Consider the following 278,757-nt stretch of genomic DNA (forward strand, 5'->3'; position numbering starts at 1 on the left):
CTTTACCATTTTTCACCCATCTTAAACTGAACGGAGGTTTCCACCCGGCCGTGCAGTATAATAATAATGAACTTCCTTCTACAGCTACTATAGAGGAGTTGACGGTTGGGATTTCCAGTCCATCTGAAACACACATTAATATAAAACGGGATTGCTGAATAAGCATTATTTAGCGCCTAAGTAATACATTATATTGTGTAAGCCGTCGGATATGAATTGCAATCTTTTAATTTTTCCTGTCCCGGAGTTTAAAGTCACAACTAAAACATATTTACTTCGAACAATAACCCCCTCCTCCCGTTTTCTCTGCTTGGTGGCAGGCGTACGTTGACACTGGTGCCTCATTCAGGCCAGTTAGAAAAGCAAATGGCATATCGGCCTTTATTGCATGGGGTTTGGAATACAAGAGTAAGAAAGTCTTACTACAAATGTACAATGCTTTGGTGACACCACTCCTGGTGTAATGGGCACACCTTTGGTCATCTGATCTGAGAAAGGACATATCTGCCTTAGAGGCGGTGCAACAAAAGTTCACTAGATTGATAGCAATACTGCAGATGTTGGACATCCGAAATAACAACACAAAATGCTGGAAAAACTCAGCAGGTCAGGCAACATCCGTGGAGAGAAATTTGAGTTGACGTTTCGGGTTGGACCCTTCTTCAAAACTGGAAAGAAAAGAAACTAGATCGAAGGCAGGGCACCTAATCCCAGCCTATTACCATCTCGTCTAGCTTCTAATCTCTTTTACTTCTTTTGTTTCTTTTATTCTTTTGACCGATCGCAGCCCTGCCTTCGATCTAGTTTCTTTTGTTTCCAGTTTTGAAGAAGGGTCCAACCCGAAACGTCAACTCAAATTTCTCTCCACGGATGTTGCCTGGCCTGCTGAGTTTTTCCAGCATTTTCTGTTGTTATTTCACTAGATTGATCACTGGGTTGCGAGAGTTGTCCTATGATGAGAGATGGAGTAGAGTGTACCTATACTCTGGAGTTCCGAAGAATGAGAGGTGAAACAGGCATTAATGCCACAGCAACATATACGATTCTGAGGGGGATTGATAGGTTAGATGCTGGGGGGTTCTTTACCCTGGCTGGAGAGTCTAAAACTAGGCGGCATAGTTTCTGATAAGGGTCAGCTACTTAAGGCTGAGATGAGGAGGCATTTCTTCACTCAGAGGGTAGTGCATCTTTGGTTCTCTCTGCCCCAACGGGCTGTGGATGCTGAGTCTTAGAATATATTCAAGGCTGAGATCGATAGATGTTAAATTCCAGGGGAATCAAGGGATATCGGGATCGGGCGGGAAAGCGGAGTTGAGATCGAAAATCAGCCATGATCTTATTGAATGGCAGAGCAGGTTCTAAGGATCGTATAGCCTACTCTTGCTCCTAATTATTAAGTTATTATGTTCTTATTAAGCCCAACCAGAGCTGAGATCTGGTGTCATAGCTTCAGATCCTAACACGGTATGGCCTTTGCTGCTTCCATTTATGATGGACTAAACTCAGGACCTGACTGGAAGTCCTTAGAATAAAGATTAACAATCACGTAAAAAAATCTCTTGGAGGCACCATCATTGATGCATGGATATGAATGTTCCTCATGCGATCTGACTGACGAGAATTAGATGAGAGCCATTCCGATCCACTGATTATCGAAGTGAACTCGCTTGGTACAATAATAACAACAACATTTTGTATTTATACCGCTCCTTCAACGTAGTAAAACGTCCCAAAGTGCTTCACAGGAGGTTTATAAGATAAAATACATTGACACCGAGCCACATAAGGAGTAATTAGGGAAGGTGACCAGAAGCTTGGTCAAAGAGGTAGGTTTTAAGGAGCGTCTTCAAGGAGGAAAGAGAGGTAGAGAGGTGGAGAGGTCCAGGCAGGGTATCCCAGAGCTTAAGGCCTAGGCAACTGATGGCACGGCCCCAATGGTTGAGCGATTATAATCAGGGATGCGCAAGAGGGCAGAATTAGAGGAGCGCAGATATCTGTGGGGGGTTGTGGGGCTGGAGGAGATTACAGAGGTGATCGAGGCCATGGAGCGATTTGAAAACAAGGATAAGAATTTTCAAACGGAGGCGCTGCTTAACCGGGATCCAATGTAGTTCAGTGAGCACAGGGGTGATGGGTGAACGGGAGATGGGCAGCCGAGTTTTGGATGACATCATGGTTACATAGGGTAGAATGTGGGCGGCCAGCCAGGAATGCGTTGGAATAGTGAAATCTAGAGGTAACAAAGGCATGGATAAAGGTTTCAGCAGCGGATGAGCTAAGTCAAGGGCAGAGACGGGCGATGTTACAGGGGCTGAGCATTTCCTGATATATTCTTTGATGCGGTTTTAACCCCCAATAAATTAATTGTGGAAAAATACAAATCTTGAGCCAGTTGGACGACAGGTCAGTTTACTTTAGACCAGACACTTACATTTAATCTCCAAGGTAAGAGTTTGTTCAGAAGGAGTTGGGAGGCCATCAATTATAATTGTGCAGCCCAGCATTTTTCCGTGATGAGCATATGATGGAGTGAAGGTCAGCACGGATGAAACTGTCCGAGAACCAAAACGTTCATTGATCATTCCTGCTCCTTTTTGAATATCCCATGGAAGAGGAAGGGACACATTGTAATTAATCCACTTGAGTTGCATGTTGCCATTCGGGCAGTTGTGGGTGATGGAGCAGGTCAGTCGTGCAGTTTGTCCAGCGATCAATTCTCCATAACCTGAAATACGTGGCGTTTCTATTTAAACGGGAGAAAGCCAGCCTGTTAGGGACTAAATCTGAGAAGGACGCAACATGAAAATCACATTTTATTACTTTTTGTCTGGTGCGTGTTGCAAGGGTGTTCAGCATTTTGAATTCCTCTTTGCAGTTGTAATGTAGCTTTATGCCTCATCGGGTAACATATGGTCTCGCTTATTTAAGCATTAGTCGTTTTTTCTCCTAAATTATTTATATCATGGATATGATAGCTGTAGACCATTGAGACTTATAACATTCTAACAGGACTGGACATACTGGATGCAGCAAGGATATTCCCGATGGTCGGGGAGTCCAGAATCAGGGGTCACAGTCTAAGGATAAGAGGTAAGCCATTTAGGACAGAGATGAGGAGGAATTTCTTCACCCAGAGAGTGGTGAACCTGTGGAATTCCCTACCACAGAAGGCAGTGGAGGCCAATTCATTAAATATATTCAAGAAGGAGTTAGATATACTTCTTACGGCTAAAGGGATCAAGGGATATGGGGAGAAGGCAGGGACGGGTACTGAATTTGGATGATCAGCCATGATCTCATTGAATGGCGGAGCAGGCTCGAGGGGCCGAATGGCCTACTCCTGCTCCTATCTTCTATGTTTCTGTGTTCCTATGAATCAATTTTGCCCGCTGGACTTAGAGTCGACGTTAACTCTTCAAATGTCACGAATATTTCATTCTCTCCTATGCCTTGTTCTGCACCAGTACTTACCTAATTGATGGTGATTAATGCAGACCCAGAGAGATCTCGATTCTGTTGTCAAGAAACGTCAATATAGAACGACAATGCTCAAGACATGGACAGACCAGACAAACGACGGATAACACCACCTTGTGTGAGAGAACCGGGGCAGCCTCTTCGTGTGCAAATCTGAAGAAGGCTTCAGCAGAAATAGCACTTGTTGACGTGGGATTAGAATGAACAAATAAATCATAACTTGAACTGATTTTCACCTTACTCAAAAATTTACTTTTTAATTAAGATCTAATTAAAAGCGGGGTAAATGAGCGCTGGTAGGGAAAGGCACGATGAAAGACTGCATTAATTCAACGCCTTTTAACTTCTGGCGACGTCAAAAGACGCTTCACCAAAAAGTAACTTGAAACGTAATCAGGTAGCCATTGCCGAAGGTAAACACAGAAGACGATTGGAGCAGATTTTAAGAGGTTTGGAATTAAGGATGAGGTAGACATTGCAATACAAACTTTTTAGAATGGACGATGCAGTGAGTCGCCGTTGAGCGCAGTTGCTCAGAATAGTTGGATCTGAGTACGATGTCCCACAGGGTTGTGCTGTGGGATTGCTTCTACTCACTGTGTGAATCAATAATTTGGAGAAGGCGCTAAAGAGGCTGATGTCAACATTTCCCTGCAGGAATTAATTGGATTGCATCAGAATGAATATTGGGCGGGGTGTATAATGAGAGGCGCATCCAACATCACCAGATTTGAAACCCATGCCAAAGTTGGAAGTAGAACCCAGAGGAAATAACTAGAGAAGAAAAAGTAGTTACAAATGGATACTGGAGATATAGTAGAATGGGAACGTAAGAGGCAGATTTAATTAATGTTCAGAAATTTTGAGGTGGTAGATGTTAATTTGAATCATAGGAAGCTGGGAGATGTGGAAGAGCAGAAGAACTTGGGATCAGTTTCATAAGAAAGAAAAAGCAGCACCTCCAGTGGAATAGTGCATGGAAATGTTTCTGGAGATCAGGGTTTAATGGCAAGAGACCTATAATATAATTTCGAGTTGTGTTGGAGATTCTACAGATAACAGTTCACAGTTGGAGTAAAAATGCGGGCAGTGGGCTCCAGTCTATAGGAAGGCTACAGGGCTGATTCGCGTAGTTTCTGGCTGGTATGAGAAAGTACAAATGCGAAGAAAGCGTTTAAAAATTGGACCAGATCATCTTAGGCTTAATCAGAATTTCGGATGATTTGACAGAAGTGCTTAAACTTATGAAGCCGCGGAGCAGCAAAGGTAGCATCAGGCTGAGGCAGAAGTTGAACTTACTGCCCGGGTCTGGAAGTAATGAGCAGCTGATTTCATTTTCAGGTTTAGAGCAACATCGTCAGTCTTACGTCCCACAAAAGCATTACATAATCTGTCCTCGTGTGAACATTTCAGAATAGGATAGAAAGGTGTATGAAGGGAATTACAATAAAGGGATATTAGAACGGAGCAGGCACATGCGATTCGAAGAGTTGCCCATATGAAGGACAAACAGCAACACGGACTGCCTGGGCCGAACGGCCTGTTTTACTGCTGTAATTTCTATATACTTCTGTGTTTAGTGTATGAACCACTGCGTCCCTTATCAGTATCCCTACACCCTGTGTTTCAACTACACTTTGAGATCGACCAGTGAAATTATAACACTTTTCCACTTTGCACATAGGTTGATTCATACGGAAGCACTGGAGTGAAAATGTACAAAAGGAACAAATGGAATACTCACCTAAAACTGAAACAGAGACTTGAGAACGTTGAGTGCGACCTCTATTCGTATACCAGGCCGAAGGGAAATCGATTCTGATTTGGTATGTACCCTCATCACTCTTCCTGATATCCTTTATCAGGAGGGAACATTGTTTCTTTGCAGTATTGCCCTTGAACTCAGCTCTTCCACGATAGTTATAATGTTGCCTGGAAGGATCTTTAGAATCATAGATAATGGAGAAACCGCGGTTACCAGGACCAGGCTCCCTCTTTAACCACGTCACACCAGCGATGCCTCTATAGGATGGATTATCAAACGTACACCCGATCTCTGCACATGAACCGTCCACCGCCGACACAACTTTTGGCATCACCACAGAGCATTGAACACTGCAAACAACTGAGAACAATATATTAGACATGCTTTAATTCCAAATATCTTTCAACATCTTAAACATCCATTAATGTATTTTTTAATTGACAAATAATCGCCCATCGCAATAGCAATTAAAGTATAAGTGAACGTCTTTTCAAATTCAAGAAAAAGTACTGAATAAAATCCATTCACAATACCTGTTGAAATGGTCATAGGAATGCCTATTTGATGGGAGGTTTATGAACCGGTAATATACATATTCAATACTCATCTAAAAACCGAGTATATATCCACTAACAGGTAAGCGAACGCCCAGTAAAAATGCGCTTAAAATATATATTAAAATATTGATCAAAAGAAATATTAAACATCTATTGATTAAACTTTGAATCACTCAACAAAGATGAAGTAAAATGTTCTTAAATCTGCATTACAATACTCGTTAAATATAATTTGAAAAGCCTGATATGTAAAGGTTATTTCAATAGCCTTTAAAAGCTATAAAACAGCAACAACGCACGCGTTAAACAATCCTGACATTCCTATTTCACAAGTTTTATATTCAATAACAAAAAATCATTCATATTCGGTATTTTCCTGTTCTTTTCCCACAAGATATAAATCACTTGCTGTAGAAATTGTAAAAAAAAATCAGAAATGTACCTTCTGTTAACATCATGAGCGACAGCAACACGCAACTCCCCATGGCTGGAAACTGCTGCCGATTTCACTGTCAAAATGAAGAACCCAGTTCACAATTAACGCTCTTCAGATTTCTGCATTCTTCTTTCCAGTCACATCTTGGATTTCTAGGCGAATCAGCATCAGACTATCGGAGAAGTTTGATTTGAGTCCTTCCGATCTATAGGAACGGTGCTCACTCACTTAGCTCCCTTGGTGAGGTAGGCAACTAGCACATCGTGTGCATGGGCTGCGTGTGACCGACTGTTAATGACTATGATGTTATAGAATGTCAAACATTTGCTAAATAATACTTAATACAGAAACAGCATCTCACTCTCTCTGCCTTACAAACACACACAAACACACAATGTACTGTTATTTGCGATTGTGATATATTGGCTTCTGCGTCAGAATGGCACCGCCCACGCTTGCAGACGCCTCTGACTCACATTTCACACATATTCCGCTTTCTGGCAGCTAATACGAGCTGAATGTTGGAGAGGTGTAACTACAGTAAGTTAGCTTGCTGCAGTCTGTAGACGTGTGGTTTCGTCACCTTCGTTAATAAGCGCTCCAATATGCATCTGTGACGTCATAGATAGGAGCTGTTTGTTAGTAAACCGTTTGACGCTGTGGTAAAACAGCCTTTCCTCTAATTGATTTAACTCTTTACATTCACTCTCAAGCTCGCTAATTTTGCAGAACTTGACAGAAAATGCATCCTATTTGTTGCAGTGCTTTTATTGAAAATTACGTATGAGGTCTGGGACATAGAAACATAGAAACATAGAAGATTGGAGCAGGTGTAGGCTATTCGGCCCCTCGAGCCTGCTCCGTCATTTAATGAGATCATGGCTGATCATCCAAATTCAGTACCCTGTCCTTGCTTTCTCCCCATATCCCTTGATCCCTTTAGCCTTAAGAAGTATATCTAACTCCTTCTTGAATATATTTAATGAATTGGCCTCAACTGCCTTCTGTGATAGAGAATTCCACAGGTTCACCACTCTCTGGGTGAAGAAAATCCTCCTCATCTCTGTCCTAAATGGCTTACCTCTTATCCTTAGACTGTGACCCCTGGGTCTGGACTCCCCCGGCCATCGGAAACATCCTTCCTGCATGTAGTCTGTCTCGTCCTGTTAGAATTTTATACGTTTCTTCTAAACTCCAGCGAGTATAAACCCAATCGACCCAATCTCTCCTCATACGTCATTCCTGCCATCCCAGGTATCAGTCTGGTGAAGCTTTGTTGCACTCCCTCCATGGTAAGAACATCCTTCCTCAGATAAGGCGACCAAAACTGCACACAATATTCAAGATGTGGTCTCACCAAGGCTCTGTACAACTGCAGCAAGGCACCCTTGTTTCTGTACTCGAACACTGACGTGTAAAATGGAGTTGAAGTTCTTTGTCGAAAATGCAAACACCACTGGAAAAACATAGCTGAAAGTGATTGAAAGCACAGGACCTGCAACCTGATCAGTGTGGGTACAATTCTGGATACATAGCAATTCTCAACCATTTTTGCTCCAATTTTCACTGTGAGCAAGTGGAATGAAGTTCACGTGGGTTCAGAATGGAACTAATTCCAATTGGGGAGAAAAGGCCCGGAACTTAAAATCAACTTAGTCAGAGTCAGTGGTCATTTCATTTATTAATTGAATTCAACATAATTGAACATTGTGCGGGGTGTTTTATGCTGGGCTGTGTCCTCCCGCACGTTTTCCACCCGGCCAGGGATATTACAATATTTGCCCACTTTGCGCACAGGTAAATTCATACTGAAGCACTGGAGTGAAAATATACAAAAGGAACAAAGGGAAAACTCACCTGAAACAGGAAGAAATACGTGAGTACGCTGAGTGTGACATCTATGAGTATACCAGCCCGAAGAGAACTCCATGATGAAGTCGTATGCACTCTCATCACTCTTCCTGATATCCGTTAGCAGGAGGGAACAATGGCCCAGAAATTCGGGTCGGGGGCTTCCCGCGGGTGCACGCCTCCGACCTGCACTTACCTAGCCCACCGGCCGTTGAGCTGTGGGCCTGCGTGGGATTCCAATCCTAAGGCTCCTCCAAGCGCAGTGCTTGTGTATCCCGCAGTTAGTTCAATGCGTTCCCTGGGATCACGTGGGCCATGGAGAGCCAATGGTAGCAGGGAATGCTTCACTCATATTTTGACAGGAAGAGCTGTCAAACCAATAAATAATATAAGCCCCAAAACATGAAACAACTATTTTAATCAATAATTTAAATTTTTCAAAAATTTAATTCCATTTTCTAACGGGGCTAAAAATAAATTTACCTTTCTTTAATGTATTTAAAAATAATAAATCTGTGAAAAAAATGTTATAATTTTAATTAATTCACCACTTACCTTGTTAAATGCAGGCCTTGCGCCTGCTTTTTAAAAGTGTAACTGCTGGAGACTTACCCTCCCGGAGAAACATGCAAAAAAAAAGTAAGTTCAATAAACACGTGCTGCGGTTCCGGCGCATGCGTTCCACCTGTCAACCCCTTCTTTCAGGGGAACGGAAATTCCGGTTTCCCGCGCATGCGCAGTGCATGCACGAAACCGGCACTTTCATTGGGCCTACGAGTGAGTACCCCGTGCGTACTCACCCGTGGAGACCCGAATTTCTGGGCCATTGTTTCTTTGAAATGTTACACTTGAACTCAGCTATTCCAGGATAGTTATAATGCTGTCCTTATGGACCTTTAGAATCATAGATAATGGAGAAACCGCAATTAACAGAACCAGGTCCCCTCTTTAAACACGTCACCCTAGCAATGCTCTTATAGTCTAGATTATCAAATGTACACCTGATCTCTGCACATGAATCGGCCACCGCCGACACAACTTTTGGCATCACGACAGTGTAATGTGGTTGACTCTTAACTGCACTCTGAAATATCCTAGCAAGTGTAATTAGGGATGGGCAATAAATGCTGGTCTTGCGAGCGATGCCCACATCCCATGGCCGAAAAAAATATTAAAATAATGATCAAAATAAATATTGATTCTCCCATGAATTACTCAATAGCTATGAATTAATATTGTTATTTGAGCATTTGAATACTCATTAACGCAAATTGAAATTCCCTATATTTAAATATTATTTGAATAGGCAACAAAACGTAATAAAGAACACGTTAAACATTCATGAAATTCCTATTTCACGATTTTAAATTCAATAAGCAAAATTGTAAGTCTATTAGGGATTGCCCCATTCTTTTCCACCAACTTGTAGAGATAAATAAAATATAAGAAATTTACCTCCTGTCAATGTTATGAAAGAAACAAACACGCAACTTCTCATTGCTGAAGCTGTCTGCCGAATTCACGGATCAAATGACCGATTTCACAATGAAGACCGAACCGGTTTCTGCATTCTTCTTGCCAGTCACAATATGGATTTCTTTACTAATCACATTAGATTACCGAGGAGCTGAGGTATTGACGACCGAACGATGCTTTCGAGCATTGCTTACACAGACAGCCACGTCGCTGAGGTACGCCAGCGGTGTGTGATCGATCGACTGCGACTGAATATAATGTTAATGGTATGTCAAACCGTTGCTAAAGAATATTTAAAACAGAAACAGCATCTCTCTCTCTCTCAAACACACACACGCACACCAAACGTTACTTATGTGCACAATGCCTTCTAATCTGCGGCAAGAGGGCTCTGCCCACGCCTCTGACTCACATTTCACACATATTTAGCTTTTTGGCAGCTCATACGAGATGTATGTTGGAGATGTGTGACTGCATGTATTTTGCTCGCTGCAGCCTGTAGGCGTGCGGTTTCATCGCCTACGCTAATTCGTAGTGCAATAAGAACTGTTGTCAATAAGCCGTTTGACACTCCGGTAAACAACCTTTCTGCCTAATGACTTAACTATTTACATTCAATGTCCAGCTCAGTAAAATTTGCTGAAATTGATCAATATTATGCTCCATTTTTCAGATTTCGGTCTTAGATCTGGGATGTCTAAAATGGACTTGAGGTTTTTGCCTTAAATATAAACACTATTGGAACATACATGGATAAAAGTGTTCTGACGGAAGTCATAGAGTCATAGGGTCATAACGGCACAGAAGGAGGCCATTCGGCCCTTCGTGTCCGTGCTCTCTGTAGAGCAATCGAGTCAGTCCCATTCACTCGCTCTATCCCCGTGGCCCTGCCAGTTTATTTTCATCAAGTCTCCCCTTGAAAATATTGAGGCCCAGAAATTCGGGCCGGGGGCTTCCCGCGGGTGTAAGACCCCGACTTGCACTTACCTAGCACGCCGGCCGTTGAACTGTTGGTCCGCGTGGGATTCCGATCCTGGGCCTCCTCCAACTGCCGGCGCGCAGTGCTCACATATCCCAGGGGCTCAGTTAGTTCCAAGCGTCCCCTGGGATCATGTGGGCCATGGAGAGACAATGGTAGCAGGGAATGCTTCATTCATAAGTTTGACAGGAAGAGCTGTCAAACCTATAAATACTATAAGCCCCAAAACATCACTAAAACCTCAAATAAATTTATTTAAAAATCACATTTTTAAAATAACTATAAATTACATGAAATAACTATTTTAAACAATAATTTAAATTTTTGAAAAAATTAATTATATTTTCTAACGGGGCTTGAAATAAACTTACCTTTCTTTAAAGTATTTAAAAATAATAAACCTGTGGAAAAAATGTTTTAATTTTAATTAATCCGCCACTTACCTTGTTAAAAGCAGGCCTTGCGCCTGGTATTTAGAAGTATAACTGTTGGAGACTTACTCTCCCGGAGAAACCTGCAAAAAACCACGCAAGTTTGATGCGCATGCGCTGTCTCTCGGGCACACGCGTTCCACCTGTCAACCCCTTCTTTCAAGGGAAAGCAAGTTCCGGTTTCACACGCATGCGCAGTGCATGCAAGAAACCGCCACTTCCATTACCATCTGCTTTCACCTCACACCATCAACCCTCTTGTCATTTAACATCTCCTGCCTTTCACTCTGTCACAGATCTTCTCTTTTGTTCTTTCCTCCCTTCCACACTTTCCCTGCCTCTGCACTTGATAAAACCAGTTACAACTCTAAAGGGGAACCAGTGGACGTAGTGTATTTAGACTTCCAAAAGGCATTTGACAAGGTGCCACACAAAAGATTATTGCTCAAGATAAAAAATCACGGGATTGGGGGTAATATTCTGGCGTGGGTGGAGGATTGGCTCTCTAACAGAAAGCAGAGAGTTGGGATAAATGGTTCGTTCTCAGATTGGCAACCAGTAACTAGTGGTGTTCCGCAGGGGTCAGTGCTGGGTCCCCAACTCTTTACAATCTATATTAACGATTTGGAGGAGGGGACCGAGTGTAACATATCAAAGTTTGCAGATGATACAAAGATGGGACGGAAAGTAGTGAGTGAGGAGGACATAAAAAACCTGCAAAGGGACATAGACAGGCTAAGTAAGTGGGCAGAGATTTGGCAGATGGAATACAATACTGGAAAGTGTGAGGTTATGCACTTTGGCAGGAAAAATCATAGAGCAAGTTATTATCTTAATGGCAAGAAACTGGAAAGTACTGTAGTACAAAGGGATCTGGGGGTCCTGGTGCACGAAACTCAAAAAGTTAGTATGCAGGTGCAGCAAGTGATTAGGAAGGTCAATGGAATGTTGGCTTTTATTGCTAGGGGGTTGGAATATAAAAACAGGGAGGTATTGCTGCAGTTGTACAAGGTATTGGTGAGGCCGCACCTGGAATACTGCATACAGTTTTGGTGTCCATACTTAAGAAAAGACATACTTGCTCTCGAGTCAGTACAAAGAAGGTTCACTCGGTTAATCCCGGGGATGAGGGGGTGGTCATATGAGGAGAGGTTGAGTAGATTGGGACTCTACTCATTGGAGTTCAGAAGAATGAGAGGCGATCTTATTGAAACATATAAGATTGTGAAGGGGCTTGATCGGGTGGATGCGGTGAGGATGTTCCCAATGATGGGTGAAACTAGAACTAGGGGGCATAATCTTAAAATAAGGGGCTGCTCATTCAAAACTGAGATGAGGAGAAACTTCTTCACTCAGAGGGTGGTAGGTTTGTGGAATTTGCTGCCCCAGAAAGCTGTGGAAGCTACATCATTAAATAAATTTAAAACAGAAATAGATGGTTTCCTAGAAGTAAAGGGAATAAAGGGTTACGGGGAGCGGGCAGGAAATTGGACATGAGTCTGGGTTCGGAATGGTCATGGCCCTGTGGGTAGTGGAGCGGGCCCAGGGGCCGTGTAGCCTTGTTCTGCTCCTACTGTGTTCTAATTCTGTTAGATTTCAGGAGATGGTTTTATTCCTGTTCCTGGCTGGGGTGGAGATCGCCTTTACAGAAGGTAAGTACTGTAGAAAATATAGGGACAGAGTGATCTCCTGGAAGAATTTCGATCGCCTAGATGGGTCGGAGAGGAATTTCCCAGATTTTTTTCTCCCAAATTGGCCATTGGGTCTTTATCTGGTTTTTCACCTCTCCCGGGAGATCACATGGGTTCGGGTGGATGCAGAGTGATAGAAGATTTGAGGTTAGGATCAGATCAGCCATGATCTTATTGAATGGTGGAGCAGGCTCGAGGGGCCGATTGGCCTACTCCTGCTCCTATTTCTTATGTTCTTATGTTCTTATGTTCTGACGAAAGGTCATCGTCCTGAAATGCAAGCTGTTTCTCTCTCCACAGATGTTGCCTGGCCTGCTAAGATTTTTCAGAATTTATTTTTTTTGTTACACCGTTCTAGGAATATAAACACTTGCCTGATATGGTGGCCATTAAACATTTGAACTAAAAGTGACCCATACTGCAGCAGGAACCAACCTTTTTAATTATGTCCTATTAATGTAAGCTGAATCACCCAATTCAAGATATGCCTTAATTGTGTAGGCATCGTGATTCTTAATAGGATTGTGTCATGACAACTAATTGCTAATGCTGTAGAAGTAAGATGTGAAACAGATGTTTTGTATGGGGAAATTGTAGCTTACTCGAGATGGCATGGAAATGCTTGTTCACATATGTTCTTTGTTGACTGAAATGAAACTTAAATTGTAACGGACTTGAGATAGCACAGGGATGCAGGAATGGTTGAAGGGTATCCTTGAGCAGAGGCAACCATTCATGAACAAAAGTTAGTTATATTAATGGCTGCGTCTGTCACTGTAGTTAGAACATGTTTAGGATAAGAGTAGTTTCTTCACAGCACATATATTTTCTAAGTCAGACAATGCACACTTGATCTGCAAAGTACTGCAAATGAATTCTGTTGAATTAATCTTCTGTATGCGTGTTTATTTCTACTGTCTGAAGTCACTTATTACAAAAAAGAACAAGAGCTAGTGTAGTCAATATCCCACTCATGCAAACATAGCATTCCTTGCAAATAGAGGTATCTAAGGGATGCAGTCCTTCGAGACCGTGTTTATAAATAAAATAAATTGTTCAAAGTGCTCATGCCAAATCGATGTCTGTGGCCAAATTAAAATACCATTTTGTCACACAAGCGAGCAGAGTTCATGCTCCATTAAATAAACCATCGCAGATATCCAGCAGAGGAAATCCATCTCACTCTACTGTCAGAAGGATATTGTTGCTTTGCATTTCAACTTTCGTGTTGCAACGATCTGGGGTTGCATGCACTGACAGATGTACAGTCCCCACCAGTTTGTAGGTATTTCTGGCAAGTGGGATGTATTCGATTCATTTTCTGGTGGAAAGCAGTGTCATATAAACTACACTAATAGCCTAGAGTGAGCAGTAGGGTGCAGATTTAATAGAATTCCTACTTTGGCACTGGAACAATAAAAGCAGAGGTAATGTCAGAATGTGTACTGACTGACTACATTTGGCTTACATAATAAAACAGGTTAATTTTCTTATCAGAGAAGCTTATGTCAGAAATTCTCTGTCATTTGGCCCATTGAATCTGTGCTATTAAAAGGGTAGCTAGCCAAAGAACAGGCAGTGTTCCACCCTGGGTTCTGCGAGTTGTACAACAGCAACACCCTGTCACATCTTGGAGGGAACCATAGCCTTGAATCTTACCAGGTCTCACTTATGGTAAGTAACTCGGGTGAGCTGGTGCGAGGGATAGTGTGAACGCCATGAGAGGCAACTGCAATCACTATGAGTGCAGATTTGTCAGTCATTCATGTCATGTAGGCATCCGACGACCCAAATCATGTTACGTTAAACAGAGCGGTTGTTGTGTTACTATTATTGTGAAAGTACTTTTTTACTTCTTTTTGCTCTTGATTATTCCCTAACAATGGAATTATTATTAAGATCATGGTCGTATTGTGATACAGATTGCATGGAACTGTGTCATATTAATCAGTGAAACCTCTGAAAAAGCCAATCGTTAAGACTGTTTGGTTATTTTCTGAAATCGACATTTCCCTGGGCCTTCATACATGTGCATTCTTTAGGTGTCAGCCAGTGGCTCAGTGGGCAGCACTCCCATTTCTGAATCAGAAAGTTGCTGGTTCAAGTCTAAACTCCAGAGACATGAGCATAGAAATCTAGGCTGGCACTTGCAGTGCTGCACTGTTGGAGGTGCCGTCTTTCGGTATAAGACATTCAACCGAGGCCCTGTCTGCTTTCTCAGCTGAATGTAAAAGTCCCCACGCCAATATTCCGCAGAAGAACGGGGGAGTTATCGCCGTTGCCCTGACCAATATATAAAGGTACTTAATTGGCTGTAAAAAGCTTTGGAACGTCCGCTGGTCGGGAAAGGCGCTATAGAAATGCAAGTCTCTCTTTATTCTTTGATTTACATGGAACTGTAAAGAGCCACATGAAGAAATACACATAGCACCCCTGGAAATAGACAAACATATTGGCTCGGAATTTGCAGAGATTAATGACGGCGAACTAACAGTGTGTGCCATCACTACCATTGTGAAAGTGATCGCAACTTCAGGATGTAGCGCATGCACATTGAACTGCAGAAATCTTGAAGTTGCGGTCAGTCATTCACTGCTCCGACACTGGCTGTGTTCTGCCCTCACAGCTCCACCACACCCCATAGACGGCAACAGCGTAATCAGGGAAATGAGTAAAGCTGACGAATACCTGGGCTTTTCCGCACTAATATCGCTTTGAATACGCCATGAAATGTTAGACCGTGTTGCAATAGATGTAACTAGGGTTTTAACAGCGTATTGATTAAGTTTTATATTTATGGAGTGTCAAATTTCTCCATAGTGATAACAACAATGTTTTTTAAACATTAATTTTTTAAACGATTGTTCATGATATTTCAGCTTTTACCTTAACCCCATGTGAGCGTCCCAATCTTTATTTCGCTCTACGATCATTTATTATTAAAGCGAGAAAAAGCAGCTTCTCATTCCCTGCTTTCCTGTCTTTGAGAACTCTGCAATGTGATTGGCTGCTTGGACCTCTTTGTGACGTCACGGCAGCGTGGCACATGAATCCCCACGACAGAGTGCTGATTTCATTGGAACCTCGAAAAAGGCAAACTTCTCGCTACACGGATCGCAAGACCTTTGTGGGCAACTCTCTTCAGGGCCAGCGGCGAGCGCCTTTGCTTTGCCTTGCCACTGACTGTAAATTAAAGGCAAATCTACAAGATGATGTCTGGTATATGACAATTTGATTTATAATACCAACAATTATATAGCTGTTCTAATTATTTCAAAAACGTAACAATTCGGTTCACTGGATATTTCACCATTTTCATAAACTCCTCTCTGAATTTACTCTGGGTTACTGCATAAATAAAGGTGTTTGTGCAGCAGCTCAAAAGCAGGAGCATATATCCGGTTTCTTGAAGGATATAAACCGGGTCATTGTAACCTGTGTAAGAATAGGTATTAGTAATCCGATAATATAAGTAATGGACCGTGTATGTCAGCCATAAGAGTAAAAAGTTGCCGGATATACTGAAGAGTAAAATGATGGATTTTCTCCGGTTTTCCATCTCAGGATCAGGATTATTTTCAAAGTTGGGGTTGCTCCGCAATCCCTTGCGGACTCTGCTGGCCACTAATATATACCTCACGGTCAGAGCATTGAGTAGCAGAATAATGAAAAATGGCAGGAAAGGAGTCGCTATGCAGTCGAAAAAAGAAAATGCTAGCCAAAGGGGTGAAGTATAAAAGATTGGCCGTATCCGGCAATACCACGGCAAATTGTTAATTATGTACAGAGGATCATACACGAAGTACCAGGGGATGTTTTTGAAACAGCTCAGAGCGAGCACCGTGCTGACAACCGCAGTTGCCGTTTGCTTGGTGCAATATTTGGTTTTCAGCTCCTGGCAACAAATGGCTATAAAGCGATCGAAGGTAAAAGCGACGGTTAACCAGACAGAAATGTCTCTGGTTGCATAAACTAGGGCGATTTTGGCCCGACATACCGGAGTAAGCAACAGATAACTTCCGGGAATGTAAATGTCGATGATCCGATTGAGTATGACGCCAGTGATGACAACCACTAGATCCGCCGCTGCCATGGCCACCAGGTAGCATGTGATACATTTGGAGAGGCCGCACTTTCCCCGGGACAGGATCGCAATTGCCACCATGTTAACTGCAGGGGAGGGGAAAACAAGCAAGACAATTAATTATGGCCAGACTTTAAGGGAAAGTACCAGTTTGCTACCAGTATGGGCTCCCTGCAGAACTTGTTATTGCATTCTGCATGTAACCTAATAGCCATTAAAGTAGGTTGCAAATTAAAACAGTGTCAGCCGAGGCTCATTGGGTAGCACACTCGCCTCTGAGTCAGAAGTTTGCGGTTTCATGTCCCACTCCAAAGATTTGAGCACATGATCTCGGCTGAATCATGAATGCAGTGCTAAGGGAATGCTGCACCGCCGGTGCCCTGGCCAATATTTCTCCCTAAATCAACATCACTAAACCCAATTATCTGGTCGCTGTCTCATTGCTGTTTGTGGGACTTTGCTGCGCGCTGATTGGCTGCAAATCTTCCGTACATTACAACAGTTACTGCAGAATACTTTAGGACACCCTAAGGTCGCTAATGGCACTATATTGTTTCTGCTCCGTTTTAAAATATAGATGAGGTACGTTAATGTAACATGATATGGTCATAGGAAGAAGCAGGACTGATTAGCAAATGAAATCTGGCGCTACTATTGGACGAGCAATGAGCTTTAAAATGAGTTTAAAAGTTAGTTATGATATGCCAACTTGAGTGACATAAAATTTATTTCAATAAAAACTTTCATAAAAATAATAAAATCTACAAAAATGCACCTGCAATAAGTTGATTGAATGAAATACAATTCAATAGAGAGCGAGTTTGAGATTAACAATACAATTAATGAACGATAAATTTGGAAAACCCCGATATAAACACAAAACTTAATGAAGGACAGACACCGAGGTCCACCGGTAATGCATATGAACAAGACATTGAAAAGTGGCGGATGGACTGAAGTGAGTGAAATCGGACCGTGGCTGTAAATCAGGCAGAATTGTTTATGGATGAGGAGAGGGCCGCTGAATGACCACCCATGCTCTCCAGATATAAGGGCATTGGGCACATCACTGATTATACCAACCGGCAAACCCCTTGCTCGTTCTTGTTTTCCAATCATTTATTTGATGGAGTGATGTAAATCTGATCCAAAAGAATACATGTGTTGAGCTGCCCTTTAAAATGAAGCGATAATATATATATGTTGCAATATGAAAAAGCAAAAATGAAAGACTTACATTTATAGAGCGCCTTTCATGACCACCAGACGTCCCAAATCGCTTTGCAGCCAATGATATACTGTTCGACGTGCGGTCACTGTTTTATTTTAGGACACATAGAAACATAGAAGATAGGAGCAGGAGTAGGCCATTCAGCCCCTCGAGCCTGCTCCTCCATTTAATGAGATCTTGGCTGGTCATCCAAATTCAGTATCCTGTCCCTGCTTTCTCCCCATATCCCTTGATCCCTTTAGCCTTAAAAAATATATCTAACTCCTTCTTGAATATATTTTATAAGTTGGCCTCAACTGCCTTCTGTGGTAGAGAATCCCACAGGTTCACCACTGTCTGGGTGAAGAAATTCCTCCTCAGCTCAGTCCTAAATGGCTTACCCCTTATCCTTAGACTGTGACCCCTGGTTCTGGACTCCCCCGCCATCAGGAAAATCCTTCCTGCATCTAGTCTGTCTAGCCCTGTTACAATTTTATATGTTTCAATGAGATCCCCTCTCCTTCTTCTAAACTGTAGCGAATATAAAGTTAATCGACCCAATCTCTCTTCATACGTCATTCCTGCCACCCCAGGTATCAGTCTGGTGAATCTTCGCTGCACTCCCTCCATGGCAAGAACATTCTTCCTCAGATAAGTCGACCAAAAATGCACACAATACTCAAGCTGTGGTCTCACCACGGCCCTGTACAACTGCAGCAAGACATCCTTGTTCCTTTACTCAAACCCTCTCGCTACGAAGGCCAACATACCATTTACTTTCTTAACAGTCTGCTGCACCTGCATGCCTACCTTCAGCCACTGGTGCACAAGGACACCCAGGTCTCGTTGCACTTTCCCTTATCCCAAGCTATTGCCGTTCAGATAATAATCTGCCTTTCTGTTTTTGCCTCCAAAGTGGATACCTTCGCATTTCTCCACATTATACTGCATCTGCCATGCATCTGCCCAATCACCCGTGGCAGCCAATATGTGTACAGCAAGCTCCAACAAACAGCAATGTTTTAATGACCAAGTAATCTGTTTTCTTATGTTGATTGAGGGATAACTATTGGCCAGGACACCGGGGATAACTCCACTGCTCTTCAAAATAGTGTCGGGGCATCCACCTGGGAGAGCGGGTCCTCGGTTTACCGTCTCGGCCAAAAGGCCCCACCTCTGACAGTGCTGGGCTCCCTCAGTATTACAAAGGAGTGGCAGCCTAGAATTGTTGGACTAAAGTTTCTGTAGTGGGACTTTAATCCACTACCTTCTGACTGAGAGGCGAGAGTGCTGCCAACTGAGCAACGACTGACACACAGGCATGCCGGCTATATTGTAAGTAAGCTTAATTTTCCTGAGCATTATTGATGGGTTAGTGAGCAAGTATCATGACTTAAGTTATAATGAGTTACGCAGTTAGGGAATATTTAGGAGTCTTGCTCGTCCTAACCATCCATGGATCTCAAACGATGTGATGCAAGTTCAACAGCCAGACTCAAATATTCCAGCGGAGGTAGTAACATTAATCATGGGCTTACTATGGCAAACACGAGTGGAAAATGGCTGAATTTGAGAGTCTGTTGAATACATGACTTGACTGATCAATTAAATGACCTCTATGATCTGTAGACTGTTTAATCTGCCTATCATGGGGGCGCATGAATAACAGGACATGTATCTGAAGGCTGATAACCCCTATGGCACCTGACAACAGAGCAGAAGGGGAAAATAGAAAGGAATTGCTTATTATCGTTGACCAAGTCTTTTAATAACTTTTTGGCACCATCGGCAATACCTTGCAGGTTACGATATAATAACTAGCGTTTGCAATTACACATGACCCCCGAATGCAAATCAAAGACTTCAGCCTGTATAGTGCTGTTTGGACTGTAATAATTGTTACTTGTACGGCAGCCAATAACGATCAAATTAAAGAGGAACTCCCCTGCTTTGTCCATGGCGTTGGTTGAACAACGTTACTGCAGGACTGACTTAGAGCTTATGCGCCATAACTAAATAGTTAACTCGCGATTGGGGTGAAATATTATCCTATTACAAACAGGTTCTAAGCGTTTCACTTGCAATCCGATTAAAACACGATGGCATCCTTCACAAGAACGTATAGTAGAGAGAGGGAAAGATAGAAAGAAATAAGGAGGGACAGAAAAAGAACGGGAGATGAGAAATCGAAAGCGAAAGAGGAAAAGAGAGCAGGAGAAAGGTAAATATGGTCGCTGTAGTCAGATGAATGTATTTCTCTTTATTATTTCAAAATACGCTCGAATACATTTTTCTTCAGATGTTCAGTAAATACGATGGAAATTTTGTTCTTTTCTATTCTAATTATTTTAATAGTTTACACCAATAACAGAAAATAAATAAAAGAAAGCCTACCATTTATATAGCGCCTTTCACGACCTCAGGATGTCCCAAAGCTTATTACAGCCAGTGAAGTACCCTTTGAAATGTAGTCACTGTTGTCATGAATGAAACGCGGCTGCCAATTTTCGCACAGCAAGACCCCACAAACAACAATATGATAATGACCAGATCATCTGCATTAGTGATGTTGACTGAGGGATAAATATTGGCTAGGCCAGTGAGGAGACCTCCCCTACTCCTGTTCGAAATAATGGCATGGGATCATTTACACACACACCTGCGAGGGCAGACCAGGCCTCGGTTTAACTTCACGTCCTAAAGATGGCACCTCCGACAGTGAGGCACTCCCTCAGTGCCACACAGAATGGTCAGCCCAGATTGTTGTGCTCGAGTCCCTGGAGTGGGACTTAATCTCAGAACCGTTTCACTCAGGGGCCAGAGTACTACCAACTGAGCCACTGCTGACAGTGGGGTAGGATGGCGAGCTCTGCACCGGTGTACTTGGGCGGGGATCAATCCTTTGCCAATATGGTGAAACAGTTTAAAGATCAATATTCCTCACCCCTATATTTGGAACCTGTATATCGATTTGCAGCCATTGGCAAAACGCAGCAACATACCAACACACACTTAAATGTGTGGACACGGCTGATTCTAGATGTGAGATAGCAAGTCGTCTGAAGAAGACTTTGAATAATACTGTCTCTGTTGGAGCAGAAATAAATATAATTTGAATAAAATATTATATTGAATAAATAAATTCGGATAACTTAGCCATTGAGCAGATACCACAGAATAGGTGACTATTTAGCAAACAGATCCGCTCAGACAGATTAAGTTACCAGACACGTTGCAAAAACAATGATGCTGTATAAAATAGGTTTGCACAACTGGTATGGTTACCACTTACCTGGGACACCAAGAGCGGCAAGAATTGGATAGTAAACTGCATACACCGGACCAGTTACTGGCTCATGCATTTTCTGTCAGAAGCAACTGCGTCTCAACAGCCTCAACATCCGGTTTGCAGCAGACTGAATATATAGATCACGGAAGCCTCCAGTGAGACAATTAGGTCACATCATTACAGATGTTAGTTCCACTCCTTTGCACAAATAAACTAAGTGAGTTGTTTTTATTCTATAATTGAAACTTGTTTCATCAAACAAACAACAAGCAAAAATGCGCCCCATTTGCAGGGATACAACTAATTGAATCCAAATCATAAAACATGAAACGTTACTTAGCAAATGAAATAATAATATTATTTCTCATCTCTGCGACGTACTCCGGACACTGCAGTGCCCACTGGTTGTGGAAGGCCTCAAGCGTGCTGGCAAACATCTCGTGCTCCCACTCCAGGTCTACCAGTGCGTGGACAAACCCGCAGAAGGAGCGGCTGTCTTTCTATTTAAATTAGTTGCACCTTCTGGACACACTGGGTTGCCGCACTGTCACCAACCCGATGAAAATAAATCTAAAACTCCTTTTGTAGAGGTGCACAAACAATAAACATCCAAATCATAAAAATGATAAAGAAAAGTTAATAATTTAATTAATAATATTGTTTCCTGTTTCGACCACACACTGTAGTTGCTGTGTGTCCACCAGGCATGGAAGGCCTCAAGCTGACAGGCGGGCAAAACGTGCTAATTCTCCAGGTTCATTCATTCAGTTAGATCATGACTCATCTGCACCTCAAATTCGTTTAGCTGCCATTGATCCACATCCGTTGATAAACTTAACGAAATAAAAATCTTTCACACTTCCAGGTTTATCTGGTGCGATTTGGTGGAGAAGATTACAGCTGATGATGACATGAACGCAACGGAAAGTGAAATCTAAAATTACATGATTCCAAGTTACCATTTTCAACCCATGTACTTAGGTGGAGTTTTCTGACTATGCATCATGGCGGGGAGGTTTGTCCGCAGGTACCGCCCGTTGTGTATGTTCGACCCTACTGTTTTTGTCAGCACAACATTAATATTGCTGTCATTCTATCCAAGTATTTTGAAATATTCCAAATGACATCCTACTGGGAGCGGTGTAATTGTTTAAAGAGTGGTGCATGGCTAGGAAATGCATTAATTTCAGGATAGTTACTTCTCCTCGATATCATGCTGCTGCCCTTCCGTGGAATTTATCTACCCTGGGTCAAGTGGCTCACATTTGTATCTGAGCCTGAACAAGGTCTGACTTGAGCTAGAAATTGACGGCGGGAAGTAACACATAACGGGCGGCATCGCATCGGCCGGTCTGTTTTACCCACAGACAGTTATCCAGCTCACTTGAAGTCAAACAAATTGACTATGGGACGAAGCGTATAAGAGGTGGACGATGTGATAGCGCCAAGTATTGCATAAACAGCAAAGAGAATTTCAACCCCGGGGTGTTTAAGTGCAACTGCCAAGATGAACTTCTGCCCCTGCGTGTAATTGTGATAACGGCCATAACCCACTGCACCCATTGACCCTGTATCCTTCTTTGCTTTCATTGTTCATTACCAAATCAGTGCAATAAGCCCTTAGAATCGCCAAAACAAATCCATAACTATTTATTTACAATGGCATTGAGACAATATTAGTCTCATCACAATAGGCATTTCCTGCCATTCCATTACAAAGGAAATAATGCAAATGAACAGATGCAATTTTCGGTAATTTTAAACACCATCCCAATGCATTTCAAAACAGTGAAGCCTGATAATACAGTAACGTTGTAAACAATATGACTGGGCTATTAGGATAGTAAAAATCGCTTTCTTGGAATCTGAGATTTTAAATGGCATGAGTAAAAATATGTCTTCTTTATATTCGTAATTTCAGCGATTGGGCACACAGGTAAGTTACTGATTCCGTCTTGGAGTAAAGACCTGCAATGCTGGCTGAAATTAATAATCTGAATGACGAGTTCCCCCTGTCTCTGTCTGGGTTGCTTAAACTTAGCACGGAATGTTTCCACTGAGTGTATATGTTTTCAGCAAAATGATAAACGCATCGCTTCACAAAGGTTCTACTATTTTATTTGGAATAATCACTGTCGGAAAGCTCGCTTTTTCAGCAACCTTCCTGATTCATGGTGTTCAGAAGAAATGTTCCCAAGATCAACTTAGTTACTCAACTTTAGTTACTAGTTAACTAATGTGCAAAATATTACAGTCTACATTTACTCAATGCTTAATCTGTTAATCAACTTTACTTCGTTATTGCAGAAAAGAATGACACCAGCCATATTGACTTGATCCAACAGTGCATAACGCGCAGGAAGATTTCCCTCTGAAATTAAGCATTGTGTTTTCTGATACTGCATGCATTTGCTGATAATACTTAACTAGTAATTGAATAGTTACTTTTCTGAATGGAACTATGTTTTACTAATGCATTGGTTCTTGTAAGTTCTTGCTATTTCCACTAGTTGACAGTTTATGTCAGTGTTGCCTTGCTTCGCATGCAGCATTCTACATAACACTCCATCGGTTCCTCTGTCCCTGCACTGCCTGTGATTGAAAGCGACTAATTTCAAAATTAATCTGCCGAATTATTACTTCAGTGATTGAGTGGTCAAGCTATGGAACAGGCTCCCCGCGAGAAAGCAGATAGTATTGAGTCACTTAAATGCAAATTAGGTAGATTTATTTCGGAAAATAACGTGTTTGGATGCAGTTTATGAATGATTTGTGACATGATGACATTTGGGAAATGTACTATGCTGTAGATGAACTGGTAAATTTTGACCTATGTTTCCCAAAGCTCTCCTCCAATGGCGTTTCCCTCCCGTCATATCTGGGTCTGTTGTAGGGTAACTTGTAAGGATTGATTGCTATGATAATTCAACAGCTCCATTATCATTGCAGCATGGCACTACCAGAACGACAGGTGGTGAACGAGATGAACCTTGGTCATTTTCCGTTTAGCAATTCATGGAATAGCTAGTTTTACTTCACGCCAAAGGGCCATGTCCAAATTTTTCAATGCTCCCTGTTCCTCATTATTTTCAGTTGTTAATTTTGCAACTTGAAATTTCTTTATCCAAAACCCGTCTCAAACTATACCACTCGGATGTATACATCAGGTAGGCGACCCGTTCCCGTATTGAGAACGATTCTGACCCCTTCCTCATTACAGTATCTTTCTGGCTCCTTCCAATGCGGAGCATCATTTCTGCTTCAGTACCCGAATCCACACAGTTTGACTCACCAAACACTCTCTACCCGGCGGAACATCACTCCTCTCCTTGCAGCTCAGTGTCTGTTATACACTCTTTTTTACTTCGACATTGTGTGCAATGCTTTATTTAATTCAAAATGCAAGTGCTGGCTCAGTTGGTCGCACCCTCGCCGCTGAGTTTGAAGCTTGTTGCATCAAGACATTTAGAGATGTGAGCACAAAAATCTAGGCTGATCCTGCTTCTCAACTGGATGTTGCCCCTTGAGGACATCTTCCCAAAACCCAGCGTCAGTTTCCACATGTACGCTGACGACACCCAGCTCTATCTCGCCACCACTTCTCTCAACCCCTCCACAGTCTCTAAGGTGTCAGACTGACACCCAGTTCTGGATCAGCATAAATTTTCTCCAGTTAAATATTGGGAAGAACAAAGCCGTTGATTTAGGTCCCCAGCACAAACCCCGTTCCCTAGCCACTGACTTCATCCCTCACCCTACCATCTGTTTGAGGCTGAACCACACTGTTTGCAACCTTGTTGTCATATTTGACTCTGAAATGAGCTTCCGACCACATAGCCGCAGCATAACAAAGACCATCTACTTCCACTCTGTAACTTCGGCCGTCTCCGAACTTGCCTCAGCTCATCTGATGCTTTAAACTTCACCAATGCCGTTGTTACCTCTAGACTTGACCATTCTAAAGCACTCCTGGCCGTCCTCCCACATTCCACCCTACATATACTTGAGGTCAACCAAAACTCGTCTGCCCATCTCCTAACTCGCACGAAGTCCCGCTCTCCCATTACCCCTCTGCTCGCTGATCAACATTGGCTCCCGGTTAAGGAGCGCCTCGATTTCAAAACTCTCATTCTTGTTGTCAAATCCCTCCATGGCCTCGCCCCTTCGTATCTATGTAATTTCCTTCAACCCCACAAACCCCCGAGGTATCTGCTCTCCTCTAATTTGGCCCTCTTGAGCATCCCCGATAATCGCTCAACATTTGGCAGCCGTGCCTTCTGTTGCCTGGACAGTAAACTTTGGAATTCCCTCCCTATACCTGTTCACCTCGCTACCTCTCTTTGATACTTTAAGCAGCTCCTTAAAAACCACCTCTTTGACCAAGCTTTTGGTCATCTTCCCTAATTTATCCTTATGTGGATCGGTGTCAATTTTTTTGTCTTTATATACTCCTGTGCAGCGTCTTGGGACGTTTTTCTATGCTAAAGGCGCTATACAAATAAAGTTGTTGTTGTTGATACTCCAGTGCAGTACTGAAGTGGTGCAGCACTGTTGGAGCTGCCGCCTTTGGAATAAGAAGTAAAACCGATATCTTCTCTCTCAGGTGGATGTAAATGATCACATGACACTATTTCGAGGAAGAGCAGGGGAGTTATCCCCGGTGTGTGTGTCCAATATTTATTCCACAATAAACATCACTAAAACAGATTATCTGTTCATTTTCATATTACTGTGTCTGGGAGCTTGCTGTGCGCAATTGGCTGTCGCATTTCCTACATTGCAACAGTGACTGCACTTCAAAAGTAATTAATTTGTTGTAAAGCGCTTTGTGACGCCCTGAGGTTGTGAAAGGCGCTAAGGAAATTCAAGTCATTTTTGTTTCTTTCTTTGATTCCATTTATTGATCTCACATCGTCACTCCTTACTTTTTATACATTTTTCTGATATTTGTTTGATTTGTTTTGGTTGTATTAGAGCGACTGCATTCAATGTAGTCCTTTATTAAGATAGCTTGAAATCTCTTACATTTTTTTTCTACTTTTAACGTGGTTTAAAATTGATTTATGTACATTCCTAGACCGCAGTTTGATTCTTTTTGAATGTTGCTTCATATTTGTTATTCCCCTCTTGTGTGTCTTTATTATTACTTTTTGACATTTTATTTTGAACTGGATGTCACTCGGAAACACAGGTGAGCGCTAATAGGTTATTGGGCCAGAAATTAGGATCGGGTGCACTCACCCGGCGCGCCGACATCTGAAGCCTGGGCCTGCTTGGAATTCCTGTCACTGGCCCGGTTCAGATGTCGGCGCGATGTGCTTGACTGATCCAGCGGCATAGTTAGTGCGATTTGCCGGCTGGGATCAGGTGAGCACTGTGCAGCCAATCAGGGGAGGGGAAACTTCATTCATGAGTTTGACAGTAAGAACTGTCAAACTCATGAAAAGTACGGGCGCCCAAAAGACTAGTATAACTTTAAATAAAATTTTAAAAAACATCCCAATAATTAAATAAACTATAAATAACTTAAAAAAAAACTATTTTAAACAATTAATAAACATTTTGTAAAAAATAATTTTTTAATAAATCGGGTCTAAAAATAAACTTACCTTACTATAAAGTCCTTAAAAACAATGACGCTGTGGAAGAAATGCAATAATTTTAAATAATAGACCACTTACCTTCAAGAATCCAGTCCTTACGCCTCCTTTTTATATGTGTAAAAAGTTCAGGCCCTTGCAAATGGGCAAACCTGTCAAAAAGAAGGAAGTTCAAGGCGTGCGCGCAGAGTCCTGCGCACACGCATTGGACCTCTGAAACCCTTGGAGGATATGCCGGTTTCCCGCGCATGCGCTGTGCATGCTGAAATCCGGCACTTCCAACGGGCACACGCTTGAGTACACCGTCCGTACTCACGCGTTGGGACCGGAGTTACTGGCCCAATTCTCTGAATGAAGACCAAGATCTTGGGGTAGACTTTCATTGCTGCAGATATTCCATGGAGCAGCCCCACCCCGTCCTCTGCCTGATATGGTTCAGGAGTCAACGGGCCATGTGGTTCTGCCCGTTTTGCGTGATCGCCGAGGATTATTCTCAACCCGCTGAAATTCGCACTAATTCCCACCAAACTGATGCATTTCCTGGGACTCTGTGCAGTTGTTCAGTTGAAATTGTCCTTTTTTTGACAGGTAACATAATGGCGATTGCGATTCTATCCCGAGGGAAGTGTGGCCTCTCCAAATGGATAACCTGCTACCTGGTGGCTATGGCTTTTGCGGATCTACTAGTGATCCTCACTAGCGTGTTGCTGAATCCAATAATGGCGGTTTATCTCCCAGCCATCGTTCTGTCCATTACCACAGTATGCTCACTGAGAACTGTAATGGCTTATGCCGCCAAAGACATTTCTGTCTGGTTAACGGTTGCTTTCACCTGTGATGTATATCTGGCGATTTGCTGCCAGCAGCTGATAAACAAATATTGCACCGCAAATGGCCAGTGGCGTTGTGGGAACGCGATTTACACTGAGCTGTTTGCGAAATATCCCCTGCAACTTTGGATTAGAACCTGTGTATTTCATTAACAACGTACCCTGGTATTGCAACGTCAAATCTAGCTTTTACACAACGCTTCCGTGGATAGCATTTTCATACCTGACCCATATTTCAACCACGTTTGTGCCTTTGATTTAGATTTTGCTGCTGAATGCTCTCACCGTGAATTTCTATTTTACTGGCCAATAGAGTCCGTTGGGCTCTCCATGGCAAGAAATATGTTGACCATGAAAATGATCCCGAGATGGAAATCGTAGGAAATCCATAATTTTAGTTCTTACTCTGTCCGTAAATTTCGTACCCTTGTGGATGACGTTTACATTACATTAGCTATATCTCTGAATCACAAATTCTTCCGGTTACACAGGATACAATGATCCTCTCTATATGCTTCAAGAAGCCGGGTATATGCTTCTCCTTTTGAGTTGCTGTACAAAGCCGTGCATTTGTGCAGTGATCCAGACCAAGTTCAGGGAGGAGTTCAGACAGTCAGTGAAATGTCTATTTGCAAGCTTGTTTAAATTAGTTAAATGCTAACATTCCTTTTTGGAATTCAGTGTGTCACCTATTGGGAAACAATGGTTCTGGGCGGTAGCGAATTGGCAGCCCCCTTTAAAATTGGCGGTACTCTCCCTATTGGTTGTACAGTTGATATTGTACATCCTGAGATTCCTCTGTGTTCTTTCGTTGCTGAATTTGATTGTCCCTTGTTCAACACAAATTTGTTTGGTATAATACCAAATAATCTTGTTTTCTTCAACAAGACCATGCAGAAATGTTTCGGATTGGCTGATGCGCCACGTCTTATATTCAATGCAATTGACGTGAATTGAATTGAATATCGGAACGGGCGAATAGTACGAGGCCGATGCGTTTTGCGCTACTGCCCTGGAGAATTTATACCCCCTAAATATGCAGTTTGAGTATTTTCACAACACAGTCACAGGTGCGCTGATGGATTCATTGGGAGTTGTAAAATAAATTCACTGGCCTCGATTTAAACTGACCCGTGGAGTCGGGATTGGAGGTGTGTGGGGGGTTAATGTCCCGAATTTGGGGGTCCCGACACCATCCCGCCCCAAACCCGCCTCCATGTAACTTTCAAAGGAGGCAGGTACCCTCCCTGCACTGGGACGCGCCTACCCAAGGCGGGAAAGGATTAGTGACAAATAACGGCCTGTTAACAGGTAGTTCACAGGCAGTTTTTAGCCTAATCCCTATTTTAAAGCTTGAAGTGTGGGATTCCCGACCCACGTCAAGTTACAGGAGTCAGGCTGTCCGGTTGAAGGACTTGGTGGGGTCGAGATGTCGCTGTTCAGGTGAGTGATGGGTGCATAAGTGCAAAGGTAAGTGTGTTTGGTGTGTCTACAGTGTGTAAAGAAGTTTAAATTACCTGTACTTACCTTTCCAGCCTTCCTTCCTCTAGGTTTCGGGAGTCCATCATCTAACCGGCACAGAAAGCAGAACGGCTGCGAACTATCAAAAGTGACAGCCTGCAGCTTTCGGTGTCGGTGAGATTTTTAACTGAGTCTGTGGAGAAGGACTCAGGTTTGAAGTAAGATTATCAGCGTTTGATAGCTTCAAACAACTGTGAAACACCGATGTCTCACCTGTCAAATCGTCTTGACAGATGAAATTTCAGTCTGTGACGTCACCCGTTGCCGGGTGGCCCTTAATTGGCTTGCTGAGCCCGCTGGGCGGGCTCAACAAGGTCAATCAAGTTAAAATCGCGTTGATTGGCCGCATCTCGATGGAGGAGGGACTACGTCCCCGAAAGTTGTAGTCCCGCCTCCTTCCCGACTTCTGAGTGAAAATCACCCCCACTATGTCTCCTCTCACCCTCCCCGCCCCTCATGGCACTCTCGTACTCAAGGTGACCCGCTTTGAACCGCTCAGACTGAAAGGGGAGGGTGTAAAGAGGGATAGATTAAGAACAGATCAGGCAGCTTAAAACTGGGCATCCAAAAGGCGCTGTGGGATATTAGCAGCAGCAGATTCTGATACTCTGTATAAACCTGCTGTACATATATTCATATAAAAATTTCCACCAGCAGCGATTATCTGTATATCCATAGATATATATCATCTAAATTATCTATGCGGTATAATCAGTCCATATTGGTCCAACAGGAAGGACACAGCTCCTTAAGAAGTGACACAATTTTTTGCAGAATTAAAGTTTATAATGCTGATTTGTCTATTATAAATTTGAGACACAAAACAGCGTTGTAACTGAAAAATATTCACTTCAAAGCAGTTTATTCTTTTTTGGCCATGACGAATAAATATGCTCAAGTTTAACCCTCCACTGCAGCAGGGATCCTTAATAACCCGCAAATATTTCCACTTGTTAAGAGGATGAGTCCCAGGTCCTAGGCCATAATTGTGCTGTCTTTTCCCTTTTTAAATTGCTGCACTCGCAAGCCAGTAGTTGCAGTGAATTGAAACATGGATTGAAGCTTGATTAATGTATCCTGTTTAGGCACTAGCACTACCAACATTTGAAAGTTTTGGGCAGGAAAAGACCTAATGCCTTATGCATCACCATATAGACACTGCCCACCCACCCGGGGCCATGCAATCTACTGAGAGAACCGAAATAAACAGGTAAAAAGCCAGGTCAATTAGGGGTAAACATTTGGAACAATTCATCTGCCACCCCTTTAGACGATCGAAACTAGTCCAGACGACAGCATTGGCCATGATTTATACCTGCGTCTTGTACCAAAAATTGAGTGTGTAGCACAGAATGAGGATTCGAGGCTTCGTCAGTTGAAGAAAGTAACATATCTTTCCTTGATGGTTGTGGGCTTTGTTTTGCTCAAAACATTCTCCCTGGACGCTGCCTCTCTCACTCTCTTTCAGTCTTTCGTTTGATGACGGGAGGGTGGCTGGGAGGGGGGCGTTGTGTCAGGGTTGTTTCCCACTTGATGTGCCATGCGCTGGATTGCATGAATACACTGTCCTTGATCCCAATCATAGGTTAGTTCAAGTTTTAGCAGGTTGAAGCTCAGGGTGTTTATTTTCAATTTATATCTGCATTGCTGCTGTGATGAATGGAACATAAGCATAACCAAGGTTTCACAAAACTTTGAAACGCTGCTAGCTTCCATTTACACTATTATATGGAACTGTAAACTATTATGTTCATGCATTTTATTTCATTCCTTACGTCTTTCACAAACCATAAATCATTTAGTCAACTAATTTTGAATAAGTATCTTGATTTTTCAATCGGTATAATATTCACAATCATTCGTTCATAAAAGCGAGATAAATGGGTAATTTTCCGGTTGGCAAATGGTAATTAATGGGGTGCCACAGGGATCGATGCTGGGGCCTCAAATATTTACAATGTACATTAATGCCTTGGATGAAGGTTCCGAGTGTAATGATGCCAAGTTTGTGGATGATACAAAGATGATGGGAAAGCAAGTTGTGCAGAGGACTCAGCGAATCTGCAAAGGGATATAGACAGGCTAAGTGAGCGGGCAAACATTTGGCAGATGGGAACGTGCGAGGTTATCCAATTTGGCAGGAAAATAAAAAAGCCATTTTTATTTAAATGGAGAGAGATTACAAAATGCTACAGTTCAGAGGGACCTGGGGGTCCTTGTGCATTAAACACACAAAGTTAGCATGCAGTTACAGCAAGTAATCAAAAAGGCAAATGGAATGTTGACCTTTATTGCAAGGGGGTTGGAGTATAAAAGCAGAGAAGTCATGCTACAACTGCACAGGGTACTGGTGAGACCACACCTTGAGCTCTGCAGAAACTTTTGGTCCCCTTATTGAAGGAAGGATACTTGCATTGGAGTCAATTCAGAGACGATTCACACGGTAGATTCCTGAGACGAGGGGTTGACTTATGAAGAATAGCTGAGCAGATTGGGCCGATACACATTGGAATTTAGAAGAACGAGAGGTGATCTTTTTGAAATATATAAGATACTGAGGGGGCTCGAGAAGTTAGATGCAGAGAGGATGTTGCACCTCGTGGGGAAATCTAAAACTCGGGTGCATAGATTCAGAATTAAGGGCCGCCCTTTTGGAACTGAGATGAGGAGGAATTTCTTCTCTCAGAGGGTCGTAAATCTGTGGAATTCCCTGCCCCAGAGAGCCGTGGAGGCTGGGTCATTAAGTACCTTTAAGGTGGAGATAGACAGATTTTTGCAAGATAATGGAGTGAAGGGTTATGGGGAGCGGCCAGGAAAGTGGATTTGAGCTCAAGATCAGCCATGATCTTATTGAATGGCGGAGCAGGCTCGAGGGGCCAAGTAGCCGATTCCTGGTCCTGTTTCTTATGTTCATATGTTCTTGTTCCTCATTGACTATACATGTCACCATAATATGTGCAATATATAGGAAATTAATTTAGCAGAATATTGCGTTCTCTTGAACTGAAACAGTGTGTGAACTGATATGCTGTCACACATAGATGTAGTTCATGCAATTTGAAAGAAATATTGCAAGCTACAACCTTTCAATAGACTATACCAACACTTTATGGGCAACATGCACCAAATATGAAATTCTGCATATTATCTATTTTTATTCTTTAGATATCATGTGTAGAAGCTACTCACGGCGATTCTGTTTGGTTCGTTGAGGATTTCCCCTTCTGTTAGAAAATACCAAAAACACATAATGAATCTCAATGGTTTAGGGTAACGATAAAATGTCATTGGTGCCGCCATCTGAGTGAAACTCATGGGTCGAATCGAAAAAATCTGTGCTTTGAAAAAAGTCATCAGAAATCTTCAGAATTCTCTGCAGATTCAAAATGAGAGTGTGAAATAACCACGTCCAGATGTCGGGAGTAAGTGATACAATTAGGAGAGAGAGAGTGAGACAATGAGCGAGAGAGCGAGAGTGAGAGAAAGAGAGAGAGCGACAAAGAGAGAGAGAGAACATTATATCATCCCCAGCTACATACTGTATCATTGTTTTAAACTAAAATAACAACAGAAAATGCTGGAAAAACTCAGCAGGCCAGGCAACATCCGTGGACAGAAAATAGAGTCAACGTTTCGGGTCAAACACTTTGTCAAGACTGGAAAAGCACTGGAAATGAAATAGATTAAGAGGCCAGCCCGGGGGAGAACAGAAGAGAAGTGAAGAGACATTAAGATGTATTCAAAACGAGACGAGATGGTGATAGGACTAGTGGAGACAAAAGACGTTTCTAGATTAGGTGTGAAATGTGCTGGCAGAATGGGAAACAGCTGCCATGTGGGAGAGAAAAGAAAGTGGGGAAAGGGCCAAAACAAAAGTTTGGATAAAAATAAGTAAAAATGTAATGGGGGCTGGGGTTATGATCTGAAATTGTTGAACTCGATATTGAGTCCGGAAGGCTGTAAAGTGCCTAATCGGAAGATGAGGTGCTGTTCCTAGAGCATATGCTGAGCTTTCATGGAACAATGCAAGAGCCCGAGTACAGTGAGGTCTGAGTGGGAATGGGGTGGTGAATTAAAATGCCAGGTGACCGGAAGCTCGGGGTCATCCTTACAGACTGAACGGAGGTGTTCTGCAAAGTGGTCACCCAATCTGCATTTGGTCTCCCCAATGTAGAGGAGGCCACATCGTGAGCAGCGTATTTTGCTATCGTACTATTGTTTTAAACTAGCTGTCTCCTACATATGTGTCCCTGACAACTACGTGTGCAGGAAGTGTATCCAGCTGCAGCTACTGACAGACCGCATTGCGGCACTGGAGTTGCGATTGGATGCATACTGGAGCGTTCACGATGCTGAGGACGTCGTGAATAGCACGTTTAGGGAGTTGGACACACCGCAGGTAGAGGTTGGACAGGCAGAAAGGGAAGGGGTGACCAACAGGCAGAGTACTAGGCACAGGCAGGTAGTGCAGGGGTCCCCTGTGGACATCCCCCACTCAAACAAATACACCACTTTGAGTATTGTTGGGGGGGATGGCTTATCAGAGGAAGGCAGCAGCAGCCAACTTCCTGGCACCAGGGTTGGCTCTGCTGCACAGAGCGGGAGGAAAAAGAGGGGCAGAGGTATAGTAATAGGGGATTCTATTGTAAGGGGAATAGATAGGCGTTTCTGCGGCCGCAAACGAGGCTCCAGGATGGTGTGATGCCTCCCTGGTGCAAGGATCAAGGATGTCTCAGAGCGGCTGCAGAACATTTTGAAAGGGAAGGGTGAACAGTCAGTTGTCGTGGTGCATATAGGTACCAACGATATAGGTAAAAAATGGGATGAGGTCCTAAAAGCTGAATATAGGGACATAGGAGGTAAATTAAAAAATAGGACCTCAAAGGTGGTAATCTCAGGATTGCTACCAGTGCCACGTGCTAGTCAGAGTAGAAATAGAAGGATATTTCAGATGAATACATGGCTAGAGGAATGGTGCAACAGGGAGGGATTCAAGTTCCTGGGACATTGGAAACGCTTCTCGGGGAGTGGGACCAGTTCAAACCGGACGGTTTGCACCTGGGCAGGGCTGGGACCGATGTCCTAGGGGGAGTGTTTGCTAGTGCTGTGGGGGAGGGTTTAAACTAAGATGGCAGGGGGTTGGGAACCTGAGCAGGGGGACAGAGGAAAGGGAAACAAGGATAAAAGCAAAAGAAAGGAAGGAGAAAAACAAAAGTGGCAGTCAGAGAAATCAACGGTTTAAATCAACCATGGCCACAGTAAATAATAATTCTAATAGGTCTAAGAGCGTTAAAAATATAAGCCTGAAGGCTTTGTGTCTTAATGCGAGGAGCATTCGTAATAAGGTGGATGAATTGGCTGCGCAAATAGAGGTAAACAAATATGATTTGGTTGGGATTAGGGAAACGTGGCTCAAGGATGGCCAAGGCTGGGAACTCAACATCCAGGGGTATTCGATATTCAGGAAAGATAGGCAAAAAGGAAAGGGAGGTAGGGTACCATTACTGGTTAAAGAAGCGATTAACGCAATTGTAAGGAAGGATATTAGCTCTGATGATATGGAATCTGTATGATTTGAATTGAGAAATACCAAGGGACAGAAAACGTTAGTGGGAGTGGTATATAGATCTCCAAACAGTAAGGCGGAGGTTGGGGATGTCATTAAAAGGGAAATTAAAGAAGCATGCAATAAGGGCACAGCAGTCATCATGGGTGACTTTAATCTACATATAGATTGGGATAACCAAATTAGCAACAGTACTGTGGAGCAGGAATTCCTGTAGTGTTTACGGGATGTTTTCCTGGACTAATATGTTGAGGAACCAACCAGAGATCAGGTCAACTTAGACTGGGTATTATGTAACGAGAAATGTTTAATTAGCAATCTTGTTGTACGAAGCCCCTTGGGTCGGAGCCATTATATAATGATCGAATTCTTCATTAAGATGGAGAATGAATTAGTTGACTCAGAGACTAGGGTCCTAAATTTAAATAAAGGAAACTACGATGGTCTGAGGCGTGAGTTGGGTTGGATTGATTGGGGAATGTCACTCAAAGGGTTGACGGCGGATAGGCAATGGCAAACATTCAAAGACCGCATGGATGAACTACAGAATCTGTTCCTCCCAGTTTGGCATAAAAATAAAACAAAAAAGGTGACTCAACCATGGCTAACAATGGAAATTAGGAATAGCATAAGATCCAAGGAGAGGACATATAAATTGGCCAGAAAAAGCAATAATCCTGAGGATTGGGAGCAATATAGTATTCCACAAAGGAGGACAAAGGGATTATTTAAGAAGGGGAAAATAGAATATGAGAGTAAGCTTGCAGGGAACATAAAAATTGACTGTAGAAGCTTTTATAGATAAGGGAAGAGAAAAAGATTGAAAAGTCAAGCGTAGGTCCGTTGGACTCAGAATCAGGGGAATTCTTAATGGGGAACAAAGAAATGGCAGACCAACTAAATGCATATTTTGGTTCTCTCTTCAAAAAGGAGGACACAAATAACCTCCCAGAGATGCCGGGGAACATAGGGTCTGATGAAAGGGAGGAACTGAAAGAAATCAGGGAAATGGTGTTAGGGAAATTGATGGGATTGAAGGCCGATAAATCCCCAGCGCCTGATAACCTACATCCTAGGGTACTTAAGGAAGTGGCCCTAGCAATAGTATTGCTGATCATCTTCCAACATTCGATGGAATCTGGAACAGTCCCCATGGATTGGAGGGTAGCTAATGTTACCCACCATTCAAAAAAGTTGGTAGAGAGTAAACGGGGAATTACAGACCGGTAAGCCTGACATCGATAGTGGGGAAAATGCCAGAGTCCATTATCAAAGAAATAATAGCAGAGCACTTGGAAAACAGTGACAGGATCAGGCAAAGTCAACATGGATTCACAAAAGGTAAATCGTGCTTGACTAATCTACTGGAATTTATTGAGGATGTAACTGGTAAAATAGATAAGGGAGTACCAGTGGATGTGGTGTACCTGGACTTTCAGAAGGCCATCGCTAAGGTCCCGCATAAGAGATTAGCATGTAAAGTTAAGGCACATGGGATTGGAGGCAAGGTATTGACTTGGATAGAGAACTGGTTGGCAGACAGAAAGCAAAGAGTTGGAATAAATGGGTCTTTTTCCGAATGGCAGGCAGTGACTAGTGGGGTACCACAGGGATCGGTCCTTGGACCCCAGTTATTCGCAATATATATTAATGATCTAGACAAGGGAACTAGATGTAATATCTCCAAATTTATAGACGACACAAAGCTGGGTGGGCGTGTCTGCTGTGAGGAGGACGTCGAAAAAATCTAGGATGATTTGGACATTTTGGGTGATTGGGCAGAAACATGGCAGATGCAATATAACGTGGATAAATGTGAGGTTGTCCACTTTGGTGGCAAAAACAGGAAGGCAGATTATTACCTAAATGGCAATAGATTGGGAGAAGGGGAAGTGCAACGAGACCTGGGTGTCCTTGTGCACCAGTCGCTGAAGGTAAGCATGCAGGTGAAGCAGGCGGTTAAGAAGGCAAATGGCATGTTGGCCTTCCTAGCGAGAGGGTTTGAGTACAGGAACAAGGATGTCTTGCTGCAGCTGTACAGGGCCTTGGTGAAACCACATCTTGAGTATTGTGTGCAGTTTTGGTTGCTTTATCTGAGGAAGGATGTTCTTGCCATGGAAGGAGTTCAGCGAAGGTTCACCAGGCTGATACCTGGGATGGCAGGAATGACGTATGAGGAGAGATTTGGTCGACTGGGATTGTACTCGCTGGAGTTTCAAAGAATGAGATGTGATCTCATTGAAACTTATAAAATTCTGACAGGACTGGACAGACTAGATGCAAGAAGGATGTCCCCGATGTTCGGGGATTCCTGAACCAGAGGACACCATCTAAGGATAAAGGGTAGGCAATTTAGGACAGAAATGAGGAGGAATTTCTTCACCCAGAGAGTGTTGAACCTGTGGAACTCTCTACCACAGGAGGCGGTGGGGGCCAGTTCATTAAATATATTCAAGAAGGAGTTGGATATATTTCTTAAGGCTAAAGTGTCAAGAGGTATGGGGAGAAAGCAGGGACCGGGTACTGAATTTGGATGATCAGCCATGATCGCATTGAATGGTGGAGCAGGCTCGAGGGGCCGAGTGGCCTACTTCTGCTCCTATCTTCTATGTTTCTATGTTTCTATGTTAAACGCAGCAGCCAGGATATGCTCAATGATTTGGAAAGTGAATATACATCACCAAACTAGCAATTTTACAGCTATGGTCGCTATTACAGAAGAAACATTTACAGGACGCCAACTTTAGCAGTTATCTTTTTACTCTTGGAATGTTGCAGTTTTTCAGACATGGAGCAAATAAAAACTTAATCTATCTATCTAATGAATTAGAGGCTGAGATGCTGAGCAGTTTCAAGGTTGAAAAGAATAGGAGAGAGGCTGAGATAAAGCAAGGTGCAGATGTAACCGAATTCAAAGTCCGATTTCAAAACTATTTAAGAGTTGTATTATTAGGAGAGGTGTAAATAACCTATAGATGGAGGAAGGATTTTGCATAGTTTTGCAATCTTGTTAAAAAACATATTTACAGTATGACATGCCTGCTGAATCATACATATAACACGATAGGGTGCGAGCAGATGGAGAATATTACTTCGTTATCTACAAAGATATTTAATTATCATCTGCAATGTTTGAAATGTATACAGTGGTATAGAGTAGAGAAATAAATTACAAAGTAGTTCAGGCGCAATGACATGCTCTATGAATAGGGTAAACTTATGTAAGTAAATATTGAGACATCTTATTGAACCTATCCATTCTTTTTATTTGATATATCTTCTGCTAAATTCTTTGGGAAGACGTAACAGGAAAAATAGAGGCAAGTTTGGAATGTTGCATTTTTATGTTGCAGAATATGCACTATATCATATATGGGCAGTTTAATCGAAAATCAGAGGTAGAAGCAGATTGCAGAATATTTTGGAATAATTGATTTTTGTGTTCCATACTGTCCCTTTCTCCCTCGCTCTGCTTGTAGCTCTCGAAATCTTTTTCGGTTGTCTAGCTTTTTCGGGTTAATTTTGCTTTTCATAATTGTACCTCATTGTTTTTTCTGTCGTTGCTCATGGCCGTTCTGTCCATTTCAAGTGAAACAATGATACAGACATAAAAGATGATAGATAGATAGATAGACAGAGAGCGAGAGAGAGAGATAGAGATAGACAGATAGATAGATAGATAGATAGACAGACAGACAGGGAGACAGACAGATAGACAGACAGGCAGATAGATAAGATAAGTAGATAGACAGACAGACAAGATAGATCGATAGATAGATAGATAGAGAGATAAGAATAGAGAGATAGATAGATAGATAGATAGACAGACAGATAGATAGACAGACAGACAGATAGATAGATAGATAGAAAGATAGATAGATAATTAGATAGTTAGATAGACAGTTAGATAGATAGATAGATAGACAGACTTAGTTTTATTTTATCTCTTCATGCAAACATTACTGATGAATTGGATTATAATTTACATACGCAGTCTGTGGTTTGGTGCATCCTGAATTGGTCGCACGATGTCTTCTAAGAATAAAAGTTGGACGCAATTTGACTCAATTTAAGATTGAAATCCAAGGCAATACCAGTAACATTTTCAGTCTCAGTTTCAAGGATTTGTCATTCAATGACTGATTCTCACCTCTGCTGTTTCTGTCCACGCACCGCTGGATTTGATCTAAGGGCAATGAAAGGCACTGTTAAGCAGGCGAACACATCTTGACAGAAAAATTCAATTACTAAAATAAAAATTAAATCTCCAATTACGTTCAGATAATAGGGCAGAAATTGAGCAGCGAATATGTGTAATTCAATAAAAGTTAATCTATTGCTTGCCTTTCTGTTATTTCTCAAGGATTTACAGAACATTAAATTACTATCAACAATTTCAATTGTACCATTATGTTTTTGAGTATAGGGTATGTCTATCTATCTGTCCGAGCAATATATGTCACAGAATCAAATTATATTTGCAACTGTAACAGATCTCCGAATTTAAAAGAACACAATACACATTCCACTGCTCATATCTCTAAATTCAGTTTCTCGCAAGCACGTGTCCCACTGCTTTGTAAAATTGCTGATGCTATCAGCTGGACAGCCCACTGAAAACATTCGCCATCCTGTATGAGAGGCAGTTATATCGGATCTCTAATAATCGTCCCTCTTCTGACATTCACCCCATGCCCTGTGGTTGTCCTTCTTGGAGTCATGTTAAGAAGTTTCTCATAAATTGATTTTATCGACGTGTTTTAAGATCTTGAACACATAAGGAATATCACAGCTTAGCCTTCACTTATCTATCGTTTCATCTACTTATATATCTATAGTAAGCCAGTTTCCAGTGGGATAACTCTACAACAGAAACATTTCCTTCTCTGCACAATTTCTTGTAACATTTACATGAGCACTCAGAGATGCTGTACGGATGGCTGGTGTTGGGAACAGATCTGTTGCATTGGTGCACCGAATATTTTGTTCTGACGATGTGGATAAGTCAAATAAGTCTAAAAATTACAACTACTGATATAACTCTATGAACATATTACATGTTACATAGAATTTACAGCACAGAAATAGGCCAGTCGGCTCAACTGGTCTGTGCCGGTGTTTCTTAGTGAGTATTTTATATTAAGGAGGCCTAGTTTAGGATTCCCCCACAAACAGAACCATTTTATCAATGTCCGCCCTATCAAGGCTTCAACAATCATGGCACTGGAATTCCTCCGGTTTATATTTAATAGGTGAAATATGTAATTGGTTTTAAATAGTTTAACGCCTCGTTTAAAGCAGGACTTGAATGACTGTGACATGATTACCTCAATAATTCATTGCTAAAGGTGATTTCTAAGTTAATGGCCCAGAAATTCGGGTCTCCACGGGTGAGTACGCACGGGGTACTCACCCGTAAGCCCAATGGAAGTGCCAGTTTCGTGCGTGCACTGCGCATGCGCGGGAAACCGGCACTTCCGTTCCCCTGAAAGAAGGGGTTCAGAAGTCGAACGCGTGCGCAGGAGAGGCAGCGCGTGCGCATCGAACTTATGATTTTTTTTGCAGGTTATCCTGGGATGGTAATTCTCCAGAAGTTACACATATAAAAAGCAGTCGCACGGCTTGCTTTTTACAAGGTAAGCGGTGAATTAATTAAAATTAATACATTATTTACACAGGTTTATTATTTTTAAATACTTTAAAGAAAGGTAACTTTTAGCCGCGTTAGAAAATAAAATTATTTTTTTCAAAAATTTAAATTATTGTTTAAAGTAGCTATTTCATGTAATTTATAGTTTATTTTAAAAATGTGATGTTTGTTTCTAAATTTATTTGAATATTTAGAGATGTTTTGGGGCTAATAATATTTATAGGTTTGACAGGTCTTCCTGTCAAACTTATGAATGAAGCATTCCCTGCTACCATTGGCTCTCCATGGCCCACGTGATCCCAGGGGACGCTTCGAACTAACTGCGCCCCTGGGATATGCAAGCACTGCTTGCCGGCCGCTGGAAGAGACCCAGGATCGCAATACCACGGGGGCCCACAGCTCAACGGCCAGCGCGCGAGGTAAGTGCAGGTCAGGGGCTTGCGCCCGCGGGAAGCCCCCGACCCGAATTTCTGGGCCATTGTAAACGTCTCGATTTTGGTGGGATTGGAGTTGAAACGGTTTCCTATTGCATTTTCTTTTCTAAAACAATTATATACGATGGGAAGGCTCGCCAACAAACTTCAAATTATTTGCGATGTCAGTTTCCTTGAATGAAATAACTGAAATGAAGGGCGCAGTATTTTGCACATCATCTCCTGTGAGTTAAAGCGAGCAATTTTAACCGAACTCGTCCACCGGGGAACTGACGGAATCGGGTGCAACGCTGAAGTCAATGGTGAGTAATATTGGGCGGGATGTGAAGCCATTGTTCCGCCCAATCCCGTCAGTTCCCTGACGGATTCTCAATTATTCAACATACCTGTGATCCAAGTGAACCCGTTCCGTATTTCTATCTTGCGGGAAAAGAAATAAAAACAATTAAAGTGAAGCAATCACTTTCCCACCGACGGTAATGTTATAATCCATGACGTATTGACTCTGATAAATTTAGTATCATGATTTTATTTACCTGTACTGGAGCTCACACATTTTGTGATGCAGATAACGACTAAAGCCAACCCTACCACACAAATAGCCACAGCGATTACTGTAATCAGGTGATTTGAAGTCTCGCATTCTGAGCTGTCCTCACCTGTAAGTTAAAGAGAGAAATGTGATATTTACGTTATTACATTAAATAACATTTCTCACCCTGAAAGGCTGTTCAATATTAATACACAGACACACACGCCCTTTTTTCAGGCAAATTATTAACTCTACTAAAATAGCAGAAAATTGAAGATGAATTTATTGAGACCCATTTTTGGCCGATGAACGGGCGGCACACTGGGATCCAGCAACTCCTCGGCCATCTAAAGCGTGAATGAAAGCCTGAATAGGGATTGCAGAGTGTCTCATCACTGCTGAACTCTGTTCTCACTCAGAGCACTGGGAGTGCTGAGGCATAGCTGGATGAGAGTGGTATTGTCTCCATGGCAGAGGCAAGTGCCATCCTCTCTCAGGACGACATCATGCCCGTTCCTCCATCAGCCTCTCAAACAGTGGCGTTCAAGTCATTGGAAAACACATTCGGGCCAAACGGTAAACGGGTTACGGATTTGTTATCACCCATTATGCCCTGTCGCCCAAGAGGAACTGACATCTCAATAAATCAGTTTCTAAGATACCTCTGTTGGTTCTGCAGCAAGCGTAGATGCATTCAAAAATAAACAATTCTGTGGTGTATGTAACCTGTTCCACCTTAAAGAGAACTACCTTAAGAGATGTACTATTTTCTCTTGGCTGCTGTATACTGTAACACTGTAATACCGGTGGTAACCACACCGGTATATAAGTGTTGTGCAAGGATTTGCTGGGCAGTTCAGCCCTGACCTTCGAATAGTAAAGACCTGTTAAAAGTTTTTCTTGTTGTCTGTGTCCAGTGATTGATCCTAAACATAACTGGAACATACAGACTCAACAGTGGCGACGAGTCCGATCTTACCCTGCGGCAAATTTACATCCAAGGCAGCTTCGTCCTCAAAACGGGCGTCGAGAAGAGGCATCCGCCCTCATCATCCTGCTGAGCACCATCGCACGGGAGGCATCGAGAACCCGGGTTAAAAAGAAAAAGAATTCTGACCACGAAGCCCTCCATCAGCGACAGGCAGTGATCATCCCTTCTACCATGGTGGTGGGTAAGCCGATCAGCAACACGAGCAGAAAGTCGGCCGCGTTGACTGTGGAGTAGGGGAGGGAAAACGGAGGAATAAGGGCGGAGAGCTAGACCACGGCCGGTAGAAAGGGCCGGGCTGCAATCGAGGCCAAGAGGCGCAGCGACTGGGGCAGCTTAAGGCTCGAGAGCCACGGAGAACTCAAACGCAGCTGGTGTACAGGACCGGGCTGCGAGCGGGGCTGCAAGGCAAAGCAGCGTCGGGGAGTTGAGAAGCTTAAGGCACGAGAGCCGCGGAGAATTCAAACGCAGCCAGTGTAAAGGACCGGTCTGCAAGCGGGGCTGCAAGGCAAAGCAGCGTCGGGGAGTGAGAACCGCTGGGGAGGCGAGAACGGCAGCAGCAAGGCAATTGCCATTGCAGCCAGCGGGGAAAGAAGGCAAACGCGGGAATCCGCCATTGTAGTCGGCGGGGAAGAAGACGAGCGCGGGAAAGACCGCCAAGTGCGGGAAGCTGCCATTTTAGTAGGCGGGGGAAGAAGACAAGCCGCCATTTAAAAAAACTTTTAAAAAAATTTTAAAAACTTGCAAGGATGCCTAAACATGGGAGCATTAATACCTTTGATAGTGATGTCGAAGATTAGACCACGTATGTAGAACGCCTGGAAGTTTATTGTAAAGCAAATAAGGTACCAGATGATGAGAAAGCATTAACCTTATTAAGCTCAATGGGGGCGAAGACATACGGGCTATTGAAGCACCTTCTATCACCAAATAAACTGGCGGATCAGACCTTCATGAATATTGTTACTGTCCTGAAAAATCATTTAAACCCCACGCCGCTGATGATAACGGAATGATTTAAATTTTACAGAAGAACGCAGTTGAAAGACGAAAGCAACGCTGAATTTTTAATTGAACTACGTAAGCTATCGAAGTACTGTCAGTTTGGGACAGGGCTAGCAGATGCGCTGAGAGATAAATTTGTGTGTGGATTGTTAAAAGAAGGAACACAAAAGCGACTGCTTGAAGAGAATGATCTTACGCTTGATAAAGCTGTCACTATTGCAGCATCGCAAGAAGCCGCAGCAAGAGGCACTGTGGAAGTGCAGCTACGGTCACCGGAACTCTGTACCAATCAAATGGTCTTGAGTACAGTAAAATGTTATCGTTGTGGAAAGACAACACACGATCAGAACCAGTGCTGGTTCAAAAATCATGAATGCAGAAAATGTGGCAGGCTTGGTCACATAGCTAAAGTATGCCGGTCAGGAAAGAAGACCAGCAACAAAAAGTCACCGCAGGAAAAGTACAAAAAGGTACACAAGGTGACAGAGAACAGTTCGAACTAACAGAAGTCAGATTCAGACGCCAGCAGTAATGAACTGGGTAGTCTAAGAGTACACAATGTTGGGAAGGAAGCAGACCTCCAAACAATTTGGGTCACACTTCAGATAGCAGGAGTACAAGTGAAGATGGAATTGGACACTGGATCGGCATTGACGGTCATGAATAAGAAAGATTACAAAAGGTTATTCCCACATATTCCCCATCGGGAAGATAGAGGTAAAGGTGGTCCACAAGGGCAAGGAAAGCCGAGGAATGGACTTATATGTGCTACCTGAGGGAGGTCCACCACTACTGGGACGGGAGTGGATTAGGAAAATAAATATGGACTGGCATTCCTTAAAAGCACTAACGGTAGATTCCGGTACAAAAGATGTCAAACCTAAACGATTGTCCAGAATATTGGACGATGCTAAAGAGGTGTTCCAACAAGGACTGGGAACACTGAGAGGAATTACGGCAAACATCAAGGTTGAAGAACATGCAAACCCGAAATTTTTCAAAGCCAGACCGGTACCTTATGCAATACGACCTGCTGTGGAAGCTGAGCTGGAAGGGCTAGAACGTTCAGGAGTACTGTCTAAGGTAGACTGGAGTGAGTGGGCCACGCCCATTGTCCCAGTCATGAAGTGTTCATCGAGCAACAAGCCGGGGGAACCAGGGAAGGTTCACATCTGTGGTGATTTCAAGATCACTGTTAATCCGGTGCTACACACGGTGCAGTATCCGCTTCCACGGATTGAGGATATCTTCGCTTCGTTGTCTGGTGGGAAACACTTCACCAAGATAGACCTGGCGCAGGCGTACTTACAGATGGAAGTTGAGGAAGAGTCACGCCAGTATCTCACGATCAACACGCATAGAGGCTTGTACCGGTATAATAGACTGTTTTTTGGAGTGGCATCGGCTCCAGCAATTTGGCAGAGGGCCATGGAGCAGGTATTACAGGGAATTCCAGGTACACAATGTTACCTGGACGATATTCTGATTACAGGAGATGATGACGAGGACCACCTTGCAAACTTGGAACTGGTGCTCACCAGATTGAAAGAATATGGTCTTCGAGTTAATCGCCAGAAATGTGAATTCTTTCAGAAGCGGATCTCGTACTGTGGTCATGTCATTGACCAGGAGGGGCTTCATAAGCCTCCTGACAAGATCGAAGCTGTTGTGAAGGCTCCCGCTCCGGATAATGTATCCCAATTGAGGTCGTTTCTAGGGTTGATTAACTATTACCATAAGTTTCTGCCAAATTTATCCATGGTGCTGCACCCGCTGAATGCTCTTTTGCAGAAGGAAGTACCATGGAAGTGGAGCGAGGACTGTAAGAGGGCCTTTCGCGAAAGCAAGGCATTGATCACCTCAGAGGAAGTGTTGGCTCACTTCAACCCAACGCTGCCTATTCGTTTGGCTTGTGATGCTTCTCCATATGGTATTGGGGCAGTACTCTCACACAAGTTGCCAAATGGCCAGGAGAGGCCAGTTGCATTCGCATCCAGATCATTGACCTCCGCTGAGCGCAACTATGCTCAGATAGATAGGGAGGCTCTCAGCCTTGTGTGGGGAGTAAAGAAGTTTAATCATTACCTGCAGGGCCAAAAGTTTACGCTTCTGACAGACCACCAGCCGTTGGTATCCATTTTTAACCCTAAGAAGGGTGTTTCGGTGATGACAGCACAGAGACTCCAGAGATGGTCCATTTTCCTAGGGGCACATCAATATCAGATAGAATTCAAAGGTACAAAGCAGCATGGTAATGCTGATGGGCTGTCGCACCTGCCACTACCTACAGAGGAGGAGGCACCGACGGTTGACCCTGTTGAGTTATTTCACTCGACCATCATCGAATGTTTACCAGTCACCAATGCAAGTATTGAAAGAGAAACCAGGAATGACCCGACACTGTCCAGGGTCTACGAAGTGACAGTGAAGGGATGGCCAGCACAAGGTGATCCACTGTTACCGGCATTCTCAGCAAGACGAGAACAGCTGTCCGTCTGTCAAGGAACATTGATGTATGGAACAAGGGTGATTATTCCTCCTAAGTTAAGAGAGAGAGTTCTAAAGGAACTGCATGAAGGTCATCTGGGGGGAGTCAAGATGAAAAGCCTTGCTAGGGCTTATGTGTGGTGGCCGGGTATCGACCAACAGATAGAGGAGCTGACGAAAAGCTGCTCAGGGTGCCAAAAAGTGCAAAATGCACCTCCGATTGCACCGCTGCATCCATGGGAATGGCCTTCAACCCCATGGCAACGTGTACATATTGACTTTGCTGGTCCTTTCATGGACTCCATGTTTTTAATTGCGGTGGATGCACATTCTAAATGGCCAGAAGTGATTAAAATGACTGCCACGACCTCGGAGAAGACGATCGCGGTGCTAAGAACGATATTTGCGAGAAATGGATTGCCAGAACAAATATGTTCAGACAACGGACCGCAGTTCGTGTCAGAAGAATTCCAGAGATTCATGAAGAAGAATGGGGTGAAACATTATACCTCTGCCCCATATCATCCGGCTACAAACGGGTTGGCCGAGAGATTTGTACAAACGTTTAAAAAAGCAATAAAGGCCATGAGCGAAGATCAGATTCCACTACAACACAAGGTGGACAAATTCCTACTGGCATATCGAAACGCCACTCATGCAGTGACAAACCAAAGTCCTGCCATGATGTTCTACAACAGGAGGTTGCGGTCCAGGTTGGACTTGTTAAAACCAAATGTGCGGAGGGAAGTTGAAAACAAACAGTTCCAGCATATAAATAACAAGACCACTCGGAGTTTCGAAATAGGACAACCAGTGTTAGCCCGGGACTATAAAAACGAGAAATGGCAATCTGGAACAATTCGGGCCAGACAAGGACCCCTGATGTACACGGTAGATATTGGTGAAAATGTAATACGGCGTCATGCTGACCAACTGGTAGAATCGAGAACAAGGGTCGAACCCATGGTTACAGCAGAGACAACCGTGAAAGAAGTTAGTGAACCTGAAGCATCTACCTCAGAAGTGAATGTACCTGATGATGATGTCCAATCCATAAGAGACCAACTAGATGAGTCACCCCAGCAACGAGAATCAGAGACCCCTGAAAGGCGTTATCCAACTCGAATCAGGAGGCCTCCTCAGAGACTGAATCTTTGAACTGTTTTGCATGAAGTTGTATATATATATGTTATTATGTTATGTTAAATGGGGATATAACTGTTAAGCTAAAAAGGGAGGATTGTGGTGTATGTAACCTGTTCCACCTTAAAGAGAACTACCTTAAGAGATGTACTATTTTCTCTTGGCTGCTGTATACTGTAATACTGTAATACCGGTGGTGACCACACCGGTATATAAGTGTTGTGCAAGGATTTGCTGGGCATTTCAGCCCTGACCTTCGAATAGTAAAGACCTGTTAAAAGTTATTCTTGTTGTCTGTGTCCAGTGATTGATGCTAAACATAACTGGAACATACAGACTCAACAAATTCAGATTTCTCTAAATACAAACAAGAGAGTAGACCTTAAAAGAATATTTGAGCTATCGCTCTGAATAGTGACCAAGCTGCTTCCATACTCCCTGCATCCAGTCTGCCTAGCCCTGTCAGAAATTTATACGTTTCAATCAGATCCCCACTCATTCTTCTAAACTCCAGTGAATACAAGCCTAGTCGACCCAATCTCTCCTCATAAGACAGTCCTGCCATCCCAGGAGTCAGTCTGGTGAACCTTCGTTGCACTCAATCTATGGCAGTATATACTTTCTTAGGTAAGGAGTCCAAAACTGCACACAGTACTCCAGGTGTGGTCTCACCAAGGCCCTGTGCAATTGTAGAATGGCATCCTTGCTCCTGTAAACAAACCCTCTTGCAATTAAGGCCAACTTACCGTTTTACTTCCTAACTGCTTGCTGCACTTGCATGTTTGCTTTCAGTGACTGGTGTACAAGGAAACCCAGGTCCCTTTGTACATCAACATTTCCCCATCTATCACCATTTAAATAATACTCTACCTTTCTGTTTTTCCTACCGAAGTGGATATCTTCACATTTTTCCACGTTATACTGCATCTGCCATGTATTTGCCCACTCACTCAACTTGTCTAAATTGCCTTGAAGCCTCTTTGCACCCTCCTCACAACTCACAATCCCACCTAATTTCGTGTCGTCAGCAAATTTGGAGATATTACATTTGGTTCCCTCATGCAACTCATTGATATATATTGTGAATAGCTGGGGCCCAAGCACTGATCCCTGTGGTACACCATTAGTCACCGCCTGCCACCCGGAAAAAGACTCATTTATTCCTGGTCTCTGTTTCCTGCCTGTTGACCAATTTTCCATCCATGCCAGTTTATTACCTCCAATCCCATGTGCTTTAATTTTGCATACTAACCTCTTACATGGGACTTTATCAAAGGACTCCTGAAAATCCAAAAACACCACATCCACTGGTTCTCCCTTATCTATTCTACCAGTTACATCCTCAGAAAACTCCAGTAGGTTTGTCAAACGCCATTTCCCTTTCATAAATTCATGTTGACTTTTTCTAATCCCGTTGATATTTTCCAAATGTCCTGTTATCACATCCTTTCTAAGAGACTCTAGCATTTTTCCTACCACTGATGTTAGTCTAACTGGTCTGTAGATCCCTGTTTCCTGGCTTCCTCCTTTTTTAAATAGCGTGGTTGCATTTGTCACCCTCCAATCTGCAGGAACTGTTTCATAATCTAAAGCATTTTGGAAGATGACAACGAATGCAATATCTATTTCCATGGCTACCTCTTTTAGTACTTTCGGATGCTGATTAACAGGCCCTGGGGATTTATCAGCTTTCAGTCCCCTTAATTCCAGGCAAGTTTAGTCTCGTACTCTATTTTGCCCCTCTTAATCAATCACTTGGTCATTTTTGTTGAACTCTAAACTACTCCCAATCCTCAGGCTTGCTACGTTTTCTGGCAACTTTATATGATTCCTATTTGGATCTAATACTATCCTTAATTTATTTTGATAGCCATGGTTGGGCCGCTTTTCCTTTCGTGTTTTTGCACCAGAAAGGAATGTATAACTGTTGCAATTCATGCATTCGTTCCTTAAATGATAGCAATTGCCTATCAATTGTCATGCCTTTCAATGAAGCTTCCCAATCTATCATAGCCAATTCACTCCTCATACCTTCGTAGTTTCCTTAGGTTAGATTTAGGACCCTAGTTTCGGATTAGACGACTTAATGAAGAACTCTGTCATGTTATGTTTACTCTTCCCTAAAGCACCCCGCAGAAAAAGTAATTAATGAACCGCTTCTCAATGCATAATAGCCAGTTTAGGTTCGCCTGTTCCCTAGTTGGCTGCTCAACGTACTGGTCTCAAAAAAAAATCTCGTACACACTCCAGGAATTTATCCTCCACAGCATTATTGCTAATTTGGTTTGGCCGGTCTAAATATCGATTAAAGTCACCCATGATTACTGTAGTATCCTTGTTACATGCATCTCTCATTTCCTGTTCAATGCAATCCACTGCATTACAACTACTGTTTGGAGGCCTATAGACAAATCACACCAATGTTTTCTGCCATTTGGTGCTTCTCAGCTCCACCCAGACCGATTCTACATTTTGCTCTTCTGAGCCAATATCCTTTCTCAATATTGCTCCGTTTTCTTCCTTCACTAACTACGCCTCCCCACCTATGAGGAGAGAGGGGGACTATAGTATTGAGATAGAGGATCAACCATGATCATATTGAATGGCAGAGCAAACTCGAAGGTCCGACTGGCCTGCTCCTGCTCAAATTTTTCTATATTTCAATGTTGCTATAACCACAATGCTACCTCATCCCTCGGAGTCCTGCACGTTAAATAATGAACATGTGTTCTTGATGTCAGAGACAATACTCACCCAACAGTGTCCGTGTAGTTTCTTTCTTGCTGATGCCGTTTTGAACTGTGCAGGTGTACGCCCCACAGTCCGAATTGGTAAAATTGCGAATCGATAGGGTGCTGTTGCCGTTCGTTAAGATATACCTGAGGCTGCCTGTCAGCTGTTGCTTGTCCTTCTGCCAGAAAAACTGAGGCAAGCTCCCTTCACTGATGCCGCAAGTCAAAATCAATTGGTGGTGGGTGCTGGAATTATCCTGGTAGACTGCGATGTTGGGAAGGGAAACTGGAACTGTAAAACAAAGAGTTATTTTGCTTTCCAATGACACAGCTTTCTCTGCACTCCTGCTGAAAGTTTATCTGCGATGGTCTTGCACCAGCAGGAGGCAGCCTTTCCAGTCCTCTCCTTCGCTCTTGTATGACGCACAAAACTGTGCCACAATTGTTAGATGAATTTGCTTCATACGACAAAATAGATGCTCATCTACTGTCTACATTTAACAAAAGAAATCCAGGAGAATAAGAGCTACAGTCACCATCATGATTAACGGTATCATAAATATGATGGTGACTTTCTCTGATTACTACTACTAGCTGAATCACATAGATGTTCCTGTTCAACGCACATACATGTTTAATGAAACCTGTAAGCATAAAGGCATCGAAATTCTTCACCTTGAAAAGAGGAGAAGGGTTAAGAGCAGATTGAAGGGGGCGAGTGAGGTAAATTTGGGGCGGGTGTGTGTTCAGTCACATCCCGCACCTTTTATAAGATATTGGGGAAAAATTCAGTTGTGCCCCATTTGCTGTGCCGTTATCAGCCATGCGCAAATTTCAGCACCTGGCGCTAATTATCGCCTCCAAAAGCAAACATGGCTTTACCGCCCCTGGAGGTGATTGGAGCACTAAATCAAGCGCTTCACACCTGTCTTAAGGCGCAAAGGCCGAGGAGTGAGGCGCTACCTCAGTGTGCTGGCGAAGCAAGGAAGGGCAAATCAAAATAAATATGCAAAGTGCTGCTCAGTACCCAAAACTCCTTCACACAGCATTGAATCTCTCCAGAAATCTCTCTCTCACTCTCTCAGACTGCGTGGTGCAAAAATGTCACCGACAAAAAAAGGCAGGAAGTGGTCGCCTTTAAATAGCACTCCCCTAGTCCCTTCCTGACAGCATAATGCTCCCCTCAACCTGTTGTTGCTAGCGGCAGGCATTAAGGCAGGGGGCACCACTCAATATCCGGTCCGGAGTGCTAACGGGGCATTGCACACTCGACTGACGTCACAATCTGCCAGTGCAGGAGATCGTCGCGGAAGTGTTTAGCGCCGCCACAAAATGTCTAGTTAATTTCGTGAGCGGCACAAACATCACTGCGCCCGGCCTCTAGTTGCTTTGCACCCCAATTGGCGCCCTCTAAAGGAACTAACGGGAGACGCAAGCAACTGAATTTTTCTCCCATTACATTTCCACTGAGCCTGCCCCTTTTGTTGTGACGTAAAACAAAGGTACCCATTAGAAAGTGTCATTAATTGTCACGTTACCTGCAGACTATCAGGAGAATCTCTCTGCCTGCTCTTTCGAAACACTAGGGTGGGCGGGTCTGGTGGGGGACAGAATCTGCATCAGAGATCCACGGCCTGAATGGTTCAGTGCAAGTGGAGGAACTGGACTCTGTATGGTGGCAGTTTCGGCTGTGGCTCAGTGATAGCCTTTGAGTCAGAAGATTGTAGTTTCAAGTTTCATTCCACAGACATGAGCAGAAAATCTAGGCTGACCCTGTCATTCAGTACTGAGGGAATGTTGCATAAGAACATAAGAACATAAGAAATAGAAGCAGGAGTAGGGCAATCGGCTCCTCGAGTCTGCTCCACCATTCAATAAGATCATGGCTGATCTGATCCTAACTGCCAATCTACTATCACAGAACCATCTCCTGAATCTAACAGAATTAGACACACGAAATAGGAGCAGGATCAGGCTATGCGGCCCCTGGGCCCGCTCCGCTACCCACAGGGCCATGTCCGATCCGAACCTAGACTCATGTCCAAATTCCTGCCCGCTCCCCGTAACCCTTAATTCCCTTCACTTCTAGGAAACTGTCTATTTCTGTTTTAAATTTATGTAATCATGTAGCTTCTACAGCTTTTTGGGGCAGCATATTCCATGGACCTACCACCCTCTGACTAAAGTAGTTCCTCCTCATCTCAGTTTTGAAAGAGCAGCCCCTTATTCTAAGACTATGCCCCCTAGTTCTAGTTTCCCCACATCCACCCGAGCCAACCCCTTCACAATCTTATATGTTTCAATAAGATCGCCTCTCATTCTTCTGAACTCCAATGAGTAGAGTCCCAATCTACTCAACCTCTCCTCATATGTCCATCCCCTCATCCCCGGGATTAACCGAGTGAACCTTCTTTGTACTGACTCGAGAGCAAGTATGTCTTTGCTTAAGTATGGACACCAAAAATGTATGCAGTACTCCAGGTGCGGTCTCACCAATACCTTGTACAACTGAAGCAATACCTCCCTATTTTTATACTCTATCCCCCTAGCAATGAAAGCCAACATTCCATTGGCCTTCTTAATCACTTGCTGCACCTGCATACTAACCTTGTGAGTTTCGTGCACCAGGACCCCCAGATCCCTTTGTACTTCAGTACTTTCCAGTTTCTTGCCATTAAGATAATAACTTGCTCTACGATGTTTCCTGCCAAAGTGCATAACCTCACACTTTCCAGTATTGTATTCCATCTGCCAAATCTCTGCCCACTTACTTAGCCTGTCTATGTCCCCTTGCAGGTTCTTTATGTCTTCCTCACTCACTACTTTCCCTCCCATCTTAGTATCATCTGCAAACATTGATATGTTACACTCGGTCCCCTCCTCCAAATCGTTAATATAGATTGTAAAGAGTTGGGGACCCAGCACTGGCCCCTGTGGAACACCACTAGTTACTGATTGCCAGTCTGAGAATGAACCATTTATCCCAACTCTCTGCCTTCTGTTAGATAGCCAATCCTCTATCCATGCCAGAATATTACCCCCAATCCCGTGATTTTTTATCTTAAGCAATAATCTTTTGTGTGGCACCTTGTCAAATGCCTTTTCGAAGTCTAAATACACTACGTTCACTGGTTCCCCTTTATCCACCTTATATGTTACTTCCTCAAAGAACTCCAGCAAATTTGTCAAACAGGACTTCCCCTTCATAAAACCATGCTGACTTTGTCCTATTAAATTAAGATTATCCAAATGTCCTGTTACTGTCTCCTTAATAATCGACTCCAAAATTTTACCTACCTCAGATGTTAGGCTAACCAGTCTATAGTTTCCAGCCTTCTGTCTACTGCCCCTTTTAAATAAGGGTGTTACATTAGCAGTTTTCCAGTCTGCCGGGACCTTTGCTGAGTCCAGGGAGTTTGGAAAATTATTACTAATGCATCCACATTCCCTACTGCCACTTCCCTCAAGACCCTAGGATGTAAGCCATCAGGTCCAGGTGATTTATCCGCCTTGAGTCCCATTATTTTACCGAGCACCACTTCCTTAGTGATTTTGATCGTGTTTAGCTCCTCCCCCCTATAGCCCCCTGTTTGTCCAGTGTTGGGATATTCTTAGTGTCCTCTACAGTAAAGACTGATACAAAATATTCATTCAGTGTTTTTGCCATCTCCATATTTCCCACCATTAATTTCCCGGTCTCATCCTCTAAGGGACCAACATTTACTTTAGCCACCCTTTTTCTTTTTATCTAACTATAAAAACTCTTACTATCTTTTTTGCTAATTTACATTCATAATCTATCTTCCCTTTCTTAATCAATCTTTTTGTTATTTTTTGCTGTCTTTTAAAGTTTTCCTAATCCTCTATCCTCCCACTAGATTTGGCTACCTTATATGCCCTTGTTTTTAGTCGAATACTATCCTTAATTTCTTTACTTAGCCACGGATGGCTCTCTTTTCTTTTACACCCATTTTCTTCTCAGTGAAATATATATTTTTTGGATTATGTAAACTAACTCCTTAAATGTACACCACTGATCATGTATCGTCTTACCCGTTAATCTATTTTCCCAATCAACTCTACTCAATTCCGCTCTCATACCTTCATAGGCTCCTTTATTCAAGCTTAGCACGCTTGTTTGAGATCCAACCTTCTCACCCTCTAATTGAATATGGAATTCAACCATGTTATGGTCACTCATTCCAAGGGGATCCTTTCCTAGGACATTTTTAATTATTCCTATCTCGTTACACAGGACCAGATCTAAGGTTGCTTGCCCCCTGGTCGGTTCAGTTATATACTGCTCAAGAAACCCATCCCTAATACACTTAATGAACTCATCCTCAAGGCAGCCCTGCCCAATTTGATTTGTTCAATTAATATAATAGTTAAAATCCCCCATAATTATAGATGTTCCCTTATTACAAGCCTCAACTATTTCCTGATTGATACTCCGTCCAACAGAGTTGCAACTGTTTGGAGGCCTATACACTGCATCCACTAATGTTTTTTTCCCCTTATTATTCCTTACCTCCACCCAAACTGTTTCATTATCGTGATCTTTTGACCCAATATCATTTCTCTGTATTACAGTGATTCCTTCCTTTATTAACATAGCCACCACACCTCCCCTTCCTTCCTGCCTGTCCTTCCTGATCGTTAAATAACCTGGTATGTTTAATTCCCAGGCATTATCACCCTGCAGCCATGTTTCTGTAATGGCCACAAGATCATTCCCATATGTAGTTATTTGTGCCATTAACTCGTCTATTTTGTTACGAATGCCGCGTGCATTCAGATAGAGAACTTTCAAATATGTCTTGTGACACTTAGTTCCTGCTTTTGCCCTTTTTATTACTTTACCTTTTACTCCATACCTTCTGCCCCTTCCTGACACGCTCTGGTTTTTAATTTCCCCACTGCTACCTAAGTCTAGGACCTTCTCTGTTGTCATTTTTATTATTTGCTCTCTAGGAACCTCCCCCACACTAGTTAGTATAAGGCCCTCTCTACAGCCCAATTATATGATCCACCAGGACTCTAGTCCCAGCACTGGCCAAGTGAAGCCCGTCGCAACAGAACAGCTCCCTCCTGCCCCAGTACTGGTGACAGTGCCCCAGGATGCAAAACCCATTTCTCCCACACCAGACTTTGAGCCACGCATTTAACGCTATAATTTTATTTGTCCGAGCCAAATTCGCTCGTGGCTCAGGTAATAATCCAGAGATTATTACCCTTGAGGTTCTGTTTTTTAATTTGACCCCTAGCCACTCATACTCCTTTAACAGAACCGGCTTCCTAGTCCTATCAACGTCGTTTGTACCAACATGGACCACGACAACTGGATCCACCCCCTCCCACTGCAAGTTTCTTTCCAGCCCAGAGGAGATGCCCTTAACCCAGGCATCGGGTAGGCAACACAGCCTTCGGGACTCTCGCTCTTGGCTGCAGAGAACTCTATCTATCCCCCTAATAATACTATCCCCTACCACTACAAAATTTCTATTTACTCCCCCCTTTTGAATGGCCCCCCTTTCCACGGTGCTGTGGCCAGGTTGCTCATCCTCCCTGCAGTCCCTGCTCCTTTCCCCACAGGGAGTAAGAACCTCGAACCTGTTGTACAAGAGCAAGGGCTGCTGCTCCTCCAGCTCTACCTCCTGGATCCCCGTACCTGCCTCACTCGTAGTCATACCGTCCTGTCCCGGACCATGGGCTGCATCTGAATTCATTAACTTCATAGGTGTGACCACCTCCTGATACACAGAGTCCAGGTACTTCTCCCCCTCCCTGATGTGTCGCAGTGTCTGAAGCTCAGGCTCCAGCTCATCAACACGGAGCTGCAGTTCCTGTAGCAGCAGACACTTATCACAGACATAATCACCGTGAGCCTCAATGGGGTTCACCAGCTCCCACATCTCGGAACAGTAACACATCACCTGCTCCATTCTATGTAATTAATTAAATTTTTTATTGTTAGTTATGGACACCCTCTGCCCGATTTTAGATGCTAGTATCCCCTTTAATTAATTGGATTTAAATTAAATCAATCCCTCTAGGTACACCAGCTAAATGGTTTACCAACAGTCACTCTGCACCAGAAAGGCCTTATTAACTACAACCCACAGAGTTAAAGTTTGAAAAGAGCACCTAACGCCCCACTTACCCTAACTCACACTTGCACAAACTCACAGCACTCTTTGATGACTCGCACTCAGTGCTTGCTCGCACTAGGACTGGTCTTTTATATTGTTTGTTTGTTTACAGCCAAATGAGTCACCCCTGCTGATTGGTTAGAAAACTGGTTTCCACTGCCTGCTGTGCCAATTTACTCCTACTGCAGTGTAACCTTGTTTTACTCTTCTTAAACCAACAGAATCCCAAATATTTAACTTTTCCCCTTTACTTAAACTGCTTAAGTAATCTTAGCAAGAATGTTTTAAAGAAAAATAACAATTAAAGAACTCTCACACTTACCCAAACTCACAGCACTCTTTGATGACTCGCACTGAGGGACGTGCTGTCTTTCGGATGAGACGTTTAACTGAGGCCTCGTCTTCCCTCTTAGATGACTATAAAATATCCCAGTGTACTATTTCGACGAAGACTGAGGAGTTCTTGCCATTGCCATGGCCAATATTTATCCCACCAACAGCAAAAATAAAATACATTTCTCGTCATTTATCGAATTGCTGTTTGTGGGATCTTGCTGTGTGCCTATTGGCTGCCGCCTTTGCTACAGTACAGCAGTTCAAAGGTATTTATTTGTCTGTAAACGTTTTGCCATGTTCTGACATTGTGTAAAGTGCTATATAAATCTAGTGTTCCTAATGTTGGTGCCCCATTCCAAAATTGATCGAGCACAGACAGTGAAAACCAATCGTCTTGAGGAACTGTGCTAGGAACTGAAGGCTCATCTTTCAACAGTCCAGCTAGCAACAACATCCTTGCATATTGCGTCCTTAACATAGAAAAATCGGTTTCCGAATTGTCATCAAAATGAATAATGGACAATGATCCAAGGAACAAAATATTAAGAGGTGTCAGGGATGGAGCTGGTGGAGGTCAGCGGCTTCATGCACTCCCGTACACTTTGAGGCCATCTAACCTTGCGCCTTGTGAGGAATCACAGTGCGAGATTTTGATGCATCTTGACCGGCGGCAATGGTAAGTTAGCGCCCCCAAAATAGTGGAGAATGGCTTACCGCCCGGTTCCCAACCTAACTGTGATCGATTATATATTCGCCAAGGCCTACCCGCTGAACGGCCGGTGCGCTCGCCTGAGTCACACTCCAGGCCCTTTTACCATACAATTCGGTCTTCTCAGACCTCAAAGAGGTGGGGTTTGAGGAGGGTTGTTAAGAATAATATCGAGGTGAAGAAGAGGAGTGGTTTAGAGATAGAAACCCAGAGCATAGTGATTAGGTGGCTGACGCCAATATTGAATGGAGTGTCTGGGGAGTGGGTGAGGTGGGGCACACGAAAAGACAGTGTGGGGTGTGGGTGGGTGTTGTATGGCTGGAGGAGGTTACAATGATAGATAGGCGAGGTCACGAAGACATTCAAACATAAGGATATGAATTTAAAATTTGAGGCGGAGAGCCAGTTTAAGTCAGTAATACAATGGTGCTGGGTGAGCAAGTCTCATTGTGGAATAGGATACGGGGCGCAGGATCTGGGATGAGCTGAAGTTTTAAGAGTGTGCAAGATGGGAGGCCAACAGGAGAGCGTTGTGATAGTGGAGATGAAGTAGAATAGCAGGAACCCTACAAGTGGATTCATATAAACCTGTAACTTGACTTCGATAAAGTTCAAAATGTTACCGCGCATGTTGCCGCCCAACCGGCAGAAGAAAATTTCACTTACCAGAAACAGCTAAGTAGACAGATTGTCTTTTGGTCCGACCATCAGTGTCTGCGGCGGTTGCGAGATACACCCCGCTGTCCTGGGTCTGTAGGTCTAAAAGTTTTAAGGAGCAATCGGGGAAACATTGTGCTCTGTTTTTAAATTGTCCAAATATTTTGCAAGGACCATTGGTCAGGCAGCTTATAAATCTATGCTTCTCCTTATCCCACGTGATTTCATGTATTGGTGCTCCTGAGGTCTGTCTAACGGACAACAAAACCGATTGGCCGAGGACTCCAGTCACGTGATCTTCCCTTGCGCTGATGTCAAATTGATCTGTTACAGAGAGAGAGAAGATCGTGAATTGAATGCAAATTTTTAGTGTTTCCAATGCAAAATGCCATTGGCCTGGATTTAGCGGTAGAAATAACGGCGAGTCTTTCAGCGCTCATCGCAATGCAAGAGGGGATGGGAGAGCATCTTTCGGCGACCAGACATGCGCAGTTAAACGTGGAAATCAGGACGTTGCTGCCCAGATGCTTCGCTATATGAATATCTCGCCGAGAGACACGCCATTGAAACACGTGGAAGGGCGGAAAGTTGATGTCCTTACCTGATGCACAATAAACACGCCTGACAAAGTTAGGGCCTGGCCATTCCAGTGCGAGTACCCCTTTAATGGCCTGCTAACTCTTCATTACTGCAAAATAGACGCTCTGGCACTGCAAATACCTTTTACATGTTTGGAGTCTCATTCCTTTATTTTTGGAGATTTAAAAAAACGCTTTAAAACGTTTTACTTTTTCTGTTTCTTTTGTATCTTATTCGTAATCCCATTTATTTCCCTGTGTTTATTTCGCTTTCTTACATGATTAGTCATTTAATTAATTATTCTAACTTACTCTTCCTGGTTCAGACTTTCCATTGAACTTAATGGATGGAAATTTGGGCGGATTCTAAAGGAGCACGCGATCTTCCTTCCCTGATTTTCCTTTCTGCGCTCTGCACATGCGATGCTTAATTCTGTAGGCACACTGTCATAAATATGGCCTTAAATATATCCTCAAAATGATGGTTCGGTTCAAAATTGAGACTGAATGCCGGAAAATTAAAAAGAGCGAATGATAGTTCAATGAAGGCTTATATCCACAAAACAAGTCGGTCAACACCTGCTGAGGGTAAAAGAAAGCACGTGATCGAGAAAGAGACAGACATAAAATGAAAGGAACGATTGAAACTGTGAATATGTGGGTAGATTTTCAATTTGCGACCGAGCTGCTTTACCAGAATGGAAATAAAATTCAGACGATATTTGTAACAGGTGGCCGATCGACAACATCAATTTTACACTCGACATGCAAATTTAAAATCTACACCAGAATGTCGGTAAGAGCAAATAAGAGAATGCTTTGTGCAGAAGATGAATAAAGGCGCACGGGAGGAGAAAGATAAATAAAGAAAGGATGCAAAGACTAAACATTAGAACTGAAAAGAATGGTCGGAGAAACAGTGAGCCAGGAATTAAATGTAGTAAGAGGAATATTACAAGGCAAAACTCTATTCCTCCCCTCCCCTTTGTGCCTCAGTGTCAAATTGTGTTTGCTAACGCTCCAGTGAAGTGCATTGGGACTTATTACAACAACAGCAAAACAAGTTGCATTTATATCAAAAACACTGCTCCTCCCCTTCCGCTTGCCCCCCAAAAAAAACATCTGCAGGCTCCCCCACCCTAGTCCTGATGTGGGGGCTTTCTTCAGTTACTCTCCTATCTCCCATCATGTTCTATCCAAGCTCATCCTGCCCATGAGAAGCAGCACCTGCTCACTCGAACCAAATATTATTAAACTGCTGCCCACCCAAGTTCGGTTTCTGACCTCATGCTAGATGACATTACAAATGGCCCCCTATCGGTGTTATATCGCTTCCCATTGCATAACATAATCATTACCCCATCTTCAAAATCCCACCCGACCCCGATGAACTGGTAAAGTAACATCCTATCCGCAGCCACCCTTTCATCTCAAAGGCCTGGGACAGTGTATCGCCTCCACAAATCTGTACCCATGTTTAACACAACGAAATATATGAATCTCGCCAATCAGGCTTGTGCCTCTGCCATAGCCCTTAAACTGCTCTAAATCAAAGTCACAAATGATATTTTCTGTGACTGACAATGTCGTACATTATCCCGCCTTGTTGTCTTCGACACCTGTGCAACCTTTGTCATGGTTAATCATACCATCCTCCTGCAATACCTTTCCTTCGTTGGCCAGCTCAGTGCAACTGACCTAGCTTAGCTTCACTGTTACCTTTCCAATCAGAACCACAGCATTTCAAGCAATAGCTTCTCTTCCGGTCCTTAAAGATCTAGGGCTAGATTTTCAGTTGCTTGCACCAGCAGTTAGCGCCTTAAGAGAAGTGATTTTTGGGCGCTATGCGTGTAGTGCCCGGGCGCAGCGCAGTTTGCGCCCCGCCCCAAATTAAGTTGGCCGTTAGCGCCGGCGCAAAGTTTAGCTGCCGCCCGGATGCGCGCGCCGAAAATCACGTCACATCCTCGTGCAACGCCCTTTGGCCGCCCCGAATCCAAACTTCAGTCGGACCGCCCCATTGTGTGGCTGGCGGCCAGAGCGTTTGTAAAATGGAACGCAACACACCCTGGGGAGCGCAAATTAAAGGGCACTCCTCCTGCACTATAAAAGGCAGTCTGCATGTGTTGTGTGGAAGGATCCAGTGTGTTGTTGTGAACGGTGTATTTATGTTTCCAGCCACCTCCTCCCCCTCCTCCTCCTCCTCCTCCTCCTCCTCCTCCTCCTCCTCCTCCTCCTGTTTCCCCCCCCCAGACTCTGCCGTTGACAAAAACACATGCACCCTTCCCCTTTAAGAGCTCACTGGCACCAGAGTGTCTGCCGTGCGCTGCGCCCGAGCTCGGGTGTTGCGCTCTGCACCGCCGGCTTAGCGCCTAAAGATAGTAGTGGAACACCTCTTTTAGCGCTCCACCAACCTCTTAGGGCGAAGCCACTGAATTTCCGGCAACGGGGCACTACTTTGAACGGGCGCTAACTTCGGGCGGGCGCTAAGGTTAGCGCCCCAAAACTGTCTATACTGAAAATCTAGCCCCTAGTCTTAGTCCTATCATTCTCCTCATCTACATGGTACTGCCTGGCGACATCAGCTGTAGATATGGGATTTGTTTCTTCATATATTCTAATAGCAGCCAGCTCTATCTCTCCACCACCTCTATTGAACCATCGACTGCCTTACTATTGTCTGATCGATTGCATGACATCTAGTCTTAGATTCATAGATTCTAAGAGCCATAGAGTCATGCGGCAAAGAAGGAGGCCATTCGGCCCATTGAGTCCGTACCGGCTCTCTGTAGAGCAATCCAGTCAGTCCCATTCCCCCGCTCTATCCCGTAGCCCTGCAAGTTTAATTCCCTCAAGTGCCTATCCAGTCTTCCCTTGAAAACTTTGCGTGTCTCCGCTTCCACCACTTCCATCGGCAGCGAGTTCCAGGTCCTCATCACTCGCTGTGTTAAAATGTTTTTCCTCAGATCCCCCATGTATCTCTTGCCCAAAACCTTAAATCGGTGTCCCCTCGTTCTTTTACGATCAACTAGTGTGAACAACCTTTCCTCGTCTAGCCTAGCCAAACCCGTCATAATCCTGTACACCTCTATCAAATCACACCTCAAACTCCTTGTGGTGATTATTCCTTGATTAGTAAAAGTATTGTGATTCGTTGTTTGTTACCTGCCTTGGGATATGTGTTGTAATCTCATTGGTAGTTGATGATCACATGATGTGTTGTGGCTACCTTAAATTCAGTCCTTTTCTAGCTTTAGTTGGGACTGGATGTAGAAAGATATGTTGCCGATTTTAAAGTTAATAAAGCCTAACTTTGGAAGGCAAATCTATTCTTTATTTCACTCCTTTGCTCTAATGAAAACAAATCCAGCTTCTCCAACCTGTCCTTGCAGCTAAGATCCCGCCATCGCCAGAACCATTCTGCTAAATCTCCTCTGCACTCCCTCGAGGGCCTTCACATCCTTCCTAAATTGTGGTGACCAGAACTGGATGCAATACTCCAGTTGTGACCTAACCAGTGATTTATAAAGGCTCACCATAACTTCTCTAATTTTGTACTCAATATCCCTATTTACGGAGCCCATATCCCATAATCTTTGCTAACAACTCTCAATATAATATGCCACCTTCACCTATGCACATTAACTACTAGGTCGCTCTCTCCCTGCACACTCATTAAAATGCCTTGGGTGAGTCGCAATGGTTGACAAGATTGATTGGGGAGGCAGTGGGGTAGTGGTTAGGTCACTAGAATAGTAAGCCAGGGGCTCAGTCAAATGCTCTGAGGATATGCGTTGAAATCCCACCACGGCAGCTGTTGGAATTTAAATTCAATTCAATTTAATTCTGGAATTAAATGTTAGTCTTATAATGGCGACCATGATACCATTGCTGATTGCTGCAAAAACCCATCTGGTTCACTAATGTCCTTTAGAGAAGGAAATCTGCCATCCTTACCTGGTCTGGCCTACATGTGACTCCAGACCCACAGCAATGTGGTTGACTCTTAATGCCCTCTGAAATGGCCTAACAAGCCACAAAGTTGTAAACAACCGCTATGAAAAACAATAAGAATAAAAGCAGACGGACCACCCGGCATCGACCTCGGCACCGGAAACGACAACGACAATGGCAAACCCAGCCCTGTCGACCTTGCAAAGTACTCCTTACCAACAACTGGGGGCTTGTGCCAAAATTGGGAGAGCTGTCCCACAGACTAGTCAAGCAACAGCCTGACATAGTCATAATTACCGAATCATACATTACAACCAATGTCCCAGCCACCACCATCACCACCCCTGGGTATGTCCTGTCCCACCGGCAGGACAGACCCACCAGAGGTGGTGGCACCGTCGTATACAGTCGAGAGGGAGTAGCCCTGGGATTCCTCAACATTGACGCAGGACCCCATGAGGTCTCATGGCATCAAGTCAAATATGGGTAAGGAAACCTCCTGCTAATTACAACCTGCCACCCTCCCTCAGCTGATGAATCAGTACTCCTTCATGTTGAACACCAATTGGAAGAAGCACTGAGAGTAGCAAGGGCACAAAATGTCCTCTGCGTGGGGGACTTCAATGTCCATCACCAAGAGTGCCTCAGTAGCACCACAACTGACCGAGCTGGCCGAGTCCTAAAGGACATAGCTGCCAGACTGGGTCTGCGACAGGTGGTGAGGGAACCAACAAGAGGGAAAAACCTACTTGATCTCGTCCTCACCAATCTACCTGTTGCAGATGCATCTGTCCATGACAGCATTGGTGGAAGTGACCACCGCACAGTCCTTGTGGAGACGAAGTCCCGTCTTCATGTTGAGGATACCCTCCACCGTGTTGTCTGGCACTACCACCGTGCTAAATGGGACAGATTTTGAACAGATCTGGCAACTCAAAACTGGGGATCCATGAGGCGCTGTGAGCCATCAGCAGCAGCAGAATTGTATTCAACCACAATCTGTAAACTCATGCCCCGGCATATCCCTCACTCTACCATTACCATCAAGCCGGGAGATCAACCCTGGCTTAACGAAGAGTGCAGGAGAGCATGCCAGGAACAGCACCAGGCATACCGAAAAATGAGGTGTCAACCTGGTGAGGCTACAACACAGGACTACTTGCATGCCAAACAACGGAAGCAACATGCGATAGACAGAGCTAAGCGATCTCACAACCATCGGATCAAAACAAAGCTCTGCAGTCCTGCCACATCCAGTCGTGAGTGGTGGTGGACAGTTAAACAGTTAACAGGAGGAGGAGGCTCCAAAAATATCCCCATCCTCAATGATGGTGGAGCCCAGCACATGAGTGCAAAAGACAAGTCTGAAGCATTTGCAACTATCTTCAGCCAGAAGTGCCGAGTGGATGATCCATCTTGGCCTCCTCCTGAGGTCCCCAGCATCACAGATGGCAGTCTTCAGCCCATTCAATTCACTCCACGTGATGTCAAGAAACGGCTGAAGACACTGGATACTGCAAAGGCTATGGGCCCTGACAACATTCCGGCAATAGTGCTGAAGACGTGTGCTCCAGAACTAGCTGTGCCCCTATCCAAGCTGTTCCAATACAGCTACAAAACTGGCATCTACCCGGCAATGTGGAAAATTACCCAAGTATGTCCTGTCTACAAAAAGCAGGAGAAATCAGACCCGGCTATTACCGTCCCATCAGTCTACTCTCAATCATCAGCAAAGTGATGGAATGTGTCATCAACAGTGCTATCAAGCGGCACTTACTCAGCAATAACCTGCTAACTGACGCCCAGTTTGGGTTCCGCCAGGGCCACTCAGCTACTGACCTCATTACATGGACAAAAGAGCTGAACTCAAGAGGTGAGGTGAGAGTGACTGCTCTTGACATCAAGGCAGCATTTGATCGAGTGTGGCATCAAGGAGCCCTAGCAAAACTGAAGTCAAAGGGAATCAAGGGGGAAACTCTCCATTGGTTGGAATCATACCTAGCACAAAGGAAGTTGGCTGTGGCTGTTGGAAGTCATTCATCTCAATCACATGACATCACTGCAGGAGTTCCTCAGGGCAGTGTCCTAGGCCCAACCATCTTCAGCTGTTTCATCAATGACCTTCCCTCCATCATAAGGTCAGAAGTGGGGATGTTCGCTGATGATTGCACACTGTTCAGCACCATTCGAGACTCGTCAGATACTGACGCAGTCCGTGTCCATATGCAGCAAGACCTGGACAACATTCAGACTCGGGCTGACAAGTGGCAAGTAACATTCGCACCACACAAGTGCCAGCCAATGACCATCTCCAACAAGCGAGACTCTAACCATCTCCCCTTGACATTCAATGGCATTTCCATCGCTGAATCCCCCACTATCAACATCCTGGGGGTTACTTTTGATCAGAAACTGAACTGGACCAGCCATATAAATACTGTGGCTACAAGAGCAGGCCAGAGGCTGGGAATTCTGCTGCGGTGGGTTTCCTCCGGGTGCTCCGGTTTCCTCCCACAGTCCAAAGATGTGCGGGTTAGGTTGATTGGCCATGATAAAAAAATTGGCCCTTAGTGTTAGGGGGGATAAAATACGTGGGGTTATGGGGTTACGGGGATAGGGCTTGGGTGGGATGGCTGTCGGTGTAGTGACCGGGTGCTAGGGTTTGGATGATCAGCCATGATCTCGTTGAATGGCGGAGCAGGCTCGAAGGGCCGAATGGCCTACTCCTGCTCCTAGTTTCTATGTTTCTATGTTTAACTCCTGACTCCCCAAAGCCTTTCCACCATCTACAAGGCACAGGTCAGGAGTGTGATGGAATACTCTCCACTTGCCTGGATGAGTGCAGCTCCAACAACACTCAAGAAGCTCGACACCATTCAGGATAAAGCAGCCTGCTTTATTGGCACTCCATCCACCACCTTCAACATTCACTCCCTCCACCACCGGCGCACTGTGGCTGCAGTGTGTACCATTTACAAGCTGCACTGCAGCAACTCGCCAAAGCTCCTTCAACAGCACCATCCAAACCCGCGAACTCTACCACTTAGAAGGACAAGGGCAGCAGACGCATGGGAACATCACCATCTACAAGTTACCCTCCAAGCAACACACCATCCTGACTTGGACCTGTATCGCCGTTCCTTCACTATCGCTGGGCCAAAATCCTGGAACTCCCTTCCTAACAGCATTGTGGTGTACCTACACCATATGGACTGCAGCAGTTCAAGAAGGCGGCTCACCACCATCTTCTCAAGGGCAATTAGGGATGGGCACTAAATGCAGGCCTAGCCAGCGACGCCCACATCCCATCAAGGAATAAAAAAAAATGTTACTCAAAGGGTTGACGGTGGATAGGCAATGGCAAACATTCAAAGACCGCATGGATGAACTACAGAATTTATTCATCGCAGTTTGGCATAAAAATAAAACAAAAAGGTGACTCAACCGTGGCTAACAAGGGAAATTATGGATAGCATAAGATCCAAGGAGAGGACATATAAATTGACCAGAAATTGCAGTAAACCTGAGGGTTGGGAGCAGTTTAGGATTCAACAATGGAGGACAAAGAGATTAATTAAGAGGGGGATAATGGTGTATGAGTGTAAGCTTGCAGGGAACATAAAAACTGACTGTAAAAGCTTTTATAGATATCTGTCTAGTTCTGTTAGAATTTTATAAGTTTCAATGAGATCCCCGCTCATTCTTCTAAACTCTAGCGAATATAAGCCTAATGACCCAATCTCTCTTCATACGCCATTCCTGCCATCTCAGGTAATACTCTGTAAACAGCCTTATTAATGCGTCCTCTGACCTTCACAGATGCACAATTGTTATTTACACATTTTTGTTATTGAACTTTGTAAAATATAGGTTATCATGAACTTAGGTTAATATAACATATAATATAACATCTTGCAAATTAAACATGAAGATTGATCTTCCCTATTATTTTTACGTAGTTTTGAAATATACTCCACCTTACTTTACCTTTATTAAAGTTAAAGATCTTCAGCTGCAGAATTACTATTTGTGTTCTATTTACATGCGATGAAGTATGTGTCTGCATACATAAATTGGCCTGCAGCCGGTCACTCTGTGACCTGGATAAGAATTTCCTCTGGCAATCGCTGTGGTGAGAGCAGAGTTTCCTGGGGTTAGTTCAACACGCTTTGCATGGTCACATGACTCTGTCCCCTTACATTGATGACGTCCTTTGCGGCGGGATGTGCTACAATTGTTACCCAGTTAGGATCAGGTCAAAGCACGATTGCTGGCGGTCATCAGCCCCCTAATATAAAACATTCACCCATTACTTGCTGTTATCGTTCTCACTCATACTCCTTCTCTCTGCTGTTAAAGTTCTGGATTAACCTTCGCATTATTCTTACTTAATTTGTACCACGGTATCGTCTCTTTAAATTTCTCGGAACTACCTTTCTTTCTGTTTGTTTTTCACAATTTTTCGCCCTCCTTCTGCCTGGCTTCGCAGACCCTAGTATGTCTGTGCTGCCTTAACTGTGTCCTTTGGTGTACCGATTGAAAAGTTATTAGGTCGTGACTGTTAATTGCATTATATATATAGATTCAATCGTAACTTTCAAAAGTAAATTCGGTAATTACTTGAAAGCGAGAACATTTACAGGGCTATGTGGAAAGAGCAGGCGGGCGGCATTTAATTGCATAGTGCTTTCAAAGAGCCGGCATAGGCACGATGGGCCGAATGGTTGCCTTCTGTGCTGTAAGCTTCTATCACTCTGTGATAGATATAAACACAGCGGAAATGAAACTGACTAGAAATACCCTCCACGCATCTCCCAGCTGCATAATTTTCCTTTACAATATGGCGAAATTTAACATAAGAATTTATCGGATAGGTAAATAACTATCAGGTTATCCCGGAGTTTATAAAGCGCAGTGATGATACATTGCTTCCGTCTCCCCGATGCTACGGTGCCCGTTTCATGTCACAGTTCAAATTATTTGTCATTCTTTGCACATTGGGAACACGAAGTTCTCCCCTTAGCCCTTATGAAAGGCAGCTTATATTACGCGTCTTACCATTGAGAATTACTTGGCACAGCAACATCTTGTAAAGCAGGAGCGTTTGGCCTGAATCCAACATCCTCACGCTCTTTATCCAGCGACATGCATTCAGCGTGGACCCCGCGCAGCCTCTGAAGCCGGCCCAGCAGAGCAGCGGCAGCTCTTATGAAATTTTCCAACCCCCCAAATTGCTTGCGTCAAGCGCGTTGCTATAGCAACTTGAAACCACAGGCTGGCAAGCACCGGGTGAACAGTCTGCACCGCGGTCAGTCACTTGCCTCGCATCTCGGGCAGTTTATCTGAACATCGATGGCAGCAATAGGCAGATAATTGTGAAGACTTAATAGATTTTATACATGTAATCAGCACGGAATCATTGCATCCTCCACCGTTAAAACAAAGACAATTTTTAAGTATAATTTGTTAAGAGGCAAAAGACAAACGACACTGTAAAGGTTGTGACTGTTCGGAAGTCGGCCAGTTTCTGAAAAGAAAACACATTTATTATCAAACGCGGTCATTTCAGACAAACTTTTGAGCTGAAGAAACCTGCGAGACAAAGGAAACGGCCGCAGAGAGCTGTGAGCTGGACATGCTACATACCGGAAGGAATGAAATACCGTGTTTCAGCTTTGTAAAAGGCAAGCTTGCGGCCGATTGGATGATCCGTTTAGTTACAGACAACACTGGTCACCGGCTCAAAGGGTGTTTGAGATCTGGAAGTTAATTATTCATTGAGCGCCTTTCACGTTCGCAGGAGATCCAAAAACGCTTCACAGCTAGTCTTTTGAAATACTTTCACAGCTATTTAATGGAATAACCTGACAGTCAAGTTCCGCACAGCAAGATCCCACAAATAACAATTAGATGAGTTAATCAAGTGACACATAAATGAGTGTATCATCTCAGCCTTATATTGCACAAGACTAGATCTCATGGGATTGAAGGCAATATAATAGCATGGATGGAGGATTGTTTAACGGAAAGAAAACAGAGAAGAGAAATAAACGGGTCAAATTCGATTGGCAGGTTGTAACTAGTGGAGTGTCAGAAGGATCAGTACTTGGGTCTCAGCTATTTACAATCTCTTTCAATAACGTAGATGCGGGGAACGTGTGTAATATATCCAAGTTTGCTTACTATGCAAAGCTAGGTGGGAAAGTAAACTGCGAGCAGGACGCAAAGGGGCTGCAAATGGATCTAGATAGGTTAAACGAGTGGGCAAGTACGTGGCTGACGGAATATAACGTGGGAAATGTGAAATTGTCCACTTTGGTAGGAAGAATAGAACAGCAGAATCATTTTCAAATTTGAGAGGCTGGTAAACCTTGGTATTCAGTGAGATTAGGGTGTCCTTGTACACGAATGACTGAAAGTTAACATGCTTGTACAGCAAGCAATTAGAAAGTCAAATGGCATGTAAGCTTTTATTGCAAAGAGGTTGGAGTATAAGAGTAAGGTAGACTTGCTGCAATTGTGTAGGGCTTTGTTTAGGCCACACTTGGAGTACTGCATAGACTTTTGGTCCCTTTTGCTAAGGAAGAATATACTTGCCTTGGAGGCGGTGCAAGACAGGTTTCTGGATTGGTTCCTGGTATGAGTGGATAGTCATGTGAGGAGAGATTGCGTAGAATGGCTCTATATTCCCTGGAGTTTAGAAGAATGAGATGTGATCTCATTGAAACATATGATATTCTTAGGGTGCTGGAAGGTGTAAATGCTGAGAGGTAGTTTCTCCTCGCTGAACAGTTTATGATTAGGTGTCATAATCTCAATATAAGGGGCGGACATTTAGGACTGAGATGAGCAGAATTTGTTTCACTGAGAGTTTTGTGACTCTTTGAAATTCTCTACCCCAGAGGGCTGTAGATGCTCAGTCGTGGAGTATATTAAAGAATGAGATCGATAGGGGAATCAATGAATCTGGTGACGGGCGGCAAAGTGGAGTTCAGGTCGAAGAACAGCCATGATTTTATTGAATGGCGGAGCAGGCTCGAAAGGCCTTATGGCCTACTCCTGCTCCTAATTCTTATGTTGTTATTTTCAAGTTGATGCACTATCAACAACACCAAAGGCTACGAGTTGAACTTATACGATGTAGGCTTTTATTGACTAAGAACTGGAGCATGCCTCTGCTAGTGGATCCATCCTAAGAGCTCCCGGGGGAAGGGTGGTGAGTCACCTTTATACCCGGGCTTAGGGGTGGAGCCAGGGGCGGAGACATGTCCGGACTTGTACAGAGTTAACAGTGGTTTACCACATTCACCCCTCGTATAAAAAAGAGTCCGGCGGGGTGAAGTGTTTCAAAAGTTCGTATACGAAAGTCTCTCCGGGGGACTTGTCTGCCGTAATGATCTTCGTGGTGCCGGTTGCGGCGGTTCTTTGCCCGCGGCCGCTTCTCGCGTGGGACGGCGCACTGGCATGTCATCCTCTCGGGGTAGCGATGGCACCGGCATGTCGTCAGTTCGTGGTAGACACCCCGGTGGTGCGTCGTGGGTAGTGGTGGTGGGTGGGGGTAGTGGATGGTGATCGATGGTGTTTTGGGTGGTACCTGAGGGTGCGAGGTCTCGAATTGAGACTGTGTCCTCCCGCCCATCAGGATACGCCACGTAGGCATACTGTGGTTTGGCGTGGAGGAGGTGAACCTTTTCGACCAGGGGGTCCGTCTTATGGCTCCTCACGTGTTTCCTGAGCAGGACGGGTCCCAGAGACGTCAGCCATGGCGGTCGTGATGTCCCCGAGGTGGATTTCCTGGGGAAGACGAACATCTTCTCGTGAGGGGTGGCGTTTGTGGCAGTACAGAGCAGTGATCGTATGGAGTGGAGTGCATCGGGGAGGACATCTTGCCAGCGGGAGATTGGGAGGCCCTTGGATTTTAGGGCGAGCATGGCGGTCTTCCACACCATTGAATTCTCCCTCTCTACCTGTCCATTACCACGGGGGTTGTAGCTGGTAGTCCTGCTCGTGGCTATGCCCTTCTCGAGCAGGTACTGGCGCAGCTCGTCGCTCATGAACGACAAACCCCTGTCGCTGTGGATGTAATTGGGGAAGCCAAATATGGTGAACAGGTCGTTGAGGCACCTGATGACTGTGGCACTGGTCATGTCCGGGCAGGGGATGGCGAAGGGGAAACGGGAGTACTCGTCAATAATATTGAGGAAGTACGTGTTGCGGTCAGAGGAGGGAAGGGGCCCCTTGATATCGATGCTGAGACATTCGAAGGGGCGGGTGGCTTTAATCAGGTGTGCCCTGTCTGGCCTATAAAAATGCGGTTTGCATTCGGCGCAGACCTGGCAGTTCCTGGTCATGGTCCTGACCTCCTCGATGGAGGAAGGCAGGTTGTGAGCTTTAATAAAGTGGAAGAACCTGGTGAGCCCCGGGTGGCAGAGATCATTGTGGAGGGTCCGTAGCCTATCGACTTGTGCATTGGCACATGTCCCACGGGATAGGGCATCTGGGGGCTCATTAAGTTTCCCGGGCTGGTATAAGATATCGTAGTTGTAGGTGGATAACTCGATCCTCCACCGCAATATCTTATCATTTTTGATTATCCCCCTGATATACCTATCAATTCGTCCAATAAAAAGCGACGAGTTAGGAACGTAACTAAAGGTTTTTATTGACTAAATAACAGAGCCCACCCTCGTGGGTGATCGGGTCCAACAAGGAGGAATACCAGCCAGTCGACTACCTTTATACCTGGGCAGGTAGGTGGAGCCATGGGCGGAGTCGGAGGTGGTCAGCCCAGGTATAACAGCGTGACAAGAGGCGACCTCGTATCGTGATACAACAATGATAACGATGATAACAATACAACAGTGATAACTATAGTGTAACGATAAAAGTGGTTTACCACATTCACCCCTTGTTTAGATTTGAGTCCGGCGGGGTGAAGTGTACTACCAGTTCTGGTATGTCAGTCTGTCCGGAGGCCTCGTAAGCCTCTCCGATCGTCGCAGCGGCGGTGCTGCATTATCCGGTGTTAGTGCTGGTGTCTGCGTGGTCGGCGAAGGCTCGTGGGGTTCCGGCATGCCGTCTACCTGGGCTGGAATTGGGGGGGTGGTGGGGGGGGGTAAAGGTGGTGTCTCCGGAGTGCCCGAGGGTGCGAGGTCTCGTAAGGAGACAGTGTCCTCCCGCCCGTCTGGGTAAGCCACGTAGGCGTACTGGGCATTGGCGTGCAGGAGGTTCACCCTTTCGACCAGGGGGTCTGTTTTATGGGCCCTCACGTGCTTTCGCAGCAAGACGGGCCCCGGAGAGGTCAGCCAGGTTGGTAGAGTGGTTCCCGTAGTCGACTTCCTGGGGAAAACAAACATTCGTTCATGGGGGGTGGCGTTAACGGCAGTGCAAAGTAGTGACCGGATGGAGTGCAGCGCTGTCGGGAGGACTTCCTGCCAGCGGGAGGTTGGGAGGCCCTTAGACTTTAAGGCTAAGAGGACGGCCTTCCATACCGTCATTGTGGAGGGTCCGTAGCCTATCGACTTGTGCATTGGCACATGTCCCACGGGATAGGGCGTCTGGGGGCTCATTAAGTTTCCCGGGCTGCTATAAGATATCGTAGTTGTGAACAAACAACATGGCGTTGCAACATTTGCAGAAAGGTAAGCTGGGATATGACTTGAAAGATAGAATATGGTGTCTAACCTCATATGCTGACCAAATCGCAGTAATCAGAAAGAGGGGGCATAAACTCGGAATAAGGGGTCTGCGGTAAGCAATGTGATAAGGAAACATTTCTTTACTCAGAGGGTTGTGTGTCTTTGGAATTATCTACGCCAGAAGGCTGTGGATGCTCACACTTTGAACATATTCAGGCCTGAGTTTGATAGATTTTTGCACTCTCAGGGAACCGAGTGAAATAAGGAATGGGCAGGAACATTCACTTGATGTCAATGTTCGACCATGAACTTATTGCATGCTGGATCAGGCTGGATGGGCCGTATGGCCTACGCCTGCTCCTGTTTTTTAAAGTTTTGATGCTCCTGCCCCGACTTCTTAAATTCTTATGTTCCAAGTTGAATTTTACTGCAGAAAATCTAAAGTATAACTACTTAGCTAAAACACTTAACAATCTGATTCACTGGATATTTCAGCATTTTCTTTAACTCCTCTCGGAATTTACTCTGGGTCACTGCATAAACAAATGTGTTTGCGCAGCAGCTCAAAAGCAGGAGCATATATCCGGTTTCCTGAAGGGTATAAATAGGGTCATTGGCACTTGTGTAAGAGTAGGTCTTATTAATTCGATAATACAAGTAATGGACCATGTACGTCAGCCATAACAGTATAAATTGCCGGATGTACTGAAGAGTAAAATGCTGGATTTTTCCGGTTCGCCATCTCAGGATCAGGGTTATTTTCAGAGCTGGGGTTGCCCCGCAAAGCGCTGCGGACTCTGCTGGCCACTAATATATACCTCACGGTCAGAGCATTGAGTAACAAAATAAGGAAAAATGGCAGAAAAGGAGTCATGATGGAGCTGAAATAAGAAAATGCTTGCCATAGGGGTGAAGTATAGCAGCTTGATCTCACCTGGCAAAACCACGGCAAATTGTTAAATATATACATAGGTTCATATACAAAGTGCCAGGGGATGTTTATTAAACAGCTCACAGTGATCACCGTGCCTACAATCGCCGCTGCCGTTCTCTTGGTGCAATATCTGGTTTTCAGTTTCTGGCAACAAATGGCTATAAGGCGGTCAAAGGTGAACGCGACAGTTAACCAGACAGAACAGTCCGTGGTTGTATTAAAGAGGGCGGATTTGGTCCGACATACCGGAGTGAGCAAGAGGTGGTTTCCGGGAAAGTAAATGTCGATGTTCTGATTGAGTATGACCGTAAAGATGACAACCAGCAGGTCCGCCGCTGCCATGGTTCCCAGATAACAAGTGATAGCATTTGGAGAGACCGCACTTTCCCCGGGACAGGATCGCAATCGCCACGATGTAAACTGTAGGGGAAGGAAAATAAATTACTGACAGACTTTATTGAGAAGAACCAGTAAGTATGCACATCACAAATTGTGGTAAGTCTTGACGTTGTGCGATGGAGCAAAAGTGGGTGTCATAGAGTTTTACAGCACAGAAAGAGGCCCTTCGGCCCATCGTGTCCGCGCCGCCCATCCATCCCTGTCCAGTCTAATCCCATTTTCCAGCATTTGGTCCATAGCCTTGTATGCAATGGCATTTCAAGTGCTCATCCAAATGCTTCTTGAATGTTGTGAGGGTTCCTGCCTCTACCACCCTTTCAGGCATTGAGTTCCACATTTCAACCACCCTCTGGGTGAAAAAGTTCCTCCTCAAATGCCCTCTAAATCTCCTGCCCCTTACCCTGAATCTATGCCCCCTTGTTATTGACCCCCCTACTAAGGGGAAAAGTTCCTCTTTATCTACCCTATCTATGCCCCTCATCATTTTGTACACCTCAATCAGGTCCCCCCTCAGCCTTCTTTGCTCCAAGGAAAACAACCCCAGCCTGTCCAGCCTCTCTTCATAGCTGAGGCGCCCCATCCCAGGTAACATCCTGGTGAATCTTCTCTGCACCCTCTCCAAAGCAATCACATCCTTCCTATAGTGAGGCGACCAGAACTGCACACAGTACTCCAGCTGTGGCCTCACCAGCGTTTTGTACAGCTCCATCATAACGTCCCTGCTCTTATATTCCATGCCTTGGCTAATGAAGGCAAGTATCCCATATGCCTGTTTAAGCACCCTATCTAGCTGTTCCGCTGCCTTCAGGGATCTATGTACATGTACACCAAGGTCCCTCTGACCCTCTGTACTTCCTAGGGTCCTACCACTCATGGTGTATTCCCTTACCTTATTTGTCCGTCCAAAATGCATCACCTCGCACTTTTCAGGGTTAAATTCCATTTGCCACTTTTCCGCCCATCTGACCAACCCGTTTATATCGTCCTGTAGCCTGAGGCTTTCCTCCTCGCAATTTACCACCCCACCAATTTTCGTGTCATCTGCAAACTTACTGATCATACCTTTTACATTCTCATCCAAGTCATTTATGTAGATCACAAACAACAAGGGACCCGGCACCGATCCCTGAGGTACCCCACTGGACACAGGCTTCCAGTCACAAACGCAACCTTCGACCATCACCCTCTGCCTCCTGCCACTCAGCCAGTTTAGGATCCAACGCGCCAAGGCACCCTGGATCCCATGGGCACTTACCTTCTTGACCAGCCTCCTATGCGGGACTTTGTCAAAAGCTTTACTGAAGTCCATGTAAACCACATCCACAGCATTTCCCTCATCCACCCCCCTAGTCACCCCCTCGAAAAATTCAATCAGATTTGTCAGACATGATTTACCCTTGACAAAGCCATGCTGACTATCCCCGATTAATCCTTGCCTCTCCAAGTGGAGGCTAATTTTGTCCCTCAGAATTTTTTCCAATAATTTCCCTACCACAGATGTTAGGCTCACTGGCCTGTAATTCCCTGGTTTATCCCTGCTACCCTTCTTGAATAATGGTACTACGTTAGCTGTTCTCCAGTCCTCTGGTACATCCCCTGTGGCCAGAGAGGTTCTGAAAATTTGTGTCAGAGCCCCTGCAATCTCCTCCTTTGCCTCCCACAGCAGCCTGGGATACATCTCGTCCGGGCCTGGGGATTTATCCACTTTTTGGCCTGCTAAAACCGCGAGCAGCTCCTCCCTCTCGATGCTAATATGTTCAAGTATGTCACAGTCCCCTTGCCCGATTTCTATGTCTGCATCGTCTTTCTCCAGAGTGAACACAGATGCAAAAAATTCATTTAAAACCCCGCCTACATCATCTGGCTCTACACACAGATTGCCACTTTGGTCCCTAATGGGCCCTACCCTTTCCCTGGTTATCCTCTTGCCCTTAATATACTTATAAAACATCTTAGGATTTTCCTTTATTTTGCTCGCCAGTGTTATTTCATGGCCCCTCCTCGCACTCCTAATTTCTTTTTTAAGTATGCCCCTGCACTTTTTATACTCCTCTAGGGCTTCTTCCGTCTTTAGTCTTTTGTAACTGCCAAAAGCCCCCCTTTTATTTCTAATGCATTTTTGTATATCCCTTGTCATCCAAGGTTCCCTTTCCTTGTTAGTCCCACCCTTGACCTTTACAGGAACATGTTGGCGTTGTACTCTCTCTATTTCCCTTCTGAAAGTCTCCCACTGTTTTGATGTGGATTTTCCAATAAGTAGCTGCTCCCAGTCCACTTTGGCCAGATCCTGCCTTATCATATTAAAATCGGCCCTCCCCCAATTTAGAACCCTTATTTCCGGGCCGTCTTTGTCTTTTTCCATGACCACCTTAAATCTCACCGAATTATGGTCACTGTCGCCAAAATGCTCTCCTACTGACACTTCCACCACTTGCCCGGCTACATTCCCCAGAATTAGGTCCAGTACCGCCCCCTCTCTTGTAGGACTTTCTACATGTTGGCTCAAAAAGCTCTCCTGGATGCACTTTAAGAATTCTGCACCCTCTAAGCCTTTCACACTCTGACTATCCCAATTTATATTGGGGAAGTTGAAATCCCCCACTATTATTACCCTATTATTTTCGCACTTTTCTGAGATTTGCCTACATATCTGTTCCTCTATCTCCCCCTGACTGTTTGGGGGCCTATAGTACACTCCCAGCAAAGTGCTTGCCCCCTTTTTGTTTTTAAGTTCTACCCATATGGCCTCATTAGAGGAACCCGCTAATATATCATCCCTCCTTACAGCAGTAATTGACTCCTTAATTAATATTGCAACACCCCCTCCCCTTTTACCCCCCCCTCTGTCTCGCCTGAAGATTTTATACCCCGGAATATTGAGCTGCCAGTCCTGACCCTCCCTCAACCATGTCTCCGTGATAGCAACAATATCGTACTCCCATGTGTTCAACAACAACTTCAGTTCATCCACCTTACTTGCAAGACTCCTTGCATTAAGATAAATGCCTTCCAGCCCTGCCATATTCTCTTTTGCCTTCACATATTTACTCTGCCTTCCCAGCTGACTTGTTTTTCCCTCTGTATTTGGCTGTAAATCACCCCCTACTATAGCTCCACTCTGCACCCCATCCCCCTGCCAAGTTAGTTTAAACCCCCCCCAGCAGTGCGAGCAAACCTCCCCGCAATGATATTGGTTCCCCTCTGTTTCAGGTGTAAACCGACCGACTTGTACAAGTCCCACCTTTCCCAGAAGCAGACCCAGTGATCCAGGAAACTAAAGCCCTCCCCCCCCTGCACCATCCCTTTAGCCACGCATTCATCTGTTCTATCTTCCTATTCCTATACTCACTAGCACGTGGCACCGGGAGTAATCCAGAGATTACAACCCTTGAGGTCCTGCTCTTTAATCCTTCACCTAGCTCCCTAAATTCTTGCTGCAGGACCTCATCCCTCTTTTTACCTATGTCGTTGGTACCAATGTGGACCACGACCACTGGCTGTTCACCCTCCCCCTCCAGTATGCCCTGCAGCCGCTCAGTGACATCCTTGACCCTGGCACCAGGGAGGCAACAAACCATCCTGGATTCACGTCTACGGCCACAGAAACGCCTATCTGTTCCCCTTACGATAGAATCCCCTACCACTATTGCTCTCCCACTCTTTTCCCCCCCTTCCTGGGCAGCAGGAGCACCCCCAGTGCCAGGAAGTTGGCTGCTGCTGCCTTCCCCTGGTGAGTCATCCCCCTCAACAGTATCCAAAGCGGTATGCTTGTTTGAAAGGGGGATGTCCGCAGGGGTTCCCTGCACTACCTGCCTGCCTTTGTTGCTCCGCCTGATGGTCACCCCCTGTGCTGCCCTACCCTGAGGCATGAACAACTCGCTAAACGTGCTATCCACGAGCCTCTCAACATCGCGCATGCTCCAAAATTCATCCACCCGCAGCTCGAGCGCCGCAATGCGGTCTACAAGTAGCTGCAGCTGGATGCATTTCCCACACACATGGTCGTCAGGGACACTGGCAGCATCCCTGACTTCCCACATGGAGCAAGAGGAGCAGAACACGGGTCTGAACTCTCCTGCCATGACTTACTCCTTTAATTAATTAAAAAATTTATTCAATACCCCAGTTACAGGTATACTCTAGGGCGCTTTATTTACCAACTATCCCCACTACACCACAGAAATTTAACACCACAGAATTCAAGCTTGTATTGAAAAGAGAGAAATACTCACCAACCAATCACTTACCTGCTCCCTGGTGACGTCACACTTGGATTACTTTTTACCTCTCTCCTGGAACCTGGATTGGTATGCCTCGGTGCCTCTGACTGCTCCCTTTTAAGCCTTTAAGCTCTCCCGCCTCGGGCTGCTCCCGCGCAGGTCTGCTGCTTCTCCGGTCTCGGGGCTGTGGGCCTCGGTGCCTCTGACTGCTCCCTCTCAAGCCTTTAAGCTCTCCCGCCTCGGGCTGCTCCCGCGCAGGTCCGCTGCTTCTCCGGTCTCGGGGCTGTGGGCCTCGGTGCCTCTGACTGCTCCCTCTCAAGCCTTTAAGCTCTCCCGCCTCGGGCTGCTCCCGTGCAGGTCCGCTGCTTCTCCGGTCTCGGGGCTGTAGGCCTCGGTGCCTCTGACTTCTCCCTCTCAAGCCTTTAAGCTCTCCCGCCTTGGGCTGCTCCCGCGCAGGTCCGCTGCTTCTCCGGTCTCGGGGCTGTGGGCCTCGGTGCCTCTGACTGCTCCCTCTCAAGCCTTTAAGCTCTCCCGCCTTGGGCTGCTCCCGCGCAGGTCCTCTGCTTCTCCGGTCTCGGGGCTGTGGGCCTCGGTGCCTCTGACTGCTCCCTCTCAAGCCTTTAAGCTCTCCCGCCTCGGGCTGCTCCCGCGCAGGTCCGCTGCTTCTCCGGTCTCGGGGCTGTGGGCCTCCTTTTGCTTGCTATTCTGAAAAAAAGTTTTCCTTCTCTCCACATTAAAGTCAATGCAAATAAAAATCGGGAGAGATGACAACCGGATTGCAGACTCACTATCACTCGTTTTGCACTATTGTACAAACTTGGCCCAGAAATTCGGGTCGGGGGTTTCCTTCGGGTGCAAGCCCCCGACCTGAACTTACCTAGTGCGCAGGCCCACGTGTGATTCCGTTTCTCTGCATCCTCAAACTGCCGACTGGCAGTGCTTGCCTATCCCAGTGGCGCAGTTAGTTTGATCCGTCCCCTGGGATCACGTGGGGCATGGAGAGCCAATGGTAGCAGGGAATGCTTCATTCATAAGTTTAACAGGAAGAGCTGTCAAACCTATAAATACTATAAGCCCCAAAACATCAGTAAATCTTCAAATAAATTTAAAACGAAATCACATTTTTAAAATAAACTATAAATTACATGAACTAACTATTTTAAACAATAAATTAAATTTTTGAAATGGTTAATTATATTTTGTAACGGGGCTAAAAATAGACTTACCTTTCTTTAAAGCATTTAAAAATAATAAGCCAGTGGAAAAAATGTTTAAATTTTAATTAATTCACCACTTACCTTGTTAAAAGCAGGCCTTGTGCCTGCTTTATGGAAGTGTCACTGCTGGAGACTTACCCTCCCGGAGGAACCTGGAAAAAAACGTAATTTCAATGCGCACGCGCTGCCTCTCTGGCGCATGCGTTCGACATCTGAACCCCTTCTTTCAGGGGAACGGAAGTGCCGGTTTCCTGCGCATGCGCAGTGCATGCACGAAACTGGCACTTTAGCTGGGCCTACGCGCGAGTACCCCGTGCGTACTAACGCCTTGGGTCCCGAATTTCTGGGCCATTATCTACAACTTTCTTATTACAACCCGCCTGGAAACAAATTGAATAGTAAATGCAGGTTTCAAATTTTAACATTACCAGTATAAATGGCCTGGGTGATGTTTGGAAGTCATAACAAGAAGCAAAGCTTATTCTGAAATGATAAACGGTTGTTTGAAATTGACTAGAAATAAGTTTTGAAATAAATATGTAAATCAGTAATACATTCTGAGTTGAATAGCATGCCATTAGTTAGAATAAATAATGTTCATATAAGTAACAACATTAACATCAACAAATCACATTTCTATAGCGCATGTAATGTAGCAACGTGTTGCAAGGTCTTAACAAGATCAATGACATAATATAGAAACGTAGAAGATAGGAGCAGGAGTAGGCCATTCCGCCCGTCGAGCCTGCTCCGCCATTCAATGAGATCATGGCTGATCATCCAAATTCAGTACACTGTTCCTGCCTTCTCTCCATATCCCTTGAACCCTTTAGCCTTAAGAAATATATCCAACACCTTCTTGAATACATTCAAAGAATTGGCCTCTGCTGCCTTCTTTGGTAGAGAATTCCACAGGTTCACCACTCTCTGGGTGAAAAAAATTCCTCCTCATCTCTGTCCTAAATGGCTTACCCCTTATCCTTAGACTGTGACCTCTGGTTCTGTATTCCCCGACCATCGGGAACATCCTCCCTGCATCTAGTCTGTCAAGTCCAGTTAGAATTTTATAAGTTTCAATGAGATCCCCTCTCAGTCTTCTAAACTCCAGCGAGTACAAGCCCAATCGACCCAATCTCTCTTCATACATCATTCCTGCCATCCCAGGTATCAGCCTGGTGAATCTTCGCTGCACTCCTTCCATGACAAGAACATCCTTCCTCAGATAAGGCGACCAAAACTGCACACAATACTGAAGGTGTGGTCTCACCAAGGCCCTGTACAACTGCAGCAAGCCATCCTCGTTCCTGTACTCAAACCCGCTCGCTACGAAGGCCAAAATAACATTTGCCTTCTAAACGCCATTGATGAGAGTGAGCCACAGACGAAGATATCAGGCCAGGTGTTCTATTGCTTGGACAAACCCATAGATATTAAAGCACATCTTAAAGGAGGAGAGAGATGTATGGACAGGTTTAGGGAGGGAAATCCAGAGCTTAGTGCGTTGTCGTGCTGGCGGAGCTTACAGAGATAGGAAGGGGCGAGGGCAGGGAGGGCTTTGGAAACAAGAATGAGAATTTTAAAATGGAGATGCTGGCGGACTGGGGGCCGCTGACGGCCAGCAAGCACAGGGCTGATAGGTGAACGAGACTTGGAACGACTTATGATACAGGCAGCAGAGGATTAGTTAAGCTCAAGTTTATTGAGGGCGGAGATCGGAAGCCTACCAAGAGAAGACAGAAATAATCTAGTGTCGAAGTAAGAAAGGCCTGTATGAGGGTTTCAGCAGCAGATGAGCTGAGGCAGGGTCGGAGTCCGACAAAGAATATGAAATCAGTTAATTGAATAAAATGCAAAACACAATACAACAGAAAGCGAGTTTCAGATTAACAACAAAGCTGTGGAGTAATGAATCCGGAATTGCCCAATAAAAGCAGGAAACGTCATGAATGACATACACCTGGAACAGCCGGCAAAGCATGCGAAATGCAATGTCGACATTGGTGGATAGGCAAAACCGATTAAATTGTGAGCGGAGTTTATGCTGGGCCGAATACAATGGCTTATGCATCCAAAGTTTTATTTAGGGCACATTGCGACTCACCCAGGACTGGATGCCTGACGAAACGTCTGTTAACACAGTCGCCCTACATTTATGGCTTCCGAAAAGCTATTGCGGCATCAGATAAGGCAGGAAGAGCATGGGGTGAAGAAAACGCCGCTGACGGAACAACTGTGCCGTCCAGACTCGAGGGCATTTGGCACATCACTGATTATTGCAAGCGGCAATCCCAGTGCTTTTGGACTTGGCACCAGCAGAAACGGTTTGGGGAAACTCGCAAAACAGGGGTAGGGTAGACATTGGCCCAGTAATTCCTGTCACAACGCGTGACTAAGGGTGGGGTACTCACGCGTGTGCCAGGAGGAATTGTCGGTTTTCAGCATGCACAGCGCATGCGCTGAAAACCGGCATTTCCTGTCCTCTGACCCAAGGGGTTAAGAGGCTGAACGCATGCGCGGTATCGGGCAGCGCGTGCGACTTGGATTTCCTGTATTTTTACAGATTTGCGCATGTGTAAAGGCCTCCGGTTTTTACGCATTGAAAAACCACACGTAAGTACTTAGTTTTACAGGTAAGTGGTCTTTTAGTACAATTTAGAATTTTTTTTCCCACAGGTTTATTATTTTTAAAGAATCTACAGTAAGGTAAGTTTAGTTTTAGACCCTATTTTTTAAAAATTTGTTTTTTTCAAAAATTTGATTAATTGTTTAAAATAGTTTTTTAAAGTTATTCATAGTTAATTTAATTACTGGGATGATTTTTAAAATTTTATTTAAAGTTTAAGTAGTGTTTTGGGGTGCAGTACTTTTCATGAGTTTGACAGTCTTTACTATCAAACTTATGAATGAAGTTTCCCCTCCCCTGATTGGCTGAACAGTGCTCACCTGATCCCAGCCGGCACATCGCACTAACTACGCCGCTGGGTCAGGTTAGCACAGCGAGCCGACATCAGAACCTGGCCACTGACAGGAAACCCACTGCGGGCCAGATTTCAGATGTCGGTGCGCAGGGTGAGCGCCCATCGGGGGCTTGCACGCACGGCAAGCCCCCGACAGGAATTACTGGGCCAAAAAATCCTGAGTGGGGTTAGTGAAATTTGCCAAGAGTAGCTGATGTGAAATAACAATGGGGTGATTTGAGGCAATGGCTGGGGATCTAAAACAAAAAATAATTAACATGGAAAGGAAAGGTCGAACACGGTGGACTGAGACTTCGCTGGAGTTTAGCTAAGTAATTTACTAAATCGAGCATGACACTGTGCTTAAATATAGGGCGACTGTGTTGGCAGACGTTTTGTCAGAAATCCGTTTCCTGGGTGAGTCGCAATTTGCCCTAAATAAACATTTGGATGCCTGAAGCCATTTTCTTTGGCCCGGGCACAAACTCCGTTCAACACACACCGACTCCATTCCTCCTCCGTAGCCACAGTCTCAGGCTGACCCTGACTTAATGCAAACTCGGTGGTCTCTTTGAACGTGCGTTGAGCTTCAGGCATCACGCCCTCTCCATTAATAAGATCCATCGCTTTCCACCTCCGTAATGTCGCCCATCTCAGCCACTGTCCCAGCCCGTCTGCTGCCGAAAACCTCATCCATGCTTTTGTTACCTCCAGTCTGAACGGTGTCATATCTTTACTGGCTGGGCTCCCATCTTACACTCTCCATAAACTTACGTTCATCTGAAAATCTGTTGCCCATATCCTAATTCGCAGCAAGTTAATAGAAACATAGAAACATAGAAGATAGGAGCAGGAGCAGGCCATTCGGCCCCTCGAGCCCGCTCCGCCATTCAATGCGATCATGGCTGATCATCCAAATTCAGTACCCTGTCCCCGCTTTCTCCCCATATCCCTTGATCCCTTTAGCCTTAAGAAATATATCCAACTCGTTCTTGAACATATTTAATGAATTGGCCTCTGCTGCCTTCTGTGGTAGAGAATTCCACAGGTTCACCACTCTCTGGGTGAAGAAATTCCTCCTCATCTCTGTCCTAAATGGCCTACCCCTTATCCTTACACTGTGACCCCTGGTTCTGGACGCCTCGGCCATCGGGAACATTTTTCCTGCATCTAGTTTGTCTAGTCCTGTCAGAATTTTATAAGTTTCAATGAGATCCCCTCTCATTCTTCAAAACTCCTGCGAGTACAAGCCCAATCGACCCAATCTCTCCTTATACGTCATTCCTGCCATCCCAGGTATCAGCCTGGTGAATCTTCGCTGCACTCCCTCCATGGCAAGAACATCCTTCCTCAGATAAGGCGACCAAAACTGCACACAATACCTTTCACCCATCACACCTGACCTACACTGACTCCTGGTCCGCCAATGCCACTATGTTAAGATTCTAATCTTCATGATCAGATCCCTCCATGGCCTCTCCGCTCCCTATTGCTGCAAGGTACTCCAGCCCTACAAGCTTTTGGGAATATTGCCCTCTTCCAAATCCCCAACTTCTCATCATTGGCGGCGGTGCCTTTCAGCCATTTAGACACTAGGCTCTGGAATGCTCTCTCTAAAACTCTCCACTTCCCTCCGAAATGTTAAGACCGTCGTTAAAAATGCCTCTTTGGCCAAGCTTTTTGTTACCTCTCCTAATGTCTCCTTCTTTTGCTCTTTTTCATTTTTGTCTGAATTCATGAAGCGGTAAGGATGTTTTGCTCATTAATGGTGCTACCTAATTGTTGTTCTGAACTATGCCATGTATTAATCGCACTTAATTTGATCATTATTTTGGTGAAGAACGAACATTGTGAAAAAATGTGTTAATGCTTCCCTACCATCTATATATATAAAAGACATCTTCTGTCTCTTTGTCTGTCTGTCTGTCTGTCCGTTCACTATACATTCGAAAGTTATAGAGCGTACCTACACACGCGTCACATCAAAAGAAAGCTTACGTTTACGGACCGGTCATAGGTGTATTTACTTTTCTGTCAGACAAAAACCATGCCCACGGTATCCCAAAAACGTCCAAAATTCCGCTCATTAAATGGGAATAGTTCCGCTCATTTGCTCATTAGCTTTGAGTGACGTGAAGATTCACCAATCGTACGGTCGAGCGGCCTGACAGTTGACCGACGGTTGACCAATCGCTGCATCACAGGGGCGGGTTCATTGTGCGTGCGGGTGCGCCATCCTACAGTTGAGTGTTGAGTGACTTGATGATTGACCAATCCTACAGGTCAGTATCATTCTGAACCGAGGTGAGTGGCCACCATCGTGATTCTTCATGATTTTTTTTCCACACTTTCTGTGTGTTAGGGAACTAAGGAAAATAACAATTTATTTGAGTTTTAAATTGTATTTAGCAACAGTAGGAAATGAAGTGATCCCCTGCCCTTCGCCCGGAAGCTCGCCTACTTTGACGGCCATTTCGAGCGGCTGTGCCAGCACCGGGCATGGCCTAGCAGCCCGGGAAGCCTGGGCCTTGAGTTGCGGGCTGTGCTGGGAGCCGCCGCGCACAAAACTTCCCCGCGGCGTCAAAAGCCCCACACCAGAGCCCGACCCAAAGCCACCAGGTCACCAGCCGCAGCGGGCCATGCCGGGAGCTGCTGCGAACAAAACTTCCCCACGGCGTCAACAGCCCCACCCGAGAGCCCGACCCAAAGACACCAGGTCACCGGCTGTGGCGGGCTGTGCCGGGAGCCGCCGCGCACAAAACTTCCTTGCGGCGTCAACAGCCCTGCCCCAAAGCCCGATCCAAATCCACCAGGTCACTGGCCGTGGCGGGATGTGCCGGAAGCCGCCGCGCACACAACTTCCCCACGGCATCAGCAGCCCCGCCCCAGAGCCCGACCCAAAGCCATCAGGTGAGCGGCCGCAGCGGCCCAGTCTCTCTCTCTCTCTCACACTCCCAATCTCTCTCTCTCACACTCCCAATCTCTCTCTCTCTCACACTTCCAATCTCTCTCTCTCTCTCACACTGCCAATATCTCTCTCTCACACTCCCAATCTCTCTCTCTCTCTCACACTCCCAATCTCTCTCTCTCACACTCCCAATCTCTCTCTCTCTCTCACACTCCCAATCTCTCTCTCTCAAACTCCCAAACTCTCTCTCTCTCTCACACTCAGAATCTCTCTCTCTCTCACACTCCCAATCTCTCTCTCTCTCTCACTCCCAATCTCTCGCTCTCTCACACTCCCAATCTCTCTCTCACACTCCCAATCTCGCTCTCTTTCTCACACTCCCAATCTCTCTCTCTCACACTCCCAACCTCTCTCTCTCTCACACTCCCAACCTCTCTCTCTCACACTCCCAATCTCTCTCACACTCCCAATCTCTCTATCTCTATCACTCCCAGTCTCTCTCTCTCACACGCCCAACCTCTCTCTCTCACACTCCCAATCTCTCTCTCTCTCACACTCCCAATCTCTCTCTCTCTCTCACTCCCAATCTCTCTCTCTCTCACACTCCCAATCTCTCTCTCTCTCTCACACTCCCAATCGCTCTCTCTCTCTCACACTCCCAATCTCTCTCTCTCACACTCCCAGTCTCTCTCTCTCACACTCCCAATCTCTCTCTCTCTCACACTCCCAATCTCTCTCTCTCTCACACACTCCCAATCCCTCTCTCTCTCACACTCCCAATTTCTCTCTCTCTCACACTCCCAATCTCTCTCTCTCACACTCCCAATCTCTCTCTCTCTCACACTCCCAACCTCTCTCTCTCACACTCCCAATCTCTCTCACACTCCCAATCTCTCTATCTCTATCAGTCCCAGTCTCTCTCTCTCACACGCCCAACCTCTCTCTCTCACACTCCCAATCTCTCTCTCTCTCACACTCCCAATCTCTCTCTCTCTCTCACTCCCAATCTCTCTCTCTCACACTCCCAATCTCTCTCTCTCTCTCACACTCCCAATCGCTCTCTCTCTCTCACACTCCCAATCTCTCTCTCTCACACTCCCAGTCTCTCTCTCTCACACTCCCAATCTCTCTCTCTCTCACACTCCCAATCTCTCTCTCTCTCACACACTCCCAATCCCTCTCTCTCTCACACTCCCAATTTCTCTCTCTCTCACACTCCCAATCTCTCTCTCTCTCACACTCCCAATCCTCCCCCCTTTCTTCCCCCCCTTTCTCCCCCCTTTCTCCCTCCCCCCACTTTCTCCCCCCCTTTCCCCCCACCTTTCTCCCCCCCTTTCCCCCCACCTTTCTCCCCCACCTTTCTCCCCCTTTCTCCCCCTCCCTTTCTCCCCCCCTTTCTCCTCCCCCCCTTTCTCTCCCCCCCCGGAAGTGGGGGGGGGGAGTGCTATAGGCGTGTTTAGTTTTTGAAAATGTTCAAAAAAACTGACTAAATAACCTCATTAGCCGTTGACCAATCGGGGTTTTTTTATTGTTGTTGAGAGAAACAGTGAGGTGAATTGCACACCTCATTAGCCGTTGACCAATCGGGGGGATTTTATTGTTGTTGAAAGAAACAGTGAGATGAATTGCAAACCTCATTAACCGTTGACCTATCGGGGGGGTTTTGTTGTTGTTGAGAGAAACAGTGAGGTGAATTGCAAACCTCATCAGCCGTTGGCCAATCAGGGGAGTGTCATAGTCGTGTTTACTTTTAATAAATGTTCAAATAACGGACTAAATCCGCTGATTAGCTGTTGACCAATCCTAACGCTCATTAGTGGGCGGGGCCTGGGTTAGATATAGAGTAAATCTGCCTCTGCATTGCCCCATCAAACAGTGCGAGTGCAGCCACAGCACTGGTTAGATACCGAGTAAAGCTCTCTACTCTGCTTAAAAACCTGAACTTTAATACCGGGAACTACAGGGATCCCAGGGGACAGGAAAGCGAGCAGGTGAGTGGCGGCGCACGGTGTGTTATTATGTCTTTTTATATATAGATTTTACTTCAGTCTTTCCCTGAAAAAATAAAGAAACTCTCCGTTAATAGCTCATTATTTCTCTCAGGGTTTTATCTTTTAAAAATAAAAATTTCGGATGTTGTAGTTAAGAGTTATGGTTATTTTTTGAAAAACTTTTTAAATAGATTATTTTTAATTTTTTTTCGTAGGCCTGACAGCAGGAAAGACGCAATCAGTGGTCTGAAGCCGGCACCATGAGAGGCTCCACCCGGGAGCGCTTTCCGACAAAGACGCCGCAGTTTTCATTCGGAGGCCGACGAGGGGGAGAAGGTTTAATGGATTTTTCGCCGCTTTCGTTACTTATTTTTAAATATTTTACTTCATTTTTTTCCGAAAAATATAAATAAACTCTCTGTTAATAGCTCCTTATTTCTCTCGGGGTTTTATCTTTTTAAAAAAAAAATTCGGGTGTTGTAGTTAAGAGTTACGGTTATTTTTTCAAAAACATTTTGAATAGATTATTTTAAATTTTTTCCGTAGGCCTGACAGCCAGAAAGATGCAATCAGCGGTCTGAGGCCGGTGGTACAAGAGGCTCAACCCGGGAGCATTTTCTGCCAAAGACGTCGCAGTTTTCATTCAGAGGCAGACAAGGGGGAGAAGGTTTAATGGATTTCTCGCCGCTTTAGTTACGGTTTCTAAAAAAGTTTACTTCAGTCTTTTCCTTAAAACATATAAAAACTCTCTGTTAATAGCTCCTTATTTCTCTCGGGGTTTTATCATTTAAAAAAATATATATATATTTCGGGTGTTGTAGTTAGGAGTTACGGTTATTTTTTTATTAACTTTTTAAATAGATTATTTAAAAAAAAATTTCATAGGCCTGTCAACTAGAAATACATCGCACAGGGGACCGTCATCAGGGGCCCGGTGTGGGAGCTCATCAGGGGTCAGCCCGCCGTTGTCGGGCCGGTGCTACAAGAGGCTCAACCTGGGAGCATTTTCTGACAAAGACGCTGCGGTGTTCATTCGGAGGCAGACGAGGGGGAGAAGGTTTAATGGATTTCTCGACGCTTTAGTTATCGTTTAAAAAAAAATTGACTTCAGTTTTTTGCTTAAAAAATAAGATATTAATTTTAATTTTTTTTCGTAGGCCTGACAGCTAGAAATACATCGAGCAGGGGACCACCGTCGGGGGCCTAGAGCAGGATCTTATCAGGGGTCAGCCCAACCGAAAGCAAGGTGAGTGGCGGCGGCGGTCCAGAGCGGGAGCCACTGCGCATGGGTGCTCCGGGTCAAGAAGGCTGGGCTCTGAGTCCTACCCCTTCCCCGCGTTCTCAACTGTGCAACCCGAGAGCGGGAAGCCGGCTCTATTACAGGGAGCTCAGGGTGTGTGAGAGAGACTCAACGCCATTCCCTCCTTCCTCCCCCCCCACTGAGCAATCACCTATCTCCTTCCCTCTCTCTCACTCCTTCCCTCTCTCTCTCTCTCTTTCCTTCTCTCGCTCTCTTTCTCTGTCTCATTCCCCCTCTCTCTCCTTTCCTCTCTCTCTCTCTACTTCCCTTTCTCTCTCTCTCTCTCTCTCTCTCTTTCCCTTTCTCTCTCTCTCTCTCCCCCAGTCTCTCTCTCTCTCTCTCTCCCCGTCTCTCTCTCTTTCTCTCTCTCTCTCTCCCCAGTCTCTCTCTCTCTCTCTCTCTCTCTCCCCAGTCTCTCTCTCTCTCTGTCTTCTCTCCCCAGTCTCTCTCTCTCTCCCCAGTCTCTCTCTCTCTCTCTCCCCCCAGTCTCTCTCTCTCTCTCCCCATGGTGTGGAGATGCCGGAGTTGGACTGGGGTGGACAAATGTAAGAAGTCACACAACACCAGGTTATAGTCCAACAGCTTTATTTGAAATCACAAGCTTTCGGAGCGCTGCTCCTTCTTCAGGTGAAGTGGAGAAATGCATAAAAACACAGCTTATATAGTCAGAGAATCATGTCAGATGTTTACAGGTAACCTTTCCAACTGCCATTTATCACACCTCGGCAGAGAGATAATCACAGCAGTCAAAGGTGTGAATGGTGTCCAAACAGGTCAGTCAGGGAAACATTACATCAAAGAACAATGAGGTGGGGTCACAAGGGGTCAAATATTGCAGATGCTGGGGTCTGTATGAAAAACAAAAAAACAGACAAAAAACATTTTTTTTGGCTGGAGATCACAGCAGGTCCGGCCGCATCTGTGTAGAGAGAACAAGCCAATGTCGACTCGAGTCTGGATGACCCTGCATCAGGTGGGGTTACATGTAGCGTGACATGAACCCAAGATCTCGGTTGAGGCCATCCTCATGGGTGCGGAACTTGGCTATCAGTTTCTGCTCGACGATTTTGCGTTGTCGTGTGTCTCGAAGGCCACCTTGGAGAATGCTTACCCGAAGATCGGAGGCTGAATGTCCTTGACTGCTGAAGTGTTCCCCGACTGGGAGGGAACACTCCTGCCTGGTGATTGTTGCGCGGTGTCCGTTCATCCGTTGTCGCAGTGTCTGCATGGTCTCGCCGATGTACCATGCTCCGGGGCATCCTTCCCTGCAACGTATGAGGTAGACAACGTTGGCCGAGTCACATGAGTATGTACCATGTACCTGGTGGGTGGTGTCCTCACGTGTGATGATGGTATCTGTGTTGATGATCTGGCATGTCTTGCAGAGGTTGCTGTGGCAGGGTTGTGTGGTGTCGTGGTCGCTGTTCTCCTGAAAGCTGGGTAATTTGCTGCGAACGATGGTCTGTTTGAGGTTAGGCGGCTGTTTGAAAGCGAGTAGTGGAGGCGTGGGGATGGCCTTAGCGAGGTGTTCGTCGTCATTGATGACATGTTGAAGGCTGCGAAGAACATGGCTTAGTTTCTCCGCTCCGGGGAAGTACTGGACGACGAAGGGTACTCTGTTGGTTGTGTCCCGTGTTTGTCTTCTGAGGAGGTCTATGCGATTTTTCGCTGTGGCCCGTCGGAACTGTCGATCGACGAGTCGAGCGTCATATCCCATTCTTACAAGGGCGTCTTTCAGTGTCTGTAGGTGTCCATCGCGTTCCTCCTCGTCTGAGCAGATCCTGTGTATTCGCAGGGCTTGTCCATAGGGGATGGCTTCTTTAACGTGGTTAGGGTGGAAGCTGGAGAAGTGAAGCATCGTGAGGTTGTCTGTGGGCTTGCGGTAGAGTGAAGTGCTGAGGTGTCCGTCTTTGATGGAGATTCGTGTGTCCAGGAATGAGACCGATTCTGAGGAGTAGTTTGATGGTGGGATGGAACTTGTTGATGTTATCGTGTAGTCTTTTCAGTGATTCTTCGCCGTGGGTCCATAGGAAGAAAATGTCATCGATGTATCTGGTGTATAGCATTGGTTGGAGATCCTGTGCAGCGAAGAAGTCTTGCTCGAACTTGTGCATGAAGATGTTTGCGTATTGGGGTGTGAATTTGGTCCCCATGGCTGTTCCGTGTGTTTGGGTAAAGAACTGGTTGTCGAAGGTGAAGACATTGTGGTCAAGGATGAAGTGGATGAGTTGTAGGATGGCGTCTGGAGATTGGCTTTTGTTGGTGTTGAGTACTGAGGCTGTCGCAGCGATGCCGTCATCGTGGGGGATACTGGTGTAGAGTGCCATGAAGTCCATCGTGGCGAGGAGTGTTCCTGGTTCAACTGGTCCGTGGGTGCTGAGCTTCAGTAAGAAGTCTGTAGTGTCACGACAGAAGCTGGGGGTTCCCTGTACGATGGGTTTCAGGATGCCCTCGACATATCCAGAGAGGTTCTCACACAGGGTTCAGTTGCCTGATGCGATAGGACGTCCAGGTGTGTTGGCTTTGTGTATCTTTGGGAGGCAGAAGAAGACTCCCACGCGGGGGGTACGTGGGATGAGAGCATGTAGGATGCTTTGAAGGTCTGGATCGAAGGTTTTGATCAGTCTGTTGAGTTGGCGGGTGTGTTCTTTGGTCGGATCTGCGGGTAACTGTCTGTAGTGTTCCTGGTTGTCCAGTTGTCGGTATACTTCTTTGCAATAGTCCGTTCTGTTCTGTATGACGATGGCATCTCCTTTGTCTGCTGGTTTGATGACGACGTTGCGGTTGGTCTTGAGAGCGTGGATGGCGTTGCGTTGTGCTCGGGTGACATTCTGGACTGTCTTGTGAGTGCGGCTGATGAATCTGGCATTGAGGCATCTTCTGACAGCTTAAGCATACATGTCAAGCTTAGGGCAGCGACCCTCCGGAGGGGTCCAATTTGACTCTTTCTTCTTCGGTTGCTGCACTGCGGATCCCTCTGTCTGCTGTTCCGGATCATTGATTGTCTCATTGGGTTCGCTGCTGACATCTTGGGATCTGTGGAAGAATTCCCGGAGCCTCATTCTCCTGATGAATTCCTCTGAGTCTGCCACGAGACCGATGGGGTCCATTTTGGTGGTGGGGCAGAAATTGAGCCCTCGGCTGAGAACTTCAATTTCGTCTGGTTGAAGGGTGTGGTCGGACAGGTTGACGATGGATTTCCCTGTGGTTTCAACCGTGGTACCGGGGGAGGCTTGGTTGCTGCTGCTGGTGATGCCAAGTTTCTCAAGCTTCGTGTTCTTGGTGTGCATGTAGGTAGCGTAGTTCCGTTGCCTTGTTTGTTTGGCGGTGTCTCGTAGCTGGTCTGCTGCGTCCTGAGCACAGGCTGAGAACATGGACTCCATCTCGGTTTCGAGGTTGCGGCGTCTGCTGTAGAGCTGGTGTACGAGATGGTTGAGGAGTGTGCGAGAGGTACGACGGCAGAGTCTCTCAGCGTAGTTTGTGTTGTAGGTCGACTTGAGTGGGTTAGTGATCTGTAGTCATTTCGGGATCTTGTCTGCTTTCTTGCATCTCTGTAGAAACTTGAAGTCTGTGTCAATATGTGCGATCTTCTTGGAGATCCTCTCCACTTTGAGCCGGCAGTTTGTGGTGTCGATAGTAGCCATGGTGTGGAGATGCCGGAGTTGGACTGGGGTGGACAAATGTAAGAAGTCACACAACACCAGGTTATAGTCCAACAGCTTTATTTGAAATCACAAGCTTTCGGAGCGCTGCTCCTTCTTCAGGTGAAGTGGAGAAATGCATAAAGACACAGCTTATATAGTCAGAGAATCATGTCAGATGTTTACAGGTAACCTTTCCAACTGCCATTTATCACACCTCGGCAGAGAGATAATCACAGCAGTCAAAGGTGTGAATGGTGTCCAAACAGGTCAGTCAGGGAAACATTACATCAAAGAACAATGAGGTGGGGTCACAAGGGGTCAAATATTGCAGATGCTGGGGTCTGTATGAAAAACAAAAAAACAGACAAAAAACATTTTTTTTGGCTGGAGATCACAGCAGGTCCGGCCGCATCTGTGTAGAGAGAACAAGCCAATGTCGACTCGAATCTGGATGACCCTGCGTCAGGTGGGGTTACATGTAGCGTGACATGAACCCAAGATCTCGGTTGAGGCCGTCCTCATGGGTGCGGAACTTGGCTATCAGTTTCTGCTTGACGATTTTGCGTTGTCGTGTGTCTCGAAGGCCGCCTTGGAGAATGCTTACCCGAAGATCGGAGGCTGAATGTCCTTGACTGCTGAAGTGTTCCCCGACTGGGAGGGAACACTCCTGCCTGGTGATTGTTGTGCAGTGTCCGTTCATCCATTGTCGCAGTGTCTGCATGGTCTCGCCGATGTACCAAGCTCCGGGACATCCTTTCCTGCAACGTATGAGGTAGACAACGTTGGCCGAGTCACATGAGTATGTACCATGTACCTGGTGGGTGGTGTCCTCACGTGTGATGATGGTATCTGTGTTGATGATCTGGCATGTCTTGCAGAGGTTGCTGTGGCAGGGTTGTGTGGTGTCGTGGTCGCTGTTCTCCTGAAAGCTGGGTAATTTGCTGCGAACGATGGTCTGTTTGAGGTTAGGCGGCTGTTTGAAAGCGAGTAGTGGAGGCGTGGGGATGGCCTTAGCGAGGTGTTCGTCGTCATCGATGACATGTTGAAGGCTGCGAAGAACATGGCGTAGTTTCTCTGCTCCAGGGAAGTACTGGACGACGAAGGGTACTCTGTTGGTTGTGTCCCGTGTTTGTCTTCTGAGGAGGTCTATGCGATTTTTCGCTGTGGCCCGTCGGAACTGTCGATCGACGAGTCGAGCATCATATCCCGTTCTTACAAGGGCGTCTTTCAGTGTCTGTAGGTGTCCATCGCGTTCCTCCTCGTCTGAGCAGATCCTGTGTATTCGCAGGTCTTGTCCAAAGGGGATGGCTTCTTTAACGTGGTTAGGGTGGAAGCTGGAGAAGTGAAGCATCGTGAGGTTGTCCGTGGGCTTGCGGTAGAGTGAAGTGCTGAGGTGTCCGTCTTTGATGGAGATTCGTGTGTCCAGGAATGAGACCGATTCTGAGGAGTAGTCCATGGTGAGGTTGATGGTGGGATGGAACTTGTTGATGTTATCGTGTAGTCTTTTCAGTGATTCTTCACCGTGGGTCCATAGGAAGAAAATGTCGTCGATGTATCTGGTGTATAGCGTTGGTTGGAGATCCTGTGCAGCGAAGAAGTCTTGCTCGAACTTGTGCATGAAGATGTTTGCGTATTGGGGTGCGAATTTGGTCCCCATGGCTGTTCCGTGTGTTTGGGTAAAGAACTGGTTGTCGAAGGTGAAGACATTGTGGTCAAGGATGAAGCGGATGAGTTGTAGGATGGCGTCTGGAGATTGGCTGTTGTTGGTGTTGAGTACTGAGGCTGTCGCAGCGATGCCGTCATCGTGGGGGATACTGGTGTAGAGCGCCGAGACGTCCATCGTGGCAAGGAGTGTTCCTGGTTCAACTGGTCCGTGGGTGCTGAGCTTCTGTAAGAAGTCTGTAGTGTTGCGACAGAAGCTGGGGGTTCCCTGTACGATGGGTTTCAGGATGCCCTCGACATATCCAGAGAGGTTCTCACACAGGGTTCCGTTGCCTGATGCGATAGGACGTCCAGGTGTGTTGGCTTTGTGTATCTTTGGGAGGCAGTAGAAGTCTCGCACGTGGGGAGTACGTGGGATGAGAGCATGTAGGATGCTTTGAAGGTCTGGATCGAAGGTTTTGATCAGTCTGTTGAGTTGGCGGGTGTGTTCTTTGGTCGGATCTGCGGGTAACTGTCTGTAGTATTCCTGGTTGTCCAGTTGTCGGTATACTTCTTTGCAATAGTCCGTTCTGTTCTGTATGACGATGGCACCTCCTTTGTCTGCTGGTTTGATGACGATGTTGCGGTTGGTCTTGAGAGCGTGGATGGCGTTGCGTTGTGCTCGGGTGACATTCTGGACAGTCTTGTGAGTGCGGCTGATGAATCTGTCATTGATGCATCTCCTGACAGCTTGAGCATACATGTCAAGCTTAGGGCAGCGACCCTCCGGAGGGGTCCAATTTGACTCTTTCTTCTTCGGTTGCTGCACTGCGGATCCCTCTGTCTGCTGTTCTGGATCATTGATTGTCTCATTGGGTTCGCTGCTGACATCTTGGGATCTGTGGAAGAATTCCTGGAGCCTCATTCTCCTGATGATTTCCTCTGTGTCTGCCGCGAGACCGATGGGGTCCATTTTGGTGGTGGGGCAGAAATTGAGCCCTCGGCTGAGAACTTCAATTTCGTCTTGTTGAAGGGTGTGGTCGGACAGGTTGACGATGGATTTCCCTGTGGTTTCAACCGTGGTACCGGGGGAGGCTTGGTTGCTGCTGCTGTTGCACCCATGAGGACGGCCTCAACCGAGATCTTGGGTTCATGTCACGCTACATGTAACCCCACCTGATGCAGGGTCATCCAGACTCGAGTCGACATTGGCTTGTTCTCTCTACACAGATGCGGCCGGACCTGCTGTGATCTCCAGCCAAAAAAAATTTTTTTGTTTTTTGTTTTGTTTTTCATACAGACCCCAGCATCTGCAATATTTGACCCCTTGTGACCCCACCTCATTGTTCTTTGATGTAATGTTTCCCTGACTGACCTGTTTGGACACCATTCACACCTTTGACTGCTGTGATTATCTCTCTGCCGAGGTGTGATAAATGGCAGTTGGAAAGGTTACCTGTAAAAATCTGACATGATTCTCTGACTATATAAGCTGTGTCTTTATGCATTTCTCCACTTCACCTGAAGAAGGAGCAGCGCTCCGAAAGCTTGTGATTTCAAATAAAGCTGTTGGACTATAACCTGGTGTTGTGTGACTTCTTACATCTCTCTCCCCAGTCTCACTCTCGCTCTCGCTCTCTCTCGCTCTCTCTCTCCCAGTCTCAGCCTCTCTCTCTCTCTCTCTCTCTCCCAGTCTCTCTCTCTCTGTCTCTCTCTCTCTCTCCCCCAGTCTCCCTCTCTCTCTCCCCCAGTCTCTCTCTCTCTCTCTCCCCATTCCCTCTCTTTCTCTCCCCCCTGTCTCTCTCTCTCTCTCTCTCTCCCCCCAGTCTCTCTCTCTCTCTCTCTCTCTCTCTCCGCCAGTCTCTCTCTCTCTCTCCCCCAGTCTCTGTCTCTCTCTCCCCCCCAGTCTCTCTCCCTCTCTTTCTCTCTCTCTCTCCCCCAGTCTCTCTCTCTCTCTCTCCCCAGTCTCTCTCTCTCTCTCCCCATCTTTCTCTCTCTCTCTCTCCCCCGTCTCTCCCTTTCTCTCCCCCCCAGTCTCTCTCTCTCTCCCCCCCAAGTCTCTCTCTCTCCCCCAGTCTCTCTCTCTCCCCCAGTCTCTCTCTCTCTCTCTCCCCCCCAATGTCTCTCAATTCACATTCAAATTCAAATCGCTTTATTGGCATGAAAAGGTACATCTAATGTTGCCAAAGCATTAAAAAAACATTTATGGTTGAACACATAAACGCAGATCTATCCATACAGTGTATAAACAGATATATCCCTGAGTGTATAAATATACATTCATTTAATTTGTATATACTCTATTCTTAGATTTAATGGTTGTCCCTCTGTTTATGGCAAGCTCTCTCTCCCCCCAGTCTCTCTCTTTCTCTCTCTCCCCAGTCTCTCTCTCTCTCTCTCTCTCCCCAGTCTGATTCTCTCTCTCTCTCTCTCTCTCTCTCTCTCCCCCCCAGTCTCTCTCTTTCTCTCCCCCCCGTCTCCCTCCCACCCCCACCCCCTTTCCCTCCCTTTCCCCCCACCTCCCTTTCCCTCTCTCTGTCTGTCTGTCTGTCTCTCTCTCTCTCTCTCCTTCCCCCGCTGTGTCTGTGCTTCCCCCTCTCTCTCTGTCCTTCCCACACAGACAGACAGACACACGCATTTGCATATAGAAAAAATAATTTTTCTTTTTTCGTAACAGAATGCCACCATGAAAACATCCAAGACTGGGACGCAACACTACTGCTGCTTCCCGGAGAAAGGATCAGAGAGCTGCTGAAACTGAGGAGCAGAGACAGGCTCGCCTTCAGGCTGACCACGACAGACATGCTGCTGCTAGATCAGCTGAGACTTCCGAACAACCTGAGGGACGTCTTACTGCTGACAGAGGAAGACATGCGAAAGCCAGATCAGCTGAGACTTCCGAACAATCTGAGGGACGTCTTACTGCTGACAGAGGAAGACATGCCAAAGCCAGATCAGCTGAGGCTTCCGAACAATCTGAGGGACGTCTTACTGCTGACAGAGGAAGACATGCCAAAGCCAGATCAGCTGAGACTTCCGAACAATCTGAGGGACATCTTACTGCTGACAGAGGAAGACATGCCCAAGCCAGAGCCTCCGCGACTCCTGACCAGACTCAGTCACGTTGCCAAGCCGACAGTAGACACAGGGGCATTGCCACATCTGACATTTGGAATCATTGGGTTGGAGCAGCCTTCTCCTGTACACCCACCATCAATTATGAAGCCGACCACACAGTCATCATTGGCAAGATGACCATCATTTGCCCTCACTGTGGTGCTCTCAAGTGGAAGGAGGGAACTGATGGGATATGCTGCAATGGAGGAAAGGTTAAACTTGCAACACTAACAGCTCCACCTGAACCCCTACACTCACTTCTGTTTGGCCAAACTGCAGCTGCAACACATTTCCTCACTCACATCAGAAAGCATAACAACTGCTTTGCAATGACCTCTTTTGGTGCAAACAGAGTGCGTGAATCTGGATTTTGCCCAACTTTTAAAGTTCATGGACAGGTGTACCATACAATTGGCTCCCTACTTACTCTACCAAACGAAAGACCTCAGTTTCTGCAAATCCACTTCTTGGGTGATGACGAAGAGCAAGCCAATCGCCACAGGGAAGCTGCTGTTCTCCACGCACAACAACACCACATCAAAATGGATAATTTGCTTGCGTTACAGCGGATGCTTCATCAGCAAAACCCATACATTCAGAGTTTCAAAACAGCTATGGAACAAATTACAAATCAAGACCTCAGAATTTTCATCAAAGCTAACAAGACTCCTGCAGGTGAACATGAGCGATGCTTCAATGCTCCGACCACCAATGAAGTAGCCATTGTCATTGTGGGCCAATAATTTGAACAACGGGACATTGACTTGCATATGAGAGGTGGTCCACTCAAAAGAATTTCTGAGCTTCACAGGTCATATGATCCTATGCAATACCTGCTTTTGTTTTGCCATGGGGAAGATGGGTACGATGCGTATAACAAGATCCCACATGTTGACCCTGAAACTGGTGTGCCACCTAGAGCCCAAACTCAAAAAATGGTTTCTGCCATGGAATTCTATTCATACAGGCTCATGGAACGACAACCTGCTTCAAACCACATCCTTCTCTCTGCAGGACTTTTCCACCAGTACGTCACTCACATGTATGCAAAAATTGAAGGAGAGCGGCTTAATTGGTTCCACAATAACCAACATCATTTGTGAGCCACAGACTATATACACTTATGAGATGCTGTGGCCAATGATGGCAACACTCAAGACATTGGAAAAATGGTCATCTTACCATCCACCTTTATTGGAGGTCCCACGTACATGCATGAGCACACACAAGATGCCATAACCTATGTCAGACACTATGGCAGACCTGACCTCTTCATCACCATGACTTGCAATCCTCAATGGCAGGAGTTCCCACCCAAAGCTGGTACTGAAAGGCATGACCTCATAGCACGGGTCTTCAACCTCAAAGTTAAAAACCTGATGAAACTCGTGACTGTGGGAAAACATTTTGGTGCACACCATTGCTACATGTACAGCATTGAGTGGCAGGAGAGAGGACTTCCTCATGTTCATCTTTTACTCTGGCTTCAGTCAAAGATTCACCCCAATCAACTTGATTCTTTCATCTCTGCAGAGCTACCCGATAAGGACAAGGATCCAATCCTGTTTCATGTTATTGTAAAAAATATGATTCATGGTCCTTGTGGCCGACACAACCCTTCTTCTCCCTGCATGAAAAACAATGCATGTACAAAAGGCTACCCAAAGCCACTGCACGAACAAACTCAGCATGGCGAGGATGGCTATCCTTCCTACAGGAGGAGGGGCAAAGAGAGGGGGGGTTTCAGCACTCACATTAAAATGCGAACTAGAAAATCTAACGACTCAGCTCAACCTGGTCCGTCAACTGAGACAACACAGGAAAGACAGACATTGGAAGTTGACAACCGTTGGATAGTTCCTTACTGTCCACTCCTATCCAGGCTCTTCAAATGTCACATTAATGTGGGGTACTGCCACTCAGTTAAGTCTATCAAATATGTGTGCAAGTACATCCATAAGGGCAGTGACCAAGCTGTCTTTGATCTTGAAATGGCTGGACAACAGAATCAAAATGATGAGATCACCACACATTTGATGGGCCGTTACATCTGCAGCAATGAGGCAGCCTGGCGAACCTTTGGATTTTACAACCACAAGCGTTACCCCACTATCACTAAATTAGATGTTCACTTGGAAACTGGACAAAGGGTTTTATTCCGACCAGGAGATGCCAGGCAATGTGCTGAGGAACCTCCAAAGACAAAACTTACAGCATTCTTTCAGTTGTGCCAAACAAATGACTTTGCCAAGACACTTTTGTATCATCAGGTGCCCACGTACTACACCTGGCAGCCAAACAAGACATGGCGGGCTCGCCACCCTGGGACAGGTCAAAAGGAAGTTCCTGGTCATACAGGGGTGTACACGTCAGATGCACTTGGCAGAGTCTACACGGTCCATCCAAACAACACAGAGTGCTTTCACCTTCGCCTGCTCCTTCATGAGGTTGCTGGCCCAACATCATTTAATGACCTCAAGACTGTCAATGGCCATCTCTGTGACTCTATTCAAGAAGCTTGCCGCATGAGAGGCCTCATTGAGGGTGACGCTCATTGGAATACAGCGATGAGAGAAGCTGCTCTGTGTTACTCCGCCAATCGCCTACGGAAACTCTTTGCCTTTATAATTGCCTTCTGCACACCTTCCAATCCAAAGCAATTGTGGGCAGATCACAAAGAGTGCCTCACAGAAGACATCTTATGCCAACTCGCCAGAGCCAACCCTACAATGGCACTCAACTACACTGCTGCGATATACAATCAGGCATTGATCCTTTTGGAGGACCAGACTTTGAAATGGGCTGGCAAGTCTCTGACTCAGTTGAACCTTACATCTCCCAATAGGAATGATTCTCCAGGTCTCAGCAGAGAGGTCCTCAGAGAAACCACCTACAATGTTGAGGAACTGAGTTCCTTTGTCACAGTTACTGAGCATAAATTGCTTCCAGAGCAGAAACAGACCTACAGGTTGGTTCTCGATATGGTGCAAAACAACACTGGTGGCATTATCTTCCTCGATGCCCCTGGTGGAACAGGAAAGACATTCCTGATCAATCTTTTGCTGGCCACGGTTCGCTCTAAGGGATTCATTGCACTGGCTGTTGTCTCATCAGGAATCGCTGCAACTCTTCTGCAAGACGGTCGCACTGCCCACTAAACCTTTGCTCTGTATCTGGATCTGACAAGACAAGAAGAACCAGTGTGTCACATTAGCAAAGGAACTGGTGCTGCTGAGATGCTTCAAAAGTCTCGATTGATTGTGTGGGATGAGTGTACAATGGCCCACAAGAGGTCACTTGAAGCAGTCAACAGAACTCTTCAAGATCTGAGAGTCAACAATAGGCTGATGGGTGGCATCCCCCTGTTGCTGGCAGGTGATTGCCGCCAAATCCTGCCAGTTGTCCCAAGAGGATCACAAGCGGATGAAGTCAATGCATGTCTCAAGGTATCCCATCTGTGGCCAGATGTGCAAACAATCCATTTGACCACAAACATGCGTGTTCATATGCATGGTGACGAGATGTCAGAATCCTTTGCGCGACTTTTACTACAATTGGGAGAAGGAAAGTTGCCCGTTGACAGCAGTGGACAAATCACAATTCCTCCAGACTTTGCCTGTCAAGTAAAAACAGTTGATTAGTTGATCTCAAACGTGTATCCAAACTTCCTCAATCATTTGAAAGATCACAACTGTCTGTGTGAACGGTCAATACTTGCACCCAGGAATGATACTGTCAATGACATCAACACGCTGCTTCTTGAAAAACTCACTGGCCAAGAGCAAATCTATAAAAGCGTTGATACTGTTTGTGACAGTGCTGATGGGGTAAACTACACCACTGACTTGTTGAACTCATTGAAGCCTTCCGGAACGCCTGCTCACAACTGGTACTAAAGGAAGGCGCCCCCATCATGCTCCTAAGAAACTTATCTGCACCAAAGCTGTGCAATGGAACCAGACTGGTAGTCAAAAAGCTCATGCCACATGTGATTGAGGCTACCATCATCTCAGGCTGTGCCAGAGGGGAGGATGTTCTCATTCCTCCAATTCCTATGGTACCAACTGACTTACCATTTCAATTCAGAAGGCAACAGTTGCCTGTGAGAATTTGTTTCGCAATGTCAATAAACAAGGCACAGGGGAAGATTTTAAGGTTGCTGGCATCAACTTACTCACGCCCTGTTTTTCACATGGCCAGTTGTACGTGGCATGTTCAAGAGTTGGCACATCAAGGAATCTGTTCCTTTTAACACCCTCAGGGAAAACAGAAAATGTTGTCTATGATCTGGCTCTGCAATAATGCACAGTACTTTCACCTTCATCTACTGCTCCATGAGGTTGCTAGCCGAACATCATTTCATGACCTCAAAACTCTGACTGGCCATCTCTGTGCCTCCTTTATAAAAGCTTGCCACAGGAGAGGAATCTTTGAGGATGACATTCATTGGCATGCAACAATGACAGAAGCATGCTTCGCCCTAAGGGATTAATTGCAATGGCATTTGCCTCATCAGGAACCGCTGCAACTCTCCTCCAAGGAGGTCGCACTGCCCACTGAAGTAGAAAGCTGAATGCTTTCAGGTAAGATGCAGTGTTATTCTGTACAGCATGTTATATAGCAGATAATATACTTTAACACACACCAGCACGGTTAATCTGAAATTTAACTAAAGAGAAAGGTGAAAAGTGACACCAATTCTCAGTCATTGTGAATTTATTATTACATACTGCATGTGGTCTCTGGGTAGACTTTTGGGACCTGAAATTATGCCTTAGCCCATTTAAAATAAATAGGCTAATTCCTCAAACTCACTAATTGTTTGTACACGAATATCCCACAAAGTAATTTCACTGCCTAAAAAGTATTTTTCCCCTATTTGTGTATGATTTTCTCCTTGTTTAATCAAAGATTCAATGTTGCCTCATCAGGAATCGCTGCAACTCTGCTCGAAGGAGGTCGCACTGCCCACTCAACCTTTGCTCTCCCTCTGGATCTGACAAGATTCATTGCACTGGCTGTTGCCTCATCAGGAACCGCTGCAAATCTTCTCCAAGGAGGTCGCACTGCCCACTCAAGTAGAAAGCTGAATGATTTCAGGTAAGATGCAGTGTTATTCTGTACAGCATGCTGTATAGCAGATAATATACTTTAACACACACCTGCACGGTTAATCTGAAGTTTAAGTAAAGAGAAAGATGTAAAATAACACCAATTCTCAGTCACTGGGAATTTATTATTACATACTGCATGTGGTCTCTGGGTAGAATTTTGGGACCTGAAATTATGCCTTAGCCCATTTAAAATAAATAGGCTAATTCCTCAAACTCACTAATTGTTTGTACACGAATATCCTACGAAGTAATTTCACTGCCTTAAAAGTATTTTACCCCTTTTTTTGTATGATTTTCTCCTTGCTTAATAAAAGATTCAATGTTGCCTCATCAGGAATCGCTGCAACTCTTCTCCAAGGAGTTCGCACTGCCCACTCAAGTAGAAAGCTCAATGCTTTCAGGTAAGATGCAGTGTTATTCTCTACAGCATGCTATATTGCAGATAATATACTTTAACACACACCAGCACGGTTAATGTGAACTTTAACTAAAGAGAAAGGTGAAAAATAACACCAATTCTCAGTCACTATGAATTTATTATTACATACTGCATGTGGTCTCTGGGTAGACTTTTGGGACCTGAAATTATGCCTTAGCCCATTTAAAATAAATAGGCTAATAAACTCACTAATTGTTTGTACACGAATATCCTACAAAGTAATTTCACTGCCTTAAAAGTATTTTCCCCCTTTTTTTGTATGATTTTCTCCTTGCTTAATCAAAGATTCAATGTTGCCTGATCAGGAATCGCTGCAACTCTTCTCTTCTCCAAGGAGGCCGCACTGCCCACTCAACCTTTCCTCTCCCTCTGGATCTGACAAGATTCATTGCACTGGCTGTTGCCTCATCAGGAATCGCTGCAACTCTTCTCCAAGGAGGTCGCACTGCCCACTTAAGTAGAAAGCTGAATGCTTTCAGGTAAGATGCAGTGTTATTCTGTACAGCATGCTATATAGCAGATAATATGCTTTAACACACACCAGCACGGTTAATCTGAATTTTAACTAAGGAGAAACCTGAAAAATTACACCAATTCTCAGTCACTGTGAATTTATTATTACATACTGCATGTGGTCTCTGGGTAGACTTTTGGGACATGAAATTATGACTTAGCCCATTTAAAATAATTAGGCAAGTTCCTCAAACTCACTAATTGTTTGTACACGAATATCCCACAAAGTAATTTCACTGCTGTAAAAGTATTTTTCCCCTTTTTGTGTGTGATTTTCTCTTTGCTTAATCAAAGATTCAATGTTGCCTCATCAGGAATCGCTGCAACTCTTCTCCAAGAAGTTCGCACTGCCCACTCAACCTTTGCTCTTCCTCTGGATCTGACAAGAGGGGAACCAATATCCTTGCGGGGAGGTTTGCTAGCACTGCTGGGGGGGGGTTAAACTAACTTGGCAGGGGGAAGGGGTAGAGAGTGGAGCTATAGTAGGGGGTGATTTACAGCCAAATACAGAGGGAAAAACAAGTCAGCTGGGAAGGCAGAGCAAATATGTGAAGGCAAAAGAGAATATGGCAGGGCTGGAAGGCATTTATTTTAATGCAAGGAGTCTATAAGGTGGATGAACTGAAGTTGTTGTTGAACACATGGGAGTACGATATTGTTGCTATCACGGAGACATGGTTGAGGGAGGGTCAGGACTGGCAGCTCAGTATTCCGGGGTATAGAATCTTCAGGCGAGACAGAAGGGGGTGTAAAGGGGAGGGGGTGTTGCAATATTAATTAAGGAGTCAATTACTGCTGTAAGGAGGGATGATATATTAGCGGGTTCCTCTAATGAGGCCATATGGGTAGAACTTAAAAACAAAAAGGGGGCAAGCACTTTGCTGGGAGTGTACTATAGGCCCCCAAACAGTCAGGGGGAGATAGAGGAACAGATATGTAGGCAAATCTCAGAAAAGTGCGAAAATAATAGGGTAATAATAGTGGGGGATTTCAACTTCCCCAATATAAATTGGGATAGTCAGAGTGTGAAAGGCTTAGAGGGTGCAGAATTCTTAAAGTGCATCCAGGAGAGCTTTTTGAGCCAACATGTAGAAAGTCCTACAAGAGAGGGGGCGGTACTGGACCTAATTCTAGGGAATGTAGCCGGGCAAGTGGTGGAAGTGTCAGTAGGAGAGCATTTTGGCGACAGTGACCATAATTCGGTGAGATTTAAGGTGGTCATGGAAAAGGACAAAGACGGCCCGGAAATAATGGTTCTAAATTGGGGGAAGGCCGATTTTAATATGATAAGGCAGGATCTGGCCAAAGTGGACTGGGAGCAGCTACTTATAGGAAAATCCACATCAAAACAGTGGGAGACTTTCAGAAGGGAAATAGAGAGAGTACAACGCCAACATGTTCCTGTAAAGGTCAAGGGTGGGACCAACAAGCAAAGGGAACCTTGGATGACAAGGGATACACAAAAATGCATTAGGAATAAAAGGGGGGCTTTTGGAAGCTACAAAAGACTAAAGACGGAAGAAGCCCGAGAGGAGTATAAAAAGTGCAGGGGCGTACTTAAAAAAGAAATTAGGAGGGCGAGGAGGGGCCATGAAATAACACTGGCGAGCAAAATAAAGGAAAATCCTAAGATGTTTTATAAGTATATTAAGGGCAAGAGGATAACCAGTGAAAGGGTAGGGCCCATTAGGAACCAAAGTGGCAATCTGTGTGTAGAGCCAGATGAGGTAGGCAGGGTTTCAAATGAATTTTTTACATCTGTGTTCACTATGGAGAAAGACGATGCAGACATAGAAATCGGGCAAGGGGACTGTGACATGCTTGAACATATTAGCATCGAGAGGGAGGAGCTGCTAGCGGTTTTAGCAGGCCAAAAAGTGGATAAACCCCAGGCCCGGACGAGGTGTATCCCAGGCTGCTGTGGGAGGCAAAGGAGGAGATTGCAGGGGCTCTGACACAAATTTTCAGAACCTCTCTGGCCACAGGGGATGTACCAGAGGACTGGAGAACAGCTAACGTAGTACCATTATTCAAGAAGGGTAGCAGGGATAAACCAGGGATTACAGGCCAGTGAGCCTAACATCTGTGGTAGGAAAATTATTGGAAAAAATTCTGAGGGACAAAATTAGTCTCCACTTGGAGAGGCAAGGATTAATCGGGGATAGTCAGCATGGCTTTGTCAAGGGTAAATCATGTCTGACAAATCTGATTGAATTTTTCGAGGGGGTGACAAGGGGGGTGGATGAGGGAAATGCTGTGGATGTGGTTTACATGGACTTCAGTAAAGCTTTTGACAAAGTCCCGCATAGGAGACTGGTCAAGAAGGTAAGAGCCCATGGGATCCAGAGTGCCTTGGCGCGTTGGATCCTAAACTGGCTGAGTGGCAGGAGGCAGAGGGTGATGGTCGAAGGTTGCTTTTGTGACTGGAAGCCTGTGTCCAGTGGGGTACCTCAGGGATCGGTGCTGGGTCCCTTGTTGTTTGTGATCTACATAAATGATTTGGATGAGAATGTAAAAGGTATGATCAGTAAGTTCGCAGATGACACGAAAATTGGTGGGGTGGTAAATTGCGAGGAGGAAAGCCTCAGGCTACAGGACGATATAAACGGGTTGGTCAGATGGGCGGAAAAGTGGCAAATGGAATTTAACCCTGAAAAGTGAGAGGTGATGCATTTTGGACGGACAAATAAGGCAAGGGAATACACAATGAGTGGTAGGACCCTAGGAAGTACAGAGGGTCAGAGGGACCTTGGTGTACATGTACATAGATCCCTGAAGGCAGCGGAACAGGTAGATAAGGTGGTTAAAAAGGCATATGGGATACTTGCCTTCATTAGCCGAGGCATAGAATATAAGAGCAGGGAGGTTATGATGGAGCTGTACAAAACGCTGGTGAGGCCACAGCTGGAGTACTGTGTGCAGTTCTGGTCGCCTCACTATAGGAAGGATGTGATTGCTTTGGAGAGGGTGCAGAGAAGATTCACCAGGATGTTACCTGGGATGGAGCACCTCAGCTATGAAGAGAGGCTGGACAGGCTGGGGTTGTTTTCCTTGGAGCAAAGGAGGCTGAGGGGGGACCTGATTGAGGTGTACAAAATGATGAGGGGCATAGGTAGGGTAGATAAAGAGGAACTTTTCCCCTTAGTAGGGGGTCAATAACAAGGGGGCATAGATTCAGGGTAAGGGGCAGGAGATTTAGAGGGGATTTGAGGAGGAACTTCTTCACCCAGAGGGTGGTTGGAATGTGGAACTCAATGCCTGAAAGGGTGGTAGAGGCAGGAACCCTCACAACATTCAAGAAGCATTTGGATGAGCACTTGAAATGCCATTGCATACAAGGCTATGGACCAAATGCTGGAAAATGTGATTAGACTGGACAGGGATGGATGGGCGGCGCAGACACGATGGGCCGAAGGGCCTCTTTCTGTGCTGTAAAACTCTATGACTCTATGACACCCAGTGTGTAACATTAGCAAAGGAACTGGTGCTGCTTAGCTGCTTCAAAAGTTTAAGCTCATTGTGTGGGATGAGTGTACAAAGGCCCACAAGAGGGCACTTGAAGCACTCAACAGAACTCTTATTGATTATAAAATCACTCTGTGCAATACCAAACCTATTGGGTTTGCAAACCTTTACCAGAAGGAGTATTCACTTGGTCTTTGGTTGTAACTCCAGCATATTGTAAAATGTTCTATTGTTCTACATTATTGGAATAAATGTTCACTGTTGATTTCTAAACAGACCTGTAAATGTCTGCGATTGTATCTTTTATTTCCCTATTCAACTCATTCACTGAAACTTTGTGAATAATGTAATATCACTCCTGGGTGCTTGGGAAGAGTTCTTCTATCCCAACAGTTTTATAAACAGCTTTATAAACATGGCACAGGGTTCTTGAGATCCCCCTCCCTCCCAAACCCCTTTCCCCCCACCCCTTTCTCTCCTTCCCTCTCCCCGCCCCCTCCCCCTCCCTCCCTCCCCCCCACCTGCCTCCCCCGCACCTTCCTCCCCCTTCCCCTTCCTCCCTCTTCCCCCCAGTCGCTCTCTCTCTTCCCCCCAGTCGCTCTCTCTCTTTCCCCCCAGTCGCTCTCTCTCTCTCTTCCAACAACAACATGCCGTCAAAAAAGCCTCGGCACTGCCGGGCACCCCCAGCTAGTCTATATATATAAAAGACCTCTTCTGTCTGTCTGTCTGTCTGTCCGTTCTCTATACGTTCGAAAGTTATAGAGCGTACCTACACGTGCGTTACATCAAATGAAAGCTTACGATTCCGGACGGGCCATAGGCGTATTTACTTTTCCGTCAGAGAAAAATCATGCCCACCGTATCCAAAAAACGTTCAAAATTCTGCTCATTAAATGGGAAAAGTTCCGCTCATTTGCTCATTAGCATTGAGTGACGTGAAGGTTGACCAATCGTACGGTCGAGCGACCTGACAGTTGACCGACGGTTGACCAATCGCTGCGTCACGGGGGCGGGTTCATTGCGCGTGCGGGCAGTCCATCCGACAGTTGAGTGTTGAGTGACTTGATGATTGACCAATCCTACAGTTCAGTGACCTGACGGTTGACCAATCGATGCGTGTGTAGGCGGGCCTTATCATTCTGAACCGAGGTGAGTGGCCGCCATCTTGATTCTTCACGATTTTTTCCCCACATTTTCTGTGTGTTAGAGAACTAAGGAAAAAAAAATTATTTCAGTTTTAATTGTATTTAGCAACAGTAGGAAATGAAATGATCCCCTGCCCTTCGCCTGGAGGCTCGCCTACTTTGACGGCCATTTCGAGAGGCTGTGCCAGCGCCGGGTGCGGCATAGCAGCCCGGGAAGCCTGGGCCTTGAATTGCGGGCCGTGCCGGGAGTCACCGCGCAAAAAACCTCCCCGCGGTGTCAACAGCCCCGCCCCAGAGCCCGACCTAAAGCCAGCAGGTCACCGGCCGCGGCAGGCCGTGCCGGGAGCCACCGCACAAAAAACTTCCCCGTGGCGTCAACAGCCCCACCCCAGATCGCGACCCAAAGCCATCAGGTGAGCGGCCGTGGCGGCCCAGTCTCTCTCTCTCTCTCACACTCCCAATCTCTCTCTCTCACACTCCCAATCTCTCTCTCTCTCTCACTCCCAATCACTCTCTCTCACACTCCCAAACTCTCTCTCTCACACTCCCAATCTCTCTCTCTCACACTCCCAATCTCTCTCTCTCTCACACTACCAATCTCTCTCTCTCTCACACTCCCAATCTCTCTCTCTCTTACACTCCCAATCTCTCTTTCTCTCACACTCCCAATCTCTCTCACACTCCCAGTCTCTCTCTCTCTCACTCCCAGTCTCTCGCTCTCACACTCCCAATCTCTCTCACACACTCCCAGTCTCTGTCTCTCACCCTCCCAATCTCTCTCTCTCTCACATTCCCTATCTCTCTCTCTCTCACACTCCCAATCTCTCTCTCTCACACTCCCAATCTCTCTCTCTCTCACACTCCCAATATCTCTCTCTCACACTACCAATCTCTCTCTCTCACACTCCCAATCTCTCTCTCTGTCACACTCACAATCTCTCTCTCACACTCCCAATCTCTCTCTCTCACACTCCCAATCTCTCTCTCTCTCTCACACTCCCAATTTCTCTCACGCCCCCAATCTCTCTCTCTCTCACTCCCAGCCTCTCTCGCTCACACCCCCAATCTCTCTCTCACACACTCCCAGTCTCTCTTTCTCACACTCCCAGTCTCTCTATCTCACACTCCCAATCTCTCTCTCTCACACTCCCAATCTCTCTCTCTCACACTCCCAATCTCTCTCTCTCACACGCACAATCTCTCTCTCTCTCTCTCTCACTCCCAGACTCTCTCTCTCACCCCCCAATCTCTCTCTCTCTCTCACACTCCCAGTATCTATCTCTCAAACTCCCAATCTCTCTCTCTCACACTACCAGTCTCTCTCTCTCACATTCCCAATCTCTCTCTCTCTCACACTCACAATCTCTCTCTCACACTCCCAAACTCTCTCTCTCATACTCCCAATCTTTCTCTCTCTCACACTCCAAATCTCTCTCTCTCAGACTCCCAATCTCTCTCTCCCTCACACTCCCAATCTCTCTCTCTCTCACACTCCCAATCTCTCGCACACTCCCAATCTCTCTCTTTCTCACTCCCAGTCTATCTCTCTCGCACTCCCAATCTCTCTCTCACACACTCCCAGTCTCTCTCTCTCACACTCCCAATCTATCTCTCTCACACACTGCCAATCTCTGTCTCTCTCTCACACTCCCAATCTCTCTCTCTCTCACACTGCCAATCTCTCTCTCACACTCCAATCTCTCTCTCTCTCACTCACACTCCCAATCTCTCTCTCTCACACTCTCAGTCTCTCTCTCTCACACTCCCATTCTCTCTCTCTCCCGCACTCCCAATTTCTCTCTCTCTCACGCTCCCAGTCTCTCTCTCTCTCACACTCCCAATCTCTCTCTCTCACACTCCTAATCTCCCTCCCTCTCACACTCCCAAACTTTCTCTCTCTCACATTCCCAGTCTCTCTCTCTCTCACTCCCAGTCTCTCTCTCTCTCACATTCCCAATGTCTCTCTCTCTCACTCCCAGTCTCTCTCTCTGTCACACTCCCAATCTCTCTCTCGCTCACACTCCCAATCTCTCTCTCTCTCCCTCCCAGTCTCTCTCTCTCTTACACTCCCGGTCTCTCTCTCACTCACACTCCCAACCTCTCTCTCTCTCACACTACCAAACTCTCTCTCACTCCCAGTCTCTCTCTCTCACACTCCCAATCACTCTCTCACTCTCACACTCCCAATCTCACTCTCTCACACTCCCAAACTCGCTCTCTCACACTCCCAATCTCTCTCTCTCACACTCCCAATCGCTCTCTCTCTCACGCTCCCAATCTCTCTCTCACACTCCCAATCTCTCTCTCTCTCTCACACTCCCAATCTCTCTCTCTCACTCCCAATCTCTCCCTCTCTCAATCTATGTCTCTCTCACACTCCCAATCTCTCTCTCTCACAATCCCAATCTCTCTCGCTCTCACACTCACAATCTCTCACTCTCACACTCCCAGTCTCTTTCTCTCACACAACCAGTCTCTCTCTCTCTCACACTCCCAATATCTCTCACACTCCCAATCTCTCTGTCTCTCACACTCCCAATCTCTCTCTCTCTCCCACTCCCAATCTCTCTCTCTCTCTCACACTCCCAATCACTCTCTCTCACACTCCCAATCTTTCTCTCTCTCGCACTACCAATCTCTCTCTCTCTCACACTCCCAATCTCTCTCTCTCTCACCCTCCCAATCTCGCTATCTCTCACTCTCCCATCTCTCTCTCTCACACACTCCCAGTCTCTCTCTCCCTCACACTCCCAGTCTCTCTCTCTCGCACTCCCAATCTCTCTCTCACACTCCCAATCTCTCTCGCACACTCCCAATCTCTCTCTCTCTCACACTCCCAATCTCTCTCTCTCTCTCACTCCCAATCCCTCTCTCTCTCACACTCCCAATCTCTCTCTCTCTCACACTACCAATCTCTCTCTCTCTCACACTCCCAATCTCTCTATCTCCCACACTCCCAGTCTCTCTCTCTCTCACACTCCCAAACTTTCTCTCTCTCACACTCCCAGTCTCCCTCTCTCTCACTCCCAGTCCCTCTCTCTCACACTCCCAATCTCTCTCTCTCTCACTCCCAGTCTCTCTCTCTCTCACACTCCCAATCTCGCATCGCTCACACTCCCAATCTCTCTCTCTCTCTCCCTCCCAGTCTCTCTCTCTCTTACACTCCCAGTCTCTCTCTCACTCACACTCCCAACCTCTCTCCCTCTCACACTCCCAATCTCTCTCTCTCTCACACTCCCAATCTCTCTCTCTCTCACACTCCCAATCTCTCTCTCTCTCACGCTCCCAATCTCTCTCTCTGTCACAGTCCCTGTCTCACTCTCTCTCACACTCCCAGTCACACTCTCTCTCACACTCCCAATATCTCTCTCTCTCACACTACCAATCTCTCTCTCTCACACTCCCAATCTCTCTCTCTCTCACACTCCCTGTCTCTCTCTCTCTCTCACTCCCAATCTCTCTCTCTCTCATACTCCCAATCTCTCTCTCTCTCTCACTCCCAGTCTCTCTCTCACACACTTCCAATCTCTCTCTCTAGCACACCCGAATCCCCCTCTCTCTCACACTTCCAATCTCTCTCTCTCTCACACTCCCAATCACTCTCTCTCACACTCCCAATCTTTCTCTCTCTCGCACTACCAATCTCTCTCTCTCTCACACTCCCAATCTCTCTCTCTCTCACCCTCCCAATCTCGCTATCTCTCACTCTCCCATCTCTCTCTCTCACACACTCCCAGTCTCTCTCTCCCTCACACTCCCAGTCTCTCTCTCTCGCACTCCCAATCTCTCTCTCACACTCCCAATCTCTCTCGCACACTCCCAATCTCTCTCTCTCTCACACTCCCAATCTCTCTCTCTCTCTCACTCCCAATCCCTCTCTCTCTCACACTCCCAATCTCTCTCTCTCTCACACTACCAATCTCTCTCTCTCTCACACTCCCAATCTCTCTATCTCCCACACTCCCAGTCTCTCTCTCTCTCACACTCCCAAACTTTCTCTCTCTCACACTCCCAGTCTCCCTCTCTCTCACTCCCAGTCCCTCTCTCTCACACTCCCAATCTCTCTCTCTCTCACTCCCAGTCTCTCTCTCTCTCACACTCCCAATCTCGCATCGCTCACACTCCCAATCTCTCTCTCTCTCTCCCTCCCAGTCTCTCTCTCTCTTACACTCCCAGTCTCTCTCTCACACTCCCAACCTCTCTCCCTCTCACACTCCCAATCTCTCTCTCTCTCACACTCCCAATCTCTCTCTCTCTCACACTCCCAATCTCTCTCTCTCTCACGCTCCCAATCTCTCTCTCTGTCACAGTCCCTGTCTCACTCTCTCTCACACTCCCAGTCACACTCTCTCTCACACTCCCAATATCTCTCTCTCTCACACTACCAATCTCTCTCTCTCACACTCCCAATCTCTCTCTCTCTCACACTCCCTGTCTCTCTCTCTCTCTCACTCCCAATCTCTCTCTCTCTCATACTCCCAATCTCTCTCTCTCTCTCACTCCCAGTCTCTCTCTCACACACTTCCAATCTCTCTCTCTAGCACACCCGAATCCCCCTCTCTCTCACACTTCCAATCTCTCTCTCTCTCACACTCCCAATCTCTCTCTCTCTCACACTCCCTATCTCTGTCTCTCTCACACTCCCAATCTCTCTCTCTCCCACTCCCAGACTCTCTCTCTCACACACTCCCAGTCTCTCTCTCTCTCACACTGCCAATCTCTCTCTCTCTCACACTCCCAACCTCTCTCTCTCACAATCCCAATCTCTCTATCTCTCACACTCCCAATATCTCTCTCTCACACTCCCAGTCTCTCTCTCTCACACACTCCCAATCTCTCTCTCTGTGACACTGCCAATCTCTCTCTCACACTACAAATCTCTCTCTCTCACACTCCCAATCTCTCTCTCTCACACTTCCAATCTCTCTCTCTAGCACACTCCCAATCTCTCTCTCTCTCACACTCCCAATCTCTCTCTCACGCACTCCCAGTCTCTCTTTCTCACACTCCCAGTCTCTCTATCTCACACTCGCAATCTCTCTCTCTCACACTCCCAATCTCTCTCTCTCACACGCCCAATCTCTCTCTCTCTCTCTCTCACTCCCAGACTCTCTCTCTCACCCCCCAATCTCTCTCTCTCTCTCACACTCCCAGTATCTATCTCTCACACTCCCAATCTCTCTCTCTCTCTCACACTTCCAATTTCTCTCTCTCTCACACTCAAAATCTCTCTCTCTCACACTCCCAATCTCGCTCTCTCTCACACTCCCAGTCTCTCTCTCTCACACTACCAGTCTCTCTCTCTCACATTCCCAATCTCTCTCTCTCTCACATTCCAAATATCTCTCTCACACTCCCAATCTCTCTCTCTCATACTCCCAATCTCTCTCTCTCTCACACTCCAAATCTCTCTCTCACACTCCCAAACTCTCTCTCCCTCACACTCCCAATCTCTCTCTCTCTCACACTCCCAATCTCTCGCACACTCCCAATCTCTCTCTTTCTCACTCACAGTCTGTCTGTCTCACACTCCCAATCTCTCTCTCGCACACTCCCAGTCTCTCTCTCTCACACTCCCAATCTCTCTCTCTCACACACTGCCAATCTCTCTCTCTCTCTCACACTCCCAATCTCTCTCTCTCTCACACTGCCAATCTCTCTCTCTCACACTCCTAATCTCCCTCTCTCTCTCACACTCCCAATCTCTTTCTCTCTCACTCCCAGTCTCTCTCTCTCTCTCACACTCCCAATCTCTCTCTCACACACTCCCAGTCTCTCTCTCACACTCCCAGTCTCTCTCACCCACACGCCCAATCTCTCTCTCTCACACACTCCCAATCTCTCTCTCTCACACTCCCAATCTCTCTCTCTCACACTCCCATTCTCTCTCCCTCCCGCACTCCCAATCTCTCTCTCTCTCACGCTCCCAGTCTCTCTCTCTCACACTCCCAATCTCTCTCTCTCACACTCCTAATCTCTCTCCCTCTCACACTCCCAAACTTTCTCTCTCTCACATTCCCAGTCTCTCTCTCTCTCACTCGCAGTCTCTCTCTCTCTCACACTCCCAATGTCTCTCTCTCTCACTCCCAGTCTCTCTCTCTGTCAGACTCCCAATCTCTCTCTCGCTCACACTCCCAATCTCTCTCTCTCTCCATCCCAGTCTCTTTCTCTCTTACACTCCCGGTCTCTCTCTCACTCACACTCCCAACCTCTCTCTCTCTCACACTACCAAACTCTCTCTCACTCCCAGTTTTTCTCTCTCACACTCCCAATCACTCTCTCACTCTCACACTCCCAATCTCACTCTCTCACACTCCCAAACTCGCTCTCTCACACTCCCAATCTCTCTCTCTCACACTCCCAATCTCTCTCTCTCTCACGCTCCCAATCTCTCTCTCTCTCACACTCCCAATCTCTCTCTCTCTCTCACACTCCCAATCTCTCTCTCTCCCTCCCAATCTCTCTCTCTCTCACACTTCCAATCTCTCTCTCTCTCACAATCCCAATCTCTCTCTCTCTCACACTCACAATCTCTCACTCTCACACTCCCAGTCTCTTTCTCTCACACAACCAGTCTCTCTCTCTCTCACACTCCCAATCTCTCTCCCACCACCAATCTCTCTGTCTCTCACACTCCCAATCTCTCTCTCTCTCCCACTCCCAATCTCTCTCTCTCTCACACTCCCAATCTCTCTCTCTCACACTCCCAAACTTTCTCTCTCTCGCACTCCCAATCTCTCTCTCTCTCACACTCCCAATCTCTCTCTCTCACACTCCCATTCTCTCTCTCTCCCGCACTCCCAATCTCTCTCTCTCTCACGCTCCCAGTCTCTCTCTCTCTCACACTCCCAATCTCTCTCTCTCACACTCCTAATCTCTCTCTCTCTCACACTCCCAAACTTTCTCTCTCTCACATTCCCAGTCTCTCTCTCTCTCACTCCCAGTCTCTCTCTCTGTCAGACTCCCAATCTCTCTCTCGCTCACACTCCCAATCTCTCTCTCTCTCCCTCCCAGTCTCTTTCTCTCTTACACTCCCGGTCTCTCTCTCACTCACACTCCCAACCTCTCTCTCTCTCACACGACCAAACTCTCTCTCACTCCCAGTTTTTCTCTCTCACACTCCCAATCACTCTCTCACTCTCACACTCCCAATCTCACTCTCTCACACTCCCAAACTCGCTCTCTCGCACTCCCAATCTCTCTCTCTCTCACGCTCCCAATCTCTCTCTCTCTCACACTCCCAATCTCTCTCTCTCTCACACTCCCAATCTCTCTCTCTCCCTCCCAATCTCTCTCTCTCTCTCAATCTATCTCTCTCTCACACTCCCAATCTCTCTCTCTCTCACACTCACAATCTCTCACTCTCACACTCCCAGTCTCTTTCTCTCACACAACCAGTCTCTCTCTCTCTCACACTCCCAATCTCTCTCACACTCCCAATCTCTCTGTCTCTCACGCTCCCAATCTCTCTCTCTCTCCCACTCCCAATCTCTCTCTCTCTCACACTCCCAATCTCTCTCTCTCACACTCCCAATCTTTCTCTCTCTCGCACTCCCAATCTCTCTCTCTCTCACACTCCCAATCGCTCTCTCTCTGACCCTCCCAATCTCGCTATCTCTCACACTCCCATCTCTCTCTCTCACACACCCCCAGTCTCTCTCTCCCTCACACTCCCTGTCTCTCTCTCTCGCACTCCCAATCTCTCTCTCACACTCCCAATCTCTCTCTCACACTCCCAATCTCTCTCTCTCTCTCACTCCCAATCCCTCTCTCTCTCACATTCCCAATCTCTCTCTCTCACACTACCAGTCTCTCTCTCTCTCACACTCCCAATCTCTCTATCTCCCACAAACCCAGTCTCTCTCTCTCTCACACTCCCAAACTTTCTCTCTCTCACACTCCCAGTCTCTCTCTCTCTCACTCCCAGTCTCTCTCTCTCTCACACTCCCAATCTCTCTCTCTCTCACTCCCAGTCTCTCTCTCTCTCACACTCCCAATCTCGCTCTCGCTCACACTCCCAATCTCTCTCTCTCTCCCTCCCAGTCTCTCTCTCTCTTACACTCCCAGTCTCTCTCTCACTCACACTTCCAACCTTTCTCCCTCTCACACTCCCAATCTCTCTCACTCTCACACTCCCAATCTCTCTCTCTCTCACACTCCCAATCTCTCTCTCTCTCACACTCCCAATCTCTCTCTCTCTCACAGTCCCTGTCTCACTCTCTCTCACACTCCCAGTCACTCTCTCTCTCACACTCCCAATATCTCTCTCTCTCACACTACCAATCTCTCACTCTCTCACTCCCAATCTCTCTCTCTCTCACACTCCCAATCTCTCTCTCTCTCACTCCCAGTCTCTCTCTCTCACACTTCCAATCTCTCTCTCTAGCACACCCCAATCTCCCTCTCTCTCACACTCCCAATCTCTCTCTCTCTCACACTCCCAATCTCTCTTTCTCTCACACTCCCAGTCTCTCTCTCTCGAACACTCCCAGTCTCTCTCTCTCTCACACTCCCAGTCTCTCGCTCTCGCACTCCCAACCTCTCTCTCCCGCACTCCCAATCTCTCTCTATCACACTCCCAATCTCTCTCTCTCTCTCTCTCTCACACTCCCAATCTCTCTCTCTCACACACTCCCAATCTCTCTCTCTCACACTCCCAATCTCTCTCTCTGTCACACTCCCAATCTCTCTCTCTCATACTCCCAGTCTCTCTCTCTCTCTCTCTCACGCTCCCAGTCTCTCTGTCTCACACTCCCAGTCTCTCTCGCTCGCTCTCTCTCACACACACTACCACTCACAATTCACAATTCAAATCGCTTTATTGGCATGATAAGGTACATCTTATGTTGCCAAAGCATCAAAATACGTTCATGGTTGAACACATAAACGCGGTTCTATTCATACAGTTTATAAATGTACATTCGCCTTGTTTGTATATATTCTTGTCTTAGTTTACTGGTTGTCCCTCTGTTCATGGCAAGCTGTAACATAGTGTGCCGCCAGTGTTACACAGCTTCTCTCCTTCCCCAGTAGGAAAGGGAGTTTTTGGTTGTCATTCAGATTTCTGAATTCAGGGCATATTTGGGAGAATTTTTGGTAGAAATTCTCCCTGATGTCCTGATATTTTCCACTCTCTCTCTCTCTCTCTCTCTCACTCTCCCAGTCTCTCTCTTGCTCCCTCTCTCACACACACTCTCTCTCTCTCTCACTCTCCCAGTCTCTCTCTCTCTCACACTCTCTCTCTCTCTCACTCACAGTCTCTCTCTGACTCCCAATTTCTCTCTCTCTCTCACACTCCCACTCTCTCTCTCTCTCTCTCTCACACACCCCCACTCTCTGTCTCTCACACACTCCCAGTCTCTCTCTTTCTCACACAATCCCAGTCTCTCCCTCTCACACTCCCAGTCTCTCTCTCTCACACTCCCAGTCTCCCTATCTCTCTGAAACTCCCAGACTCTCTATCTCACACACTCCCACACTCTCTCTCTCTCTCTCTCTCTCTCACACACACACTCCCACTCTCTCTCTCTCTCTCTCTCTCTCTCAGACACTCCCACTCTCTCTCTCTCTCTCTCTGACACTCCCACTCTCTCTCTCTCTCTCACGCCCAGTCTCTCTCTCTCTCTCTCTCACACTACCAGTCTCTCTCTCTCTCACACTCCCAGCCTCTCTCTCTCTCACACTCCCAAACTTTCTCTCTCTCACACTCCCAAAGTCTCTATCTCTCACACTTCCATCTCTCTCTCTCACACACACCCAGTCTCTCTCTCCCTCACACTCCCAGTCTCTCTCTCTCGCTCCCCCAATCTCTCTATCTCACACTCCCAATCTCTCTCTCACATTCCCAATCTCTCTCTCTCACACTCCCAATCTCTCTCTCTCTCTCTCACACTCCCAATCTCTCTCTCTCTCACACTCCCAATCTCTCTCCCTCTCACTCCCAATCTCTCTCTCTCTCACACTCCCAATGTCTCTCTCTCTCACACTCCCAATCTCTCTCTCTCTGACACTCCCAATCTCTCTCTCTCTCGCACTCCCAATCTCTCTCTCTCACACTCCTAATTTCTCTCTCACATTCCCAATCTCTCTCTCTCTCTCACACTCCCAATCTCTCTCTCCCTCACACTCCCAATATCCCTCTCTCTCACACTCCCAATCTCTCTCTCTCTCACACTCCCAATCTCTCTCTCTCTCACACTCCCAATCTCTCTCTCTCTCACACTCCCAATCTCTCTCTCACACTGCCAGTCTCTCTCTCTCACACACACTCCCAGTCTCTCTCTCTCTCACACTCCCTGTCTCTCTCTCTCGCACTCCCAACCACTCTCTCTCGCAATCCCAATCTCTCTCTCTCACACTCCCAATATCTCTCTATCACACTCCCAGGCTCTCTCTCTGTCTCTCTCTCACACTCCCAATCTCTCTCTCTCACACACTCCCAATCTCTCTCTCTCTCACACTCCCAATCTCTCTCTCTCTCACACTCCCAATCTCTCTCTCACGCTCCCAGTCTCTCTGTCTCACACTCCCAGTCCCTCTCGCTCTCTCTCTCACACACACACTCCCACTATCTCTCTCTCACACACTCCCTGTCTCTCTCACTCTCTCTCTCTCTCTCACTCTCCCAGTCTCTCTCTCGCTCCCTCTCTCACACACACAGTTCAGTTCAGTTCAGTTCAAATGCTTTATTGGCATGAAAGTTTACAGAGAACCATATTGCCAAAGCTTACATAGCAAAAAGGTACAGTTTTCCAACATTCTGTAGGTGTCAATCGATTTGACATTTGTTGGGTATATACAATATTACTTTTAAACAATATTAATTTTAAACAGTCTTTCTACTTCATTTGGTACGTTCAATATTAATTTTAAACAGTCTTACTTTTAAACAGTCCTCAGGTTGTGACATGTTGTTACATATTTAGCCCCAAGGTATGGTCTGTCTCCTTCTCCTAGGACTAATCTCAATTTTGACAGATCATCCAATTCCTTGAAATCTGGCGTTGTTTGGCTTAGCTTGTTGAATAATATGTTTCTTGATGTGTTGAATTTTTCGCATTTTAGGAGGAAATGCATTTCTGTTTCAACCTCGCCAGCCAGACATTGATCGCATATTCTATTCTCTCTAGGCTGCCAGGAATTCTTGTATCTGCCCTTTTCAATTTCCAGTTGGTGGTCGCTTAGTCTGTACCTGGTGAGGGTCTGTCTCTGTTTTGTGTCTCTGATGGTCGTGAGGTAGTCTGCCAGTTTATATTCTCTTTTTAGGGCCCGATAACATTCTAATCTGCTTTGGCTTTCGGTTATTTTGTTCCAATGTTCCAGGTAGGTTTCTTTGCATTTTTTAATGATTTGGTTCACTCGGATTGGTGTTTGGACGGCTGTGTTGGTCTGCGGCTGGTCAGGGTCCGGCTGGGTACTTAGTTTCAGTAGCAGCTGACTCAGGGGACTCTTTTCTGGGTTTAGCTCTTGGGTCTGAAAAGCTTTGAAATGAAGGGTGTCTGGGGAGCTAGATTTGAGGTGATTTAGGAAGTTTAGTGCTCGTTTTTGGATGTTTATTATCAGTGGGTATCTGCCTAGTTCGGCTCTGCATGCATTTGTTGGCGTTTTTCTTTGGGTGCGAAGGATGCTTCGGCAGAATTCTGCATGTAGGGCTTCTATTGTGTGTTTTTCCCATTTAGTGTAGCTTTGGTGATTTAGCGGGCCCCATACTTCACTACCGTACAGTGCAATGGGCAGGATTATGCTGTCAAAAATTTTGAGCCAGATTTTGATTGGGATTTGGATGTTGTAGAATTTTCTTTTTATTGCATATAGGGCTCTTCGGGCTTTTTCTTTTAGTGCATTCACTGCTATGCTGAAGCTCCCTGATGCTGTAATAGTTAGACCAAGGTAGGTGTAGCTCATAGTGTGTCCTATAGTGGTATCACTGAGGGTAAACTGGTATTTGTTTTCCTGACATCTGGGTCTTTTCTGAAAAATCATGATGTTGGTTTTCTTTAGATTTACTTTTAGAGCCCAATTTTGGCAGTATTTGTCGAGTAGGTCTAGTTGTTGCTGTAATCCCTGTTCTGTGGGAGACAGCAGAACCAGGTCGTCCGCATGGAACAGGGACTTCACTTCTCCATCCAGGAGACGGAGACCTGGTGACTCGCTTTGCTCCAGCATGTCTGCTAATTCATTTATGTATATGTTGAACAGGGTCGGGCTCAAATTGCAGCCCTGCCGGACGCCTCTTCTCTGGGTGAAGAAATCGGTGCGTTTGTCTCCAATTTTGACCCCGCATTTGTTTTTCAGATACATTGATTTAATAAGGTCATAGACTTTGCCCCCTATTCCACACTGAAGAAGTTTATAATAGAGCCCTTCGTGCCATATAGAGTCAAAGGCTTTCTTGAAGTCGATGAAACAGGCGAATATTTTCCCATTTTTTGTTTGGTGTTTATGTTTTTCAATGAGGGTGTGAAGGGTATAGATATGGTCGGCGGTGCGGTGTTTTGGAAGAAAGCCTATTTGGTTTTTTCTGAGGATATTATGTTTGTTAAGAAAATCAAGTAATCTACTATTTAGAATACTGCAGAATAACTTCCCTAGACAACTGTTGACACAGATGCCGCGGTAGTTATTTGGGTCTGATTTGTTTCCACTTTTATATATGGGGGAGATTAGTCCTTGGCACCAGATATCGGGAAAACAGCCTGAGCGTAATATGATGTTGAATAGTTTGAGTATCGCACCCTGCATCTCCATATTGCTGAACTTTAGCATTTCATTTTTGATGTTGTCTGGGCCACAGGCTTTCTTTAGGTGGAGAGATTTTGTTTTTGTGGCCAGTTCTTTCCATGTGATTGGGGAGTCTAGAGGGTTTTGGCTGTCTTTAATTGTTGCTTCTAATGTGTGGAGTTTTTCTGTGACCTGATGTTGACTTGGGTTTGTTTTGTTTATTGGGATGTCTTTGTAGAGGTTTTCAAAATGTGTTCTCCAGATGTCGCCATCTTGGATTGGTAATGCTTGCAATTGTGTTGTACTCAGGTTATTCCACATTTCCCAGAATTGTTTTGGATTGGTGGAGTTTTCAATTTCTTCGAGTATTTTGTGGGTATAGTTTTGTGTTTTGTTCCTAATGGTGTGTTTATATCTTTTGAGGGTTTCATTGTATCTAGTACGTAGGTCCGGATTGTTTGGTTGCCGATGCTTTTGGTTTGATATTTTTCTCAGGTCTTTTCTGGCATTTTTGCATTCGTGGTCAAACCATTTCATATTTTTATTTTGTCTTTTGTGATGCTTCCTCTTCTGTTTCACGAGGTCGGCTTTTACAGCTGCCTCATGGAAGATCATATTTATATCCTCTATGGCCGTGTTTACACCATCTCTGGTGATCTCATATAGATTTCCTTTAAATTTTGAAATTTTACTTGTGAGATCAGGTGAATTTAGTGCTGTGATGAATTTATCTCCACTGTCTGGGGCCCATCTGTATGTCTGGTTTATTTTATGTAGCTTACTGTGTTCCTTTTTTGTGTCTGTAGTTTGGGCAGAAAGTTTAAGGTACACATTTATTTGGTTATGGTCTGAGAGGGGGGATTGCTGCCTGACAGTGAATGCGTTGATATCGCAGGGGTCCAGGTCAGTGATTGTATAGTCCACCACACTAGACCCAAGAGTTGAGGAGTATGTGAGTCTCCCTAGGGAGTCCCCTCTGAACCTACCATTAACTATGTACAGGCCTAAGGCTCGGCAGAGTTGCACTACCTCCCTACCGCTTTTATTTATTTCACGATCAAGGTTGTTCCGATTTGCGATGGCTGGTGTGACATCTAAAGGGGTCTGGCCAAACACATGGTTGTTTCCCTGTGGGTCTATGAAGTCAGGTTCACAACCGGTCCTTGCATTTAGGTCCCCACATATTATCACCTTTCCTTGGGCCTGGAAATGGCTGATTTCCATGTGGAGAGTATCAAATAACTCCTCTTCGAAATAAGGTGAATCTATTGGAGGTATGTAGATCGCACATAAGTAAACATCTTTTTTTGCTATTCCTATATTTTTATCTAGTTTTAGCCATACGTGTGATTTCCCCTGTTTTACCGGTGAGATGTGTTTGTCCAGTTCTCCCTTATACCACACCAATATTCCCCCGGAGGTTCTGCCCTTGCGTGTTTTAGTGTTCTTTACTGAGGGCACAATGATTTCATGGTACATTGGAGGACAGTGGGTCGGCATGTCCTTTTGGCACCATGTTTCTGTTAACACAATTATATCAATGTCTTTTATAGCTTTTAGGAATTCAGGGTCTGTACTCTTCATCCCAAAAGTTGAGGAGCGGAGGCCCTGGATATTCCAGCAGCTTATGTGGAAAGAACGCATTTATATAGTTCAATAAAACGAAATAAAATGGACCTATTTTGTGGGATGAGTGTGGAAACATTATTTTCTATAATGCTAAGTGATGATTTAGTATAAATTTCATGAGGCATGCACATATATCTATCTAATAATAGTAATAATACTGATAAGATAACAATAATGATAATGATAAATAACAATATTAATAATTTCTCCGGCTTTCTATCAGGCTGTTCAGCATCGTCATGATCTTTCTCAGTTCTTGGTCTACAGTCTGTGGTCTAGAGGGGGGTCTTGGGTCAGGTATAAAAGCACGGTTCTGTTGTCGGTTTTGTAAAGGGGGGTGGGGGACATTGGTGGTCCTGTTTGGGCTCTCAATGGTAGAGGGGGTGGGAGGGCTGCGTCTTTTGGCAGTGTTTATGAGGTTTCTTGCGAAGACCCACATCCGCTGTTTGAGTAGATGTATTTCGTCATAGAGGTCCCTTGTGTTGATGTTTGGATGATGGGCCAGGGAGACGTTGGGGAGGACAGAACATCTCGTGTCGATCTCCCTGTTGGTGTTGTGGATTATATAGGCTGGGGTGTCCTTTCTGGGCAGTAGTGTGGAGATCACGATCCGCGCCTCGGAGAATTTCCTGCTGGCCTTTTCTGCCATCCTGCTCACCGCCCAAGCCGTGCCTTCCTGTAGGGTGCGTAGGTCGTTCGTGCCTGTGTGGATCACAATCCATTTGGGGCTTCCAAGGGATTCTTTGTTCAGGATCTTCATTGCTTGGCCTGTGTTGCTGCACCATTTTTTCAGGACTTGATGGTCTGGGAACAGCCTCTGGGGGTCCAGAAACTTTCCGTTGGAGTCGGTCAGCAGGACCGCCTGAGGGGCTGGTTTTTCAGACTGGGTAACAGTAGTCTGGGTAGGACTCGCCTGGTGGCTGGTTGTTGGCTGGGTTTCTGGGATATGTTGTGTGGCAGGAGCGGGGTTTGGGGCTTTCGGTGTGTCCTCGTTTGGGGGGGTATCTGTCGGTTTTTGTGTTCCTGTGTGTGAGGACTGGGTAGCAGTAGTCTGGGCATGACTCGACTGAGGGCTGGTTGGAGCGGGGTTTGTGGCTTTCGGTGTGTCTTCGTGTGGGGTGGCATCCGGCGGGTTCTGTGTCCTTCTGTGTGTTGTTTTTGTGTCCTCAGGTTTTTGGACCTTAAGAGGTTTGTGTTGCCTGCTGAGCCTTTCTATGGTCTCCTTCGTTTTGTTTAGTTGAGTACGGAGTTCTTTGATCTCATTTCTTTGCTCCTCTATGGTCTTTCTCAGGTTGTGGATGGTGGACTCGTGTTCCGTTTTTAGCTGTTTGAATTCCTCCTTCAAATTCTTGGCCAGTGTTTCTCTGTATTCGTTGAAATCAAGTTCTAGTTTGGCCAGATTCTCTTTCATCATTTTGTTTTCGTTGAGAGGTGTGGGGGGGGTGGAGATGTACAGGGAGGTGTTTTCCTCTGCTGGTCTCTCTTCTTCTTCCTCCACTTGGCTCTCCTCATCCTCTGTTCGACTCTCTTTTGCTTCCTGTCCATTGGTCCTCTTTGTGTCTGCCTTAGTTTTCAACTGGGGGAATTCCTTTTCGAAGGTGTCCAGATTTTCCACATTCCCCTGTATCATGATCTTTCTATTTTTGTTGTAGTAGCTTATGGTTAGCAGGGGGTCATCTTTATCTAGGTTTCCATCTTTACATATTTTCAGTCTGCCTCCACTGCCAATACCTTCACTGGAGACGTATGTGTAGTGTTTTTGTAAAGTCTCCTTCCAGGAGGTGACGTATTCGGTGTAGAATATGAGGTTGTTCTTCAGCTTAGTCCCTTTGTGTGTGGTATAGTCCATGTAGAGGATTTCTGGGTTATTTTTTAGTGTTGTGTACTTGTATTTTTCCTTTGCTTTATTTTTTGTGCATTGCTCAGGATATATCAGTTCCCTGCTCATTGTAGTCGTTTGTTTTTTGTCTCAGATAGATAACTTTTTTTTCTCTTTTTTGAGTCGTGTTCCACCTTAGCCCACTTTTAGGTCCAAAATTGGGAGTTTTTCAGGGGTTCATCTTTGATATAGCTGCTCTTAAAGGTTTATCTTTCTCTTTTTCTCACAGGCTCTTGGTTCGGGTAGTTTATCGTTTCTCTCGGGTTTCTATTCCTTTTCCTCGCGGGTTTGTTGTTTTTTTTTCAGGTTTTTTTTTTTTTTTTTTTTCGAGCTAAATTTAAATAAAATTAAACTTTTTCCGAACTAACTTTAACTAAAATGAAACTTAGGTAGAGTTAGGTAAAACTTATTTCTCCGGCTTTTTCTCTGCAGCTGGTGTTTCCTCTCCTCTCTCTCTCTCTCACGCTCTCTCGCTCCGTCTCTCTCTCTCTAGGTGCAGTTACCTCTCTTTGCTCCTTTTCTCCTTTCAGCCGTTTCCCTTCGTTCAAATTTCGCGCTCTCAGCTCTCAGCTCCCAACGCTCTCTCCGGGCTTCTGCCCTGGCTCCAGCCCCTCGGCTCGGCTGTGCTGTCCCGGCCCGGTGTTTGTCCGAGTTTCTCCGACCCCGGAGTTTCTCGGGTTTCAGGCCCCGGGCTTGCTCGCTCTCCAGGCCCGACCCGATCCAGCACCCCTACCTCTCCACTCGCCTCTTTGACTGGCTCGGGCCGCTCCTCCCGGTCTGGGTCTACTCCTGTTGCTGCTCGCTCTCCTTCTCTCCGGTGCCTCGCTCGGCCCGGTGCCTCGGGCCTTTCTCCGGCTTCAGTCTCCGTGCTCCGGTTGCTGCTCTCTCTCTCTCTCTATAAAGCTCTCTCTCTCACACTCCCAGTCTCTCTCTCTCTCACACTCTCTCTCTCTCTCACTCACAGTCTCTTTCTCACTCACAATTTCTCTCTCTCTCTCTCTCTCTCACTCCCACTCTCTCTGTCTCTCTCTCTCTAACACACCCCCACTCTCTCTCTCTCTCACACACTCCCAGTCTCTCTCTCTCTCACACACTCCCAGGCTCTCTCTCTCTCACACTCCCGGTCTCTCTCTCTCACACTCCCAGTCTCTCTATCTCTCTCACACTCCCAGTCTCTCTCTCTCACACACTCCCACTCTATCTCTCTCTCTCTCACACACACACACTCCCACTCTCTCTCTCTCTCTCTCTCTCTCTCTCAGACTCTCCCACTCTCTCTCTCTATCTCTCTGACACTCCCACTCTCTCTGTCTCACTACCAGTCTCTCTCTCTCTCTCTCACACTCCCAGTCTCTCTGTCTCTCACACTCACAAACTTTCTCACTCTCACACTCCCAATCTCTCTATCTCTCAGACTCCCAACTCTCTCTCTCACACACTCCCAGTCTCTCTCTCTCGCACTCCCAACCTGTCTCTCTCACGCTCCCAATCTCTCTCTCACACTCCCAATCTCTCTCTCTCTCACACTCCCAATCTCTCTCTCTCTCACACTCCCAATCTCTCTCTCTCTCACACTCCCAATCTCTCTCTCTCTCACACTCCCAGTCTCTCTCTCTCACACTCCCAATCTCTCTCTCTCTCACACTCCCAGTCTCTCTCTCTCACACTCCCAAACTTTCTCTCTCTCACACTCCCAGTCTCTCTCTCTCTCACTCCCAGTCTCTCTCTCTCTCACACTCCCAATCTCTCTCTCTCACTCCCAGTCTCTCTCTCTCTCACACTCCCAATCTCTCTCTCTCGCACTCCCAACCTCTCTCTCTCGCACTCCCAATCTCTCTCTCTCACACTCCCAATCCCTCTCTATCACACTCCCAGTCTCTCTCTCTCTCTCTCACACTCCCAATCTCTCTCTCTCACACACTCCCAATCGCTCTCTCTCTCACACTCCCAATCTCTCTATCTCTCACACTCCCATCTCTCTCTCTCACACACTCCCAGTCTCTCTCTCTCGCACTCCCACTCTCAATCTCTCACACTCCCAATCTCTCTCTCACACTCCCAATCTCTCTCTCTCTCACACTCCCTATCCCTCTCTCTCACACACTCCCAATCCCTCTCTCTCTCACACTCCCAATCCCTCTCTCTCTCACACTCCCAATCTCTCTCTCTCTCACACTCCCAATCTCTCTCTCTCTCACACACGCAATCTCTCTCTCTCTCACACTCCCAGTCTCTCTCTCTCTCACACTCCCAAACATTCTCTCTCTCACTCTCCCAGTCTCTCTCTCTCACACCCAGTCTCTCTCTCTCTCACACTCCCAATCTGTCTCTCTCACTCCCAGTCTCTCTCTCTCTCACACTCCCAATCTCTCTGTCGCTCGCACTCCCAATCTCTCACTCTCCCCCTCCCAGTCTCTCTCTCTTACACTCCCAGTCTCTCTCTCACTCACACTCCTAACGCCTCTCTCTCTCTCACTCCCAATCTCTCTATCTCTCACACTCCCATCTCTCTCTCTCACACACTCCCAGTCTCTCTCTCCGGCACACTCCCAGTCTCTCTCTCTCACACTCCCAATTTCTCTCTCACATTCCCAATCTCTGTCTCTCTCACACTCCCAATCTCTCTCTTTCTCACACTCCCAATATCTCTCTCTCTCACACTCCCAATCTCTCTCTCTCTCACACTCCCAATCTCTCTCTCTCTCCCACTCCCAATCTCTCTCTCTCTCACACTCCCAGTCTCTCTCTCTCTCTCACTCCAAATCTCTCTCTCTCTCACACTCCCAATCTCTCACTCTCTCACTCCCAGTCGCTCTCTCTCACACTCCCAATGTCTCTCTCTCTCACTCCCAGTCTCTCTCTCTGTCACACTCCCAATCTCTCTCACGCTCACACTCCCAATCTCTCTCTCTCTCCCTCCCAGTCTCTCTCTCTTACACTCCCGGTCTCTCTCTCACTCACACTCCCAACCTCTCTCTCTCTCACACTACCAAACTCTCTCTCACTCCCAGTTTTTCTCTCTCACACTCCCAATCACTCACTCACTCTCACACTCCCAATCTCACTCTCTCACGCTCCCAAACTCGCTCTCCCACACTCCCAATCTCTCTCTCTCACACTCCCAATCTCTCTCTCTCTCACGCTCCCAATTTCTCTCGCTCTCACACTCCCAATCTCTCTCTCTCTCTCACACTCCCAATCTCTCTCTCTCCTTCCCAATCTCTCTCTCTCTCAATCTAACTCTCTCTCACACTCCCAATCTCTCTCTCTCTCACAATCCCAATCTCTCTCTCTCTCACAATCACAATCTCTCACTCTCACACTCCCAGTCTCTTTCTCTCACACAACCAGTCTCTCTCTCTCTCACACTCCCAATCTCTCTCACACTCCCAATCTCTCTGTCTCTCACACTGCCAATCTCTCTCTCTCTCCCACTCCCAATCTCTCTCTCTCTCACATTCCCAATCTCTCTCTCTCACACTCCCAATCTTTCTCTCTCTCGCACTCCCAATCTCTCTCTCTCTCACACTCCCAATCTCTCTCTCTCTCACCCTCCCAATCTCGCTATCTCTCACACTCCCATCTCTCTCTCTCACACACCCCAAGTCTCTCTCTCCCTCACACTCCCAGTCTCTCTCTCTCGCACTCCCAATCTCTCTCTCACACTCCCAATCTCTCACTCACACTCCCAATCTCTCTCTCTCTCTCACTCCCAATCTCTCTCTCTCACACTCCCAATCCCTCTCTCTCTCACACTACCAATCTCTCTCTCTCTCACACTCCCAATCTCTCTATCTCCCACACTCCCAGTCTCTCTCTCTCTCACACTCCCAAACTTTCTCTCTCTCACACTCCCAGTCTCTCTCTCTCTCACTCCCAGTCTCTCTCTCTCTCACACTTCCAATCTCTCTCTCTCTCACTCCCAGTCTCTCTCTCTCTCACACTCCCAATCTCGCTCTCGCTCACACTCCCAATCTCTCCCTCTCTCCCTCCCAGTCTCTCTCTCTCTTACACTCCCAGTCTCTCTCTCACTCACACTCCCAACCTCTCTCCCTCTCACACTCCCAATCTCTCTCTCTCTCACACTCCCAATCTCTCTCTCTCTCACACTCCCAATCTCTCTCTCTCTCACACTCCCAATCTCTCTCTCTCTCACAGTCCCTGTCTCACTCTCTCTCACACTCCCAGTCACTCTCTCTCTCACACTCCCAATAGCTCTCTCTCTCACACTACCAATCTCTCTCTCTCACACTCCCAATCTCTCTCTCTCTCACACTCCCAGTCTCTCTCTCTCTCTCACTCCCAATCTCTCTCTCTCTCACACTCCCAATCTCTCTCTCTCTCACTCCCAGTCCCTCTCTCTCACACTTCCAATCTCTCTCTCTAGCACACCCTAATCTCCCTCTCTCTCACACTCCCAATCTCTCTCTCTCTCACACTCCCAATCTCTCTCTCTCTCACACTCCCTATCTCTGTCTCTCTCATACTCCCAATCTCTCTCTCTCACACTGCCAGTCTCTCTCTCTCACACACTCCCAGTCTCTCTCTCTCTCACACTGCCAATCTCTCTCTCTCTCACACTCCCAATCTCTCTCTCTCACAATCCCAATCTCTCTCTCTAGCACACTCCCAATCTCTCTCTCTCTCACACTCCCAATCTCTCTCTCTCTCACACTCCCAATCTCTCTCTCTCTCACACTCCCAATATCTCCATCTCTCAAACTCCCAATCTCTGTCTCTCTCACACTCCCAATCTCTCTCTCTCACACTCCCAGTCTCTCTCTCTCACACACTCCCAGTCTCTCTCTCTCTCACACTGCCAATCTCTCTCTCTCTCACACTCCCAATCTCTCTCTCTCACACTCCCAATCTCTCTCTCTCTCACACTCCCAGTCCAATTCCAATTCCAATTCAAATGCTTTATTGGCATGAAAGTTTACAGAGAACCATATTGCCAAAGCTTACATAGCAAAAAGGTACAGTTTTCCAACATTCTGTAGGTGTCAATCGATTTGACATTTGTTGGGTACATACAATATTACTTTTAAACAATATTACTTTCAAACAGTCTTTGTACTTCATTTAGTACGTTCAATATTAATTTTAAACAGTCTTAATTTTAAACAGTCCTCAGGTTGTGACATGTTGTTACATATTTGGCCCCAAGGTATGGTCTGTCTCCTTCTCCTAGGACTAATCTCAATTTTGACAGGTCATCCAATTCCTTGAAATCTGGGGTTGTTTGGCTTAGCTTGTTGAATAATATGTTTCTTGATGTGTTGAATTTTTCGCATTTTAGGAGGAAATGCATTTCTGTTTCAACCTCGCCGGCCAGACATTGATCGCATATTCTATTCTCTCTAGGCTGCCAGGATTTCTTGTATCTGCCTTTTTCAATTTCCAGTTGGTGGTCGCTTAGTCTGTACCTGGTGAGGGTCTGTCTCTGTTTTGTGTCTCTGATGGTCGTGAGGTAGTCTGCCAGTTTATATTCTCTTTTTAGAACACTCCCAGTCTCTCGCTCTCGCACTCCCAACCTCTCTCTCTCGCACTCCCAATCTCTCTCTCTCACACTCCCAATCTCTCTCTCTGTCACACTCCCAATCTCTCTCTCTCATACTCCCAGTCTCTCTCTCTCTCTCTCTCTCACGCTCCCAGTCTCTCTGTCTCACATTCCCAATCTCTCTCGGTCTCTCTCTCTCACACACACTTCCACTCACAATTCACAATGCAAATCGCTTTATTGGCATGATAAGGTACATCTTATGTTGCCAAAGCATCAAAATACATTCATGGTTGAACACATAAACGCGATTCTATTCATACAGTTTATAAATATACATTCGCCTTGTTTGTATATATTCTTGTCTTAGTTTACTGGTTGTCCCTCTGTTCATGGCAAGCTGTAACATAGTGTGCCGCCAGTGTTACACAGCTTCTCTCCTCCCCCAGTAGGAAAGGGAGTTTTTGGTTGTCATTCAGATTTCTGAATTCAGGGCATATTTGGGAGAATTTTTGGTAGAAATTCTCCCTGATGTCCTGATATTTTCCATTCTCTCTCTCTCTCTCTCTCTCACTCTCCCAGTCTCTCTCTTGCTCCCTCTCTCACACACACTCTCTCTCTCTCTCACTCTCCCAGTCTCTCTCTCTCTCACACTCTCTCTCTCTCTCACTCACAGTCTCTCTCTGACTCCCAATTTCTCTCTCAGTTCAGTTCAGTTCAAATGCTTTATTGGCGTGAAAGTTTACAGAGAACCATATTGCCAAAGCTTACATAGCAAAAAGATACAGTTTTCCAACATTCTGTAGGTGTCAATCGATTTGACATTTGTTGGGTATATACAATATTACTTTTAAACAATATTAATTTTAAACAGTCTTTCTACTTCATTTGGTACGTTCAATATTAATTTTAATTTTAAACAGTCCTCTCTCTCTCTCTCTCTCACACTCCCACTCTCTCTCTCTCTCTCTCTCTCACACACCCCCACTCTCTCTCTCTCACACACTCCCAGTCTCTCTCTTTCTCACACAATCCCAGTCTCTCTCTCTCACACTCCCAGTCTCTCTCTCTCACACTCCCAGTCTCCCTATCTCTCTGACACTCCCAGTCTCTCTATCTCACACACTCCCACACTCTCTCTCTCTCTCTCTCTCTCTCTCTCACACACACACTCCCACTCTCTCTCTCTCTCTCTCTCTCTCTCTCAGACACTCCCACTCTCTCTCTCTCTCTCTCTGACACTCCCACTCTCTCTCTCTCTCTCACTCCCAGTCTCTCTCTCTCTATCTCTCACACTTCCATCTCTCTCTCTCACACACACCCAGTCTCTCTCTCCCTCACACTCCCAGTCTCTCTCTCTCGCACTCCCAATCACTCTCTCTCACACTCCCAATCTCTCTCTCACACTCCCAATCTCTCTCGCTCTCACACTCCCAATCTCTCTCTCTCTCACACTCCCAATCTCTCTCTCTCTGACACTCCCAATCTCTCTCTCTGTCACACTCCCAAGCTCTCCCTCGCTCACACTCCCAATCTCTCTCTCTCCCTCCCAGTCTCTCTATCTCTTACACTCCAAGTCTCTCTCTCTCTCACACTCCCAATCTCTCTATCTCTCACACTCCCAATCTCTCTCTCTCTCACACTCCCAATCTCTCTCTCTCACACTCCCAATCTCTCTCTCTCTCACTCTCCCAATCTCTCTCTCTCTCACACTCCCTGTCTCTCTCTCTCGCACTCCCAATCTCTCTCTCTCACACTCCCTGTCTCTCTCTCTCACACTCCCAGTCACTCTCTCTCTCACACTCCCAATCACTCTCTCTCTCACACTACCAATCTCTCTCTCTCACACTCCCAATCTCTCTCTCTCTCACACTCCCAGTCTCTCTCTCTCTCTCACTCCCAATCTCTCTCTCTCTCACACTCCCAATCTCTCACTCCCGGTCTCTCTCTCTCACACTCCCAATCTCTCTCTCTCACACTCCCAATCTCTCTCTCTCTAGCACACTCCCAATCTCTCTCTCTCACACTCCCAATCTCTCTCTCTCTCACACTCCCAATCTCTCTCTCTCACACACTCCCAATCGCTCCCTCTCTCACACTCCCAATCTCTGTCTATCTTACACTCCCAATCTCTCTCTCTCACAATCCCAGTCTCTCTCTCTCACACACTCCGAGTCTCTATCTATCTCCCACTGCCAATCTCTCTCTCTCTCATACTCCCAATCTCTCTCCCTCACACTCCCAATCTCTCTCTCTCTCACACTCCCAATGTCTCTCTCTCTCACACTCCCAATATCTCTCTCTCACATTCCCAATCTCTCTCTCACTCCCAATCTCTCTCTCTCTCACACTCCCAATCTTTCTCTCTCTCACACTCCCAATCTCTCTCTCACACTGCCAGTCTCTCTCTCTCACACACACTCCCAGTCTCTCTCTCTCTCACACTCCCTGTCTCTGTCTCTCGCACTCCCAACCACTCTCTCTCGCACTCCCAATCTCTCTCTCTCACACTCCCAATCTCTCTCTATCACACTCCCAGGCTCTCTCTCTGTCTCTCTCTCACACTCCCAATCTCTCTCTCTCACACACTCCCAATCTCTCTGTCTCTCACACTCCCAATCTCTCTCTCTCTCACACTCCCAATCTCTCTCTCTCTCACACTCCCAATCTCTCTCTCGCTCACACTCCCAATCTCTCTCTCTCCCACCCAGCCTCTCTCTCTCTTACACTCCCAGTCTCTCTCTCTCTCACACTCCCAATCTCTCTATCTCTCACACTCCCAATCTCTCTCTCTCTCACACTCCCAATCTCTCTCTCTCACACTCCCAATCTCTCTCTCTCTCACACTCCCAATCTCTCTCTCTCTCACACTCCCTGTCTCTCTCTCTCACACTCCCAATCTCTCTCTCTCTCACACTCCCAATCTCTCTCTCTCTCACACTCCCTGTCTCTCTCTCTCACACTCCCAGTCACTCTCTCTCTCACACTCCCAATCTCTCTCTCTCTCACACTACCAATCTCTCTCTCTCACACTCCCAATCTCTCTTTCTCTCACACTCCCAGTCTCTCTCTCTTTCTCACTCCCAACCTCTCTCTCTCTCACACTCCCAATCTCTCACTCTCTCACTCCCGGTCTCTCTCTCTCACACTCCCAATCTCTCTCTCTCTCTCACACTCCAAATCTCTCTCTCACACTCCCAGCCTCTGTCTCTCACACACTCCCAGTCTCTCTCTTTCACACTCCCAATCTCGCTCTCTCACACTCCCAATCTCTCTCTCTCACACTCCCAATCTCTCTCTCTAGCCCACTCCCAATCTCTCTCTCTCACACTCCCAATCTCTCTCTCTCTCTCACACTCCCAATCTCTCTCTCTCACACACTCCCAATCGCTCCCTCTCTCACACTCCCAATCTCTGTCTATCTTACACTCCCAATCTCTCTCTCTCACACTCCCAGTCTCTCTCTCTCACTCACTCCGAGTCTCTATCTATCTCCCACTGCCAATCTCTCTCTCTCTCATCCTCCCAATCTCTCTCCCTCACACTCCCAATCTCTCTCTCTCTCACACTCCCAATGTCTCTCTCTCTCACACACCCAATCTCTCTCTCTCTCACACTCCCAATCTCTCTCTCTCTCTCACTCCCAATATCTCTCTCTCTCTCACTCTCCCAATCATTCTCTCTCTCACACTCCCAATCTCTCTCTCTCTCACAGTCCCAATCTCCCTCTCACACTGCCAGTCTCTCTCTCTCACACACACTCCCAGTCTCTCTCTCTCACACTCCCTGTCTCTCTCTCTCGCACTCCCTACCACTCTCTCTCGCACTCCCAATCTCTCTATCTCACACTCCCAATCTCTCTCTATCACACTCCCAGGCTCTCTCTCTGTCTCTCTCTCACACTCCCAATCTATCTCTCTCACACACTCCCAATCTCTCTCTCTCTCACACTCCCAATCTCTCTCTCGCTCACACTCCCAATCTCTCTCTCACGCTCCCAGTCTCTCTGGCTCACACTCCCAGTCCCTCTCGCTCTCTCTCTCACACACACACTCCCACTCTCTCTCTCTCTCACACACTCCCTGTCTCTCTCTCTCTCTCTCTCACTCTCCCAGTCTCTCTCTTGCTCCCTCTCTCACACACACTCTCTCTCTCTCTCTCTCACACTCCCAGTCTCTCTCTCTCTCACACTCTCTCTCTCTCTCACTCACAGTCTCTCTCTCACTCTCAATTTCTCTCTCTCTCTCTCTCTCACACTCCCACTCTCTCTCTCTCTCTCTCTCTCACACAACCCCACTCTCTCTCTCTCACACACTCCCAGTCTCTCTCTCACACACTCCCAGGCTCTCTCTCTCACACTCCCGGTCTCTCTCTCTCACACTCCCAGTCTCTCTATCTCTCTCACACTCCCAGTCTCTCTCTCTCACACACTCCCACCTTCTCTCTCTCTCTCTCACACACACACACTCCCACTCTCTCTCTCTCTCTCTCTCAGACTCTCGCACTCTCTCTCTCTATCTCTCTGACACTCCCACTCTCTCTCTCTCACTACCAGTCTCTCTCTCTCTCTCACACTACCAGTCTCTCTCTCTCTCACACTCCCTGTCTCTCTCTCTCTCACACTCACAAACTTTCTCTCTCTCACACTCCCAATCTCTCTATCTCTCACACTCCCAACTCTCTCTCTCACACACTCCCAGTCTCTCTCTCTCACACTCCCAATCTCTCTCTCACACTCCCAATCTCTCTCTCTCTCACACTCCCAATCTCTCTCTCTCTCACACTCCCAATCTCTCTCTCTCTCACACTCCCAATCTCTCTCTCTCTCACACTCCCAATCTCGCTCTCTCTCACACTCCCAGTCTCTCTCTCTCACACTCCCAAACTTTCTCTCTCTCACACTCCCAGTCTTTCTCTCTCTCGCTCCCAGTCTCTCTCTCTCTCACACTCCCAATCTCTCTCTCTCACTCCCAGTCTCTCTGTCTCACACACTCCCAGTCTCTCTCTCACTCACACTCCTAACCTCTCTCTCTCTCACACTCCCAATCTCTCTATCTCTCACACTCCCATCTCTCTCTCTCACACACTCCCAGTCTCTCTCTCCGGCACACTCCCAGTCTCTCTCTCTCGCACTCCCAATCTCTCTCTCTCACACTCCCAATTTCTCTCTCACATTCCCAATCTCTCTCTCTCTCTCTCTCACACTCCCAATCTCTCTCTCTCTCACACTCCCAATCTCTCTCTCTCTCACACTCCCAATCTCTCTCTCTCTCACACTCCCAATCTCTCTCTCTCTCACACTCGCAATCTCCCTCTCTCTCACACTCCCTGTCTCCCTCTCTCTCACACTCCCAGTCACTCTCTCTCACACTCCCAATCTCTCTCTCTCTCACACTAACAATATCAATTCAATTCAATTCAATCAATTCAATTCAATTCAATTCAATTCAAATGCTTTATTGGCATGAAAGTTTACAGAGAACCATATTGCCAAAGCTTACATAGCAAAAAGGTACAGTTTTCCAACATTCTGTAGGTGTCAATCGATTTGACATTTGTTGGGTACATACAATATTACTTTTAAACAATATTAATTTTAAACAGTCTTTCTACTTCATTTGGTACGTTCAATATTAATTTTAAACAGTCTTACTTTTAAACAGTCCTCAGGTTGTGACATGTTGTTACATATTTAGCCCCAAGGTATGGTCTGTCTCCTTCTCCTAGGACTAATCTCAATTTTGACAGATCATCCAATTCCTTGAAATCTGGGGTTGTTTGGCTTAGCTTGTTGAATAATATGTTTCTTGATGTGTTGAATTTTTCGCATTTTAGGAGGAAATGCATTTCTGTTTCAACCTCGCCAGCCAGACATTGATCGCATATTCTATTCTCTCTAGGCTGCCAGGATTTCTTGTATCTGCCTTTTCCAATTTCCAGTTGGTGGTCGCTTAGTCTGTACCTGGTGAGGGTCTGTCTCTGTTTTGTGTCTCTGATGGTCGTGAGGTAGTCTGCCAGTTTATATTCTCTTTTTAGGGCCCGGTAACATTCTAATCTGCTTTGGCTTTCGGTTATTTTGTTCCAATGTTCCAGGTAGGTTTCTTTGCATTTTTTAATGATTTGGTTCACTCGGATTGGTGTTTGGACTGCTGTGTTGGTCTGGGGCTGGTCAGGGTCCGGCTGAGTACTTAGTTTCAGTAGCAGCTGACTCAGGGGACTCTTTTCTGGGTTTAGCTCTTGGGTCTGAAAGGCTTTGAAATGAAGGGTGTCTGGGGAGCTAGATTTGAGGTGATTTAGGAAGTTTAGTGCTCGTTTTTGGATGTTTATTATCAGTGGGTATCTGCGTAGTTCGGCTCTGCATGCATTTGTTGGCGTTTTTCTTTGGGTGCGAAGGATGCTTCGGCAGAATTCTGCATGTAGGGCTTCTATTGCGTGTTTTTCCCATTTAGTGTAGCTTTGGTGATTTAGCGGGCCCCATACTTCACTACCGTACAGTGCAATGGGCAGGATTATGCTGTCAAAAATTTTGAGCCAGATTTTGATTGGGATTTGGATGTTGTAGAATTTTCTTTTTATTGCATATAGGGCTCTTCGGGCTTTTTCTTTTAGTGCATTCACTGCTATGCTGAAGCTCCCTGATGCTGTAATAGTTAGACCAAGGTAGGTGTAGCTCATAGTGTGTCCTATAGTGGTATCACTGAGGGTAAACTGGTATTTGTTTTCCTGACATCTGGGTCTTTTCTGAAAAATCATGATGTTGGTTTTCTTTAGATTTACTGTTAGAGCCCAATTTTGGCAGTATTTGTCGAGTAGGTCTAGTTGTTGCTGTAATCCCTGTTCTGTGGGAGACAGCAGAACCAGGTCGTCCGCATAGAACAGGGACTTCACTTCTCCATCCAGGAGACGGAGACCTGGTGACTCGCTTTGCTCCAGCATGTCTGCTAATTCATTTATGTATATGTTGAACAGGGTCGGGCTCAAATTGCAGCCCTGCCGGACGCCTCTTCTCTGGGTGAAGAAATCGGTGCATTTGTCTCCAATTTTGACCCCGCATTTGTTTTTCAGATACATTGATTTAATAAGGTCATAGACTTTGCCCCCTATTCCACACTGAAGAAGTTTATAATAGAGCCCTTCGTGCCATATAGAGTCAAAGGCTTTCTTGAAGTCGATGAAACAGGCGAATATTTTCCCATTTTTTGTTTGGTGTTTATGTTTTTCAATGAGGGTGTGAAGGGTATAGATATGGTCGGCGGTGCGGTGTTTTGGAAGAAAGCCTAAATGGTTTTTTCTGAGGATATTATGCTTGTTAAGAAAATCAAGTAATCTACTATTTAGAATACTGCAGAATAACTTCCCTAGACAACTGTTGACACAGATGCCGCGGTAGTTATTTGGGTCTGATTTGTTTCCACTTTTATATATGGGGGAGATTAGTCCTTGGCACCAGATATCGGGAAAACAGCCTGAGCGTAATATGATGTTGAATAGTTTGAGTATCGCACCCTGCATCTCCATATTGCTGAACTTTAGCATTTCATTTTTGATGTTGTCTGGGCCACAGGCTTTCTTTAGGTGGAGAGATTTTGTTTTTGTGGCCAGTTCTTTCCATGTGATTGGGGAGTCTAGAGGGTTTTGGTTGTCTTTAATTGTTGCTTCTAATGTGTGGAGTTTTTCTGTGACCTGATGTTGACTTGGGTTTGTTTTGTTTTTTGGGATGTCTTTGTAGAGGTTTTCAAAATGTGTTCTCCGGATGTCGCCATCTTGGATTGGTAATGCTTGCAATTGTGTTGTACTCAGGTTATTCCACATTTCCCAGAATTGTTTTGGATTGGTGGAGTTTTCAATTTCTTCGAGTATTTTGTGGGTATAGTTTTGTGTTTTGTTCCTAATGGTGTGTTTATATCTTTTGAGGGTTTCATTGTATCTAGTACGTAGGTCCGGATTGTTTGGTTGCCGATGCTTTTGGTTTGATATTTTTCTCAGGTCTTTTCTGGCATTTTTGCATTCGTGGTCAAACCATTTCATATTTTTATTTTGTCTTTTGTGATGCTTCCTCTTCTGTTTCACGAGGTCGGCTTTTACAGCTGCCTCATGGAAGATCATATTTATATCCTCTATGGCCGTGTTTACACCATCTCTGGTGATCTCATATAGATTTTCTTTAAATTTTGAAATTTTACTTGTGAGATCAGGTGAATTTAGTGCTGTGATGAATTTATCTCCACTGTCTGGGGCCCATCTGTATGTCTGGTTTATTTTATGTAGCTTACTGTGTTCCTTTTTTGTGTCTGTAGTTTGGGCAGAAAGTTTAAGGTACACATTTATTTGGTTATGGTCTGAGAGGGGGGATTGCTGCCTGACAGTGAATGCGTTGATATCGCAGGGGTCCAGGTCAGTGATTGTATAGTCCACCACACTAGACCCAAGAGTTGAGGAGTATGTGAGTCTCCCTAGGGAGTCCCCTCTGAACCTACCATTAACTATGTACAGGCCTAAGGCTCGGCAGAGTTGCACTACCTCCCTACCGCTTTTATTTATTTCACGATCAAGGTTGTTCCGATTTGCGATGGCTGGTGTGACATCTAAAGGGGTCTGGCCAAACACATGGTTGTTTCCCTGTGGGTCTATGAAGTCAGGTTCACAACCGGTCCTTGCATTTAGGTCCCCACATATTATCACCTTTCCTTGGGCCTGGAAATGGCTGATTTCCATGTGGAGAGTATCAAATAACTCCTCTTCGAAATATGGCGAATCTATTGGAGGTATGTAGATCACACATAAGTAAACATCTTTTTTTGCTATTCCTATATTTTTATCTAGTTTTAGCCATACGTGTGATTTCCCCTGTTTTACCGGTGAGATGTGTTTGTCCAGTTCTCCCTTATACCACACCAATATTCCCCCGGAGGTTCTGCCCTTGCGTGTTTTAGTGTTCTTTACTGAGGGCACAATGATTTCATGGTACATTGGAGGACAATGGGTCGGCATGTCCTTTTGGCACCATGTTTCTGTTAACACAATTATATCAATGTCTTTTATAGCTTTTAGGAATTCAGGGTCTGTACTCTTCATCCCAAAAGTTGAGGAGCGGAGGCCCTGGATATTCCAGCAGCTTATGTGGAAAGAACGCATTTATATAGTTCAATAAAACGAAATAAAATGGACCTATTTTGTGGGATGAGTGTGGAAACACTATTTTCTATAATGCTAAGTGATGATTTAGTATAAATTTCATGAGGCATGCACATATATCTATCTAATAATAGTAATAATACTGATAAGATAACAATAATGATAATGATAAATAACAATATTAATAATTTCTCCGGCTTTCTATCAGGCTGTTCAGCATCGTCATGATCTTTCTCAGTTCTTGGTCTACAGTCTGTGGTCTAGAGGGGGGTCTTGGGTCAGGTATAAAAGCACGGTTCTGTTGTCGGTTTTGTAAAGGGGGGTGGGGGACATTGGTGGTCCTGTTTGGGCTCCCAATGGTAGGGGGGGTGGGAGGGCTGCGTCTTTTGGCAGTGTTTATGAGGTTTCTTGCGAAGACCCACATCCGCTGTTTGAGTAGATGTATTTCGTCATAGAGGTCCCTTGTGTTGATGTTTGGATGATGGGCCAGGGAGACGTTGGGGAGGACAGAACATCTCGTGTCGATCTCCCTGTTGGTGTTGTGGATTATATAGGCTGGGGTGTCCTTTCTGGGCAGTAGTGTGGAGATCACGATCCGCGCCTCGGGGAATTCCCTGCTGGCCTTTCCTGCCATCCTGCTCACCGCCCAAGCCGTGCCTTCCTGTAGGGTGCGTAGGTCGTTCGTGCCTGTGTGGATCACAATCCATTTGGGGCTTCCAAGGGATTCTTTGTTCAGGATCTTCATTGCTTGGCCTGTGTTGCTGCACCATTTTTTCAGGACTTGATGGTCTGGGAACAGCCTCTGGGGGTCCAGAAACTTTCCGTTGGAGTCGCTCAGCAGGACCGCCTGAGGGGCTGGTTTATCAGACTGGGTAACAGTAGTCTGGGTAGGACTCGCCTGGTGGCTGGTTGTTGGCTGGGTTTCTGGGATATGTTGTGTGGCAGGAGCGGGGTTTGGGGCTTTCGGTGTGTCCTCGTTTGGGGGGGTATCTGTCGGTTTTTGTGTTCCTGTGTGTGAGGACTGGGTAGCAGTAGTCTGGGCATGACTCGACTGAGGGCTGGTTGGAGCGGGGTTTGTGGCTTTCGGTGTGCCTTCGTGTGGGGTGGCATCCGGCGGGTTCTGTGTCCTTGTGTGTGTTGTTTTTGAGTCCTCAGGTTTTTGGACCTTAAGAGGTTTGTGTTGCCTGCTGAGCCTTTCTACGGTCTCCTTCATTTTGTTTAGTTGAGTACGGAGTTCTTTGATCTCATTTCTTTGCTCCTCTATGGTCTTTCTCAGCTTGTGGATGGTGGACTCGTGTTCCGTTTTTAGCTGTTTGAATTCCTCCTTCAAATTCTTGGCCAGTGTTTCTCTGTATTCGTTGAAATCAAGTTCTAGTTTGGCCAGATTCTCTTTCATCATTTTGTTTTCGTTGAGAGGTGTGGGGGGGGGTGGAGATGTACAGGGAGGTGTTTTCCTCTGCTGGTCTCTCTTCTTCTTCCTCCACTTGGCTCTCCTCATCCTCTGTTCGACTCTCTTTTGCTTCCTGTCCATTGGTCCTCTTTGTGTCTGCCTTAGTTTTCAACTGGGGGAATTCCTTTTCGAAGGTGTCCAGATTTTCCACATTCCCCTGTATCATGATCTTTCTATTTTTGTTGTAGTAGCTTATGGTTAGCAGGGGGTCATCTTTATCTAGGTTTCCATCTTTACATATTTTCAGTCTGCCTCCACTGCCAATACCTTCACTGGAGACGTATGTGTAGTGTTTTTGTAAAGTCTCCTTCCAGGAGGTGACGTATTCGGTGTAGAATATGAGGTTGTTCTTCAGCTTAGTCCCTTTGTGTGTGGTATAGTCCATGTAGAGGATTTCTGGGTTACTTTTTAGTGTTGTGTACTTGTATTTTTCCTTTGCTTTATTTTTTGTGCATTGCTCAGGATATATCATTTCCCTGCTCATTGTAGTCGTTTGTTTTTTGTCTCAGATAGATAACTTTTTTTTTTCTCTTTTTTGTGTCGTGTTCCACCTTAGCCCACTTTTAGGTCCAAAATTGGGAGTTTTTCAGGGGTTCATCTTTGATATAGCTGCTCTTAAAGGTTTATCTTTCTCTTTTTCTCACAGGCTCTTGGTTCGGGTAGTTTATCGTTTCTCTCGGGTTTCTATTCCTTTTCCTCGCGGGTTTGTTGTTCTTTTTTCAGTTTTTTTTTTTTTTTTTCGAGCTAAATTTAAATAAAATTAAACTTTTTCCGAACTAACTTTAACTAAAATGAAACTTAGGTAGAGTTAGGTAAAACTTATTTCTCCGGCTTTTTCTCTCCAGCTGGTGTTTCCTCTCCTCTCTCTCTCTCTCTCACGCTCTCTCGCTCCGTCTCTCTCTCTCTAGGTGCAGTTACCTCTCTTTGCTCCTTTTCTCCTTTCAGCCGTTTCCCTTCGTTCAAATTTCGCGCTCTCAGCTCTCAGATCCCAACGCTCTCTCCGGGCTTCTGCCCTGGCCCCAGCCCCTCGGCTCGGCTGTGCTGTCCCGGCCCGGTGTTTGTCCGAGTTTCTCTGACCCCGGAGTTTCTCGGGTTTCAAGCCCCGGGCTTGCTCGCTCTCCAGGCCCGACCCGATCCGGCACCCCTACCTCTCCACTCGCCTCTTTGACTGATTCGGGCCGCTCCTCCCGGTCTGGGTCTACTCCTGTTGCTGCTCGCTCTCCTTCTCTCCGGTGCCTCGCTCGGCCCGGTTCCTCGGGCCTTTCTCCGGCTTCAGGCTCCGTGCTCCGGTTGCTGCTCGGGCTCTGCTCTCTCTCTCTCTCTCTCTCACACTCCCAATCTCTCTCCCTCACACTCCCATTCTATCTCCCACTGCCAATCTCTCTCTCTCTCATACTCCCAATCTCTCTCCCTCACACTCCCAATCTCTCTCTCTCTCACACTCCCAATGTCTCTCTCTCTCACACTCCCAATCTCTCTCTCTCTCACACTCCCAATCTCTCTCTTTCTCTCACTCCCAATCTCTCTCTCTCTCTCACACTCCCAATCTTTCTCTCTCTCACACTCCCAATCTCTCTCTCTCTCACACTCCCAATCTCCCTCTCACACTGCCAGTCTCTCTCTCTCACACACACTCCCAGTCTCTCTCTCTCACACTCCCTGTCTCTCTCTCTCGCACTCCCAACCACTCTCTCTCGCACTCCCAATCTCTCTCTCTCACACTCCCAATCTCTCTCTATCACACTCCCAGGCTTTCTCTCTGTCTCTCTCTCACACTCCCAATCTCTCTCTCTCACACACTCCCAATCTCTCTCTCTCTCACACTCCCAATCTCTCTCTCTCTCACACTCCCAATCTCTCTCTCACGCTCCCGGTGTCTCTTTCTCACACTCCCAGTCCCTCTCGCTCTCTCTCTCACGCAGACACTCCCACTCTCTCTCTCTCACACACTTCCTGTCTCTCTCTCTCTCTCTCTCACTCTCCCAGTCTCTCTCTCGCTCCCTCTCTCACACACACTCTCTCTCTCTCTCTCACACTCCCAGTCTCTCTCTCTCTCACACTCTCTCTCTCTCTCACTCACAGTCTCTCTCTCACTCTCAATTTCTCTCTCTCTCTCTCTCTCACACTCCCAGTCTCTCTCTCTCTCACACACTCCCAGGCTCTCTCTCTCACACTCCCAGTCTCTCTCTCTCACGCTCCCAGTCTCTCTATCTCGCTCACACTCCCAGTCTCTCTCTCTCACACACTCCCACTCTCTCTCTCTCTCTCACACACCCACACTCCCACTCTCTCTCTCTCTCACTCTCAGACTCTCCCACTCTCTCTCTCTATCTCTCTGACACTCCCACTCTCTTTCTCTCACTAAAAGTCTCTCTCTCTCTCTCTCACACTACTAGTCTCTCTCTCTCTCACACTCCCAGTCTCTCTCTCTCTCACACTCACAAACTTTCTCTCTCTCACACTCTGAATCTCTCTATCTCTCACACTCCCAACTCTCTCTCTCACACACTCCCAGTCTCTCTCTCTCGCACTCCAAACCTCTCTCTCTCACACTCCCAATCTCTCTCTCACACTCCCAATCTCTCTCTCTCTCACACTCCCAATCTCTCTCTCTCTCAAACTCCCAATCTCTCTCTCTCTCACACTCCCAATCTCTCTCTCTCTCACACTCCCAATCTCGCTCTCTCTCACACTCCCAGTCTCTCTCTCTCACACTCCCAAAATTTCTCTCTCTCACACTCCCAGTCTTTCTCTCTCTCGCTCCCAGTCTCTCTCTCTCTCACACTCCCAATCTCTCTCTCTCACTCCCAGTCTCTCTGTCTCACACACTCCCAGTCTCTCTCTCACTCACACTCCTAACCTCTCACTCTCTCACACTCCCAATCTCTCTATCTCTCACACTCCCATCTCTCTCTCTCACACACTCCCAGTCTCTCTCTCCGGCACACTCCCAGTCTCTCTCTCTCACACTCCCAATCTCTCTCTCTCACACTCCCAGCCTCTGTCTCTCACACACTCCCAGTCTCTATCTCTCTCACACTGCCAATCTCTCTCTCTCACACACTCCCAATCTCTCTCTCTCACACTCCCAATCTCTCTCTCTCTCACACTCCCAATCTCTCCCTCTTTCACACTCCCAGTCTCTCACTCTCACACTATCCCAGTCTCTCTCTCTCACACTCCCAACCTCTCTCTCTCGCACTCCCAATCTCGCTCTCTCTCACACTCCCAATCTCTCTCTATCACACTCCCGTTCTCTCTCTCTCTCTCTCCGGCACACTCCCAGTCTCTCTCTCTCGCACTCCCAATCTCTCTCTCTCACACTCCCAATTTCTCTCTCACATTCCCAATCTCTCTCTCTCTCTCACACTCCCAATCTCTCTCTCTCTCACACTCCCAATCTCTCTGTCTCTCACACTCCCAATCTCTCTCTCTCTCGTACTCCCAATCTCTCTCTCTCTCACACTCGCAATCTCTCTCTCACTCACACTCCCTGTCTCCCTCTCTCTCACACTCCCAGTCACTCTCTCTCACACTCCCAATCTCTCTCTCTCTCACACTACCAATCTCTCTCTCTCACACTCCCAATCTCTCACTCTCTCACTCCCAGTCGGTCTCTCTCACACTCCCAATCTCTCTCTCTCTCACACTCCAAATCTCTCTCTCACACTCCCAGTGTCTGTCTCTCACACACTCCCAGTCTCTCTCTTTCACACTCCCAATCTCTCTCTCTCACACTCCCAATCTCTCTCTCTCACACTCCCAATCTCTCTCTCTCTGACACTCCCAATCTCTCTCTCTCTCACACTCCCAATCTCTCTCTCTCTCACACTCCCTGTCTCTCTCTCTCACACTTCCACTCACTCTCTCTCTGACACTCCCAATCTCTCTCTCTCTCACACTACCAATCTCTCTCTCTCTCACACTCCCAATCTCTGTCTCTCTCACACTCCCAGTCTCTCCCTCTCTCTCTCACTCCCAATCACTCTCTCTCTCACACGCCCAATCTCTCACTCTCTCACTCCCGGTCTCTCTCTCTCACACTCCCAATCTCTCTCTCTCTCTCACACTCCAAATCTCTCTCTCACACTCCCAGCCTCTGTCTCTCACACACTCCCAGTCTCTCTCTCTCTCTCACTCTCCCAGTCTCTCTCTCGCTCCCTCTCTCACACACACTTTCTCTCTCACACTCCCAGTCTCTCTCTCCCTCACACTCCCAGTCTCTCTCTCTCATCTTCCCAATCTCTCTCTCTCACACTCCCAATCTCTTTCTCTCACACTCCCAATCTCTTTCTCTCACACTCCCAATCTCTCTCTCTCTGACACTCCCAATCTCTCTCTCTCTCACACTCCCAATCTCTCTCTCTCTCACGCTCCCTGTCTCTCTCTCTCACACTCCCACTCACTCTCTCTCTCACACTCCCAATCTCTTTCTCTCTCACACTACCAATCTCTCTCTCTCTCACACTCCCAATCACTCTCTCTCTCACACGCCCAATCTCTCACTCCCGGTCTCTCTCTCTCACACTCCCAATCTCTCTCTCTCTCTCACACTCCAAATCTCTCTCTCACACTCCCAGCCTCTGTCTCTCACACACTCCCAGTCTCTCTCATTCACACTCCCAATCTCTCTCTCTCACACTCCCAATCTCTCTCTCTCACACTCCCAATCTCTCTCTCTAGCACTCTCCCAATCTCTCTCTCTCACACTCCCAATCTCTCTCTCTCTCACACTCCCAATCTCTCTCTCACTCACACTCCCAATCTCTCCCTCTCTCACACTCCCAATCTCTGTCTATCTTACACTCCCAATCTCTCTCTTTCACACTCCCAGTCTCTCTCTCTCACACACTCCCAGTCTCTATCTCTCTCGCACTGCCAATCTCTCTCTCTCTCACACTCCCAATCTCTCTCTCTCACACTCCCAATTTCTCTCTCTCTCACACTCCCAATGTCTCTCTCTCTCACACTCCCAATCTCTCTCTCTCTCACACTCTCAATCTCTCTCTCTCTCTCACTCCCAATCTCTCTCTCTCTCACACACTCCCAATCTTTCTCTCTCTCACACTCCCAATCTCTCTCTCTCTCACACTCCCAATCTCTCTCTCACACTCACAGTCTCTCTCTCTCACACACTCCCAGTCTAGCTCTCTCTCACACTCCCTGTCTCTCTCTCTCACACTCCCAACCACTCTCTCTCGCACTCCCAATCTCTCTCTCTCGCACTCCCAATCTCTCTCTATCACACTCCCAGTCTCTCTCTCTTTCTCTCTCTCACACTCCCAATCTCTCTCTCTCACACACTCCCAATCTCTCTCTCTCTCACACTACCAATCTCTCTCTCTCTCACACTCCCAATCTCTCTCTCTCTCACACTCCCAGTCTCTCCCTCTCTCTCTCACTCCCAATCACTCTCTCTCTCACACGCCCAATCTCTCACTCTCTCACTCCCGGTCTCTCTCTCTCACACTCCCAATCTCTCTCTCTCTCTCACACTCCAAATCTCTCTCTCACACTCCCAGCCTCTGTCTCTCACACACTCCCAGTCTCTCTCATTCACAGTCCCAATCTCTCTCTCTCACACTCCCAATCTCTCTCTCTCACACTCCCAATCTCTCTCTCTAGCACACTCCCAATCCAATTTTTTTCCAATTCAAATGCTTTATTGGCATGAAAGTTTACAGAGAACCATATTGCCAAAGCTTACATAGCAAAAAGGTACAGTTTTCCAACATTCTGTAGGTGTCAATCGATTTGACATTTGTTGGGTATATACAATATTACTTTTAAACAATATTAATTTTAAACAGTCTTTGTACTTCATTTGGTACGTTCAATATTAATTTTAAACAGTCTTAATTTTAAACAGTCCTCAGGTTGTGACATGTTGTTCCATATTTGGCCCCAAGGTATGGTCTGTCTCCTTCTCCTAGGACTAATCTCAATTTTGACAGGTCATCCAATTCCTTGAAATCTGGGGTTGTTTGGCTTAGCTTGTTGAATAATATGTTTCTTGATGTGTTGAATTTTTCGCATTTTAGGAGGAAATGCATCTCTGTTTCAACCTCGCCGGCCAGACATTTATCGCATATTCTATTCTCTCTAGGCTGCCAGGATTTCTTGTATCTGCCTTTTTCAATTTCCAGTTGGTGGTCGCTTAGTCTGTACCTGGTGAGGGTCTGTCTCTGTTTTGTGTCTCTGATGGTCGTGAGGTAGTCTGCCAGTTTATATTCTCTTTTTAGGGCCCGGTAACATTCTAATCTGCTTTGGCTTTCGGTTGTTTTGTTCCAATGTTCCAGGTAGGTTTCTTTGCATTTTTTAATGATTTGGTTCACTCGGATTGGTGTTTGGACGGCTGTGTTGGTCTGGGGCTGGTCAGGGTCCGGCTGAGTACTTAGTTTCCGTAGCAGCTGACTCAGGGGACTCTTTTCTGGGTTTAGCTCTTGGGTCTGAAAGGCTTTGAAATGAAGGGTGTCTGGGGAGCTAGATTTGAGGTGATTTAGGAAGTTTAGTGCTCGTTTTTGGATGTTTATTATCAGTGGGTATCTGCCTAGTTCGGCTCTGCATGCATTTGTTGGCGTTTTTCTTTGGGTGCGAAGGATGCTTCGGCAGAGTTCTGCATGTAGGGCTTCTATTGTATGTTTTTCCCATTTAGTGTAGCTTTGGTGATTTAGCGGGCCCCATACTTCACTACCGTACAGTGCAATGGGCAGGATTATGCTGTCAAATATTTTGAGCCAGATTTTGATTGGGATTTGGATGTTGTAGAATTTTCTTTTTATTGCATATAGGGCTCTTCGGGCTTTTTCTTTTAGTGCATTCACTGCTATGCTGAAGCTCCCTGATGCTGTAATAGTTAGACCAAGGTAGGTGTAGCTCATAGTGTGTCCTATAGTGGTATCACTGAGGGTGAACTGGTATTTGTTTTCCTGACATCTGGGCCTTTTTTGAAAAATCATGATGTTCGTTTTCTTTAGATTTACTGTTAGAGCCCAATTTTGGCAGTATTTGTCGAGTAGGTCTAGTTGTTGCTGTAATCCCTGTTCTGTGGGAGACAGCAGAACCAGGTCGTCCGCATAGAACAGGGATTTCACTTCTCCATCCAGGAGACGGAGACCTGGTGACTCGCTTTGCTCCAGCATGTCTGCTAATTCATTTATGTATATGTTGAACAGGGTCGGGCTCAAATTGCAGCCCTGCCGGACGCCTCTTCTCTGGGTGAAGAAATCGGTGCGTTTGTCTCCAATTTTGACCCCGCATTTGTTTTTCAGATACATTGATTTAATAAGGTCATAGACTTTGCCCCCTATTCCACATTGAAGAAGTTTATAATAGAGCCCTTCGTGCCATATAGAGTCAAAGGCTTTCTTGAAGTCGATGAAACAGGCGAATATTTTCCCATTTTTTGTTTGGTGTATATGTTTTTCAATGAGGGTGTGAAGGGTATAGATATGGTCGGCGGTGCGGTGTTTTGGAAGAAAGCCTATTTGGTTTTTTCTGAGGATATTATGTTTGTTAAGAAAATCAAGTAATCTACTATTTAGAATACTGCAGAATAACTTCCCTAGACAACTGTTGACACAGATGCCGTGGTAGTTATTTGGGTCTGATTTGTTTCCGCTTTTATATATGGGGGAGATTAGTCCTTGGCACCAGATATCGGGAAAACAGCCTGAACGTAATATGATGTTGAATAATTTGAGTACCGCACCCTGCATCTCCATATTGCTGAACTTGAGCATTTCATTTTTGATGTTGTCTGGGCCACAGGCTTTCTTTAGGTGGAGAGATTTTGTTTTTGTGGCCAGTTCTTTCCATGTGATTGGGGAGTCTAGAGGGTTTTGGTTGTCTTTGATTGTTGCTTCTAATGTGTGGAGTTTTTCTGTGACCTGATGTTGACTTGGGTTTGTTTCGTTTATTGGGATGTCTTTGTAGAGGTTTTCAAAATGTGTTCTCCAGATGTCGCCATCTTGGATTGGTAATGCTTGCAATTGTGTTGTACTCAGGTTATTCCACATTTCCCAGAATTGTTTTGGATTGGTGGAGTTTTCAATTTCTTCGAGTATTTTGTGGGTATAGTTTTGTGTTTTGTTCCTAATGGTGTGTTTATATCTTTTGAGGGTTTCATTGTATCTAGTACGTAGGTCCGGATTGTTTGGTTGGCGATGCTTTTGGTTTGATATTTTTCTCAGGTCTTTTCTGGCATTTTTGCATTCGTGGTCAAACCATTTCTTATTTTTATTTTGTCTTTTGTGACTCTTCCTCTTCTGTTTCACGAGGTCGGCTTTTACAGCTGCCTCATGAAAGATCATATTTATATCCTCTATGGCCATGTTTACCCCATCTCTGGTGATCTCATATAGATTTTCTTTAAATTTTGAAATTTTACTTGTGAGATCAGGTGAATTTAGTGCTGTGATGAATTTATCTCCACTGTCTGGGGCCCATCTGTATGTCTGGTTTATTTTATGTAGCTTACTGGGTTCCTTTTTTGTGTCTGTAGTTTGGGCAGAAAGTTTAAGGTACACATTTATTTGGTTATGGTCTGAGAGGGGGGATTGCTGCCTGACAGTGAATGCGTTGATATCGCAGGGGTCCAGGTCAGTGATTGTATAATCCACCACACTAGACCCAAGTGTTGAGGAATATGTGAGTCTCCCTAAGGAGTCCCCTCTGAACCTACCGTTAACTATGTACAGGCCTAAGGCTCGGCAGAGTTGCACTACCTCCCTACCGCTTTTATTTATTTCACAATCGAGGTTGTTTCGGTTTGCGATGGCTGGTGTGACATATAGGGGGGTCTGGCCAAACACATGGTTGTTGCCCTGTGGGTCTATGAAGTCAGGTTCACATCCTGTCCTTGCATTTAGGTCCCCACATAGTAGCACCTTTCCTTGGGCCTGGAAATGGCTGATTTCCATGTGGAGAGTGTCAAATATCTCCTCTTCAAAATATGGCGATTCTATTGGAGGTATATAGATCGCACATAAGTAAACATCGTTTTTTGCTATTCCTATATTTTTATCTAATTTTAGCCATACGTGTGATTTTCCCTGTTTTATCGGTGAGATGTGTTTGTTCAGTTCTCCCTTATACCACACCAGGATTCCCCTGGAGGTTCTGCCCTTGCGTGTCTTAATGTTCTTTACTGAAGGCACAATAATTTCATGGTACATTGGGGGACAGTGGGTCGGCACGTCCTTTTGGCACCATGTTTCTGTTAACACAATTATATCAATGTCTTTTATAGCTTTTAGGAATTCAGGGTCTGTACTCTTCATCCCAAAAGTTGAGGAGCGGAGGCCCTGGATATTCCAGCAGCTTATGTGGAAAAAACGCATTTATATAGTTCAAAAAAATGAAATAAAATGGACCTATTTTGTGGGATGAGTGTGGAAACACTATTTTCTATAATGCTAAATGATGATTTAGTATAAATTTCATGAGGCATGCACATATATCTATCTAATAGTAGTAATAATACTGATAAGATAACAATAATGATAATGATAAATAACAATATTAATAATTTCTCCGGCTTTCTATCAGGCTGTTCAGCATCGTCATGATCTTTCTCAATTCTTGGTCTACAGTCTGTGGTCTAGAGAGGGGTCTTGGGTCAGGTATAAAAGCACGGTTCTGTTGTTGGTTTTGTAAAGGGGGGTGGGGGACATTGGTGGTCCTGTTTGGGTTACGGCTCCCAATGGTAGAGGGGGTGGGAGGGCTGCGTCTTTTGGCAGTGTTTATGAGGTTTTTTGCGAAGACCCACATCCGCTGTTTGAGTAGATATATTTCGTCATAGAGGTCCCTTGTGTTGATGTTTGGATGATGGGCCAGGTAGACGTTGGGGAAGATCTCCCTGTTGGTGTTGTGGATTATATAGGCTGGGGTGTCCTTTCTGGGCAGTAGTGTGGAGATCACGATCCGCGCCTCGGGGAATTCCTTGCTGGCCTCTTCCGCCATCCTGCTCACCGCCCTAGCAGTGCCTTCCTGTAGGGTGCGTAGGTCGTTTGTGCCTGTGTGGATCACAAGCCATTTGGGGCTTCCAAGGGATTCTTTGTTCACGATCTTCATTGCATGTTCTGTGTTGCTGCACCATTTTTTCAGGACTTGATGACCTGGGAACAGCCTCTGGGGGTCCAGAAACTTTCCGTTGGAGTCGGTCAGCAGGACCGCCTGAGGGGCTGGTTTTTCAGACTGGGTAGCAGTAGTCTGGGCAGGACTCGACTGATGGCTGGTTGTTGGCTGGGTTTCTGGGATATGTTGTGTGGCAGGAGCGGGGTTTGGGGCTTTCGGTGTGTCCTCGTGTGGGGGGGCATCTGACGGGTTCTGTGTCCCTGTGTGTGAGGACTGGGTAGCGGTAGTCTGGGCAGGACTCGACTGAGGGCTGGTTGTTGGCTGGGTTTCTGGGGTAAGCTGTGTGGCAGGAGCGGGGTTTGTGGCTTTCGGTGTGTCCTCGTGTGGGGTGGCATCCGACGGGTTCTGTGTCCTTGTGTGTGTTGTTTTTTGGACCTTAAGAGGTTTGTGTTGCCTGCTGAGCCTTTCTACGGCCTCCGTCGTTTTGTTTAGCTGGGTATGGAGTTCTTTGATCTTATTTATTTGTTCCTCTACGGTCTTTCTCAGATTGTGGATGGTGGACTCGTTTTCCATTTTCAGCTGTTTGAGTTCCTCCGTCCAGTTCTTGGTCTGTGTTTCTCTGTATTCGTTGAATTCGAGTTCTAGTTTGGACAGACTCTCTTTCAGCAGTTTGTTTGCGTTGAGAGGTGTGGGGGGGGTGGAGATGGTCAGGGAGGTGTGTGTCTCTGCTGGACTCTCTTCTTCTTCCTCCGCTTGGCTCTCATCATCCTCTGTTCGATTCTCTTTTGCCTCCTGTCCATTGGTCCTATTTGTGTCTGCCTTAGTTTTCAACTGGGGGAATTCCTTTTCGAAGGGGTCCAGACTTTCTACATTCCCCTGTATCATGATCTTTCCTTTTTTGTTGTAGTAGCTTATGGTTAGCAGGGGGTCATCTTTATCTAGATTTCCATCTTTACATATTTTCAGTCTGCCTCCACTGCCAATACCTTCGCTGGAGACGTATGCGTAGTATTTTTGTAAAGTCTCCTTCCATGTGGGAACGGAGTCGGTGTAGAATATAAGGTTGTTCTTCGTCTTAATCCCTTTGTGTGTGGTATAGTCAACGTAGAGGACCTCTGGGTTACTTTTTAGTGTTATGTCCTTGTGTTTTTCCTTTGCTTTATTTTTTGTGCATTGCTCAGGATATTTCATTTCCCTGCTCATTGTAGTCGTTTGTTTTGTCTCAGGTAGATAACTTTTTTTCTCTTTTTTTTGTCGTGTTCCACCTTATCCCACTTTTAGGTCCAAAATTGAGAGTTTTTCAGGGGTTCATCTTTGATATAGCTGCTCTTGAAAGTTTCTCTCTCTCTCTCTCACAGTTTCCTGGTTCGGGTTGTTTATCGTTTCTCTCTGGTTTCTATTCCTTTTTTTTTCTCGCGCGTTTGTTGTTCCTTTTCCAGGTTAACTAAATTTAGGTAGATCTAGATATAGCTTTTTTCCTCCGGAACCGGAGTTTTCCTCTCTCTCCTCGCGTCGGTCTCAGGCTGTTTCTGCTCTGGTCCCAGCCCCTCGGCTCGGCTGTGCAGTCCCGGCCCGGCCCGGTGTTTGTCCGAGTTTCTCCGACCCCGGAGTTTCTCGGGTTTCAGGCCCCGGGCTTGCTCTCTCTCCGGGCTTCTGCCCTGGTCCCAGCCCCTCGGCTCGGCTGTGCAGTCCCCGCCCGGCCCGGTGTTTGTCCGAGTTTCTCCGACCCCGGAGTTTCTCGGGTTTCAGGCCCCTGGCTTGCTCACTCTCCGGGCCTCTGCCCTGGTCCCAGCCCCTCGTCTCGGCTGTGCAGTCCCGGCCCGGCCCGGTGTTTGCCCGAGTCTCTCCGACCCCGGAGTTTCTCGGGTTTCAGGCCCCGGGCTTGCTCGCTCTCCAGGCCCGACCCGATCCGGCACCCCTACCTCTCCACTCGCCTCCCTGACTGGCTCGGGCCGCTCCTCCCGGTCTGGGTCGACCCCTGCTGCCGCTCGCTCTCCCTCTCTCCGATGCCTCGCTCGGTCCGGTTCCTCGGGCCTTTCTCCGGCTTCAGGCCCCGTGCTCCGGTTGACAGAGTCACACACCGTTCTCTCGTTCTCTCTGTTCTCTCTCTCTCTCTATGTGATTCTCTCGATGTGAATCTCTCTTTCTCGATATAACTCTGTCTCCATCAATGTGACTCTCTCTGTCCTTCAATGTCTCTTTCTTTCTCTTTCTTTCTTAGTTTTTCTCTCTCTCAAACACACCCAATCTCTCTCTCTCTCATAATCCCAATCTCTCTCTCTCTCACACTCCCAATCTCTCTCTCTCATACTCCCAGTCTCTCTCTCTCTCTCTCACGCTCGCAGTCTCTCTCTCTCACACTCCCAGTCTCTCTCACTCTCTCTCTCACACACACACTCCCACTCTCTCTCTCTCACAAACTCCCTGTCTCTCTCTCTCTCTCTCTCTCTCTCTCACTCTCCCAGTCTCTCTCTCGCTCCCTCTCTCACACACACTCTCTCTCTCACACTCCCAGTCTCTCTCTCCCTCACACTCCCAGTCTCTCTCTCTCATCTTCCCAATCTCTCTCTCTCACACTCCCAATCTCTCTCTCACACTCCCAATCTCTCTCTCTCTCACACTCCCAATCTCTCTCTCTCGCACTCCCAATCTCTCTCTATCACACTCCCAGTCTCTCTCTCTTTCTCTCTCTCACACTCCCAATCTCTCTCTCTCACACACTCCCAATCTCTCTCTCTCTCACACTCCCAATCTCTCTCTCTCTCACACTCCCAATCTCTCTCTCACGCTCCCAGTCTCTCTGTCTCACACTCCCAGTCTCTCTCTCTCTCTCTCACACACACACTCCCACTCTCTCTCTCTCACACACTCCCTGTCTCTCTCTCTCTCTCTCACTCTCCCAGTCTCTCTCTCGCTCCCTCTCTCACACACACTCTCTCTCTCTCTCACACTCCCAGTCTCTCTCTCTCTCACACTCTCTCTCTCTCTCACTCAAAGTCTCTCTCTCACTCACAATTTCTCTCTCTCTCTCTCTCTCACACTCCCAATCTCTCTCTCTCTCTCTCTCTCACACACCCCCACTCTCTCTCTCACACTCCCAGTCTTTCTCTCTCACACTCCCAGTCTCTCTATCTCTCTCACACTCCCAGTCTCTCTCTCTCACACACTCCCACTCTCTCTCTCTCTCTCTAACACACACACACTCCCACTCTCTATCTCTCTCTCTCTCTCAGACTCTCCCGCACTCTCTCTCTATCTCTCTTACACTCCCACTCAGTTCAGTTCAGTTCAGTTCAAATGCTTTATTGGCATGAAAGTTTACAGAGAACCATATTGCCAAAGCTTACATAGCAACAAGGTACAGTTTTCCAACATTCTGTAGGTGTCAATCGATTTGACATTTGTTGGGTATATACAATATTACTTTTAAACAATATTAATTTTAAACAGTCTTTCTACTTCATTTGGTACGTTCAATATTAATTTTAAACAGTCTTACTTTTAAACAGTCCTCAGGTTGTGACATGTTGTTACATATTTAGCCCCAAGGTATGGTCTGTCTCCTTCTCCTAGGACTAATCTCAATTTTGACAGATCATCCAATTCCTTGAAATCTGGGGTTGTTTGGCTTAGCTTGTTGAATAATATGTTTCTTGATGTGTTGAATTTTTCGCATTTTAGGAGGAAATGCATTTCTGTTTCAACCTCGCCGGCCAGACATTGATCGCATATTCTATTCTCTCTAGGCTGCCAGGATTTCTTGTATCTGCCTTTTTCAATTTCCAGTTGGTGGTCGCTTAGTCTGTACCTGGTGAGGATCTGTCTCTGTTTTGTGTCTCTGATGGTCGTGAGGTAGTCTGCCAGTTTATATTCTCTTTTTAGGGCCCGGTAACATTCTAATCTGCTTTGGCTTTCGGTTATTTTGTTCCAATGTTCCAGGTAGGTTTCTTTGCATTTTTTAATGATTTGGTTCACTCGGATTGGTGTTTGGACGGCTGTGTTGGTCTGGGGCTGGTCAGGGTCCGGCTGAGTACTTAGTTTCAGTAGCAGCTGACTCAGGGGACTCTTTTCTGGGTTTAGCTCTTGGGTCTGAAAGGATTTGAAATGAAGGGTGTCTGGGGAGCTAGATTTGAGGTGATTTAGGAAGTGTAGTGCTCGTTTTTGGATGTTTATTATCAGTGGGTATCTGCCTAGTTCGGCTCTGCATGCATTTGTTGGCGTTTTTCTTTGGGTGCGAAGGATGCTTCGGCAGAATTCTGCATGTAGGGCTTCTATTGCGTGTTTTTCCCATTTAGTGTAGCTTTGGTGATTTAGCGGGCCCCATACTTCACTACCGTACAGTGCAATGGGCAGGATTATGCTGTCAAAAATTTTGAGCCAGATTTTGATTGGGATTTGGATGTTGTAGAATTTTCTTTTTATTGCATATAGGGCTCTTCGGGCTTTTTCTTTTAGTGCATTCACTGCTATGCTGAAGCTCCCTGATGCTGTAATAGTTAGACCAAGGTAGGTGTAGCTCATAGTGTGTCCTATAGTGGTATCACTGAGGGTAAACTGGTATTTGTTTTCCTGACATCTGGGTCTTTTCTGAAAAATCATGATGTTGGTTTTCTTTAGATTTACTGTTAGAGCCCAATTTTGGCAGTATTTGTCGAGTAGGTCTAGTTGTTGCTGTAATCCCTGTTCTGTGGGAGACAGCAGAACCAGGTCGTCCGCATAGAACAGGGACTTCACTTCTCCATCCAGGAGACGGAGACCTGGTGACTCGCTTTGCTCCAGCATGTCTGCTAATTCATTTATGTATATGTTGAACAGGGTCAGGCTCAAATTGCAGCCCTGCCGGACGCCTCTTCTCTGGGTGAAGAAATCGGTGCATTTGTCTCCAATTTTGACCCCGCATTTGTTTTTCAGATACATTGATTTAATAAGGTCATAGACTTTGCCCCCTATTCCACACTGAAGAAGTTTATAATAGAGCCCTTCGTGCCATATAGAGTCAAAGGCTTTCTTGAAGTCGATGAAACAGGCGAATATTTTCCCATTTTTTGTTTGGTGTTTATGTTTTTCAATGAGGGTGTGAAGGGTATAGATATGGTCGGCGGTGCGGTGTTTTGGAAGAAAGCCTATTTGGTTTTTTCTGAGGATATTATGTTTGTTAAGAAAATCAAGTAATCTACTATTTAGAATACTGCAGAATAACTTCCCTAGACAACTGTTGACACAGATGCCGCGGTAGTTATTTGGGTCTGATTTGTTTCCACTTTTATATATGGGGGAGATTAGTCCTTGGCACCAGATATCGGGAAAACAGCCTGAGCGTAATATGATGTTGAATAGTTTGAGTATCGCACCCTGCATCTCCATATTGCTGAACTTTAGCATTTCATTTTTGATGTTGTCTGGGCCACAGGCTTTCTTTAGGTGGAGAGATTTTGTTTTTGTGGCCAGTTCTTTCCATGTGATTGGGGAGTCTAGAGGGTTTTGGTTGTCTTTAATTGTTGCTTCTAATGTGTGGAGTTTTTCTGTGACCTGATGTTGACTTGGGTTTGTTTTGTTTTTTGGGATGTCTTTGTAGAGGTTTTCAAAATGTGTTCTCCAGATGTCGCCATCTTGGATTGGTAATGCTTGCAATTGTGTTGTACTCAGGTTATTCCACATTTCCCAGAATTGTTTTGGATTGGTGGAGTTTTCAATTTCTTCGAGTATTTTGTGGGTATAGTTTTGTGTTTTGTTCCTAATGGTGTGTTTATATCTTTTGAGGGTTTCATTGTATCTAGTACGTAGGTCCGGATTGTTTGGTTGCCGATGCTTTTGGTTTGATATTTTTCTCAGGTCTTTTCTGGCATTTTTGCATTCGTGGTCAAACCATTTCATATTTTTATTCTGTCTTTTGTGATGCTTCCTCTTCTGTTTCACGAGGTCGGCTTTTACAGCTGCCTCATGGAAGATCATATTTATATCCTCTATGGCCGTGTTTACACCATCTCTGGTGATCTCATATAGATTTTCTTTAAATTTTGAAATTTTACTTGTGAGATCAGGTGAATTTAGTGCTGTGATGAATTTATCTCCACTGTCTGGGGCCCATCTGTATGTCTGGTTTATTTTATGTAGCTTACTGTGTTCCTTTTTTGTGTCTGTAGTTTGGGCAGAAAGTTTAAGGTACACATTTATTTGGTTATGGTCTGAGAGGGGGGATTGCTGCCTGACAGTGAATGCGTTGATATCGCAGGGGTCCAGGTCAGTGATTGTATAGTCCACCACGCTAGACCCAAGAGTTGAGGAGTATGTGAGTCTCCCTAGGGAGTCCCCTCTGAACCTACCATTAACTATGTACAGGCCTAAGGCTCGGCAGAGTTGCACTACCTCCCTACCGCTTTTATTTATTTCACGATCAAGGTTGTTCCGATTTGCGATGGCTGGTGTGACATCTAAAGGGGTCTGGCCAAACACATGGTTGTTTCCCTGTGGGTCTATGAAGTCAGGTTCACAACCGGTCCTTGCATTTAGGTCCCCACATATTATCACCTTTCCTTGGGCCTGGAAATGGCTGATTTCCATGTGGAGAGTATCAAATAACTCCTCTTCGAAATATGGCGAATCTATTGGAGGTATGTAGATCGCTCATAAGTAAACATCTTTTTTTGCTATTCCTATATTTTTATCTAGTTTTAGCCATACGTGTGATTTCCCCTGTTTTACCGGTGAGATGTGTTTGTCCAGTTCTCCCTTATACCACACCAATATTCCCCCGGAGGTTCTGCCCTTGCGTGTTTTAGTGTTCTTTACTGAGGGCACAATGATTTCATGGTACATTGGAGGACAGTGGGTCGGCATGTCCTTTTGGCACCATGTTTCTGTTAACACAATTATATCAATGTCTTTTATAGCTTTTAGGAATTCAGGGTCTGTACTCTTCATCCCAAAAGTTGAGGAGCGGAGGCCCTGGATATTCCAGCAGCTTATGTGGAAAGAACGCATTTATATAGTTCAATAAAACGAAATAAAATGGACCTATTTTGTGGGATGAGTGTGGAAACACTATTTTCTATAATGCTAAGTGATGATTTAGTATAAATTTCATGAGGCATGCACATATATCTATCTAATAATAGTAATAATACTGATAAGATAACAATAATGATAATGATAAATAACAATATTAATAATTTCTCCGGCTTTCTATCAGGCTGTTCAGCATCGTCATGATCTTTCTCAGTTCTTGGTCTACAGTCTGTGGCCTAGAGGGGGGTCTTGGGTCAGGTATAAAAGCACGGTTCTGTTGTCGGTTTTGTAAAGGGGGGTGGGGGACATTGGTGGTCTTGTTTGGGCTCCCAATGGTAGGGGGGGTGGGAGGGCTGCGTCTTTTGGCAGTGTTTATGAGGTTTCTTGCGAAGACCCACATCCGCTGTTTGAGTAGATGTATTTCGTCATAGAGGTCCCTTGTGTTGATGTTTGGATGATGGGCCAGGGAGACGTTGGGGAGGACAGAACATCTCGTGTCGATCTCCCTGTTGGTGTTGTGGATTATATAGGCTGGGGTGTCCTTTCTGGGCAGTAGTATGGAGATCACGATCCGCGCCTCGGGGAATTCCCTGCTGGCCTTTTCTGCCATCCTGCTCACCGCCCAAGCCGTGCCTTCCTGTAGGGTGCGTAGGTCGTTCGTGCCTGTGTGGATCACAATCCATTTGGGGCTTCCAAGGGATTCTTTGTTCAGGATCTTCATTGCTTGGCCTGTGTTGCTGCACCATTTTTTCAGGACTTGATGGTCTGGGAACAGCCTCTGGGGGTCCAGAAACTTTCCGTTGGAGTCGGTCAGCAGGACCGCCTGAGGGGCTGGTTTTTCAGACTGGGTAACAGTAGTCTGGGTAGGACTCGCCTGGTGGCTGGTTGTTGGCTGGGTTTCTGGGATATGTTGTGTGGCAGGAGCGGGGTTTGGGGCTTTCGGTGTGTCCTCGTTTGGGGGGGTATCTGTCGGTTTTTGTGTTCCTGTGTGTGAGGACTGGGTAGCAGTAGTCTGGGCATGACTCGACTGAGGGCTGGTTGGAGCGGGGTTTGTGGCTTTTGGTGTGTCTTCGTGTGGGGTGGCATCCGGCGGGTTCTGTGTCCTTGTGTGTGTTGTTTTTGTGTCCTCAGGTTTTTGGACCTTAAGAGGTTTGTGTTGCCTGCTGAGCCTTTCTACGGTCTCCTTCGTTTTGTTTAGTTGAGTACGGAGTTCTTTGATCTCATTTCTTTGCTCCTCTATGGTCTTTCTCAGCTTGTGGATGGTGGACTCGTGTTCCGTTTTTAGCTGTTTGAATTCCTCCTTCAAATTCTTGGCCAGTGTTTCTCTGTATTCGTTGAAATCAAGTTCTAGTTTGGCCAGATTCTCTTTCATCATTTTGTTTTCGTTGAGAGGTGTGGGGGGGGGGGGGAGATGTACAGGGAGGTGTTTTCCTCTGCTGGTCTCTCTTCTTCTTCCTCCACTTGGCTCTCCTCATCCTCTGTTCGACTCTCTTTTGCTTCCTGTCCATTGGTCCTCTTTGTGTCTGCCTTAGTTTTCAACTGGGGGAATTCCTTTTCGAAGGTGTCCAGATTTTCCACATTCCCCTGTATCATGATCTTTCTATTTTTGTTGTAGTAGCTTATGGTTAGCAGGGGGTCATCTTTATCTAGGTTTCCATCTTTACATATTTTCAGTCTGCCTCCACTGCCAATACCTTCACTGGAGACGTATGTGTAGTGTTTTTGTAAAGTCTCCTTCCAGGAGGTGACGTATTCGGTGTAGAATATGAGGTTGTTCTTCAGCTTAGTCCCTTTGTGTGTGGTATAGTCCACGTAGAGGATTTCTGGGTTATTTTTTAGTGTTGTGTACTTGTATTTTTCCTTTGCTTTATTTTTTGTGCATTGTTCAGGATATATCATTTCCCTGCTCATTGTAGTCGTTTGTTTTTTGTCTCAGATAGATAACTTTTTTTTCTCTTTTTTGTGTCGTGTTCCACCTTAGCCCACTTTTAGGTCCAAAATTGGGAGTTTTTCAGGGGTTCATCTTTGATATAGCTGCTCTTAAAGGTTTATCTTTCTCTTTTTCTCACAGGCTCTTGGTTCGGGTAGTTTATCGTTTCTCTCGGGTTTCTATTCCTTTTCCTCGCGGGTTTGTTGTTCTTTTTTCAGGTTTTTTTTTTTTTTTTTCGAGCTAAATTTAAATAAAATTAAACTTTTTCCGAACTAACTTTAACTAAAATGAAACTTAGGTAGAGTTAGGTAAAACTTATTTCTCCGGCTTTTTCTCTCCAGCTGGTGTTTCCTCTCCTCTCTCTCTCTCTCACGCTCTCTCGCTCCGTCTCTCTCTCTCTAGGTGCATTTACCTCTCTTTGCTCCTTTTCTCCTTTCAGCCGTTTCCCTTCGTTCAAATTTCGCGCTCTCAGCTCTCAGCTCCCAACGCGCTCTTCGGGCTTCTGCCCTGGCCCCAGCCCCTCGGCTCGGCTGTGCTGTCCCGGCCCGGTGTTTGTCCGAGTTTCTCCGACCCCGGAGTTTCTCGGGTTTCAGGCCCTGGGCTTGCTCGCTCTCCAGGCCCGACCCGATCCCTACCTCTCCACTCGCCTCTTTGACTGGCTCGGGCCGCTCCTCCCGGTCTGGGTCTTCTCCTGTTGCTGCTCGCTCTCCGTCTCTCCGGTGCCTCGCTCGGCCCGGTTCCTCGGGCCTTTCTCCGGCTTCAGGCTCCGTGCTCCGGTTGCTGCTCGGGCTCTGCTCTCTCTCTCTCCCTGTTTTGGAGTTCTCTCTCTCTGTTCCCGGTTTCTCTCTCTCTGTTCCCGGGTTTTCCTGCGCTGTTCTGGCTCCGATCCCCCGGCCGCTGTTTTGCTTTGAACGGTTGGTTGCGCGGCGCCTCTCGCGGCGTCTTCCTCTCTCTCTCTTCCCCCCAGTCTCTCTCTCTTCCCCCCAGTCTCTCTCTCTTCCCCCCAGTCTCTCTCTCTCTGTCTCTCTCTCTGTCTCTCTCTCTCTGTCTCTCTCTCTCTCTGTCTCTCTCTCTCTCTGTCTCTCTCTCTCTCTGTCTCTCTCTCTCTCTCTCTCTCTCACTACCAGTCTCTCTCTCTCTCTCTCTCACACTACCAGTCTCTCTCTCTCTCACACTCCCAGTCTCTCTCTCTCTCACACTCACAAACTTTCTCTCTCTCACACTCCCAATCTCTCTATCTCTCACACTCCCATCTCTCTCTCTCACACACTCCCAGTCTCTCTCTCTCACACTCCCAACCTCTCACACTCCCAATCTCTTTCTCTCTCACACTCCCAATCTGTCTCTCTCTCACACTCCCAATCTCTCTCTCTCTCACACTCCCAATCTCTCTCTCTCTCACACTCCCAATCTCTCTCTCTCACTCTCCCAATCTCTCTCTCTCTCACACTCCCAATCTCTCTCTCTCACACTCCCAGTCTCTCTCTCTCACACACTCCCAGTCTCTCTCTCTCTCACACTGCCAATCTCTCTCTCTCTCACACTCCCAATCTCTCTCTCTCACAATCCCAATCTCTCTCTCTCTCACACTCCCAATCTCTCCCTCTCTCACACTCCCAATCTCTGTCTATCTCACACTCCCAATCTCTCTCTCTCACACTCCCAATCTCTCTCTCTCTCACACTCCCAATCTCTCTCTCTCACACTCTCCCAATCTCTCTCTCTCTCATACTCCCAATCTCTCTCTCTCACACACTCCCAATCTCTCTCTCTCATACTCCCAGTCTCTCTCTCGCTCTCTCACGCTCGCAGTCTCTCTCTCTCACACTCCCAGTCTCCCTCGCTCTCTCTCTCACATACACACTCCCACTTTCTCTCTCTCACACACTCCCTGTCTCTCTCTCTCTCTCTCACTCTCCCAGTCTCTCTCTCGCTCCCTCTCTCACACACACTCTCTCTCTCTCTCTCACACTCCCAGTCTCTCTCTCTCTCACACTCCCAGTCTCTCTCGCTCTCTCTCTCACACACACACTCCCACTCTCTCTCTCTCACAAACTCCCTGTCTCTCTCTCTCTCTCTCACTCTCCCAGTCTCTCTCTCGCTCCCTCTCTCACACACACTCTCTCTCTCACACTCCCAGTCTCTCTCTCCCTCACACTCCCAGTCTCTCTCTCTCATCTTCCCAATCTCTCTCTCTCACACTCCCAATCTCTCTCTCACACTCCCAATCTCTCTCTCCCTCACACTCCCAATGTCTCTCTCTCTCACACTCCCAATGTCTCTCTCTCTCACACTCCCAATTTCTCTCTCTCTCACACTCCCAACCTCTCTCTCGCTCACACTCCCAATCTCTCTCTCTCCCTCCCAGACTTTCTCTCTCTTACACTCCCAGTCTCTCTCTCACTCACACTCCCAACCTCTCTCTCTCTCACACTCCCAATCTCTCTATCTCTCACACTCCCAATCTCTCTCTCTCTCACACTCCCAATCTCTTTCTCTCACACTCCCAATCTCTCTCTCTCTGACACTCCCAATCTCTCTCTCTCTCACACTCCCAATCTCTCTCTCTCTCACACTCCCAGTCTCTCCCTCTCTCTCTCACTCCCAATCACTCTCTCTCTCACACGCCCAATCTCTCACTCTCTCACTCCCGGTCTCTCTCTCTCACACTCCCAACCTCTCTCTCTCTCTCACACTCCAATTCTCTCTCTCACACTCCCAGCCTCTGTCTCTCACACACTCCCAGTCTCTCTCATTCACACTCCCAATCTCTCTCTCTCACACTCCCAATCTCTCTCTCTCACACTCCCAATCTCTCTCTCTAGCACACTCTAAATCTCTGTCTCTCACACTCCCAATCTCTCTCTCTCTCACACTCCCAATCTCTCTCTCACTCACACTCCCAATCTCTCCCTCTCTCACACTCCCAATCTCTGTCTATCTTACACTCCCAATCTCTCTCTCTCACACTCCCAGTCTCTCTCTCTCACACACTCCCAGTCTCTATCTCTCTCGCACTGCCAATCTCTCTCTCTCTCACACTCCCAATCTCTCTCTCTCACACTCCCAATTTCTCTCTCTCTCACACTCCCAATGTCTCTCTCTCTCACACTCCCAATCTCTCTCTCTCTCACACTCCCAATCTCTCTCTCTCTCTCACTCCCAATCTCTCTCTCTCTCTCACACTCCCAATCTTTCTCTCTCTCACACTCCCAATCTCTCTCTCTCTCACACTCCCAATCTCTCTCTCACACTCCCAGTCTCTCTCTCTCACACACTCCCAGTCTAGCTCTCTCTCACACTCCCTGTCTCTCTCTCTCGCACTCCCAACCACTCTCTCTCGCACTCCCAATCTCTCTCTCTCACACTCCCAATCTCTCTCTATCACACTCCCAGTCTCTCTCTCTGTCTCTCTCTCACACTCCCAATCTCTCTCTCTCACACACTCCCAATCTCTCTCTCTCACACTCCCAATCTCTCTCTCTCTCACACTCCCAATCTCTCTCTCACGCTCCCAGTCTCTCTGTCTCATACTCCCAGTCTCTCTCTCTCTCTCTCTCACACACACACTCCCACTCTCTCTCTCTCACACACTCCCTGTCTCTCTGTCTCTCTCTCTCACTCTCCCAGTCTCTCTCTCGCTCCCTCTCTCACACACACTCTCTCTCTCTCTCACACTCCCAGTCTCTCTCTCTCTCACACTCTCTCTCTCTCACTCACAGTCTCTCTCTCACTCACAATTTCTCTCTCTCTCTCTCTCTCACACTCCCAATCTCTCTCTCACACTCCCAGTCTCGATCTCTCACACTCCCAGTCTCTCTATCTCTCTCACACTCCCAGTCTCTCTCTCTCACACACTCCCACTCTCTCTCTCTCTCTCTAAAACACACACACTCCCACTCTGTATCTCTCTCTCTCTCTCAGACTCTCCCGCTCTCTCTCTCTATCTCTCTTACACTCCCACTCTCTCTCTCTCTCACTACCAGTCTCTCTCTCTCTCTCTCACACTACCAGTCTCTCTCTCTCTCACACTCCCAGTCTCTCTCTCTCTCACACTCACAAACTTTCTCTCTCTCACACTCCCAATGTCTCTATCTCTCACACTCCCATCTCTCTCTCTCACACACTCCCAGTCTCTCTCTCTCACACTCCCAACCTCTCTCTCTCACACTCCCAATCTCTCTCTCACACTCCCAATCTCTATCTCTCTCACACTCCCAGTCTCTCTCTCTCACACTCCCAACCTCTCTCTCTCGCACTCCCAATCTCTCTCTCTCACACTCCCAATCTCTCTCTATCACACTCCCGGTCTCTCTCTCTCTCTCTCTCTCACACTCCCAATTTCTCTCTCTCACACTGTCCCAATCTCTCTCTCATACTCCCAATCTCTCTCTCTCACTCACTCACTCCCAATCTCCTCTCTCATACTCCCAGTCTCTCTCTCGCTCTCTCGCGCTCGCAGTCTCTCTCTCTCACACTCCCAGTCTCCCTCGCTCTCTCTCTCACACACACACTCCCACTTTCTCTCTCTCACACACTCCCTGTCTCTCTCTCTCTCTCTCTCACTCTCCCAGTCTCTCTCTCGCTCCCTCTCTCACACACACTCTCTCTCTCTCTCTCACACTCCCAGTCTCTCTCTCTCTCACACTCCCTATCTCTGTCTCTCTCACACTCCCAAACTCTCTCTCTCACACTCCCAGTCTCTCTCTCTCACACACTCCCAGTCTCTCTCTATCTCACACTGCCAATCTCTCTCTCTCTCACACTCCCAATCTCTCTCTCTCACAATCCCAATCTATCTATCTCTCACACTCCCAATCTCTCTCTCTCACACTCCCAGTCTCTCTCTCTCACTCACCCCCAATCTCTCTCTCTCTGATACTGCCAATCTCTCTCTCACAATCCAAATCTATCTCTCTCACACTCCCAATCTCTCTCTCTCACACTTCCAATCTCTCTCTCAAGCACACTCCCAATCTCTCTCTCTCTCACACTCCCAATCTCTCTCTCTCTCACACTCCCAATCTCTCTCTCTCACACTCCCAATATCTCCATCTCTCACACTCACAATCTCTGTCTCTCTCACACTCCCAATCTCTCTCTCTCACACTCCCAGTTTCACTCTCACACACTCCCAGTCTCTCTCTCTCTCACACTGCCAATATCTCTCTCTCTCACACTCCCAATCTCTCTCTCTCACACTCCCAATCTCTCTCTCTCTCACACTCCCAATCTCTCTCTCTCTCACACTCCCAATCTCTCTCTCTCACACTCCCAATCTCTCTCTCTCTCTCACTCCCAATCTCTCTCTCTCTCACACTCCCAATCTCTCTCTCTCTCACACTCCCAATCTCTCTTTCTCTCACACTCCCAGTCTCTCTCTCTCGAACACTCCCAGTTTCTCTCTCTCTCACACTCCCAGTCTCTCGCTCTCCCACTCCCAACCTCTCTCTCTCGCACTCCCAATCTCTCTCTATCACACTCCCAGTCTCTCTCTCTCTCTCTCTTACACTCCCAATCTCTCTCTCTCACACTCCCAATCTCTCTCTCTCTCACACTCCCAATCTCTCTCTCTCTCACACTACCAATCTCTCTCTCACACTCCCAATCTCTATCTCTCTCACACTCCCAATCTCTCTCTCTCTCACACTCCCAATCTCTCTCTCTCTCACACTCCCAATCTCTCTCTCTCACACTCCCAATCTCTCTCTCTCACTCTCCCAATCTCTCTCTCTCTCACACTCCCAATCTCTCTCTCACACACTCCCAGTCTCTCTCTCTCTCACACTGCCAATCTCTCTCTCTCTCACACTCCCAATCTCTCTCACTCACAATCCCAATCTCTCTCTCTCTCACACTCCCAATCTCTCCCTCTCTCACACTCCCAATCTCTGTCTATCTCACACTCCCAATCTCTCTCTCTCACACTCCCAATCTCTCTCTCTCTCACACTCCCAATCTCTCCCTCTCTCACACTCCCAGTCTCTCACACTCACACACTCCCAGTCTCTCTCTCTCACACTCCCAACCTCTCTCTCTCGCACTCCCAATCTCTCTCTCTCACACTCCCAATCTCTCTCTATCACACTCCCGGTCTCTCTCTCTCTCTCTCTCTCACACTCCCAATTTCTCTCTCTCACACTGTCCCAATCTCTCTCTCATACTCCCAATCTCTCTCTCTCACTCACTCCCAATCTCTCTCTCTCATACTCCCAGTCTCCCTCTCGCTCTCTCGCGCTCGCAGTCTCTCTCTCTCACACTCCCAGTCTCCCTCGCTCTCTCTCTCACACACACACTCCCACTTTCTCTCTCTCACACACTCCCTGGCTCTCTCTCTCTCTCTCACTCTCCCAGTCTCTCCCTCGCTCCCTCTCTCACACACACTCTCTCTCTCTCTCTCTCACACTCCCAGTCTCTCTCTCTCTCACACTCCCTATCTCTGTCTCTCTCACACTCCCAAACTCTCTCTCTCACACTCCCAGTCTCTCTCTCTCACACACTCCCAGTCTCTCTCTATCTCACACTCCCAATCTCTCTCTCTCACACTTCCAATCTCTCTCTCAAGCACACTCCCAATCTCTCTCTCTCACACTCCCAATCTCTCTCTCTCTCACACTCCCAATCTCTCTCTCTCACACTCCCAATATCTCCATCTCTCACACTCACAATCTCTGTCTCTCTCACACTCCCAATCTCTCTCTCTCACACTCCCAGTCTCACTCTCACACACTCCCAGTCTCTCTCTCTCTCACACTGCCAATATCTCTGTCTCTCACACTCCCAATCTCTCTCTCTCACACTCCCAATCTCTCTCTCTCTCACACTCCCAATCTCTCTCTCTCTCACACTCCCAATCTCTCTCTCTCACCCTCCCAATCTCTCTCTCTCTCTCACTCCCAATCTCTCTCACACTCCCAATCTCTCTCTCTCTCACACTCCCAATCTCTCTTTCTCTCACACTCCCAGTCTCTCTCTCTCGAACACTCCCAGTTTCTCTCTCTCTCACACACCCAGTCTCTCGCTCTCCCACTCCCAACCTCTCTCTCGCACTCCCAATCTCTCTCAATCCACTCCCAGTCTCTCTCTCTCTCTCTCTCACACTCCCAATCTCTCTCTCTCACACACTCCCAATCTCTCTCTCTCACACTCCCAATCTCTCTCTGTCTCACACTCCCAATCTCTCTCTCTCCTTCTCCCAGTCTCTCTCTCTCTCTCTCTCTCACGCTCCCAGTCTCTCTGTCTCACATTCCCAGTCTGTCTCGCTCTCTCTCTCTCACATACACTCCCACTCTATCACTCTCACACACTCCCTGTCTCTCTCTCTCTCTCTCACTCTCCCAGTCTCTCTCTCGCTCACTCTCTCACACATACTCTCTCTCTCTCTCACTCTCCCAGTCTCTCTCTCTCTCACACTCTCTCTCTCTCTCACTCACACTCTCTCTCTGACTCCCAACTTCTCTCTCTCTCTCTCCCACACTCCCACTCTCTCAGTCTCTCTCTCTCTCTCACACACCCCCACTCTCTCTCTCTCTCACACACTCCCAGTCTCTCTCTTTCTCACACACTCCCAGTCTCTCTCTCTCACACTCCCAGTCTCCCTATCTCTCTCACACTCCCAGTCTCTCTATCTCACACACTAACACTATCTCTCTCTCTCTCTCTCTCACACACACAAACACTTCCACTCTCTCTCTCTCTCTCAGACACTCCCACTCTCTCTCTCTCTCTCTCTCTGACACTTCCACTCTCTCTCTCTCTCTCACACTACCAGTCTCTCTCTCTCTCTCACACTCCCAGTCTCGCTCTCTCTCACACTCCCATCTCTCTCTCTCACACACTCCCAGTCTCTCTCTCCCTCACACTCCCAGTCTCTCTCTCTCGCACTCCCAATCTCTCTCTCTCACACTCCCAATCTCTCTCTCACACTCCCAATCTCTCTCTCTCTCACACTCCCAATCTCTCTCTCTCTCACACTCCCAATCTCTCTGTCTCACACTCCCAATCTCTCTCTCTCTCACACTCCCAATCTCTCTCTCGCTCACACTCCCAATCTCTCTCTCTCTCCCTCCCAGTCTCTATCTCTCTTACACTCCCAGTCTCTCTCTCACTCACACTCCCAACCTGTCTCTCTCTCACACTCCCAATCTCTCTATCTCTCTCACTCCCAATCTCTCTCCCTCTCACACTCCCAATCTCTCTCTCTCACACTCCCAACCTCTCTCTCTCTTACACTCCGAATCTCTCTCTCTCTCACACTCCCAACCTCTCTCTCCCTCACACTCGCTGTCTCTCTCTCTCACACTCCCAATCTCTCTCTCTCTCACACTCCCAATCTCTCTCTCTCACACTCCCTGTCTCTCTCTCTCACACTCCCAGTCACTCTCTCTCTCACACTCCCAATCTCTCTCTCTCTCACACTACCAATCTCACTCTCTCACACTCCCAATCTCTCTCTCTCTCACACTCCCAGTCTCTCTCTCTCTCTCACTTCCAATCTCTCTCTCTCTCACACTCCCAATCTCTCACTCTCTCACTCCCGGTCTCTCTCTCTCACACTCCCAATCTCTCTCTCTCTCACACTCCAAATCTCTCTCTCACACTCCCAGCCTCTGTCTCTCACACACCCCTCTCTCTCACACACCCCCAGTCTCTCTCTTTCACACTCCCAATCTCTCTCTCTCACACTCCCAATCTCTCTCTCTCACACTCCCAATCTCTCTCTCTAGCACACTCCCAATCTCTCTGTCTCACACTCCCAATCTCTCTCTCTCACACTTCCAATCTCTCTCTCTCTCACACTCCCAATCTCTCCCTCTCTCACACTCCCAATCTCTGTCTATCTTACACTCCCAATCTCTGTCTCTCACACTCCCAGTCTCTCTCTCTCACACACTCCCAGTCTCTATCTCTCTCGCACTGCCAATCCAATTCCAATTCCAATTCCAATTCAAATGCTTTATTGGCATGAAAGTTTACAGAGAACCATATTGCCAAAGCTTACATAGCAAAAAGGTACAGTTTTCCAACATTCTGTAGGTGTCAATCGATTTGACATTTGTTGGTTACATACAATATTACTTTTAATCAATATTAATTTTAAACAGTCTCTCTCTCTCTCTCACACTCCCAATCTCTCTCTCTCACACTCCCAATCTCTCTCTCTCACACTCCCAATGTCTCTCTCTCTCACACTCCCTTTCCCTCTCTCTCTCACACTCCCAATCTTTCTCTCTCTCATACTCCCAATCTCTCTCTCTCTCACACTCCCAATCTCTCTCTCACACTCCCAGTCTCTCTCTCTCATACACTCCCAGTCTTTCTCTCTCTCACACTCCCTGTCTCTCTCTCTCTCACTTCCAACCACTCTCTCTCGCACTCCCAATGTCTCTCTCTCACACTCCCAATCTCTCTCTATCACACTCCCAGTCTCTCTCTCTGTCAGTTCAGTTCAGTTCAGTTCAAATGCTTTATTGGCATGAAAGTTTACAGAGAACCATATTGCCAAAGCTTACATTGCAAAAAGGTACAGTTTTCCAACATTCTGTAGGTGTCAATCGATTTGACATTTGTTGGGTATATACAATATTACTTTTAAACAATATTAATTTTAAACAGTCTTTCTACTTCATTTGGTACGTTCAATATTAATTTTAAACAGTCTTACTTTTAAACAGTCCTCAGGTTGTGACATGTTGTTACATATTTAGCCCCAAGGTATGGTCTGTCTCCTTCTCCTAGGACTAATCTCAATTTTGACAGATCATCCAATTCCTTGAAATCTGGGGTTGTTTGGCTTAGCTTGTTGAATAATATGTTTCTTGATGTGTTGAATTTTTCGCATTTTAGGAGGAAATGCATTTCTGTTTCAACCTCGCCAGCCAGACATTGATCGCATATTCTATTCTCTCTAGGCTGCCAGGATTTCTTGTATCTGCCTTTTTCAATTTCCAGTTGGTGGTCACTTAGTCTGTACCTGGTGAGGGTCTGTCTCTGTTTTGTGTCTCTGATGGTCGTGAGGTAGTCTGCCAGTTTATATTCTCTTTTTAGGGCCCGGTAACATTCTAATCTGCTTTGGCTTTCGGTTATTTTGTTCCAATGTTCCAGGTAGGTTTCTTTGCATTTTTTAATGATTTGGTTCACTCGGATTGGTGTTTGGACGGCTGTGTTGGTCTGGGGCTGGTCAGGGTCCAGCTGAGTACTTAGTTACAGTAGCAGCTGACTCAGGGGACTCTTTTCTGGGTTTAGCTCTTGGGTCTGAAAGGCTTTGAAATGAAGGGTGTCTGGGGAGCTAGATTTGAGGTGATTTAGGAAGTTTAGTGCTCGTTTTTGGATGTTTATTATCAGTGGGTATCTGCCTAGTTCGGCTCTGCATGCATTTGTTGGCGTTTTTCTTTGGGTGCGAAGGATGCTTCGGCAGAATTCTGCATGTAGGGCTTCTATTGTGTGTTTTTCCCATTTAGTGTAGCTTTGGTGATTTAGCGGGCCCCATACTTCACTACCGTACAGTGCAATGGGCAGGATTATGCTGTCAAAAATTTTGAGCCAGATTTTGATTGGGATTTGGATGTTGTAGAATTTTCTTTTTATTGCATATAGGGCTCTTCGGGCTTTTTTTTTTAGTGCATTCACTGCTATGCTGAAGCTCCCTGATGCTGTAATAGTTAGAGCAAGGTAGGTGTAGCTCATAGTGTGTCCTATAGTGGTATCACTGAGGGTAAACTGGTATTTGTTTTCCTGACATCTGGGTCTTTTCTGAAAAATCATGATGTTGGTTTTCTTTAGATTTACTGTTAGAGCCCAATTTTGGCAGTATTTGTCGAGTAGGTCTAGTTGTTGCTGTAATCCCTGTTCTGTGGGAGACAGCAGAACCAGGTCGTCCGCATAGAACAGGGACTTCACTTCTCCATCCAGGAGACGGAGACCTGGTGACTCGCTTTGCTCCAGCATGTCTGCTAATTCATTTATGTATATGTTGAACAGGGTCGGGCTCAAATTGCAGCCCTGCCGGACGCCTCTTCTCTGGGTGAAGAAATCGGTGCGTTTGTCTCCAATTTTGACCCCGCATTTGTTTTTCAGATACATTGATTTAATAAGGTCATAGACTTTGCCCCCTATTCCACACTGAAGAAGTTTATAATAGAGCCCTTCGTGCCATATAGAGTCAAAGGCTTTCTTGAAGTCGATGAAACAGGCGAATATTTTCCCATTTTTTGTTTGGTGTTTATGTTTTTCAATGTCTGTCTCTCTCTCACACTCCCAATCTCTCTCTCTCACACACTCCCAATCTCTCTCTCTCTCACACTCCCAATCTCTCTCTCACGCTCCCAGTCTCTCTGTCTCACACTCCCAGTCTCTCTCGCTCTCTCTCTCACACACACACTCCCACTCTCTCTCTCTCACACACTCCCTGTCTCTCTCTCTCTCTCACTCTCCCAGTCTCTCTCTCGCTCCCTCTCTCAAATACACTCTCTCTCTCTCTCTCACACTCTCTCTCTCTCTCACTCACAGTCTCTCTTTCACTCACAATTTCTCTCTCCCTCTCACACTCCCACTCTCTCTCTCTCTCTCACACACCCCCACTCTCCCTCTCTCTCTCACACACTCCCAGTCTCTCTCTCTCTCACACACTCCCAGGCTCTCTCTCTCACACTCCCAGTCTCTCTGTCTCACACTCCCAGTCTCTCTATCTCTCTCACACTCCCAGTCTCTCTCTCTCACACACTCCCACTCTCTCTCTCTCTCTCACACACACACACTCCCACTCTCTCTCTCTCTCTCTCTCTCTCTCTCAGACACTCCCACTCTCTCTCTATCTCTCTGATACTCCCACTCTCTCTCTCTCTCTCACTACCAGTCTCTCTATCTCTCTCTCACACTACCAGTCTCTCTCTCTCTCTCACACTCCCAGTCTCTCTCTCTCTCTCTCTCACACTCACAAACTTTCTCTCTCTCACACTCCCATCTCTCTCTCACACACTCCCAGTCTCTCTCTCTCGCACTCCCAACCTCTCTCTCTCACACTCCCAAACTCTCTCTCACACTCCCAATCTCGATCTCTCTCACACTCTCAATCCCTCTCTCTCTCACACTCCAATCTCTCTCTCTCTCAGACTCCCAATCTCTCTCTCTCTCACTCTCCCAATCTCTCTCTCTCTCACACTCCCAGTCTCTCTCTCTCACACTCCCAAACTTTCTCTCTCTCACACTCCCAGTCTCTCTCTCTCTCACACCCAGTCTCTCTCTCTCTCACACTCCCAATCTCTCTCTCTCACTCCCAGCCTCTCTCTCTCTCACACGCCCAGTCTCTCTCTCTCGCACTCCAAACCTCTCTCTCCCGCACTCCCAATCTCTCTCTCTCACACTCCCAATCCCTCTCTATCACACTCCCAGTCTCTCTCTCTCTCTCTCACACACTCGCAATCTCTCTCTCTCACACACTCCTAATCTCTCTCTCTCTCACACTCCCAGTCTCTCTCTCTCGCACTCCCACTCTCTCTCTCTTCACACTCCCAATCTCTCTCTCACACTCCCAATCTCTCTCTCTCTCACACTCCCAATCCCTCTCTCTCTCACACTCCCAATCCCTCTCTCTCTCACACTTCCCAATCTCTCTCTCTCTCACACTCCCAATCTCTCTCTCTCTCACACTCCCAATCTCTCTCTCTCTCACACTCCCAGTCTCTCTCTCTCTCACACTCCCAAACATTCTCTCTCTCACACTCCCAGTCTCTCACTCTCTCACTCCCAGTCTCTCTCTCTCTCACACTCCCAATCTCTCTCTCTCACTCCCAGTCTCTCTCTCTCTGACACTCCCAATCTCTCTCTCGCTCACACTCCCAATCTCTCTCTCTCTCCCTCCCAGTCTCTCTCTCTTACACTCCCAGTCTCTCTCTCACTCACACTTCTAACCTCTCTCTCTCTCACACTCCCAATCTATCTCTCTATCTCTCACACTCCCATCTCTCCCTCTCACACACTCCCAGCCTCTCCTCCGGCACACTCCCAGTCTCTCACTCTCGCACTCCCAATCTCTCTCTCTCACACTCCCAATCTCTCTCTCTCACACTCCGAATCTCTCTCTCTCTCTCACCTCCCAATCTCTCTCTCTCTCACTCTCACATCACTCTCTCATCACTCCCAATCTCTCTCTCACACTCCCAATCTCTATCTCTCTCACACTCCCAATCTCTCTCTCTCACACTCCCAATCTCTCTCACTCTCACAATCCAATCTCTCTCTCTCACACGCTCCCAATCTCTGTCTCTCTCACACTCCCAATCTCTCTCTCTCACACTCCCAGTCTCTCTCTCACACTCCCAACCTCTCTCTCTCACACTCCCAGTCTCTCTCTCTCTCACACTCCCAATCTGTCTCTCTCACTCCCAGTCTCTCTCTCTCACACTCCCGTCTCTCTCTCTCACACTCCCAATCCCTCTCTATCACACTCCCAGTCTCTCTCATCTCTCTCTCTCTCACACTCCCAGTCTCTCTCTGTCACACACTCCCAATCTCTCTCTCTCACACTCCCAATCTCTCTCTCTCTCACACTCCCAATCCCTCTCTCTCTCACACTCCCAATCCCCCTCTCTCTCACACTCCCAATCTCTCTCTCTCTCACACTCCCAATCTCTCTCTCTCTCACACTCCCAATCTCTCTCTCTCTCACACTCCCAGTCTCTCTCTCTCTCACACTCCCAAACATTCTCTCTCTCACACACCCAGTCTCTCTCTCTCTCACTCCCAGTCTCTCTCTCTCTCACACTCCCAATCTCTCTCTCGCTCACACTCCCAATCTCTCTCTCTCTCCCTCCCAGTCCTCTCTCTCTTACACTCCCAGTCTCTCTCTCACTCACACTCCTAACCTCTCTCTCTCTCTCACACTCCCAATCTCTCTATCTCTCACACTCCCATCGCTCCCTCTCACACACTCCCAGCCTCTCTCTCCGGCACAAGCCCAGTCTCTTCTCTCTCGCACTTCCAATCTCTCTCTCTCGCACTCCCAATTTCTCTCTCACATTCCGAATCTCTCTCTCTCTCTCTCACACTCCCAATCTCTCCCTCTCTCACACTCCCAATCTCTCTCTCTCTCACACTCCCAATCTCTCTCTCTCTCACACTCCCAGTCTCTCTCTCTCTCACACTCCCAATCTCTCTCTCTGTCACACTCCCTGTCTCTCTCTCTCTCACACTCCCAGTCACTCTCTCTCACACTCCCAATCTCTCTCTCTCTCACACTACCAATCTCTCTCTCTCCCACTCCCAATCTCTCTCTCTCTCACACTCCCAGTCTCTCTCTCACTCCCAATCTCTCTCTCTCTCACACTCCCAATCTCTCACTCTCTCACTCCCAGTCGCTCTCTCTCACACTCCCAATCTCTCTCTCTCTCACACTCCAAATCTCTCTCTCACACTCCCAGTCTCTGTCTCTCACACACTCCCAGTCTCTCTCTCTCACACTCCCAATCTCTCTCTCTCACACTCCCAATCTCTCTCTCTCACACTCCCAATCTCTCTCTCTCTCACATTCCCAATCTCACTCTCTCACACTCCCAATCTCTCCCTCCCTCACACTCCCAATCTCTGTCTATCTCACACTCCCAATCTCTCTCTCTCACACTACCTGACTCTCTCTCTCACACACTCCCAGTCTCTATCTCCCTCACACTGCCAATCTCTCTCTCTCACACACTCCCAATCTCTCTCTCTCACACTCCCAATCTCTCTCCCTCTCACACTCCCAATCTCTCCCTCTCTCACACTCCCAGTCTCTCACTCTCACACACTCCCAGTCTCTCTCTCACACTCCCAACCTCTCTCTCTCGCACTCCCAATCTCTCTCTCTCACACTCCCAATCTCTCTCTCTCTCACACTCCCAATCTCTCTCTCTCATACCCCCAGTCTCTCTCTCTCTCTCTCACACACACACTCCCTCTCTCTCTCTCTCACACACTCCCTGTCTCTCTCTCTCTCTCTCTCACTCTCCCAGTCTCTCTCTCGCTCCCTCTCTCACACACACTCTCTCTCTCTTTCACACTCCCAGTCTCTCTCTCTCTCACACTCTCTCTCTCTCTGACTCACAGTCTCTCTCTCACTCACAATTTCTCTCTCTCTCTCACACACTCCCACTCTCTCTCCCTCTCACACACCCCCACTCTCTCTCTCTCTCTCTCACACACACTCCCAGTCTCTCTCTCTCTCACACACACTCCCAGTCTCTCTCTCTCACACTCCCAGTCTCTCTCTATCTCACACTCCCAGTCTCTCTCTCTCTCTCTCACACACACACTCCCACTCTCTCTCTCTCTCTCTCTCTCTCTCAGACACTCCCACTCTCTCTCTCTCTTTCTGACACTTCCACTCTCTCTCTCTATCTCTCTGACACTCCCACTCTCTCTGTCTCTCACTCCCAGTCTCTCTCTCTCTCTCTCCCACACTCCCAGTCTCTCTCTCTCTCACACACTCCCAGTCTCTCTCTCTCTCTCTCACACACACACTCCCAGTCTCTCTCTCTCACACACTCCCAGTCTCTCTCTCTCTCTCTCTCTCTCTCACACACACACTCCCACTCTCTCTCTCTCTCACACACACTCCCAATCTCTCTCACACACTCTCTCTCTCACACTCCCCCTCTCTCTGTCTCTCACACTCCCACTCTCTCTCTCTCTCTCTCTCTCAGACTCCCACTCTCTCTCTCTCTCTCTCTCACACTCCCACTCCCAGTCTCTCTCTCTCTCTCTCTCTCTCACTCCCAGTCTCTCTCTCTCTCACACATTCCCAGTCTCCCTCTCTCTCTCTCTCACTCCCAGTCTCTCTCTCACACACTCCCAGTCTCTCTCTCTCTCTCTCTCTCTGTCTCTCTCACTCCCAGTCTCTCTCTCTCTCTCTCTCCCACTCTCTCTCTCAATCCAATTCAATTCAATTCAAATCGCTTTATTGGCATGGCAAGGTACATCTTATGTTGCCAAAGCATCGAAAAGCATTCATGGTTGAATACATAAAAACAGATCTTTTCTTATATTTAGTGGTTGTCCCTCTGTTTATGGCAAGCTGTAACATAGTGTGCCGCTAAGGTTACACAATTTCTCTCTTCCCCTATTAGGTATGGGAGTTTTTTGGTCGTCATTCAAATTTCTGAATTCCGGGCATATTTTTGTGAATTTTGGGTAGAAATTCTCCCTTATGCCCTGATATTTTCTACAAGCTGTGAGGAAGTGCATCTCTGTCTCCACCACGCCCTGACTGCAGTGAAAGCATATCCTGTCCTCTCTTGATAGCCGGTTCTGCCTGTGTCTACCCTTCTTTCTCTCTCTATCTCTCTCTCTCCTTCCCCCTCTCTCTCTCTCCTACCCCCTCTCTCTCCTTTCCTCTGTCTCTTTCCCTCTCTCTCTCCTTCCCTCTCTCCCTCTCTCTCCATCCCTCTCTCTCTCTCTCCTTCCCTCTCTCTCTCTCTCTCTCTCCTTCCCTCTGTCTCTCTCTCTCTCTCTCCTTCCCTCTCTCTCTCTCTCCTTCCCTCTCTCTCTCTCTCCTTCCCTCTCTCTCTCTCCTTCCCTCCCTCTCTCTCTCTCCTTCCCTCTCTCTCTCTCTCCTTCCCTCTCTCTCTCTCTCCTTCCCTCTCTCTCTCTCTCCTTCCCTCTCTCTCTCTCTCTCCTTCCATCTCTCTCTCTCTTCTTCCATCTCTCTCTCTCCTTCCCCCTCTCTCTCTCTCTCCTTCCCTCTCTCTCTCTCTCCTTCTCTCTCTCTCTCTCTCTCTCTCATTCCCTCTCTCTCTCTCTCTCTCCTTCCCTCTCTCTCCTTCCCTCTCCCTCTCTCTCTCCTTCCCTCTCTCTCTTCCCCCCAGTCGCACCCTCTCTCTCTTTCAACAACAACATGCCCTCAAAAAAGCCTCGGCACCGCCGGGCACCCACATCTAGTAACAGATAAAGGAATTTAAGACCCACGTTTTAAGTTTTCGTGATGTATTATGCAACCTACTGATGTTATATTGGCTTACATTGGCTTACAACGATAATTACATATGTTTATATTTTCAATTCAGGTGGCATTCATTTCATTATTAAGCGAAATAATGTATTTAGCTACTTCTTAAAATTTCACTTCAAAAGTACCAGTGAAAATATCAGCCAAGTTAAATATCCGAATATTACTTGTGAAATTATTTATATTATTAATTAAAGCCAATGGCTGCCCAACCTAAATCAGTCAAGTCGGCATTAGAAATGTTCATGAAAATGTAAACAGTGCCTTACATTTTGATTTTAAAAACTTTTTTTCCGTCAGAAGCATCCGTAAAACAACTGATTTTAATTCATGCTCTGTTGCATACTCAAATTCTAATAAAACAAATTTGCTCATTCTCGTATTACAAACATTGTTATTTGGTGGAGGATGTCGGATAATAGATTTTAAACTTTATAGGTGCTCAGCTTCAACCTTCCCTTTAGAATTGATGTGAAGATTTGATACGTTGCTGTATGTCCTCAAGACAGTTTACATTGTAATAAGCTTAATGTTCCTGTGATGATTTGATGGGTTCGAGGGCAAGTAAAATATATTTTGTTGGACTGAGCTACACAGACACTGAAATCTAGGATTCGACACCTTCTGATCTGTCCGCTGAACTCAGAGATTGTGAAGCAGGAAAGCCAACCAGACTCAGAGATGCCGCTGGAGGAAGTAACAATCAATGTTCTTCCTTATGACCATCACGAGTGGGACATAATAGTGAGGACAGGATCTAGCCAATGAAAAAAAATAACCTCTATGGTCAAAAGGCTGTTAAATCTCCCTATCAGGGCGCACAATAAGAATATGGCAGTGCTACGAAGGCTAACAGACCCTGCGGGACCTGAGAGCAGAGCAGGAGGATATAAATGATAACAATTGTTTCTTCTCAAACTGCAATTACTACATTTGGACACTCGATGGCGATCAACACCCAAAGGAGGTTGAAGTGAAAGGCAGCACCTATCAAACCACATTTATAATCAGAGGAACTGTTCATTCTGGTTACGAGATAGCAATTCAGTTGCTTAAGATAAAAAATCACGGGATTGGGGGTAATATTCTGGCATGGATAGAGGATTGGCTATCTAACAGAAGGCAGAGAGTTGGGATAAATGGTTCATTCTCGGACTGGCAATCAGTAACTAGTGGTGTTCCACAGGGGTCAGTGCAGGGTCCCCAACTCTTTACAATCTATATTAACGATTTGGAGGAGGGGACCGAGTGTAACATATCAAAGTTTGCAGATGATACTAAGATGGGAGGGAAAGTATTAAGTGAGGAGGACATAAAAAACCTGCAAGGGGACATAGACAGGCTAAGTAAGTGGGCAGAGTATTGGCAGATGGAATACAATATTGGAAAGTGTGAGGTTATCCACTTTGGCAGGAAAAATCGTAGAGCAAGTTATTATCTTAATGGTAAGAAACTGGAAAGCACTGAAGTACAAAGGGATCTGGGGGTCCTGGTGCACGAAACTCAAAAGGTTAGTATGCAGGTGCAGCAATTGATTAAGAAGGCCAATGGAATGTTGGCTTTCATTACTAGGGGGATAGAATGTAAAAATCGGGAGGTATTGCTTCAGTTGTACAAGGTATTGGTGAGACCGCACCTGGAATACTGCATACAGTTTTGGTGTCCATACTTAAGAAAAGACATACTTGCTCTCGAGTCAGTACAAAGAAGGTTCACTCGGTTAATCCCGGGGATGAGGGGATGGACATATGAGGAGAGGTTGAGTAGATTGGGACTCTACTCATTGGAGTTCAGAAGAATGAAAGGCGACCTTATTGAAACATATAAGATTGTGAAGTGGGTGGATGCGGGGAGGATGTTTCTGATGATGGGTGAAACTAGAACTAGGGGGCATAGTCTTAGAATAAGGGGCTGCTCTTTCAAAACTGAGATGAGGAGGAACTACTTCACTCAGAGGGTGGTAGGTCCATGGAATATGCTGCACCAAAAAGCTGTAGAAGAACATCATAACATCAATTTAAAACAGAAATAGACAGTTTCCTAGAAGTAAAGGAAATAAAGAGTTATGGGGAGCAGGCAGGAATTTGGACATGAGTCTAGGTTCGGATCGGTCATGGCCCTGTGGGTAGCGGAGCGGGCCCAGGGGCCGTGTAGCCTGATCCTGCTCCTATTTCGTGTGTCTAATTCTGTTAGATTCAGGAGATGGCTCTGTGATAGTAGATTGGCGGTTAGGATCAGACCAGCCATGATCTTATTGAATGGCGGAGCAGGCTCGAGGGACCGATTGGCCTACTCCTGCTCCTATTTGTTATGTTCTTATGTTCTTATGAATAAGAACGTCTGAGAAATGCCGTCTATGTTGGAGATGAAATATCTATAATTTCAATTAAATATTATATTAACTGCATAATATGAATTAAGGATAGCTTACTCATTGAGCAGTTACAGCAGAATACATGACTACTTAACAAAAACATCCACCGAGACAGATTCAGTTACCAGTTACGCAGCAAGAGCAATGAGACAGTTTGACCCAGGTTTGCACAGCTGGTAAGGTTACGACTTGCCTGGGATACCAACGGCGGCGAGAACTGGATAATAAATTGCATACACCGGGCCAGTTACTTGCTCATGCATCTTCTATCAGAAGAGATTAGTTCTCAACTGCGTCAACCCATTGTTTATGTTAGAGTCAATGTATAGTTCACGGAAACCTCCAGTGAGACAATTAGCTTACATCAAAGTTTATTTTATTTCAAATCTGCATGAAAGAAAAGTGAAGATCTTCAAAAGAAGGGGATTTGACCTGGAACTGCCTAGTGGTCTGCCTGTCATGACAGGCTATTGTGGGATCTTGCTGTGCTTATTTTGAAATCCAATCCAATCCAATCCAAGACAAGAATTTTGTCAAAAGACAAAGTATATATATATATATATATTTATATATACTATATTATATTTTCTTTTCTTCATAATCAGAAATAAGTGGGATTTTTTACTCGGGTTTTCTGGGAAACACCCCAAAGGTTAATTGTTATCTTCGTAACATTCCTTCCTAACATAACAATTCAAAGGTGATACAAGTAATGCCTTAGAGTGGATCAAAACCCCAGATTCGATCTATGGTTTGTGCCGTGTAAGCTGAGCTGTACCTAGAGCCATGGTGGGTGCTGATGAAACTGCTTGACAGCCCGCAAGCTGAAAAGACTGAAAAATCACCTCGGGTTATGCTTCCAAATCATTGATCCCGACACGGGAAGTGTGTATATGCTCTTATGATCAATAGGGGAAGGAAGCGAATAACAGCGCCACGCTTTGGAATTACCTTCCTCAAGGCAACGCCTGAACTCTTCCGTAAACAAAGCCAGAAATGATGCCAACTATCTTTTATCAGCTTAAAATGCACATGCAATTTCATATGCTCTGTAGTTTGTCGGAAATTAACCCGCTATCGCTTGCATCAACGAGTATTATCACTCAGATTAATTTCCAAGATATTGATTCCATGAAATAAATGTGACATCTGTCTTCAGCCAATTCTATGAATTGTTCACGCTTGTCACACTGCTCCCTGTGCACGTGACTTCACTGCTTTAACTGTGTGGAGTAGTTTCCTGTGGGGAGGGGTGCAGTGCAGGTTCCTCAGAATGATACTGTGTCAAAAAGGGTTAAATAAAGAGGACAGGTTGCACAGACCAGACATGCTTTACCTTGAGTATAGACGATTGAGGGGCGATCTAATTGAGGTGTTTAAGATGATTAAAGCGGTTGATTGGGCAGATAGAAAGAAACTTTTTCCTCTGGTGTGGAATACCAGAGTAAGGGGGCATAAGCTTAAAATTAGAGCTAGGTTGGGATGATGTCACGAAAAACTTAATGAAACAAAGAGCAGTGAAAATGTGAATCTCTCCCCAGAAATTGTTGAGACGATGTCATTCCAAACTTTCAAAACTGAGATTGGTAGATTTTAGTTGGGCATGGATAATAAGGGTTATGGAAGCAAGGCAGCTAAATTCAGTTTAGATACAGATGAGCCATGGTCTAATTGGACTGGCTCGGATTGCTGATTGACTGATGTTTAAAGCTAATTGTTGACTTAAAAGGGAATCCTGTTTGTTCACTTGAGTAGTACCGAATTCAGTTAGTTGATTGTGATCATTTTAGTATTTATCTTCAGCTTAAAAATAAATATACAAGCGGAGTATGGGCACAGTTGGATCACACGTACCAGGGCTGGGTCTTTTTGTGCTACTTGAACAAAGCAAAAAACTGATATTTATGCGCAGTTTTCTTACCAAGCTGGAGATGGCATATCTAATATGGTCGTCTCTGGCTACTGCATAATCCAGAGACACAAGTCCGCATTTTCTTCAACAAACATCAACAACGGTACAAGGACATAAATATATCGTGGCCTTGTGTGGTAAAATATCCAAGGCCATTTGGCAGCAAACATGAACTGTTGCTGGGTGAAATCCATAGCTCTCTCTCTGTCCAATCATACCAACCAGATTGTTTCCCTATATCGAATGAACTAAGCATGAACTCTTTCAGAAGCTGAATTAACCGAGTTCCATCTGCCCACATTATGTTCATAAGATTGAGATCAGATAACTGAGAACAGACCGGGGATGGAACAGGCTCCTTTCCTGCTGTGTGGGGCACAGTACAACATCAGCTCACTCAGCACAGGCCTCGTTTGAAACCATTGACCTTCTGCTCTATGAGGGTGTCAGTATTCTGCCAGGTGAGATGAGGTAACAGTACAGATGATGAATAGAGCCTGGCCTCCTCCTTCTCAGTGTGGAGCTCATTAACACTGTGGGGGAAATCAACTGAGACAGGCCCGGACGGAGCCTCTGGCTTTTCTGCACAATGTGCCTCTGAAACACGCTGGTTCGGAGCAACAATCTCAGCACACCCCCGGGTTAGATCTTAGGTCATCACAGCTATGTATGTGTCTCAACACTACCCCAGGTGAGCTCAGCTAATGGCACAGCGTAGGTTAGAGCCAGGGTCATTCCCTCTCTATGGGGGGCTCAGTACCACACTAGCTGACATTACCTAACTCCACAGGCGCCGGGGATGGAATGCATTTCTGCGCTGTGTTGGCCTCAGCACCACAACGGGCCACATCAGCAATCTCAACACCAGCCGGATGTAACTTGGTTCCTTCCCGATCTGTGTCAGGCTCTCTGCCATACTGGGTGTGATCAGCTAACTCGGCACATGCTTGGAATTGATACTAGGCCCTATCAGTGCAGAGATATGGAGCTGAGATATAGAGGGGAGTTGAGGAAAACTGGTCTCACTCAGAGGTGTCTGGGGATCCGGAACTCATTGCCTGAAAGGGTGAGAGAGGCAGAAACCCTGATCACATTTAAAACGTAACTGGATATGCCCGAAAATGTGTTATTCCGCCTAATCCTACTGTCGAGCTCCTGGTCTGTACCCCACAAAAAAGGATGTGAGTTCAGCGAATATACAGGGTGCAAATGGAGCCTAGGCCCTTCTTGTTCTTCGTGCAGCTCATTTCCACACTGGGTGTGTTTAACTAATTAAGCAGATGGGAGCGTAGTGGTAATGCCACTGGGTGAGTAATCCATAGGCCTGGACTAATGATCCAGAGACGTGAGTTCAAATTCCAACACGACAGCTGGGGAATTAAAGTTCAGTTAGTCTGGACTAAAAAGTAATGGTAATCATGAAACTATCGGATTGTCATAAAAACCCATTTGGTTCGCTAATGTCCTTTAGGGATGGCAATCTGCTGTCCTTACCTGGTCTGGCCTACATGTGAATCCAGACCCACAGCAAAGTGGCTGAATCTTAATTGCCTCTGAAATGGCCTAGCAAATCATTCCATTATAACTAACCACTGCAAAACAAAATAATAAGAATGAAACCAGACGGACCATCCGGCATTGGCTACGGACACGGCACATCCAGCCCAGTTGACCCTGCACAGTCCTCCTCACCAGCATCTGGGTACTTGTGCCAAAATTGGGAGAGCTGTTCCACAGACTAGTCAACCCACAGAGTCTGACATAGTCATCTTCACAGAATCATACCTTTCAGCCAATGTCCCAAACTCCTCCATCACCATCTCTGGGTATGCCCTGTCCAACTGGCAGGACCGACCCACCATGGGTGGTGGCACAATGGTGTACAGTCGGGAAAGAGTGGCCCTGAGAGACCTCAACATTGACTTCCAGAACTCATGGCTTCAGGTCAAGCATGGGCAAGCAAAACTTCCTGCTGATTACCACCTACCGCCCTCTCTCAGCTAATCAGTACTCCTCCATGTTGAACACCACTTGGAAGAAGCACTGAGAGTAGCAAGGGTACAGGATGTACTCTGGGTGGGGGAGTTCAATGTAGCATCACTACTGACCGAGCTGGAAGAGTCCTGAAGGATATAACTGCCAGTCTGGGCCTGTGACAGGTGGTGGGTGAACCAACATGAGGGAAGGTACCAACTTGGCCTCGTCCTCACCAATCTACCTGCCACAGATGCATCTGTTCATGACAGCATTGGCAGCAGTGACCACCGCGCAGTCATTGTGGAGACAAAGTACCATCTTCACACTGAGGACACCCTCCATTGTGTTGTGGGGCACTACCACCGTGCTAAATGGGATACATTCAGAACAGATCTAGCAGCTCCAAACTGGGCATCCATGAGGCACTTTGGGCCATCAGCAGCAGCAGAAATATATTCCACCACAATCTGTAACCTCATGGCCCGGCATATCCCTCATTCTAACATTGCCATCAAGCCAGGGTACAAAACCAGGTTCAACAATGAGTGTAGAAAAGCCTGCAAGGAGCAGCACTAGACATAACTAAAAATGAGGTGCCAAGCTTGGGAAGCTGTAACACAGGGCTACATGCATGCTAAAATGCCGAAGCAGCAAGTTATAGACAGGACTTAGCGATGCCACAATCAACGGATCAGATCAAAGCTCTGCAGTCCTGCCACATCATGCCGTCAATATTGGTGGACCATTATACAACTAACGGGAGGAGGAAGCTCCAAGAATATCCCCATCCTCAACGGTGGTGTAGTTAAGCACATGAGTGTAAAAAGGAAGGCTGAAGCATTTGCAAACAACTTCAGCCAGAAGTGCCGATTGGATGATCCATATCGGCCTACTCCCGAGGTCCACAGAAGCCTGTCTTCAGCCAAATTGATTCACTCCACGTGATGGCAAGAAACGGCTGAGCGCACTGGATACAGCAAAGGCTATAGGCCCCGACAACATCACGGCTAACGTGCTGAAGACTTGTGCTCCAGAACTAGCTGCACCTCTGGCCAAGCTTTTCCAGTACAGATAAAAGACTAGCATCTATCCGACAATGTGGAAAACTGCCCAGGTATGTCCTGTCCACAATAAGCAGGACAAATCCAAGCCGGCCAATTACCGCCCCATCAGTCTACTCTCAATCATCAGCAAAGTGATGGAAGGCGTCATCAGCAGTGCTATCAAGTCGCACTTACTCACCATTAACCTGTTCACGAATGCCCAGTTTGGGTTCCGCCAAGACCACTCGGCTCCCGACCTCATTACAGCCTTGGTCCAAACATGGACAAAGGAGATGAATTCCAGAGGTGAGGTGAGAGTGACTGCCCTTGACATCAAGGCAGCATTTAACCGAGTGTGGCATCAAGGAGTCCTAGTAAAACTGATGTCAATGAGAATCAGGGGGAAAACTCTCCACTGGCTGGAGTCATACCTAGCACAAGGGAAGATGGTTGTGGTGGTTGAACGTCAATCATCACAGCACAAGCACATCGCTGCAGAAATTCGTCAGGGCAGTGACCTAGGCCCAACCATCTTCAGCTGCTTCATCAATGACCTTCCCTCCAACATAAGGGCAGAAATGGGGATGTTCGCTGATGACTGCACATTGTTCAGCGCCATTCACAGCTCCTCAGATAAAGAAGCATTCCATGCCCACAGGCAACGAGACCTGGACGACGTTAAGGCTTGGGTTGATAAGTGGCAGGTAACATTCGCGCCACACAAGTGACAGGCAATGACTATCTCCAAAAAGCGAGAGTCTTACCACCTCCCCTTGACTTTCAATGGCATTACCATCGCCGAATCCCTCACTATCAACATCATGGGGGGTCACCATTAACCAAAAACTTAACTGGATCAGCCACATGAATACAGTGGCAACAAGAGCAGGTCAGAGGCTGGGTATTCTGAGGCGAGTGTCTCACCTCCTGACTCCCCAAAGCCTTTCCACCAACTACAAGGCACATGATACGAAATGGGTGGGAAAGCACGTTGTGCAGAAGATTAAAAGAACCTGCAAAACGATATTGACAGGCTAAGTGAGTGGGCAAACATTTAGCAGATGGAGTATAATGTGGGAAAGAGCGAGGTTATACACTTTGGAAGGAAAAATAATAAAGCAAATTATTATTTAAATGGAGGGAGATTACACAATGCTACACTTCAGACGGGCTTGGGGTACCTTGTGTATGAAGCACAAAAAGTTAGCATGCAGGTACAGCAAATAATCAAAAACGCAAATGGAATGTTGGCCATTATTTCAAAGGGGTTGTAGTATAAAAACAGGGAAGTTCTGCTACAACTGTACAGGGTATTGCTGAGACCACACCTTGAGTACTACGTACAGTTTTGGTCTCCTTATTTAAGGAAGGATATACATGCATTGGAGGCAGTTCAGAGACAATTCACTCGGTTAATTCCAGAGATGAGGGGATTGACTTTTGAGGAAAGGTTGAGTAGGCTGGGCCTATAATCATTGGAATTTAGAAGAATGAGAGCTGATTTTCTTCAAACATATAAGATACTGAGGTGGCTCGACCAGGTTCATGCAGAGAGGATGTTTCCCCTCGTGGGGGAATCTATAATGCGGGGGCACGGTTTTAGTATAAAGGGTCGCCCTTTTGAACTGAGATGAGAAGGAATTTCTTCTCTCAGATGGTCGTAAATCTGTGGAATTCGCTGCCCCAGAGAGCTGTGGAGGCTGGGTCGTTGAACAAATTTAAGGTGCAGATAGACAAATGTTTGCAAGATAAGGGAGTGAAGAGTTATGGGGAGCGGGCAGGGAAGTGGCATTGAGCCCAAGATCAGCCGTGAGTTTATTGAATTGCGGATCAGGCTCGAGTGGCAAGAGGCCTATCCCTGCTCCTATTTCTTATGTTTTTATGTATGGAATGTGATGGAATACTCTCCACTTGCCTGGATGAGTGCAGCTCGAATAACACTCAAGAAGCTTGACACCATCCAGGACAAATCAGCCCGCTTGCTTGGCGACCCATCCACCACCTTAAACATTCTCTCCCTCCACCACCGGCGTAACTTGGCTGCAGTTTGTACCACCTACAAGATGCACTGCATCAACTCACCAAGGCTTCTTCGGCAGCACCTCCCAAACCCGCAACCTCTTCGACCTAGAAGGACAAGGGCAGCAGGTGCCTGGGAACACCATCAGCTCCAAGTTCCCCTCCAAGTCACAAAACATCCTGACTTAGAAGCATCTCGCTGATACTTCATCGTCGCTGGGTCAAAATCTTGGAACTCCCTACCTAACAGCCCTGTGGGAGTACTATCACCACACGGACAGCAGCAATTCAAGAAGACGGTTCACCACCACATTCTCAAGGGCAAATAGAGATGGACAATAAATGCTGGCCTTGCCAGCGATGCAGAGATCATATAAACGAGTAAAAAATAAGACTCCGGGGGATGGGACCTCGGCATTTTCTGCACTGTGTGGAGCTCAGTACCATAATGGGTGAGCTCAATAAACACTGTAAATAAAGCGGTGGGAACACGGGCCAGTTCTCCTCAGTGTCCTTCTCCCAGTACCAAATTCCAAATAGGCCTGAAATTGAGCCTGTGTCCTTTCTGCTCTGCGTGAGCTCGATACCACGCTGGTTAAGATCAACTATTCAGCACAGGTGGTCAAGGAGCCTGGGCCCATCCCACACTTCGTGGGACCCCGTAACACAGGGTGACCGATCAGGCATGGATGGAAACTTCTCACTTCCCGCTCTAAGTACCACTCTGGCTGGGATCAGCTACCGCAGAAAATAAACAGATAGAAACATAGAAGATAGGAGCAGGAGTAGGCCATTCGGACCCTCGAGCCTGCTGCACCATTCAATGAGATCATGACTGATCATCCAAACTCAGTATCCTGTCCCTGCCTTCTCCCCATATACCTTGATACTTTTAGCCTTAAGAAATATATCTAACTCCTTCTTGAATATATTTAATGAATTGGCCTCAACCTCCTTCTGTGGTAGAGAATTGCCCAGGATAACCACTCTCTGGGTGAAGAAATTCCTCCTCATCTCTGCCGTAAATGGCTTAATCGTTATCTTTAGACTGTGACCCCTGGTTCTGGACTCCCCGGCCAGCATGAACATCCTTCCTGCATCTAGTCTGTCTACTTCTGTTAGAATTTTATAAGTTTCAATGAGATCCCCTCTCATTCTTCTAAACTCCAGTGAGTATAAGCCCAATCGACCCAATCTCTCCGCATACATCATTCCTGCCATCCCAGGTAGCAGTCTGGCGAATCTTCGCTGCACTCCCTCCATGGCAAGAACATCCTTCCTCAGATAAGGCGACCAAATGTGTACACAATACTCAAGGTGTGGTCTCACCAAGGCCCTGTAAAACTGTAGCAAGAGAGCCTTGTTACTGTACTCGAATCCTCTCACTACGAAGGCCAGCATACCATTTGCCTTCATTAACCACCTGCTGCACCTGCATGCTTACCTGCAGCGACTGGTGCACAAGGACACCCAGGTCTCGTTGCACTTCTCCTTCTCCCAATCTATTGCCGTTCAGATAATAACCTGCCTTCCTGTTTTTGCCACTAAAGTGGACATTTATCCACATTATACTGCATCTGCCATACATCTGCCCAATCACCCCACATGTCCGAATCATGCTGAAGTTTCTCGGCATCCCCCTCCCAGCATACACGCCCACCCAGCTTTGTGTCATCACAGGCAGATGTTATAAATTTTGGCATGCCAGCACTTTATGGGGTTCAGTACTATGCTGGTTGACCTCAGCAAACAGCACAGCCTCATGGTGGAACCTAGACTCTTCCTTCTCTGCGTGGGGCTCAGAACGACACTCGGTGTAATCAGCTAAATCAGCATATGCTGGGGGTGGGAACTGGGCACTGTCTAATCTGTAGATGGCTCAGAGGCACATCAGGAGGGGACCGACTACCTCAGCACAGGCTGGGAACGAAGCTTGTGCACTTCTTACTCAATGTGTGTGGCTTAGTAGCAGATTCAGCACGGGCTGTAATTGAAGCCTGGGCCCTTTCTGCTCTGTGCAGGGCTTAATACCACACCGGTTGTGATTAGCTAGCAGCAGGTGGCAGGGATAAAACCAGGGTCATAGAATCATAGAATCATAGAAGATTATGACACAGAAGGAGGCCATTCGGCCCATCATGCCTGTGCCGGCCGAAAAGGAGCTATCCCGCCTAATCCTACTTTCCGGCATTTGGTCTGTGACATAATAAAACTCAGTACGCACTTGGTTTGAGCATAAAGGAAGGCTTTAATCAACCAGTTTCAGAACATGGAGGTCTAGTTTTATTTCACTAGCTCCTTGTCTTACAAAATGTCCCTGGCAAGCTGGGGCCCATGCCCAAGTATTTATAGTCCTTGGACGGCGCCACCAGCTGGATGTCCAGCGTTATTTTATAAGTAGTTTCATGATGATGAGATTTATAACAGCCTGCACCCCTTTAGGTTAAGATATTTCAAGTGCATATCCAAGTACTTTTTTCCAACGTGATGAGGGTTTCTGCCTCTACCACCCTTTCAGGCAAAGAGCTCCTGACTCCCAGCTCCCACTGGGTGAGATCTGTTCTCCTCAACTCCCCTCTAATCCTTCTGCCAATGACTTTAAACGTGTGCCCTCTGGCTGTGGCCACTCTCCTAAGGGATAATGTTCATTCCTGTCAACTCTATCGGGGCTTCTCATAAATTTGTACACCTCAGTCAACTCTCCCCTCAGCCTCCTCTGTTCTAACATAAGCAACAGCAAGCTAAGCAATCTTCTCTCTTTGCTAAAATTTTCCAATCCTGCCAACATCCTCGTAAACTCCTCTATCCATCCTGCTCTGTGCCGAGCTCGGTGCCATATTGGTTGAGATCAAGAAACTCAGCACAACCAGGTGATGAAGCCTTGGCCCTTTCTAGCCTGTATGTGGCTCAAAAGCACACCGGCTGGCGTCGTCTAACGCATCACAGCCGGTGTTGGAACCAGCGTCCTGTCTATACTGTGTGTAGCTCAGCACGAGTCCGGGTGAGGTGAGTAAAAGCACAGTCTGGGAAAGAACCTGCGTAATTCTTTCACTCTGTGGGGCTCTGTAGCACAAGGCTGAGATCTACAAATTCAGCACAGGATGGTGATGGGTGTCGGAACAATTCTGTGGCCCAGCCCCAAATTCTGAAAAGTCCTTGAAGATATCCTGGGACATTTCTGCTTCGAGTGTGGTTCAATACAACACAGGTTGTGATTAGCTAACAGCACATTTCAGGTACGGAGCCTGGATCCTGCCTGATCTGTGTGGAACTCAATACCATAGTAGGTGAGATCGGCTATATCAGTACAAGCCGTTAATGGAGCCTGGGCCCCTTCTGCTTAATCTTGCTCAGTATCACTCTGGCTGTGTTCAACTAACTCAGCACAGGCCGTGCTTGCAACCGAAGGCCTCCAATATCTGTTTGGTGATCAATATCATTAAAGGGTGATCTGAGCTATCAGGAGAGGGCATGAATCAAATCTGGGATTTTGCTTCTCCGTGTGGAACTCAGTGTCACCCCTTGTGCGATCCACTAACAGAACTTGGTGCAAATGGAAACGGGACACTCTGTACATTCCAACCCGCCCAGAACCACCACACAAACACGCCCCTAGCCACTACAACCACTCACTCCACTTCCTCCATCAAATAAGACCCAAAACTTACACAGACCCACATCTCCCCAACACAGAGGGCGCCACTTCCTTTCACACTGACCCAAACTTATCCACACTGTGTGCTTCTCCCCAAACCCAGAGTGCATCTCCCCTCCACACAGACCCGCCTCACACCAATAAGCCCTTCCCATCCTGCGCAAACCGATGCCCCTGCCCCACACAGATTCTCTTCTCATCCAAACCACATGGAACCCCAACTTCCCCTTTCACAGATCCGGACCCACCAATCCCCCACACGCAGATCAGCTCCTCCCCTAGAAACTCCTGAAATGGAGCATCCCATCACCATACGGATCCGTTCATGGAACCTGGGACATTCTTACTCTGTGTGTGCCTCAATACCACATGCCTGTCATCAACTAATACAGCACAGGCCAGGGATGGAACATCTCACCTTTCTTCTCTGTTTGGGCTTCAGTTTCATAAGATGCGGTCGCAGCCACTTCAGTTGGAATACGAGTAATGGTGTAGATTGTTTTACCATTTTTACCCACTGCAACACATGGCACATTTGAAATTCTAGCTTCCTCATATGCCTGATGCTCCAAAATTGAAATCCGCCTCCCTCCCAGCTTTTTCTTTCTTCCTCCTTTACTCATCTACTTCCGCTTCATTGACACATTACTGTAGCCTTACTTAATCTGACATTAACTTTCCGGATCTCACACCTTAAAGTTTTTGCTGCTCTGTCCACTGATCCATGGGTCACTTTTCTAATCTGCGCCAACCTTCATTTGTGTCTTGAACCTAATCGCTACTGCTGTCGATCCAACCCTGTGAAGCACCAGCTCAGAGACTGGCACACACATACTATAGAGAATACACTACAGGACATCTCTTCAAGGGGAGATTCACTGCCAACAAGTGGGTAGGAGCAATGGCAGGGTGATAGGACACCAACGATACCAATTTGCCAGAGTGCAAGATCATCTGCTAGCACTGCTGCAGAAGACTTCGATGGCCGAGGCTACCAAACAAGGCTGATGGGTTTGCACGTGTGATGCTATTTGCAGTGGGCAGCCTGCCAGCCGACATGCATGCATTTACTCTGAGCATGGCGGAGTCCAAATCTAACTTGTGTCAGCCTTCTTGCAGAGCATGGGGGCAATTTCTTTTCAACATGGGGCGTGTGCTCAGTTCCACGAACAGACCACTGGTGCTCATCATGTAGGAGCTTCTGCTGAAAACACTAAGTGTCCATGCCAACTCACATTGCATGTAAGCTTATATTGCTGCCAGTTTTTCATTGGGGGTCGTGGGCCAACAGCATTGAGAGGGCCTTGCAGAAACTCACATCCCTCCTGGTGTTCTGGTACAGAGATGCGGTTCCAGCCCAAGAGAGTGGCCTTGGTTCCAGGGGAGAGACACTCTCTCAGATTATTGTTTTCATATTAATCTACTGAATCCAATACAGAATTCAGGAGAAACTTCTTTACCCAGAGAGTGGGGAGAATGGGGAATGCGCTGCTAGATGGAGTGGTTGAGGCGAAGGGCTTAGATGCATTTAAGTGGCAGCTAGATAAGTACATTAAGGATAAAACAATAGAAGGTATTGCTGAATTTGTGAGTTGAAGAGGGATTGGAAGAGCCGGGTGTGGAGAACAAGCACTGGCAGGGACCAGTTGGGCAGAATCGCTTGTTCCTGTGCTGTACATTCTATGTAATTCTATGCATTCTCTTTCCTGACAACCGCCCTTGAGTTCACTGATGCTGGGGCTCCTTTCCAGTATCTCATCGAACTCACGATATCCCCAGCGTGAGCTGGGTGTATCAGTGTCCATTTTATATTCCACCATCCCACGTCAACTTCTCAGCGAGGATCAGTGGATGGCGATCAGGAGGGGTCTCACTGGCTGATGTTTGTGTCTTTCTCGCCTGAGATTTCGAAACTAAATGATTATTAAAATGAGAATCAACGAGAAAATTAGCGTAGGACACTGCTAAACGGAACACAGTATTTCAAATGGAATATAACGAGGGAGAGTGGAAGGATGAAAGCCAACTAATTACACTAGAGGTAGGAACAAAATCAGTGCAGCCGTGTTTTTTGGATACGCCACCCGCAGCCCACCTTTGAAATCAGTAGTAATGCGAATGAGACAGTTTCTGTAATGATTGCCCGATCAAGCCAATAGCCTGAATTAGAAAATTTAACTGCAATGGACGGGCTAAAATGAGAACCCTTTCAAGTGAATGACACTGAGTGACGAGGCTTTCTTTTGCAAAGCAAATGTCAAAATAATATTGGATCGTTAATACTGTGACATCATGTATATTTGCTCGAGTGCATTAAATCCAGGAAAGCAAAAGCAGTTTGTTTGTTTCACTGAATGTCACTAACATCAGTAATGATGTTGCGTAATTGACTCACTGGAGCGTTCCCTCAAGTATATATCAGGGACGGTTTTTAGCTCAGCACTGTGCATGTCCCCTTGTCTTCACAGCCTGAATCTAACAGAAAATGCATGAACCAGTTAAAGGTCTGGTGTATGCCATTTACTATACAACTCTTGCGGCTGTTGGTGTTCCTGGTAAGTTATTTTATTGACATCTTGTTCATTGTATAAATAAGCATTTCTATAGTTCACGTCTCTTGTTGCATCTGTTGCATACATAGAATGTATAGCAGAGAAACAATCCATTTGGCTCCACTTAACTATCCCGGAGTTTATGCTCCACATGAACGTCCTCCCACCTCTCTTTATGTAATGCTACCAGCATTAACCTTTTATTACTTTCTCCCCCTTGTGGTTATCCAGCTTCTAGTTGGAGGGATGGAATGGAAACTTGCAATCGGAAGACCAACAGCTTTCAGATAACTTTCAGTTCCTTTCTTCCCTATGTGTTACTCTAGCTTCCCCTTAAATCTATCTGTGCTGTTCGTCTCAACTACCCCTTGTGTTAGAGAGTACCGCATTCTCACCATTGTCTGGGTAAAGAGGTTTCTTCTGAATTCCCGAATTGATTTATACTGATCGCTTGAGGGCGTGGTCATCTCCACATGTGGAAACATATTCTCTAGCTCTACCCTATCAAACCGTTTCATATATAGTCCACTATCAGGTAGCCCCTCAGCCTTCTCTATTTAGTTCATCCGCCAGAGTAAATATTTCTTTCTCTCCATTATTCATCTTATGGATATATCTGAGATGTCTGAACACTTTTAGCAGAACTACTCTAACCTCCCTTTTTTTAATGCGATGAGCTCCAAGTTGTCCTGCATGCTTTGACAACTGAAATCACTCGTCCACAATATGATGTTAGTTGATTCCCTCAGCTCCCTCTCCATCAGACAAATTGTGATGCTTTCTGCTGGGAATATAGTCAACATGTTCTCTCTTTCTTGCAGTAAACATAATGGCAATTGTGATCCTGTCCCGGGGAAAGTGCGGGCTCTCCAAGTGCATCACTCACTATATGTTGGCCATGGCTGTTTCGGATCTACTGGTCGTTATCACCGGTGTGATATTGATCCGGGTCATTGATATTTACTACCCAGTTAGCGCCTTGTCCATTACTCCTGTGTGCCGTCTCAAAACTGTCCTAGCTTACGGATCCAGAAACTTCTCCGTCTGGATAACAGTCGCTTTCACCTTTGATCGATTCATTGCTATATGTTGCCAAAAGCTGAAAACATCATATTGCACCGAGAACACTGCAGCTGCAGTTGTCGGCACGGTCTTTGTTCTGAGCTGGTTTGTCAATAGCCCCTTGTACTTTATACTTGAACCTTTGTATTTTCTGAACAATGTCCCAATGTTCTGCCGCATCAAATCTAGCTATTATGCAAAAGCTGGCTGGATAGCATATTCCTGGACTCATAACATTTTAACACCGGGTCTTGCATTTGTGCTTATTTTACTGTTCAATATACTGACAGTGAGATATATATTAGTCTCCAGTAAAATCCGACGGGCATTGAGGGGCATCAACACTGCTGCACATAATGTTGATTCTGAGTTGGAGAACCGAAAAAGATCCATCATTTTACTCTTCGCTATATCCGGAAGTTTCCTCATGTTATGGGCAACTTACACCATACATCACCTATATCAGCGAATCACAAGATCTTATGCCTATACAGGTTATAACGACCCTGTCTTTATCCTTCAAGAATTCGGATATATGCTTCTCCTTTTGAGCTGCTGCACCAACACCTGTATTTATGTGGTGACCCAGAAAAAATTCAGAGAGGAGCTGAAGAATGCGGTGAAATATCCACTGACAGTAATAGTCAAATTCATTAAATGACAGAAAGAAATGAGATCTCCTGTTTGTTGTATTCAAATCCCCATCTCTTGCACCCATGAGCTTTCGGCCATGGTACCTGAGGCAGGGAGCATGGGGAATTGTATTCATTTATAGTTCAATCACACTGGGAGTAGCTTGGTTCTTTCGTGTTTTATATTTGATGTATAATGTGCCTCTTGCGGTGTCCTTAGAAAGACCAGTTCAATTAAAACAGCCTCATTACAACTCCGTGGTAAACATTAACTATACATGGCATTGCTTGATTACGCTGCACTGTTGGTTAAGAAGATTCTGAGGAGGGCAACATGTCATGTGCTTTTAAATGCTGCCTAACTAAGTTACTATTTCAGGCAATTGTCTGGAGCGGTGAGAGCGGAGACTCATTGAGTATTTAAAGTCATTTTAGCGGGCATTTTTCACAGGCCATTGTCGGGAGCGGTGAGAGCGGAGGTTCAGTGAGTATTTTAACTCACTTTAGCAGGCATTTTTCACAGGCCATTGTCGGGAGCGGTGAGAGCGGAGTTTCTGTGAGTATTTAAACTCACTTTCGTGGGCTTTTTTCAGAGGCTTACCAATCTCGCAGACTGGCGGCGGCATTCCAGAGCCATGTCACAATTCAAATTGTGATGTAGGCAGGAGGAAGCAGCTGATTGGGTGAGTACTTATAGTAATCTATAGTCTGACATTTAAGATTCATAGTTTATAAGGATTAGAAGGTCTTAATTTTGCGGTTATAGTTTCTGAGGTCTCTGTTGTGTAGCAGGGAGTCCTAGGAAGAAAGGACACTTGAGTATATCATTTAATTGTAGTATAATTGGTGGTTTTTATTTAATTTAAATGAATTAAAGAGTAAGTCATGGCAGGACTTACTCCATTGTGAAGACAGAGCCAAAGTATGTATTTAATTGGTCTGCCATGCCTTTGTTCTGACTGCAAGGGACCTATGCTTGACTTTAGCAATCTTTTTCTCTGCACCTATCTATAGAAGCTTTTACAGCCAGTTTTTATGTTTCCTGCAAGCTTACTCTCATACTCCATTTCCCCCCTCTTACTTAATCCCTTTGTCCTCCCTTGCTGAAGCCTAAACTTCTCCCAATCCTCAGGTTTGCTGCTTTTTCAGGCCAATTTATATGTCCTCTCCTTGGATCTTATGCTATCTCTAATTTCTCTTGTTAGCCAATGTTGAGTCACCTTCTTTGTTTTATTTTTATGCCAAACAGGGATGAACAAATTCTGTAGTTCATCCACGCGACCTTTAAATGTTTGTCATTGCCTATCCACCGTCAACCCTTTAAGTAATGTTCCCCAATCCATCCTAGCCATCTCGCACCTCATACCATCGCAGTTTCCTTTATTTAAATTCAGAACCCTAGAATCTGAGTCAAATACTTCACTCTCCATCTTAATGAAGAATTATTCATATTATGATCGCTCTGCCCCAAGGAGCCTCATACAACAAGATTGATAATTAATCCTTTCTCTTTACATTATACCCAGTCTAAGATGGCCTGATCTCTAGTTGGTTTTTCGACATATAGGTCCAGGAAACCATCCCGTATACACTCCAGGAATTCCACCTCCACATTATTGTTAATCATTTGGTTAGCCCAATCTATATATGGTTTAAAGTCAGCCATGATAACTGCTGTGCCCTTATTGCACGCATCTCTAATTTCCCATTTAATGCCATCCCCAACCTCAGCTTTATTGTTTGGGGGTCTGTATACAACTCCCACTAACGTTCTCTGCCCCTTTGCATTTTTCAGCTCTACCCATACAGATTCTACATCATCAGAGCTAATATCCTTCCTTACTATTCTGTTACTCTCCTCCTTAACTAGCAATGCTACCCCTCCTCCTTTTCCTTTTTGCCTGCCTTTCCTGAATATTGAATACCACGGCATGTTGAATTCCCAGCCTTGGTCACCCTGGAGCCATGTCTCCGTAATCCCAATTATATCATATCTGTTTACATCGATTTGCGCAGGTAATTCATCCACCATATTACGTATGCTCCTTGCATTAAGGCACAAAGCATTCAGGCTTGTTTTTTTAAAACTCTTACACATTTTAGAATTATTATTTACTGTGGCCATGTTGAATTAAACCTTTGCTATCTCTGATTGCCACTATTGCTTTTCTCCTTCCTGTCTTTTGCTTCTATCCTTGCTACCCTTTCTTCTGTCTCCCCGCACAGGTTCCCAACCCCCTGCCATGTTAGTATAAACACTCCCCAACAGCAGGAGCAAACACTCCCACTAGGATGTCAGACCCGGTCCTGCCCAGGTGCAAACCGCCCAGTTTGTAATAGTCCCACCAGCCCCAGAACCGGTTCCAATGTCCCAGGATTTTGGATCCCTCCCCCTTGCACCATTCCTCTAGCCACGTGTTCATCTGAAATATCCTTCTATTTCTACTCTGACTAGCACATGGCACTTGTAGCAATCCTGACATTACTACCTTTGATATCCTATTTTTTAATTTACCTCCTAACTCCATATATACAGCTTTTAGGACCTCACCCCGGCTTTTAACTATATAGTTGGAACCTATATGCACCACAACAACTCGCTGTTCACACTACCCCTCCAGAATGCCATGTAGCTGCTCCGAGATATCCTTGACCCTTGCATCAGGGAGGGACCATACTATCCTGGAGTCTCATTTGCGGCTGCAGAAACGCCTATCTATTCCCCTTACATTAGAATCCCCTATCACTATAGCTCTCTCGCTCTTTATCCTCCCGTCCTGTGCAGCAGAACCACCCATGCTGCCTGGAAGTTGGCTGCTGCTGTTTCCCCCAATTAGCCATTTCCCTCAACAATATCCAAATTGGTATATCTGTTAGAGAGGGGGCTGGCCACAGGGGATCCCTGCACTACCTGCCTGCACCAATACTCTGCCTGGTGGTCACCCATTCCCTTCCTGCCTGTGCAGCCTTTACCTGCGGTGTGACCAACTGATTAAACTTGATATCCACGATGTCCTCAGAATCGTGAATGCTGCAGTATGTATCCATTCAAAGCTCCCGAACCGCAATGCGTTCTGTCAGTAGCTGCAGCTGGTTACAGTTCCTGCACCCATAGTTGTCAGGGACACAGGAAGTGTCTCTGATTTCCCACATAGTGCAGGAGTAGCATGCCATGGGTACGAGCTGTGCTGCCATGACTTACCCTTTAATAAAATAAAATAAAATTAAATCAAATCAATAACACTAATTGCAGTACAATTAAATGATATACTCAAGGGCCCTTGATTACTAGCACTCCCCGATACACAACAGGGACCTTACAAACTATAATCACAAAAATTAAGAACTTCTAAATGTTATAAACTATTAATCTTAACTGTCAAACTATAGATTAGTATAAATACTCACCTGGTCGTACTCACCCAATCAGCTGCTTCCTCTTGCCTGCATCACTTTTTGAATCATGACATGACTCTGGAATGCCGCCGCCAGTCTGCGAGATTGTTAAGCCTTGCACCGCTGCCCTCACCGCTCCTGACACTGTCCTTAATCAGCTTCCTCCCCTTGTGCCACATCACTTTTGACTTCTGACGTCACCCTTTGAAAATTTTGCCGGTGCTGAGTTGGTACCAGCACCACCACCTCGCCGCTCCTCCCAGGCCCGCACTGCCACTGCCGCTGCTGCTGCTTTGGGGCCCACTTGCACCTCGGGCTCTGTTTATAACACCGCCGCCGCCATGCCGTTCCTCCCAGGCCCACATTGCCGCTGCCGCTGCTGCTGCTGTGGGGCCTACCCATGCCCCGGGCTCTCTTTAGTTCACCACCAGTGCCATGCCTCTCCTCCCAGGTCTGCACTGCCACTGCCGCTGCTGCTGCTGTGGAAAACATGTTCTTACTGGCTGGCGGAGCATGCTCAAAGGGTGGAGTGGCCTACTCCTGCCCGTATTTCATATGATTTTTTGTTCTTCTGGTAATGAGCTCCAAGCAGAGCAAAAAGGAAATTCATTTCTTCTATGCCCTCTGTTGTGTGGTATTCATCACCACACGGAGCAGAAGCATCCAGGCTTCATGCCAGGCCTATCCTGAATTTGTTACTGCAACAAACACACTTAGCAGAAATGGCCCAAGTTCCATACAGAGTTTATTCATCTCAATCTGTATGGTGCTGAGCTCAACACAGTTTAGAAAGTGCCCAGTTTTCTTCACCAGCCTAAGCTGAATTCACCAACCACGGAACTGCAATTGACAAAGTGCTCGGGCTCCATTTGCACCTTGTATGAATGCTGTTCACACACCCTGTGGCAATGAGGCCCAACCTGAGCAGAAAATATCTGGTATCAAAACTGTGTCCTGTGCCGAGCTAGCTGATCACACTCAGTATAGCAGAGAGCTCGACAAAGTGCAGGAAGGGCCCAGAATCGATCCGGGCTTCTCTGAGGTCGCTAATGTGGCCCCGTGTGGTACTGAGCCCCACAGACAGCAGTAAGGACCCGGCTTTCAACCCCGGCCTGTGCTGAGTTAGCAAATCTCAGCCAGTGTGGTACGGAGCCCCACACAGAGAAAGAATGTCCCAGGCACCATTCCAGCCTGTTTTACCTGATTCCCCAACTGTGTTAATGAGTTCCACACCGAGAAGGAGGAGAACAGAATCTGTTTCCAGCCTGTGCTGTTGGTTCATTTCACCCGGCGTGAAGCTGAACCCCTCAAAGAGCAAAAGAGCAAAGGTTCCAACCGAGGCTTGTGCTGATGTAGCTGAGCTTACCCGGTGTAGTACTGCATCACACAAAGCAGGAAGGGCCCCTATTCCATCACTGGCCTGTTCTCAGTTATTTGATCGCATAATTACGAACCTAACTACAAGAGACGACCAATCAGCATTTCGAGTCACTTCAATTAGCCCATGGCTGAGCCGCACCTTAAATGCATTTACCTGCCTTCTTCTATAACCCTTAACACCGTGCCGCACACAAATCTATCAATTCCAGTTATGAAATTTTCAATTGGCATAGCGTCAATTGTGTTTAGGGGAGAGAGATCCTGATTTCGACTAGGTTGTGTGAAAAATTCTCTGTGAATTCCTCCCTGCCTTGCTTTAATTGTAAGTTTATGCCCCCTTATTCTGGTCTTTCCCACCAGAGAGACAAGGGCAGCAGGCGCATGTGGACACCACTACCTCCAATTTCCCCTCCAAGTCACACACCTTCCTGACTTGGAAATATGTCGCCATTCCTTCAGCTTCGTTGGGTCAAAGTCCTGAAACTCCCTAGCAAACAGCTCTATGGGAGCACCTTCACCACACGGACTGCAGCGGTTCAAGAAGGCGTCTCACCTCCAGCTTTTCAAGAGCAATTAGGGATGGGTAATAAATGCTGGCTTTGCCAGCGATGCCCAAATCCAGGGAATGAATAAATAAAAAAAACTGTGTTCTCTAATTAACCGTTTTTGACCCTATATCATTCTTCATTCTGTGTTGCACTCACTCCAAGAGCAATATATGTTCCCTGAAGTGCGGTGCCCAACACTCAACTGAATAATCTAGATGAGCAATAACGGGAGTTTTATACATCTGCAACATAACTTCTAAACCTTTGTTTGGTTGCCACCTTGAGATAGAGGGCAGCAAAGGCAACTGGATACCTAATGCAGGAAGATGGTGACAAAAAGTAATGGGGAAATGGCAGGGGAATGGGAGTAAGTCTTTCAGAGAGCAGCACAGATGTGGTGTGTCGAAAAGCATCCTACAATTCTGTAAAGGAGCATAATTCTATCACTTCAGTGTAAGCTCTTCAGTAACTGTACTCTAACTAAACGTTGATTTCACCTAAAGAATTGCCTCTCACTCAGAAATAACAATTTAATATTCCACGTGAATGCAAACATTGTTTCCAAAATAAGCTTTATATGGATTTACCAGTTTCAATGATTATCAGAGAGCAGGAAGGTAAGCGGTTAAGGAAGCTTTTTGATTCTTATCAGGACATCGAAACATAGCAACACAGAAACATAGAAGATAGGAGCAGGAGTAGGCCATTCGGCCCCTCGAGCCTGCTCCGCCATTCAATGCGATCATGGCTGATCATCAAAGTTCAGTACCCTGTCCCTGCTTTCTCCCCATATCCCTTGATCACTTTAGCCTTAAGAAATATATCTAACACCTTGTTGAACATTTTTAATGAACTGGCCTCTACTGCCTTCTGTGGTAGTGTATTCCACAGGTTCACCACTCTCTGGGTGAAGAAATTCCTCCTCATTTCTGTCCTAAATGGCTTACTTATTGTCATTAGACTGTGACCCTTGGCTCTGGACTCCCGACCATCGGGAACATCCTTGCTGCATCTAGTATCTCCAGTCCTGTCAGAATTTTATAAGTTTCAATGAGATCCCCTCTCATTCTTCTAAACTCCAGCGAGTATAAGCCCAATCGACCCAATCTCTCCTCATACGTCATTCCTGCAATCCCAGGTATCAGCCTGGTGAATCTTCGGTGAAATCCTTCCATGGCAAGAACACCCTTCCTCACATAAGGCGAACAAAACTGCACACAATACTCAAGATGTGGTCACACCAAGGCCCTGTACAACTGCAGCAAGACATCCTTGTTCCTATACTCAAACCCTCTCGCTATGAAGGCCAACATACCATTTGCCTTCTTAACCACCTGCTGCACCTACATGCATAACTTCAGCGACTGGTGCACAAGGACACCCAGGTCTCGTTGCACTTCCCCTCCTCCCAATCTATTGCCATTCAGATAATAATCTATCTTCCTGTTTTTGACACCAAAATGGATAACCTTATTAATCGAGAATATGTGCTTATTTAGAAGGCGACCCACTGTGATATCCTCACAGTTGACACCTTCTCGACACTCACAATCTAGGCCTATGAGTATTACCTGGGCTAATGGTATACGATTATTCTCCAAATAGAAATTAATTCCTCCTACATTCACACACCTTGTTCCCAAAGAGGAACTACACAGCACAGTTAAACGAGTCATCTCACATGCAGCGGGCGCAGTGTGATTAGAGTAACAAAATTTTTATAAATCAATTGGTTGAAGGTGATCTTCATATTTAGTAGATGAAATCCATACCCTGGATATTACAATGTGGGATATTATGCTTTGAGGCAGGAGATAGCTGTTTAATTTCGGGCAAATCAACGTAAATATGAATTTGGCATTCGCATTTTAAGCTGCTAGGAGATAGGCAGCACCGTTTCCGGGTTTGTATATGGAAGAGCTGATGCTTAACCTTGAGAAAGATAATTCCAAAGCAATGTGTTGGCTTTCCGTACCTTCCCCTATTGATCATAATAGCACATGCACACTTCCAGCAGGGATGAATGGATAATAATTTGGAAGCATAACCCGGGCTGAATTTCAGCATTTCCATCTTGTCAAGCAATTTCCTTATCCCCACCATCACTCTGCAGACAGCTCACCTAACACAGCACACACCAGAGATCGAATCAGAGCTTCACATCCACTCACAGATATTGTTTGTATCACCTTTCAGTTTAATTTTCGTAAAGTTGTGGTCAAAATAACAATTGGCCTTTTGGGTCTTTCCCATAAAACCATTGAACCACATTCAATTGTATTACAAATTTTAGAATAAAAATAACTCGCTCAGTGTCTTTGTCTGAACGAGTAGAACTAACATCAGTAGTGATGTGAGCTAATTGTCTCACTGGAGTATTCCGTGAACTATATATTGACTCCACCGCAAAACATGTGTTGAGGCAGCTGAGATCTAATTTCTTCTGCCTGAAAATGCATGGCCAATAACTGGTCAGGTGTATGCAATTTACTATCCAATTGTTGCCGCTGTCGGTGACCCAGGAAAGTCGTAAACTTACCAGCTGTGCAAACCTTTGTTAAACTGCCTCATTGCTCTTGCTGCGTATCTGGTAACTTCATCCCTCTGGGTGGATGTGTTGCTAAATAGTCACATCTTCCGTGATAACCGCTCAATGAGTAAGCTATCCTAACTTCATATTCTGTATGTAAAATATTTAATGAAATTATTATTATTTCATCTCCAACATTGATCGCATTTCTCAAACAGTCTTATTCAGCTGACTTGCTATCTCGTAAGCAGAATGATCCTAAATCAGATTATAAATATGTTGACTTAAGAAAACTACTAGACACTTGGTCTGTGTATTAAACAAGTCTTTAAATAAATGTTTTTCAACATGGAGATCCAGTTGTGTCCTTCACTAGTTCCTGTTAAAGAATGTCCTGCACAAGTTGGGCCCATGCCTGTGTATTTATACTCTCCCTAGACAGCGCCACCAGCAGGCTGCCCAATATTATTTAAAAAGTCATTTCCACATGAATGACAAGATTCATGTCATATGTGTTGATAGGCGCTGCATTTCAGTTCAACCTCCATTGGGTTTACATCGATATCTATAGTCAAGCTGTAGGAACTGAAATTTGATAAGAAACAATTGCTTTCATTTATCTTCTCCTTCTCTGCAATGAGGTGCCATGGGCGCTCCCAGTCTTCGTACACTTTTCTACTCTTTATATGTCCCCCGATAGTGAGATTTAACAGTCTTTTAACTCTATAGGTAATTTTTTTGATGAGCTATATCCTATCCTCTCTAGAATGTCCCACTCACACCCTTTCCACCTGTGATGGTCATAAGCAACAATATTGATTGACATTACTTCCTCGACTGGCATCTTTGATTCTGGTTATGTTACCTGCATCACAACATCTGAGGTCACCCAACAGTTGAGAGGAGGAAGAATCCAAGATGCCATACCTGTGTAGCTCAGTATAACATAAGGCATTGTATTTGCCCACGAACCTCTCAATGCAGCTCAGGGTCATTAAGCTTATTACAATGTAATCTGTCCTGAGGACACATTGCAACGTAAAACATCTTCTCAATTCAAAAGTAGAGATTGAAGCTCAGCACATATAAAGAGTTAAATCTGATGCATAACATCCTCCACCATATAACAATCGCTGTAATCCGAGAATGGGCAACGTTCTTATATTAGAATTTGAATATGCAACCGTGCATTAATTAAAATAATTTGTTTTTATTGATATCTGCGACCAATTTTTTTATATCATAATGCAAGGTCATAGAGTCATAGAGTCATAGAGTTTTACAGCACAGAAAGAGGCCCTTCGGCCCATCGTGTCCGCACCGCCCATCCACCCCTGTCCTGTCTAATCCCATTTTCCAGCATTTGGTCCATAGCCTTGTATGCAATGGCATTTCAAGTGCTCATCCAAATGCTTCTTGAATGTTGTGAGGGTTCCTGCCTCTACCACCCTTTCAGGCAGTGAGTTCCAGATTCCAACCACCCTCTGGGTGAAAAAGTTCCTCCTCAAATCCCCTCTAAATCTCCTGCCCCTTACCCTGAATCTATGCCCCCTTGTTGTTGACCCCCCTACTAAGGGGAAAAGTTCTTCTTTATCTACCCTATCTATGCTCCTCATCATTTTGTACACCTCAATCAGGTCCCCCCTCAGCCTTCTTTGCTCCAAGGAAAACAACCCCAGCCTGTTTAGTCTTTCTTCATAGCTGAGGCGCTCCATCCCAGGTAACATCCTGGTGAATCTTCTCTGCACCCTCTCCAAAGCAATCACATCCTTGGTACTTGACATGAATCAGTCATTCATGAAGCAAAGACTTATGAAATAATACTGAGCGGCCTACGGGTGGCGCTGTCCAGGGAGAGTATAAATACTCGGGCACGGGCCAAGCTGGCGCAGGACATTCTTAACAGGAACTAATGAAGGACACAACTAGACCTCCATGTTGTAAAACAGTTGATTAAAGCTTTGTTTAACGCTTAGACCAAGTGCCTAGTAGTTTTCTTACATCAGTACTGTTTATGTTTTGATAACACTTCTAATGTCGACTGGATTGATTTAAGTAAGGCAACCAATAAATTTGTTATTGAGCCACACACAGAGCAGAAAGGGCCTTAATTCCATATCTGGCTTACAGAGATATCTGAACTCACCCTCTGCCTTACTGAAATTTACACAGAACAGGAAGGGCCCTAGTTTTATCCCCAGCCTGTGCTGTTGGCTGATCTCAGCTGGTGTGGTGCTGAGCCCCACACAGAGCACAATGTGTCCAGGTTCCAAACCCGGCCTATATTTTAAACTAATGGCAGCCTGTGTGGTGCTGAGTCTCACATAGAGAAGGAAGGGCCAGGCTTCATGAAAGACCTGTGATGGATTTGGTACTGGGCCAGAGGAAGGGTCCCAGCTTCCATTCCTGATCTGTGCTAATTTAGCTAATTTAGCTGCTCTCAACCGGAGTGGTACTGAACCCCATTGTGAGCTGGGAGGCTCCAGGTTCCATCCACAGCCTTTGCTGTAATGTAATCTCACCCGGTGTGGTGCTAAGTACAAAAAAAACCAACAAGTCCCCATATTCGATTCCCAGCCTATGCTATTCTCTGATGGTCACCTGTTTAGTACTGAGTACCACCTTTAGCAGAAAGAGCTCAGGTGCCATATTCCTATTATAGAGACAAAAGTTAACTTGTGTCTGGAAGCAGAAGACGTGGGTATGGTTCTGAATGAATACTCTGCGTCTGTCTTCACAAAAGAGAGGGACTATGCTGAGATTGTAGTTATGGAGGAAGAGTGAATACTATTAGATTGGATAAACAAAGTGAGAGATTAATTATTATTGTGCTTAGCATTTCTAAACGTAGATAAAATGTTAATGGTCGACGGGTGCTTTTGTGAGTGTAGGATTGTTTCAAGTAGAAATAACAGCAGAAAATGCTGGAAAAACTCAGCAGGCCAGGTAGCATCCATGGAAAGAGAAACAGAGTTAACGTTTCAGGTCTGGGACCCTTCATCAGAAATGGAAAAACCTGGAGATGTGACAGATATTTAGCTGGTGCAGAGACAGGGGGTGGGTTAGGAGGGGAGGAAGCCATTGAAAGAACATCCTGTACGTTTGTAAGAGGCAGGAAAGATAAAATGTTGCAAATGGGAGTGGCAAAAATCATACAGCATGAAAAAAGGGGACGGGGTAATTATCTGAAATTGTTGAACTCGATGTTGTGTCCGGCAGGCTGTAAAGTGCCATTCTAAAGATGAGGTGCTGTTCCTCGAGCTTCATTGGAACAATGTAAGAGGCCGAGGACAGAGAGATCAGAGCGGGAGTGAAGCGGTGAATTAAAGTGACAGGCGACCGGAAGCTCAGTGTCACCCTTACAGACTGAATGGAGGTGTTCCGGAAAGTGGTCGCCCAATCTGCATTTGGTCTCCCCAATGTAGAGGATACGCATTGTGAGCAGCGAATACAGTATATTAAATTGCAAGAAGTACAAGTAAACCACTGTTTCATCTGGAAGGGGTATTTGGGGCCCTGGTTTATTGTTTGGTTTACTGTTTGAAGTAGGGTTGCACAGGGCTCAGTACTAGGTCCGCTGCTTTTTGTCGTACGTATCAATGATTTAAACTTCAATGTAGTGGACATGAGATAGAAGTATGAAGATGATATAAAAATTGGCCTTGTTGTTGATAGTGAGGAAGATAGTTGCAGACTACAGGAAGATAGCAATCGACTGGTCAGGTGGGCAGATAAGTGGCGAATCGAATTCAATCAGACAATTGTGAGTTAATGAATTTGTGACTGGTGCCGAACAAGGCAAGCAAATACGCAGTAAATAGTAGAATAACAAGAAGCATAGAGGAACAGAGGGGCATTGGAGTGCATGTCGACAGAAGGTAGAAGGTCAAGTAGCTTAGGTGATTAAGAAGGCATTAAAGATACTTTCCTTTATTAGCTGAAGCATAGAATATAAGAGCAGGGAGGTTATGCTAGAATTGTACAAAATAATAGTTAGGCCACAGCTTGTAGTTCTGCATACAGTTCTGGTCACCACATTCCAGGAATGATGTCATCGCACTAGAGTTTACAGAGGAGATTTACGAGGATGTTGCCAGGACTGGAGCATTTTAGCAATGATGAAAGATTGGAGTGGCTGGGGTTGATTTCTTTAGCCTGTGGGGAGATTTAATTGTGCTGTATTTATGATTATGAGGAGCCAATATAGTGTGGGCTGGAAGGACCTTATCCCTTAAAAGAAAGTTGAGGAGATATTATTTCATCCAGAGGATGGTGGTGTCTAGAAGTCAGTTCCTGAACAGGGTAGATGCAGAAACCCTCCTCGCAGTTAAAAAGCCCTTGGATATGCAATTGAATTACCATATCCTTCAAGGCTAGGGACCAAGAGGTGGAAAGTGGCATTAGGCTGGATAACTCATCTTTCGGTCACCACAGAAAGGATGGCAGCATGGACTGCTTCTGTGCCATAAATTTGTATTTTTCTATGATTCTATGAATCTGGTACTGGGTCACACACAGATCAGGACGTGCTTAGGTTCCAGCCCCAGTCAGTGCTAATTTATCTGATCTCACCCGGTGTGGTACATGGCCACAGACAGAGCAGAATGGCCTAGGCTCCATCTGCGACCTCTGTTCAGTGAGCTGATCGCAATCAGTTTGACACTGAGGCCCAGACAGAGCCGGGAGGCTCCGGGGTCCATCTACAACCTGTGCTGTTCGCACTCGCTTCATCCATTATAGATAGTTGCTTCATTCATTTAGTGCACCAGAAAAAATGAAGGATCTTAAAGCAACGATATGATAACCCTCTTTTGAAATCAATCCGGAAGACATTGTTCATCCACGAAAACGCGAAAGGGGCAACAACCAATTTGCAGGATGTCCGACAGTTTGTAATCAATTCCAATGAAAAGAGAATGTGGGACAGTGGAAAGCAGCCTCCCGATTTGCTGTCGCCCCTTTTTCGCTGATGCAAAAGTCCAATTGCACCCTCGGAACCAATCCGGGATTAAATAATGGCCAGTTCAACTCATAAGCTTGACAATCAGATACGCAGCTGAAGAACAACGATAACAACAACACATTGCATTTAAATAGCGGCTTCACTTTAGTAACATATCACAGGGCGATTTGGAGGCGTGTTACTGAACACAATTTGACACACAGTCACGGGGACAGAAATTGGACAGCTGACCAACATCTTTCTCAAAGGGTAGCTTTAAAGGAACGTCTTAAAGGGGGAGACAGAGGTAGAGCAGCAGAAACATTTAGGATGGCTTTTCCAGATTTAAGCCTTAGACAGTTGAAGGCACTGTCACCACTGGTTGGGCAAAGTAAAGTGGGGATGTTCAACAGGCCAGAATGGAGGAAGGCACTGCTCTTGGAGGGTTGTACGTCTGCATGAGCTTTACAGTGATTGGGAGGGGCACGGCCGTCGAGGTATTTCAACACAAGGATGAAAACTTTTAAGCTGTGGCAATGCCCAACCGGGAGCCAATGTAGGTAAGTGAGCACAGGGTTCAAGGTTGAACGGGACTTGGTCCGAGTTAGGCTAGAGGTAGCAGACTTTTGGATGAGCTCAAGTTTTGTGTGGGTGGGAAGCCAGCCAGGGGAGCAGTGGGATATTCACTTAACATGATTTTATTCAAACCAGCTACCTAGCGAACAAATAACATGGCACTGCAACATTTGCAGCAAGTTATAGCTGGGACATGATCTAAAGAGTGAAACTGGTGCCTCAACTCATATGTTTGGTGACCAAATTATAACAATCAACGATAATTATATTTCTGGCACAATCCCAGATAGATAATCCAGCAAATGTTGATTAGGGCTCGAGGCAAGTAAGGAAAATTATGTAGGCACAGATAAGATGGGAATGATTAAATAAGGAAGGAGGGAGAACGATTAGTGAAATTGGCAGCCAGTCACACCGTCCACTCCAGTCTGCATTTATTTCAAAGTCATTGTTCTTACCGCTTAAATAATGTCACAATTCATGTTAACGGATAAATCATGATGTATTTCATCTCGTCTCTGAATTTAGCATGGATCACCGCGTAAATACAAGTGTTTGTGGAGCAGTTCAGAAGGAGAAGCAAATATCCGGTTTCTCGAAAGATAAAAATGGGGTTGGATGTGCTGTAATAATAAGTGTCAGTCGTTCGAGCAAATATATAAAGGCCCAGAAATTCGGGTCTCCACGGGTGAGTATGCATGGGGTACTCATGCGTAGGCCCAACGAAAGTGCCGGTTCCGTGCATGCACTGCACATGCGCGGGAAACTGGCACTTCCGTCCCCCTGAAAGAAGGGGTTCAGAGGTGGAACACGTGCGCAGGAGTGGCAGCGCGTGCGCATTGAACTTACGTTCTTTTTCCAGGTTTCTCCGGGAAGGTAAGTCTCCAGAAGTTAGACATGTAAAAAGCAGTTGCAAGGCTTGCTTTTGACAAGGTAAGTGGTGAATAAATTAAAATTAAAACATTTTTCCATAGGTTTATTATTTTTAAATACGTTAAAGAAAGGTAAGCTTATTTTTAGCCCCGTTAGAAAAAGTAATTCTTTTTTTGATAAATTTAAATTATTGTTTAAAATAATTATTTCCTGTAATTTATAGTTATTTTAAAATGTGATTTTTTAAAAAGATTATTTGAAGACTTAGTGATGTTTTGGGGCCCGTAGTATTTATAAGTTTTAACAGGTCTTTTTGTCAAACTTCTGAATGGGCATTCCCTGCTCTGATTGGCTCCCCATCACCCACGTGATCCCAGGGGATGCATCGAACTAACTGCACCCCTGGGATACGCAAGCACTGCATGCCGGCAGTTGGAGGAGGCCCAGGATCGGAATCCCACACGGGCCCACAGATCAACGGCCGGTGCGCTAGGTAAGTGCAGGTCGGGGGCTTGCGCCCGTGGGAGGCCCCCGACCCAAATTTCTGGACCAATGTGTGACAAACGTCAACCATAAGAGTATTAAATTGGCGGATATTGTAAGAAGTAAAATGATGGATTGCCTTTGGTTTTCCATCTCACAATCGTTATCTTTTTGAGCCTTTTTCTTGCATAGAATTGCCCTTCTGATTCGATTGGACACTAAAATATGTCTCACAATCACTGCATTGAAGAGTAATATCAATAATATATAGGAAGAAAGGGTGTTCCAATAAGGTTAAACATCGCAAATGCTATCCATGGGGTTGAAGTATCGAAGTTAGACTTGAAGTTGCAGTACCAGGGTACATTGTTAACATACAAAGTTTTAAGTGCAAAGTACCAGGGGATGCTTCGTAAACAGCTCACTGTACAAACCAATCCTTTCACCACAGCCACCGTTCTCTTGGTGCAGTATTTGGTTATCAGCTTCTGGCAACAAATGGCGACACAGCGATCAAAGGTGAAAGCGACTGTTAAACAGACAGAACTGCCTTTGGCGGCATAAAGTAGGACAGTCTTGAGGCTGCACACCAGAGTGATGGACAGGAAGCTGGCTGGGAAATACACGCTAAGTACTCGATTCAGTATCACGTTAGTCAGAACAACCAGCAGATCCGCTACCGCCATGGCCATCAGGTAATAAGTGATGCATTTGGAGGGACCACACTTCCCCGCAACAGGATCACAATCTGCCTCATCACTTTCCTGCACTATCCCCATATCCCTTGATTCCCTTAATATTCAATTATCTATCGATCTACATCTTGAATATACTCAATGACTGAGCCTCTGCAACATTCTGGGGTAGAGAATTCCAAAGATTTAAAACCGCCTGAGTGAAGTAATTTCTCCAAATCTCTTTCCTAAATGGCCTAGCCCATAATCTGAGACTGTGACCTGTGGTTCTACACTCCCCAGGCAGGGAAATCATTCCCCCTGCATCTACCCTATCCAGCCCTGTGAGAATTTTGTATGTTTCAATGAGATCATCTCCCATTCTTCTAAACTCCAGAGAATATACCTAGTAATTCAGTATTGCCATGTTTGGGGCGCTACAGCTGGGTGTTTGCTAAATTTAGTGCCCGGCGCAACTTAGCGCCACCTTCACCAAAATTGAGTTGCATTGCCCCAAGAGGTTGCTGCTGTGCAAAAGCAAGCAATGCATGACTATCATAAGGAGCTAAGCCGGCGAGCCAAGGTGCTAAAACAGAGGGCGGGCACAGCGCAGGTGCGGCGAGTTCCTGAATGAAGGCAGACACGCTGGTGCTGGTCAGCTCTTAAAGGGGGAGGGTCGACTTGTTTGGCTGCCATGCCCTGCACACTGCAGCCCTGAAGCAAGGCCTGGCCATTGCTGGTTCATCAGTTCAACGCCCTGGACCATGGGGAAGCCCGCTATTCTTCCAAATCCCATTGCACGCTCTTGTTGCTTGTCCAGGGTCATGTGGAAGGAGATGTACTGACGTCTCCTTCTGAAAAGGGCATTGGTCACCTGGCAGATGCAGCAATGTACCGCGAACTGGGAGATGTTGGCAATGTCGCCGGTAGTGGATTGGAAGGAGCTGGTGGCATAGGAGTTGAGAGCCACCACCACCCTCACTGCCACAGACAGAGACGTCCTGCTCCTCAGCTGTGGCTGCAGATCTCTGCGAAGCAGGTGGCAGATCTCAGGGACCACCTCCCTTCTGGATCGCAGCCTCCGAACACACTGCTCCTCAGACATGTTCAGATAAGAGAACTGCTGGCGGTATACCCTGGGTGGCTAACGCCTTCTGTGCTGACACCTGTTGGCCCTTCTCCATCTGGCCATGACTGGCACTCTCTCACAGCGTCACTGAGCCCTTTGAATGCAATGCACAAAGCCAACGTTTCCACCAATTGCAGCCCCCATAATATGTGGCGACTCAAGGCTATGGCAATGCAAGTTAAATCCAAGTGCAAAGCTCTGGCCTGAAGCCAGAAGTACCTGTGCGAGTGCTGAGTCAAAGCAGAAAGCTCTCTGCCTTTGTCTCTCGCCAAATATCCATCTCTCACACAGAAGGATTGGCACAAAATGGCTGCCACTTATAACGCAGTAGTAGTCCCCTTTAAATAGCGCCCGCCGCGCCCCACAACGGCTGGGAACCGTTCCCCTCTACCAGTCAATGGGGGCGCCAGGCACAAAGAAGGGCGGCGCCACTGAAGTTCCGGTTCAGGGCGCACCAAGAGCGTTGCACCATGAAATGACATCACGATCTGCGCGCACAGCTGAGCGGGCGCTGTGGTTTTGCACCGCTGCTAAATCTTGAGTGAAGTTCGTGAGAGGACCAGATCGCACCGCGCCCGGGCACTAGCCGCTTAGTGCCCCCCTTCTCCTCCTCCTAAGGCGCTAGCGGCTGGCACTAATAATTGAATTTCTAGGCCCTTATTTATACAATCTCTCCTCAAAGTATAACCCCCGCCCCCCATCCCAGGAACCAGTCTGGTGAACCTTCATTGCACTCCTTCTATGGCAAGTCTACCCTTCCTTAGGTAAGGAGACCAAAACTGTACACAGTGCTCCAGGTGTGGTCTCAAGCAGGGCCATATATAATTCTTAAATACGTCTGTACTGTTACACTCAAATCCTCTTGTAATAAAGGCTAGCATTCCAATTGCTTTTCTAATTGTTTGCTCGACCTGCATGTTAAGTTTCAGTGATTCGTGTACAAGGACAAACAGTTCCACTGAACGCCAACATTTCCCAATCTCTCACCGTTTCTTAAATAACCTGCTTTTCCATTTTTTCCAACCAACGTGGATAACTTCACATTTCTACACGTTTTATTCAACTTGCCCTGTTCTTGCCCACTCACTTAGCCTGGCTATATGCCCTTGAAGCCTCCTTGCATGCTCCTCACAACTTACATTCCCACTCAACTTTGTATCATCAGCAAACTTGGACATATTACATTTAGTCCCCTCATCCAAATCATTGATGTCGATTGTGAATAGCTGCGGCCCAAGCACTGATCCTTGTGTTATGCCACTAGTTACAGCATGCCAACTGGAAAAGGCCCATTTATTCCTACTCTCTGTTTTCTGTCCATTAATCAATCCTCAATCCATGCTAGTATAGTATCCCCAATAAAATAAAATCTATTTTTTTTAATAACTTCTTGTCTGGCAGCTTATCGAATGCGTTCTGATAATCTAAATAGACCACCTACACTGGTTGCCCCTTGTCGATTCTGCTACTTACAACCTCAAAAATCTCTAACAGATTTGTCAAACACAGTTTCATAAGCCATGTCGACTCTGCCCAATCCTATTTTTATTTTCGAAGTGCCTTGTTGCCACGTCCATAATAATAGATTCCAGCATTTTTCCTAATGCTGATATCAGGTTAACTGGTCTGCAGTTGCCCGTTTTCTCTCTCCCTCCTTTCTTACACAGTGGGGTTATATTTGCTACCTTTCAATCCATGGGAACCGTTCCATAATCTATGGAATTTTGGAAGATGACAACCAATGCATCAACTATCTCTATAGCCAGCTCTTTCTAAACCCTAGGATGTAGGCCATCAGGTCCAGGGGATTTATTGGCTTTCAGTCCCATTAATTTCTCCAGTAATATTTTTTTACTAATACTAATTTCTTTCTGTTAATCATTCTTGCTAGAGCCTTGGTTCACCACTATTTCCAGAATTTTTTTTGTTTCTTCTTCTGTGAAGACAGACATAAAATATTTGTTTAATTTATCTGCCATTTCCTTATTCCCCATTATAAATTCTCCTCTCTTAGCCTGTAAGTGACCCACATTTACTTTCGCTAATCTTTGCCTTTTTACATACTTATAGAATATTTTACAGTCTGTTTTTATGTCTCTCGCTAGTTTACTCTCATATTTTTTATTACCTTTCTTTATCAATGTCTTGGTCCTCCTTTGCTGAAAGCTAAAATCCTCCCAATCCTCCGGCTTACTACACTTTCTGGCAAAATTATAAGCCACTTCATTTGATCTTATACTATCTTTAACTTCTCTTATTAGCCATGATTGGTCCAATTTTCCTGCAGGGTTTTTGTGCCTTAAAGTAATGTATATTTGTTGTAAATTTTGTATTAATTCTTTAAATGCTAGCCGTTGCTTGTCTACCATCATACCTTTTAATGAGTTTCACAATCTTCCGTAACCAACTCGTCCCTCATACTTACATCATTTGCTTTGTTTAGATTTAAGAACCTAGTTCGGATTTAACTAAATCACTTTCAAATTGAATATAAAATACTGTTAGAATATGGTCACTCTTCCCTAAATGCTCCTTTGCTACATGGTTCTTAATTAACCCTTTCTGATTGCACAATACTAGAATTAAAATAAACTGTTCCCTAGTTAGTTCCTCAAAATACTGATCTAGAAATCTATCTTGCATACATTCCATGAATTCGTCATCTGCACTGCCTTACAGGAAATTTGTTTTGGCCAATCTATATGTAAATTAAAACCACACAGACTGATGCGGTTCAAGGAGGTGGCTCACCAACACCTTCTCAAGGGCAATTATGGATGGGCAATAAATGCTGGCCTTGCCGGCAGTGCTCAAACACCATGACCGAATAACAATTAATTATGGAAGAAAGAATAAGTCGAGAGTAGAGACGAGTTTGAAAATTAGATTTTCCATCGCTGGCGTGTGAGAGATCTCGGACCAGAATTGAGAAAATAGATTGTCATTATTGTCAAAAAAACCTTTATTTGTGTTATATAAATTGATTCCTTGATTGCCTACATTAGTATGTGTAGCGGTGGGTTAGCTTCAGGGGCACAATTTTAGATTGGCTGTGGTCAGGGTACGATAGCCCAAGCTGCTGTGAGGCACCAGAGTCTTATTGTCGTTATTACCCTGTGTTGAGACCAATGCAATTTCGGCTCCAATCCTGGAGCAGGAGGGACGCTGGTTCCATCACTGGCATGTACTGTTAGCTAATCACAATACGTGGTACTGAACCTAACCTAATTTGGTACTGGGCCACTTACAGAGAGTAGGAAGGGCCTCAATCCCGGGACTTTGCTGAGTTACCTGATCTCACCCACAGTGTTACTGAGCCCAGCACAGAGCAGAAACGGCTTTAGTTCCAATTGCAGCCTGTGCAGTTATCTGATTCGGCATGGTACTGAGTCACAAACAATACAGGAAGGTCCCTCGTTCCATTCTCAGCCTGTGCTGTTATCTGATCTCACAATGTGTGTTACTGAAACATGCACAGAGCAGGAAGAGCCCTAGTTTCATCCCCAGCCTGTGTGGTTAGATGATCGCAGATATATCATAGGATCATAGAATGGTTACACCACAGTCGGACGCCATTCGACCCGTCGAATCCATGCCGCTCTCTGCAAGAGCATGTCAGCTAGTCCCACTTCCCGCCCTTTCTCCATAGCCCCACATTATTTTTCTTTCAGATACTTATCTAATTCCTTTTTGAAAGCCACGATTGAATCTGCCTCCACCTCCCTCTCAGGCAGTGCATTTCAGAACTTAACCATGCGCTGCATAAAATAGTTTTTCCACATGTCGCCTTTGTACCTTCTGCCAATCACTTTAAATCTTTGTCCTCTGGTTCTCGACCATTCTGCTAATGGGTACAGTTTCTCTCTATCTACTCTGTCTAGATCCTCCATGATTTTGAACACCTGTAGCAAATCTCCTCTCAATCTTCTATGCTCGAAGGAGAATAACCCGTTTCTCCAATCTATTCACATACAGATGTCCCTCATCCCTGCAATCATTCTTGTAAATCTTTACTGCACCCTCTCTAAGGCCTTCACATCCTTCCTAAAATGCGATGCCCAGAATTGGACACAGTACTCAAGTTAAGGCCGAAACATTGTTTTATAAAGCTTCATCATAACTTTCTTGCTTTTGTAGTCTATGCCTCTATTTATGAAGCCCCAGGTCCCGTATGCTTTTTTAACTGCTTGCCCCACCTATCCTGCCTACTTCAACGATTTGTGCACAGGTCCCTCTTTTCCTGCACCCCCTTTAGAATTGTATCCTTTAGTTTATATTGACTCTCCTCGTTCTTCCATACAAAATGTATCACTTGGCACTTTTTCTGCATTAAACTTAATCTGCCACGTGTCGGCCCATTCCACCAGCCTGTCGATATCCTCTTGAAGTCGATCCCTATCCTCGCCACTGTTCACTAAACTTCCAAGTTTTGTGTCAAATTTTGAAATAGTTCCCTTTACACCTAAGTCCCAGATGGTGTGGCAGAGCGCCACATAGTGTGCAGGCTCCAATCCCGGTGTGTACTTTTAATTGATCACAGTCTGTGTAGTGTTGAGCCTCACAGAGAGCTCGACGGATCTATGATTCATTAAAGGCCTGTGCAGAATTTATTACTGTGCAATATACACAGTGCAGGACGGTCCCATGTCCCACTCCTCACTGTGATTTTAGCAGATTTCACCCGGTGTGATACTGAGCTCCAGGCAGGCTAGAAAGGGCCCAGTTTTCATTACAGATCTGGAATGGGCTCAGGTTTCATCAGCCCTCAACCTGTGCTGAGTTGATAGACTGGAGGAGATGGTGCTATTCTCCTTGGAGCAGGGAAGTTTGAGAGATAATTTGATAGAAGAGTCCAAAATCATGAGGGATCTAGACAGAGTAGAGAGAGAGAAACTGTTCCAGTTGGCAGAAGGGTCGAAAATCAGAGGACACAGATTTAAGGTGATTGGCAGAAGAACCAAAGACGACCTAAGAAAAACTTATTTACACAGCGCGTGGTTAAGATCTGTAATGCACTGCCTGAAAGGGTGCTGGATGCAGACTCAATTGCTTCTTTCAAAAGGGAGTTGGATACGTATCTAAGGATAAGGGGTAAGCCATTTAGGACAGAGATGAGGAGGAATTTCTTCACCCAGAGAGTGGTGAACCTATGGAATTCTCTACCACAGAAGGCAGTTGAGGCCAATTCATTAAATATATTCAAGAAGGAGTTAGATATATTTCTGAAGGCTAAAGGGATCACGGGTTATGGGGAGAAAGCAGGGACAGGGTACTGAATTTGGATGATCAGCCATGATCTCATTGAATGGTGGAGTAGGCTCGAGGGGCCGAATGGCCTACTCCTGCTACTATATTCTATGTTTCTATCTGAATGGAAAATAAATGCAGGGCTGCGGGGAATGGGCGGGTGTGTGGGACCAGCTGAGGGTAGGCACGGTATTGACGGACTGAATTGTCTTCTTCCGTGCTGTAGTCATTCTATGATGCTATGATTCTATGATTCTTACGTGATGTCACCCAACATGGTGGCCTCCACACGATGCATAAAGAGCCAAGAATCCATAGGTGTTAGGCGATGACAATGTACTGCGCTGAGCCTCAGACGGACAAGGTAAGACCCAGACTTCAATCAAAGGTAAGCTGATATGTTTCGGGGCAAATAGAGAAGTAAAGATCAAGGCTTCATATCCCATCCATTGCTGAGTTGGATGATCTCACCGATGTGTTACTGATCCCATTATAGATCAGGTAAGACACTGATTCGATCCCGGGCCTGCGCTCATCTCATTCGATGTCGTATTGAGCCCTCACAGAGGAGAGTAGACCCTAGCTCCATAACGGTTCTGTTTTGTTAGGTCATGTCACATGTTGTGGCACCAGGTTCCAACCCCCAGCTGTGCTGAGTTAGCTGATCCTGGCTGGTGTGGGGAGATAGTTGATCCCAGCTGATCCCCGTGCAGAGTAGGGAGGCCTAGGCTCCATCCCCTGCCTGTACTGAGTTCGTAATCCAAACATGTGTGCTATTGAGGTCAACACCAAGAGTAGAAAATACCCAGAGTTCATTACAGACCTGTGCTGAATTAACTTGTCTCACCGCATGTGATACTCAGCCACACAGAAAAGGCAGGGCCCAGACTCCATGCCAATCTGTTACCAATTAACTGATCGCAATCGTTGTAATATTGAGCACTACGTTCCAATCCCGACCTCTGGTGTGCTACTCCCTCTCTCTCTAAATATATATGTGCAAATATATATATATATATATGTATATTGCTTACTCTCTCTCTCTCTCCACCTCTCTCTCCATGTATATTTACTTCACTGTCCCTGTAACCATGTGCTTTTCCTGTATACCCTGATTTTTCTTCAGACGTACAATCATAGAATCAAAGGAATGGTTAAAGCACGGAAGGATGCCATTCGGCCCTTCACCTTCTCTGCTGTAGGGAAAACAATCCCAGCTTCTCAATGTGTTGTTACTCTCACTCCTTCTCTATCAATCTTTCAACTCTGTTACTCTCACTCCATCTCGATCTCTCTTTGTCTCTGTTGTTTTCCTTCCATCTCTATCTATCCCTCTCTCACTGTTACTCACTCTACATCTGTACCTCCTTTCTCTCTCTGTCTCTCCCTCCGCATTTCTATCTCCGCCTTTCTCTCTCAATTTTATTATCCACTTATCTATCGCTCCCTCTCTCTTTCTTAATCTCCCTGCAGCTCTTTCTCGCCCTGTCTAACTTTTACTCTCTCTCCAATGCTCAATTCGACTAATTGCTCTTTATATATCTGCCTGCCTCCTAATCTGTCTGATATCTTTTCCTTTCCATCTCTTGCTCTAGAAATATTTGCTTTGCTCTCTCTCCCAGTGTTTCCCTATCTACCTGTTGTTCTCTCACTGTCTATCCATCTCGCTTTGTGTCTCTCTGTATACTCTGGGGGTGATTTTCATTCAGAAGTCGGGAAGGAGGCGGGACTAAAACTTTCGTAGTTGTAGTCCCGCCTCTATCGAGATGCGGCCAAACCACGCGATTCTAACTTGATTGACCTTGTTGAGCCCGCGGAAATATCATCTGTCAAGACGTTTTGATAGATAAAGTATCAGCGTTTCACAGCTGTTTGAAGCTGTCAAACATTGACAGTCTTACTTCTAACCTGAGTCCTTCTACACAGACTCAGTTAGAAATCTCTCCTGCACAGAAAGCTGCAGGCTGTTACTTTTGACAGTTCACAGCCATTCTGCTTTCTTTGCCGATGAGATGATGGACATCCGGGGCCTAAAGGAAGGCAAAAAAGGTAAGTACAGGTAATTTAAACTTCTTTACACACTTTAGACACATCAAACACACTTACCTTTGCACTCATGCACCCATCACTCACCGAAATCTCTACCCCTCCCAGCCCTTCAACCTAACGGCCCAACTCCTCTAACTTGGCATGGTTTGGAGCCGTCGGCAATGCCACTCTTCAAGCTTTAAAATAGGGATTATGCTAAAAACTGCCTGTTACCTACCTGTTAACTGGCAGTTATTTGTCTCTAATGCCTTCCCACCTCGGGTCGGCGGGTCCCGGTGTGGGGCGGGTTCCCGGCTCCTTTGAAATTTACATGGAGACGGGTTTGCGGCAGGATCGTGTCGGGACCCCCGAATTCGGGACTTTAACCCCCCACACGCCTCCAATCCCGACTCCATGTGTCAGTTAAAATCGAGGCCATCTGTGTCTGTTTCTCTTCCCCTCTCTCTTTTCTCTCTCTTGCCCTCTCTCTCTCTCTCTCGCTCTCTCTCTCTCTCTAACAGGATGTCTCTGTGTGGCAATTGCCCCCACTGTCTTACACAGAAACAAGAGGCATCCTGTGGCCTGATTGATGTTTGATGCCTCCGGTAAAAAATGGGTTTGCACTGAACGTTGCACATTCATGAGAATGAGGTGTAGATGCAGCCTAACCGGCAGTCGTTAAAAGGCAACTGCAGCCATCACAAAGGTACGCTTTTAAAAATGTTAAGCTGGATGTGGAGCTGGCAGGGACAGGATTACCTATCCTGACTCCAAAGTAAAACCACGGGGTATTGCTTCCCCCCTGAGGTATTCTACCTCGACCCATCCCGATCTCTACATCAAAGCTACCCCACTGCCACTTACCCCGCTCCCTTTCTCTCATAGAAACATAGAAACAAAGAAGCTAAGAGCAGGAGTAGGCCATTCGGCTCCTCGAGCCTGCTCCGCCATTCAATGAGATCATCGCTCATCATCCAAATTCAGCACCCTGCCCTTGCCTTCTCCCCATATCCCTTGATCCCTTTAGCCTTAAGAAATATAACCAACTCCTTCTTGAATTTATTTAATGAATTGGCCTCCACTGCCTTCTTTGGCAGGGAATTCCACAGGTTCACCACTCTCTGGGTGAAGAAATTCCTCCTCATCTCTGTCCTAAATAGCTTACCCCTTATCCTTAGACTGTGACCCCTGGTTCTGGAGTCCCCGGCCATCGGGAACATCCTTCCAGCATCTAGTCTTCCTAGTCCTGTTAGAATTTAACAAGTTTCAATGAGATCCCCTCTCATTCTGCTAACCTCCAGCGAGTACAAGCCCAATCGACCCACTCTCTCCTCATACGACATTCCTGCCATCTCCTGGTCCCCTGCTCCTCCAGTGAGCACTCCCTCGACCATCCTATTCGCCCTCATACACTCCTCTCCCAATCGCCCACTCCCTCGTTATCACGCTTGCTCTTGGAAGAGGTAACTGCATGGTAGACAACGGCCCGATAAGCAAAAGGTCTTCACTCGCTGCTGTATTGCAAATGAGACCCAAGGCCCAATACCGGGTGGGCATCGGGCCGACGCTTTCCCGAGCAGTGATTGGTCGCTGCTTCCAGTATGCACCAACCTGCCAGCGTTAAAACACTTCAAGGCCACTGTAGATATGTGTAATATATGTATTTCTTTATTTCAGAAGGAAAATTAAACCAACAGTTGAGAGCGCCAGTCAACTACATGAAACGCGGTGAAGATGTCCTGGGGTGGACGCAGGGCCATGTGTCAATTCAGGTCAACCCTTTGGGATTTTTGCTGTGTGTGATTGTGCAAATTTAGTGATAGGGAACTGGCGGCCCATTTTACACTGCGTCAGATTTTCCCATCCATTAACTTCAATCGGAAAGGAAATCGGGCGTGAAGTATAAGGGACAGGAAATTCCACAACCTCCATTTTGTACAGCCGCACAAAATTAAATTCCACCCCGCCCCCAATGTGTCTATAGGTGACACCCGCAAACCTGATCACTCTACAGCTGCCAGGGACGATTTCCCTGAAATTGAAATCGTCTTTTTTTATAGCCTGCATCAATTATGTTTAATTGCCACTAATTTGACACTAATATCAGGTAATTCAAAACAAAGTAGGATTCAAACCCAACAGCTTTTTGGTCTGACTAGCTCATAAACCATAGTTCAGCCAACTTTTACTGGGCATTTTAAACACGTAAATTAATCATTTAAGTGCAAAATAATGAGAGCGACCCCATGTGTTTCAGTTTGTTTGTTCAAATGACTGAAATTAACCAGCAATTACGTAACCCGATAGTGGCACCGGGGGACTCCCTGAATAAAATATAGAAGCTCGCTTGACTCTATCGCAGATCATGTGCTTGTATTCGGAACGAACAGATATCATTGCTTTTGACACAAAATGCACGAGCCAGTAAGTGGCCAAGTATATAAGATCTGCTATCTCATTGTTGGTGCATTTGGCGTTCCGGGTAGGTCATTGATGCTCTCATTTTTTTACCTTATCCAAAATGGTCATTAATTGTTTCATTCTTGTAGCTGACTGTTCCTGAATGTAATCTCAATGTGTTACTGTGTTTTTTGCAGATTCACCTTTTCAGTAGAAGCAGTTCAATTGATAATTATCCTCAAATTATATTGTTCTCCATCATGATATTGTATTGTCAATGCCTGCCGGTCCATTGCAAAACAATATTCTTCCCCAAAATACTTGCAACCATATAATACAGACAATAACCTAGCAAACGGAATAAGAATCTTATTGTGCACATTGCAATCAGAATTTTGCCTGTATTACGGTAAAATAGAGAGGCATTTACTTATATTTGTTGCTGAGAAATAAAATCTAATGAAATGTTTATTTGTCACAGGTTGGGCACATATGATTTGTGCCGTTAGATACATAATTCAATAACTGATATGTTTGATGTAACTATATGCAATTATTTCAGAACTTTATCCTTAAACAGGACGTTGTTTCGAGATTATTGTCTTTTACATCTTTACATTCTGGATAAAGATGTGTTTTCCTATTCATGAAATATGAATAAATTCCTCTACAATGGTTTGAGAGTTTCAATGGGGTAGTGTTTGACTTCGTGGGATACTGTAAAGAGGGTAATGAAATGAGCTGACGGCTCTCCATCAGCCATTTTACATTAACGCACAAAATCAACGAGTAATGGGGTCAATTTAGACTTTGTGCGATAGTGTAAATAACGTGATAGAGAATTGACCCGATCCTTATTTATATTAAAGTAAAAGTTGCACAAAGTCAAATTTACGCTCAGTGGATGAAGCGACAGTGCAAAATTCAGTAATATTTATTAATCAGGGGAAACGTCACTGGGTAGATGTTAATTCTGTGGGTTAATTTAAAACTGATTATAAAGTTTGGAGTCCTTACCATTGGCATCAGTCTTCCCATTAATCTGCCTTCTCTTTCTATCGTCTTCAGCGAATCTACTGGCGATTGTGATCCTGTCACGGGGGAAGTGCGGTCTCTCCAAATACATCATTTATTAGCCGATGGCCATGTCTGTAGCAGATCTGCTGGTCATTCTGACAACGTGATCCTGAATCGAGTGCTTAGCGTGTATTTCCCAGGCAGCTTCCTGTCCATCACTCCGGTGTGCAGTCTCAAGACTGTCCTGCTTTATGCCGCCAAAGACAGTTCTGTCTGGTTAACAGTCGCTTTCACCTTTGACTGCTGCATCGCTATTTGTTGCCAGGAGCTGAAAACCAAATACTGCACCAAGAGAATGGTGGCTGTGGTGATAGGATTGGTTTGTACGGTGAGCTGGTTGCGAAGCATCCCCTGGTACTTTGCACTTAAAACTTTGTATGTTATTAACAATGTACCCTGGTACTGCAACTTCAAGTCTAACTTCTATACTTCAACCCCATGGATAGTATTTGCGATGTTTAACCTTATTGGAACACCTTTTCTTGCTATATTTTTGATTTTACTGTTCAATGCATTGACGATAAGACATATTTTAGCTTCCAGTCGAATCAGAAGGGCACTCCGAAGCAAGAAAAGTGCTGGAAAAGGAAATGATCCTGAGATTGAGAACCGCAGGAAATCCATCATTTTGCTTCTCGCAATCTCCGCCAATTTAATTCTCTTCTGGTTGACGTTCGTAGCACGTCACACCTTTGCACGAATCTTTGGCTCTTATATTTACAGTGCGTCCAACCCCATGTTTATCTTTGCAGAAGTCGGGTATATGCTTCTCCTTCTGAGCTGCTCCACAAACACTTGCATTTACGCGGTGATCCAGGCTAAATTCAGAGAGGAGGTGAAATACTTCGTCAAATATCTGTTAACATGAATTGCGAAATTATTTAGGCGGTAAGAAGAACGGCCCTGAAATAAAGGCAGCACAAGATCGGACTGAGTGTAAAACGCGCTGCAATTCAACATTTGTTCTGCCTCCTTCGTTATTGAATCATTGCCTTCTTTTAGTGCCCAAATAATTTTATATTCTTGCTTAGAGCGCTAGTCATGTTTTGGTGGATTATATATCTGGGATTGTGGCGGAAATAAAATCATCTCTGATTAATGTAATTTGCTCAAAAACATATCAGGTTATACAGGAGATTCACTCTCTCATGATATGTCCCTGCTTACCTTGCCATAAATGATGTCACGCTCTGTCGTTTGTTCGTGAGATAGTCGGTTTATATCAAATCATGTTAACTGCCTATAATAATTGCAAAAAAATACTGCAGATGCTGGAAATCTGAAATAACAACAGAAAATGCTGGAAATACTCAGCAGGCCAGGCAGCATCCGTGGAAAGAGAAACAGAGTTAACGTTTCAGGTCTGGGACCCTTCATCAGAACTGGAAAAAGCTGGAGATGTAACAGATATTAAGCAGGTGCAGAGACAGGGGGGCGGGGCTAGGAGGGGAGGAAGAAATAGAAAGAACATCCTGTACTTTTGTAAGAGGCAGGAAAGATGAAATGTTGCAAATGTGAATGGCAATAATCATGCTGCATGAAAAATGTCGCCTGTCACTTTAATTCACCGCTTCACTCCCACTCTGATCTCTCTGTCCTCGGGCTGTTGCATTGTTCCAATGAAGCTCAACCTAAGCTCGAGGAACAGCACCTCATCTTTCGATTGGGCACTTTGCAGCCTGCCGGACTCAACATTGAGTTCAACAATTTCAGATAATTATCCCTGCCCCCATTTTTCATGTAGTATGATTTTTGCCATTCCCATTTGCAACATTTCATCTTTCCTGCCTCTTACAAAAGTACAGGATATCCTTTCAATTCCGTCCTCCCCTCCTAACCCCGCCCCCCCTGTCTCTGCACCTGCTTAATATCTGTTACATCTCCAGCTTTTTCCAGTTCTGATGAAGGGTCCCAGACCAGAAACGTTAACTCTGTTTCTCTCTCCACGGATGCTACCTGGCCTGTTGAGTATTACCAGCATTTTCTGTTGTTATTTCATGTTAACTGACTGTTCCACTGCACTCCTCGCCTGCTTCCCACCCTTGCAGCCCCAGTAAACCGGAGCTCGTCAAAATTTCTGCTTCTTATATCCTGCCTCGCACCAAGTCCCATTCAACCTTGCACCCTGGGCTCACTGACCTACATTGATTCACAAGTAACAACAGAAAATTCTGGAAAAACTCAGCAGGCCAGGCAACAATTGGGGAGAGAGAAATAGAGTCAACGTTTCCGGTCAAAGCCCTTTGTCAAGACTGAAGAAGCACAGGGAATGAAACCGATTAAAAGGCCAGTTTGGGGGCTGGGAGAGAACAAAAGAGAAGTGAAGAGACATTAAGAGGTATTCAAAACGAGACGAGATGGTGATAGGACTAGTGGAGAGACAAAAGACAGCTCCAGATTAGGTGTGAAATGCGCTGGAAGTATGGGAGACAGCTGCCATGTGAGAGAGAAAAAGGGGGGGGTGGTAAAAACAAAGGTGTGGATAAAAAATATAAGTAAAAATGTAATGGGGCCGAAGTTATGATCTGAAATTGGTGAACTCGATATTGAGTCCGGAAGGTTGTAAAGTGTCTAATCAGAAGATGAAGTGCTGTTCCTCGAGCTTACGCTGAGCTTCTGTGGAACAATGCAAGAGCCCGAGTACGGTGAGGTCTGACTGGGAATGGGGCGGTGAATTAAAGTGACAGGCGACCGGAAGCTCAGGGTCATCCTTACGGACTGAATGGAGGTGTTCTGCAAAGCGGTCACCCAATCTGCATTTGGTCTCCCCAATGTAGAGGAGACCGCATCGTGAGCAGTGAATACATTGATTCGCAGTTGGGCATTGCCTCGATTTATATATTCTCATCTTTGTGTTCAAATCCCTCGACTGCCTCGCCCCCTCCCAATCCCTGTCACCTCCTGAGCCTTACAACTCTAGCCTGCTGAGCATCCCCTCTTTTCTTTGCTCAAAGATTGCTGACAACGCCTTCAGCTGTCTACGCCCTAAGCTCTGGACTTGTCTCGCTAATCCTCTCCTCCTCTCTAATTCTGTAACCCCTTTTAAGGCGTTCCGTTGAACCTAACCCGCTGAAAAAGACGTCGGTTACCTGCCAATTTCCTCCTACATGGCTGTGTATCAAATGTTGTTTAATAATATGCCGGTGTAGTGCCTTGGGATATGTGACTAAATTAAAGGTGCTATTCAAAAGCAACTTGTTGTTGTTATCGTGGTTCTGCAGCTTTGAATCTGATTGTCAAGCTTTTGAAATGGACTGGCCGTTATTTAACCTCTGCCTGATTCAGAACATGAAATTGGTCTTCCGCCACGGCGCAAAACGGGCGCCCCATTCTCTTTTCATTGGAATTGAATTCAAACTGTAGAACATCCTGCCGATTGGCTGTTGCCCCTTCGTGCATTCTTGGATAAACAATGTCATCCAGACTGGTTTATAACGAGGGTTATCATATCGTTGCTTTTAAAGTCCGTTTTTTTTTCCAGTGCTCTAAATGACTGAAGCAACTATCTAAAATTGTCGGGGCGAGTGCGAACAGCGCAGGTTGCAGATGTATCCTGCAGCCTCCTGACTCGGCATGGGCCTCAGAACCACGCTGGCTGTAATCAGCTAACTGAACACAGGCCGTGAATGGAGCCTGGCCCATTCCCGCTCTGTCTGTGGCTCAGTACCACACCGGGTGAGATCAGATAAATCAGCACTGACCGGGAATGGAACGTGGGTCCTCATTGATGTGTGTGTGTGTGGCCCAGTACCCAATTCATAGAAGCACAGAAATTTGCAGCACAGAAGGGGATATTTCGCCCATCCTGTCCGTGGCGGCCGAAAAAGCGTTATCCAGCCGAATCCCATTTTCCAGCTCTCGGTTTCTAGCCTTGCAGGTTCTGGCAGTTGAAGTGCGTATCCAAGTACTTTTAAACTGAGATGAGGGTTTCTGCTTCTAGCCGCTTTCAAACATTGACTTCCAGACCCCAACACCCTCTGGGAGAAAATATCTCCTCAAATCTCCTCTCGTCCTTCTACCATAAAATTCTTATAAAATTCTGACAGGACTGGACAGACTAGATGCAGGAAGGCTGTTCCCGATGGTCGCGGAGTCCAGAACCAGGGGTCACATTATAAGGATAAGGGGTAAGCCATTTTGGACAGAAATGAAGCGGAATTTATTCACCCACAGATTGGTGAACCTGTGGAATTCTCTACCACAGAAGGCAGTAGAGGGCAATTCATTAAATATATTCAAGAAGGAGTTGGATATATTTCTTAAGGCTAAAGGGAGCAAGGGATATGGGGAGAAAGCAGGGACAGGATACTGAATTTGAATGATCAGCCATGATCGCATTGAATGGTGGAGCAGGCTCGAGGGGCCGAATGGCCTACTCCTGCTCCTATCTTCTATGTTTCTATGTTTCTATGTTTACTGCAGCCTGGACATTGTCGTCTCTTCCAAGGGAAATAGGTCCTGCCTATCCACTCTATCTCGGCCCCTCATAATTTAACACACCACAATTAAATCTCCACTCAGCCTACTCTGATCCAAAGAAATCAACGCCAGTCTATCCAATCTTTGCTGATTGCTAAAATGCCCCAGTCCTGGCAACACCCACGTAAATATCCTATGTAACCTCTCTGGTGTTTTTTGTCTCACAATAATCCTGTGCAGCGCCTTTGGGCGTTTTATTATGTTAAAGGCGCTATATAAATACAGGTTGTTTTTGTTGCAATCACATCTTTCCTGTAATGTGGTGGGCAAAAACTGTGCGCAGGACACAAACTGTGGCCTAACTAGCATGTTATGCATTTCTAGTATAACCTCCCCGCTCGTATGGTTTATGCCTCGGATAATAAAGAACAGTATCCCGTATGCTTTCCTAAACCTCCTCTACGTGCTACCTTCAGGGATCTGTCCACATACACACCAATGTCCCTCTGCCCCTGTACAGTTCCCATTATTCTGCAAGTTATTGTTTATTCTCTTTCCCTGTTGCCCCCACTCCCAAATTCATTCCCTCACAATAGCCCTGATTGAATTTGATTCGCCACTTTTCTGCCCACCTGACCAGTCCTGTCGACCTGTAGCCGACAGCTTTCTTCCTCACTAAAAACCACAGGGCCAGGTTTTGTATCATCTTCAAACTTCTTAAACATTTTCGTTACATTGAAGTCAAAATCATTGATACATACCAGAAAAAGCAAAGGCCAAGCACTGAGCCCTGTGGAACCCCACTTGAAATAGCTTTCCAGTCACAAAAACACCGGTCGACCATTACACTTTGCTTAATGCCACTGAGCCAATTTTTGATCCAGCTTGCTAATTCCCTTGGATTCCATGCGATTTAATTTTCTGTCCAGTCTTCCAAGTTGTAGCTTGTCAAAATCCTTGCTAAATTCCATATAGCCTGCATGAAACGTGTACACTCATCGACGTTCCAAGTTAACACCACAAAAAATCCAATCAAATAAGTGAGACATGACTTTCCCTTAAATCCATGCTGCCTGTCCTTGATTAACCCGTGCCTTTGCAAATGATGATTTACACTGCATCTAATAATTTTTCCAATAATTTCCCACGACCGAGTATACGCTGACTGGCCTGTAAATACTTGGTCTATCTCTTTGACCCTATTTAGGCAATGGTACAATGTTAGCAGTCAAACAGTTCACCGGCACCACGCCTGTACAAAGATAGAATGGAAAATGATGGTCAGAGCTTCTGCTATATCGTCCGTTGCTTCTCGTAACAGCCTCCAGTATGATTTGGACAGGTTGGGTGATTGGGCAGGTGCATGGCAGATGCAGTATAATGTGGATAAACGCGAGGTTATCCACATTGGTGGCAAAAACAGGAAGGCAGATTATTATCTGAATGGCAATATATTGGGAGAAGGGGAAGTGCAACGAGAACTAGGTGTCCTTGTGCACCAGTCGCTGAAGGTAATCATGCAGGTGCAGCAGATGGTTAAGAAGGCAAATGGTATGTTGGCCTTCATAGCGACATGGTTCGAGTACAGAAACAAGAAGGCCTTGCTGCAGTTGTACAGGGCCTTGGTGAGACCACATCTTGAGTATTGTGTGCAGTTTTGGTCGCCTTATCTGAGGAAGAATGTTCTTGCCATGGAGGGAGTGCAGCGAAGATTCACCAGACTGATTTCTGGGATGGCAGGAATGACGTATGAGGAGAGATTGGGTCGATTGGTCTTATAGTCGCTGGAGTTTAGAAGAATGAGAGGGGATCTCATTGAAACTTATAAAATTCTAACAGGACCAGATTGCTTGATGCAGGAAGGATGTTCCCGATGGCCGGGGAGTCCAGAACCAGGGGTCACAGTCTAAGGATAAGGGGTAAGCCATTAAGGACAGAGATGAGGAGGAATTTCTTCACCCAAAGAGTGGTGAGCCTGTGGAATTATCTACCACAGAAGGCAGTTGAGGCCAATTCATTTAATGTATTCAAGAAGGAGTTAAATATATTTCTTTAGGCTAAAGGGATCAAGGTGTATGGGGAGAAGGCAGGGACAGGGTTCTGAAGTTGAAGGATCAGCCATGATCTTGTTGAGTGGCGGAACAGGCTCGAGGGTCCGAATGGCCTACGCTGCTCCTATCTGCTATGTTTCTATGGCACAGCAACGCACAGACTGTCATTTGTTAACAACACAGGCCGGTGCTGGAACCACGACATTTTGTGATCTGTGTGGGGCTCAGTACCACACCACCTGTATTCAGCCAATTGCAGAGACTGGGGACGAAATTAAGGCCCTTCCTTATCTGAGTAATTCTCAGTGACACCGAGTGTGAGCTCAGAAAACTGTCCAAGCCAGTGATGGAATTAAGGCCCTTCCTATTGGTGTGTAGATCAGTAACATAGTTGGTGAGATTAGCATATTAAAGCAGGCTGTGGATGGAGCCTAGCTCCTTCCTGCATAGTATCTGGCTAAGCAGCATGCAGGATGCATGAGACAACAGCACAGGCTGCGGATAGCTATCGGCCATTTCTGCTCTCTGTGGGTCTCATTAACATCGTGGGTGAGATAAGGTAACTCAGCACAGGACGGTAATGTTAAGAACATAAGAACATAAGAAATAGGAGCAGGAGTAGGGCAATCGGCCCCTCGAGCCTGCTCCACCATTCAATAAGATCATGGCTGATCTGATCCTAACCTCAAATCTTCTATCCCTCTGCATCCACCCGAACCCATGTGATCTCCCGGGAGAGGCGAAAAACCAGATGAAGACCCAATGGCCAATTTGGGAGAAAAAAATCTGGGAAATTCCTCTCCGACCCATCTAGGCGATCGAAATTCTTCCAGGAGATCACTGTCCCTATATTTTCTACAGTACTTGCCTTCTGTAAAGGCGATCTCCACCCCAGACAGGAACAGGAATAAAACCATCTCCTGAACTCTAACACAGAATTAGAACACAGTAGGAGCAGAACCAGGCTACACGGCCCCTGGGCCCACTCCACTACCCACAGGGCCATGACCAGTCCGAACCTAGACTCATGTCCAATTTCCTGCCCGTTCCCCGTAACCCTTAATTCCCTTTACTTCTAGGAAACTATCTATTTCTGTTTTAAATTTATTTAATGATGTAGCTTTCACAGCCTTCTGGGGCAGCAAATTCCACAAACCCACCACCCTCTGAGAGAAGAAGTTTCTCCTCATCTCAGTTTTGAAAGAGCAGCCCCTTATTTTAAGATTATGCCCCCTAGTTCTAGTTTCACCATTCATTGGGAACATCCTCCCCGCATCCACCTGATCAAGCCCCTTCACAATCTTATATGTTTCAATAAGATCACCTCTCATTCTTCTGAACTCCAATGAGTGGAGTCCCAATCTACTCAACCTCTCCTCATATGACCACCCCCTCATCCCCGGGATTAACCGAGTGAACCTTCTTTGTACTGACTCGAGAGCAAGTATGTCTATTCTTAAGTATGGACACCAAAACTGTATGCAGTATTCCAGGTGCGGTCTCACCAATACCTTGTACAACTACAGCAATACCTCCCTGTTTTTATATTCCAGCCCCCCAGCAATAAAAGCCAACATTCCATTGGCCTTCTTGATCACTTGCTGCACCTGCATACTAACTTTTTGAGTTTCGTGCACCAGGACCCCCAGATTCCTTTGTACTACAGTACTTTCCAGTTTCTTGCCATTAAGATAATAACTTGCTCTATGATTTTTCCTGCCAAGGTGCATAACCTCACACTTTCCAGTATTGTATTCCATCTGCCAAATCTCTGCCCATTTACTTAGCCTGTCTGTGTCCCTTTGCAGGTTTTTCATGTCCTCCTCACTCACTACTTTCCGTCCCATCTTTGTATCATCTGCAAACTTTGATATGTTACACTCGGCCCCTCCTCCAAATTGTTAATATAGATTGTAAAGAGTTGGGGAACCAGCACTGACCCCTGGGGAACACCACCAGTTACTGATTGCCAATCTGAGAACGAACCATTTATCCCAACTCTCTGCTTTCTGTTAGAGAGCCAATCCTCCACCGACGCCAGAATATTACCCCCAATCCCGTGATTTTTTATCTTGAGCAATAATCTTTTGTGTGGCACCTTGACAAATGCCTTTTGGAAGTCTAAATACATGACGTCCACTGGTTCCCCTTTAGCCACCTTGTATGTTACTTCCTCAAAAAACTCAAGCAAATTTGTTAAACATGACATCCCCTTCATGAAACCATGCTGAGTTTGTCCTATTAAATTATGTTTATCCAAATGTCCCGTTATTGTCTCCTTAATAATGGTCTCTAACATTTTACCAACCACAGATGTTAGGCTAACAGGTCTATAGTTTCCAGCCTTCTGCCTACTACCCTTTTTAAATAAGGGTGTTACATTAGCAGTTTTCCAATCTGCCGGGACCTTTGCTGAGTCCAGTGAGTTTTGGAAAAGTATTACCAATGCATCCACAATCCCTACCGACACTTCCCTCAAGACCCTAGGATGCAAGCCATCAGGTCCAGGGGATTATCCGCCTTGAGTCCCATTATTTTACCAAGTACCACTTCCTTAGTGATTTTAATCGTATATAGTTCCTCCCCCCCTAGAGCCCCCTGTTTGTCCAGTGTTGGGATATTCTTAGTGTCCTCTACTGTAAAGACTGATGCAAAATAATTGTTCAGTGTTTTTGCCATCTCCATGTTTCCCACCATTAATTTCCCGGTATCGTCCGCTAAGGGACCAACATTTACTTTAGCCACCCTTTTACTTTTTATATAACTATAGAAACTTTTGCTGTCTGTTTTTATATTTTTTGCTAATTTACTTTCATAATCTATCTTCCCTATCTTAATCAATCTTTTAGTTATTTTTTGCTGTCTTTTAAAGACTTCCCAATCTTCCATCCTCCCACTAGATTTGTCTACCTTATATGCCCTTGTTTTTAGTCGGTTACTATCCTTAATTACTTTACTTAGCCACGGATGGCTATTTTTCTTTTACACCCTTTTTTCCTCAGTGGCACATATTTTTTTTGGATGTTGTCAAATAACTCCTTAAATGTACACCACTGATCATGTACCATCTCACCCTTAATCTATTTTCCCAGTCCACTCTAATCAATTCCGCTCTCATACCTTCATAGTCTCCTTTATTCAAGCTCAGCACACTTGTTTGAGATCCAACCTTCTCACCCTCTTATTGAATATGGAATTCAACCATGTTATGGTCACTCATTCCAAGGGGATCCTTTACTAGGACATTTTTAATTAATCCTGTCTCATTATACAGGGCCAAATCTAAGGTTGCTTGCCCCCTGGTTGGTTCAGTTACATACTGCTCAAGAAACCCATCCCTAATACACTCAATGATCTCATCCTCAAGGCTGCTCTGCCCAATTGATTTGTCCAGTTAATATGATAATTAAAATCCCCCATAATTATAGCTGTTCCCTTATTACAAGTCTCAACTATTTCCTGATTGATACTCCGTCCAACAGAGTTGCAACTGTTCGGAGGACTATAGACTGCACCCACTAGTGTTTTTTTCCCCTTATTATTCCTTATCTCCACCAAACTGTTTCATTATCCTGCTCCTTTGACCCAATATTATTTCTCTGTATTATAGTGAATCCTTCCTTTATTAACATAGCCACCCCACCCCCTCTCCCTTCCTGCCTGTCCTTCCTGATTGTTAAATAACCTGGTATTTTTAATTCCCAGTCATGGTCACCCTGCAGACATGTTTCTGTAATGGCCACAAGATCATACCCATATGTCGTTATTTGTGCCGTTAACTCATTCATTTTGTTACGAATGCTACGTGCATTCAGATAAAGAACTTTCAAATATGTTTTGTAACAATTTGTTCCTGTTTTTTCCCTTTTTAGTACTTGACATTTTACTCCATACCTTCTGTCCCTTCCTGACACGTTCTGTTTTTTAATTCCCCCACTGCTACCTAAGTCTATGACCTTCTCTGTTGTCATTTCTATTATTTGCTCTCTAGAAACCTCCCCCGCCCTAATTAGTTTAAAGCCCTCTCTACAGCCCTTGTTATATGATTCGCCAGGACTCTAGTCCCAGCACTGGCCAAGTGGTGTCCGTCCCAGCGGAACAGCTTCCTCCTGTCCCAGTACTGGTGCCAGTGTCCCAAGAAGCAAAACCCATTTCTCCCACACCAGTCTTTGAGCCACGCATTTAACTCTTTATTTTTATTTATCCTAGCCAAATTCGCTCGTGGCTCAGGAAATAACCCAGGGATTATTACCCTTGAGGTTCTGTTTCTTAATTTGACCCCTAGCTGCTCATGCTCCTTTAACAGAACCGTCTTCCTTGTCCTCTCTACGTCGTTTGTACCAACATGGACCTCGACAACTGGATCCTCCCCCTCACACTCCAAGTTTCTTTCCAGCCCAGAAGAGATGTCCTTAAACTTGGCACCGGGCAGGCAACACAGCCTTCGGGACTCCCGCTCTTGACTGCAGAGGACCCTATCTATCCCCCTAATGATACTATACCCTACCACTACAACATTTCTTTTTACTCCCTCCACTTGAATGGCCCCCTGTACCACGGTGCTGTGGCCAGGTTGCTCATCCTCCCTGCAGTCCCCGCTCCCACCCTCACAGGGAGTAAGAACCTCGATCCTGCTGGACAAGAGAAGGGGCTGCGTCTCCTTCAACACTACATCCTGGATCCTTGTATCTTCCTCACTCGTAGTCACACCGTCCTGTCCCTGACCACGGACTACATCTGCAGTAATTAACTTCATAGATGTGACCATCTCCTGAAATATAGAATCCAGGAACTTCTCCCCCTCCCTGATGTGTCGCAGTGTCTGAAGCTCGGTCTCAAGCTCCATAACATGGAACTTGGGTTCCTGTAGCAGCAAACACTTGTCGCAGATGTAATCACCGTGAGCCTCAATGGGGTCCACCAGCTCCCACATCTCGCAACAGTAACACATCACCTGCTCCATTCTATATAATTAATTAAATTTCTTATTATTAGTTATGATGACCCTGCCCGGATATAGATGATAATATCACACCACTATTCAATAGGACTTACCAACTTAAAGGTATAAAAGAGAAGAGAAGGAAGAAAACCAACCAACCAGCTGATCACCAACCTCCTCCTTGAATAATGTCTGTGGGGCCTGTTTGGGTGACTCGTGTCACTGCTCCGCCTCCGCAGTGCTGTCTAAGCCTGGGGGTGGGGGGGGAAACAGAGCAAAAAACACACCCTCACCTCCCACTTGCCCGATTTCTCCCACTTACCAAAACTCCAGCAGCACTCAATGCACAAAACACTCCGTGCACAGCACTAGCCCCTCCCCTTTTATACCCGGATTCTACTTCCGGTTTAAACTGCCCAATAGTTTAATATACCCTTAAAAAATAACTTACTTCAAATAATTGACTTCTTAACACACTAAAATTCACAAAATACACTTAAATGATTTTTCTCCCACTTACCAAATCTCCAGCAGCACTCAATGCACAAAGCACTCCGTGCACAGCACTAGCCCCTCCCCTTTTATACCCGGATTCTACTTCCGGTTTAAACTGCCCAATAGTTTAATATACCCTTAAAAAATTAAACTTACTTCAAATAATTGACTTCTTAACACACTAAAATTCACAAAATACACTTAAATGTTTTTTCTCCCACTTACCAAAACTCCAACAGCACTCAATGCACAAAGCACTCTGTGCACAACACTAGCCCTTCCCCTTTTATACGCGGATTCTACTTCCGGTTTAAACTGCCCAATAGTTTAATATACCATTAAAAAATAAAACTTACTTCAAATAATTGACTTCTTCACACACTAAAATTCACAAAATACACTTAAATGATTTTTCTCCCACTTACCAAAACTCCAGCAGCACTCAATGCACAAAGCACTGGTCCCTTGCTGCTCCAGCTTGGGCTAAGTAACACGGATTATGATCAACTAACAGCACACAACACTGATGGAACCAGGGCCCTTCCTGCTCTGATTGGAGCTCAGAAACATACTAAAGCAGCATTAACAACAGAAAATGCTGGAAAAACTCAGCAGGCCAGGCAACATCCGTGGAGAGAAAATAGAGTCAACGTTTCGGGTGAACCCTTTGTCAAGACTAAAGAAGCACAGGAATTAGTAAAAATTCTGAGGAGGAGGAATTCCTGGAATGTTTTCGGGACGGTTATCTGGACCAATATGTCGAGGAGCCGACTCGAGATCAGGCCATTTTAGACTGGGTATTGTGCAATGAGAAGGGACTTATCACCAATCTTCTTGTATGAGGCCCCTTGGGTCAGAGCGATCATAATATGATCGAGCTCTCAGTCGAGATGGAGAGTGAGGAAACTGAATCAGAGACTAAGGTCCAGAACTTAAATAAAGGGAATTACGAGGGTATGAGACGGGAATTGGGTAAGATTGATTGGGTGGTGTTTCTGGGGGGATTGACAGTGGATAGACAATGGCAAGCATTCAAAGATAGAATGGAAGAATTCCAGAACATGTTTATACCGGTTTGGCATAAAAATAAACCTAAAAAGGTGACTCAACCGTGGATAACGAGGGAAATTAGGGACAGCATAAAATCAAAAAAAAGGGCATATCAACTGGCAAAAAAAAGCACCAGACCGGAAGATTGGGGGCAGTACAGGATACAGCAGAAGAGGACAAAGGGATTAATCAGGAAGGGGAAAATAGAATACGAAAGTAAACTTGCAGCAAACATAAAGACAGACTGCAAAAGCTTTTATCGGTATATCAGGAGGAAAAGACTGGTAAAATCCCAAGTCGGTCCCCTGCAGTCCGATTCGGGAGAATATATAATGGAGAATAAGGAAATGGCAGACCAATTAAACTCATACTTTGGTTCTGTATTCACAAAGGAGGACACAAATAACCTCCCAGGAATATCGGCAAACATAGGGACTAATGAGAGGGAGGAGCTGACAGAAATTAGTATCTCTAGGGATATGGTGTTGGGTAAGTTGAGGGGACTGAAGGCCGACAAATCCCCGGGGCCTGATAAACTACATCCTAGGGTACTTAAGGAGGTGGCCCTGGAGATAGCAGATGCTCTAAGGATCATCTTCCGGAACTCCATTGACTCGGGAACAGTACCCGTGGATTGGAGGGTAGCTAATGTTACCCCAATATTTAAAAAGGGGGGTAGAGAGAAAGCAGGGAATTATAGACCAGTAAGCCTTACATCGGTTGTGGGCAAAATGCTAGAGTCCATTATTAAGGATAAAATAGCGGAGCACTTGACAAATGGGGAAAGGATCGGACAGAGTCAACATGGATTTACAAAGGGTAAATCGTGTTTGACTAATCTGCTGGAATTTTTTGAGGAAGTAACTGGTGAAATAGATGGGGGAGAGCCAGTGGATGTGGTGTACCTTGACTTCCAGAAAGCCTTCGATAAGGTTCCACACAAAAGATTATCATGCAAAATTAAGGCTCATGGGATTGGGGGCAAAGTATTAACGTGGATAGAGAACTGGCTGGCGGATAGAAAACAGAGAGTTGGAATAAACGGCTCGTTTTCAGAGTGGCAGGCAGTGACCAGCGGGGTGCCGCAAGGATCTGTCCTGGGACCCCAGCTGTTCACAATATATATAAATGATCTGGATCAGGGAATTGGATGCAATATTTCCAAATTCGCTGACGACACTAAACTAGGAGGAGGGGTGGGCTCTGATGAGGATGTCAGGAGGCTACAGTGCGATTTGGACAGGTTGGGGGAATGGGCGGATACGTGGCAGATGCACTATAATGTGGATAAATGCGAGGTTATCCACTTTGGGGGTAAAAACAGGAGGGTAGATTATTATCTAAATGGCAATAGATTGGGAGATGGGGAAGTGCAGAGGGACCTGGGTGTTCTTGTGCACCAGTCACTGAAGGAGAGCATGCAGGTGCAACAGGCGATTAAGAAGGCAAATGGTATGTTGGCCTTCATATCAAGGGGGTTCGAGTATAGGAATAGGGATACCTCACTACAGCTGTACAAGGTGCTGGTGAGACCGCATCTGGAGTATTGTGTACAGTTTTGGTCGCCCCATCTGCGGAAGGATGTTCTTGCCATGGAAAGAGTGCAACGGCGATTCACCAGGCTGATACCTGGAATGGCGGGAATGACCTACGAAGAGAGATTAAATAGTTTGGGCTTGTACTCACTGGAGTTTAGAAGATTGAGAGGGGATCTCATCGAAACATATAAAATTATGGCAGGCCTGGACAGGCTGAATTCAGAGAGAATGTTTCCAATGGCCAGGGAGCACAGAACCAGGGGCCACAGTCTAAAAATAGCGGGCAAATCATTTAAAACAGAGATGAGGAAGAATTTCTTCACTCAAAGAGTGGTGAGCCTGTGGAATTCCCTGCCACAGAGGGCTGTGAAGGCTAATTCAATAAATATTTTCAAGAGAGAATTGGATATATTTCTGAAGGCTAAGGGGATTAAGGGTTACGGAGAAAAGGCGGGGACGGGGTACTGAACTGGTAAGATCAGCTATGATCTCAGACGAGGATCAGCCATGATCTCATTGAATGGCGGAGCAGGCTCGAAGGGCCGAATGGCCTACTCCTGTTCCTATCTCTATGTTACTATGAAAAGAAATAGTTTACGAGGCCAGGCTGGGAGAGAACAAAAGAGAAGTGAAGAGACATTAAAAGGTATTCAAAATGAGACGAGTTTGTGATAGGACTAGTGGAGACAAAAGACGGCTCTAGATTAGGTGTGAAATGCGCTGTCAGTATGGGAGACAGCTGCCATGTGGGAGAGTGAAAAAAGAAAGTGGGGGTAAAGGCCAAAACAAAGGTGTGGATAAAGAATACAAGTAAAAATATGATAGGGGTTGAGGGCATGATCTGAAATTGTTGAAGTCGATATTGAGTCTGGCAGACTGTAAAGTGCCTAATCAGAAGAGGAGGTGCCGTTCCTCGAGTTTACAGTGAGCTTCCATGGAACAATGCAAAAGGCCAGACTCACTATCCTGCCCTGTGTGGGTCAGTAATTAGGCATGTATGCTGGAGCCACACCGCACAATATAATGCACTTTTGTCATTGGCAAAAACCTACTTACACATTCCTGGTGCTCCTAAATTTGGCCTCTTGATCTTTAAAATACTGCAACTACATTCTGTTGTCAGAGTGAGTGTGTTTATTAACGGTGTCAGAAGTCATTGGTTACACAAACAGAAACTGGTGTGGCCCAGAAATTCGGGTCTCCACGGGTGAGTATGCATGGGTTACTCACCCGTAAGTCCAATGGAAATGCCAGTTTCCTGCATGCACTGAAAGCAGGGGAACTCATGCACAGGAGGGGCACCACGTGCGCATCGAACTTACGTTTTTCTTGCAGCTTTTTCTGCAAGGGTAAGTCTCCAGGAGTTAAGCCTGCTTTTTACAAGGTAAGTGGTGAATTAATTAAAATTAAAACATTTTTCCACAGTTTTATTATTTTTAAATACTTTAATAAAGGTAAGTTTATTTTTAGCCCTGTTAGAAAATGTAATTAATATTTACAAAAATTTAAATTATTGTTTAAAATAGTTATTTCATGCAATTTGCAGTTTATTTTAAAATTGTTTAAAAAAAAAAAATTATTTGAAGATTTAGTGATGTTTTGGGGCTTATGGTATTCATAGTTTTGACAGGTCTTCCTGTCAATCATATGAATGAAGCATTCCCTGCTATGATTGGCTCTCCATGGCCCACGTGATCCCAGGGGACGCATCGAACTAACTACACACCTGGAATATGCAAGCACTATGCGCCGGCAGTTGGAGGAGGCCCAGGATCGTAATCCCACGCGGGCCCACAGCACAATGGCCGGCGCGCTAGGCAAGTGCAGGTCGGGGGCTTGCACCCGCTGGAAGCCCCCGACCCGAATTTCTGGGCCAAAATATCTAAAATTCAAACAAAGCAAACCATGCAAATGGCTGTATCCAAGGGCAGCCGTCCATCTGTACCAAGTATAAAAAAAGTAAATTGCTCTAGCTGCTCAGTCCAAATCGACCTCTGTGGATGGTGTGATAAAATTGCCTTTGAACATAAGATTTTGCACCAAAACGAACAGATTTCCTGGCCCTTACAATAGCTCATTATAGATATCCAAGAGAAGAATTTCATCCCACTCAAGTCAATCTGCTATCATAATTGGCAAATCAGGTTCAACAGATTTGTCAAATGAATTACAACACAGATAACTGTGAGCGATAGAACTGAAAAGTAGGGATGTTATGTTAAATCTTTTGTCGAACCTTGATTAGACCACACTTCGAGTACTGCGTGCAATTCTGGTCGCCATATCATAAAAAAGATATAGAGGCACTGGAGAGGGTGCAGAGATTTTACAAGGATGATACCAGAAATGCGAGGATATACAATCAGGAAAGGATCTATAGGCTGGGTCTCTTTCAGAAACATAGAAACATAGAAAATAGGAGCAGGAGTAGCCCATTCGGCCCATTCGAGCCTGCTCCGCCATTCAATGTGATCATGGCTGATCATCCAAATTCAGTACCCTGTCCCTGCCTATTCCCCATATCCCTTGATCCCTTTAGCCTCAAGAAATATATCCAACTCTTTCTTGAATATATTTAATGAACTAGCCTCCACCGCCCTCTGTGGCAGAGAATTCCACAGGTTCACCACTCTCTGGGTGAAGAAATTCCTCCTCATTTCAGTCCTAAATTGCTTACCCCTTATCCTTAGACTATGACCCCTGGTTCTGGACTCCCCAGCCATCAGAAACATCCTTCCTGCATCTAGTCTGTCCAGACCTGACAGAATTTTATAGGTTTTGATGAGATCCCCTCTCAATCTTCTAAACTCCAGTGAGTATAAGCCCAATCGACACAATCTCTCCTCATACGTCATTCCTGCCATCCCAGGTATCAGCCTGGTGAATCTTCGCTGCACTCCCTCCATGGCATTTTCTCTTGAAAAACGAAGGTAAACTACTAGAGGTCTTTAAAATGATGAAAGGCTTTGAGATGGCGCATAGAGACAATGTTTCCACTTCTGGGGAAGAGCATAATTAGAGGCCATCAATAGAAGATAGTCACCAAGAAATCCAGCAGGGAATTCAGAAGATACTTCTTTACCTAAAGAAGTATCACAGGGAACTCGCTATCACAGGGAGTGGCTGAAGCGAAATGTATTTCAGGGGTGGATGGAAAAGAACATGAGGGAGAAGGGAATAGAGGGTTACACTGATATATTTAGATGAGGAAAGACGGGAGGAGGCCGGAGTGGAACAGAAACGCCGGCGTGGACTGGTTGTGTCGAATGCACTGTTTCTGAGCCATATGTCCTATGTAATCCTATGTAAGGTACATTTTTGTTACTGATTACAGCATTCGAGTTGCGATGATACTGGAGTTGTACTGACAGGTGCACAGTCCCACATGTTTGCAGGTATTGCATTCAATTGGGAGGCAGTCGAGTCGTTTTCTGGTGGAAAGCAGCAACATATAAACCACACTGAGCACCTACAGTGAGCAGTGGGGTGCGCATTTCATTCAATGCAATTACGGCAGCTGAATGATCAAATCAAGCAGAGGTGGTGTCAATGTATGCCCCGACTGATTACATTTGGTTTCTATAATCGATCTAGTTAATTTTCGTTTTCACTGAAAGTTAAGTCACAAAGAACCGTCCATTGGCCTGTAGATTCTGTGCTGGTAAAGAGTAGCCTGCTTTCAGCTAGACAAAGAGCCCGGAGTTTACACGTGGTCGATGTCGGTTTCTGCCATTTCTGCATGAGCAACACCCCCTCACACCTTGGAGGGAACGTTAGCCTTGAATCCTGCCAAGTCTGACATAAGGTAAGTAACTCGGGTGTGTTCAGGTGAGGGATAGCGTGAAAGCCATGTAAACTGTGTGATTACGCACTTATCAGTAATTATGTTGCGAAACGCTTAAGCATGGTGATGGGTTTACACATATGTAGGTACCCGAGGAAACAAAACACGTCTTGTTAAACAGAGTTGAACTTTTGTTACTATTTTTGCAAAAGTACTTTTGCTCCATCTTGTGTCCTTGAGCGTTGCATTGATAGTCATAGTATCCTTAAAACTATGTACTCATCACAATATATTATCGCTTCTAGTTCACGCAACTGTCATTTAAAGCCTTGTAATTGAATAATAACCCAGTAGTTAAGTCTGTTTGTTTATTTCCAGAAATCGACCTTTCACTCAGTCTGTTTACGTGCGTTGATTTACAGGTAACAACAAAGCACCACGCAAAGAATAACACATAAAACCGATACAAATCGGCTGAAATAGTATTATTCCTACATGAGCGTGTAAGTGACAACCTTGACCTTTAGAAATTATAGGCTAAAAAGAAAATGAGATGGGGTAGACCTGATAAGAATTGATGATATAAATACGATAATGAGAAATATCTTAAACCAAACAATGGGGATGTAGAATCGGTAGAGGTCGAGGTAAGAAATTACAAAGAGGAGAACACACTGCTGGAAGTAGTTTATAGTCGGCCAGAGTATAAATCAGGAAATAAGAGGACCCATATAATATGAGCACTACAATAATCGTGGGGACATTAATATTCATAGAGACTGTGCAAACCAAATTGTCAAAAGTAGTTTGGAGCACGAGTACATTGAATGCATTCGAGACAGTTTTCTAGAAGAATATCTTGAGGAACCAGGATATCTTACAGTTAGTAATGTGTGATGAGAGACCAATCATTAGGAAGCTTATCCTCAAGGATCCTCTGGGAAAAAGTGACAATAACATGATCAAATTTCATGTTGATTCTGAGCGTTCAGTACTAAGCTAGGGCCTTAAATTTAAACAAAGTCAATTACGGAAATATGTGGTGCGAGTTGGCGAATATAAATTGGGAAATTTGATTAAATTATATGATGGTAGAAAAGTAATAGCGAACATTTAATTATATAATTGATAATATTCAACGAATATACATTCAGTTGAGCAATAACAACTCAACGGAAAAAGTGGTCCTACCGTGGCTAACTAGAGAGGTTAAGGAGAGCATTAAACTAAATAAAGGGTTGTACAATGTTGCGAAAAACCATAGTAATGCTCAGGATTGCGAGAGTTTTAGAAATCAACAAATTGTGACCAAGAATTTGATCAAGAGGGAGAAAGTGGAATATGAGTGTAAACTAGCAACCAATATAAAAAACTCATTGTAGAAAGGAAGTGATTAGTGTTAGTAAACGTGCGTCCCTTAGATGCAGAGACAGGAGCAATTATAATGGGGAATAACGAAATGGCAGAGACTTTAAAAAATATTTTGTATATCTTTCCTGTAGAAGACAAAGAAAAATCCCCAAAATAGTGGAGAACCAACAATTTAACGAGAGTGAGGAGACAAAAGTAATTAATATTATTTAAGAAAACATACTGGAGGAATTAATGGGACTAAAGCCGACAAGTCTCTTGGATCTGATGGCCTACATCCTACGGATTTATAAGAGGTGGCTGCAGAAAATATGGATGCATTGATTCTGATCTTCCAGACTTCCTTCAATTCTAGAACGGTACCCATGGATTGGATAATAGCAAATGTTAACCCGCTATTCAAGCAACACGGAAGAGAGAAAACAGGAAGTAAAACTCCAATTACTCTGGCATCAGTAGCAGGGGAAGTGCTTTAATCTATCTTTAGGATCAAGATAATAGGGCACTTGAAAAATCAAATGATTCGGCAGAACTTACACAGATTTATGAAAGGGAGATTGTGTTTGACAGGTCTATTGGAGTCTCTTGAGGGTGTAACTATCCGGGCAGATATTGGAGAACCAGTGGATGCAATATATTTCGATTTTCAAAAGACACTCAATAAGATGCCACACAAAAGGTTATTACACAATATTAGGGCTGATGGGATACATTAGCGAGGATTGAGGATTGGTAAATTTACAAAAAAAAGAATGTAGGAATAAACTGTTAATATTTGGTTTGGCAGTTTGTAAGTACTGTGGTGCCATAACGATCAGTACTTGGGCCATAGCTTTTTACAATCTATATTAATAACATAGCAACATAGAAGATAGGAGCAGGATTAGGCCACTCAGCCCCTCGAGCCTGCTCCTCCATGCAATGAGATCATGGCTGCTCATCCAAATTCAGTACCCTGTCCCTGCCTTCTCTCCATATCCCTTAATCCCTTTAGTCGTAAGAAATATATCTAAATCCTTCTTGAATATATTTAATGAATTGGCCTCAACTGCCTTCTGTGGTAGATAATTCCATAGGTTCACCACTCTCTGGGTGAAGAAATTACCGCACATCTCTGTCCTAAATGGCTTACCTCTTAACTTTAGACTGTGAACCCTGGTTCTGGACTCCCCCGCCGTCGGGACATCCTTCCTGCATCTAGTCTGTCTAGTCCTGTTAGAATTTTATAAGTTTCAATGAGATCCTCTCTCATTCTTCTAAACTCCAGCGAGTATAAACCCAATCGACCCAATCTCTCCTCATACATCATTCCTGCCATCCCAGGTATCAGTCTGGCGAATCTTCGCTGCACTCCCTCCATGGCAAGAACATCCTTCCTCAGATAAGGCGACGAAAACTGCACACAATACTCAAGGTGTGGTCTCACGAAGGCCTTGTACAACTGCAGCAAGACATCTTTGTTCCTGTACTCGAATCCTCTCGCTACGAAGCCCAACATACCATTTGCCTTCTTAACCGCCTGCTGCATCTGCATGTTTACCTTCAGCGACTGGTGCACAAGGACTGCCAAGTCTTGTTGCACTTCCTCTTCCCCCAATCTATTGCCGTTCGTATAATAATCTGCCTTCCTGCTTTTGCCACCAAAGTGGATAACCTCGCATTTATCCACATTATACTGCATCTGCCATACATATGCTCAATCACCCAACTTCTCCAAATTATACTGGAATTTCTCGGCATCCTCCGCACAGCACACATGCCCACCCAGCTTTGTGTCGTCTGCAAACTTGAAGATATAGACGAGGGGACCTAGTGCAATGTATCCAAGTTTTTAACAAGATCGTGGCAGATGGAATATAATCGGCGAAATGAGAAGCTATCCACTTTCATAGGAAGAATAGAAAGGGAGATTTTTTTAAATGTGTAGATAAGTAAATGTATTTTATCAGAGGGATTCGGATCTCCTCGTACACGAAGCACAGAACGTCAATATGCAGGTACAACAACGAATTAGGAAAGCAAATGTTATGCTAGCCTTTATTGCAAGGCGGTTGGAGTGTAATAGGAAGGAAGACTTGCTGCCAATTTTATAGGGCTTTGGTGAGATCACACCGGGAGTACTGGGCATTGTTTTGGTCTACTACCAAAGGATGGGTACACTAGCCTTCGGGATTCTGTAACGAAAGTTAACAAGCTTGATTCCTGGGCTAAGAGAGTTGGCATAAGAGGCGAAATTGAGCAGATTCGACCTATGTTTCCTTGCCATTTGAAGAGTGAGAGGTGATCTCATTGAAACGTGCAAAATTATTAGAGAGATTGATAGTTTAGAGGCTAAGAGGCTGTTTCACTGGCTGCAGAGTCTAGAGCTAGGCTTACGATAAGTGGTCGCTCATTTAGTCCTGAGATGAAGAGAATTTGTTTTCACTGAGAAGGTAGGGAATATTTAGAATTCCCTATCCAAGAGAGCTGTGGATGCTCAGTCTTTGAGTATATTAGAGACTGGGATAGATAGACTTTTGGACCCTAAATTAATTGCGGGAAGTTGGGCAAGTGCAGGAAAATAAAGTTGATTTAAAATTCCAGCAATGACCTTATTGATGTGGAGCCCTATTTTTTTAAACTATCTATTCCTTCATGGGCTGTGGGTTTCGCTGACTATCAAGTACTTATTGCATTTCGCTAATTGTCCTTGAGAAAGTGCTGGTGAGCCTCCTTCTTGAATAGCTGCAGTCCTTGTGGTGTAGGTAAGCCCACAGTGAATTTGTCGTCGAGGGTTTGGTACAACCGAATGACTTGCTGGGCCATTTCAGAGGGCAGTTAAGAGGCAAACACATTGCTGTGGGTCTCGAGTCACATATAGGCCAGACCGGGTAAAGATGGCTGATCTCCTTTGCTGAAGGACATTCGTGGACCAGTTGGGTTTTTACGACAATCCGATAGTTTCATGGTGACCTTTACTAATACTAGCTTTGGAATTACCGAATTATTTAATTAATTGAATTTGAAATTCCTCAGCTGCCGTTGTCGGATTTGAACTTTCAACTATCGGATTATGAGTCCAGACCTCTTGATTACGAGACCTGTAACATAGACACTACACTACCGTACCACTAATTTTAGGCTTACTCCTGCCACTATTTCTCATGTTCTTCTGTTCTATGTTGAATTGTAAAACCAGTAAGCCTAATGTTGATCTACTGATCTAAACACGTAACAATCTTATTCACTGGGTATTTCACCATTTTCTTTAACTCCTCTCTGAATTTACTCTGGGTAACTGCATAAATAAAGGTGTTTGTGCAGCAGCTCAAAAGCAGGAGCAAATATACGGTTTGTTGAAGGATATAAACCTGGTCATCGTAACCTGTGTAAGAATAGGTGATGTAATAAAACGCACTACGCACTTGGTTTGAGCATAAAGCAAGGCTTTAATCAACCTGTTTCAGAACATGGAAGTCTAGTTGTACTTCACGAGTTCCTTGTCTTACAAAATGTTCCTGGCATGCTGGGCCCAAGGCCGAGTATTTATATTCCTTGGACGGCGACACCAGCTGGCCGTCAAGCGTAATTTCACGAGTAGTTTCTTGAATGATGAGGTTTATAACAATAGGTATTAGTAATTTGATAATATAAGTAATGGGCTGTGTACGTCAGCCACAACACTTTAAAATTGCCGGATATACTGAAGAGTAAAATGATGGATTTCCTGCAGGATTCCCTCTCAGGATCAGGGTTATTTTCAGTGCTGTTCTTGCCCCACACTGCACTGCGGACTCTGATGGCTGCTAATAGATGTCTTACACTCAGAGCATTGAGTAGCAAAATAATGAAAAATGGCAGAAAGTGAGTCGGTATGCAGCCGAAATAAGAACAAGCTAGCCATAGGGGTGAAGCATAATAGCTTGATATTATCTATGGCAATTTCTTAATTATATACATAGGTTCATATACAAAGTACCAGGCGATGTTTTTTAAACAGATCAGAACAAGCACCGTGCCTACAATCGCATTTGCCGTTTCCTTAGTGCAATATTTGTCTTTGTGCTTCTGGTAACAAATGGCTATAAAGCGGTCAAAAGTGAATGCGACAGTTAACCAAACAGAACAGTCTATGGTTGCTTTAACAAGGACGGTTTTGGTCCGACATACCGGAGTAAGCAACAGATAATATCCGGGGAAGTAAATGGAGATGATCCTTTTGAGTATGACCGAAAAGATGACCATGAGCAAATCTGCTGCAGCCATGGCCACCAGATAGTAAGTGATGCATTTGGAGAGACTGCACTTTCCCTGGGACAGGATCACAATCGCCATGATGTTAACTGTAGATAAGGGTGGGAAAGCAAGAAAATTATTTGCAGACTTTAATGAAAAGGACCAGTATGTGTGCACATCATAAATTTGGGTATATCTTGATATTCAGCGATTAAAGTTAATGCAAATTAAAATCGGGATTGATGTAAAACGGACTGCACACTCACTATCGCTCGTTTTACAGTAACGGAAAAATTCAAGATCTGCACCATTGCTACTGCATCCTGCATGCGAACATGTATACTATTAAATGTAGGTTTCAAATTTTGACATTAAAACATCAAACAGAAATGTAAATAGTCTGGGTTATTGTGACATCATATTTGGAAGTCATAAGAAGCAGCAACTTATTGCCTTCTTCTAACTCTGACCTCTTGTCCATCCGCCCATCATTGGCGGCTGTGCTTTTCAGCCATTTACGCCCCAGACTCTGGAATGCTCTCTCTAAATCTCTCTACCACTCTCCGACCCTTTAAGGCCGTCCTTAAAAAATATCTCTTTGGCCAAGCTTTTTGCTACCTCTCTTAGTGTCTCCATCTTTTGCTCGTGTCCATTTTTGTCTGTATTTGTGAAGTGCGAAAGGATGTTTTGCTGGTTAATGGTGCTACATAGTTGAACATTGTTGTTGGTAAATATATTATGTAGTAATCTCAAATTACTTTGATCATTGTTTTGGTGGAAGCACGAAAGGTTTGAGTAAACATTTATTAATGGCTTCCCTACAATATCAGATAAAGGAATTTAAGACTCACGTACTATGCTTTCCGAAATCTATTACGCGACAGCCCGATGTTAAAACCATTGGCTTACAAAGATTATTACATATTTTGAATTCGGGTGGTATTTATTTAATTATTATGCAAAATAAGCAAATTACCTACTTGTTGAATTTGTACTTTAGAAAAATACTACTGAAAATATCAGTAAGGTGATCAATCCGAATATTAGTTGTTTCAATATTTATATTCGGAATTAAAGTCACTGTGCATCTTACGTAAATCAACCCAATTGACATTAGAAATGTTTATCAACATTTAAACTACCTTAACTTTTTAAGAAGAAAAACTTTTCAGTCACAAGCATCAATAAAACACAACTTAGTTTAATTAATGCTCTGTTGCATACTCAAATTCTAATAACACAATGCTGCTCTTTCACGTATGACAACCATAGTTATTTGGAGGAGGATGTTATGCAACAGATTTAAAAGATTACATGCGCCGAGCTTCACTCTTCCCTTTGGAATTGATGAGACGAATTGTAAAATTGCAGTGTGTCCTCAAGACATATTACATTGTAAATAAATGTAATTATCCTGACCATTATTGATGGTTTCATGGGAAAGTACGATGTATTACGTTACGCTGAGTTACATGGACATGAAAATCTGGGATTCTTCCTCATTTCACCTGTCCATAGATCTCAGAGATTGTGATGCAGGCAACTCAACCAGCCTCAGAGATGCCGGTGGAAGAAGTAACATCAATCAATGATCTTCCGTATGAACAGTGCGAGCTTGTGAGTGGGACATGCTCCTGGGGACAGGATCTAGCCGATCAATAAAGTTCACCTTCAACTAAAGTTAGAGAAATCCGAATTCTATAAGGCGCTTAAATGGGTCTAAGGGTTCAGGCTATCGCTCCCTAAAGGAAAGGAATGACTGAAGATCTTACCGTCCTCTGGATAGCACTTTTAATAAGTTTAACTAGGCTGTAACCTTCTGGATATTATGAGGCTCCGGAATACCCCCCGAAATCTGCAACAAAAGTGTGTACAGAAATTGGGATCGCAAGATTGATACAGAAATATCTGTGAGACAATTCCAAGAATATACAGATTGATTTAAGAGCTGACATTCATTTAACAATTGTTGATTCAATCGCAACTTTTACAGTTCAAAATGCAATTAGATTACACAATCCTATTCTCAGAGATCCTTATTCTCAAATCTTAACTTCGTTACATTTCCACACTTCTACTTATTCTTAATGCAGAATTTCCACCAAAATTAAATACCTTAAATACCCGAGACTCAAAGTTGTAGGCTTACAGAGTGGTTCTGAAGCCGAGAATCACTTGCCTGTTTCCAGCGACTTCTGTTTTCCCATTTGAAAATCCTATCTTTTATACTCTTTTTTAGTGGTTTATTCTTTGAAGTTAACTGCTATTGTAAGCTAATTATTTTATTCATTCTCTCTGTTGATTTATTTCTATTCTTACTGTCAATTTAGCTGCTTCATGCATAATTATGTCTCTACCTTTAGGTATTCCAAAAGCTTATCATAAAACACTATGATTGTAGACTTTATTTGATGCCATTCTTATCACAGGACTTTCATTCAATTCTTAATATTGGCTTAACTGGTTAAAACCACAGACGTTGTGAAACCGTGGTGTTCCAAGTTCAATAGAAAAACAATGTAATTGCTTGGTGTATTTTTTGAAGTTATATCTTCAAAGTGTTCTGCAGGTATCATATTTACTACCTGTAAATTAAAACCAATTTAACCAGGGTGTTTCATGCGTTTCTAGCTATCGCAATCTAATGTTTCCTGTCTTCCAAGTTTAATGTAAAATCTATTTGACCAGCAGGTGCTTCTTTTACTTGATGACATCTTTTCAAAGGCACATGGTTTTTTAATATTCTGTTTCTGTTTCCCTGAGTGTTAGCTTATAACACTTTAAATTAGGTCATTCCATTGTGTTGCTCCCAAACTCCAGACCTTTTGGAAGCGCCAAACTGCTATTTCAATTGGGTCATTGTATTAGCATTAACAATCAATTCCCATTTTAGTGCATGTTGTGTTTACAACTTGTGTTATCTAACCATCCCATCTCAGAAGCCTGTTTTTTGTTTGCAGCCTGTGTCTTCGAGGCTTTAGATTTTTAAACTCAATATATCATGTATTAATAAATATCAGAATTCTGATCATATTATGGCGTATCTATTGAAATATGGCTTATTCAATCACATTAGTTCATGTACTAAATGTAACAACCATCTTCACCCAATTGAATTATATCAATGTCACATTTATCACTCTGCGGCATTTCCTGTGACTTTCTAATGTAACTTTGTGGAGATGTTCCTGTGTGGAGGAGTGCATCACAGGTTCTTCAGAACGATACCCTGTCAAACAGGATTAAATATAGAGGACAGATTGCACATATTAGGCTTGCTTTGCTTTGAATATAGACGATTGAGGGGTGTTCTAATTGAGGTGTTAAAGATTATTAAAGTGGTTGATTGGGTAGATAGATGGAAACTAATTCCTCTGGTGGTGTGTTCCAGAATAAGGGGACATAAACTTAACATTAGAGCTAGGTAGGGATGATGTCACGAAAATCGTAATCAAACAAAGGGTCTTAAAAATGTGAATCTCTCTCCCAAACACTGTTGAGGAAATGCCATTTTAAAATTTCAAAACTGCGATTGGTAGCTTTTTGTTGGGCATGGATATTAATGGTGATGGAAACAGTGCAGCTAAATGGAGTTAAGATAAAGATAAGCCATGATATATTTGAGCAGGCTCGAAGTGCTGAATGGCTGACACCTGTTGCTAAGTGTTGACTTAAAACAGAGTACATTTTTTATTTCATTTGAGTAATAATGATTTCAATTATCTGGTTGCAATCATTTTATTCTTTATCTTCAGCATAAAAATAAATTTTAAAGCAGAGTATGGCCACAAAAGGATCACATGTACCTAGGCATGGGACCTTTTGTGCTACTTGAACAACGGAAAATAACTTATATTTATAAACTCTTTTCTTATCAAACTGGAGATGGCATTTTCAGATATTGTAGTCTCTGACGACTGCATAGTCCAGAGGAACACGTCTGCATTTTCTTCAACATTCTGCAACAACGTTAGTAGCACAAAAAAACAGTGCTTTTGTAAAATATCCAAGGCCGGTTGGTTGCATTTATCGGCTGTTTATGAATAAAATTCACCTCTCTCTCTCTCTCTCTCCAATCACACGAACCAAATGTTTGCCGTCATCGTTTGCATTAAACATGAACCCTTTCAGAAGCTGAATTAACCGAGTTCCATTTGCCAAAACTATGTTCCTAAGATTGAGATCAGATAACTGGGAACAGGCTGGGGGTTGAACCGGGGCCGTTCCTGCTGTGTGTGGCACTGTACCACACTGACTGAGATCCGTTCACTCAGCACAGGCCTCGTCTGGAACATTTGCCCTTCTGCTCTATGAGGTGTTCAGTACCCCGCCAGGTGAGAGGAGCTAAGAGCACAAGCTGGGAATAGAGCCTGGGCGTCCTCCTTCTCTGTCTGCAGCCCATTATCAACTAAGACAGACCAGGATGATCTGTTTGGTGATCGACAACATGCTAGCTGAACTGAGCTAACAGCAGAGGCCTTGGATCAAAGCTGGGATCTTGCTTCTCTGTGTGGGGCTCAGTACCACACCAGTTGAGATCCGCGAACAGAACAAGGGGCAAATGGCAACCGAATATCCTCCCCATACCAAACTGCCCTGACCCCCACAAAAACCCGCCCCTACTCGCCACATCTACCCGCCCCACTCTATCCAAAAACACAGACCCATCCCACCTAGATCCACCCCACACGGTTCCACCCCTTCCCTACAGACAGAGGGCCCCTCCCTTTCACTCTGACCCACCCCTCCCCACACAGTCTGCCTTGCCCTATACACAGAATGCCCCTCCCCTCCAAACAGAACCGCTCCACCTCCCAATATGCTCCGCCCATCCTGCGGAGAAGGGTGCCCCTCCCCCACAATTATCCACCCCTCCCCCCCACACGGATCCCCCAGTTCCCCACCCATACACGGACCCACTCCCTCACACAGAGACCCACCCTTCCTCTAGAAAATTCGCAAACGGAGCATCCATTCACCATTCAGATTCACCCCTGGGACCTGTGACATTCTTGTTCGGTTTGTGCCTCAGTACCACATGGCTGTAATCAACTAAGAGAGCACAGGTCATGGCAGGAAACTCGCCCTTGTCTGCTCCGTCTGGGTTTCGGTTTCATAAGTTGGGTTTGCAGACAGTTCGGTTGCAATCGAAAATCGAAGCTAAGGTACATTTTGTTTTACCTCTTTTGCCCAGTGCAACACATGGCACATTGGAAATTCTACCTTTCTTACATGCCTTCGCCTGATGCTCCAAAATTCAAGCCCGCCTCCCCCCCCAGGTTTTTCTTCCTTCCTTCTTTACTCCTCTACTCCCGCTCAGTTGTCATGTTGCTGCATCCTTACCTACTCTGACTTTCACTTTCCGGTTCTCACACCTTCAAGTTTCCTCTGCTCCGTCCATTGTATCTCAACGAAGTCACAATTGACCCGAGGGTCACATTTCTCAGCTGCACCAACCTTCATTTGTGTCTTGGACCTAATCAGTACAGCTCAACATCAATCCCTACCAAGCACCAGCTCAGAGATTGGCATACATTTACTATAGGGACTACACCGCTGGAGATATCTTCACGGGGAGAGAAAGCAGGCAGGAGCTATGGTGGGGTGATGGGACACCATCGATTACAGTTCGCCAGAGAGCGAAATCATACACTAGCAGTGCTGCAGAGGCCTTTCGAGGGCCTAGGCTTCCAAAAAAGGCTGCTGGTTTTATACGTGAGACGCTATTTGCACTAAGCAGCATGATAGTGAGCTTGACTGCAATTGCTCCCCTCATGGTGGAGTCCACAACTATCTTGTGTCAGGCTTCTTGCTGAGTGTGGGTTAAAATCTGTCCAACATGGGGCGAGTGGTCAGCTCCATGAACACAACACTGGCGCTCATCATGTTGGAGCCTCTGCTGACAATGCTGTCAGTTTCCATGGCAACTTGCCCTGCAAGTAAGCTTACATTGCTGGCCACATTTCCATTGGGGGTCGAGGGCGGACAGCATTCAGAGAGTCTTGCAGAACATCACATCTCTCCTGCTGTTCTGGCACAGAGCCGAGTTACCATCACAGGAGCGTGGTCTTGGTTTCCGGGCAAAGCAAGCCAGCTTACCACTTTCAGAATATTGCATTAATATTAATCTAACGAATCCAATAGTGAATCCAGAGAGTGGTGAGAATGTGCAATTCGCTACCACATAGAGTGGTTGAGGCGAATAGCACAGACGCAATATGGGGCAGCTAGATTAGTACATAAGGCAGAAAGGGATAGAATGTTATGCTGAAATGTTGAGATGAAAAGGGGTTTGGGGAGGTCTGTGTGGAGCACAGACACCTGCAGAGACCTGTTGGACAGAATGGCTTGTTTCTGTGCTGTGCATTCTATGTCATTATACGTATTTTCTTTCTTGGCACCTGCTCATGAGTTTGCTGATGCTGGAGTTCCCTTCCAAAGATGCTTGGTGCATCTGAGTATCTCAACGAACTCACCATTTTGACAGCGAGAGCTGGGTGAATCAGTGTCCATTTTACATTCTGCTGTGAGGGTGGTAGGGGGGGTGCTCCCATGCCTTCACCGCCCCACGTCCACTTCTCAGTGAGGATCAGTGCATGGCGATCAGGATCGATCTCACTGGCTGATGTTTGTGAATTTCAAGCCTGTGACTTCGAAACTAAATGATCATTTAAAGGAATATCAGCAAGAAAACCATGGCAGGAGACTGCTAACTGTAACATGTTATTTCAAATGGAATATAAGGAGGGAGATTGGAAGGATGAAACCAAAATATGTAAAATAGAGGTACATGAAACTCTTTATTATCCGGCACCAATGGGACCAGCGTGCTACCGGTTTATCAAAAAGTCCAGTATACACACAGATATAGTTTTTAAAAGGTACGAGAGCTCCGTACACAGCAACAAATCCAGGCTTCCCTGTTGCTTAGCAACATGTGCAGGAATCCGGCCACAGACCAAGCGTACCTGTTGCTTAGCAACAAGTGCATGAACCCCAGTTACACAGCCACAGATCCAGGAACTGCCACTAATATGAAGTAAAACTTACCTGAAACTACTCCTGAATTTTGCCGGTTAAAAAAATTAGGGCAGCCGTGTTTTTCGGATACGCCACCTGCAGCGCGCCCTTGAAATCAGTAGGAATAAGAATGGGACGATTTCTTTCAAGAGCGCCCTATCAAGCCATCAGCTGCAATTAGATTATTTCACTTAAAACAGACAGGCTAAAATTAGAATCCTTTCAAGGGTATATGACTGTTGGACAAGGTTTTCGTTTGCTAAACAAATGTCAAAATAATATTGGATTGTTAATACTGTGACATCATTTATTTCTCCATGACTGCTTCAAATCCAATGATGCGAAAGCAATTTGTTTGTTTCACTGAATGTCACTAACATCAGTAATGATGTTGCATAATTGACTCACTGGAGACTTCCCTTAAGTATATATCAGGGACGGGTTTTAGCTCAGCGTGGTGCGTGTCCCAGAACCGTTCTCTTCACAGCCTGAATCTAACAGAAAATGCATGAACCAGTTAAGGGTCTGGTATATGCCATTTATTATACAACTCTTGCGGCTGTTGGTGTTCCAGGTAAGTCATTTTATTGCCATCGAGTTCATTATATGAATAAGTGATTTCATGTTTCTTGCTGTGTCTGTTACATAGAGAGAACTTATAGCACAGAAACTGTCCATTCGACCCAACTGGCCTATGCCGGTGTGTATGCTCCACATGAACATTCTCCCACTCCTCTTTATATAACGCTACCCGTATAACCTTTTATTCCATTCTCTTCCACGTGTTAATCTAGATTCTAGGTGGAATGATGAAATGGAACTAATTTCAGTCGAGGTGGAAACTTGTAATCTGAACAGCCACTACTTTCGGTGACCTTTTTATTCCTTTCTTCCCCATGTGTTTCTCTAACTTCCCCATAAATTCCTCTAGGCTATCCGCCTCATCTGCTCCTCATGGTAGCACGTTCCACATTCTAACCACTCTCTGGGTAAAGAAGTTTCTCCTGATTTCCCTGATTTAAAAAAAAATTGTTCCTGGGATGTGGTTATCGCTGGTAAGGCCAGCATTTATTGCCCATCCCTAATTGCCCTTGAAAATGTGGTGCTGAGCTGCATTCTGGAACCACTGCGGTCCGTATGGTGAAAGTACTGTCATAGTGCTGATACAGAGAGAGTTTCAAGATTTTGACACAATTGGTTTATCAGTTCCTCTCTTATTGGTATGAACCGAGGTTTTGGTCATTCCCACAGGTGGAAGCATATTCATAGAAACATAGAAGATACTAGCAGGAGTAGGCCATTCGGCCCCTCGGGCCTGCTCCACCATTCAATGCGATCATGGCTGATCATCCAAATTCGGTACCCTGTCCCAGCCATCTCCCCATATCCCTTGATCCCTTTAGCCTTAAGAAATATATCCAGCTCCTTCTTAAATATATTAAATTAATTGGCTTCCACTGCCATCTGTGGTAGAGTATTCCACAGGTTCACAACTCTCTAGGTGAATTAATTCCTCCTCATCTCTGTCCTAAATGGCTTACCTCTTATCCTTAGACTGTGTCCCCTGGTTCTGGACTCCCTGGCCATCGGGAACATCTTTCCGGCACCCAGTCTGTCCAGTCCTGTTAGAACTTTATAAGTTTCAATGAGATGCCCTCTCATTCTTCTAAACTCCAGTGAGTATAAGCCCAATCGACCCAATCTCTCCTCATATGTCATTCCTGCCATCTCAGGTATCAGTCTGGTGAAACTTCGCTGCACTCCCTCCATGGCAAGAACATCCTTCCTCAGATATGGCGACCAAAACTGCACACAATATTCAAGGTGTGGTCTCACCAAGGCCCTGTACAACTGCAGCAAGACATCCTTGTTCTTGTACTCGAACCCTCTCACTATGAAGGCCAACATACCATTTGTCTACGTCTAACTTAACTAATGAGGGGATGGACATATGAGGAGAGGTTGAGTAGATTGGGACTCTACTCATTGGAGTTCAGAAGAATGAGAGGCGATCTTATGGAAGCATATAAGATTGTGAAGGGGTTGGATCGGGTGGATGCGGGGAGGATGTTCCCGATGATGGGTGAAACTAGAACTAGGGGGCATAGTCTTAGAATAAGGGGCTGCTCTTTCAAAACTGAGATGAGGAGGAACTACTTCACTCAGAGAGTGGTAGGTCCATGGAATATGCTGCCCCAAAAAGCTGTAGAAGCTACATCATTACATAAATTTAAAACAGAAATAGACAGTTTCCTAGAAGTAAAGGGAATTAAGGATTATGGGGAGAGGGTAGGAATTTGGACATCAGTCTAGGTTTGAATCGGTCATGGCCCTGTGGGTAGTGGAGCTGGCCCAGGGGCCGTGTAGCCTGATCCTGCTCCTATTTCGTGTGTCTATTTCTGTTAGATTCAGGAGATGGTTCTGTGATTGGCGGTTAGGATCAGATCAGCCATGATCTTATTGAATGGCGGAGCAGGCTCGAGGGGCCGATTGGCCTACTCCTGCTCCTATTTCTTATGTTCTTATGTTCTTCTACTTTAATATATAGACTTGTATCACATAATTCTTCAGCCTTCCCTTTTCTAGGGAAAGATTCTCAAACTGTTCAATCCTTCCTGATAGCTGAACCCTTGCAGTTCTGCTATCATCGGTATAGTTCTGGTGTGCACCTCTTCCAGTGCCTCTCTATGTTCTTTATATAATGGAGACCAGAAATTTAAGCATTACTCTAAGTTGCACTTTATTTTCCAGCTTGATCTCACTTTGAAATTAGGTATAGTGGAAAAATGACAATTGTAAAATCGTAGAATGAAGCTATCAAGACCAAGTTTTCTGAACCAGAAATTTTGTTTTTCGAGTCCCCTACCCTCTGCCCAGTTTCCGTTCTCTTTTTAAGATGTTTATCCACTTTAATCTAAAACCAATTATGAATTAGGCGTGTGCCATGGCGCCTGGTCACTTATTTCATTTCCTATCAAAAACAACAAATGCAAAAATGACCTAACCTCTCCTTTGGTTCTTTGTTATTTTTTTATTTTGCTTTTCCTGTAGTTATACAGTTCTTCCACCAGAGCAAATATTTCATTCTCTCCCTTATTCATCTAATGGGAATCGATTAGATGTCTGAATAATTTTACCTCTTAAAATCCCTATTGAAATGCAACGATCTCCAAGTTCTCCAGCATGATTTGACAATTAAAGAAACTAGTTTCCAGGATGATGTTAGTTGATTTTCTCTGCTCCCTCTCCATAGCCTTTGTATCCTTTCTAAGGTAGAGTTCAGAAAACTTGCCACAATAGAATAAGTTACCAACTTGCCATCGGGAATAAAACTGGCGTTGCAGATCAGCCGCCCATTATAGGAAAAGCCCGATTTTCAACTAGACTTATTTCAACTGCAGGCTGCCAGTGGTTTATCTGATGCCGTGGCTACACCAAATGCAAGTTTCCAGCACCATTTCAATTAGTTCCATTTAATTCCACTACCTCCCCTCCCACAGCTATTGTTGCATTTTTAATATTGTTTTACGTTTAACAGGCACATACAATGATTTTCTTTAGAACACATTTTAATGATTGTTTACTTTCAGTTTGATACTAATCTAACCAGTCGGTTGGAAGACTGACCAGATTGGGTGCAATGCTGGATTACCTCTCCATTGAAATGAATGGAGTTAATATTCGGTGCTTTATAACCACCGTTACATTGGATGGCGTGTGTTTGCCGCCGGCCCAGTTAGGTTAAAATTACGATAGCAAATCTATTTCATTTCCTGTTTCTTTCCAGTCTTGAGAAAGAGTTTGACACGAAACATTGACTCTATATTCTATCCACGGATGTTGCCTGGCCTGCTGAGTTTTTCCAGCATTTTCTGTTGTTATTTAGGTTAAAGTTACCCTCAGTCACGACAAGGCAGCTGGATTCGTTTCCTTCCACAGGGGCAGATATGAAACATTGAATTGCAGCCAAAGTCCTGATGATTTCTCCTGGGAGTCTTTTCAATGACTTCCCTCTTTCTTGCAGTTAACCTAATGGCAATTGTGATCCTGTCCCGGGGAAAGTGCGGTCTCTCCAAATGCATCACTCACTATCTGGTGGCCATGGCTGTGGCGGATCTACTGGTCATCATCACCGGTGTGATATTTAACCGGGTCATCGGCATTTACTTGCCAGTCAGCGCCTTGTCCGTTACTCCGGCGTGCCGTCTCACAATGGTCCTAGCTTATGTTTGCAGAAACTTCTCTGTCTGGTTAACAGTCGCATTCACCTTTGATCGGTTCGTCGCTATTTGTTGCCAGAAGCTGAAAATGATATATTGCACCGAGAAAATTGCAGCGGCGATTGTAGGCACGGTGTTTGTTCTGAGCTGTTTGCAAAACATCCCCTGGTACTTTATGCTTGAGCCTTTGTATTTTGTTAACAACCTACCAATGCTCTGCCGCATCAAACCTAACTTTTATATATTAGCCACGTGGATAGCATTTTCGTGGATCAATTACATTTTAACACCGTGCCTTGCATTTGTTCTTATTTTACTGTTCAACTTTCTGACAGTGAGACATATATTAGTCTCCAGTAGAATCCGTCGCAAATTGAGGGGCAACAAAACTGCTGAACACAACGTTGATCCTGAGTTGGAGAACCGAAAAAGATCCATCATTTTACTCTTCGCTATATCTGGCAGTTTCCACATGTTATGGGCGACATACACCATATATCACCTGTATCAGCGAATCAGAAGCAATTACGTCTCTACAGGTTACAACGACCCTGCCTTTACCATTCAAGAATCCGGATATATGCTTCTCCTTTTGAGCTGCTGCACCAACACGTGTATTTATGTGGTGACCCAGAATAAATTCAGAGGGGAGTTGAAGAATGCAGTGAAATATCCGCTGACAATAATCGTCAAATTCATTAAATGACGGAAAGAAATGGGATCGACTGTTTTTAGAATTCAAGTCAACATCTCTTGTACCTGTGAGCTTTCTGCTTTGGGGTGGCGGCTGGGGGGGAGCTCCATTCTCATGTAGTTTAATCACGCTGGAAGTAGCTTTGCTTGTTCGTGTTTTATATTTGATGTCTTTCTTGCCCCTTGCGGTATTCATAAAAAGACCGAATTGATTCATAAAACCTCACTTCAAATCAGTGGTAAGTGATAACAAAACATGGTATTGCTTGATTCCGCTGTTCTTTTGGCTTCAAAGATTCCCAGGAGGGCATAATGTGACATGCAATAAATGTTGCCTAAATAAGTTACTACTTGTGAATGAAGGATAACACGATTTTCAATAAGGTCAAGACTGGAAAAGACAAGAACACGAGATTTAACATAATCCAGGTTGAATATGTTCATCATGATGTTAATGCTGTGCCACTTGTACTCCGTGTGGAAAAGTTCATCAGGCTCATGGGTTCCAAACCTTTCTACCGAGAAATTCACATCCATAGTGTTTACCCATTCTATTGGGGGGCTGTACCTGCATTCCAGGTAGAGATATGCTCTTAGTAATCGAACCTAGATATTATAACTGTAGGTTGGCAAAAGCTATCTCTCTGAAATACCCGATACCAATTGAGTAAGGTTACTGCTGATGTTTAGTTGGTAAAGATAATGGCCCAGAACTTCGGGTCGTGGGCTTCCCGTGGGTGCAAGCCTCCGACCTGCACTTACCTAGCGCACCGGCCGTTGAGCTGTGGGTCCACGTGTGATTCTGATCCTGGGCCTCCTCCAACTGCCGGCGCGCAGTTTTCACGTATCCCAGGGGTGTAGTTAGTTTGAAGAGTCCCCTGGGATCACGTGTGCCATGGAGAGCCAATGGTAGCAGGGAATGCTTCATTCATAAGTTTGACATGAAGAACTGTCAAACCTATAAATACTACAAGCCCCAAAACATCACTGAAATTTCAAGTAAATTTTAAAAAAAAATCACATTTTTAAAATAACTGTAAATTACATGAAATAACTATTTTAAACAACAATTTAATTTTTTTTTAAATTAATTACATTTTCTAACGGGTCTAAAAATAAACTTACCTTTCTTTAAATTATTTAAAAATAATAAACCTGTGGAAAGATTTGTATAATTTTAATTAATTCACCACTTACCTTGTTAAAAGCAGGCCTTGCGCCTGCTTTTTAAAAGTGTAACTGCTGGAGCCCCACCCTCCCGGGAAAACCTGCAAAAAAAATGTAAGTTCAATGTGCAGGCACTGCCTCTCCAGCGCACGCAGTCCACCTGTCAACCCCTTCTTTCAAGGGAACAGAAGTTCCAGTTTCCCGCGCATGTGCAGTGCATGCACGAAACTGGCACATTCGTTGGATCTGTGCGTGAGTACCCAGTGTGTACTCATGCGTGGGTACCCGAATTTCTGGGCCATTATAATAACATCGCTTAACTCAGTTAATGATTCCTCTATCAGCCCTTCAATCAAGCTAAATAAAAATAATAATAATATTAAACTTCCAGGATTCCAATACGTGCTTTACAGTGTTAGGTCTTTTCAGTTTGTGTAGAGTTACATTCAATAGGAATGTGTCCTCTTATGTTTCAGTCAGCATCGTGGACAATATCGAATCACTGTAGAAATGTATGACCCAGTTGCTGATGTAGCAGTTTATTTTTCACGTGCAAGAGTTACGTTTCCTCTGCAGTCTATTATTTATAATCTCAGGTATGTTTTTGTCAGGTCATCCATAGGCGGTTCAAAATTCTAATTATGGCTTACGCGTTATTACATCGTAATAAAACACTGTGTGATACGAGAATGTTACATTAGAGTACATGTACAAAATAGGCATATTGCTTTGTAGGGCAAATGTAGAGCATTCAAAGTTAAGTGCCCTGAATGATAATGGAAATAAAAGTTAAAATAAAACAGAAAAGAAGGCTTATGACAAATTTTAGGAGCAAGATTCAGTTAATAACTAGAACCATTATGGAAAGCACAGGAGGTAATTGAAATAGTTAACATGGTAGAAACCAGTGAGACAATTAGGTCTCATCATCACTGATGTTAGTTCCAGTCGTTTGCACAAACAAACTGAGCGAATTGTTTTTAATCTAAAGTTTGTAATACAGTTGAATGTTGTTCAAGTTTATTATATGGGTTTAATGGGAAACACCCAAAAGGCCAATTGTTATTTTGGTAATATATTTCTGAAAATAAAATTGAAAGGTGACAAAAACAGTGTCTTAGAGTGGTTATCTAACCCAACTTCGATTTCTGGCCTGTGCTGAGGTAGATGAGTTGTCCTTAGAGTGATGGTGGGGCTGATGAAATTGTTTGACAGTCAGCAAGCTGCAAAGTCTGAAAATCAACCCGGTTATACTTGCAAATGGTTATCCATTGATCCCTACTGGAAGTGCATACATGCTATTATGATCAATAGGTGTTGGTACGGAATGTCAGCACATTGGCCCAGAAATTTGGGTCGGAGACTTCCCGCGGGTTCAAGCCCCCGACCTGCACTTACATAGTGCACTGGCCATTGAGCTGTGGGCCCGCCTGGGATTCCGATCCTGGGCCTCCTCCAACTGCCGGTGTGCAGTGCTCGCGTATCCCAGGGGCGCAGTTATTTCTAAGTGTCCCCTGGGATCACGTGGGCCATGGAGAGCCAATCATAGCAGGGAATCTCTATTCATAGAGTTGACAGGAAGTCCTGTCAAATTTATGAATAGAGTTCAGCCCCAAAACATAACGAAAACTTCAAATATTTTTTTTAAATCTCATTTTTAAAATAATTATAAATTACACTAAATAACTATATTAAACAATAAATTAAATTTTTGAAAAAATTAATTACAATTTCTAACGGGGCTAAAAATAAACTTACCTTTCATTAAAGTATTTAAAAATAATAAAACTCTGGCAAAAATGTTTCAATTTTACGTAATTCACCACTTACCTTATTAAAAGCAGGCCTTGCGATTGCTTTTAAAAAGTGTAACTGTTGGAGACTTACCCTCCCGGAGAAGCCTGCAAAAAAAATAAAGGTTCCAGGCGTACACGGTGCATCTCCGGCGCACGCGTTCGACCTGTGAACCCCTTCTTTAAGGGAACGGACGTTCCGGCTTCCCGCGCATGCGCAGCGCATGCACGAAACCGGCACTTTCATTGGGCGTATGCGTGAGTAGACAACGTGTACTTACCCATGGGGACCCGAAGTTCTGGATAACTGCCAAGAATAATTTCCAGTGTATTCTTTCATGTAATAAATGTGACAATCGTCTTCTCCCAATGGAGTTCTATAAATTTAGTTGTGCTGATCACACTGCGCCCACGCATGTGAATTTCTGCTTTTATCTTGTGGAGTAGTTTCCTGTGTGGAAGGGGGCAGCACAGGATCTTCAGAATGATACCGTGTCAAAAAGGGCTAAATATAGAGGACAAGTTGCACAGACTAGGCTTGCATTCCCTAGAATATAGAGAATTGAGGGGAGGTCTAATTGAGGTGTTTAAGATGATTAAAGAGGCTGATTGGCTGGATAGATAGAAACTATTTCCTCTGGTAGGGGTATCCAGAATAAGGGAGCATAAGCTTAAAGTTAGAGGTAGGTTGGGATGATGTCACGAAAAACTTAATCACACAAAGGGTAGTGAATATCTGGATATCTCTTCCCAAACAATGTTCATAGAAACATAAAAACATAGAGGATAGGAGCAGGAGTAGGCCATTCGGCCCCTCGAACCTGCTCTGCCATTCAATGAGATCATGGCTGATCATACGAATTCAGTACCTTGTCCCTGCTTACCCCCCATATCCCTTGATCCGTTTAGCCTTAACAAATATATCCAACTCCTTCTTGAATATATTTAATGAATTGCCCTCTACTGCATTCTGTGGTGGAGAATTCCACAGGTTCACTCTCTGGGTGAAGAAATTCCTCCTCATTTCTGTCCTAAATGGCTTAACCCTTATCCTTAGACTGTGACCCCTGGTTCTGGACTCCCCGACCATCGGGAACATCCTTCCTGCATCTAGCCTGTCCAGTCCTGTCAGGATTTTATAAGTTTCAATGAGATCCCCTCTCATTCTTCTAAATTACAGCGAGTATAAGCCCAATCGACCCAATCTCTCCTCATACGTCATTCCTGCCATCCCAGGTATCAGCCTCTGGTGAATCTTCGTTGAACTCCCTCAATGGCAAGAAAATCCTTCCTCAGATAAGGCGACCAAAACTGCACACAATACTCAAGGTGTGGTCTCACCAAGGCCCTGTCCAACTGCAGCAAGTCATCCTTGTTCCTGTACTCGAACCCTCTCACAACGAAGGCCAACATACCAATTGCCTATTAATCACCTGCTGCATCTGCATGCTTACCTTCAGCGACTGTTGCACAAGGACATCCAGGTCTCGTTGCACTTCCCCTTCTCTCAATCTATTGCCATTCAGATAATAATCTGCCTTCCTCTTTTTGACACCAAAGTTGATAACCTCGCATTTATCCACGTTATATTGCATCTGCCATGCTTCTGCCCAATCACCCGACCTGTCCAAATCATCCTGGAGAGTCTCGGCATCCTCCTCACTGCACACACGCCCACCCAGCTTTGTGTCATCTGCAAATGTGGAGATATTACATCTAGTTCTCTTTTCTAGATTATTAATATGTATTGTGTATAGCTGGGGTCCAAGGACCGATACCCGCGGTACCCCACTAGTCACTGCCTGCCACTCGGAAAAAGACCCATTTATTCCAACTCTTTGCTTCGTGTCTGCCAACCAGTTCTCTTTCCAAGTCAATACCTTGCCCCCAAACCCATGTGCTTTAACTTTACATGCTAATCTCTTATGCGGGACCTTATCGAAAGCCTTCTGAAAGTCCAAATGCAGCACATCCACTGGTTCTCCCTTATCTATTTTACCAGTTACATCCTCCAAAAATTCCAGTAGATTAGTCAAGCACTATGTCAACTCAGGCTATGTCAATTTAAAATTTAAAAACTGAGATTAGGGATGGATATTAATGGTTTTGGAAACAAGGTGGCCAAATGCAGATAAGATACGGATCTGTCATGGTAAAATTGAGCAGGATCGAAGTCCTGATTGGCCGAAATTTGTTGCTATGCTCCTAAGATTGAGATTAGATAACTGAGAACAGACCGCGGATGGAAACGGGGCCCTTTCTGATGTGGGCACAGTACCACACTGGCCGAGATCAGCTACCTCAGCACGGGCATCGTTTGGAAAATTTGCACTTCTGCCCTTTGAGGGTTTAAGTACCCCGCCAGGTGAGATGAGCTAACAGCACAGGCCTGGTCCCCTCCTTCTCTGTGTGAAGCTCATTAACACAGTAGGTGAAATCAGCCTGACATCGGTCGTGGGGAAAATGCTGGAGTCCATTATAAAGGATGTAATGGCAGAGCACTTGGAAAAAAGTGACCTGATCGGACAAAGTCAACATGGATTTACAAAAGTTAAATCATGCTTGACTAAACTACAGCAATTTTTTGAGGATGTAACTGGTAAAATAGGTAAGGGAGAACTGGTGGATGTGGTGTATTTGGATTTTCAAAAGGCTTTCGATTAGGTCCCCCATAAGAGATTAGCGTGTAAAATTAAGGCACATGGGATTGGAGGCAAGGTATTACTTGGAGAGAGAACTGGTTGGCAGAGAGAAAGATAAGAGTTGGAATTAACGGGTCTTTTTCCGAGTGGCAGGCAGTGACTAGTGTGGTACTGCAAGGATCGGTCCTTGGACCCCAGCTATTCACAATATATATTAATGATCTGGACGAGGGAACTAGAGGTAATATCACCAAGTTTGCAGAAGACACAAAGCTGGGTTGGCGTGTGTGCTGTGAGGATAATGCCGAGAAACTCCAGGATGATTTGGACAGGTTGGGTGATTGGGCAGAAGCTTGGCAGATGCAATATAACGTGGATAAATGTGAGGTTATCCACTTTGGTATCAAAAACAGGAAGGCAGATTATTATCTGAATGGCAATAGATTGGGAGAAGGGGAAGTGCAACGAGACCTGGGCCGCCTTGTGCACCAGTCGCTGAAAGTAAGCATGCAGGTGCAGCAGGCGGTTAAGAAGTGAAATGGTATGTCGGCCTTTGTAGCGAGAGGGTTTCACTGCAGGAACGAGGATGACTTGCTGCAGTTGTACAGGGCCTTGGTGAGACCACATCTTGAGTATTGTGTGCAGTTTTGGTCGCCTTATCTGAGGAAGGATGTTCTTACCATGGAGGGAGTGCAGCGAAGAATCACCAGACTGATACCTGGGATGGCAGGAATGATGTATGAGGAGAGATTGGTTCGATTAGGCTTGTACTCGCTGGAGTTTAGAAGAATGAGAGGGGATCTCATCGAAACTTCTAAAATTCTAACAGGACTAGACAGACTAGATGCTGGAACGATGTCCTCGATGTTCGAGGAATCCAGAACCAGGGGTCACAGTATAAGGGTAAGGGGTAAGCCATTTAGGACAGAGATGAGGAGGAATTTCTTCACCCAGAGAGTGGTGAACCTGTGGAATTCTCTACCAAAGAGGGCAGTAGAGGCCAGTTCATTAAATATATTCAAGAAGGAGTTGGATATATTTCTTAAGTCTGAGGGGATCAAGGGAAATGGAGAGAAGGCAGGGACAGGGTACTGAATTTTAATGATCAGCCATGATCTCATTGAATGGCAGAGCAGGCTCGAGGGGCCAAGTGGCTTACTCCTGCTACTATCTTCCATGTTTCTATGTTTCTATGTCTGTTTTCTGCTCAACATGGCTCAGCACTGCTCTGGTTGGGATTACTCAACTCAGCTCAGCCTCGTGTTAGAACCTTGGGTATTCCAGATCTTTTTGTCGCTCAACACTACGCCGAGTCAGCTGAACTAATAGCTTAGCATGGGATAGAGCCTGGGTCATTCCTACTCAACGTTAGGCTCAGTACCACATTGGCTGAGATGGCCTAAATCAGCACAGGCCGGGGATGGAAGTTGTCCCTTTCTGCTGTGTCTGCGGCTCAGCACAACAACAGGCCACAATCGTGATCTGAGCACAGGCCGGATGTAACTTGGGTTCTCCCTGCTCTGTGTCGGCCTCCCTGCTATACTGGGTGTGATCAGCTGATTCGGCACAGGTCTGGGATTGATACTAGGCCCCATCTGATCATTTTGGAGCTTATTACCATAGCGACTGAGACCAGCAAGCATACAAGGTGCAAATGGCACCCAGGCCCTTCTTGCTCTTTGTGGAGCTCAGTTCCAAATGGGTTTTGTTTAATTAATTCGGCATTGGCCGAGTGATATACCTATCAATTCATCCAATGAAAAGCGATGAGTTAAGGTAGTAACTATAGGTTTTTATTGGCTAAATAACAGAGCCCACCCTCGTGGGTGATCGGGTCCAACAAGGAGGAATACCAGCCAGTCGACCACCTTTACACCTGGGCAAGCAGGCGGAGCCATGGGCGGAGTCAGTTGTGGTCAGCCCAGGTATAACAGCGTGACAAGAGGTGACCTTGTGTAGTGATACAACAGTGTAAACAGTGATAACCATAGTGTAACGATATAAACAGTGATAACCATAGTGTAACGATAGTGAACGATAAAAGTGGTTTACCACATTCACCCCTTGTTTAAATTTGAGTCCGGCGGGGTGAAGTGTACTACCAGTTCGGGTATGTCAGTCTGTCCGGAGGCCTCGTAAGTCTTTCTGATCGGCGCAGCAGCGGCGGCGGTGGTGCAATATCCGATGTTAATGCTGGTGTCTGCGTGGTCGGCGAAGGCTCGTGGGCTTCCGGCATGCCGTCTACCTGGGCTGGATTTGGGGGGGTGGTTGGGGGTAACGGTGGTGTCTCAGGGGTGCCCGAGGGTGCAAGGTCTCATAAGGAGGCTGTGTCCTCCTGCCCGTCTGGGTATGCCACATAGGCGTACTGGTGGTTGGCGTGCAGGAGGTCCACCCTCTCGACCAGGGGGTCCATTTTATGGGCCCTCACGTGCTTTCACAGCAAGATGGGCCCGGGAGAAGTCGGCCATGTTGGTAGCGAGGTTCCCGTAGTCGACTTCCTGGGGAAAACAAACATTCGTTCATGGGGGGTGGCGTTAATGGCCGTGCAAAGCAGTGACCGGATGGAATGCAGCGCTGCCGGGAGGACTTCCTGCCAGCGCGAGGTTGGGAGGCCCTTAGACTTTAAGGCTAAGAGAACAGCATTCCAGACAGTCGTGTTCTCTCTTTCCACCTGGCCGTTCCCTCGGGGGTTGTAGCTGGTGGTCCTGCTTGCAGCAATACCTCTTGCTAGTAGGAACTGGCGAAGTTCCTCGCTCATGAAGGATGAGCCCCGGTCGCTATGTATATAGTTCGGGAACCAGAACAAGGTGAAGAGGTCGTTCAGGCATTTGATGACCGTGGTACTGGTCATGTCTGGGCAAGAGAAGGCAAAGGGGAAACGGGAGTACTCATCAATGATGTTGAGGAAGTACACATTAAGGTCAGAGGACGGGAGGGGGCCCTTAAAATCGATGCTCAAGCGCTCGAAGGGGCGGGTGGCCTTGATCAGGCTTGCTCTGTCCGGCCTAAAGAAACGCGGTTTGCATTCAGCACAGGTTTGGCAGTTCCTGGTCATGGCCCTGGCCTCCTCGATGGAGTAGGGCAGGTTGCGGGCCTTAATGAAGTGGTAAAGTCTGGTGACCCCGGGGTGGCAGAGGTCGTTGTGGAGGGTCTGCAGTCTATCAATTTGCGCGTTGGTGCATGTACTTCATGATAGAGCATCTGGGGGTTCATTCAGCTTACCAGGCCGGTACAAGATATCATAACCATAGGTGGAGAGCTCGATTCTCCACCTCAAGATCTTGTCGTTCTTGATTTTGCCCCTCAGCTTGTTATTAAACATAAAAGCGACCGAACGCTGGTCGGTGAGGAGGGTAAATCGTTTGCCTGCCAGGTAATGCCTCCAGCGTCGTACTGCCTCCACGATCGCCTGGGCCTCCTTCTCGACCGAAGAGTGTCGGATCTCAGGGCCCTGGAGGGTCCTTGAGAAGAAGGCCACAGGTCTCCCCGCCTGGTTAAGGGTTGCAGCTAGGGCGAAGTCGGATGCATCACTCTCCACTTGGAAAGGGATAGACTCATCCACCGCATGCATTGTGGCCTTAGCAATGTCTCCATTTATGAGGGAGAAGGCTGCGCACGCTTCTGCCATCAGGGGGAAGGAGGTGGACTCCATGAGGGGTCTGGCTTTGTCCGCATAATTCGGCACCCATTGGGCATAGTAGGCGAAGAGCCCCAGGGTTCTCTTCAGCGCCTTTGGACAGTGGGGGAGGGGAAGCTCCATGAGGGGGCGCATTCTTTCGGGGTCGGGGCTGATGACTCCGTTCTCTACTACGCAGCCGAGGATGGCAAGACGCGAGGTGTTAAACACACATTTCTCCTTATTGTAAGTGAGGTTCAGACGTTCGCCCGTACGGAGGAATTTCTCCAGATTAACATCGTGGTCCTACTGGTCGCGGCCGCAGATGGTGACATTATCTAGATAAGGGAACGTGGCCTGCAGCCCGTTCTAGCCAACCATCCGGTCCATCTCCCTTTGGAAGACTGAAACCCCGTTGGTGACGCCGAAGGGAACCCTAAGGAAGTGGTAGAGGCGGCCATTCGCCTCGAAGGCGGTATACTGGCGGTCCTCAGGGTGGATAGGGAGTTGTGATAGGCCGCCTTAAGGTCGATGGTAGAGAATACCCGGTACTGTGCAATCTGATTGACCATATCAGATATGCGGGGAAGGGGGTATGCGTCCAGCTGGGTGTACCGGTTTATGGTTTGGCTGTAGTCGATGACCAGGCGGTTTTTATTGCTGGTCTTAACGACTACGACCTGGGCACACCAGGGGCTGTTGCTCCTCTCGATGATGCCCTCCTTCAGGAGACGCTGCACCTCAGAGCTAATAAAAGCTCTGACCCCGGCGCTGTACCGCCTGCTCTTGGTGGCGACGGGTTTACAATCGTGGGTGAGGTTAGCGAACAGGGAGGGAGGCGGGACCTTGAGGGTGGCTAGGCCGCAGGTGGTACGTGGTGGGTGGTTTAAAGGCTGCTGGTTGTCGACTGTGAGTGGGGGGAGGGGTCCACCGTATGCCAAAGTGACACTTTGAAGGTGGGATTGGAAGTCCAGCCCTAGTAGGACGGCAGCGCAGAGCTGGGGCAGGACGAGGAGTTAAAAATTTTTATACTCCGTGCCCCTAACCGACAGGGTCACAACACAGTAGCCGCTGATGTCTGTAGAATGGGACCTCGAAGCCATCGAGATTCGGTTGCCCATTGGCCGGACAGTGAGGGAGTAGTGGCTCACCGTGTCTGGATGGATGAAACTCTCTGTGCTTCCACTGTCGAACAGGCAGGCCGTGGCATGGCCGTTTACATTGATGTCCATCATGGACTTGGACAGGTGATGCGGGTGAGCTTGGTCCAGTGTGACGGAGGCTAGTGTATGGCTGAGCGAGCTGCTGTAGTCTGCGGGTGAGGCGGTGGTCGGGTCTGGAGACAAGGTGGCGGTCGAGTGTGGTGGACAAAATGGCGGCGCCCACGACGTTGAATAAAATGGCGGAGAAGATGGCCGCCCCCACAACTCACATGAGGCACTGCTGGTGTCGGTGGCCTTGATCAAAGATGGCCGCCCCCACGACTCACACGAGGGGATACTGGCATCTGTGGCCTTGATGAAAGATGGCCGCCCCCACAACTCGCATGAGGCACTGCTGGCGTCTGTGGCTCTCCCCCTGCAGGCCTTCGCGAAGTGGCCTTTCTTGTGGTAGTCGGATCAAGTCGCGTTTCTTGCAGGGCAGCGCGTCCTCGGGTGTTTCGGCTGGCCACAGAAGAAGCAGCCGGCGGCCCGATCGCGGGGCTCTGATGTCGCAGCCGGTACCGGGGGTGGCGGTCCTGATCGGTTCTGGGATGCCGACGCTGAGGTAGGTCCCAGAGGCGGCGGTGCGAGGGGTGTTGCGGCCGGGGTCGGGCCCGAGTCCCAGGGTCGCACAGCACAGTACCTGGAGTACGCCTCGAGGTCCCGATGGGCCACTTCCAGAGAGCGAGCGAGGGCTGCAGTTGTATTCAGGTCGAGGTCCTTTGATTCGAGCAGTCTTTGCCGTGAGTAGTCGGACCGAAGGCCTTTCACGAAGGCATCGTGGATATTCCCTTCAGTATTTTCTGCAGCCATTACAGCTTTAAAGTCACAGTCCCTGCCGAGTGTTTGTAGCGCCCGTAAAAATTCATCTACAGACTCTCCTGGCTGTTGCAAGCGGGATCTTTGGAGATGTCTGGCATACATAGAATTTACCGGGCTCCGGTACTGCTCTTTCAGCAGATTGAGGGCGTCCTCGTATGTAGCAAGGTCCCGGATGAATGCAAATACTTTAGGGCTCACCTGGGCGGTCAGAACTCTTAGTTTGGATCCCGGAGGCACGCCGGATTCTCCCAGGTAGGATTCGAAACAGCTCAGCCAGTGTTCGAAGTCGAGGGCTGAGTTTGCTGCCTGTGGGTTTAGATCCAGGTATGGCGGTCGGAGGGCTCGCAGCCAGGCCAGCTGCTGTGGCTGTTGTAGCTGGCCGTTTGGCTGGTCGTTTGGCTGCTCCGACCCACTCATTTCAAAATTTAGCCAATAAAATCGATATACCTATCAATTCATCCAATGAAAAGCGACGAGTTAAGATAGTAACTATAGGTTTTTATTGGCTAAATAATAGAGCCCACCCTCGTGGGTGATCGGGTCCAACAAGGAGGAATACCAGCCAGCCGACCACCTTTATACCTGGGCAAGCAGGCGGAGCCATGGGCGGGGTCAGCTGTGGTCAGCCCAGGTATAACAGCGTGATAAGAGGTGACCTTGTGTAGTGATACAACAGTGTAAACAGTGATAACCATAGTGTAACGATATAAACAGTGATAACCATAGTGTAACGATAGTGAATGATAAAAGTGGTTTACCACACCGAGGGAAGGTACTTTGGCCCTTTCCACTTTTTATGGAACTAAGGGGGAAAAATTCAGTTGTTTGCACCTCCCGTTAGTGCATTAATAGGACGCTAATTAGTGTGCAAAGCAACTAGCACCCGGGTGCAGCGATGTTTGCGCCGCTCGCGAAATTAACGAGACATTTTGCGGCAGCACTAAACACTACTGCCACGATCTCCTGCACCGGTAGATTGGGACTTCAGTCGAGTGCACAATGCCCCGTTACTGCCCCAGACTGGATATTGAGTGGTGCCCCTGCCTTACCGCCTGCCGCTAGCAACGACAGGTTGAGAGGAGCGTTTTGCTGTCAGATAGGGACTGGGGGAGCGCTCTTTAAAGGCAACTGCTTCCTGCCTTTTATTGTCGGTAACATTTTTGCACCATGCATTCTGAGAGAGAGAAAGAGAGACTTCTGGAGAGATTCAACGCTGTGTGAAGGAGTTTTGAGTACTGAGCAGCACTTTGCAAGTTTATTTTGATTTGCCCTTCCTTGCTTCACCAGCGCTTTGAGGTAGCGCCTCGCTCTTCGGCCTTTGCACCTTAAGACAGGTGCGAAGTGCCAGATTTAGCGCTCCAATCACCTCCAGGGGTGATAAAAGCCAAGTTTGCCGTCAGAGGTGATAATTAGTGCCAGGCGCTGAACTTTTGTGCACGGCTGATAATGGCGCCCCAAATGGGGGGATACTGAATTTTTTCCCCTAACTACCAAACAGGGTAAGATCAATTAACTCAGTGCAGGGCATGGATGGAAACTGGACTGTTTGTGCTAAGTGCGCTTGTCCCAATACCAAATTCAGAATGGGCCTGACATGAAGCCTGGGCCCTTCCTGCTCTGTGTGGGGCGCAATACCACGCATGAAATGGCAGGGAAGAAATCAGCTTTCTTCCTGCTCTGTGTGGAAGTTCGTACCACACTGAATGAGATCAATTAACTCAGCACTGGCTTGGGCCCATCCTACACTTTGAAGGACTCAGTACCCCCGGGCGGCAGATCAGGCATGAATGGAAACTTGTTCTTTCCTGCTCTATGTGGAGTTCAGTACCACTCTGGCTGGGACCTACTAACACAGCACAGGCGGGGGTAAGAACCTGCGGCCACCTGGCTCTTTATGGGATCCTCTACTACGCCTGTTCAGCTGAGCTAACAGCACAGATTTTGGATGGAACCTGGACGCTTCCTTATCTGTGTGGGGCTCAGTGTGGGGTGAAATCAGCGAAATGAGCATGGGCTGGGGATGGGAGCTGGGCCCTCTCTAATCTGTATTTGGCTCAGAAATGCATCAGGTGAGACCAACTCACGCAGCACAGCCTAGGAATGGAGCCTGTATCCTTCTTGCTCAATGTGTGTTGGTCATTAGCATATTCTGCACGGACCACAATTGATCTCTGGACCCTTTCTGTTCTGCCTGGTACTTAATAGCACAATGGTTGTGATTTGCTAATAGCACGTGGCAGGGGTGGAACCAGGGTCATGGCATCAAGAGACCTAGAACTGTACAGAAGAGATGGAGGCCATTTTGCCCACCGTGTCTGCTCCGGCCGATAAAGTGCTATCAAGCCTAATCCCACTTTCCAGCTTTTGGTCCATATTCCTGTAGGTTACGGTGCTTCAATCGCATATCGAAGTACTTTTTGAAAAGGATGAGGGTTTCTGCCTCTACCACCCTTTCAGGCAGTGAGTTCCAGACCCCCTCCACCCTCTGGGTGAAAAAAGTTCTCCTCAACCCCCCTCTAATCCTTCGAACAATTACGTTAAATCTATGCCCCCTTGCTGTTGACTTCTCTGCTCAGAATAATAGATCCTTCCTTTCCTCTCTATCTAGGCCCCTCATAATTTTACACAGCTCAATTAAGTCTCCCCTCAGCCTCCTCTGTTTCAAAGTAAACAACCCCAGACTATTCAATCTTTCACATAGCAAAAATTCTCCAGTAAATCCACGTAAATCCTCGTAAATCCTCGTAAATCTCCTCTGTCCATCCTGTTCTGTGTGGAGCTCAGGAACGTACTGGTTGAGAACAAGTAACTCAGCACAGGCCAGGATAAGCCCTTTGACCTTTTTGTTCTGTATGTGACTCTGTACCACACCGACTGGGATCAACTAACTCAGCACAGGCCCGATTTAGAATCAGGGGCCACCCAGAGCTTTATGGGGCTCAGTGCCACGCCGTGCGTGGTGAGCTCACGGGAAAAGCTCGGGATGGAGTTTGGGCATTTCTGTCACTGTGTGGATCACAGTCCCACACCATATCAAACAACCGGGCTCAGCACTGGCTGGGGAAGGAACCTAGGCTCTTCCTGCACTATGTGAGTTCAATACCACACTGGGTAAGATCAGCTACCTCAGCAGAGGCTGCTGTTGGACTCTGGCCCAGTTTCCCACTGCACTTGGCTCAGTTGCACACTGGCTCGGATCAAGAATCTCACCACAGGCCATGGTTGGAATATGGGCCTAGTCTACGCTGTATATGGCTCAGTACCACTCCAGGGGAGATGGGCGAACAGCACAGGCTGGGGATGGTGACTTGGCCATTCCTTAACTCAGTACCACCCAGCTGAGAACAGGTAACTAAGCACTGATCGAAAGTGGATATTATAACCTTCCTGGTCAGTATGTGTGACCCCGTTCCAATTTTAGCAAAGGTCTGGAATGAAGCCTTGGCCCTTGCTTTGGCATGTGGAGTTCAATGCCAGACAGGTTGTGATTAGTAAACAGCACATGGCAGGTATAGAGCATGATCCTTCCTGATGTTTGTGGAGCTCAGTACCATACTGGGTGAGATCAGCTATATCAGTACAAGCCGGGAATGGAGCCTGGGCCCTTGTGCTTACATTTACTCAGCAGCACTCTGGCTGTTTTCAACTAATTCAGCACAGGCCGGGGTCGGAACCGAAGGGCTGCCGGATCGGTTTGATGATCAATACCACGCTGGGTGAGCTGAGCTAACAGCAGAGGCCCATGTATCAAACCTAGGATTTTGCTTCTCAATGTGGCTAACAGAACGATGTGCAAATGGCAACTGGGCACCCTCCCCATTCCAACCCGGCCCAACCCCCAGAAAAACCCGCTTCTACCCTCCACACCCACCCGCCACTGTACCTCCATCAGCAAAGAAACGTCCCACATAGACCCATCCCACACGGACCAGCCCCTCCCCACACATTTTGCCCCTCCTCATAAAGAGAGTGGCCCTCCCCTCCAAATAGACCCTCACCACCCCCAGTTTGCACGTCCATCCCGCGCAGAAGAACACCCACCCCCCATGACGTAAGGAAACTCACTACGCACTTGGTTTGAGCATAAAGCAAGGCTTTAATCAACTTGTTTCAGAACATGGAGGTCTAGTTGTGCTTCACTAGTTCCTTGCCTCCACACAGACCCGCCTCAACCACAATAAGCCCCGCCCATCCCATGCACAAGGACTCTCCTCCGCACAAGTATCCGCACATCCCCACACAGAGAACCACCACTTCCCCCCACCCCCTCCGCCACACACACAGACCCAGCAGTCGCCCAACGCACAGACCCGCCCTCCCCTAGAAGCTCGACAAACGGAGCACAACTGGGCCATACGGGTCCGCCCCAGGAACCTGGGACCTCCTTGCTCTGTGTGTGCCTCAGCACCACATGGCATTAATGAACTAACGCAGCACAGGCCAGGGTTGGAACCTTGCACCTTTCTCCTCTGTTTGAGTTTCAGTCCTAAGTTGTGGTCTCAGCCACTCGGTTAGAATCCAAGTTACGGCACAGGAGCCTTACCTATTCTGACTTTCACTTTCCGGTTCTCACACGTTTAAGTTTCCTCTGCTCCGTCCATTGACCTGGGGGTCACATTTCTCATCTGCACCAACCTTCCTTTGTGCCTTTAACCCAATCAGTAGAGCTCTCGATCAAACCCTGTCAAGCTCCTCACAGATACTATAGAGACTGCACCACAGGACATGTCTTCCCGGGCCGATTCACTGCTTACAAGTTGGACAATATCCCGTTGTACTTTATATTTGAAACTTTGCATTCTGTTAACAACATCCCAAAGTACTGCCGCATCAAATCTAGCTATTATACAATAGCCGCGTGGATAGCATATTCCTGGACTCATTGGCCCAGAAATTGGGGTCGGGAACTTCCCACGGGTGCAAGACCCCGACATGCACTTACATTGCACGCTGACCGTTGAGCTGTGGGCCCCCGTGGGGTTCCTATCCTGGGCCGCCTCCAACTGCCGGCGAGCAGTGTTTGCATATCCCAGGGGCGCAGTTTGTTCGATGCATCCCCTGGGATCAGGTGGGCCATGGAGAGCCAATGGTAGCAGGGAATTATTCATTCATAAGTTTGACAGGTAGACCTGTGAAACCTGTAAAAAGTATAAGCCCCAAAACATCACTAAATCTTCAAATAAATATAAAAAGAAACATCACATTTTTAAAATAAACTATAAATTACATGAAATAACTATTTCAAACAATAATTTAAATTTTTGAAAATTTAAATTACATTTTCTAACGGTGCTAAAAATAAACTTACCTTTCTTTAAAGTATTTAAAAATAAAAAAGTTGTGGAAAAAATGTTTTAATATTAATTAGTTCACCACTTACCTTGTTAAAAGCAGCCCTTGTGCCTGCTTTTTATACGTGTAACTTCTGGAGACTTGCCCTCCTGGGATAACCTGCAAAAAAAACGTAAGTTCGATGCGCACGTGCTGCCTCTCTGGCACACGCGTTCGACCTCTGAACCCCTTCTTTCAGGGGAATGGAAGTGCCGATTTCCCACGCATGCGCAGCGCATGCACGAATCTGGCACTTCCATTGGGCCTACGCGTGAGTAGCCAGCGCGTTCTCACCCGTGGAGACCCGAATTTCTGGGCCAATATATTTTAACACTGTTTCTTGCATTTGTTCTTATATTACTGTTCAATATACTGACAGTGAGACATATATTAGTCTCCAGTAGAGTCCGACGGGCACCGAGGGACATCAACACTGCTGAACATAACGTTGAGCCTGAGTTGGAGTACCGAAAAAGATCCATTATTTTACTCTTCGCTATATCTGGAGGTTTCCTCATGTTATGGATAACATACACCATACATCACCTGTATCAGCGAATCACAAGCACTTACGTATTTAAAGATTACAACGACCCTGTCTTTATCCTTCAAGAAACCAGACAGATGCTTCTCCTTTTGAGCTGCTGCACCAACACCTGTATTTATGTGGTGACCCAGAAAAAACTCAGAGAGGAGCTGAAGAACGCGGTGAAATATCCACTGACAGTAATCGTCAAATGCATTAAATGAAGGAGTGAATCAGGATCTACTGTTGGTAGTACTGACATCTCCTCTCTTGCGAACGTAAGCTTTCTGCAGTGGGCAGGGGGGGTGGAGTGGTGAGGAGTCTGTTCTTGTGTAGTTTTATCATGCTGTGAGTCGCTTTGTTCCTTCGTGTTTGGTATTTGAGGTCTATCTCGCCTCTTGCGGTTTCCTAAAGAAGACCAATTCGATTAAAACTGTCTCACTGCATTAAAATATAAATATAAGCGAAAATTGTCATTGCTTGATTCCGCTGTGCTATTGGTTTAAAATGTTGCATAAATAAATTACTATTTTGTACTGAGCGTTAAGGTGATTTCCAATATGATCAACACAGCACAAGATAATTCATTGAGATTTATAATAATCCCCGTTGAATATGGTTCATCATAACATCATCCCCCTCTCAAACAGGTATACATATTTGGATAATGTTGAGGGGGATGACTTACCAGAGGAGGGCAGCAGCAGCCAACTTCCTGGCACCAGGGGCGCTTCTGCTGCTCAGGAAGGGAGGAAGAAGAGTGGGTGATCAATAGTGGTAGGGGATTCTATCGTAAGGGGAACAGATAGGCGTTTCTGTGGCCGTAGACGTGACTCCAGGATGGTTTGTTGCCTCCCTGGTGCCAGGGTCAAGGATGTCACTGAACGGCTGCAGGGCATTCTGAAGGGGGAGGGTGAACAGTCCGAGGTCGTGGTTCACATTGGGACCAATGACATTGGTATTAAGAGGGATGAGGTCCTGGTGCAAGAATTTAGGGAGCTGGGTAGCAGATTAAAGAGCAGGACCTCAAAGGTTGTAATCTCTAGAGTACTCCCGGTGCCACGTGCTAGTGAGTGTAGGAATAGGAGAATAGAGCAGATGAACGCGTGGCTAAATTGTTGGTGCAGGAGGGAGGGCTTCAGTTTCCTGGTTAACTGGGCCTACTTCTGGGGAAGGTGGTAGTTGTACAAGTCAGACGGATTGCACCTGAACAAGAACGGGACAAATATCCTTGCGGGAGGTTTGCTAGCACTGTTCGGGGGGGGTTTAAACTAACTTGGCAGGGGGATGGGATACAGAGTGGAGCTATAATAGGGGGTGATGTACAGCCAAATATAGAAGAAAAACAAGTCAGACTGGAAGGCAGAGCAAATATGTAACGGCACAAGGGAGTAGGGCAAGACTGAATGGCATTTATTTTAATGCAAGGAGTCTTACGAATAAGGTGGATGAACTGAAGTTGTTGATGAACACATGGGAGTATGATATTGTTGCTATCACGGAGACATGGTTGAGGGAGGGGTAAGACTGGCAACTCAATATTCCGGGGTATAGAATCTTCAGGCGAGGCAGAGGGGTGTGTAAAAGACGAGGGGGTTTCTCAATATTAATTAAGGAGTCAATTACTGCTGTGAGGAGGGATGATATATTAACAGGTTCCTCTAATGAGGCCATATGGGTTGAACTTAAAACCAAAAAGGGGGCAAGCACTTTGCTAGGAGTGTGCTATAGGCCCCCTAACAGTCAGGGGGAGATAGAAGAACAGATATGTAGGCAAATCTCAGAGAAGTGTGCAAATAATAGGGTAATAATAGTGGGGGATTTCAACTTCCCCAATAGTAACTGGGATAGTCAGTGTGTGAAAGGCTTAGAGGGTGCAGAATTCTTAAATTGCATCCAGGAGAGCTTTTTGAGCCAGCATGTAGAAAGTCCTACAAGAAAGGGGGCGGTACTGGACCCAATTCTGGGGAATGTGGCCAGGCAAGTGGTAGAAGTGTTAGTAGGTGAGCACTTTGGTGACATTGACCATAACTCGGTGAGGTTTAAGGTAGTCATGGAAAAGGACAAGGATGGGCCGGAAATAAAGGTTCTAAATTGGGGGAAGGCCGATTTTAATATGATAAGGCATGATCTTGACAACGTGGACTGGAATTAGCTACTTGAAGCAAAATCCACATCAGAGCAATGGGAGTCTTTCAGAACATAAATTGAGAGAGTACAATGGCAACATGTTCTCGTAAAGGTCAAGGGTGGGATCAACAAGCCCAGGGAAATTTGAATGTCAAGGGATATACGAGAATGGATTAGGAAAAAAAGGGGGGCTTTTGGCAGATACAAAGGACTAAAGACAGAGGAAGCCCTAGAGGAGTATAAAAAGTGCAGGGGGATACTTAAAAAATAAATTAAGAGAGCGAGGAGGGGGCCATGAAATAACACTGGCGAGCAAAATAAAGGAAAATCCTAAGGTATATTATAAGTATATTAAGGGCAAGAGATAACTACTGAAAGAGTAGGGCCCATTAGGGACCAAAGTGGCAAGCTGTGTTTAGAGCCGGATGATGTAGGTGGGGTTTTAAATGAATTTTTTGCATCTGTGTTCACTATGGAGAAGGACGATGTAGACATAGAAATCGGGCAGGGGGACTGTGATATACTTGAACATATTAGCATCGAGATGGAGGAGGTACTAGCGGTTTCAGCGGGCTTAAAAGTGGATAAATCCCCAGGCCCGGACGAGATGTATCCCAGGCTACTATGTGAGGCAAAGGAGGAGATTGCAGGGGCTCTGACACACATTTTCAGAACCTCTCTGGCCACAGGGGATGTGCCAGAGGACTGGAGAACAGCTGACGTATTACCATTATTCAAGAAGGGTAGTAGGGATAAACCAGGGTATGACAGGCCAGTGAGCCTAACAACTGTGGTTGGGAAATTATTGGAAAAAATTCTGAGGGACAGAATTAGTCTCCACTTGGGGAGGCAAGGATTAATTAGGGATAGCCAGCATGGCTTTGTCGGGGGAAGATCATGTCTGACCAATTTGATTGAATTTTTCGAGGTGGTGACTAGGTGTGTGGATGGGGGTAGTGCATTGGATATGGTTTACATGGATTTCAGTAAGGCTTTTAATAAAGTCCCGCATAGGAGACTGGTCAGGAAGGTAAGAGCCCATGGGATGCAGGGTGCCTTGGCACATTGGATCCAAAACTGGCTTAGTGGCAGAAGGCAGAGTGTGATGGTGGAAGGTTGTTTTTGTGACTGGAAGCCTGTGTCCAGTGGGGTACCACAGGGATCGGTGCTGGGTCCCTTGCTGTTTGTGGTCTACATTAATGATTTGGATGTGAATGTAAAGGGTATGATCAGTAAGTTCGCAGATGACACGAAAATTGGTGGGGTAGTAAATAGCGAGGAGGGAAGCCTCAGGCTACAGGACGATATAGATGGGTTGGTCAGATGGGCGGAACAGTGGCAAATGGAATTTAACCCTGAAAAGTGTGAGGTGTTGCATTTTGGATGGACTAACAAGGCAAGGGAATACACAATGAATGGTAAGACCCTGGGAAAGACAAAGGATCAGAGGGACCTTGATGTGCATGTACATAGATCCATGAAGGCAGCAGAACAGGTGGATAAGGTGGTTAAAACGGCATATGGGATACTAGCTTTCATTAGCCGAGGCATAGAATATAAGAGCAGGGAGGTTTTGATGGAGCTGTACAAAACGCTGGTAAGGCCACAGCTGGAGTACTGTGTGCAGTTCTTGTCGCCACTCTATAGGAAGGATGTGATTGCTTTGGAGAGGGTGCAGAGGAGCTTTACCAGGATGTTATCTGGGCTGGACCGCTTCAGCTATGAAGAAAGACTGGACAGGCTGGGGTTGTTTTCCTTGGAGCAGAGAAGGCTGAGGGGGGACCTGATTGAGGTGTACAAAATTATGAGGGGCATAGATTGGGTAGACAGTAAAGAACTTTTCCCCTTATTAGAGGGGTCAATAACAAGGGGGCATAGATTCAAGTAAGGGGCAGGAGGTTTCGAGGGGATTTCAGGAAAAACTCTTTCACCTAGCGGGTGGTTGGTATCTGGAACTCACTGCCTGAAAGGGTGGCAGAGGCAGGAACCCTCACAACATTCAAGAAGCAATTGGATGAGCACTTGAAATGCCATAGCATACAATTCTACGGACCAAATGCTGGAAAATGGGATTAGATTAGACAGGACTTGATGGTCAGCGTGGACGCGATGGGCCGAGGGCCTCTTTCTGTGCTGTATAACTCTATGACTCAATGACTCTATTATGGTGAGCCAGTTGTACTCCGCGTGGATAAGTTCATCATGCTTATGGGTTCCAAACTAATCTACCGATACATTCATATCCACAGTGATTACCCAATCTATTGGGGGCTGTTCTTTCTTTCCTGGTAGGGATACGCATTTAGTATTGGAGTCTAAATGGCCCAGAAATTCGGGTCTCCATGTGTGAGTACGCATGGGGTACTCACCCGTAAGCCCAATGGAAGCCTCCGACCCGAATTTCTGGGTCAATATGTTTTTGGGGTCATCTACATTCAAATATTAGATTGGTCTATCTGTCAAGTGTGTGAAGGGATATTCCCTTCTTCTATTGGCTCCCCATGGCCCACGTTATCCCAGGGACGCTTGCGAGCTGCCTGTGCCTCTCGGATACGTGGGCCCTGCGCACTTGGAGTTTGGAGAGGCCCCGGAGCGGAGGTATATGCGCCTTGGGAGCCCTCAAGTATGTTCTTGATTTTTCCAGATCTGAGGCCTCCGCCTGCAGGAAGCCTCTGATCGGAAAATACGGGCCAATGTTACACAACTTGGCCCAGAAATTCGGGTCTGCACGGGTGAGTATGGATGCGGTACTCACCTGTAGGACCAACGGAAGTGCTGCTTTCGTGCATACACTGTACATGCGTGGGAAACCGGCACTTTCGTTCCCCTGAAAGAAGGGGTTCAGAGATCGAATGCGTGCATGGGAGAGACAGCGTGTGCGCATCGAACTTAGGTTTTTTTTGCATGTTTTCCCGGGAGGGTAAGTCTCCAGAAGTTAAATATTTACAAAGCAGTCGCAAAGCCAGCTTTTCACAAGGTAAGTGGTGAATTAATTAAAATTGAAACATTTTTTCCATAGGTTTATTATTTTTATATACTTTGCAGAAAGGTAAGTTTTTTTAGACCCGTTAGAAAATCAAATTATTTTTTTCAAACATTTAAATTATTGTTCAAAATAGTTATTTCATGTAACTTATTGTTGTTTTAACAAATGTGATGTTTTTTTAAAATGTATTTGAAGATTTAGTGATGTTTTCGGGCTTATAGTATTTATAAGTTTGACAGCCCTTCTTGTCAAACATATGAATGAAGCATTCCCTGCTCCGATTGGCTCTCTGTGGCCCACCTGATCCCAGGGGACGCATCGAACTTACTAAGCCCCTGGGATATGCAAACACTGCGCGCCGGCAGTTGGAGGAGGCCCAGGATCGCAATTCCACGGGGACCTACAGCTCAATGGCCACGCGCAACGTAAGTGCAGGTCGGGGGCTTGCACACACGGGCAGCCCCCGACCCGAATGTCTGGGCCAATATTACTTCTCGTGGTATTAGAGGTAATACATTAGCATGGATTGAGAATTTGTTAATGGTCAGAAAACAAAATGTATGAATAAACGGATTATTTTCGGGTTGACTGACTGGCTGTGCTGCAAGGTTCAGTGCTTGGGCCTACATATTTATAGTCTTTATCAATGACTTAGTTGAGGGGACCCTGTGTAATGCACCAATTTGCTGACAATACAAAGTTAGATGAGAAGGTAAGCTGCGAGGAGGACGCAAAGCGGCAGCAAATGGACATAGACAGTTTAAGTGAGTTGACAAGAAAGAGGCCGATGAAGCATAATGTGGGTCACTGTAAAATTACTGACTTAGTTAGGAAGAATAGAAAAGCAGAATATTTTTTTTAAGCTGAGAGTCTAGTAAACATTGTTATTCAGAGGGATTTGGGTGTCTTTGTCTCCGAATCACAGAATGTTAACATGCAAGTCCTGCAATCAATTAGGAAGGCAAATGGTATGTTAGCCTTTCTTGCAAGGGGATTGAATAATGAGTAAGGAAGTCTTGATGGAATTATATAGGGCTTTGGTGATAACACACCTGATGCCCTATGTACACTTTAAGGCTCCTTACCTAAGGAATGATGTACTTGTTTCGAGTGGTTGTAACTGAGGTTCACTAGATTGATTGCCGGGATGGACCTGTGAGGAGAAATTTAGCA

At 45.7% G+C, this 278,757-nt stretch overlaps 5 protein-coding genes and 2 pseudogenes across 5 annotated transcripts in view; 2 read left to right on the plus strand and 5 right to left on the minus strand.

The window, feature by feature from the left end:
• The window catches only part of LOC147109927 (myelin-associated glycoprotein-like), a 7,903-nt gene extending 2,309 nt beyond the window's left edge, over positions 1–5,594 (minus strand). Inside the window, exons 1-3 of the mRNA XM_086002427.1 lie at positions 5,222–5,594; positions 2,432–2,743; positions 1–123 (exon numbers count right to left, since the gene is read on the minus strand). The exon at positions 1–123 is cut by the window's left edge and continues 135 nt beyond it. Of these exons, the coding sequence (XP_085858553.1) occupies positions 1–123; positions 2,432–2,743; positions 5,222–5,573 (787 nt within the window). The 5' untranslated portion in view covers positions 5,574–5,594. The remainder of the gene's footprint in view (positions 124–2,431; positions 2,744–5,221) is intronic.
• A 10,337-nt stretch (positions 5,595–15,931) lies between these two features.
• On the minus strand, positions 15,932–21,319 carry LOC147109928 (putative G protein-coupled receptor 139). Its single transcript, XM_086004227.1, has 2 exons — positions 21,250–21,319; positions 15,932–16,833 (listed from the first exon to the last, which is right to left on the minus strand). The coding sequence occupies exons 1-2, from the start codon at positions 21,317–21,319 to the stop codon at positions 15,932–15,934; spliced, it is 972 nt and encodes a 323-aa protein (XP_085860353.1).
• Positions 21,320–32,365: 11,046 nt separating this feature from the next.
• LOC147109929 (hepatic and glial cell adhesion molecule-like) lies at positions 32,366–67,268 on the minus strand. Its single transcript, XM_086002429.1, has 8 exons — positions 67,176–67,268; positions 57,598–57,912; positions 49,757–50,026; positions 41,384–41,506; positions 41,234–41,263; positions 38,914–38,949; positions 38,754–38,798; positions 32,366–32,421 (listed from the first exon to the last, which is right to left on the minus strand). The coding sequence occupies exons 1-8, from the start codon at positions 67,237–67,239 to the stop codon at positions 32,366–32,368; spliced, it is 939 nt and encodes a 312-aa protein (XP_085858555.1). The 5' UTR covers positions 67,240–67,268.
• Positions 67,269–72,208: 4,940 nt separating this feature from the next.
• Positions 72,209–177,699, minus strand: LOC147109930 (putative G protein-coupled receptor 139; annotated as a pseudogene).
• Positions 177,700–190,527: 12,828 nt separating this feature from the next.
• On the plus strand, positions 190,528–192,460 carry LOC147109931 (putative G protein-coupled receptor 139). The gene is made up of 2 exons (XM_086002430.1): positions 190,528–190,597; positions 191,416–192,460. Exons 1-2 carry the CDS (start codon positions 190,528–190,530, stop codon positions 192,315–192,317), a joined length of 972 nt encoding a protein of 323 aa, XP_085858556.1. The 3' UTR covers positions 192,318–192,460.
• Positions 192,461–242,415: 49,955 nt separating this feature from the next.
• On the minus strand, positions 242,416–248,899 carry LOC147109932 (putative G protein-coupled receptor 139; annotated as a pseudogene).
• Positions 248,900–249,275: 376 nt separating this feature from the next.
• Positions 249,276–255,382, plus strand: LOC147109933 (neuropeptides capa receptor-like). The gene is made up of 2 exons (XM_086002431.1): positions 249,276–249,375; positions 254,481–255,382. The coding sequence occupies exons 1-2, from the start codon at positions 249,276–249,278 to the stop codon at positions 255,380–255,382; spliced, it is 1,002 nt and encodes a 333-aa protein (XP_085858557.1).
• Positions 255,383–278,757: the final 23,375 nt, after the last annotated feature.

The sequence above is a fragment of the Somniosus microcephalus genome, chromosome 12 (genome assembly GCF_052327205.1).
Source record: "Somniosus microcephalus isolate GS21.2 chromosome 12, FLI_Smic_1.0, whole genome shotgun sequence".
NCBI classification, from domain to species: Eukaryota; Metazoa; Chordata; class Chondrichthyes; order Squaliformes; family Somniosidae; genus Somniosus; species Somniosus microcephalus.

Coding starts and splice junctions, on each gene's coding strand:
- LOC147109928 (XM_086004227.1), bottom strand. CDS start 21,319: ATGCATGAGCCAGTAACTGGTCCGGTGTATGCAGTTTACTATCCAATT. Junction 16,834..21,249: donor TGCCGCTCTTGGTGTCCCAG/GTAAGTGGTAAC, acceptor CCTCCCCTGCAG/TTAACATGGTGGCAATTGCG.
- LOC147109929 (XM_086002429.1), bottom strand. CDS start 67,239: ATGTTGGATTCAGGCCAAACGCTCCTGCTTTACAAGATGTTGCTGTGC. Junction 50,027..57,597: donor TGTCTACTTAGCTGTTTCTG/GTAAGTGAAATT, acceptor TTTGTTTTACAG/TTCCAGTTTCCCTTCCCAAC. Junction 41,507..49,756: donor AACTACACGGACACTGTTGG/GTGAGTATTGTC, acceptor TTTAACTTACAG/GTGAGGACAGCTCAGAATGC.
- LOC147109931 (XM_086002430.1), top strand. CDS start 190,528: ATGCATGAACCAGTTAAAGGTCTGGTGTATGCCATTTACTATACAACT. Junction 190,598..191,415: donor TGCGGCTGTTGGTGTTCCTG/GTAAGTTATTTT, acceptor TCTTTCTTGCAG/TAAACATAATGGCAATTGTG.
- LOC147109933 (XM_086002431.1), top strand. CDS start 249,276: ATGGGGCGAGTGGTCAGCTCCATGAACACAACACTGGCGCTCATCATG. Junction 249,376..254,480: donor CATGGCAACTTGCCCTGCAA/GTAAGCTTACAT, acceptor TCTTTCTTGCAG/TTAACCTAATGGCAATTGTG.